General features: G+C 38.5%; 1 protein-coding gene across 5 annotated transcripts; it reads right to left on the reverse strand.

Moving 5' to 3' along the window:
- Nucleotides 1-56,782: 56,782 nt before the first annotated feature.
- On the reverse strand, nucleotides 56,783-204,374 carry RAD18 (RAD18 E3 ubiquitin protein ligase). 5 transcript variants are annotated; one of them, XM_087954624.1, is made up of 14 exons: nucleotides 204,081-204,234; nucleotides 199,988-200,069; nucleotides 194,890-194,955; nucleotides 185,090-185,156; nucleotides 169,099-169,433; nucleotides 163,926-164,025; nucleotides 152,329-152,513; nucleotides 146,535-146,611; nucleotides 144,248-144,308; nucleotides 128,025-128,168; nucleotides 110,388-110,520; nucleotides 90,163-90,225; nucleotides 68,485-68,541; nucleotides 56,923-57,629 (listed from the first exon to the last, which is right to left on the reverse strand). In XM_087954624.1, exons 1-13 carry the CDS (start codon nucleotides 204,132-204,134, stop codon nucleotides 68,529-68,531), a joined length of 1,380 nt encoding a protein of 459 aa, XP_087810750.1. In that variant the 5' UTR covers nucleotides 204,135-204,234; the 3' UTR covers nucleotides 56,923-57,629; nucleotides 68,485-68,528. The 5 variants fall into 5 exon arrangements, with proteins under 5 accessions (XP_087810748.1, XP_087810749.1, XP_087810751.1 ...); XM_087954622.1 differs by lacking the exon at nucleotides 68,485-68,541 and having other exon boundaries at nucleotides 56,783-57,629; nucleotides 204,195-204,374; XM_087954623.1 differs by lacking the exon at nucleotides 68,485-68,541 and having other exon boundaries at nucleotides 56,783-57,629.
- Nucleotides 204,375-288,358: the final 83,984 nt, after the last annotated feature.

Consider the following 288,358-nt stretch of genomic DNA (forward strand, 5'->3'; position numbering starts at 1 on the left):
CAAGTAAAATTCAGGCTGAGACATCCCACTTGGTGCTGTCTTGCAGCACCTAGCATGAAAAATACACAAACTGATCAAATAATGAAAAAATAAAATATTGATCTAATGATGGCATTCAATTGATTCTCCAAGGGCAGACTTCAGGTGAAGCTGACAGTGTCTTATTTATTTATTTGATTTGCCAATTGTTTACAAGATAATAAGTATAAGTGTATACATAGTTGTGAATACATGAAATGGGTACATATAAGAAAAATAAAACAAGAATAAGAGAAACAATAGGACAGGGACGGTAGGCACTTTGGTGCGCTTATGCACGCCCCCTACAGACCTCTTAGGAAAGGGGTGAGGTCTTCCAAGATGCTTCTAATTTTTTTACCAGAGAACCAGAGAAAAATACTCTAATGCAAGATATATGTATCTTAGGCTACCTTTTCACTCTGTTTCATAAAGGAATGACGCAAGGTTATATACTTGTCCCATTCCCTCTTATTTTTTAATATTAATTCCCTAACTCGGTTCTGGAAGAAATGGTATTATACCTACCCAAACTGGAAAACATATTTAATTCAGTTCTGAACACCATCCTCTTCTTTACAACTCAAAGGGGCTGGAGGTAGAGCCTGTGGGTCTTGCAATAAATTGCACAGAGGAAAGTCTTGCCATCAACTTCCCTAAGACAAAATTAGTTTATTTAAAGTCTTGTCAGACAGATGCATCATTGAAAATAAATAATGCCATCACTGGATAAGTCAAAGCCTTTAAATATCTACCATTATCTTCAAATATCTGTGGCTTCAAAGCAACAGTAGACCCAACCTATAGGATTGCAAATGGAAGCTTGTTTCACAAGCAGTGGAAGTTTATTTATTTAGCATGTGGCTACAGTGTCAGGCAAATCTACAAATACTAGACATGATGCCGCCCTGACAGCCTAAATTGCTAATTCCTTCTGTTCAGCACTTGCATGCCTATACTTGGTGCACCACAGGGAGCAAACTAGCTTACACCAGCTGACCAATGGTGCAAGAGTTGCTGCTTTCTGGGCTCCTCTGCCAGTCTTGCCTTATGTTGTGTTGTCCAGTGCCAGCAGCTAGGTTTTTCTCACTAAAGTGGTACCCTTGCAATATTGCATGCTTTCAAACTGCTGGATGAGCTGGAGTTGGGGAGCAAGCATGGGAGCTCACCTCATCTGGGCTCAGACCGCTGGAGTGCAGATCATTTCTGGCATGCAGTTCCAGCATCATTAAGCCATTGTGCCACCATGTCCAAACAGAGTGGAGTGCAGTGAAGGTGACAATTACCCACATGCTACCATTAATTCCATTAGAACCAGAGTGAGTTGATATGCTGTTGGATGAGTTTCAGATAAAGATATCTGAAAATGAAACAGTCCAAAGAAATTTTTAAAGATCAATTCTGCAAGAAATTCATATGGTTTCCAATTTTCAATATGGCAGGAATCAGGGCTCATTTCCATAGGACCAGATATGAGGTTAAGTCTACTCAAGTTCTGGACTGAATTCACCTTCACAAAAAGGATATTTAGTTTTATTGACTTTCTTGGATGACTTTTATTTAGCCTAAAAAGTCATCCAGACTTCAGACTTTCTAGTCTCCTAATCCATCATTAATTTAGTTCTCTAGGGTACGAAAAACAGTGCATCCTTCATATTGATTTTCCTAGCGATCAGAATAATATGGGGGAGGAGAGTCTGAGAAGGAGAAAATTTACCTTCATTAGCTACTTAATTGACATTTTAAATGTCTCATTACAAAGGAATTCCCTCTTGGCAAGATATAATCCTTTACCTTGTTGGCTAACAGACAGCAGATACCTTCACCAGTACACCACAAGACAGCTATACCTCTGTCAAATGAATCTGTCAGTCATATTTTGCTGCATTGTACCTTTGGCATGCCTTGCACACAGATTTAGTAACTTGTTTATTGTCAAACTATGATAGCTGCTCTCATGAAGAGAAAATTTGCCTTCTCTTGGTTATCAAGATTCCCAAAATACCTAGGAAAGCTGCCATGTTTTGCACAATTGTCATTGCTGATTAAGAGCATTATTACACATTAAATGTCTTTATTTATGTATACCACTGGTAGATTTTTTTTAATTTCTACTATCTACAGATACATTTTTGCATTTTATGATTTACATATTTTGCTTCATTTTTTTATTCTCCCTTTTTAAATTTGTATTGTTCTTGCTATTTTGTTCCCAACATAACTGAAGCTATCATCATCAACAACTACATTCAAAGAAAATGACCTGCATTCCATAAATATCCTTTTCTAGATAGTGGAATGTGACTTTATTTATTTATTTATTTTATTTATTTGATTTGTCAATTGCTTACAAGATAATAGATATAAGTATATACATAGTTATGAATACATGAAATGGGTACATATAAGAAAAATAAAAGAAACAATAGGACAGGGATGGTAGGCACATTGGTGCGCTTATGCACGCCCCCTACAGACCTCTTAGGAAAGGTCAATAGTAGACAGTCTAAGGTTAAAGTTTCTGGGGTTTGGGGAAGAAACTACAGAGTTAGGTGGAGTATTCCAGACATTGACCACTCTGTTACTGAAGTCGTATTTCCTGCAATCAAGTTTGGTGCGGTTAACCTTGAGTTTGTATCTATTGTGTGCTCTTGTGTTGTTATGGTTGAAGCTGAAGTATTCATTGACAGGTAGGACATTGCAATGTATGATTTTATATACCATACTTAGATCAGACAGAAGACGGCGTAATTCAAGGTATTCTAGGTCTAGAATTTCAAGTCTGGTGACATAAGGTATTCTACAACGAGTAGAGGAGTGTAGAACTCTTCTTGTGAAATATTTCTGGACTTTCTCAACTGTGCTGATATCAGATACGTAATGTGGTTTCCAGACTGATGAGCTGTATTTGAGTATTGGTCTAGCAAATGTTTTGTATGCTCTAGTTAATAGTGTGATATTACCAGAGAAAAAGCTACATAGGATTAGGTTAACAACTCTTAATGCCTTTTTGGCTATGTAGTTACAGTGGGCTCTAGCACTTAGATCATTAGAGATGAGTATTCCAAGGTCCTTTACAGAGCTTGGATCATCAACAAGATCTTGACTATTCAGCCTGTATTTTATTTTCTGATTTTTTTTGCCAATATGTAAGACATTTATTTGTTAAAATAAATAAATAAGCATTTATTTGTTGAGATTTGAAGTTGCCATTTGTTTGACCATTCTGATACATAGTCAGGATCTTTTTGAAGGGTAGCAGTATTGTCTGTGGTATTGAACAGCTTTACATCATCAGCGAAAAGAACGCAGTTGCTCTTAATATGATCACATATGTCATTTATGTAGAGTATGAAGAGAGTTGGTCCTAGAACACTGCCTTGGGGGACACCACTATTGACTGGTACAGAATTTGATAGGACACTCCCAATTTTGACCATTTGTTGTCTGTTTGACAGGAATGCTTCTATCCAGTTATGCAGTTGTCCAGAGATACCATAAGATTTTAGTTATAGGAGTAGTTTGTCGTGTACCACTGAATCAAAGGCTTTACAGAAGTCTATGTAGGTTGCGTCTATTGCTTTGCCTTTGACTTTCAGTTTCTAACTACTCTAACCACTGTACTAAAAAGTGCAGGGCCAATCATCAAGACCGGATCTCCAAATTGCACCATCTCTTATCCTAATTCCCATCGATTAGGTTGTGATCTTTGTTGAATTCAAAATTCCATCTGCACAAATTGCATTCCTGGGTGCTCAATATATTTTCTCCTATGTTTCTTCATTAAATGTCACAGATGTGTTTACTTTGCAACAGCTCCAGATATAAAAGAGATCTAGAGGGATGATTAAAACTAGCCAGCTCTCCCTTGTGACTTCTTTTCTGAAGTGAGTCAAAGCAGCAAATTAATAACACAGCAGGCTCAGATCAGACCTAAAGAATTCAAGTTGGCAGGTATGACTCATAGCTTGAAGGAGCAGTGACAACACAAAGAGATGGTGTAGCTGGAACATTGTTTACCCGTTCAGTGGCTCCGAGAGCATCCTTTCAAAGGGGGAATGCTTGCTTAGAATATCATATTGGTGAACTGAACTGAGACACTTTTGTTTCTATCCTTTAGTTTGATGTGGAAGAAGAGTATGACATTTCTCTGAAGACAGGTCCACCCATAAGTTATATTTATAATACAGAGCTCCATTAAACATTAGTCATCCATGTGTTTATGATAAAAATATTAATCAGAAATTATGGAACTAGTTTACTAAGATTTCACCAGAGGCATTTAATTTCAGAGCTGGTCATTATCACATATTATGAATCTGAAGCCCCAACAGCCTTTCCTCTCTTCTGTATGCTAGTACTATCCACCTATTGCTGAGTCAGCAGAATTCAGGCATAAGATTGTGGTCCACATTGCCCATCACTAATTGTCTCTGAGTATCTAGCCTTGGCACTTTAAGAAGTCAGAGATGTTCAGGAAAGCTTAATGAGCTGCTTAGGACTTCAAAAGTCAAGCCAGTATCACGAATTGTACTTTGAAACAAATTGGCTTGTAGTTCAAAGGCTGTCCTCCACTGCTGAGCCTTGAGTTAGCAGCCATTCAGGTTGGACATTTGCCTGTCAGTATCCTGCCTCCAGAGCTTCTACACCCAGTTCATGCTATCTGTACTTAGTCTCTCTTTAAGATGATAGAAAAGAAAGGCTAACAGATTTTATAATTTGGAAGTTACCCCTGAACAGGATAATAATAAGGGGGAAATATTACTGGTTTTGGAAAAAGTGCAAAGAAGAACAACTAAAACAATTAAAGGCCTAGAGACAAAAACATATGAAGAACAGCTGCAGGAATTGGGTATGGCTAGTCTAGAGAAAATAAGGACTAGGGGGTGACATGGTAGCAGTATTCCAGTATTTGAGGGGCTGCCACAAAAAAGAGGAAGTCAACTTATTTTCCAAAGGCAGGACAAGAAACAATGGATGGAAACTAACCAAGGACAGAAGCAACCTGGAATTAAGGAGAAACTTCCTCACAGTGAGAATAATTAATCAGTAGAACAGCTTGCCTTCAGAACTTGTAGGTGCTTCATCACTGGATATTTTTAAGGAAAGACTGGGCAGCCATCTGAGAAAAGCTCTATTCTGATTGATTGGGTTAGTCAAGCCATAAATGACATGAAGCTGTTCCAGTTCATGGGCTATGGATGAAACAAAAGCAACATTTATTTATTTATTTGTTTATTTGATTTGTCAATTGTTTACAAGATAATAAGTATAAGTGTATACATAGTTATGAATACATGAAATGGGTACATATAAGAAAAATAAAAGAAAAATAAAAGAAACAATAGGACAGGGACGGTAGGCATGTTGGTGCGCTTATGCACACCCCCTAGAGACCTCTTAGGAAGGGGGTGAGGTCAATAGTAGACAGTCTAAAAAAACCTTGATAGAAAGAAATATAATTGAATAAAAGTGAAGGGAGAAACAATGAGAAATTTGGAAAAGATATATATGTGTTTAAATGGAAATGTGATAATGTGGAACTATGCTTTAAAAAATAAGGCCTTATTTGCCTTGTTAAAACTTATAAGTAATTTTTGAGAAAGGAGGTTTTATACTTTGATGTCTTATGTTTTGTTTGTCTTTAAAATCAATAAAATTTGTTTTTTTAAAAAAATAGTAGACAGTCTAAGGTTAAAGTTTTTGGGGTTTGGGGAAGAAACTACAGAGTCGGGTAGAGTATTCCAGACATTGACCACTCTGTTGCTGAAGTCGTATTTCCTGAAATCAAGTTTGGTGCAGTTAACCTTGAGTTTGTATCTATTGTGTGCTCTTGTGTTGTTATGGTTGAAGCTGAAGTATTCATTGACAGGTAGGACATTGCAATGTATGATTTTATATACCATACTTAAATCAGACCAAAGACGGCGTAATTCAAGGTTTTCTAGTTCTAGAATTTCAAGTCTGGTGGCATAAGGTATTCTACAACATCAAGGGAATATAGCAAAAAGAAAAAAAGAAACCACCATTACCAGGAGAAGGGATGTCAAAAAAATATAACAAGCAGAAAATATCAGAAACCATGGAAATGGAATCTACTGTGGCATAGATAGTAACCGCAAATAGAATTTACTGGTCTCAGCTGTTTTTTTACTACAAATGTTCATGAAAGAACAGCATCTACTGAGAAACTTGCCTTAACATGTGTGAATGAGAAATACTTCAGCGCTGAATACAAATTAGAAAAGTAATACAAAAAATGTCAATAACAAGCAATTATGTAAGTTGCACACTAAAATATAAACAAAATTATTGTATCCCAAAGAAAGATACATCTGAAATGATAGGTGTTGATTTTTAAAAAAGAAACAATTATCAAATTAAACAATTTGATCGAATTAAAAGTAAAATCTCCTTCAGAGTGAGTTGGACTTTTCTGCTATTTTCAAGGACATATCAATGGCTTGCTGTTTCCTTCCACCAGAATATTTTTTTTCATCTTCCTTTTCAAGTCAAAAGGACAACCAAATCCATTTCTAACCCAATGTCTTCTACCTCTACTGTAATCAATTTTAGTTGCAGACTTTGGTGCTACCTGTATTCCAGATCATGAGACAAGATCACTTGAATCAGTGAAATTGACAAATGAATAAAATTAGGCTATTAAATCCTGCTATAAGGATTTTTTTAAAAAAAAGTTCTCTTTTTGGTGGGACAAAATTCAGGCTACTGCAAGCATATTCAAGATAAGACTGTGGTATTTCTAGGACACAGGTGTCAAACTCTCCACGTCACATTGTTGTCACATGAGATTTCATGACATTTTTCCCATTTGTGGAGCTGGAGTGGGCATGGCTTGGACATGACGCATAGAGCCTGCAGGCCGCCAGTTTGACACCCCTGTTCTAGGCTGTTGAAATGCATTGTTCTGTTACTTTATGTTTTGTCCTTCTTCTTAATTTCTAACTTTTATTGTAGAATTGTTTAAAAAATTCTTTATTGGCCAAGTGTGATTGGACACACAAGGAATTTGTCTTGGTGCAAATGCTTTCAGTGTATATAAAAGAAAAGATACATTCGGCAAGAATCATCAGGTACAACGCTTAATAATAATATTAATTTATTCATATCTTGCCTTTATTATTTTTACAAATAAGGCAGCAAACCTATCCAACATACCTTCTACCTTCTCCCTCCTATTTTCCCCACAACAATATATGCAAACATCTCAAACTTATTAAACAGATCAGCAAAACAAGCCCCATAGTTCATTGCAGAGAAGGAAAAAGGGAGAAATAGACTTACATTCATGCTACACAGCACAGTACTTTCTTTCATATAAAAACAAGCACCAAGAACATTTTTAACTTAATTTTTAAAGATATGTTTCAATATGGGGCTGGGTGGCAGGGGAAGGGAATGGGATTGCATTTTGTGCAAAATTCTTCTAATTCCAGATCTCTCAAAACCCATTTTCTTAATAAGTAGGGAAATGCAATATGTCACTTCAATTCATCTTCAGGAATAACATAAACAGAATAAAATACGTTGCTTTGTTTCACATAGCTCCAAAGATACGTCTGATGCTCTTCCCAGCATCATGAATAAAATACCAGAAACTGTTTCTTGTTTTTCAAAACCAAGGATTTACACACAAAGGGTTTTTCAGAGCCAGGGTTTTAATAGAACCCTGTAGCCTGTACATAGCATCAAGATAACCATTCTGTGTGATGGTTGCTGAGATAATATTCAGTGAGGGGAACAGAGGAGATCCTAAAAGCAGTTTGATCCCACCTGTTCTTCATTAGGATTGAGTCAGCAAATGCAACTTACAGCCTGAAATTATTTGTGGACCAGGATAGATTCAGTGGTGTCATTGATACTTTTCTCACTTTTACAGTGCAGTTTTATCACTTAAAAATGCCAAATATTGCATGTACCTTTTTATGAGAAAGCTTTCCCCCAGAAGAAATATAATAGGAAAAAATCATTTGCAAATTGCGTGACATATGAACATGTGTAATGTACATGTGTAATACACTTCACTGATTTGCCCATGTCTACATTCACTAGCTGCTTCAAGATTTTTCAAGAATCAAAGGTCAGCTACAAATATTTTGTACAACTACCAGGCACACACACAAAAGAAGAAAAAAAGGCCAAATGTTCAGGTCATGAGGTATTTTCATTTCATAATGCCAGCAAGATCTTAGGGAAGGATGTAGGAAAGGGAAAGCAAAAAATAATTATATTTAGCTAGGTGCAAAAATAAATAATTTCCATAATAGGTTTTTCCTGTGAGCTGTTTTCCATGCTGGCTGATACTGTTAAAAAACATGATAACTAAAATGGTTTCATTCCTCTTTATGATCCAGGTGATATTACCTATTAAGGATTTAATGCTGCTGTGGAAACAGGAAAAGCATAATTATTCCTAGGATATGGTCAGTTATCCTAAAGGAAATTCAACCCTGATTGTTCCTTGGAAGGGCAGCTACTAAAGCTGAAGTTCAACTACTTGGCTACCTAATAAGAAGGGAGGCCTTATTGGAAAAACCCTGATGTTGGCAAAGGTTGAAGGCAAAAGGAGTAAAGAATGGCAGATGATGAGATAGTCTGATAGTGCCATCGATGCAATGAACATGATGAATTTAGGCAAATTCCAGGAGATATTGGAGGATGGTGGGGGGACCTTGCATGTATGGTCCATGGAGTCGCAAAGAGTCAGACCTGACTTAGGAACGAATAATGACAACAGATGGCCAGTTAAGAAATGATTACTGTATCTGAAACTTGTACCATAAAATCCAAAGGCACATGGAGTGAAATATCAGAGTCTAATTTTTGAAGAGAGCATAACCTAGAGACTTCAATAAGGAAAAAAAGGAGGAGGAGGAACTGTCTGTTCCCTTTTGCTAATCTCTCACATCTGATGTTTTGCAAACCAGATCTCAATAGTCCTATTCGAAAGGCCATGCACGAAGACCAGCTGGCTGGTGCGCGCATGCACTCCAAGGAACTGTTCTTCTGATTTTTGGCTTTCCCAAGTGCATGAAAATCAGCTGGCCAGCTGATTGGCTGGGTCTTCTTTTGTTGCCCTGCACAGAATGGAGCTAGAAAGCAGGTTAGTGGGGTGGGGAGGGAATGGGATTTTGTAGTAACCTTCCCCCAGGAGTGGGGAGGGGAGATTTTGCAGAGGTCATTTATGAAAGGTATGAAGAGAGTTGGTCCTAGAACACTGCCTTGGAGGACACCACTGTTGACAGGTACAGAATTTGATAGGACATTCCCAATTTTGACCATTTGTTGTTTGTTTGACAGGAATGCTTCTATCCAGTTATGCAGGTATCCAGATACCATAAAATTTTAGTTTTAGGAATAGTTTGTCCTGTACCACTGAATCAAAGACTTTACAGAAGTGTATGTAGATTGCATCTATTGCTTTGCCCTGATCGAGTTGTGTAGTCCATATGTTTTTGCAGTGTAAGACTTGGAGATTGCAGGATAGTTTTTTTCTGAAACCAAATAGTTTATTGGAGAGTAGATTGTTTGTCTCGAAGTGGAGGATAATGGATTGGTTAATAATTGATTCCATGACACCATTGCCTCTGCAGGCCTCAAGATCATGGAAAGTTCCTCAGGAAACACCCACAGTCCCTGAGATGTCCTTGTAGGACCTCCAATGGTGGGGGGGGGGGCTATTTCTGAACTTCTTTATCTTATCTAGAGTGTGCTAGCTTGTCTGGGTGGAGTGTGCCAGTACTTATGGGTGGAGAAGTAGCCAATGTAGCAAACATATAAATATGAGTATTAAAAGTGTTCAGGGTTCTTCCTTGCTAAGAAAAGCTTGTCTTTACTCAGCTGAACAAACAGATAAAAAAGCTTATCGAGATGAAAATCTGGCTCTGTCTTTCTTTATACCAAGCCACACCTGAAACCAGCAAAACAATACCTCAATATGTCTATGTGATACTTCTGCTTCATGAGTTGCACTGGCTACCAGTGTGTTCCAGGTGTGACTCAATTTACTTGTACTTATAAAGCCTTAAATGGCATAGGGCCTAGTTATTTGAGGACTTCCTTTCTCCTGGAAGGTGTGAGCTGATAGGTTGGCACACTCTGGATCCTTTCATTTAAACAATATTGTCTGTCGGGACCCAGAGACTCTATCTTGGGGAGAAATTAGGTTCTCCCTAAGATATCCATCTGATGGCAATCACAGGAAGCCTTAAAGACTGGCTGTTTTCCCAGGCATTAGACAGGGACAATTGGAGCTATATCAGTTCTTGTTCTTTATTCCATTCTTATTTCTTTTTTAGCATTATTGATTATATTTTCTATTGTCTGATTTTATTGTATGTCTCCCAAAGTCAATCGGGCAGTGCCTACATTGTATAAATTGAAATTAAATTAAATGAACAATTTGTCTGAACTATTGGGGAATATCAAAAACTGGAGGATGACAAGCATGAAGTTCCTATCAAAGTACAGCCCCTTTTGTACATGCACATACAAAAGGGTAGGAGTTTAATACTGACACAACGCTCTCCATTTTGGCACACTGCCCTGAGGGTACCCCTGGCTCATTCATTAGCAACACCCTAACAAGGTGCTTGAAACCCCCAAATCCTTATCCAGTAAGACAGCATAAAATAACATCCCACAAACCATGGCTGCTGTAGGAGATAAAATGAAAACTACAGTATTACTGACAGTCAAATTTGAAATGGATACTCAATTTGAAATAAATGGTTTGAACCGAAATCATTGTTGAAAGGAATAATAAAAAGGGTTGAATAACAAGGCAAAATTTTCTTTAGAAGAAAGACAGCTTAAACTCACCCTTTGCTGTGAACCTTTTTTCTTCATTCTGCTCAAAAGTTGTGTTAAATATTTCATGATGCGAAAAGAGCTGTTCAGAACAAATGAGCCCAAGGTTTGTTATAGAAACAACTTGGACAGAAAATATAATAGCCAATTCCATTGTCTCATTCTTTCAATGGAACATAATTTAATAGAATTGTCCCATCGGTGCCACTGTATTAAACAACACAAGGTTGATTCCCACTCCACAACCCTCAGTGGGTTTTCCTTGAATTTAGTACCCAGTTGCTAATTCAATACATGTGTTATAACACAATCAGTTCATGTTTACAGTACCTTTCAGCACTTTCCTACTTGTTTCAGTGAGGCTATTTTAAAAGTATCTGCATATAGGACAGCTCTTTTTTTTCTTTTTTTCTTTTTTTGCACATGAGCATCTCAGTATAATCCCAGAAAAAGTGAAAAAATAATGCTGGATAATCATGCAGCTATATTCATTCTAAATGATTTTAAAATGTCAAAGCTGACCATAAATTAGAATCTAGACTAGGAAGATGAATAGAGGTAATTCTATATTCAGAATACTGTCACATATGGCAAGGAGGAGGTTAGCTTGTGTTTTTGTTTTTTTTTTTGTAAATTTTATTTGAGTTTTCACAAAAAGAAAGAAATACAAATAAAACGTCTTTTTTGAAAGCAGCATAATCCTGGGTTACATTTCTTTGTACAGACACAAATTCAAGTTCATGCTCATTTTTATATTCTATTCCATATCTTATTACTATTTTACATTTTCTACATGGCTTCTCCCCTCTTTTAATTTTCTCAGTTTTATTTTATTTATTTCATCTCAATTCAAATCATTATATTTATATTTTTTGTCTGTCCTGTTTCAATTGTCTATTATCTTTTCTCATTAAACAGAATTTCTCCTTTAGTTACTGATTGGAGTATGACGCCTTTATATCTTTCCCCTAAAGCTATAACACTTAATATAATACATAACTTCTATTCGGATTCTGCTTGGTACATTCTTAAACTACACACAGTATTCTTGAAAAGAAAAAAAAAGAAAAAATTATAAATGTATATGATTAGGACAACATTCCATTCCAATTCAATTCTATCATTAATATTAATATTCATTAAAGTCTTAACATTTTTCACATTACTTTTCAATTAAATATCATACTTCTATGGGAACAATTATAAACTTTCCATAGTTAATTCCCCCCCTTCACTTATCTTTTATAAAACATTGACTAATTAAAATGTTCCCATTCCTTCCTAATTCAATTTTCTCATTTATTTTATTTCATTTACTTTATTCACAAACATTTTACTAAATTACACCAACTATTTTATCCCTCATTCTAATCATATGTTGTTTCCAATTTTCTAAAGTTATTTCTATTACAAATATAACAATACAATCTTATGTACCTTTACAGAATCCCTGTTTCAGTTAGATTTTCACCCATTATCTCTAAATAGGTCCTGTTTCTTTATATCTTGCTCCGGACCTTTGTAACTTCTTTTCCTTTCTTTCTTCCCTCTCTTCTTCTCCCTCCCCTTTTTACCCCTTTGTCTCTCTACCTCTACTTCCCTCTTCTGTATTCCCCTTTTCTGTTGTTTTCCAGTATTATACTTATTTTTTGAATTATTTTTCTTTTCTTTGGTTGTTTTTTTAAGTCTTAAATTCTTCATCCTTTCCCCCCTTTCCTTTTTCTTCCCCACAGAGTTACTTGTTCATTAAAGATGGCTTCTTCTTTGTCCCAGTCTTCTTGTTTTGCAGTCTTTTCTTGCTGTTTCTCATAGTTCCAAATCTCCATTTCTAAGAATTGAAAAACGAAGCCAAAGGAACCCTTCCCTTCTTGTGCATCTTCTTTGTACTTTTTAAGTTCCATTTTCAATTCTTTGAAAAGTGATGCCATTGTAGAAATTTTTAAACAACCACCCGATTGATTTTAGTCATTCAAATATAATAACCAAAAATCCAAAAGTCACTAAATAATCCAAATACACGCAAGCTGTTTCTCTTTGCTCTTTCTTTTTTTCCCCACTTTCTCTTCCTGGGGTTACTATTTAGTTGCAAAGTTTCAGTTAAAATGTATCTTTTAGAAGTCTTATTGAAATTTTACTTTAGATTATTTTAAAGTCCAGGCAGTCTCCTCCCTCTTCCAGATCCTGCCCTTATTCTTTTTCTCTCCCTTCCTGCTTATAGAAGAAAAAGTTTTTAATGTCCAGAAATCTTTATTGTCCCTTTGGCATTTAGTTATATTTTCAGCTTAATTGCCTATTGATGCCAAAGCAGATTTTTCCAATTTCTTAGTCTCTTAGTTGTCAATATAAGGAAGGAGAGAGAAGGAAAAAAAAGCCAAACCTTTCCCTTTTCACTTTCTTTCGCTGCTTCCAACTCTTCTTTGGGAGCGATGTTATTTCTTGTAAAATTTAAATTCCAGGGTACCTTAGTTGTTGCTTTTTCAACTTAGCCCGGTCAGCCAAAACTTTCACTTCTTATCTTCCTCCTGCACGTTCTTTTCCGGTTGAGTTCTTCTTTGAGGTGGCCATTTCTGACCACCGCTCCTACCGCCTTCAGTGGCGAGCCCAGACAGAAACCACGCATGATCGTAGATTCCTGTCTGTCGCCGAAGCCCTTCAAACTGGAAGTCCCGGAGGAGGTTAGCTTGTTGAAGAATTGGGGTGGGGGAGTATTCTAGAAGTGCATATGCTTTCCATGAGAATGAACCCAGCATTCTGGTCTACAAGTGTGTTGAAACAGAGATGATTTGAAGAGAAGTTAAGGGAGATAAAAAGAATAAAATGTGGAGACTTGCTGCTCCCAACTATTAAGTTTGGAAGCTAAGCAGGGTCAGGTCTATAAAATAGGTGGATGGGAGGCTATCAGAAAATCCCAAGAGTGCAAACTAACTCTGCATTGCTGCCCAAAACAGCCCTTCTTGGTTTATGATCTATGAAGTCACCAGGGATTTACATAAACTTTACCTTTTATAGAAGGAAGCTTTGTAAAAATTGTTCAATAAAAGCCGATGTAGTTCTTATCCCTGGTGGATAAAAGTTGTGTGTCCTGAATATGAGTCTATATTAGGAAGTGGAAGATGCTGAGACCAAAGAGAGGTCACTTGAAGAGAAATAGAGGCAGATTTTGGTTATTTTTTGGGGGAGATGACCCTAGAGAGGAGCTCATTTAAAATGGCTTGTGGAATAAAGCTGGCCGTGGTGGTGGGGGTTGTTTGTTTGTTTAAGAATACCTATTCTTTGGGGAAGCAATTAAAATGTTTCGTGTCCTCCAGACTAGTGATGGAGTTGATCAGAAGCATATAGAGATGAAGGAAAATAATACATTCACAAAATGTAACACAAGAAGTCACATAAAAAAGCAATAAAACAGAATGTGCTCCTGAGCTAAATCTGGAAGCATTGATGCCAAAATGGTGAACTTTCAGTATCTATATAATTAAGTGCTCAAAGGCAAGTGGTACTAACTACATACCAGGACAACTTATAAGTATGTACATTTATCCTGTACAGATTAATGTGTCCCAATTTTTACTCTTGGGAACCTGTTTATCCTAGTCATAATGATTTATGCTTGGTTATGGCTTTATGCCATGTGTGACTCCAGCTGATATGGTTTATAAGGTATGACTGATGGCTTAGCAGTATATAGAAAGCACACCATGATCACTTTTTTTTTTGAATTTTTACAACAAAAACAACAAATAAAACCATCTTTCAGTTTTACAGTGTCTTGGTTGGGTATATATATCTTGTGCATATACTAATATTATTATACATTTCTTATTTATTTATGTTCATAGTTTACTCTAATCAACATTTTATGTCATATTGTTACATCATTTTATCATCCTTTAAAGTTTTAGTTTCAATCCTTTCAAGAACAAGTCCCAATATTTACTGTTACATTCGTATTATTACTTATTCAAAAATAATCAATTATATTGTGTTATTGCTACTACATGTTTCAAATTCTTACTCTTCTATCTAACCATTCGTAAAATAAATCACAAATCTTATAAAACTGCTTTTCCTCCTGTTCTCTAATTACCATTGTTAATCTACTCATTTCTGTACAATCCATTATTTTCTTGATTGTTTCCTCCTCTGTTGGAATTTTCTCATTTTTCCAATTTTGTGCAAATACAATTCTAGCTGCTGTTAATACATTAATAATCAAATATGTTATCTCTTTATTATAACCTTCAGGCAAAATCCCCAGTAAATATATCTCTGGTTTTAAATCTATGTGTTGTTTAGTCATTTTTTCCAATCATGTGTGTATTTTAGTCCAATATCTTTTTGCTTCTATGCATGTCCACCACATATGGTAATATGATCCAGGTAGCATAACATGATCACTTGATGCACTATAATTATAACTAACTTATTTTTAATTTAGGAAAGTCACTCTCAAATCATGACAAAGGATTTAGGCAAAATGTCTAAGTAAAGTAATGATTGACCATATCATACCATACTAAGGAATATATACTACTGTGCAACATCTCTGGCTGCTTTGCCATTGCTTTCTCAGCCTGGAAACTGTTCTTCATTGTTTTAGGGAGAGCATTATTCCCATCACTAACCGCTATTTTGCAGAGGTGAATAATGTGCAAGCCTAGATATGTACCTCAACTCTGGCCACGCTGGTTTGTACACACTCTGATTTGTACTGATATGTGTCAGAATTGACAAGATTGAAAGATCACACATTATTCTTTTAACTGGTGACATTTAAATAAATCTGGCACTTTCTTCCTGCAAAATATGTTCTCTGCCATGGATCTGTAGCTCCTCCACATAGTCATGAGCAGAGGATCACATGATTTCATGTGGAGCAATTCCCATGAGTTAATTGCCAAATCACATGGGAATAGCCATCACAACAGAATTAAACTCTGCTTAAGCTTGAGCCCGCAAATTGGCTGGAAAGTGAGTCACATTTAATTTTAGAAGGGATTTCTCAAACAGTGAGGAGCTTAGTCAGTGAAGCTACATACTTTCAACAACTTTGGCTGTTATTTAAAACCATTATAATAGAAGCACAGATAAAGTGTGGATTGTGGATGAGATAGGGCACAGGCCATTCCAAGAGACTGCCTCAGTGGTTAAATAGAAGTGTCTAGAATGCCATAAAAGGTAAAAAGCCTCTCTTTCCAATGCAAAATACTTGTCCATTATTAAAGTTAACAATAACAATAATTCTTCATCCTTCAGCAAAATAAATAAAAATGCTGAAAAAAAACCAAAGAAAGAGGTTGAGGAGCATAAAGCAAGCAGTAAAGATTTCCAGTTTAAGTGAATCATTTAACAAAGTGGCATAACTAACAAGCAGGTGAAGGGAAGGCAGCAATGAAAGATTTGTCAGCACACCATCAGTTCTCTGACCCAGGTTGAATTCACACCTGTCACTATACTCTAAAAAATGTAGTTTACTTGGGTTTGGCTTAGTAAGTGGCATGAACCCAATCATCAATGCTTGTTAGTAATTTTTGATAGTTTTTAGAGCAATGGTTTTTTTCAAACTTGGCAGCTTTAAGATGTGTGGACTTTGATTCCCAGAAATCCCCAGCCAGCCATTTTCATCAGGCTGTCATTGCACAGATAATGCAAATGATGTAATTTTGCCAGTCAGTTCTACCACTGTTGCAAATTATATTGTTTTGGGCATTTGTGCAATGGCATTATGATGCATGGATTGTCATTGTGACCTGTACCAGATGCCCATGTTCCCAGCTAATGGATCAATCAAGCTAAGGTCAAATACTACTGAATAATAAGCTTGCCTTTTCTGCCTTCTCCATCACATTGTATTTTGGTTTAGAGTTTTCATGTGAACAGACCGAGTTTGATAGCAAGTTACATGGGCTAATAAAAACTAAAACAGAATATGGCTGGTTCACAAACTGGATTTGTTTATCCATGGTTTGTGAATAATCCACAATTGGCTGGATTAAACAATTGACTAAGCACCATGACTTTCATACATAATAAGTCAAATGTATGCATATTACCAATATTTGCAGAAGCACCTTTGGACTGCTACTTTTTGTCTATGGGTGGCACCTAACCGGCTTGGTCTAGTTCATGAAAACCAGTTGTTTTTGTCCCAGGACAGGAGAGGACATTTCTCCTCTTCAGCAGGATACTGTGGACAATAACTCAAAGAGCAAAGGGACTTCTCCCACTTCAAGATGCCTGGCAATGTCAGCCACGATGCACTGGAGACAGAAGATGCTCTGTCCCTTGCAGAGCTGTGTGGGAGGAAGGATGGCCCACGATAGGTAGCCATTTCCACATGTATGAGTCCCCACAGCCTTGCCTCTTGACCTGCCTTTGCCCCCTTTTTTTGCTCAGGAACTGGGCTGTTGCCTAATTTAGAAAACTACCCTGCTCTTGCTTTATGACAATTAGATTGCAGAATACTTCCTTGGGAGACTTACATTCAGCTAGAGGATTGCTAATGCCAATTTCTATCATTTTGCCATACTTTAAATGCAGGTTCAGGTTCTGCCTCTTGCCCTTTGATAATCTTTTGCCTTTTGTTTCACAGTGGATAACTACTTTTAAGAACTAGTCCACCTTGTTTTCTGCATTTTGTAAACTACTTGGAGGGTTTTTAACTAAAGAAAGCAGCAGCTTTTTTTAAGAGCCACTAAAGACATGTCAACCAAGTGATAGATAGGAATTGATATCCATTTAAACTGTACATTGCTGTATAGAGGTGCTTTGAACGTTCCTGACAGAGCATTTACCTCTGCCTACTGAAATGAAATAGCTCTCCAAAGTATCCCTCAAGTTGCTGTTCATTCTGGTGGGACATTCGTGTTATTTTCTTGGCAATAATCTAAAAGTGGTTCTCCACTGCCACCCTCTGGGATGTCCTGAGTTTCCCCATTGGTACTAAAACCTGGGATTTCCTGGTGCTCTTCTGTTCAAGGACTGTCCTTGAGGGGGCTTGTGAATTGACCAAGCCTGATTTGGTGGGTGGGGGAGAATTGGTCAAATCAGCCTCATGCCAATATTTTCTCTGGGACAAATTGGAGAAGTGATGCTATTTGTTTCATGTTATCTGATACATTGGCATCCCACCTTTTTCCAGGAATTCATTAGATGTAGTTTTCCCCAGAAACTTTCCATGTGGGAGAAGGGGCTGCCAAAAATTTTAAGAAGGCAACTGTAACTGTCCAATCAAAGCCCCAACCACTTTGTGTGTTCTGCATACCTGGTGTATGTAAAAAAATGATTGCAGCTGCCATCTTAACTCTTCAACTCTGTATTCCAGGGGTCTTCAAACTTGACAGCTTTAAGACTTATGGACTTCAACTCCCAGAATTTCTGAGCTAACATGACTGGAGGAGGAATTCTGGGAGTTTAAAATTTGCCAAGTTTGAAGACCCTTGCTGATATTCCTTCCCACCCCTGATATTCCTTGTGCCATTTTTTCCCCTTAACAATAACTGTGAGACAGCAAGAGCTTCATGGCTAGAAACAGGTCTCAAGTAGAATCTCTTCAGACCTAATCCAACAGCCTAACTATTCTTCCAAAGTGGGGACCTTTTTTTTAGCTACAGGTTGCCATGTCCCTGGGGTTCTTGCCTTGATCCTCTTTCTGTCACTGTCTTGCCTTGATCATGCTCTTCTTTCTGTTGCCCTCATCCTTCTTCACTCCCCCTTCCACCAGCAACCAATCACTTTCCCCAGATATTAGAAGAAATTGCTTTTTGCAGTTTGTGAGATTATGCTAAGGACTCCATGGATCTGGGCCAAATACCATGCATTTCTCACCTCTGATGTTTACATTGGTGGCCTGAGATGCCACACATTCAGGATCATGGGCCTATATTTAACTGTTCCCAGATGGACCAATTTTAGATAAATTGTAGCTTGCAAGGGTTGCTGTCTGCTTCAGAACAGCTGCATGCTTAACATAGTTCCTTCTCATTTCCTATAAGCCAACTGACAGCACTCCAAATCATTTTAATGCCTCCTGCGGTATCAGGCTACACTTTTGCTTTCCATAAAGCCACTATATAGCTTTCAAAAATAGACAGTAAATATTCTGCTGGAACTCATTGCGTTTTGTTAAAACACTTAATCCCACCATTATAGCTCTCAGAATGCATCTTGGAAGCAGAGACACTCTATCCTGTGAGGTAGGCACAAATGTTAGCAAATGTACATCAGCGTCAATCCACTGGCATTCATTCCAAATGTGTCTTAGGGGTAAAAGAAGTGGGCTGTTTCCTCTCCCATGGTAGGTCAGGAATCCTGCAATTAATTCACCAAAATGGACTCTCTGAATTAGCAGCTGCTAGAACTGCTGCAGTGCTTTGGCTGCTACTGTTCTGTAAAAGCACAATGCTGTGGTCTAGCCTTTTGAACAATCAGGATCGTGTTTTCCTTTATCCAGACAGGGACTAAGGTGGGAGGCTGGAGAGAAGGCAAAATAAAGGAAGGCCTGTTTTGACAGATGTGTTTCCCCCCGAAGTAGCAAAAAATCACACACAATTCATTATGGAGAGAAAAATAGAATTTCTTGATTGTTATGTTGAATAGGTTCTCTGGAGGGAAAAATGTAATTAAAATACACAGTTGGAGTGTTATGCATGGTACAGTCCTCTTCAGATGCAGTTCTCAAACTTGGGATGACTAATTGAAGAAGCAGAGATGCAACTCAAAAGGCTGTAGAATCACACGGGAGAGAGGGAGGGAGGGAGAGAGAGAGAGAGAGATCTAAGTGCTATGGCTATTAATAATTTATTTTTTCAATGAAATATTCTGCTTATGTTCATAAGCTCATCCTACTAAGTCACCTCTCAAACAAAATAGCATCCTTTTAGACAACCATGAATGTCAAAGTTATCTTCATTGTTCCCCAACACACTTTGTCTGAAACTTCCATTGCATTTCTCAGACTTTCTCTACCCAACTAGCTGCCAAGATAACCAACAGCCTCGAGTGAAATAAATGAGGAGGTCACAATGTGGAAAAAAAAATCCCTATATCACTCCCTATTTGTTTGTGCATCCTGGGATTAGTTTTCCATTAATCAATATTCAAATGTGCTGGGAATTTGCAAATATGTCTTTGTCAACATGATGGATGGACTGCATGGAAATCACAAGTGCAAGCTGAGAAAAAAACTTGGTCAAAAATACAAACAAAGGAACATATTTAGCTATCACTGGCTTTTGACCTTTGCCAGGAAAGAAAATAAGCCATCAATCCATTGACAGCTGTTTGGCCAAGAAGACATTTCTGCCATTCCAATTCCAGATATCTTATTTACAACCCTGCAAGATAAATCACACTGCGAGAGCAGCTTGCCTAAAGTCACCTCTAAAAGACATGGCTGTATATAAGACTGTGCATTATTTTCCCCCAACATTTCAAAATCTAGCTTACAGATGACATTTAAGTTTGTAGTAAACTAATGTAAAAAAGGCTCAAAACACATCCGGGATCAGATTCTGCTGGAGTTTCAGCACTGGAATTAAAGCAATATATGCCTGTCAACCATTGATTGATATGTAATTGCAAATAATAGAGCAAGTCAGCTACTAAATAAGAAATATATCTGTGGCATTTGACGGTTGGCATGTAAATAAGCTGATGCATTTCGGCAAACAATATTAGTGAATTGCAAGTACTGCTGTGATTTGAAAATATAGTTGGGTTCACACATGTTTGCAACCAGGGGTGGGGAAGGAGCCACATAATTGACTGTGTTCTCATGTTGCAGACCAGAATAGCTGGTTTTCTATCATCTGCTAAGTTAAAACCGAGCAAACTACATTATATGCAGCACATATGTGTCACACTTATATGTCAACAATATCTCACTAACAAATATTATTGCCAAATTCAACATTACCTGTTCAAGATAGTTCAAACAAGAAGCTGGACTATCAGCTTGATCTTTATTATTTATTTTATACATTTATTTATTGATTACATTATAAACAGAAACCTGCAATGTTTCTTCCTTCCTTTCTTTTTATTTATTTTTATTTATTGATGTATTTATTTACAACAGTAAAAATGGGCTATTGTCCTATTAGATGGCTTCCTGGAGCAGTTTGTCTCAAACCTAAGCCATTTTTAGATAGGTATGTGGACTCCCAGAATTCCCCAATGCTAGCTGGGGTATTCTGGGCATTGAAGTCTACACATCTCACTACGGTGAAGGTTGAAAAACACTGTCCTAGAAGCATTTAGCTGGTCACTAAAGTAAATAGGGCACTGAACTCTGAAAGCCTTGGGTTTGATCCAACATGGCTCTTCCTACATTCTTGTATTTACAGCTCTTCCTTACAAATATTTTAATAGAGAGTTTTTGAAGGAAACAGAATCAAAAGCCAGAGTTAAATGGCTTGTGGCCAAAAGAGCAAAGAGGTTCTGGTCAGTGGTGGGATTCAAATTGTTTTACCACCGGTTTGGTGGGCATGGCTTGGTGGGCATGGCTTGGTGGGCATGCTTTGCCTAATACCGGTGTGCAGCTTCCCTCACGCCAGTTGAGATCTGCAGTGCCAATCAGCCGAGAGGATAAAGAAGAGAAAAGCGCAGGAGCAGGTGGGAGGGCTGATCCTGCGCTTTTCTCTTCTTTTTCCTCTCGGCTGATTGTTGGAGGATTTTTTTTTTCCCCTCTCAGCTGATTGTCAGCTTTTTTTCCTACCAGTTCAGCCGAACCGATTCGAACTGGTAGCATACGATCAGTGGCCCTGGTCCATATCCAAAGGCCCAAGAGAAATAGAAATGTCCCTTATACAAGGCCACTCATCTGTCTTGTTGAAGCGCCTTCATTCCAGCAATTTACAGAGGCTAATAAAAATTAAAAGAAGCTTATGACTGATTCACTAATTGGACTATACCATGGTTTGTTTAATCAGGGCTTGTGAATAATCCACAATCAGATGGATTAAACCATTGACTAAGCCCAATGACTGATTCATACCTGTTAAATCCAATGTAGGTATATTTACCCACATTTGGAGAAGCCGCCCTTGGGCTGTTGCCTTCTGCCCAGGGGTGGCCCCGAGCTGGCTTGGTCAAGTTCATGAGAACCGATTGTTCTTGTGCACCATACATTCCAGCTGGCAGCCCTTCTGCCTGGGTTCCAACACAGCAGGGAAATTTCTCCTTCTTTGTGAGAAGGATCAGCATACCAGAGGGCTCTGTGATCCTGCATGGGCCTTTCCCAAAGAGCGAGAGACATTGTGAGTTAAGGAACCACCCTTCCCACCCATTATTGTCTGAACGGCTTTGACCAGGGTCACCACCCAAATTAGATTGCTAGATAACATTTGAAGGACACAAATAAAAACACCCAGCACAATTCAATCACCCGGGCACCATTGGTAACAGAAACTAAAATCTGAAAGTAATTAACAAACATAAATCTGAACTGGCAAGACCGGAGTCTCTGCCTGACCCAGCATGGGCTCTGCAAGCCCCTTTCCCCTTCCCCTCCAGAGGGAGGAACTGGCTATTGCTAATAGGAGCGTCAGTCAAGGCAGAGCTGACTTCACTGTGATGTTCTGGCCACAAGCCAGCTGCTCAGCGGGACACTGGAGATCTTTTCCAAAACTCTCTGACCAGCTTCTAAGCAAGCTGTCATCACCTCAGTCAGCTGCAGAGCAAAGTGTACACTGGGTGGCTTCTCCAGGCCACAGCACTGCAGGCAGGACAGCAGGGGTTCCAGGAATTATAGCATGATTACAAAATCTGTCTGGGAACAATAGGGGGAAAAAATCATACAATAGAATTCTATGAATGGCTAGGAGGGCAAATGAAATGAGGCAATAACCCCACCACATTTATATTGCAGTCCAGTTTGAAGAGAACTACAGCAAGCCCTGAGCTCTTTCAAATGTTTCCAGGCACTAATGGAAATGAATTGGCAGGCCTTGCAGGGCATTTCAATACCGGTGGCACTCTGCATTCACCTGTTTTACAAAGGTAACCTTACAAAAGAGCCTGGATTTTGAAAATGAATTGGGACATAATGTATAAGAATGTCCTCCTATGCTTCCAACATTTGAAAACAAATCACAGCCTCATAAAAACAGGAGTTTTTATCCTGTAGCAATCTAGCTCCATAACTCCTCTAAAAGTAATGCCTGTATGAAGTGACAGTGATAAATGGTGAAAATGGCACACACACACACACACAGATCCCTGTTATCTGTTGTCACAAGAATTGCCCAGTTCTATCCAAACTTGTCTTTGTATTTGAGGAGGTTAATCCACAGGCTGAGGAAGGGTCCTTTAGTTTGTTTTATCTCCCTGATCTCACCAAGCAGGCAAAATGCTGCCTCCTCTGCTTCTCTAAGGTTGGAGCTTGTCATTTACTGACATTGCTAGTGGTGGGTGGAATCGAGTTGGTGGGAGGCCTGCTGTGTCATTTTGTCCTTTCCTTTTTATTTGATCAGTGAGAGCAAATGCAATGCACTGCAGTACAGATGCATCTGTCTTAGTTGGAGAACACTATCAAATTAGAAGTAATTCAAAAGTCCTGCAGGCCTGTTAGAAAATACTGTTACAATTCTTAATTTTATGCTTTACCAGTCTTCCCCTCCACTTCCCCCCACCCCCAAGTCCTGCTATGCTGCCTCATTCTGGTGATGTTATGTGCTCCCAAGAAGGATGAGCAAAAAAATGCCAGGTATAGGCCAAAAACACATATTAGCAGCTGGATCAAGGGGCAAAGTCATCCCAGCTATTCTGGATTCAGGAAGATGTTGAAGACAGATTATCACTTTAGTGACAATGACAAAAACATCCATTCATACCACTGCAGAAGAAGGCAGTGATATTTTACCAAGAAAGTCACATGGATAGACAAGATAACAATCATTGATAATATTGTGGCGGGTGATGAGCTCCTCAACTGATACTCCACATACTACTGAAGATCTTTAGAGTATTAATGACGGAAGAGCTGAGGACATCTTAGAGTGCAGTAATAATTCTGTTTACAATGTGGCTATAATAAAATTTTCTGGCTATCCAGTTGCTGATGTTGGCATCCAGGAAGGGGAAAAATCCAAAGTTGACAGTAGGAACTTGGGACATAAGAAGCACAGACATGGGAAAGTTCAAAATAGTAAAAAAATGAAATGAATCAACCACACATTGACATTTGAGGCAACAGATGGATTGTGCGGGAACAAGTATTAATCTATCCCTAAAACCCAGAGTGTCATCTGGTTTTGATAGTACACAGAGCAGGAAAATTGATGACCCTGGAATGAAGATGACAGATAACAAAAACCAAGTTGTTTTCTGTAATATGAAGAGAGTCAATATATGGGTACAGTAAAGACCACTGTTTATACTGGAAGGTGCTAGTATCAGTAGAAAGGGCAGGCTTGAAGCCTCCTGAGAAAAGCAGAATAGCAGCCGTGCCAAGTCAGCCCATGGTAAGGCCACCCCAAGTTGTTATCAGATCCTATATCCCCACAGTAAAGGTCATGTTAGAAATTGTTCTTTTATATCCAATGTGTCATATACTCAGAGGGTATATAAAAGCTGTAAGCTTTGGGATTTGTGGCTATTCTGTGTTCCTTTGCCAAGAAGACCAGTCATGTGTATGCCAATAAAAGGTACTTTGTTGCATCTGTCTCCTAATGGTTTGGTTCCTTACTTAAGTGGGTATTTTTCCCACAAGAACTGAAACCGGACATTTTCATATTATTTATTACTCAGGCATGGTATTGTTTTCATGCTTAGGACGGATATGACATTAGCCAATACCTAATTGTAATAATAAAATCAGATCAATTAGACTTTGCAGACAACTCTTTAATAAGCTATCCAAGTTTATCCTCCAACCACTGATGCAGAAGAAGAGTAAGTTGAGGAGTTCAATGTGAAATCAACAAAAACATGCAAGCAAACTGTACTGCTTGCGATTGGAGACTGGAATGCCAAAATTAGAAATAGAAAGGATAAAAAATATAGGGGCCAGTGGTGGGATTAAAAAAAAATTGATTACCGGTTCTGTGGGCGTGGCTTGATGGGCATGGTGTGGCTTGGTGGGCATGGCTTGGTGGGCGTGGCAGGGGAAGGATACTGTAAAATCTCCATTCCCACCCTACTCCAGGGGAAGGAAACTGTAAAATCCCCATTCCCTCCCCACTCCTGGGGGAAGGTTACTGCAAAATCCCATTCCCTCCCTACTCCACTAACCTGCATTCCAGCTCCATTCTCCTGTGCAGGGCAACAAAAGAAGACCCAGTCGATCAGCTGGGACTTGGGAGGCAGGGAACCTACACTATCTGCTATCCAGATTGAAACTCCTGATTCTGTCTCATACACACATTGCTCATGCACATCGACATTCCAAGATCGATGCTGTGGCTGAAATTCCCCATCCTTTATGTCTATTGTCATTATTTATTTTATGATATTATTTTGGAAGATGGGATTTTATGTCACAGGGAAAGCCAGCATCAAAAGAGGAAGCTCTGTAGTAAAGCAGATATTTTCCAAGGATGACAGGGAAAGGCAAAAGCCATACTATGTTTCCTCCTTAAACTTGCAGGATACCTTGACCACAGAACTCTCACAATCCTATTTTAAATAGGATTTTTAATGTTGTTTGTGGGAAATTTTCCTCTGCCTAATTACCAGCAAGGAAAGAGAAAAGTTTTCATGGTGGAGACTTCTTAATGTTGGCCACCAGATTAGTCCCAGATGACAATGCTTCAAGAACAGTTTTATCAGCTCTTAAAGGGTATAATACAAATATATAGTATACAAAATGGCTGAGGCTATAGTATACTGTATACTATACCAGGAGTCTCAACCTTGGCAACTTTAAGACCTGTGGACTTCAACTCCCAGAATTCCCAGCAAAGCTGGCTGAGGAATTCTGGGAGTTGAAGTCTACAAGTCTTAAAGTTGCCAAGGTTGGAGATCCCTCTACTCTACAACATGTCTGAAGTACTCATATTGCAATGGATGAAAAACAAATGTTTTACAAAATCTTCAGATAAAATTTTCTTTTGCTCTTATAGCTCTGATCTTTGTTGCTTATATTGTCTGTGGCAGGGCTGTCAAACTCCTGGCCCACGGGCCAGATGTGTGATGTGCTCACATCCGGTTTAGCAAAGGGGGGAAAAACTCCCAATACATCACGTGACAATGACGTGATGATGTGAGTTTGACACCCCTGATCTATGGGGATTGTTTCCTCAACTGACACTGACCTATATTTTCTACAACTGAATTGCAAATGAATGCAGACTTTGTTTCACTAATGTTACACTTTGTTTTCCATAACTTTAATTTTATCTGTCACTTTCATCCTTTTTCTTTACAATTGGAAATAAAACATAAAGTTAAAAAAAAGTAGTGATGTCAGGCTTTAAAAAACCTTTAAATTTAAGTGACCTAGATCCAGCCAATGATGTTTTTAGTTTATACTTTCCCCTTCCCTTAACATTTCCTTAACAAAATTCCACCTTTTATTGCCCTGCTTCCCTTGTTCCACATCTCAACAGAAAAATGAGATTCAGACAATTCTCAGCTTGATCCTTCTCCTTCTCCTCCAAGTTAAGTTGTTAACTTAATTTATTATATTTAGGTTTTTTCCAAAGCCAAGTTCTTAAAAACCAGTTGCTCTTCCAGTAGAAGTTGCACAAGGAATTTGACTACATTATGTGGTTTGTTATTTAACAGGCATTCAAACAATCTCCATACTTTGTAATAGGGCCATTTTATTTAGGATTAACATGTGCTATTTCACCATAAAACTGGAACTGGGCTTCTACAAAGTCAAATTTGAGTGTTTTTACAAATGTACCAGCACAAACACTTCAAAAAGAGAACTGTTAGACTTGCCTCTCAACATTTATTAAAACACTTTAACAATATGGATTATAAGATATTATATGTGGTATGTTCTATCTGCATTTGTAAATTTTCCCAAATGCTATACTTTTTCCAATATGATTCATTCATTTTCTCGAATTTGAATTCTGCTTGGGCAGAAAATAATCAGCAAAAATATCAAATTAACATGAATAAGGCAAAGTCATACTTGACTCTTGGTGACTCCATAGAGCAGGGGTGTCAAACTCAATTTCATTGAGGGCCACCTCAGGGTTGCATTTCAAATTCCCAGAGGTTGTGGGAGGAGCTACCAGCTGCTTGTGAAGGAAGCAGAGGGTGAGTAGAAAAGAGGCAGTTTGAATTTCTTCCATTGCATTTCAAATTCCCAGAGCAGCCAGCAGCTTGTGAAGGAAGCATATAACTATAAACCAAGAATACCAATAAGACATTTAGGGTAAGTGCGCTTGAGATTGTGATTTTATTTTATTTCAAAATGACCGGCTTAGTTCAGTGTAATATTTGTTTTACAGCTGTCTTTCACAGTACTCTTTTCAAACGTGGATACTGTCCTCTTTGTAAAAAATAACCAGTCTACATGGACAGATTACCTATCTAGAATCTCTAATCTTTGGTCTCCAAGCAGAAATTAGGTGCCCAATCCAGCCATCTATTGAGCTGCCGTGCTACCAGCCCCCACTACCACAAAGATCCTATAGGAAAAGGGCAGTATGGACAACCGTGGGATCTGGCAGGGTGAGAGCTGTGGACCATAAACGCAAAGCTTTTGTTATGTCCCAGCATAACAGATACAGTGCCCTTGCTGACCTTAATAGGGACACTAAAGTGTCAGGTCAAGGTAGTTGTGATAATGATAATTCAAGTAAGCCGGGGATCATGGTCCTAGAAGAAGAACTTACTTTGGAAAGGAGAAAGTGTGAATCAGGTATTACGCACCAGTCACACAAGAAGAGAAAGACATCCAAAAAGAGAAGCCACCTTCTGGTTGGGGACTCAATTGTAAGGGATGTAAATTTAGGAAAGGATACTGAGGTTTTGAAAAAGGTCAGGTGTCTACCAGGTGCTACTGCCAGCAGAGACAAGAAGCGTGTTCTTAAGATAATCAAGAATGCCAGCAAGGACTGTGATGTTGATGCTATTATACATCTTGGTACAAATGATCTATCCCAGAAGGATGTACTTTCTGTTCAGAAAGACTTCCAGAGCTTGGGGTATGGACTTAGTAATATGGGTTGTAGGCTTATCCTTTCAGAGGTTCTACCAGTATACAAGGAACAAAAAGGGAAAGGGCAGCGTGTAGCAGAGTTTAATGTGTGGCTAAAGGAGTGGTGTAAAAGGGAAGGCTTTGGTTTTATTAGTCATGATGTCTGAAGCTGGTCCAATGAAAAACTGTACAAAAGAGATGGTTTGCATCCATCAAAGAAAGGGACTGAGTTACTTGGCATTAATTTCACAGATTGCCTGGATAAACATTTAAACTGAACAGTGGGGACAGAGAATTAATGGATTCAGAACATTTCTGTCCCCAGCAACCTAAAACTAACAAGGATACCAGTGCATGCAAAATAGATGTTTGTACAGGTAAGATTATCAACCTTGATGCCAACCAAAGCCAAGCATTTAATAGTGAGTGCCATTCCATGTGTACTAATCAAACAGGTGGCAAGAAAGTAGAGGCAGACGGCACAACACAGATTATGTAGACAGTAAACACAGTGTCAGACATAATGATCTCAAGTGCTTATATACAAATGCACAAAGTCTGGGGAACAACAGGGTGAACTTGAACTACAAATACATGAAGGTAAATATGATATAGTTGGAATAACAGAAACTTGGTGGGATGAAACCCATGACTGGAACATACTGGTAGAAGGATACAAACTATTAAAAAAAAACAGATCCCATAAAAGAGGAGGTGGAGTTGCACTGTATGTAAAGGACCACTATATTGCTACAGAAATGCATGAAACCAAAGATGAAAACCTCCTAGAATGCATATGGGTCAATATAAAAGAAAAAAAGAATGACATGTCCATAGGTGTATATTATAGGCCACCCAATCAAGCAGAAAAAATAGATGTCCTTTTTGCCAGCCAACTAACAAGCATATGCAGGAAACACACAACAATAGTAATGGGAGACTTCAATTATCCTGATATCAATTGGAAAACTAATTCTGCACCAAGTGAGAAATCAAATAAGTTCCAAACCAACCTAGCTGACAACTTTGTTGTCCAAAAGGTAGAGGGTGAAACTAGAGGGACAGCCATACTGGACTTAATTCTTACAAACAGAGAAGAAGTGATAGAGGGAGTTGAAACTGCAGGAACCTTGGGTGAGAGAGACCACGCCATACTAGAATTCAACATAACACAAACACAAGCAACAGAACATAATGACACCAGAGTCTTGGATTTTAAAAGAGCTGATTTCAATAAACTCAGAGAGAACTTGGGAAAGATTCCATAGATGGAAATCCTAAAGGAGAAAACAACTCAAGAATCTTGGGAAACTCTAAAAAGTATGATCATAGAAGCCCAGAGCAGCACAATACCACTGAGAAAGAAAAACAAGAAATCCAAGAAGAAACCAGCATGGCTGCACAAAGATCTCTCTGGCAAATTGAAAGAAAAAAAAGGACAAGTACAAAAAATGGAAAGAAGGACATACAACTAAGGAAGAATATCAGCAGATAGCCAGAATCTGCAAAGACGAAGTCAGGATAGCAAAGGCTCAGAACGAACAAAGACTTGCAACAGAAGTCAAAGATAATAAAAAAGTTTCTTCCAACATATAAATAACAAGAAAAAAATCAAGGAAACAATCGGTCCACTAAAGAGAGAAGATGGCAAGGAAGTAACAGGCAACAGAGAGAAAGCAGAACTGCTTAACTCATTCTTTGCATATGTCTTCACGCAAAAAGAAACTATAGCTCAATCCACCAAAAACATAACTGTAAAAGACAGACCAGAAATAAAAGTTAAAATAAGCAAAAAAATAGTAAGAGAATACCTGTCTGATCTTGATGAAAACAAATCACCAGGGCCTGATGGATTACATCCCAGAGTTTTAAAGAAGCTGGCAGAGGTCATCTCAGAACCACTGCACCATATCTTTCAAAAATCCTGGAGCACTGGGGAACTACCAGAGGACTGGAAAAGAGCTGATGTGGTTCCCATCTTCAAAAAAGGAAAAAAAAATAGACCCAGGTAACTATAGACCAATCAGGATAACATCAATACCCGGGAAGATACTGGAAAAGATAATAAAAAAACAGATCTGCCAACATCTAGAAACAAGTAAAGTAATAACTAGCAGTCAGCTCGGGTTTGTTAAAAACAGATCATGCCAAACCAATCTTATTTCATTCTTCAACACAGTGACTAAATTAGTAGACCAGCAAAATACTGTGGATATAATATATTTAGATTTCAGCAAGGCATTCGACAAAGTAGACCACAACCTACTTCTTAGTAAGCTAGAAAAAAGTGGAATAGATAGCACCACCACTAGATGGACTCACAGCTGGCTGGCAAACCATACTCAACGAGTAGTCCTTAATGGATCTAAGTCTACATGGAGGGAAGTAAGCAGTGGGGTGCCACAAGGTTCCATCTTAGGCCCAATACTCTTCAATATCTTCATTAACGACTTAGATGAGGGAATAGAAGGGGAACTTACCAAATTTGCAGATGATACTAAGCTGGCAGGAATAGCTAACACCCAAGAAGATAGGCTCAAGATCCAGATGGATCTTGACAGACTAGAACACTGGGCTATATCTAACAAAATGAAATTCAATGTAGAGAAAAGTAAAGTCCTACACCTAGGCAAGAAAAACCAAAAGTACACATATAGACTGGGTGAAACCAGGCTCAATAGCAGTAACTATGAGAGGGATCTTGGAGTCTTAGTGGATAACCAACTAAATATGAGCCAGCAGTGTGCAGCAGCAGCCAAAAAAGCTAATGCAATCCTAAATTGTATTAACAGAGGGATACAATCAAGATCAAGGGAAGTACTAATACCACTCTATAAAGCCTTAGTAAGACCACACCTAGAGTACTACATTCAGTTTTGTTCACCACATTATAAAAAGATGTTGAGACTCTAGAAAAAGTATAGAGAAGAGCAACCAGGATGATTAGGGGACTGGAGGCTAAAACATACAATGAACGGTTGCAGGAACTGGGCTTGGCTAGTCTAGTAAAGAGAAGGACCAGGGGAGACATGATAGCGGTCTTCCAATATTTGAGGGGCTGCCACAGGGAGGAAGGGGTCAAGCTATTTTCTAAAGCACCTGAAGGCCAGACAAGGAATAATGGATGGAAACTGAACAAGGAGAGATTTACCCTGGAAATAAGGAGAAACTTTCTGACAGTGAGAACAATGGAACAGCTTGCCCTCGGAAGTTGTGGGAGCACCATCACTTGAGACTTTCAAAAAGAGATTGGACTGCCATTTGTCAGAAATGGTGTAGGGACTCCCGCTTGGGTGAGGGGTTGGACTAGATGACCTACAAGGTCCCTTCCAACTCTGATTATCTGTTATCTATTATCTGATCTCGGGGGGCAGGGAAGGCATGGCTGGGGTGAGTGTGGACAGTGGACATGGCCAGCTTGACACCACTCATGTCGGGGGCACCTGTGGTGGCCAAGTGCTAAGGCAGGACTTCCCTCAGACCCACCCTCACTCTCATTATAATCTCCTTCCATCCTTCCTTCCATCCTTCCTTCCCTCCTTCCTTCCTTCCTTCCTTCCTTCCTTCCTTTTCTTCTTTTTCCTTCCCTCTTTATTCTCCTTTCTTCCTCTTTTGCCTCTTTCCTTATTTTTCTCTCTCTTCCCATCTTTCCTTCTCTTTCCCTTTTCCCTTTCTTGTCCCTTCTTGGATGCTCAAATGCAAAAGGGGAAACATTTCTCCTTTTGTTTTGTTTTTAGTTTGCTTTGCTAGACCTCTGCCAGAGAAAACGGAGCTTGGGGGGCAGTGAAAACAGAGCCTGGGCCCTGTTTTCAGCTGTGATGGCCTCCCGCAGCCCTCTGCCGCCAAAAACAAAGCTCAGGGCAGAGGTGGTGTTCAGCAGGTTCTGACGAGTTCTGGAGAACCAGTCGTGGAAATTTTGAGTAGTTCGGAATGCCACCTCTAACTGGCCCCACCCCCATCTATTCTCTGTCTCCCGAGTCCCAGCTGATTGACTGGGTCTTCTTTTGTTGCCTTGCACAGGAGAACAGAGCTGGAAAGCAGATTAGTGGGGTGGGGAGAGAATGGGGATTTACTGTATCCTTCCCCTGGAGTGGGGAAGGAATGGAGATTTTGCATTAGCCTTCCCCTGCCATGCCCACCTAGCCATGCCCACCAAGCCATGCCCACCAAGCCACGCCCACAGAACCAGTAGTAAAAATTTTTGAATCCCACCACTGGCTTGGGGGGTCACTTATGGGCTCCATTTTTAGCCACAAGGACCTCCTGAAATTCTCAGCCAGCAAAAACGGAGGTCAGGGTGGCACGTGTGGCCACTCCCTTGCTGTTTCCAGGGCAGAGCCTTGGGCCAGATCTAAGCACCCCACAGGCCAGATCTGGCCAGCGGGATCCTGGCAGCAATACACAAGAGGGTGATCCTATCCTTCCTTTGGAATCTTTCTGAATCTTTCCAATCAGGTCAATAACTCAAATATTATCTAACTCTGATTCTGCTTCACTTTGTCTAGATCAATCAAAGTTGGATAGCTATTGCCAACTGCTATGAACAAAATGAATAGTTTAATGGGTATCTCTCTGTCTATTCATATTTAGTCTGAATTCCCCCACCCCCCATATACTTCATTACTTCATTTTATTTACTGTATTCACTGCTTATCAAATAATATCAGAGTTAGTTAGGTGAAATGGGCCACATAGACATTTCATTAATAAATATAGATGATGGACAAACTCTGTTTAATAAAGCATGCATGTGAAGTCAATAGCCGAGTTCCTGATTTTTGCTAAAATGCTCAATTTAGTCAAAAAAAACTTGTAATAATGACACCTTTTCTTTGAAATAAGAAAATTAGAGATATGAGGCAGAACTCTATGATACAGCAGTCTCCAAATAGCCGTAGATTCCTCAGAAATGCAGCATTTTCTCCAGTGGGAAATTCCCGTAAGAACAGTTTGTCTACAACATTGAGCATGGTTGTCTCCAATGCCCTTATGTTTTGGATTCTTCTCCTGAAAGCACATGTTTTCTTTTCCTGTATCTGCTTACTAAGAATGCATCATTTGAACACATTTTCCACTGTTACTCACTTTCCACGATAGATCTAATTTTAAAACAAAACAAAACAAAAAAATTCAGCAACAAGGCTTGCTTTGATCGTTTGGTCTGCTTAGATAACAGGCCTCTACAAATCTTAGCAGTTTTATATGGGTATTTCCCCCCCACCCCAACTTATTAATTGTTTAAAAATATATGGTTTAGAGGTAGCCTTGAACTTACGGCCACAATATTTGGAACAGAATTTCCATTGCTAAGTAAAGAGATTGTTAAAAGAGTTGCACTCACTTTTTTGGACACAAATGTACCAGTACAAGCACTTCAAAAAGAACGTTTGATTTGCCTTTCAACGTTTTATTAAAATACTTTAAAAATATGGATTGTAAGACCCTATATGTGGTATATTACTAATCACCACAGTTATTAAGTGAATCATACAGTCATTAAATTAATCCTGCTTCCCACATTGGCTTCGCAGGGAAGGGAAATAATGCAGTAGCCCTAGTGGAGTTAAGGTATCAGGCTAGAAAGCAGTTAGGAAGGTTGCAAGGGCCAATCACATGGCTTGTATTTATGATGCTGCAACCATCATAAATACAAGCTAATCACCAAGCACCGACATTTTAATTAATGACTGTGGGGAGGCTGCAACAGTCATACGTGTGAAGTCTGGTTGTAAATGCCTTTTTTAAGGTGTCACTGTAACTCTGAATGGTTGCAAGTTGTACTTTCTATGCAGAAGGATCCCTCATTCTGTAATCTGCTTGTTGGTTACTATAAAAGTGTTGATATCCTAATTCTCTCCTGACATCTTAACCTATAGCTGCTCTTCAAATCTAGTTCTTCACAGATCTTCTGCTGCATTTTTCATTTTCTCTCAGCCAGCAGCTGTGCTTTACAGTATTATTCACCTTGAATCAATCTTTTTATTTATTTGTATCCCACCTTTATTATTTTTACAAGTAATTCAAAACAACAAATATATCCAAACACAGCTTTCTCAGCCTCCTATTTTCCCCACAATAACCCTGTGAGGTAGATTGGGCTGAGAGAGAGTGTGTGTGTGGCCCAAAGTCACCCAACCAGTTTTCATGGCTGAGGCAGGACTTGAACTCATGATCTCCCGCTTTCTAGCCTCATACCTGAACCACTAGGGCTATCGCATTACTTCCCTTCCCTGCAATTAAAAACAGTCGCTTAGTTTATTTTAGAACAAATTTCCAAGGTCAGAGTTCCATCCCCTTCTATACTTGTTTGAGTTAAAAAAAAAACACTTTACTGCAGCTATTAAATGTGCTTAGGGCAATTTCATAAAAATTAAAAGAGTAACTAACTCATAAATCAGAAGATTGAATATAGTGCCCATAAAATATGAAATTTCATAAAATTCATAAAATATACTGTTGATTCCATATTTGGGGGGAAAAAGAACCAAAACAAATGAATCAGGGATCCTTGGTGCTCTTGGAGTGCCACTGTTTTTTGGCTGACGTTTCATTATCCAAACTGGGTAACATCATCAGTGTTATTGCACCCAGTTTATATACTAGTGGCATCCCCTGTCAAAAAATCAGTTTATACTTCAAACACAGGGTATTCCCAGTCCTGTCAAACTACCCTAATGAATCTATCATGGGCTATAGGATTCAATACATATATCTCTCATCTGCTCATGAACTAGGTACCCCAAAACACTCTGGAGTATTTATTTTCCAGTACAACTCCCAAAGATGCTTTTTCAAGAGGCAACTGGAGTTTCTGGTTTTTCTTTGAAAACATTTCACTTCTCATCCAAGAAGCTTTTTCAGCTCTTACTGGATAGTGGGGAATGGAAGGATTTATACTCCTTGCAGACAACTGGTCATTTGCATTCTTTTAGTGAGTCATTAAGGTCACCTGAAGGTTTATCTGTGTCATCAGGGTCACCTAAGTGGTGCAAATGGGTGTGGAGCCTTCTTGGAACTGTTGAAAGAACTGTGTTGTAGACTGGAGATAGATGATGTCATATCCCCTCCCCCTCTGTTGACAGAGGGCTGTTCAATTTTGACAGACAGCCTCTTTGAACCTTCTTTTAAACCACAAGTCCTGTCTGTCCAAAATGTGGACTTTGCTGTCTTCAAAAGAGTTCTCTTTGTCTTTTAAATGCAGATGGACTGCTGAATCTAGTCCTGATGTTCTCCTATGTTGTGCCATGCTTTCATGAAGCGGTCATCTATATCAAAATTGAACAGCGCTCTCAACAGAAGGGGGAGGGATACGATCAGTGGTGGTATGCTATTGGTTTGGCCCAGTTTGGCTGAACCGGTAGTAAAAAAAGGCCTCCAATGATCAGCTGAGAGGAGGGGGAAAAAGGCCTCCAACGATCAGCTGAGAGGAGGGGAAAAAAGGCCTCCAACGATCAGCTGAGAGGAGGGGAAAAAAGGCCTCCAACGATCAGCTGAGAGGAGGGGGAAAAAGGCCTCCGACGATCAGCTGAGAGGAGGGAAAAAAAGGTCTCCAACGATCAGCTGAGAGGAGGGGAAAAAAGACCTCCAACGATCAGCTGAGAGGAGGGGGGAAAAAGCCTCCAACGATCAGCTAAGAGGAGAAAGAAGAGAAAAGCGCAGGATCGGACCTCCCACCCACCCCTGCGCTTTTCTCTTCTTTATCCTCTTAGCTGATTGGTGCTGCAGGCCTCAGCTGATGTGTGGAAAGCTGCGTGTGTGTTACGTACATGCACACGTGATCGCCGAACCGGTAGTGGAACAGGTAGGATCCCACTACTGGATACAACATCATCTATCTCCAATCTTGCCTCTTGAAAAAGCACCTTTGGGACAACCATGACCTGGATGACTGAGAATATCCATAGACATTTTTCAGTGCAACTATCAAGGCATGTATTTTCTCCTCATCGTGACTGAAAATGTTTTATTTATTGGTTTGGAATGGATTTTAAACCTAATAATCTCTCTGGGGCGAAAATCAGTAACTCCAATTGAACTTGAGAGAAAAAGTCAGATCAAGAATCACTGGTATCAAATGTATGGGTTAAATTCAATCAATTGAAGAGAGAAGGTAAGCCAAAGGTAAATGACCTGAAATTGTACAACTGAACATAAAATCAATGTTAGAAAAGATACAAATATTAACAGACATCATGAAAGCTAAAATAGAAAAAAGTTTTCACAAAATTTCAAAAAGGAGAAAAATCCAAGTTGTTTTCTGAACAAGCTCTCATGATAGACGAATAAAAATGAAGAATGAAAGCTTTGAGCCATGAAAAGCCTGTATTATGACTGATAGTTGATGTCCAATTGGAATCAAGGAAGGACAAAGGAAGACATCTCAATCAAGACTGTCAACATGTCAAGAAGAAAAAAAAAAATGGTGTCAAGTTCCAAAAAACACAAGAACATTTACAGTTAACACAGAAATACGGTAAAATAATCTCAGAACACATCTGATCAAGAACAAATAAAATCTTTTACAAACAGAATTATAGAATGCCAAAAAATACTATAAAGAGGAAATATAACCAGAAACTGATTCTATTATGGAAGAAAGTGAGTGACAATAGGCACTAAGTCAGCATGCAGCTAGGACAACATCAAATGCAGAAGAAATAGCTGCTGAACTGTTTAAAATTACAAGAAGTAAAGCAATCAAAGAAATTAAATAAAGAATTACAGTAATATCAGGTTAAAAACAGCATTTGGGCCTGGAATTTTTGTAACTAAGTGATAGAGCAGGAGTGTCAAACTGGATTTCTTTGTGGGCCAAATCCACATTGTAGTTGTCCTCTGCGAGCCGGCCAGTGGGCGACAGAAGAAGCAGGGGGGAAGGGACGGATGCCTCCTGCAGCACTCTGCTGGCCAAAAGGGAGCGTGGGGGGGACCCAAGTGCACCCCATGCCCCATTTTTGCTGGCAGACTCCTTTTACTAGCAGAGGCACCACGGGCCAGTCCTTTGTTATTTCCAGGCCAGACCCGGAGATGAGATTTAAGCACCGGCTAGCCAGATGCGTGGAGTCTGCAAGCAAAACCTGGATTCTGCTCATGAGCCTTGAGTTTGGCACCCCGTGATAGAGGGATAAAGCATGATGTCTTATGACTGCATTGCTTAGTGACAGCAATCCAGGTGCACTGGTGCTACAGGGGAATGCCATGGCCAGATGCAAAAATGCTTCAGGAACGGAAGCAACTTCTGACTTCCTGCCAGCTTCCCGATTGGCTTTGCTTGTAGAAAGCTGATGGGGAATGTTGAAAACCATGATAATTTCAGTTTGCTGCAATGTCATAACTGCAAATTGGGCACCAAATGCCCAGATTAGGACCACATGATCACAGGGATGCTACAAAGCTTGGAACTCTGAGGATGGTCATAAGTTTCCTTTGTTCAGTGCTATCATAACTTTGAACAGTCACTGAATGAGTGGGTGTAACTCAAGGACTATCTGTAACAGCTGTATATGTAACACTTATGGAACAAGATCTTGGCCTAGAAATGGGAAAATCATCTACATCAATATATCTATATCTATACTGTATCTATCCATACCTACATCTACAGCTACATTTACATCTAATCCTCATTTAGCAACTTCCTTGTTTAGTGATCATTCAAGTTATGAGAGTTATGAAAAAGTAACTTTACAAGCAATTCTCACATTTACAACTTTCACAGATCTATAAAGCAAAGGAAAGCTAAAGTAAGATCATAAGCACAGTCAGGGGTTCTTACTTAATGTTATTGTGGTCATTAACCAACAATCATGGTTTCATTTAGTAATGGCTTCATTTAACAACCAAGTTGCCAGTCCCAATTGTGGTTTCTGAACGAAGACTATCTATATCCTCTACATCTAAATATCTATATCAATGTGGATGGGGACACACATACATAAAAAGCAGACTGTAGGGAATGGTCAAATTACACTATCCATTGCTCTATTTTCTGCACAACAAAGTTGTTATTAAGATCATAGTAAGAATACAACCATATTTATGGACAGAAAAGCGCAATGAACCAACTGGGTTCAAAAAGAACAAACGTTCATGAGATCAGAAAACTAACATAAAATAGATATGTACTAGGTAAAAGAATTTCCCATTCTTGCTCAATCCTTCAAAAATGTTATTTGAATTTTGAATGCCAGTTGTGGCAACATCTTGCTAAGATATGGATTATATAATTTCTTGTTAATTTTCCTAGACCTCTTAGTAGTTTTTAATATCTTGCTATAATCTTGACGAACGTATTCAGTCAGCCATGGGAATTTCTGGATATTGATGGTCAATATGTAAATAATACATAATAAACTTTTTTGATTCAGATTGATAGGTCATTGATCATTCATTTAATTTTTGAAGTAGTCTCCAGAATTTTGTTTACTTTTATCGCAAAGGATTTATAGGAAGCCATTTAAAAGAGTCAAACATTGATGTGTTCTCTATTTTTTTTCCTCAGATGTAAATGAGTGTTTATGATTAACAGTAGGTTCTATGAGGATGGATAAATTTGAATTTAATCCCATTGAGACAAAGCTGATTATGCTAGAGGTTCAGTAGATCAATTTACAAAGAAATAACTATTTTGATTGGTTATGGTTTTGTATGGGGCCAAAGTTATAACATTGAAAAATTATTGATCTCAGCAACATTTCATGACTCTTCATGATATTTTGGTTAAGAGCATGAATTGTACTTGGCTTGTATCCACCAGGCAATACTATCTTCTATAATTACATAATGCCATTTAATAATTCAGTCTTCACTTATTTGATCTATCCTCTTGATTTATCTGCTGGTTTTTCATTAGCTCAATTCTTGCTTAAGTTTTTGAAGATGATCTATTGATCCTGCCAGAGAAAAATATGAATAAATTTAGACAAGTTCCCAAATTATTTCATGTGTTAGTTGCCTGATAAAAAATGAAATTAATTGGTCACAATATGAGCAGCCAGGAAAGATCTCAGAATGAGCTCTTTTGATAAGCACTTTTATGCCTGAAAGACCAAAATATCCTCTGATTATTTAAAAAAAAAAAAACTAAAAGGAAGCAGAACTCTTGTGTTCTTTGAAGCATTTCCACAGCTATGAAACTGAAAGGCCCATTGCTCTTGCAGCAGGGTAATTCCTTGCCTCAGAATCATATTAGGAAACATTTATTCAAAACATAACATTTATCATTTGATTGCATTCAGAAATATTATTCTGTGAGGAATTTGTGGACTGTATCGTAGCACCAATAACAGCATGAAAACTCTCATGGAATAACATGTATATCCCAGATTCAGGTGAAATTCTGGTTCAGGTCTTTATTAGGACAAAACTAAAAGTTATCTTCTTTCATTTTGGGCCAGTCTAATGTACCTTTAGACTAGGTAAGAACTGGACACAATTGACCTAAAGGAAAATAAAAAGTATCTTGCTGTAAGATTAAAATGGTGGACAACTCATATGGCTCCATTAAGGTGGCTTCTCTATAATAAAAACAATACATATAAATAATCAAATTATATAGTTAAAGAGTGGATGCCAATCAAGAAATACAAATGTTCATGGAATGGGCCAATTAGATGACAGAGAACAGGGATGAGTAAACTTAGATTCCCCAAGTTGCAATTATAGCCTTTGAACAACATTTGGATGGTCTATGCAGTTATGTCCAATCACAATGGGGAAATATTACTGGCAAACATTGCCTATAGTTTGAGTCAAGAAGGTCTTTCTGAATATTTAGTGGTCATCTGGATTTTTGTAGTCTAGATTGGCTAAGTTTAATCAACATAGTCTCCAAAATGTTAAAGAGCCTATGGCCACCAGTAGGAAGCCCACTTTTGAATTACAGTAGTTAATGCAGCATTTAGAAATTAGAGTCCAAACAACCCATTTAAGCAACTTTCTTCCCCACCTTCCTTCCTGTAATCATTCAGCCATTCTCTAATTGAATTCCATGGTCAGTTTTGTCTGCACTGTGCTGAATCCATTACATCATCATTGCCTTCCATTATTACTAATTTTTAACACAGCTAACAAAACGTTCAGATATAACAGTTGAATTTCTCAGAAAAAAATAATGTTACCTCTTAGCTAATCTGTCTTAGCTTTTAATATTATAGTACATTAGTATCTTTAATAAAAGGATGGTGATTGCAGCTGACCTTTCACTAGTGACTCTGTGACTATACACAGTTTTCACAGTTAAATATCTTGAAATCTAACTGGGTTTTCCAAAGGGAACTTTATAAGATACACAATGGAGTTATTTAAACACAAAGATTATTATTTCAGGCTTAAGCATTATATAGATGGATTCCACTGGCTCAGGAAACACATCTCTGCATATTTACATACTAATGAGCTTACTGATATGTCCATCTACCACCCTTTACTTGTCCCCCTCATTCACACAAAGAGTGGAAAAACAATTCCTTGTATCTCATGGGATGGATATAAGTAACAGAGTTGGAAGGAACCTTTGAGGTTTTCTAGTCCAACCCCCTGTTCCAGCAGGAGACCTTATACCATTATGGAAGAATGACTGTCCAGTCTCTTCTTGAAAAGAAGTGATGGAACAAGTCGCAACTTCTGGAGGCAAAGTCCAGAGGATGATCAGATAGTTCAGCTAGTTAAATGATAAATAAACCATGCCATCACACATTATTATCATTATAATTATCATTTAGCAGGATTTTAATTTGACCTTTCTCTTAGAAGCTTACATCACAACAAACCTAGGCTAAGAAAAAAGTCCTTCTCTTTTTGCATAATTGGGAAACTGTAACCATCCTAGACTAAGCCAAATCCAAAAATGCTAGACAATTTCTTGAAGTTTGATACTCTCACCAATTAGCCATCAATAGACATATAGACATAATCAATGTCTAGAGACCAGTGGTCCCCAACCTTTACAGATTGGCAGTCCATCAGTCTGGGAGAGGGGAAGTGGGCTACATGAAAGGCAGGCCAGCGAGAATGTGCATAGCTCAATTTGAGCAAGTGGCAGGCCAGCGTGCATGCATGTGAGTGCCCATCAGCCCACTAGTTCTGCAAGTTGAGTTGCACATGCATGCCTCCACTAAGCTAGGCATGTGGCCCAATTCCAAATAATCTGTGGCCTGATAGTGGGCCGTGGTCCAGGGGTTGGGGACCCCTGCCATAGAGTATGCAAAAGAGATCATCAATAAGCCAAAAAGGTCTAAGCACCTCTCCACCAGCAATCATACCCAGATGAGCAAAGATTTAACTCCAAGATTAACATCAGACCTACAATCAAGTAAACAATACTCCAATCAAAAAAACTGCCAAAGAAGCTAACAGTAAACAGTCCAACCAAAGAAACTGTAAGACCACCTACACCAACACTGAAAGGGCAAACCGCTAGTATTTGAGAGCAAACCCTTACTCCTTACTAGCACTAATGATGCTGCCTAGTTGGGATAATGAAATGCATGCAAAAAGCCAACCAAGCTCAGAGAGCACCAAAGACCCCTCAACTTAACCATTGTTATTATACTTTTCTGTAATCATACAAAATCTAATTTATGTAATAAAATAAACTACAGTAATACAACTAATGGAAACAGCTTGATTGTAGGAATGCAAAAATCTCCAAAGCTGTTATTCTTTGGAGATACTCATTTTTGTGTATTTACTTATATATATTGTTCCAGTAAAATAAACGCGGTAAGATTCATTTTGTGCACCAATATATTAACTTATCCATGCATAAAATCCAAATGAAAGAAAACAAACGTATTTGCACTCTCTGAAATGAAAGGCAATTTAGTATCAGCACATTGCAAGGAATAAAACCCAAGCATTCAAAACTATTCCCTGTTAAACATCTGAATGATTATTCAGATTCAGATTAACAGAGTTGGAAGGGATCTTGTAGATCAGTGGTCCCCAACCTTTTTTGTACCAGGGACCAGTTTCAAGCAGAAACACTTTTTCAAGGACCGGCGGGGGGATGATTCTATTTTCCATTCCCAAAACTTTATGTTTACCCTACAACTAGCATTAAAGACACCTGACTGCAGTCTCTCTAGTTCTAGGTCTTGCCCAGCTGTGTAGCTACAAAATTTCATGCAGATGTTTCTCTTATCTCTGTTTGGTGAAAACAGGAATTGAATGAAGAGCATTTAGTCAGTGTGTTTTCCCTAGGAAGCTCCTGTAGTCCTTGTTTAGGGATCATTCAGAGCTACGATGGACCTCTAACATCCAGCCCAGGAAGAAACTGCTTCAAAGAAGCCGGGGGGGGGGTGGCTTTTCCTGTCACCGCACCTCCTCCGAAGCGCCCGTTCACCCCCACCCGCCCGCCTGCGCGCAGTTCAATCCAGTGCTCCGTTCTGCCTGCCTGCCTGCCTGCCTTGGTTTCTGGTTGTTTGGGAGCAGCTTTGGCTGAGAATAATAACTATTCGCCTTTTTATCAGCCAAGCTTCTCCGAATCAACCAGAAACGAAGGCAGGCAGGCAGGCAGGCAGGCAGGCAGAATGGAGCACTGGATTGAACTGCGCGCGCGGGCGGGTGGGGTGAACGGGCGCTTCGGAGGAGCTGCGGCGACAGGAAAAGCCACCACCCCCGGCTTCTTTGAAGCAGTTTCTTCCTGGGCTGGTGGAGGAGCGAGAGTGACTGAGAGAGGAATGAGGCGGGAGGAAACCGAAGCCGCTGAGCCAGAGAGCAGGACAGGCTTTGGTTGCTTCCTCCCTCCCCTTCTTTCATTTGTGTCCTTGATCCCTGATCCCAGCAGCATTCACCGAAGGCGAAGAAAGCCGCCATTTTTATTTTATTTTATTTTCTTTGCGGCCCGGTACAGAGTGCTCCACGGACCGGTACCGGTCCGTGGCCCGGTGGTTGGGGACCCCTGTTGTAGATCATCTAGTCCAAACCCCTGCCCAAGCGAGAGACCCTACACCATTTCTGACAAATGGCAGTCCAATCTCTTCTTGAAAGTCTCAAGTGATGACACACTTCCATAACTTCCAAAGGCAAGCTGTTCCATTGGTTAATTGTTCTCACTATCAGAAAAATTCTCTGTTATTTAACCAATTAAATTTTCAAAGAATATTCACTGGACATTGGGCTTAATTTATATATTTCCAGGAGTACAAAGTCAGTCAACATTCCCTGTTCAGAATAGTTGAACAAGAGAGACAACAAAGCTTCTTTTCCCTGCTATTTCTATTACGGCAAAGTTTCACCCTTCTGGGTCTTCCTCCATGAAGTCATCCATCACTGCAATTAGACTTCCATAGATTTGTTACACTTCCTGGAGCATACCTGGTTTTCTTTTCAGCTATCCTTCAACACCCCAGGATAAAGCCTCACTGGACAACCTTGGGCTCTATTTTCACTTCTTAAAAAAAACAGCCTAAACACTCTTTCCCAGAAGCTCACATATCCTTGTCAAACTGTTTGTTTGGGGGATTTCAGGAAAACAAAAAACACCAAAGCAAATATCCCCAACCACTCTTGATTTACAGACCTTTGTTCATTGGTGAGTCTGGGAATTTCCTGGGGATATTAAAATCCATCTATTATTCCCTTTCTGTACCCTGTCTCACATTTTTGCCCAGTTCACCAACTTAATTTGGTGCTAGATAAACTATTGCTTTGAAAAAATGGCTTAAAGTTTGTTATAATTGTAACCAAGTATCTCTTTTAAAAATAAACAAACATTACAATAAATCACTTTTGGGGAGCGAGGTTAGGAAATACAACTGTGCTAAATGGCTAATCCTTTAATCTTGACACTATAGGATAGGGGTGTCAAACGCCTGGCGTCACAGTGGCATCAAGTGACCTATCGCGACTGTTTTCCCCTTCACTAAACCGGGTGTGGGCATGGTCAGCGCGTAACACATCTGGCCCATGGGCCAGGAGTTTGACAGCCCTGCTTATAGGAGATGAGTTTCCTGTCCTCTTTTACCATCTGCTTCCCAATTGCTTTTGGGTTGATAAGATATTCTTCCCAGTGGTGGGATTCAAAATTTTTTACTACTGGTTCTATGGATGTGGCTTGGTGGATGTGGCTTAGTGGGCATGGCATGGCTTGGTGGGTGTGGCAGGAGGATACTGTAAAATCTGCATTCCCACCCCACTCCAGGGGAAGGTTACTGCAAAATCCCCCTCCCCACCCCATAACCTGCTTTCCAGCTCCATTCTCCTCTGCAGGGCAACAAAAGAAGACCCAGCCAATCAGCTGGGACTCGGGACGCAGAGAATAGATGGGGCAGGGCCAGTCAGAGGTGGTATTTGCCAGTTCTCCGAAGTACTTAAAATTTCTGCTACCGGTTCTCCAGAACTGGTCATAACCTGCTGAATACCACCTCTGATTCTTCCCCGTCTCACAAGAAGCCTGGTGACAATATTTCTCTATCTGACCCAATATTTTAACTGCATTTTATTATCTTTACTATACAACCAAGGGGACTGCTTTTTGAGCACTACCTTAAGTTAAAACACAATGGCTATAGTTTTAACAGGCCACAGTAAATGTATGTTTTTCAAGCCAGTTTATCATGCCAATAGATAGAAGGCAACATTTTAGAGATGCTTCATAGACAAGCTGAAAGCATCTGCAGGAAAAGAAGCTTCGTGAAATTCTTCAAGAAGGCTTCAAGAAATCCTTCTCAAATTAAGCAATAAAAGTCAGATGTAAAAAAATGTTTTGGAATTTAAACCAAGTCATACATATGGGATCAGATTGTACAGCAGCAATGATGACTATATAGGTAGCCCTCGATTAACAACTGCTCTATTTAGCAATCATTCAAAATTACAACAATGCTGAAAAAGTAACTTTATGCAACTAAGAGCTGCGGTGGCACAGTGGTTAGAGTGCAGTACTGCAGGCTACTTCTGCTGCCTGCCGGCTGCCTGCAATTTGGCAGTTCAAATTTCACCAGGCTCAAGGTTGACTCCATCCTTCCGAGGTCAGTAAAATGAGGACCCAGATTGTTGGGGGCAATATGCTGACTCTGTAAACCACTTAAGAGAGGGTTGTAAAAGCACTATGAAGCGGTATATAAGTCTATGTGCTATTGCTATTAACAGCTGTTGCAGCAGTTGTGATTGTCATTTGAGCACTTCACAATTGGCTTCTAACAGGCAGAATCAAGAGAAGCCTCTAATAAAATTGCAACTCACAGTCATGTGATGTCTCACTGAACGACCATAGCAAAAGTGAAATTGTAAGCTCATTGTAATCATGTGTTAGTTATTGTGTTGCTTAGTGACAGAGTTGCTGATCCCAATTGCAGTTGCTAAGTGAGGACTACTTGCAATTTTGCTGCTCAACTTTGTTTTTACTTAAGCAAAAAGACAAGATGGTTGTAATATAATAGACGATAAGAGTTAAGACACCAAGAACAAATTGCAGTTACAAAGTGTGGCTTGTTTTTCTGTTGGGTATTTTAGCATTTTAGCATTTAGCACTATGAAGTAGCAAAAATAATGTGTAGTTCTGCTTGCTGAGAGAGTGAACCTAGAGAATGTATGCAGCAATTCAACAGCATTTCTTTGAGAAGGTACAATCTAACTAATATCCACTCCTTTAGTACATCCTATGTGCTAAACAAAATGTGTTTGGTTACAGTGGTTCAGGCCAAACCAACTGGTGTGGTCAGTTGACAAATCCATGTGTCTTGGACATCCAGGTCGTTGGGCTATTTCTGTGTTTTGTTAACCATGTATAAATGTAATGTGTCAGCCCAGCCTTGTGACAAGAAGATTGTATGCATAGACAGGTCTACACAACTACAAAACCTGCAACAGCACAGACAGCATTTCCAAATATTCTTTGCCTCTACATGACCATTATGAATTGAATTTGTTATGGAAATTACAATGAAGAAACATACAGATAAGACAATCTAATGCTGGAATTCAAGTGAAAAGTGGAGGTGAAAAGTTTGCTTTAGCCACAGTAGTATGCATGACTGATTTTAAATGTTGATTTTTCTGAAGAATGTCAAGGTTAATTTCATTCTGAAGAATGCCTTTCTTCTGATCAAGGAACTCAATAGGAAGTCTCAATCTCTCTTGCATTTCAGTAGATGAGATAAATATCCAGAAGAAGGGATAGAAGGGGATAGAGGAAAAAGAAGGAAAAAATGCTTAACCATTGCTTTACTTATTTATTTGTCAATATGCAACCAAGAGCTCCCCCAGAAGGCAATCTGTGAAATATTTACTTGAAAAAATTTCAGAATTTTACCCTATATACTTTCAAACTGATTTGAAGGGCTCGTGATTACATGATTTCCTGATTGTTTAATTTTTTTTTTTACATGGGACAGTTGAAGAGTATTTCTCCAATAAAATGTCCACTCTATATCTTCTTCTCTGCTTTTTACCTGAAAGAACAAATATTTTTTTCCAAAGTAATCGGGTAGTTTGAGCTGCCTGAATTGTTATGAACACAACTTCATGGACTAGAAATTCTTTTGCTAATAAAAGGCAAGCATTGCCACGATTGGTTCTCTATCTGAGACTGTCAATGTCATCTTAAACCAGGGGTGTCAAACTCATGGCCTGGGGGCCAAAACCGGCCCATGGGGTGCATAGAGCCGGCCTGCAGGGCCGCCCTGGAAACAGCAAGGGACTGCCCTGCAATGCCTCTGCCAGAAAAAAATGGAGCTCGGGAGGTGGCTCAGGAGGGCCAAAATGGAGCTTGGGAGGTGGCCCCCCCGAGCTCCATTTTCATTGGCAGAGCGTTTGGGTCACCACAACACAAGTCATGTTGAGCTGGCCACACACACACACACACACACACACACACACACACACCACAAGGTCAAACACAACCCTGATGTGGCCCTCAAATGAAATGAAGTTTGTCTTAAACCATTCAAAAATGCTGCTCAATATCTAGGGCCAGACTGGATGGTGGAGATGGAAAACAGCAGGAGGAACTGGGTACTGGGATCAATTTGTTCTAGGAATGGAATTCCTCCAGTCACAGCAATGGAATTAATCTTTGAAGTCTTTTTTATGTTTCTACTACCAACTTTATTTTAAATATTGCCACTGAGTCAGTTAATTTCTGCTGGCTTCATATGCATTGCATTATATTTTGATTATATTTCAGATGGAACTTTTGGAAGATGAATCAGGGAGAGAAAATCCACACAATAGTCTCTTTTTCTCAGGCTGGAGAGTTATATGCTATAATATATGATGTTAGAAGTCACCTATCTAAGAGAACATTAGCATGCTAATGCAAGTGAGTTTGGTCTAATGGAATCCATGCTTCACTGCTACATTACAGATCTTTCGCGATATAGATTATACGTGCTATTTTTGAATAATCAACATCGACAAGCAGAATTTAGCAAAAGGAAGAGGAATGACATTATTCTAATGTGAATGAAAATAGCCTGTCCTGTCCTGCACAACTCTCAAGTTTTCCCCTTATTTATGATATGGGATCAGAATTTACAAGACAACTCAGCAGTAAATGTCTAATGGACATCATTTTTATAATCTACCAAGGTATCCTAAATAAGATGAAGAAACTCAATATAAAAATGGTTGACTATCACTGTGCTGATGATACATAGTTGGTTATTCACAAGTATTCACAAGTACGCCAATTCACCAATTCCAAAGTTATCCTGAATTATCAATCTATATGTATGCAGACTAATAGCTTCCACCTATTACATTATAGTTGTTGGAGTGGTCTCTGGCATTACATACTAGATGAAGCACAGTTGGATTAAGGAGGTGCTGACAGGCATAATGTTGTGTGGCCACATGCCTGTCAGCATAATGGTTCCCAGTGAACCTGAAAGATTTCCCAGTTGTATGTAATTTTCTTGTAATGGTGAGGCCATTTTCTTGTGGTGAGGAGGCACCACAGGGATCACGGACCATAACATTTTGATATAAATGGGAGTGCACATTTTGGCCTAAATTTGGCGATAAACGAAGACCTGTTTTCCTGGAGGCCCTGTTCACAATAATTCACACCTTTTTCATCATCTTCCTTTTGGTTTTTGCAATGTATGCTACATGAAGTTGCAATTGATGAGTATTTGGAAGCTGTAACTGGTCCAAATCTGCAAGCATAGGCTGTCTATGCCCATGTAACAGTTGCTGTTCAGTGAACTGCACTGGGTATAAGAAGGCTTGTGGGTGCAATTCAAAACACTGGTTATCAGTTCAAATCTCACCAGGCTCAAGTTTGACCCAGCCTTCCATCCTTCAGAGATGGGTAAAATGAGGACTCAGATTGGAGGCAATATGCTGTGTCAGAGTGTTTGCAGCATTACTATTATGAGACAACCAGGAGCACAACAGCACACAGAGGCTTTGTCTTTTAACAGTGGTTTATATACAAGATTGCTATATACATACATACATACATACATACATACATACATACATACATACATACATACATACATATGGATCTTTGGTTATTCGGGTTTTCTCCCGCGTAAGATTGGAAGTATCTAGGCAACGTTTCGATGAAGTCTCATTCATCATCTTCAGGCTTGTGTCTTGGCTCTGTGCTTCTCAGAGTGAATCACTCTGAGAAGCACAGAGCCAAGACAAGCCTGAAGATGATGAGACTTCATCGGTATATATATATATATATATGTGTGTGTGTGTGTGTGTGTGTGTGTGTTTTCTGAGGTTCTCATGGTATTTGTATGTGGATCTTTGGTTATTCGGGTTTTCTCCGCGTAAGCACAGAGAAGCACAGAGCTGAAGACAGAAGCCTGAAGGTGATGAATGAGACTTCATCGAAACGTTGCCTAGATACTTCCAATCTTACGCGGGAAAACCCGAATAACCAAAGATCCATATATATATATATATATATATATATATATATATATATATATATATATATATATATATATATATGGATCTTTGGTTATTGGGTTCTCTCCAGCGTGGATTCAAAGTATCTGGGCAGCGTTCACAGTCCCACTCGCCATCTTCAGGCTGGTGCTTTGGCTTAGTGCCAGTGCAAGCAGTGCTTGCACTGGCACTAAAAGCACCAGCCTGAATGGCGAGTGACCCCAATGAGCTGCCCAAATACTTTGAATCTGTAAAATCTGACCAGGAGGACAACCCTGAATAACCAAAGATCCACATACAAATACCGAGGGAACCTCAAAACACCATATATATATATATATATATATATATATATATATATATATATATATATATATATATATATATATATATATATATATATATATATATGGATCTTTCGGTTATTCGGTATTTTCCCACGTCATTGTAGTTCTTTTAAAGTTGTAAATACCGAACCAAGGTGATGACACTTCATACATGCTAGTACCCAAAACTTAAGAAACCGAAAACAAATATATATATATATATCTATCTATCTAAGTTTTCATCTATCTATCTATCTATCTATATACACACATATATGTTTTCATACACATACATATATACATACATACATACATACATACATACATACATGTGGTAGGCACATACTAGTCAAGCAATCAGGCTGCATTACTCCACACAGAGAACTACAATGGAGATAGAACACGAGGAGATACCCTCTTATGGCCACCTTTATATAGACAGCTTTTTAAAGTGGCAATAACCCTGCTGATTCAACCTCAGCCTTAAAGCAGCAATACCCTGCTGACTCGTTCTCATTGCATCAACATTTACAGCAGCCTTATAACAACTGGTTAGCTATTAAATATCCATTACCTTAACATGCTGACTCTGTAAACTGCTTAGAGGGCTGTAAAGCACTGTGAAGCAGTATATAAGTCTAAGTGCTATTGCTATCACCTATAAATCTCTACATGGCAGATTATTTGGGGGAACTGTCTTTCTCCAATTTTGTCCACTTGTTCCATTAAATCCAGGAGGATGGGCATGCTCCAGGTTCCTTCTGTGAAGCATCATTATCTAATGCAGTGCTTCCTAACCTCAACAATTTTAAGATGCATGGCTTTCAACTGCTGGGATTCCCCAGCCAGAATTCTAGGTGAAGTCCACATATGGGACTCTGGGAATGTACCTTCTCCATGCAGTGCCTGCCTTCTGGAATAGTGTCCTTCTGTGTAGTTTTGGTTACATTTTCCTCAATAAATAAATAAATAAATAAAATTGATTCTAACGTCTGTCTCTACCTATGTGCGCATTTACATTCTGAATGGTCCGCTCAACTTTTCTGTTCTTCGTTGCCTGAGCTTATGCAAAATCTTTAAGTAGGATTTAGCACCTTCAGGTCAGTTGTCTTCTGCTGTTCTAAACTGTGCTTTGCACTGGAGGGGAGGAGGAACTTGCCTTCTAAACTAAGTAAGTCTGTAGGCTTTCAGTGTCTTTGTGGACTCTGCCTTCCCATTCACCTCACCTTTGGTTGATTTGCCGGACCTGCTCCTCCTCCAACTTCAGTTGCCTGCTAAACCACACTTTCTCCTGATGGCTGTTGTTCTCTGGGCTTCAAATTCTTCTTTGCTGTATTATGCAAGAGAAATCTTCCTCCAACACAATCTACCAGCATTTTTCTAACCAGATGTGCTCCAGTATTCCTCATGGCGAGGAAACAAAGGGAAGAGTTCATCCTGAACACTGCAAGCCTTTCTTTCCAGAGTATCTAATCCAAATATTACTTCTTAAAAGTCTTTCACATCAGCCAAAGCTTTAAAAGTATTGGCTCTGGCCACTTCCTTTAGCTGGAATGCTCAGCACAACAGCATTCTAGATAACCCTTACCTTCCACTGAACATCAGGCCAAAGGCGTTGGTTGCTACATACTCTTCTGCTATACTGGCTTCTATGGAAGACAGTGTGCGTAAAGTTGTATGTGTGGCTTCACTGCTGCTCAAGAGATGGAAGAGAGAATAGCCTTGAAAGACAAAAGGAAGAGCCGCTAAGAAGGTAACTGTCAGATATGAGGGGCTGGAGCCTGGGCCAAGAAAATAATGTGAGAAAATAATGCCCTCCCTAATTCATACCTAGACAGAGTGGGGGAAACATATTCAGACTTGCAAAATTCTGTTACAATAGCTATTACCATTAAAGTAGTCCTGACCGATGTGGCATTGGTTTCTTAAGTCTCATCTACCTTGGATTGACATATGAGTGTTAATAGTAGATAACATTGTTAAAATAGTACAGGCAGGCAGAGGGATTCCTGATTATTTCAAATAACAAATGCCTGAACAGAAAGATGCAGAAGAAATGCTGTTGGAATGTTGGGAGCAGACTTCTCCAGCACTGCACATGGGGGAATGTATGTGTTTAAGTCTTTTGGAGATGGTTGCATAGGCGTTTTTATATATCAGGAGATTTTAACATTCCAGTTAGGTGGCCCTCAAACAGCGAAGCACAGAACAGGAAGTCAGATCCACCAATCAGCACACAGTGTGTGCAAATCCACACAACACATAGTTGGGATTCAGAAGGTGTCTGCATCGGCCCATCTGCAGCCCTCTGCAACCCCTGCTTACCCATCAACCCTTTTATAGCGTAGTGGCGACAGCTATGGGACGTTGTGGGCAACTCTCAATCAGCCCTGAGAGACCTGTCTTTAGAACGATTCCAAAGTCCATAGTTCTTTACCTAACAGATTTACAAATTGTCTTCTTGGTCATGATAATCAAATAGAACCCACCTAGTTTGTAAAGAAGCACCAAAAGCTTGGGGGGGAGAGAGAAATGTACTCAGTAAGATGAAGAGAGATGACAAACGTTAACTTTTGTTACAGCACTACCAAAATCACAAGGGATCAGGGAGTAATAGCATACCTGTACCTTAGCAAAAATATAATTGTCTTAATATACCAGAAAAGTATGTTGTATTTTATTGCTTAAAGCTTTTTTATTTATCTGCAAGGGCTTCACTGTTAATTTTTCTTAAAGGATGTTTTTCATTCATAGCCTTTGTATATTATTCACTTTTAATTGGATCAGGAATTGGATATATAATTAATGTAAAAGAACTGCTGGTTTTTTTTTAAAATGGCTAAATAATTGATCCTGCGAACTTTTTTTTTCCTGAAAATGACTGATCAAAATTAAAATAAGGCCAAGAAATTTGTTTTCTTACATAGTTTAATAAGTCCACAGGATGTGAAAAGTAAACATTGTTCATTAAAGACCTGTTTCACTGGCACTTTGCTTTTAATTTAATATAAATAAACAGTCTGCTTTGTTGTAGAGACGAGACACAGCAAATATATTTTGTAGCCAAACTCAGTATCTGTTTTCAAGGAAACAAAGTGTATTCCAGCTTTATCGCATATGGCTTCCAGATGGCACATGGCCAAATGTAAAACAAATACATAAATTATAAAGGCAGTTGAAAAAAATTGGGAAAACTCAGTAAAGTCAAAGGTTTGGGGGTAGTTAACCTTCAAAAGCCTGTAAGAATTGTTACTGATCATTTCAATCATGAGAGACAAGAACAGAACCACACTGTTGATGGTCTTTCATAGATGACCACGCTCATGGTGGTCTTCCACCATGTGAAGAGTCCCAGCAAGGCAGGTCAATGAAGAAAGCTCTTTGTCCCTGTTTTTGGCAGCCACCTGCAAAGATGCTTCTCAACTGCTTCATATGAGCCATGGCGGCACAATGGTTAGAGTGCAGTACTGCAGGCTACTTCCGGCAGCCTGCAATTGGTCAGTTCGAATCCCACTAGGCTCAAGGCCTTCTATCCTTCCGAGGTGGGTAAAACGAGGACCCAAATTGTTGGGGGTATTGTGCTGACTCTGTAAACCGCTTACAGAGGGCTGTAAAGCACTGTAAAGTGATATATAATTCTAAGTGCTATTGCTATATGCTAAAGGCAACCATGTTTGAGAAAGCAACCTCCTATCCCCAGCTCTGACACACTGAGAAAGAACTGCCTAGGAATGGAACAATATACAGGATGGAATTGAGCAAGGCTGGCTAATGTGACACTCCTTGGCAACATTCTCAGGCATGTCCCTTGGCAGCAGTCACATTCTTCACGCATCTGACTTTAATTATTTAAAAAAGATTCAATTCTGTGAGAAGTTGGTGCGTTGCAAAGCAAAGTGCCAGTTTCTATAGCATCTATTTACCGGATTGCTTTTGATGACCAAATAGGCCTCAGAGGCATTTCTTTAAAAAAAAAATGAAACAAATCAACACCCCCAAATAGTTACATGGCAGCAGCCCAGTGTTTTGTTCTTCAGGTAAGGACTCGCTGAAAAATGAGTGCCCTATGGATGAAATCATGATATAGAAGTAATACAATTTTATGATACATTATAAAAACAATGCAAATAATGACATACAGGTCAACGTACGGACCACAAATGAGCCCCAAATGTCCACTAATGAGCAAGACACTTATTGAGTTCTGCCCCATTTTATGAACTTTCTTGCCACAGGTGTTAAGTGAATCACTGGAGTTGTTAACCTAGTAACATGGTTGTTAAATAAATCTGGTTTTCCCATTGATTTTGCTTGTCAGGTCATAAAAGATGGTCACATGACCCCAGGACACTGCAACCATCATAAATACATGCCAGTTGCCAAGCGTCTGAATTTTGATCACATGACCACAGGATTGCTGCCATGGCCATGAGAAAAATTAGTCATAAGTCACTTTTTTTCCGTGCCGTTGTAATTTCAAATGGTCACTAAACAAATGGTTGTAAATCGAGGACAACCTGTACCACATTATAATGTATTGTTATTTTGCCTGCTGAAAAATAAATGTTTTGTGACTAATCATAGCAGGCCCTTTTAACAACCAATAGCTCCCTCTTTATTGAAGTACTCACTACATATCCTCAAAATTTCAAATATGTCTACTCTCAATATAAAGATTCTCAAATACTATTCCTTAAACGGAATTGCGTCCTATACTTCTAAGTACAGCATCTTTTTCCTAAGACATTAAACCATTTATATCTTGGTATGTCCCTCTGTCTCAGTTGCTTTTAGAATAATTATCCCTAAATAATAGTTTTAAAATACCAATGGTATTTTTCTTTTAAGGCACAGTATAAGAGTAGTAAGTTTGCTATCAAATTCTTTTATTTCAAAACTTACATAGGTCCCACTCCACCATTATTTCTATTAATCTCATGAAACTTAGAATGCACATCAAAATTAGTTTTTATAACAAAAAATCTTCTAAACATCAACTGCACACACACCTTCCTTTGGGACACAGTCCTTGATCTGCACCAGATGGGGTTCAGCAAAATCACACACATGCTACAGAAATACCCATTTTTTTTGGGAGGGGGGGACGACTCATCTCAAAAGTCTGAAGAGACATCCATGAGAAACAATAAAACAAAATAAAGCAGCAACTTAAAAAAAGAGATAAAAATTTAAAGCAGCAGGGCTGACATTTATAGCATTTGATAAAGTACATTGCAGGAATATATTACATTAAAAAAGAGAGCCAAGAGAGCTCCTGTGTTAGAGAATGTAAATATGCCATAATTCGATATAATAAAACCAAGATTTTTCACATAGGCTCTTGATTAAATTAATAGGTCATAGTGATATCTCCTAAATATTAAAATTAATAAAAAATAGTTGGCAAAAAAATGGTAAGGAACAGTGGTGGTATTCGACTGGTTCTGCCTGGTTCTGGAGAGCCAGTAGCGGCAATGAGCAATAGAGTCCAAACCGGTTCTCTTTGCTGCTCTGTGTTTGGCCTACCCGCCCGCCTGGGCTCCCATACTCACTTTTATGGACAGAATTCAAAGCGCAGCTGCTTTGCGCGGCGCAGAATAGCGCCGTATGGCAGCTGCTGCAGCGACCAGCATCGTGCAGGCTTGCAGGAGGCAAGTTAGAACGCCTCTGCGCCTGCGCAAAGTGAGTGTTTGGCATGCGCGTGCACGCAAAGTGTGCATGCGTGCAAAGTGCAGCCACCAAGCCACGCCCACCAAACCCGCGGCAACTTTATTTGAATACCACCACTGGTAAGGAACTACTTTCATGAGCTGATACTGAAAACATAACCATCAGAGAACTCTTTACACATAAGTGCAATATCTTAGTAAATTTGATAATGAAAGTTAGCTGCAAAGTGACATTGAAGAATAGATCCAAAATGTAGTTAAGATTTTATAAGCAGTCAAAGACAACTACATATATTAACAAGCAGCTAGATTTTAATTCAAGCAAGGCCTTGATGTGAATGCTTAGAGAGAATGCACAAGAGACAGCCCTGCTCATGTCATCACCTCGACTGCAAGGAAAATGACATCAGAATGATGAACTTGCCTTTGGATTTTATTTTTCATTCCAAAAATTAAAAAGAACTGTATAACAGATAATCAGAGTTGGAAAGGACTTTGTAAGTCATCTAGTCCAACCCCCCGCCCAAGCGGGAGACCCTACACCATTTCTGACAAATGGCAGTCCAATCTCTTCTTGAAAGTCTCAAGTGATTGCGCTCCCACAACTTCCAAGGGCAAGGTGTTCCATTGGTTGATTGTTCTCACTGTCAGAAAGTTTCTCCTTATTTCCAGGTTAAATCTCTCCTTGTTCAGTTTCCATCCATTATCCCTTGTCTGGGCTACAGGTGCATTAGAAAATAGCTTGACCCCTTCTTCTCTGTGACAGCCCCTCAAATATTGGTAGACCGCTATCATGTCTCCCCTGGTCCTTCTCTTTACTAGACTAGCCAAGCCCAGTTCCTGTAACCATTCTTTGTATGCTTTAGTCTCCAGTCCCCTATATAACATTATGTGGGTTTTATGTGTGTGTGTGTGTGTTTAAAAATAACTGGTGTTAATATATATGCTAACTCTTCAAATTTAAATAGGCATTGATAATGTCATTCAACTTGTCATGGTTAAAAAGTGCACCCTGGACTCAGATCTGAAGCTTGAAGCAAACCCAACCTCCATCTTCCTACTTCGGCTCAGACTTACACTGGGATGCTAAAGCCACGAAGGTCTCTTCATCTGATTGTATGATTCTACATTCGGAACCACCAGTGGGCACACAGGCAAAATCAGTGTACCCCTTCTGCCTTTCATTTCACAGCCAAGCTGAAAGTTTCCTTTTGTGCTGAAGGGGCACTTTGAGTTCAACCCATTCATGGGGAATAGAGGCTAAACACAATGCCTGCCTATTTCATGTCCAATTTGAAGTCTTATCTGTTAACCCAAGGGCAGCCTCTACTTTCTCCCATTTCTTTGGAGCTGGAGAAAGAGAGAAAGAAGGCAGACATTCGCCCTTCTCTTATTTGAGGAAATAAGTATAGGATAAATGTCAAAGGCGGTGGGTGGGTATGTTCCTTGCCCATTATCCCAAATTCATTTTCAGAGATGAAGCAGCTATGTTTCCAGATTTAGAAGAAATCCTGACTAAGGATTAGAAATCTTCGTTATATAGCATGCAAAGGTATATAAACCATGTTCAATATTGAATCACATGTTTGTTTGCGTACATGTGTCTGTATGTATATATGAACAGAAAAATAATTAGCAGTAGTCTCACCAGTATACACCTGCAAATGAGAGTGATAGAAGCAGAATTTGTTATATAACTTATATAGCATGCATTACAGGACTGATTTTTTTAATGCACATAAAGTGAGAAAGAAATCCAAAGTTATGCGAGGAGATGTTCTGTGTAACCAGGTCCTCATTTTCTATTCTCCCTCAAATTTCTTATGTCCCCACATCTGTTCTAGAATCCCCCAATACTCCCAAAATAGATTTGGAGGAAATGGTAGGGGAAGAAGAAAATAGGCCCTTTGGTATTTTTTTCAGCAAAGTGTTGGGCTGTTGAACAATTAACAAAATTAATTTCATAATGAAATAATTTCCAGGTCATGCAATCTAAATCGATGCATAGGAGCGGATATTTTGTTAGCCATGTTGCTAACTTATTTACAGTAGGTTTGGCAAAATATCAGTACATAATTATAATCTCATGCGGCATGATGTTGAAATCATTTTATCAAGAAACAGCAGATGAAAATATTCTGGAATTAATTTTATTTGTCTGAATTTCTTTTAGTCTAGAAATTCTAAACAATCTTGTACTAAAAATATAGATGTCAAAGAATAAATAAACAGGAAGACAGTTGAAAAGGCAATACTCTCAGAGCAAATAAAGTTTTCATTTTTTTACATACATACAATATTTCAGGTTTTTTTTACTGTATGAAAGAATAAACCATAGTCCAACTCAGGGGCTACACAATTTATCCAGAATAATGAGTCAAACATATTCATAACTGCTAAAAATGGAGGTAAAGGAAAAGAATGAAAATGACCTAAATTGACTTTTTTTCTAATCAAATATTTTGAATTAAATGGTATCCTAGAAGAATGATATCCTGAAGACGTTAATAATTGCAGTCCATTATACATAGAGATTATCAGTTACGACTAGTAAAACAGCATATATTCTAATACCTTACATTCTGAATGTAATACAGTACTTTCTTACCACTTAAATATACAGCTATTAACAGGAAAAGTAGTTTTATTGTGAAGAATGCTGGGAATGGAACTTGAGCCTAGATATGCTTCTAAAATTTTAGAAGTAAAGCCATTTTGGAAATTTTTGTCACAAAATAAAATGTCAGCTACTTTCTTTTTCGCTTACTCTTGGATATTGGTAGGCTGCTCCTAGAATGTTGTGATTTTTGTTTGGTCGTTTTCACACTTCTTTTTCTAAAAGAAAAGGAGACAAATGCCAATTAAAAACTGGATATAATTGGTAGCAATTGAAGATATGATGTACGTGAACCACAAACATAATATATTCTGCACCATAATCAAAGGATACCCACCCCCTGCTAAGATGGGGATCTTTAGCTCACATTTAGCTATCTGTGGAGTAACATATATGAAAGGAACAAGGGTCTTCTGGATGACATCAGTACTAGTTCCATTTGGGGTTGACAGGGTGGGGAGACTAATTTTTAGGCTCTTAGTTTATGGGTTGATGCTCTTGCTAATAGGAGAGTTAAGTGAAGGCAATGGAGAAAGATCACCTGGCAACATAGGTTAGCTACATATCTTAACCCTTGGTTTGCCCAAGTAACTAGTCTAGGTCTGTGATGGCGAGCCTATGGCACACGTGCCACAGTTGGCACGCAGAACCATTTGTGCTGGCATGGCAAGCTGCAAGCAAACTTACCTCACTGCACATGTGTGTGCCTCACAGCTGATTTTCGGCTGGTTTGAGGCCTGTTCAGCCTGCAGAGGTTGGTTTTCTTCAAGCTTCTGGGAGGCCGAAAAAGGCCTCAAACCAGCGGAAAATCAGCTGTGAGATGCAGTGCAGGTAAGGGGGGCAGCGGGCGGGGGGAATTGTGCGCGCATGCACAGGGGGCATGCACATTGCCTTCTGGGTGCTGGCACGCAAGCAGTGAGTGCCAGCGCACACACAATTTTTGGCACAGGAACCCAAAAAGGTTAGCCACCACTGGTCTAGGCTCTGTCTCAGATTTGGAGCAGTGGTGGGATTCAAATTTTTTTACTACCAGTTCTGTCAGCGTGGCTTGGTGAGTTAAGTGTTTGTGGTGTTATATGCGTTGATTTGTGACTCCCCCCCCTTCCGTAGTGGATATATTTTTGGTGCTTTTAACTTGCTAGAGTTGCTTAGCAAAGAAGTGACTATATAAATTGAAAAGGTAAATGAAGAAATAACTAAACATGAACAAATAAACTTAAGGTATTTATTAGAAGACTCAAGCTAATTTTTCTGAATTACTTGTGATTTAGCAAAAGCATTTTTAAATAGTCAGGAAAAGAACTTCTGACTTTATGAGTTTGAGGGTTAAACTCAGGTAGAGTTAGTGCTTGGGGTTTTTAACACTATTTTTAAGCCATAATAATAGAAAGAGGGGGGAAATTACATGAACATGTTGATAACAGAAGTAATATAACAATCTTTGACATTTATGATGAATAATATGATGAAGCTAATACCCCTCTTTCAATAAAAGACTGGGGTTTTGAAATCTCAATGATCAAAAGGAGATTTTAACAAAATGTTCTTGTGGGAGGAAAACTTATATTCTTACCATTACAACACGAATATATAAATAGTGTGTGCATGCTATTATCTGATACAGATTATTTAGAATACAAATTTATAGTATACCAAAGAGATTGAAAATATAGCATAATTTGCTTTTAAAACTTTGTAAGATTAAGAAAATAGCAGAACATTGCAAAAATGAAAATGATAACCAAGAAACTAAAGATTAAAGATGGATAAGCACAAATACTTGGCTTATACTAATTTAAAAAGATATCTATCTATTGGGAGCTGCCCAGGGTTGGTTAGAGAATGAGCTTAAATGAAGAACAGTCATCTGAAAGTTTCAAATGAATAAATGTCACTCATCAGTAAAAGCAAATACATATCCTTGCATAATGGCTTAAAAATTTGGATTTGAAAATGTAAAGCCCAATAACAGAATAAAGAGTAATTAACTGAAAATCAAGAGAATATAAGTGAATTTCATGGAGAAGTTTAAAAGCGTCAGGTTTAAATGGTTAAATGCAACATAATTTATGTAAGTCTAATACTTTTTCAGACAGATTGCATTTGTTTATTTTACATGCAAAATATTGTGGTTCTAAATCATTAATATGTTTAAAAGTGCTGGGCATTTTCAACTATATGACTCAGGATACTTTATCAATTTATTAAATTTCTAGACCCACTAGTCTTATGACTCTCAGTGCAGAAAGAATAATTAAAGCCTTGTTTCTAATAAAAGTCTGTTGACCAATGGTGAACCATCTAAGGCAGTAGTTCTCAACCTGTGTTCTGCAGACCCCTAGGGGGGAGATGTTGTCACAGGGGTCTACAAAAGCTTGATGCAGTCTAGTGTTCTAAATGTTGAGTTAAGGCTTGGGAGTTCATGCCATGGTCTGTGACCACAAAAGGTATTTAAAGGGAGTCTGGGGTGAAGAAAAGTTTGAGAAACACTGATCTAAAGAATTAGAGTTTACTGGTCTGAAAGGAGAAAGAGGTTACAGCTCCAAACAGCAGACATGAGGAGAAGACTGGTGAGAGTCGAGATGAAACATTACTCCTAGGCTCCCAAATTAGTCTGCTTGCCTTAAACCATATTTCTCATATCTGTACAAAGCATTCCGTAAGATTTTATGACTACCAAATTACATGAAATGTTTGTTAGGTTGCTGAGAGATTATAAAGACAATTAAGTGAATTTACAGTTTCACAGTGTATTGCAGAGAGAATGGTATGCAAAGAACCTTAGTTATCAATTGATAATCCCAATTGATGCAATTTTAATTCTCCTGTTAGATTTTTAGGCAGTCCTGGCAATCCAAATTTCAACAATACTTATTGTTTATTATTATTTTATAAGAACAATTATATATGAAAATAATTTTTATCTTTTCATATCATTTCTATATAGTACAGGAAATTAAAGGCAAGAAAGAGACAAATTAAAACATAAACATTTGGATTGGGAATAAAATTCTTGTACACAAAAACTGGGCATCTTAGGAACATGCTAACTTCTCCAAGCTAATGCCCCTTCTGATTTCTGAAAACTACAATTACCAGCACTGCTATGTATAACACAACACATCTGGACAGACCAGATTAGAATTTGCTAAAGCCAGATGCCTGTATCCAAAGTGTGATGTATAGTCTTGAAAAATACTTTAATGAGTTGATTATCTTAAATTTTGAAACTTGCAAGCCTTTAAGTTTCCAGGAAGCTCATGTCATGATATTGTACATAATTTCAGATCAATGAAGATTATATTGCCATTCTACATAACCATGATGGAATAGGGGCATACAAGAGCACTAACTATGTACACTCCCAGAAAGATGCTTTCTTCATATTGTCTAATTCCTAGTACAAGTTGTCTCATCAACCACGTAGTATTAATTAAACAGACAACTAATATTGGATAAAACCCCCAAAACCTCTTTTATCTAAATGTCTCAGCACTTAATTTCTCTTGAGTCACAAGAGAAGTTTATTGAATCAGTTTATTTTTTATGTTTTTTTATTAAATAAGGATAGACATATGTTATTTACACTAAAGTATACCTTGGATAATCACTAATTAGAACTATAAACTAATAAGAAACCAATCAGTGCACCAAAACTATGCTACTTAAATTATCCAAATCAGTAAGCATGTTTTCTTTGTCAAATCCCAAAATATCCAAAAGTAAATCTGGCGATTCCTTCTTTTTAAGTCTCTTTATTTTTATTAAAGAAATGCAAAATTCAATATTTTCTTTTCTAGTTAGAGCAGGCTTATTATAGTCAGTTTTCTTCTTGGTGTTTTTTTCCTGAGACAAAAGGAGTCCAAAAACAATGAGGTTCATCTGCTTCCCTTTCCCCAAAGCCTCTAAAGCAGTAACTGAATTTCTCCACACACACACACACACACACACACACCCTTCTCTCTAGCTTACTGATGCAGGGATATCTGGTATTTAACTTTTTAAAGTCTATAAAATGTTTATTTTCAGCAAAAGGGATGAAAAAGCAGGAATGTACAAAATCCATTATTTCCTCTTGCACTATTCTGTTACTTCTAACAGTGAATACAGATGGCTGCCAACACAAATACCTCTTTTGATGGCCTGGCACATAGAACTTACTTACTCCTTTACCAATAAATATAATATATTCAAATATTTTATTTCTTTATTGTTTCCCATTCTGATTCTTCAAAACAATTAAAAATAATAGTGAAAATATATGTAACTTTGCCAGGAGAAACAGATGTGTGTGTGTATGTGTGTATGTATGTATGTATGTATGTATGTATGTATGTATGTATGTATGTATTATGTATGTCATTATCCAGTCCAAAAGCAGGCTGAAACAGTGCCATCTTGTCCTTCAAGAAGAGATTGGACTGCCATTTGTCAGAAATGGTGTAGGGTCTCCCGCTTGGGTGGGGGTTGGACTAGATGACCTACAAGATCCCTTCCAACTCTGATTATCTGTTACTTTCTGTATAATGCATACAGATAGATGCTTATCTATCACACTATTTACTTCAAATATAATGGTAAGTAACACAAGGTATAGAATGGGAATAAGATATAGCAAACAAAATAAAGTATGTAATATTATCTCTCACTACACAACTTCGTGCCAGCGTCGCAGGCCATGCTCACTTTCATCAAGTCCTTTCCTTGCTTCCTGTACTGCCTTTTGTTCTTTAAACTTCATCTTTCTCTTTTGTTTTAGAATCTTGCCAACTTAATTCATCTTTGACTCTCTTGAACTTTTCCTTCCTCTCAACATACTCTCTCTTCAACTACTATTTTTCCCAGTTTGATCTTAATTTATTCTCTGTTTATGTCAAAACTACAGATCATCCTCATTTGTGACAGCTCACACTTACAACGAATCTGCTCGCATTTATGGCCAGTTCCAACTGTGGTGGCTAAACAAGGACTAGCTGTGTCTCAATGTACTGTACTTCCTTCAGAATCATAATTCATTTTTGTATTCAATACACTTTCATTCAACATCTGTACATTCCTGAGCCTCTTCTTTTAGTTCACCACACACAGATCTAAGTACTGCACTCCAATTGCATTCAACTTTCATCTCTTTTCACATATCTAACTCACTTCCAGCACTTAATAGTAAGAATAGTACATGTTTTGCTGAGTTTTGGTCAATATATCATATGCAATTACAGCTGTTTTATCACAAGTAAACTAATGCTATTCTGTGCAAGTTAGGATTTCTACTCTGTTTTCTACATGTTGTACACTCAATGTACATATGGTGTACTGATGTACGTTCAGGATGAGTATCTAAAGATAGGGAAAGAACCAACCTTTTATTTTGTATGGTGGGATGCACCCAGAAAACCTTTAATAATAGTAAGATAATTGAGCAGGACCATTAGTATAACAACTATTAATACTCTACAAATTACCCACTCCTAATACACTTAGTATTGTGCCCTGGCTCATAAATGTGCTCAGATTAAGAACACCAAAACTAACAAAATAAGTGCTAGATTTCCAATACTGCCATGCTAAAATTCATATTCAAATATCTCTCCCAGGGATCTATCCTGATTACATTTTTATCATCTTCCCCTACTTTTCCATGATAGGAAATAGAACCAAGAACTTGAATTGTTTAAATGTTTTTTAACTATGTTAGATTTGATAGAAAAAGCATGTAAAGAATAAATTGATAATTATGCAGTAAACGAGTACGAATAGAGAAAGCAAATTTTATATCTGTATAAAGTAATACCAAGAGTCAACCAAATTGTATTAAAAAACAGAGACAGAAAATTGAATCATTATTTGTATTATTGTAGACAGCTACGTGTACTTAAATTTATATTTAATGATAACTGCATGTTTATATCATAAGCAAATAACTGTTTACAAATTTATCAGTGAATAAACATGAAAGCAGAAGCAAAAGTCAACTTACCAGCAAAGTCAATCTTGGTTAAAAGGTGTATTTCTATATTCCATTAAGAATCATCATTATAATGACCAAAGGATTTTATATCACAGATGTAACAAGATAATTCCCAAAATAATTTATCTGTGAGCAGTAAATTCTATGACATTCATAGCACATGAATCTCATAATTGAGCTCTACAGCTGCCAATGTAATGTACAGTTACCATGAATTACAAGTCCAAGTATATAAAAAAAAACTATTGAGAAGTCATTCATGTATTATCTATGATAATTATATAAACAGACCTATACTTTAGAAACAAAAGGTGAACCTAAACATAATCAGTCACTTTCTGACCATCTAATATTTATAAAAGTATCTAAAATGAGTTTGGTCTTCTACAGATTTAAAAGTCAAAAAGTGCCATAATTTCATATATAAAATTATAATTTCCAAGAGTACACACATTTTGCCACAATCGCTAAAGAATAAGAATCTCTTTTAGATCCTTGATTATTACAATTCCTGCCGCAATGATAATTTAAGAATGCAAGATATTATTTGGAAGAGAATGGAAGTAAGAACAAACTGCCAAAACAATATGCGTAACTACTGAAATATAGCATAGACCAATAATAAGAAAGAGCAGTCTGGCTGCCAACATCAGAGGGGTATACTGCACAAAGGAAACAACACAGAACAGTCATGCCCCATTGTTTCAGTGGGCCAGTTCACACACAAAAACCAAAAAACCAGAGAAAAACTGTGATGTTAACTTTGGGCTTAGAAAACTATGATCTCTATATTCTGTTGAATGCAGCAAGACCAATGCCAGCAATATTTTCTGGAGGGAGACATTATCAGTGGCCAGGATCACATACCAAAGTAAATAAATATAATTAAAAATGGTCAAACTTTAATGTAAGAGTACAGAAATCTGGCAAAATTTTAGCTGCATTTTTAAAAATTAAATATTCAAGGCTGTATTATTTCACTCCTCTCTCTGTTAGTTGAAAACACTGTTCTATTATGAAGCAAGCGCTTGCATTCAGCCATTTCTGAAGCATAATTTGTAATAACATCAAATACACGTTACCTTAACCTACCACTGTTTGGTGGGGGGTAAATGAAGTGGAATATTGTAAGAGCAAAGAAAGTCAAAAAGTAGGCATTGAATTCTACGGTTTTAAAATTGTGACATTTACGATTCATGAGGAAATGCTCTTCTGCAAATAATAGATTGGTCTCGAGATGGGACATAGAATTTTCATTTGACAATAACATAGGCTTTCTCTGTTCCTACCAAAAATTTGCTCCTAAGAAAAAAGAGATTTGGGGTTGGACATAGGGCATTGCTATGGCCTGGAGCAATCTAGAGAAATTATTGGTGAGTGTAAGCAGAACTGCCTTTTCAGTTCACAAAGATCTTGGAGCCTGATAAATGTCACTTTTAAAAGAGCACTATATTTAAAAAGAAAGAAAGCCAGGGAAAAAAACAAAGGGTACATGGTGAACTTTTAAAAAGAAAAGAGAATATTTACATGTTCAAGATCTTCAGCAAATTTCAACAGGCAATTTCCATTTTGCCATCATGCAACTAGCATTTCATTGAAAGCTCTTCTTTATAATAAATAATACATGAGAAAGGACTCTTCTGAAAATTCAGTTTTTGTTCACATCTCTAATTTTTTCTAAGATTCTGCAGAAATAAATTCATCTTTATTCTAAGAGTCTATGCAAATAAATAATTAAGCTACTCCATTTAATATATTGGTATCTATTGTACTTTTCAAATTACCAATCCATTCCAGCTTTTGCTTCTAGGTCTTAAATAAGATGCTACTGGAGCCAAATATTTGGCATTTAGATTTTTTTTAACCAAGAGGAAGACAGTATCTAATGCAATATATTAGAAGGCAAAAAATAAATTATTTTATCAAGTATGAATAAATTGTATAGGTAACTGGTTCTGAATCTAAATATTCTGCTTAGAATATTCAGCTTAACTTCACTGAAATAATTTCAGTGTCATAACTTTCATTAAAAAAAATCCTTGAACAATGGAGGGGAATTATAAATTAGAAGCATAAGGAAATAATACTCTGAAGTAGCTACAAAATAACGGCCTCGCGAGCGGTAGGGATTCGCGAAGCTGTGCGATCCCTGCCGCGCTAGCCGTTTTTGGGGCTCCGATCCGGATGGATACGGAGCTAGGCTGCCCTGCAGGGGCAGCTGAAGGTAGGGGGATCCGGAGAGGGGTTTGGGGTGTTGCAGACCCCTCCCGGCCGGCAGAACCCCCATTTCCCAGGACGGTACAGCGGCGGTCCGTAATGGCCGCCACAAAGAAGCTGGCAGCCGGGTAAGAATGCGCAGGAGGAAGTGGAGAAAGTGTTTGGAAGGAGAAAGTTTTTCTTGGTTCCTAGGACTCTAAGACATATTTAACAAAATTCCTGAAAAGTATGACTTTCTGAATGATACCTTCTAAAAGAGGAAAAAAGCGGCAGTTTGATGGTGCTGAAAGGAAAGCTTACCCTCTTTTCCTATGGAATAAAAAGTGAATATTAAGAAACCTATTTTTTTTTTAGGTGAAAACTGGCTTTAAGCGATGAGTGGGAAGAGAGAGGATTAAAAAAAATATATCTGTATGCTGGGACTTTGTTGGAGGAGATGCTTTAAGGATTGAAAGACTAAAATATACTGCAATAAGATTTTAAGAGACAGATTTGGACTTTCTTTTTTTCTGATTGATACTACCCTAGGAGGTGAAAGTGAGAATTCTGCCTTGGTTTGGACTGATAACTTTGGGACTGTTTTATCTTTCCTTTGGAATATTTTGGTTGCTGTAAGAAGAAAGAAGGGGAAAAGAAAAGAAAAGATTTATAATGGCTCTTTCTATTGAGGAACTGAGAAAAGATTATGAACAAGCAAAAAAAAAATGGTAAAGCTGGTTTGAAAGAAGCCTTCCTTTTTTTAGAAATGGCGCTTATTAACTATCAACAAACATTACAACAGATGAAGACAGCAGAAGAAGAAGGAGAGGCAGCCATCTTTAATAAATCTCAGAACTTGACCAAGAAAGAAGGAAGAGGGAAAGGAAGAGGAATAAAGGACTTAAGATTTAAAAAAACATTGAAGAAAGGGAAAAATAAGATGCAAAATCAATATAATGATAGTAAACAAAAGGGAAAAGGAATACGACAGAGAAGGGAAGCCAGTAAGGCAGAGGCTAGAAGAAGGGGGGGTAGAAAGGTTTGTTGGGAGAAGAAAGAAAGGGAAAAGGTGGAGAAAAGCTACAAAGTTTTGAAATTAAATGGGAAAAAAGGAATCTTTTTTAGGGATAAAGGATAAAATATAATTTCTTCAAAGAGATTTTGCAAGGTACATAAGATGATATGGTAGTATTGTATTAGAAACAGAAAACTTAAATGGCTTAAGAGTTGATAAGAGATTAAAATGTTGAAATGTTTAATAATGATTGGTTTTAAAATTTAATAATATGAGGGGAGGTTTAGTATTGAGTATTAATTAAAGAGTTTAATAAGATTATGGTATTGATGTTATTATAAAATTTTTATTATAGTATTTGTTTTTAATATTTAGATTTATTGTTTAACTATGTATTTAATTATTTTGGATGTATTATTCAGATAGAATGTACCAAGCAAAATCGGATTGGGTATTGGGTGTTATTTTAAAGATTAACTTGATTAATTTAGTGGGGAGATAGAAAGGCATCATACTCTGATTAGTGATTTCAGGAGAAATTTCTTTTTTTTTATAAGGAATGAGACAAAGGTACAATAAAGAATGGACAAAAGATACAAATATAATGACTCAAATTAAGATGATTAATTAAGATAGAATTAAGAAGAGTGAAATATGTGGAGAAGTTAATATAGAAGACTTAGAATGGTAAATAAAATAAGTAATGATATGTAAGATGAGCATGAATACAGTTGAAGTCCATGAAGAGAGAGATACCTGGGTCCAAGTTACTTTCCAAAAAGATTTTTTTTTTTATGTTTTGTGTGTTGTGGGTATATGTTTGTTTTTTTTCCTGGGGAGAATTAATAAAACCTTGTAGAAATATAGAATGAGAATAATGGTAACTAAGTCAGAAAGAAATAGATGAAATAATAATAATAAAATTGAATAAGAGTAAAGAGAAATAAAGAGAAATTGGATAAGAGGTTTTTGTATGTTTATATGGAAATGGTTTAAAACAGAATTATAGTTTATCTGACTTGTTAAGTTTATAATGGAAAAAGGTTTAAATATGTAATGGATAATGATGACTTGTGTGTTTTGAAAATTAATAAAACTTGTTTAAAAAAAAAAATAACAGGCTATCAATTTATAAATATTATGAATGAGAAAAATACGCATTAAAATAACATAATAAATATAAATTTACCCGGTGTTCGTTACTTTAAAAAAAGTGGAAATTTGATTTTCTTCTACCGTGTTCTCATTTTTCTTCTTGCAATATTTTTCCAAGTCATTTAACCAAAAAAAAAAAAAAAAAAAACAGAAAAAAAAACACCCTATCTACTGCAGGGATTCTCAAATTGTAGGTGGGTATCTACCAGCACATTTAAGGAGGTTTTGGAAATTCTGGGGCAGATTACTAATGGCTTGCTTTCGTTGGAAAAGTGCCTGCCCAGGCAGAGTAAGAATGTGGCCTATCAGTTCTACAGCCTATCTTATAGACCTCCACACAATCAGTGTGCCTACCAATGACTGGATTCCCTTAAGACAGGGAAAATCATAAAGCACAGTAGCCCTGGGACCTAGGGAATTACTGAGGATATACAGAGGATGTTTCTTTCTTGCCTCATTGAAATCACTAGGTTTGTTCATGAAGAGAGGAGTAAGGTTCATTTTTCATTGGGGTGGGGTGGGGTGGGGGTGGGGGCGACAATCATAGCATCCTAACCTTTGAAAACTCCTGATCTAGTTAGGCTTACTGATTCATTTTGTTGTGATCAACATGGTGTCCGAAATGCCAGAACCATAATAAATACAGCTCTGTAGCAGCTGTGTAGGTGTGTTTATGTGTCTTTTACTGCCACAACCTGAAAGACTGATAAAGTATAGCTTTATAGAATTTACATCTTACCATACAAATCACTGGATAATCCTTCTCTTGAAGTGTTGATAATGTTATGGATACTCCCTACAAATTAACAAAAATAAGAAATTAAGAAGATAAGAAATTAACACAATAAATCAATACTATTTTCAGTGGAAAACTGAACAATAGAAAAGTGATATAATTGTACGGATAGGAAACTGACATTTATTCAAATAAAAAAAAATCAATTTACTATTTTTGGCAGTATTTTTGCTACCCAATGGAAATATATAGATAATGATGTGTATCAGTAGATATAAAATATAAAATATAGGCTTGTTTGATAAAAATTAGTTGCCCGACATTGCAAAGTAGCAAACCAGTATTCTATGAGGTTACAGGTGTATAGTAAATTTAATAAAATAAAATAAAAAACAAAAACATGTAAGAGGATGTAAGAGGATGGATCTCTGTTTTTCTTAAGATATTTTTTCCTTTAAAAACTTCTTTGATCTTTTCCCATTGGATTTATATGTGGTCTTGTTTGACCTTTTATTTGCAAAACATGTTAAACATGACTTTTTCATTGGTTGACAAAAATAATAATGGATATGATAGAGGCTTGTGTGCATAGCTTCAAAGACATGACTCTCTCTCCAAACAGGAGAAAAAATATGCTAATTATTATTTTTAAAAATGGCAATGGCTCCTTTCCAGGAAGAATAATAACTCTACTTCTTTTCAGATGAACATAATGCATGACCCAAAATGTCTGGGTTGTTTTTTTCAGAGCAACCTATAAGATTTCCTTAGAGAAAGTGCATGATTAGAACTGCATTTGTGGTTTTTTTTTTTCCCCATTTTTTCCCCATGTTGTGTATGTGTTTGTTTGTTATTTTAGTTGTATATTCAATAAAGTTTGTGTATTCAATAAAAGAATTGCATTTCAAGTAAAATTGCACCTTTAAACAAGAAAGGACAGTAGTTTCTTATTTTACATTTTTAGTATTGTATTAAATATTTGTTCACCAGATATAGCAATCAAATCTATATGCAGATTATTCCAGCAACAAGATCTAACTAAACAAAAAGCTTCAATCCTTGAACTTCTGATGATGCCAATAGTCAAGATGGTAAGTGGCCTTTGGATTTGATGACATAATTTTTGCTAGTCATGGGGAAATATATCATAATATTTCAATAAGCAAGCCAATGCATTCAATGTGCCGTTTTCACTTGGAAATACTACTTGGAAAATCAAAACTAGAATAGGAGCCAAAACTTCTGGTTTATGTTTTCGAGAAACAATTTTCAACACAGTCAGCCACGAATCACAGAGTTCTTGATGTAAATTTAAGAATTTATACACATACATTACCACTATTATCTAAATCCTTCTTTAAGAATAAACTTACATAAAACATCACAGAGAAGAAAAATAAATAAAATCACTAAAACAATATTAAATGAGCTCTTACCAACTTAAAACCCTCCAGATTATCAATTATTATGGGAGAAGTTAGTCAAGAATTAGATTTGGAAATGAGGACCAAGGAGGAAAGGTATATTTATAGTGGGGTTTTTTTTTTTAACAGATGACTCACTCATGGATCCATAAATTAGTTCTGCAGGTGAAACACTTTTACATTATGAGTTTATAAGTCATATTCATATTTTTTTAAGCTAATTCGCCAATAAATAAGATTGTTCATATTCTATTGTACTGATACTGCAATCCTACAGTATATTTCTTTGGAAATATATCTTAGTAAACACAATAGACTGTGTTGTGCACATCTTAGGCATTTTTATGGTTTTTCCATTTAAATTACTTTCAAGATAAATAATTATTTCCCACTTAGAATAAAATTTGTTAATATACTCTGCTATGTGAAACCTTTATATGCTGTTCTTTATTGAAATCCTTCCAATTCTCAGTATTTTTAAACTAACAATAGCACTATATTCTGGGCCTTTTGATGAGATAAAAATCTTGTTCCAAAAATAATGTTTATGCATGTTTTCCATCTAATTCAACAAGTATCTCCCAAGTGGTACTAGCGTACTTAGAATTTTATTAGCTGTCATTTTCTGAATAGATGCATTTTAGCATTCTCTTAGCTATTTGCAAAGGATATTGGATTCTGATGAAGATGCTCTGTGATGATATTGGGAAAATCTGAAGTAATACCTTAACTCCATCTATTGAAAAATAAAGTGGGGAAGGGCAGTTTTCAAGCTCAAATCTTGGTAAGGAAAATCATCAAATCAATTAGGTTGATATGTGAAACTTCCTAGAAAAAAGTAACAAATTGCTTCCATTCAAGCAGAAAAACTAAAAACGGGCAACGCACTGTATATGAAAATTAGAATAGATAATTGGAATATGGTATATTATTAAAAAATGGTCTTAAGATTTTAGGAAATGTTAAATATGTTTATGTAAATTCACAAAATTCAGAAAAAAAAAACATGTACAGGTCTATTGGACTTAATGGATATTTCTAATTTAGAAACATATTTGCTGATTTAAATATTGGGATACTGGAAGGACATGTTTCGCCTGGTTAAAGTCTGTTGTGGGACAAGCATTAGTTTCAATGGTAACAGCATGAAAAGGAATCGGACTGTTCCCATTGATTAGTCCCTTTGAACAATGGGGGGGAAAAGATGTTTGTGTACAAAAGAACTTGCAACATTGAGAGACCTATGTCAAAAGACATAAAGGAGTTGATGCAGAGGGATATTATTGATGCTACTGTAGTGATAAAAAAGTAAAATAGGAGTATCCATCTTTATATGGATTTAACAGAGCAAATGAAATTATTGTAATGCAATGTTATCTGTTCTACACATAAAAGCATTTGTAGAATTGCAAAGGGCAAAGATGTTTTGCATTCTTGATTTGCCAAGTGCATATGAGCAAGTTGTTTTTGAGAAAATTAATAAGGACCTTAATGTGTTTATTACATGAGAAACTTGTCTATTTTAAACAATCTCCCTATGGATTTGTTTCAGCACGCAGCATCTTTTTTAAAAATGCCAAAAAGCTAAAACATTGAAAAGAGATTCAATTTTATTTGGATGATTTCATTGTTTTTAAGAGTATATCAGAAGAGCTTCAAACTAACTTGCAGGGTGTACTATAGTTTATAGTATATAGTATAGTTATATAGTACTGTAGAGTTTGATTTGATAAATGTGAATTAGGGAAAGCAAACTTTCTTTTTTAAAGGTATTTAATCTCAGGTTTGCAGCTGATCATAATCAAGTGGCAAATATAGAAGCACCAGTGGCTTATGATGGGAAAACAATACACTACTTTTGGGCCATAACTTTTTCATTATTCCATATTCCTCTCTGGTACAATCTCTCCTGAAAAGAAAAGGAACAGAAGCAGACCCAAAATTATTCTGAAAACATGAAATATCTCATTGTTAATAGTTCTGCATTACATTTTATTGTGCAATAGATGCTTTTTATTCTGCATTGAGAGTTGTATGTATACATTTATGAGGATATGATAGAGAAGACTTAAGTACCACTAACTGAGGCTGAAAAAAATATTACATTTCTGGGAAAGAAGAAAGAACTAGCTTCGATTTGGGCCTCAGAAAAGTGGATGTTCTGTCAGTAAGTCACACCTTTAAGCCACAAACTGAATATGAACCATTTACATTACTGATTACAAAGGATAAAACGTCAGTGGGAAATAATAGCAATAGCACTTACAAAGTCAGCATACTGCCCCCAACAATCTGAATCTGGGTCCTCATTTTACCGACCTCAGAATGATGGAATGCCAACTCAATTTTGAACAGGTGAGAATCGAATTCTGTCAGTTGGCAAAATTAGCCTGCAATTATTGCATTGAAACCACTGAGCCACCATGGCTCTTGCCAGATGATTGACAATATTATTTTTTTCCAGTTATAAAATTAAATATTGACCAGGAACTGAAAGTATGATTGTGGAGTGTTTGTTTTCACTGCCCCTACAATAATTAGAGATGACTTTGGCAAATAGTGGTATAAGGAATAGGGGCAGGTATTTCTAAAGCTTTGACTGCAAATTCAAGAAGTTGTAAGGTTTAGATAAGTAGGTGGCCCAAGAAGAATTCTGATGTCTCCTCAGGATTTTTGATACATGATGAACTTTCATTGGAGAGTGAGCATATATTAAATGGAAAATATCAGTTATTAGTGCCGGGGGAATTGTTACCTACAAGTATAGATCCGACACATGACACTCATCAAGATTTTTTGAGTATCTAACAGACATTGAGAGCTGTTTATTGCAGAATTGGAATCTCCAAGAGAAGTATCTATAAAACTATGTCCTTCATGTCAATTCCTTGGTTTCAATGTTCCTTTACATTCACTACACTATGCCACTCAGAAAGAAATAAGCTATATATCACTTGGATAAATTATATGAAGCAGAAATCCTGGATCACACAGTATTCATTACTTGCCAAAAAAATTTAACAATAGAAGAATTTTATGCTGTTCTTTTGAGTGATAGATGTTCAAAAGTTTGCAAATAAAAAAAAAACTAAGCAAAGCTTTCAGTATCCTAATTGAAATTATAATGATAATAATCACCCACTGAGCCATTACCTTGATGTTATTGACGTTATTGTGGGGCTATCTAAGGAGAATAAGAACTACTCCAGAAGGTCAAACATACAAGACAGGTCTCATCACAGGATCCAGATGAAGAGAGTTTCTCCCATAACCAATACGGTGAGACATAAGTTACAGAAACCTACACTGAATCAGTTGTCATTCTGATCAAAATAAGGACTGTGCTTGGTGTTGGAGTTCCTGGATATCTGGTGACAAATGGACCACAGGACTCAAAACTATTGGCTGAGCAACCAAAACCAGCAACCACAGGAATTGGAAGAAAAACTGCTCATTTGTTGAAAACAAAGAAATCATGATTTGATATTACCAATAGTAATAGGTGCCTTGGTTACAATTCCAAACTATCTGGAACATTACTTGAACACCACTCTCATTGACAAAATCACCATCAACCAATTGCAAAATGCAGCTTTACTTGGAACAGCTAGCAGCCCTTGGTATTACCTTTAATATTATTAAACATCATCTGCATATCTCAAATCAAATCTAATGTAATCTAACCATCTGGCTGACCATGTGACCAACCACAATAGTAATTATAAACAGTAATGGAATTGAAATGTTGAACGGTCAAACCATCAAGAGCTATCAGGATGAAGCCTACCAGTATTTTGGTATTTTACAGTTGGATAACAAACATGGATTAAAAACATAATTAGTAAAGGGCTGGAGACAAAATTGAATAGTGGAAACACCATCAACGCTATCAATGAAGTCAAAGCTTCATATCATACAAACTGTCAAAGAAAAAAAATGTGCACTGGCTGATTATGTAAAATACAGCCAAGAATAAGCATTGAGGCAAGTTAAAAATTGAAATGTATTGAAATGTACAGGGAGAAAAACCAAAATAGTATAATTAAAACATGATCATAATGCTGGCAAAGAAAGGTGTGATATAATATTGTATATATAATACTTACAGTAATAGTCTAGATTCCTAGTTGTTTAGTAGTCATGACTAACTTTGTGAAATGGATTAAAAATAAATTTTAAAAGTTCTCACAGGAATACACTGTCTTGAATTTTTAAATTATGCATTCTCCATTTATTTCTAAACTTAGTTTTTATATTCCAAAAAATTGACATGATTTGCCATGCTATGTACCTGCACCATAAGATTGCAGCAGATCACACACTATACAGGAATTTGAAGAAAAGAATTTTCTTGTACAAACCTGCTCTTTGGATGTAGATGTACGTTATAATGCAGAATATAAATTTGATATGAAGAATCACACATTACATTGAAAGAGACCAATTGGGGAAAAGGCCATTAAAGATAAGACAAATGCAATCACAAACAATATCTGTCTGTCTGTCCGTCTGTCCGTCCATCCAGAGGTGGTATTCAGCAGGTTCTGACCAGTTCTGGAGAACCAGTAGCAGAAATTTTGAGTAGTTCGGAGAACCGACAAATATCACCTCTGACTGGAGATTTTACAGTATCCTTCCCCTGCCATGCCTACCAAGCCACGCCCACAGAACTGGTAATAAAAAAAATTGAATCCCACCACTGCATCCATCTATCCACTATATGCCACCTGACATTCAATGACTCTGAAAAACTCACAATTAAAAAACATTTAATGAATAAAACACTGCAAGGTGAAAGAAAGTGGACTGGAACAGAAAAAAAGATAGGTGCAGAATCTAAGGCATTTTACTCACACTTGTTAAAGAATACACTCTTATGTTTAACATAGCCTACTTTGCATTTTTCATTTATTGCTGAAGAGTATTGCTTGATATGGATACAATTCTAAATGTAATTCAATTACTGCTTTGCTTAATATATGTTCTTGCCTTCTTAACAGATTAACAGATAATCAGAGTTGGAAGGGACATTGTAGGTCAACTAGTCCAACCCCCCGCCCAAGAGGGAGACCCTACACCATTTCTGACAAATGGCAGTCCAATCTCTTCTTGAAAGTCTCAAGTGATGACGCTCCCACAACTTCCGAGGGCAAGCTGTTCCATTGTTCTCACTGTCAGAAAGTTTCTCCTTATTTCCAGGTTAAATCTCTCCTTGTTCAGTTTCCATCCATTATTCCTTGTCTGGCCTACAGGCGCTTTAGAAAATAGTTTGATCCCTTCCTCCCTGTGGCAGTCCCTCAAATATTGGAAGACCGCTATCATGTCTCCCCTGGTCCTTCTCTTTACTAAGACTAGCCAAGCCCAGTTACTGTAACCATTGTATGTTTTAGTTCCTGTCGTTTGTTGTATGTTTTAGCCTCCAGTCCCCTAATCATCCTGGTTGCTCTTCTCTGTACTTTTTCTAGAGTCTCAACATCTTTTTTATAATGTGGTGAACAAAACTGGATGCAGTACTCTAAGTGTGGTCTTACTAAGGCTTTATAGAGTGGTATTAGTACCTCCCTTGATCTTGATTGTACCCCTCTGTTAATACAACTTAGGATTGCATTAGCTGTTTTGGCTGCTGCTGCACACTGCTGGCTCATATTTAGCTGGTTGTCCACAAAGACTCCAAGATCCCTCTCACAGTTACTGCTATTGTGCCTGGTTTCACCCAGTCTATATGTGTACTTTTGGTTTTTCGTGCCTAAGAGTAGGACTTTCCTTTTCTCCACATTGAATTTCATTTTGTTAGATATGGCCCAATATGTTAATATGTTAATTTATAATGCAGAACTTGGTTTAGTGGAAATTTAGACATTTCCTATTATTATTACACAGTAAAACAAAAAGGTATTACCTACTTGGCAGCCCATTAAAATTATCTTGTGCATAGCTTTCTACAGATAAAAACTGAATTCCTTCTATATTAAAAACAATGATGTAGCTTAATTGAGTTGAAATAAAGTCTTTTTGGTGCCATTTCTAGTGGTTAAGGCACCAGGCTAGAAACAAAGAGATGGTGAGTTCTGGTCCCACCTTAGACATGAAAGCCAGCTGGGTGATTTTGGGCTAGTCACTCTCTTTCAGCACAACCTACTTCATAGAGTTGTTATAAGGCAAATGGGAGGAGGAAAGAACATTAGATACATTTGAATTATTTATAAAAGCAAGATATAAAAGAGTGTGTGTGTGTGAGAGAGAGGGGGGGGGGGAGAGGGAAGGAGGGAGGGAGGGAGGGAAGGAGGAAAAAAAAGAGAGAGAGTGTATGATTGATTCAATTTTCTGCCAGGACATACACAGGATTATTTATTAAATTATTCTACAAGGAATTTTGCTATGCTAGGAATTCAAAATATTTAAATTCCGAACAAGTAGTTTTCAACTCAGCACTCAGATAACTAACCCCCAATAGTTCAGGTAGGAACACAACACCATCATATATACGACCACAGTAATTCTAAGACATACAGTAACTAAGGGAAGTCCAGTCAAATAATTGATAATTTTGAAAAATTGATTGGAAACCTGATTTTATTTCTGCAGTCTTGATTCGTCCCTATTTTGTTAACTAATTGGATTTTTTTTCTATGAGAATATTTATATAACAATAATACATCTGAAGAGCAAACACACCAAATATGTAGTCTTGCACTTGAAAAAAGCCAAGCAAAATAAAAAATATATCGTTGTCGCCTGATTTGATTTGAAAAATTACTTTAGCTCTTACCCTGTAGCTCTTTTTTTCCTTTGAATAAAATACTGAGCAACTACTCTCAAGGTTGCCTTAAACATAGTGGACACTAGAGGAGGATGTGAAATGCAGAGAAATATCTCAACCCATGTCTTAAGCACTTTCCAATGAAACAAAACAGGGCACTTAAGACTGGTAATTAGTCGTAGATCATTATTCAAAATTATGACTGGCCTACTTGGGGGCTGCCTATGGCCTGGATTTGAAGTTCTTACAGTCACCACTCCCTCCCTCCCCCTCCCCCCCCCCTGTTATGCAATTGACCGTTTGCCGCATCTCATGATCACGTGACCATGATTTACAACAATTTTGCCAAAAACCAACAGCAAAACCATGTCCATAGAGAAGCAGTGATTCAGATAATGGCGCAGTGTTTCCTAAGCGACTGTCACACACAAACAAAAATGTAATAGTTTTTATCAAGACATGACCAGCATAGCCAGGCTGATGAGTAAGTCGAGGACTGCTTGTATATATTTTAAAATAGAATAAATAAGTGCATCAAGCTGAATTGTTGTTCATCATCATTTATCCGCATGACGATCCCAAAATCTCTACTCTAGTAATGGCTGGAGAGCAGATCTAACTTCACTTCTAGTATTGGAGGTTTCTGTAAGTAATATCACTTAAGGCAGTGGTTCTTAAATAGCTCGACACAGTTAACTCTTTTTTCTGATCTTGAACAATATCATTATCCACAGCAAAACAAAAACATAAAAATCCACAAACTCTATTCTTGAACACAAGCATTTCGGCCGCAGCAGTTTCAAACCAGATACTAGATTCATAAACGAGCATTTACAAATTGGTCTCTAGGATATGCCTAAATTGCCTTCTTGGGGGTAAATTGTCCCCAGTTTTAAGAACCACTGGTCGAAGGTATGACATCTCTAATGTACAGAATGCCAATGTACTCTGATCTTCTTTAAAATCAGTTATTGTCTGTCCATTAGTATATTTTAGAATACTAGGTTAATATCAGATACTCCCTCTAAATGTGGAGAATTTTGAAAAGATGTATGGGTTCTGTTGTATATTTCCATATTTTATGTCCTTATAGATGTTGTTCTAATACTGCTCCTTGTCTCTTTTAATGTTTCATGTTCTCACTTTTATTCTATATTTGCAGATTTGAATTTTTTATTTTTTGCAATAAAATGTCCAGGAAATTTTACTCTACCCAACACTTTTGGTGTTCTGAAAGATTGTCAGTTCTTCCTCAGTAGCCTATTGAGTATTATCCCATCAGAGGGACCAATCATCTGTCACTAAATTATTAAACACTTGCCTTGCCTGTCTATGTGGTTTTCTTGATAAAATACAGTAGCGAGTTACCATTACTGGTATGAAATCGTAATTTTGCTTTTGTCAATAAAGTATTCATCTACCGCCAGTACCATCCTGCATTGCCCTTGATCAAAATTGGGACTTTAGCTGGGTTGATGTTCATGCTTTAGGTGTACCTGCTGGGAGGATATACTCTTGACATACCTTCCCGGTGTTCCTTGCTCATCTCTCCCAGGAAAATTTTCTTGCAACAAAGAGGTAGCAGATTGGTTTGTTGTTGTTTGGGTGGGACAAGTACATTTTATACGACCTAATTGTTTAAAAAGAAAAACTGCCTTCATGTTTTGTATATGGATCCTTACTCAAATAAGAGAGTTGAGATACACCTGGCTGCTCTCTCTTCAATGCCCGCAGAAGGGTCTGAATAGGTTTGTTAATAAATAAAGACTCTAAAGCCCCACCATAATGTAAGTGACAATAACGTTCTTGAGGGGAGAGCTATGTTACTACTTGTGTGGAATTAATAAAACTAAATCTGGCATGGAAATAAATTATTTACAGTCTACAGAACAACAATGGTGTATGTCCATGAGATTGTGCAAATGCCTTATTGGACTACGCAACAGGACACTTAACCCAACATGTGGTTGGCTGGTGCACTCAACCAATGTCTGATAAAACTCTGCAGATCAATGTGCAGATGCTGGATTGCTCACCCTAGAACCCTAACATTCAGAGACAGACATCTCTGCATCTGATGGCTCCACTGATTTTACCAGTTTGTTTGCCTAAAGCCTTTAGCTCAATTCTCCAGCACTGTATCCTACTATAATTAAATCTAAAAAGTACAACCCCATAATTATTTCCTGTTTACTTGACTCAATTCTTATAGTTTAAGGATTTGGGGACAGAGAACTCACATACATTAAAGTTAATCTAATAATGTATGAATAATGAAAAACTTTCTGGAACCGTAGGAGATGGAAATACAATACAGAAATACAAATAATAAATATACATAACTAAATATTCATCATTCATATTCTTCTATACTTCAAGGTATCTTTTAATGTTTCAATCTGTGCTTTATTGAATGTAAAATGTGCAATTCAAAAATGTACTAAAATTCAGCTATCATGACCATGAACTATTTACCTAATTTGAAAAACCGGTGATTCATTCTTAAGAAATTCACAGCAGGGGGGAATACAATCCCACCACCAAAAAATGCATTAAAACTATAGATAGTTAACACCAGATGTTCAATTCCATGACACAAATTAATATGACCCATCCAAGAATAATATGAACAAGAATTTCAACAGAAGTTACCCAAAATCTCTACAACTTCACCAAGTAGAGATCAATTATTATTCATTAATAGAGGGGAAAACTATTACAGAGAGCCATTCTATTTCTAAAATTCAGAAAATTATCCTCCAAGGTGTTCTTTTTTATATTTGTAGAGCCAAATCTGAGATTAAAAACAGTGAATCGTATTTTATGGTACAATGATTTAGCTATTGTGACCAGAGCCTTTGAAACACAGCCAGATTAATGTTCACCAATGATAAGACTTGGAGTCTAACTTATGTATACCAACATAGACTTGAATCAACATATTCATCAATACTTCTTCATGAGTTGTAACAGATGCTTTGCTACAAGAACAGTGGTAAACTATTCTGAATATGTTAATTCCTGCAGCTAATAGCACAAGGCATATTTAGTCTTCCAAACTTCAGATACAACCTTTGGCCACACTGACTAGGAACTGGGACTTGAATTAAGTATGTCTTAACTGATGTTTATTATATGCAATGCTGCAGAGGTCAGGATAAGAGCCAATAGAGACACACAGATAGCCAATAGTTGGTGGGATTTTTTATAAATTAGGAACTTTTCATAAAGATGTCTCCAGTTTAAAAAGACATCTTATTTCGAGCTAGCCTTAGATCCTTTAGTATTCTTGCCCGATATTTTGGTTTCCATGCTTTCATAGCCAGTTTCCCCTTTCACAACTGTTCCCAAGTTAAAAGAAAAACAATCCTATGCTCCTTAGCTCCTCCTAGTTCTGAAAAGTATTCAGAAAAGAAATGGAACTTTATTTCACTGCAGATATTACTACCAAACATTTTGGATTGAGGTCTCATGGAGGAGAGTGCCTTCCAAGGTGAATGAACTCTACTTCAGTTGGGGGGGAGGGGGAAGGTCACACAAGACTACAAGAGATGTCACCTACTTTTGGATTATTTATTTCAAACACTAAAAGTATCAGCCCCTAATTTGGCAGTGATATTACTGGGGAAGAGCTCTGAGAATAGCAGGTGGGGTACCTGCAGCCTGCATTTTAGACACTTCATTTTGTTCCTTGACAACCAAGAAATAGTGATTCTTCCCTGCCTCCTGGCTGACTAGCAGAAAAACAAGCAACATTTCCAGTTTTTTTAAAAAAAGTTAACACTCCTTATTCTCTATCTTCTAAGAACTTTCCCAATTAGTGCCTTTTCTTCCATTTTTTCAAGAGAATATTTAGTTTAGAGGACAAAAACTAAAATATATATCGCAGTAGGACAATTAGGAGCAGGGGGCAGACAAAAGAATTATGTTTCTAATATTTCCTAGATGTGTTAAAACCCCAAATAGCTGAAACTCAGACAAAACTGATTTCAATAAACAGTTTGATTGATCAATCAATCATGTGCCATCAAGTCAGTGGAAACCCTTAATAACCACACAGACAGATTTTCTCTTGGTTGACCTGTCCTTAATCTGGTCTTTCAGATTTTCCAACAACCACTGTAACTGAGTATACTCACCTTGCTTCTGGTCACTCTCTTTTGTTCTTCTTTCACCTTTCACCTTTCCCAACATCAGAGCTTGCTCCAGAGATGGAACAATTCAGATTTCTCTTCACATACACACTTCCTACCTCCATCTCTGATACAGCGATAGGCTCTGTTCTTAGTATTTTGGAAATTGGGAATATCTAGACTGTCTGCTGATCTCTTTTGTATTTTTCACTCATTATTTTATTATTCTTAAGTAATGTTTAGAGGAATAACTATGTTTTATTTTATGTAATGTAAACATCCTCAGTCATGAGATAGTGTATAGTTTTTTTTTAAATCAATCACATGGAGGGACAGGTTTGGTTCTTGTTTTTTTAACTGTCTTCTTGGCTGAAACTGTATTTTTACAGGAAGTTCTGGGTAAGACCTTTACAGTGACATGGAAAAGGCACTAGAGAAGCAGTTCTAATCTGTGGATTTCCTACTTAATTTGTATATGTATTGAGTTCTGAAAAGGTTGGAGAGAATATATCTCTCTCTCTGTGCGTTTGCAAAAACATAACTGAGAGCCGGAATCTAATCTGAGCAATTATTAGTGAAGCAGGTGTATAACTTTACCAGAAATAACATTAAGGGATAGCCAAATTGTGGCATCCATCAGGAAGAAAGTCAGAGAGCAAGAATTCTACCTCTACGTGGAAGTGACACTAAGGCTAACAATCGCATGGATAAAGAGAAGGCAAAGTGATAGATAAAGATGGTGCACAAAGTGCTCTAACTATTCTCTATCTACCTCCTTTTGATCAGTATGTTGTGATGCTAAAAATCTGGGCTATTGAAAGTAAGTTAAGAGAAAGACCAACTTTAAAAAAACAAGACTAATTTCCAGTGATTCCTATGTAAAAAGGAATTTATCTTAGACTGATGTCCATCCAACAGCACTGAAATATTTGTGTGACTTATATACTGGGCCTCATCTAATGTTTTTCTTTCAGCACCATTAATGGACAGATATAATAGGCTATCTATCTATCTATCTATCTATCTATCTATCTATCTATCTATCTATCTATCTATCATCCATCCATCCATCCATCTATCTATCATCTGTCATTTCTCTGACTTCTCTTCAACAATGCCTCTTTACTCTACATATCTGCTACCGAGATTGACTCATCCTTGTTTTCTATCATTTTTATAGAGAACACAGAATTTTGAGGGCATCTATTGTACAAGGTCTGCCATGTAGGAAACTGATTTTTAGGTGTGCAATTTAATTACAGACAATAATCTGAATTGTTCACATTTTTGCTATTGAAGCTTCAAGTGATATATATATATATAGCATTTAACTGCAAATTAAAATATAAAAACCACAGCATCATTATTTTGCAGTTCTGACACAGGCCAAGAATGACTAGACTAGCAAATTTGATAAAGGAGAGTCAATTAAAATACCACCCTTAAAGTACAGAAAGGCCGAACTTCTGCATAAATTTGTCTGGAAGACCCTTATTTTAAATCACAAGAATTTTAAACATAACCCAAGTTTAAAAGAGCTGTCCATTACTCAAAATACTTATCAAGCTGTCATGCCCTTGGTGGAGACTGACTCTGAGGAAAAGGAGGAACAGCCAACAGGGAGTGGGAGTGTGGTTCCAGAGGTGGTGGAAGAGGCTGGGGAAGGGCAGAGGCCGGCTGAGCAATCAGAAGAGGATCCAGGCTCATCCCCTATCCATCCTAGGGCACGCAGAGAGGAGAGGATCAGGGAAAAGCGAGGTCTACTCAGGAGGAGATTACCATGATCCTCCTCGTGGCTTGCAGGTGGGAGCTATGTATATAAGTTTGTATCTGCGTAGTCAGAATTGCTGGAGTCAAAGTTTAGTGTTTCCTTTGAAAGAGGTTTATCTTTGTTGGCGTTCTTCCCATGGACTCTCCCCGTTATCTTCCTGGAATGTATGATTAATTATCTTGGCTTGCTTCGGAACTCTCGTCAATGCGGTTTGTTTTGGTTTCCTTTTGCCTCATTATTTACTTTTGTGACTTTAAACTGTGCCTAATAAAACAGTAAAGTTAAGCTGAAGGCATTACCGGACTTTAATGTACACTGCTCAAAAAAATAAAGGGAACACTTAAACAACACAATGGTACTCCAAATCAATCACACTTCTGTGAAATCAAACTGTCCACTTAGGTAGCAACACTGATTGACAATCAATTTCACATGCTGTTCTGCAAATGGAATAGACAACAGGTGGAAAGCAGAGGCAGTTAGCAAGACATCCCCAATAAAGGAGTGGTTCTGCAGGTGGTGACCACAGACCACTTCTCAGTTCCTATGCTTTCTGGCTGATGGTTTGGTCACTTTTGAATGCTGGCGGTGCTTTCACTCTAGTGGTAGCATGACACGGAGTCTACAACCCACACAAGTGGCTCAGGTAGTGCAACTCATCCAGGATGGCACATCAATGCGAGCTGTGGCAAGAAGGTTTTCTGTGTCTGTCAGCATAGTGTCCAGAGCATGGAGGCGCTACCAGGAGACAGGCCAGTACATCAGGAGACATGGAGGAGGCCATAGGAGGGCAACAACCCAGCATCAGGACCGCTACAACCGCCTTTGTGCAAGGAGGGACAGGAGGAGCACTGCCAGAGCCCTGCAAAATGACCTCCAGTGGGCCAAAAATGTGCATGTGGCTGCTCAAACAGTCAAAACAGATTCCATGATGGTGGTATGAGGGCCCGACATCCACAGGTGGGGAGTTGTGCTTACAGCTCAACATCGTGCAGGACGTTTGGCATTTGCCAGAGAACACCAAGATTGGCAAATTCGCCACTGGCGCCCTGTGCTCTTCACAGATGAAAGCAGGTTCACACTGAGCACATGGGACAGACGTGACAGGGTCTGGAGACACCATGGAGAATGTTCTGCTGCCTGCAACATCCTCCAGCATGACCGGTTTGGCAGTGGGTCGTAATGGTGTGGGGTGGCATTTCTTTAGGGGGGCACACAGCCCTCCATGTGCTCGCCAGAGGTAGCCTGACTGCCATTAGGTACCGAGATGAAATCCTCAGACCCCTTGTGAGACCATATGCTGGTGCGGTTGGTCCTGGGTTCTTCCTAATGCAGGACAATGCTAGACCTCATGTGGCTGGAGTGTGTCAGCAGTTCCTGCAAGACAAAGGCATTGATGCTATGGACTGGCCCGCCCGTTCCCCAGACCTGAATCCAATTGAGCACATCTGGGACATCATGTCTCGCTCCATCCACCAACGCCACGTTACACCACAGACTGTCCAGGAGTTGGGGATGCTTTAGTCCAGGTGTGGGAGATCCCTCAGGAGACCATCCGCCACCTCATCAGGAGCATGCCCAGGCGTTGTAGGGAGGTCATACAGGCACGTGGAGGCCACACACACTACTGAGCCTCATTTTGACTTGTTTTAAGGACGTTACATCAAAGTTGGATCAGCCTGTAGTATTGTTTTCCACTTTAATTTTGAGTGTAACTCCAAATTCAGACCTCCGTGGGTTGCTAAATTTGATTTCCATTGATAATTTTTGTGTGATTTTGTTGTCAGCACATTCAACTATGTCATGAATATTCTTATTTAATAAGAATATTTCATTCATTCAGATCTAGGATGTCTTATTTTTGTGTTCCCTTTATTTTTTTGAGCAGTGTATGTTTTAGGTTATTTTGAGAGACTACGGGTCATTACACAAGCTAATTTGGAAAGTTGTTGGCATACAAGAAAGGAACTACTTTTTTAATCTGCAGAAAATTCTTAAATTCTTAAAAGCAATAAGCAGTCATTCATATAATGTGCTTCTTTGTTAAACGTGCATTTTAAAAGACTGGAAAATACTATCAAGCTTAAACTGAACATTTACCATTTCCTCTACAAAGTCTGTAAATGTCATGTTCTAGGCAATAATTTGGATTACATTTTCAAATCAAATAGAAATCATTATATTTTAATAAATCTTATTATTTCTCCTATTAGAACATGGTAAATAATTCAAAGTGCTACTTACTGTTCCAAAAAGACTTTTCTGTTGGCCAAGTTTCCTTTTAGGTAGTTTTTTTTTTTAAATCATCATCATCAAATCCAAGTTTGAAAGAGCTTTAACATTCAAACTGCTTTCTAGGAAACGTCCAGAGGGAGAAAAGTTCTATAAAAGGTTTTGCTATCCAAAAATGTTGTTTTTCTTATTTTAAAAAATGTGTTTCTTTAAAGTAACTGAAATAGAATTGTACAATGCTAAAAATAAAATTTAGGATTTTTCCCAGAATCATATTGTAAATGGCAATTTGTTATAAATTTGTTATAAATGACAATGAAAGAAAAAGCAGCAGTCTTTCTTCATTGCTATGAGGCCTCCAAGTATGGGTTGTGTCCTCTTGGGAAGATAGTTGTGGAATCCAGGTGTAAATCTCTCCTTTGATAGTATTTGCAATTCTAGCATTAGTTCCTGTAAAAGGCCAAAACCACTCCTGAGCATTGTCCAAGATTACAAGATTAGGATTGAACTGTTTCTGCTCAGTCTTATCTTCCCCTCTTCCAAAACAGTTCTTCTCAGTCAAGGAGACAGTGGATGATACTGATGATACCCTCTGATACTGACTTTATTACTTCCATTCCAGGTAATCTGAGCAATTGTTACCTCTTCTTCCTGCAGTAAATGACTGACTGAATGAATAAGTGTGTGTGTGTGTGTGTGTGTGTGTGTGTGCGTGTGCGTGTGTCCCTGGTGTTGAACAATTCCAGGCAATCTGAAAGTTACATCTTTTGTTGTTGAAGGAGAATGATACTGTCTAGCAAGAGCTGTGTCTGAGTATAGTCTGATATGTTTATTCATGGAGAAAGTGTGTTCAAAGAAATTATATTAAGAGGGTCAGAGTACCAGAGTTTGAGAAACCCGAGTTACTTGAACGATTTCATCTGCCCAAATTAGTGCATCTTCATCAACAAAACTGTAACATTTAATACAGGTCTGTTACAGATTTGTAAACATTTGGTCGAAAGCCTCTGTTTTAGACCATACAAGGTGACTATATCTACACATCACACAGAACACTAAGCTGTACTTTCTTTTAGTATACCTTACTGAAGAAATTGCAGTAAGGTTTATACAACGCCTTATACCATAATGCAATAATTCATGTTTAATGCAACAAATGAACCAGGTTCATAAACTGAAAGGATTTAAAAGGCATAAACAATTTTTATAACACATTTAATATAAGCAGTTCAGCTTAATAAGAAGTCAAACTCATCTAAATTATATACATACACACACACATATAAATACACACACGCACATTGATTAATTACTACTTGCGGAATAAAAATGAATCTTTCTACAACTATAACTACAAACACTATTTTAAAAAATACACAGTTGTATTCAGAATATAATTCAACAGTATCTCTAGCTCTATTGTTCTATCATCCACCAGTGACAAATCCCAACAAGAAGATTTTAAGTTTGAGTTATTCTGTACAAGTAGTTCTTGACTTACCACCATTCTTTTAATGGCTGTTGAAAGTTACAATGGCCTTATCACTATTGTTCACACAACTGTTATGGCATCCCCTAGGTCACCTGATCAAAATTAGGATGTTTGACAACTGTCTCATATTTATGACGGTTGTAGCATCCCAGGGTCATGTGATCACTTTTTGCAACTTCTGACAAGCAAAAGCCAATGGAGAAGCCAGATTCACTTAACAACCGTGTTCCTAATTTAACAACTGCAGTGATCCACTTAACAACTGTGGCAAGGAAAGTTGTAAAATGGTGCCAAACTCACTTAACAATTGTCTTGCTTAGCAACATAAATTTTAAGTAAATCAAGGATTGTGTATACTGCATCTTTAAATTATATTCCATCTTCCCCTCTTTCAAAACCAATGGTGGCGTGCTATGCAAGGAAAAAAAAACATTTTGACAGTCAAGCTTCAATTTTACTATTATAGGTAGTTCTTGATTAATGATGACAATCAGGACCAGAATTTCTGTCATTAGGTGACAGTCATAAAACATGATATCACATGACCATTGTTGATGCTAAGTAAATTGTTAAATGCAATGTTGTGTGGTTGTCATTCATAACCTCCTGCCAGCTTCCCTGTTGACTTTGTTTGAAGTCAGCAGGGAAGGTTGCAAAAGGCAATCACGAATCTGTGTGACGCTATGATCTCAAAATTGCAAGCTGAACACATGATTGCAGGGTCATTGTGATGGCCACAACTATGAGAACTAGTCACTCACTGAACAGTTGCTGAGCATGTGGTCCTTTAGTAAGAACTACAGTACCTGTAACCTCAATATGTCAAAGGATAGAGCCAATTCAAGCAATGTTTAACATTGCTCCCTACAAACTTTTGAATAGTCTCTGCAATAAACAATTTATGAATACATTTTCTCAATTTATGCATGGTAATTTTGTTTTGTTTTAATTTATTTCCAGGAGTAAAGTCGGGAAATCTCTTTCACTTTGTATAAACTACCTGTCAAGATGATTTTGTTTGTCTTCTTGCTAATCATTATTTCAGGAGAAATGTCAATAGACCCATTTTAAAAACAGGAGGGAGTTACTTAGAATGTTCCTAAGAGTCAACATCTTTGTCACACAAAGTTAAAAAAAGAAGAAGAAGCTCTCTGTGCTACCAAAACAAAGAAATCTTATACTGGCTGGGAATATATTCTCCTGTGCCTAACCAAACTAGACAGTGCAAAGCTATAGAAGAAACCAAATATTTCAATTTCAACCTTATGAATAAAGTTTTCTTTTTTACCCTACACTCAAATTAGATTAAATATAAGTGCTCAATTTAATCAAGTAGAAATGTGTGGTTCCCAGATCAGAAAATATCTTTAGGTAAAAATGTCTGAATTGCCCAAGGCCTCTAAATGAACGGCCAAATATCTATTTACTTGGAAAGACAAGAAGAAAAGCCTAGCGGTTAAACTCTGGCACCTATACAAAGCTTTTTTTCCCATAGTGCAAATAATCTGTATGCATACGGTTTCATTCTTATCTATTATAAACAGCTCTGATTAACTGAATCATGTCTGAGAGTCTTTTTATTCTTAAATTCTGCATTTGGACTGTCTGAGGTTCAGTGCTGAGCTCGAGTGTAAAACCTGACAACTGGGAACGATGAACCTTCCCACATTTCCTCAAGCAAATAAAATATATTTCCAAATAAAAACTGAATGAATTAACATGAATTTGACATGGGTGTTTGCATGAAAAAAGGCAATGCACAGAGGAGGAGCTGAGGAGGGGGAAAAAAAGATAAAGGTAAAGGTTTCCCCTTTCCAATGGTGTCCAACTCTAAGGGGTGGTACTCATTTCTGTTTCTTAATCTAGGGAGCCAGTATTGTCTGAAGACATTTCCATGATCATGTGGCCAGCATGACTATTCATGAGGTGCATGGAACCTTCCCTTCCCACCAAAGTGGTGCCTATTTATCTACTTGCATTTGCATGCTTTCAAACTGTTAGGTGGACAGGAACTGGGGTAAGTAACAGGAGCTTACCACATTGCATGACACTTGGGACTCAAACCCGACCAGTCAACTTTCTAGCTGACAAGTTCAGTGTTTTAACTGCTAATCCATCTTGAGGAGGGAAACAGACTGCTAATTAATTTTTGTTTCCTCTCCTGTTTACTGAATTTGTGTGATTGGAGCATTGGCCAAACTAACTGAGGCAGTTTAACAGGATTATATAAGGAAAACAGATTCTAAACAGCAAGCCCCCCATCCACTGAGGGGCTATCCTACTTTTTTCTTTCCCAAACCCAAAGAGTTTGGTTAATTGAAATTGACTAACCTATCACAAAAAAGCTGGGTTGAAATTGACTAGATAGACAGTTTCGTTCTAGAAATAGAGATGATTACTGGTATTTTTTCCTGGCTTTATGGAAATCCGGATTGGGGCTGGGATGACTTATCATCTCTTCTACATACCCAGGCCAATTTCCCCATTTCTACTTTCTTAGCAGTCATTCGATCTCCATTTTTCCCAGAATGGTACTGCTGCCAATTGTACTGACCTAATCTATCAGTGACCAACAGCATAGTCAGCTCAGCATTTTATGCTTCGAGTTGTCAAAAATTAAAAAAACCATCCTCCATCAGAAAATCAAAACATATCAGAAGGGCAATTTCCTATGGGTAGATAACACTGAGTGGGAAGGGAAAGGATGGCAAGGATTCTGCCAATCTCTCTTTTAAAGTCTTCTGCATTACAATCTACAGGCAGCAAGATGGACAACTAATATTTAGTCAAGGTAGACTTCAGAGGCAATCTTTTAATATCAACTGTTGTTGTTTTTTGGTTCAAGGATGGGAGGAAAGCATAGTCCTGTCAATGTGAGGATGAGCCCCAAGAGAATAAGAATGGCAACATGATAATGGAAAGACAAGACAGTTTTAGTACTTTCAGTGTTAAGTCTTCATTGACTAGACAGCTTGTTTGTAATCTTGGAAGAGACAGAAGCAACAATTAAAACATGAAGTCCTGGGAATAAAATGATACTAATATCAGCCTTTATTCTGCACTGGCAGAAATGAATAAGCAAAAACTGAGTTGGCTTTCTCTTCCTTCTTTGACAAACTCTGTTCCTGCCAAAGCTCTATTGGAAAGGTCAGAGTACCCCCTCTTAAATGGAATGGAATATAGTACAGAAGGCGGAAGAAAAGACAGGGTTTGCTAATAGAAGGGAACACACTCATTTCAGATGTTTTTCTTCTTGTTGTTTTTGTGCTTCCTGCACCATATAGCAGTGGTGTCAAACTTGAATTAATTGAGGGCCACATCGGGGTGTCTCTATGTGTGGTCAGGGTGGATATGGCCAGCATGTCACTCATGTCGGGAGTGCCTGTGGCGGCCTGAGCACTCTGCCAGTGAAAACAGACTCCCCAGCTCAGTTTCAGGCTGCAAAGGTCTCCTCCAACCCTCTGCCAGCGAAAACTGAGCTCGGGACGGCAACATGTGAACTTCCCAAGCTCCGTTTTTGCTGGCAGAGGCACCGTGGGCTGGTCCTTCACTGTTTCCAGGGCAGCCCCACAGGCCAGGCCTTGAGTTTGACACCCCTGCCATATAACATCCCAGACTGAAGATGGCATTCTCACCACCAGGAGAAGCTTTCTGGATTCTAATGGGAAACTGAAGGAACTTGACCTTCAGGAGAAGGAAGCTCACCTGCAATCAAATCTTTTTTATATATATGAAGTTTTCTGACTCCAAGCCAAGATAATTAGCAAGTTTTCCAACCACACTGGCCAAGTTTCCTGCTAGCTAAGTGACAAAAATAAATCAACGATAATTTTATGACATGGAAAACAATGATCTCATTTCACACTTACTTATCTGATGAGTTTGAACACATCCCAGCTATTTCTAAATCTCTTATGATGTCCGAACTTGAGCTGAAAGGCAAAGTAAGATTTAGTTTAGATTACTTGTTGAAAATTGTCAGATACATCAAAGGAGTTATTAAACATATGAGGGAGCATTCAGCTTGTCAAGGCCAAAGTAAGATAGAAGCTGCGCTGACTTTATTAAAATATTGAGAGCCTTCTGTCTTTTCATTTCTCCTTTTTTAGGTTGATGTACTTACAATAATCATTGGGCTCTTTAAAAATGGGGGATTATTAAGCACTTCTGGACTGACTTGAGTTATCAAGTAGCAAGTAATAAAGCATTCTCTGCCAGAAAGTTTGAAAAATCAAACTCTTTTCTTAAAAAGCTAGAGAAATGTCTTTGTTTTTAAAGTAGTGTCATAACAATAAAATTCAAAAACTCTGCCAACATTTTAATAACTTTTAAAAGTTTCAGAATGGTAAATTGCCATTGTTTAATTTAGGGGGAAAAGTAAAGCATTTTAGAATTAATTGAAAATCAATATTAGGAATAAATAAAATAATTTCTATGCAAATGTTATATAATAAATATAGTCTAAGCTATGATGAAGACATCTGCATATCCAAATCCTGTTTCTTAAACAGATAAGTAGCATCATGGGAATTTACATTCACTGAAACTGCTACTTTTCAAACCCTCTGCATCAGGAAGAAATACTGAAACAGCAGTGAAAAGAAACAAAAGATTATTAACAATGAAATCATATGAAACTCCCTTCTTAAAATGTGAATGAATGATATGTTTATTTCATTTTAAACATCTTGTAGGAAAGCAGTCTCTAACACTCCTGAAGAGGTAAGGTGTTAACTGAAAAACTTAAAGTTTTGAATACATGGCTGAAATATAATCCACTAATTAGGTACAATGCCAGGTACCTCATAATTTGGGGAGCTATAAAAAGGACATTTGTGGATGAAATTATTCAATTATCTCTCCCCCCTCAATATGGTTACTTGAAAAGATTAAAAACATTTGGATCCCCACCCCGTGCCCGGTGTTTGTCTCCTATTTAAGGAAATGGTTAAGAACGTAACAGCAAGACACTAAACAACAAGGGAGCAAGAACTGACAACCTTGAGAAAGAAACAAAATCTATACAAATTAATGTCATACTTTGAGCACCAGAATTATATTTTTGGAGACCAGTGTGTCTTAAAGATCATCCATGATCTTATATGTAATTTGTAGGTTACATATATCTCAATTGCATCACAATTCTACAGAATAATTTTTGAGTCTGTCATCTGCACCTCTATAACTGTCTGGTTTGGTCCTGCAGCAGACTTCAGAGGATAATTAGAACTGCAGAAAAAACAACTACCAACTTGACATCTACCAACCTGCCTTCCATTGAGGACCTGTATACTGCACAAGTCAAAAAGAGGGCTGTGAAAAATATTTACAGACCCCTCACATCCCAGACATAAACTGTTTCAATTCCTTCCCTCAAAACGACGCTATAGAGCACTGCACACCAGAACAACTAGACACAAGAATGGTTTTTCTCTGAATGCCATCACTCTGCTAAACAAATAATTCCCTCAACACTGTCAAACTATTTACTAAGTCTATATTACTATTAATCTTCCCAGCCTTCCTTTTACTAATCTCCTCACACTTATGACTGTATGACTGTAACCTTGTTGCTTGTATCCATACAATTTATACTGTTTCCTAGTATGATTTGATTGCTTATTTGTACCCTATGACTATCATTAAGTGTTGTATGTTGATTCTTGATGAATGTATCTTTTCTTTTTATGTACACTGAGAGCATATGCACCAAAGGCAAATACCTTGTGTGTCCAATCACACTTGGCCAAATATTCTATCTATTCTATTCTATTCTATTCTATTCTATTCTATTCTATTCTATTCTATTCTATTCTATTCTATTCTTCTCAAATTATAATGGCCAATGATTAGTCAGAGACATGGAAGAAGGGGAAAGATAACCCTTTTCTTATGAAATGCTATTGATCCACAGGAAACAAAAATCAATAAGGTTTCCGTGCCTGTCAAGGGTTTGCACAAAGAAAAACTCTCTCACAGTTTCATTCTTATAATTGAAGTCTAATGCTGCATTAAATTAAGGTTGTGTGTGACTTGAAACCTTTCACTGTTTACTTAAACTTGCCAAACAAGTAAGGTACTTAATTGTTTAGATATTTTGAAAACATAAACCATGAATGTAAAATGACAGTTCTATTAAAAATGATATATCTGGATAGCTAAATGAGGTTAATGCATTAAAGTACTTAATAAAGTACTCAATTTGACATGCTATTTATTATTCTAACAAAAAAAATATCACATCTCAAATTGTGTTCTGTTAACAATTCATTCTTAGCTATTGTGGCAAAACTGTCCAATAGTACAGATATTGACTTGTTGTGTCCCCGATTCCCGAGCCTATGCTGTCAGAGGGAGAAGACCTGGAAGATGAGATGAAGATGAGGAAGAGGAACTGGGAATGCCTTCTTCCCCAGGACCTTCCTCTCTGGCAATGCCTTCCTCCCTCAGGTTTCATCAGACAACCAAGAGATTAATCCTGAGATTAATCAGGAGGAAGGCATATCGGAGCAGCCACTGACAGGGAGTAAAGAGGAAGAGTGTTGACTTGATCCTAAGCAGCGTTGTAGGGAGAAATGTGAGCAGCAACATAGGAGGGCGTGGGAGGGTCAGAGAGTGAGCTGAGTCATTGAGCCACACCCCACAGGGGATAAAAGTGGGTGTGTTTTCGGCTGGAACTTTGTATGGGACAAAGTTTAATCTTACTTCAGATTTTCTTCGTGAATGATTTTTGTGGACTGCCTTGTAATTTTCTGTGAGTAGATTTTTATTTGTTATCAATTCAGAATTGGCAGGCAGGAATGCCAAGGATATTATCAGTTCCAAAGAATTAACTCTGTGAAGTCTGAGCCAGCTTGCCTGCCTGTGTTTGTGTGAGTTTGTATTCTTTCATCTTTTGGGAAAGAAGAAAAGTGAGACAGAACACTGACTTATGACCACAATTGTGCCCAAAATTTCTGTTGTTAAGTGAAATATTTGTTAAGTGAGCTTTGTCCCATTTTGCAACGATTCTTGCCACAGTTAAGTGAATCACTTTGTCAGCTTTGGAAACCATATTAGCACCAGGAGCTTCCATGCTGCCACATTCCTGTGACTGGGAAATTGGGAGGGAGGATTTTGTAGAGTGTTTGTAGTTAGCCAAAATAGCATTCTTCTTTGCAATCAAGGTCATGTCATTCCTGCACTTGGATGATGAGTGGTTAAGAGAGGCTCAAAGTTGGGATGGATGGTGATTGGGCCATCTGTTGTACCGATGGGTGCAGGGGATGGAGTTGCGATTTTGAATTACTATGGGAAAATCTGGAACTCTCAGATTCAGGTTTTCCCAGATGTGCCAGTACGACTACTCTAATACAGTAAAATGGAACTTTGAGAAAATGCCTGTCTTGGAGTTTTGGTATTGGGAGTTTGTTTTTCTGGAATACTGACACACTTAAGTTGTTAAGTGAGTAATCAATTTGTTAAGAGAAACTGGCTTCTCCATTGACTTTGCTCAACAGACGATCACAAACAGTGAACAAATGACTCCAGGATACAATAAGAGTCATAAATATAAAACCAGTTGCCAAACATCTGAATTTCGTTCACATGATTATGGGGATGCTGCAAAGGTTGTAACTGAAAAATGGACATGTCACTTTATTCAATGCCGTTGTAACTTTGAAGAATTACTAAATGAACTATTGTAAGTCAAGCACTACTACTGGTTTGCCTTTTTAAACATTATCTCCTTATCACATTTATCCATGCACTATCACTTCTACTAGTTTCAGTTCCTTACCCCCAAATCGACATAGTGGTCTGTAGGAATCTCACACTAGAAATTTGCTAAAAATTCTGATTCTTATCCTTTGTTCATCACTAATGTTAATATCTGATGTCTGAAAACTTTTTGCCTGCCGTGAATGGAACTGATTAGTGCAATATCTTTGTTGTGATTATGGCATGAGGTACATAAATTCCCAGAGATAATTGTCTACCATTGATCAATAACTCATTTGGCAGAGAAAAAAATGCAAAAGAGCAAAATAGGGGATATAATTGATTGGTGCACAAAAGTCACTGGCAGGCAGAACAGGGAAAACTTCCATAAAATTCCCAGTTAAAAGAAGAGCTGTGTAGATCAGAAACAAAAGCTTTCCAAGACCTTTTGACTTGTGCAAAACTCAAATATGAAAATTTCCAGGTACATTTTGAGGTAAAATTACATCAAGAAAACTTTGTCATGTGAAGGTGCAATGCATGAAGTTTAATCTAATTTCAAGGAATTAGAAATGCTTGTCTCAGCTCCAAAATGTGTTATGCATATGAGTATGCCCTACTGCCACTTATTTGATCAATTCACAGTGCTGGCAAGACTAAATGTGTAGCGCCTGCTGTCTATTGGGCATTACCTCCGTGCTTACCATGTTTTACTGTGGAAAACATCTCTGACCTGCACAATTGAAGCAATGTTTTTTTTTAAATTTAATTTTCATTGTTGTTTCCTTCCTTTCCTGCCACTTGTAACAGAAGAGAAACTTATTTGTAATTAGAAGAGGTTTTCACTGCCCTCTCCTTCTCCCCTCAAAGCTTCTTGCATCTTGCTCATGATCTTGGCTGAACCTTTAGGAATAAATCCATTTATTATGTAGTGCTGACATGCCTGAGAGGACTATAATTTTTGAGCTGTTGGACACATATTACATTTTTTTTTTAAATGTATTGCTGCTGATTTCAGCTGCAGTCAAAGGTAATTGGGCTAGAGCTGGGAAATGTGGGATGGATAATTATAGGATACGTGAGAGGCAAGAGGGTAGATTCTTTGAAAGAAGAAATCATTTTCTTAGTTCGTTAGGATCAGTCATTTTCTTTCCAGAGGTGGAGGAACTGAAGTAACTGAGTTAAAAGTTTAAACCTAAACTTCCCTGGATAAAATAGCAATGTTCTGCGCACTTGACCATCTTAGTGTTCATGACTGCATGTTCACAAATATCACCAGATATAGTCAGGGGTGGGATCCGACCGGTGTAACTACCAGTTCGGTGATTTTACATTTTGTCTAAATCAACTGAAGGTCAATGTACTAAGGATAAAAAGGGATGGGTAGGAATGGGCATTAATGACTCATTCTTCATGCCACTTGAATGGAACACAAATAATCTCTATTCATTATTCATGAGGAACAGTTCCAATTGCCAGATAATCCTCGATCTACAACAGCTCATTTAATGACCATCAAAGTTACAACGGCACTGAAAAAAGCTATGTATGACCATTTTTCACACTTATGACTGTTACGGCACCTCAATGGCCATGTGATCAAAATTCAGCCACTTGGTAAGTGACTTATATTTAGGACGATTGTAATGTTCCAGGGTCATATGGTCACCTTTTGTGACCTTCTGACCAGCAAAGTCAATGGGGAAGCCAGATTCACTTAATAACCATGTTACCAACTTATCAACTGCAGTGATTCACTTAACAAATGTGGCAAGAAAAATAGTAAAATGGAGCAAAATTCAGTTAACGAATGTCTCACTGAGGAACAGAAATATTGGGCTCAATTATGGTCTTAAGTCAAGGACTTCCTGTACTACTTCTTTCTCACTGACATGCTATGTCCGAGTATATTGGAATATACCTGCAATTATTTTCAAGTATGGTAACAAAATATTTACCAGTTTTAAGATTTCACCGCCTTATGGGACGCAAGGATTGCAGGGAGAAAAGAAAGCCATGAATTATTAGATTTCACACTAGTACATACATTTTTATATACTACAATTATCAGTAAACATAAATACTCCTTTGAGTGAGCTTCTGATTACCAGGTGGACGTAACTATGTTGTTTTCTTGGCAAAAGCAGAAGAAATTTGAATGGCAGTGATGATCAGGAATCAAAAACTAAAAGAATTGAAAGGATTGATTTGATATGAAAAATTGCTTTATTTAACAATGTAGGAAGATTTATTATACTTAGAATATTGAGACTATTCTCAAGGCAGGAACATAGCAGACGCTAGAGGAGGCTGGCAGTGCATTTGCCTTACGTACTTTATGAGTGAACTAAAATGGGGTAGACATAGTTCTTGACTATGGTCTTAAATCAAGGGCTGCCTGTTCTACTTCTTTCTCACTGATATGCTACGTCAGAGTATACTGGAATATACCTGCAATTATTTTCAGTATGGTAACAAAATATTTACCAGTTCGGGACAAAACTATTTGAATGCCATTTTTTTCACATGTAACCTGAGCACTTTTATTTAAATCATCTTTACAAGCAAATGCACTAAAATGATTCAGCAATCACAGCAATACATTTAGACAAGCTTTCCAGGAACTGCTTAGGCTGTGGAACTTTGTGTCCTCTCCAATGGCATTCCACAAGACAGCACAAATAGTCTGTCAACATTCTTCACCAAGGATTTGTGATCCCAGAATCTGAATGGATAATTTATCTGAATTTCTCCAGGGGAAGAAGAAATTCTCCAACAATTTCTCAAGGGCAAAATTCCCTCTTAGCAGTAACAGTAGCATTGCTACTGAAAAAGCTCAATGGGAAGAATTCCCTTATGGCACCTTCTCTTGGGATTTAAGTTGAATATGGGATGCCAAGAAGAGGCTACAAACTGTGGGAGAGATAGTTGTACAATAAAATTTAAGTCCTTTACAGATACCCTTTGACCATTTGAATGAATGGCAAATCCAAGTCATGAGAATTTATCCAACATTCCCTTCTTTGAAAGGATTCCTAAAGCAAATTCATCAAATTGAGTGAGAACTGGTCAAGAAAAGCAGAATTTTCTGCATTTCAACAGTGATGTGCGAAGTTGTTTTAATGTTAATTTATTCTTAGAAAATGATGCTTGTTTCAAACATTTGATTTTTGGCTTTTTTGTTATTGTTGTTAACTACTTGACATATCTAAGAAAAAGAAGTGGTAAAAATGGAAATTTGGGAACTTTTGATAAAAATAAATCTAAAGGCTACCATTCATTATCTAATCTTACCTTCCAAAAGATTGACCATGGATATGATTTTTATTTTATAGAAATAGAAAACATAATTTGAAGTAATCTCACCACTATATAAGAAACTATCACAGCAGGGCTATATGATAAATAAGAAATGCATGTCCTTTCTCTTTCCAACCCAACCAAACTTTTGAAAGTTGTTACGTAAACAGGGCTAGAATTGTCTGTCAAAATAATATATCTCCAGCAGCAAAATAGAACAGGACCAAATTTGGTATGGCATAAGCAAATAAATAAATAAAATAAATATGCATTATATCTGGCCAGAGAACACAAAGAAAAAAAAATCTCCAGAGGAGAAACAGTTAGACAGTGGTTCAGAATGTAACACATTGATCCATTCTAAGACCAATCCTCCTTCTCTCCCCATTCATGAAGCATTTTTCAAGGGATTGGAAAGAATTCCAGAAGCTATGTTTCACATGTTTTCTCCAGCAGGTTTACTATTATTAGTGCAATACAGAAAAAGGGCGTTGGTACTTACCTGACATGCCCGTTCTCTTTGAGCTGTGAAGAGCATCCAGTAATGGGAGGTGCTTCAGTTTCTGCATGTCTAGGCTGGGCTTAATTTGTGGAACGCTCCTCCTCCTCCACAGGACTCCTCCCCAGCGTTCCCCAGTTTTGGCGAAGACGAGAGAAATAAACGCCCTCATCCTCAATGCCCTAACAATTCATTGGCCGAAACAGGACCCCACCAGACGGAAAAAGGGTGGGGCTGGATGCTCTTCACAGCTCAAAGAGAACGGTGTGTCAGGCAAGTACCAATGCCCTTTCTCCCATGAGCTGTTCAGAGCATCCAGTAGTGGAACATACCAAAGCTTGGCCTGTCCTACAGGAGGGACTCCATCTGGCCTGGAATCCCCTCCTGGTCCCTGTGGACCCGTTGCAGAACTCTTCTGCCAAAGGAGGCCTCAGTGGATGCAAATACATCTATTTTATAATGCCTAATGAATGGCGATGGAGAGGCCCAGGTTGTGGCTCGACAAATTTCAGTTGTTGGTGCCTGTGTGGCCCATGCTGCTGATGTTGCGGTGCTCCTTGTTGAATGAGCTGTTATGCCCTTGGGCACCTGCAGGGATTGTGACTGATACGTTTTCGCTATCGCAGCCCGTAGCCAACGGCCTATTGTAGAAGGCGAGACCTTGCATCCCTGAGTGTTGGGCTGAAACGACACAAATAAGGCTTCCGTTTTTCTGAAAGCCACTGTGCGGTTAATATATATTTGTAATGCTCGCCTCACATCAAGCCTATGCCATTGTAGTTCCAACCCTTGGTATGGTCTGGGACAAAAATTAGGAAGTATCAGCTCTTGTGCCTTATGAAAGACCGAGTTAATTTTGGGTATAAACGTAGGATCAGGGCGAAGGACCACCCAGTCAGAATGGAAAACACAAAGATCTTGTCTGATAGACAAAGCTGCAATCTCCGAAATACGACGAGCAGAAATGATTGCTACAAGGAAAACTACTTTATATGTCCGAAATTGGAGACTTGATGATTCAAGGGTTCGAAAGGGCCCTTAGTGAGTGCGACGAGGACCTTGTTAAGGTCCCAGGTGGGATAACGGTGTACCGCTGGAGGGCGTAAATTTGTGGCTCCTCAAAGGAAACTCCGGATGCGTGGATGATGGGAAAGATATAGTAGGCCTTCACAAGTGAGAACTGACACCACTTGTCTTTTCAACGTATTAGGTGATAATCCCTTGTCAAGTCCCTCTTGCAAGAACTCTAGGATTTGAGCCACAGATGGAGAGATGGGATCAATTCGAGACTCGGTACACCATTTGTAGAAACTGGACCATGTGGCATTGTAAATGAGAGTTGTTGAGGGGCGTCTGGCGGCTTGGATAGTGGCGATAACTCTGTTGGAAAACTTTTTGCTCTTCAGACGACTCCGCTCAACGTCCAGACGGTCAGGTGCAACCACTGAGGGTCCGGATGTTGAAGGGGTCCGTGGGTTAGCGAGACCCTGGCTGGCGGAATTCTCCATGGTGTTGATACAGATAGACTGCGGAGGTCTGCAAACCATGGCTGTCTGGGCCAGTAAGGAGCTACTAAAAGCAGCTCCACCCTCTCGTCTAGCAGATTCTGGATGACCTTGGGAAGCAGTGGAAGTGGCGGGAATGCATACAGAAGTCCCGGGGGCCAACAATAGCAGAGCGAATTGAAGTTCTCCGCTCCTTGCGAGGGGTACCTGGAAAAAAATCTCGGGAGCTGAGCGTTGAGGGGGGAAGCAAACAGGTCCACCACCGGCTGTCCAAATGTCCTGACCGCCTCTTGAAACAGGGTCGGATGGAGGCGCCACTCCGATTGATCAATCGTGGCCCTGCTCAGGCAGTCTGCCTGTGTATTCGACAGGCCAAAAATGTGCTCTGCTTTGATGGAAAGTAGGTTGCTCTCCGCCCAACAACATAAGTGTTCCGCTTCCTGCATGAGATGTTTCGACTGTGTGCCCCCCTGTTTGTTTATGTGAGCTTTGGCTGTTACATTGTTGGTCAATATTAGTATGTGTTGATTGTGTACCTGTGGAAGGAAGCTGCGGAGAGCCAGGTGTACTGCTCAAAGCTCCAGCCAGTTTATGCTGCACAACTGTTCTATGACGAACCAGCAGCCTTGGGTTGTGAGCGACTGAACGTGCGCTCCCCATCCAAACAGGCTAGCATCAGTGGTGATGGTAAGTCTGTGTGGCTCTTTGAAGAGGCAGCCTCTGTTGATGACTGGTCTGGTCCACCAGAGGAGAGACATGAGGACCTTTGATGGTACCTTGACCTTGTATTTGGAGTTGCTTTGGCTGGAGCGCTGGTACGGGAGCAGGAACCACTGGAGGGATCTAGTGTGGAGCCGGGCCCAAGGGATGATAGAGATACATGAGATCATCTTGCCTAACAATTTTGATAGTTCCGCTAGGGACACCCTCTTAAGACCCCTGATCTCCTTAACTAATTGCTGAATGCTATTTAGTCTATCTGGTGGCAGGTAAACTTTGCCTTCCACCGTATCTATGACTGCCCCCAGATGGGTTAATCGAGTCGATGGTATTAAATGACTCTTTTTCCAATTTATTGAGAACCCGTGCTGTTGTAGGGATTGTAATGTGTTCTGAGTATCTCTGACTGCTTGAAGAGTGGAAGATGTCAAAATCAAGATGTCATCAAGATAACACTGGAGTCGTACAGGGGTATCACAGAGGTGAGCAGCTAGCGCTGCGAGGACCTTCTTGAAGGTCCTGGGGGCAGAAGCTAGGCCGAAAGGAAGGGCCACATATTCGAAATGGTGGTTATTATAACAGAATCTCAGAAATTTATAGTGGGAAGGCCGAATAGCAATATGTAGGTACACTTCCGTCAGGTTTATGGACATGAGGACGTGAGGGTTTCTAGAATCTGACTTCCGAAAAAGGGAAAGAAGAATTTTCTTTTTGTTTCGGGTTTCAATTAGTAGCGGATCAAGGGAAGGGCCAGTCTGTCTTCCACAATAGGAGATGAAGCCAGCTTGCATTTGTGCTTAAAGTCTGCTTGCCAATGTTTTAACCATAGTAAGCGTCGCGCTGTGACATGTGAAGTAATGGCCCTGGCTGAAACCTTGACTGCATGATAAGTTGCATCAGCTGAGAATTCAGCGGCTGCTATAAGTTTAGCAATATCTTGGTGCGCTCTAAGGTTGGAATTAGGGGCATGTTCCCATAAGAGGCGGAGCCATCTGAGAGAAGAATGGGTAAAGGAGGCGGCCATGGCTGCTCTGATGGCCCACATGTCAGACTGATGGGCTCTGCGTAGGGCTAGCTCGGCTCGTTTTTTGTCCGGCTTTAATGCCTCCAGAGCTTCACTGGGAATGGAGGAAGATGCTAATCCCACTATAGGTTCACCTACCTTGGGAGTATTCAACAATTCTGAGAAATCAGGGGCCAAATTGAAATATTTCCTGTCATATCCAGTGGGGGCTGGGTACACCGCTGCAGAGGCCCACTGTTTCTGTACCAGGTCTGAAAACATGGGAGGAACTGGGATCACCTCTGCCTCAACTACTGGTTGGTTGAAAATTAGATCTTCTGGTCCCTCTTCTGAAGGAGCTGGAGTGGTAGAAGGGGTCGACTTGTTTAGGCGTGCAATGTTTTTTGCCTTAAACAAGAGAGATCTGAAAAGTTGTGGGTGGAATGAGCCTGTAAAAACAGGTCGGTCAGGAGCAAGGCCCTCATCCTCAGACATTCCCCTTTCTAAGGGGTCTGCTTCTGACAGGAGCTCGCTGTCATGTATTGATCCTGATTCAATCTCTTCCATTTGATCAATTTGATCCACTTCTTCCTCTTCCTCCTCCTCAGTCGGCCCTTGGAGGGGGACTTCCCCTTGTAAATGTACCTGGGTATAGTGTTGCTCCGACCTGGTCAACGACCTCGGCGACTGGGAATCATAATCAGCGATCACAGGATGTTCCCTGGTCAGAACTGCGTGTTGAAGACCTGCTGCGATTCCCTGGCGGATTGCCAGCTCCATCCAGGCCTTCATTCCTTTTTTAAAAAAATAATACCTATCTATAATGAGTCATATCTCAGTAATAATATTTTATTGATATTAAAATATTATACTGAATAGATAATTATTATTATTGTAATTATTCTTGTAATTATTATTGCAATTATTATTATTATTATTATTATTATTATTATTATTATTATTATTATTATATTATTATTATTATATTATTATTATATAACCACTACTATATATATATATATATATATATATATATATATATATATATATATATATATATATGGCAATATGTATATGAATATTAATTAAATGGCACGATGCTAAGTGCTGAGAATCCAAACAGCCAAATTGAGAACGCCTAAAGGCCCAGATTGATAAGGGTAGAGGCCTTCAACAGCTTCCCTGCACAGGCGGACACAGGCCTAGGTGCTCGCTGTTGTGCTGCTGGGTTGATTGGTCTGTGAGGGTTAAGCCAACAAATTAACTGTAGGAATAGCCTCGAATGTAGGAAAAAACCAAGACAAGGGTATAATAATCCCCAGTGTTCCTGAAGGGAACCTCTGCTTGGGACAGTTACCTCACACAGCACGAAGTGGAATACAGTTAGCGCAGCCACGAGTTCGTTAATCTTTTGGCGCGCTCCCCAGCAGCAAACTCCCGCCGTTTGAAGGAATAGCCTCTGATGGCTCTTTCTATAAGACTAAACAGCGGGGAAGAGTGGAAGGCACTATGCGTTTGAATCCTCCACCCCAAGTGGCGTTCAGAGGAGGAAGGAAAGTGATACGACTCTGTAGTGAGCAAAGAGCTCACACCGCTGTTCGGGTAAAAGAAACTCTGCGGCTATCTGTTGGAATGGCAGGGGTAGAAAGAGCAGTTGTGGGGAGGGGGCACGGAGCAGCGCCGAAGCCTCCTGCCGCTTTGGGGCGCGAATTGGCGCTTCCCTGATGCGCAGCGATCTCCGACTGCCCGATAAGGAGCCAACGCCGAGAGATCGCAATGTGATTAGAAGGCTAAAGATTCTAAAGACAAGCTGATTAACTTTCAAACCTGCTAGCAAGGAAATAATTTTTTTTCTGTTTCGGCCAAGGAAGAATGACAAGCACTGCCTATCTCTCACGAGGCTGAGCCAAAATTGGGGAACGCTGGGAAGGAGTCCCATGGAGTAGGAGGAGCGTTCCACAAATTAAGCCCAGCCTAGACATGCAGAGACTGAAGCACCTCCCACTACTACTGGATGCTCTGAACAGCTCATGGGAGAATATTAGCAATCCATCAATATGTTGTAGTCTGCTCCTGCACTTTATTACATATTAACAAGGGGTAAATGTAAGCTTTCAAATCTGATCCCTTTTCTTCATTTATTCCCTGGATGTTTTCATTACATGTATATGACTGGATGATTTAAGTTGATAAAACTGAAAACATTTGCCAATACAATCTTGTGTCTCCAGATTCTAAAAACTGCTTTACAGCTGAAGTGTAACTAGCCATTCCTCCTCTTCAATCTTTCCAACCAGGTAACCACAAACGTTTGACAAGAATGATCGGGCACACTATCTGGAAGGGTCAACTTAGGCTCTATTCAAACATTTTGAAATCAAAACGCAATGTGTTGATGGTCACTGTACACTCAAGTCTATTCAAGTATCTGAATGACTGTTCATGGAGCTTTCTTAGTATATATACTATACAGAAAGTTTATCATTGCTTGCTTCTAGAACAGGGGTGGGCAAACTACGCCCGCGGCCACATCCGGCCCGCGTTGGTCTGTCCAATGCGGCCCGCCCCTGAAAAAAAATCGCTGCCATTGGTCTGTCCAATCCGCCCGCCCCTGAAAAAAATCGCTGGGCGTGGCGTGTTCCCAGCCGCGTGGCCCCCAAAGCTGCAAAACAGTGCGGAGCGATCTAGGGGTAGGAAAGAAAAGAAATTTGCAAAGGCCTCGGCTGGGAGTTCGAAATCACCTTCGAGTGCGACCTCTCCGAAGGTGAGTCCCGCCGATCCCCCTTTTTTTTCCGGGGCTTCCAGGCTTAAACTTTGCAAAGGCAAAGCTTGCAGGCTGGAGCGTCTTCCCGCCGAGGAGCGGGAAGGGTTCCACCCGCGGGCGGGCGGGCTGCTTGGAGCCACCTAAAGCTAGGCCGCTGCTGGTGGAGCCTTGCCCTGCCTTGGTGCCCCGCTTCCGGCTCCGGGCGGTCCTGCTCGGCGGCACTTTAAAAGCCTGCTCCCACCACCTGAGCAACTTCCCAGCAACTTTCTGCTTCGCTTTAACTCGCGGGCACTCGCGCCTGGCCCCGAGCCGCGCGCGGAGGGGAAGCCCGTGGGCGGGCAGGCGGGCTGCTTGGAGGAGGCGACCCGGTGGCGGTCTGGGCTTCCCTCCGCCGTGCGGCTCGGGCGAGGTGCAAGCGACCGCGAGTTAAAACGAAGCGAAAGTTGCTGGGAAGTTGCTCGGTTTTCCGGGCTTCCAGGGCTTTGCAAAGGCAAAGTTTGCAGGCTGGAGCGTCTTCCCTGCCGAGGAGCGGGAAGGGTTCCGCCCGGCGAGCGGGCGGGCTGCTTGAGCGGCTGCTGTGCAGCGGCTCGGGCGGCGCGCGAGCCAGCCCGCGAGTTAAAACGAAGCCGAAAGTTGCTGGGAAATTGCTCGGATTTCCGGGGCTTCCAGGCTTAAACTTTGCTCGGGCGACACTTTAAAAGCCTGCTCCCAGCACCCGAGCAACTTCCCAGCAACTTTCGGCTTCCTTTAACTCTCGCGGCGCCGTGCCTAGCCCCCCGAGCCGCGGGCGAAAGGGAAGCCCGCGGGCGGGCAGGCAGGCTGCTTGGAGGAGGCTCCGGGCTTCCCCTCTGCCAGGCGCGAGCGCCCGCGAGTTAAAACGAAGCCGGAAGTTGCTGGGAAGTTGCTCGGGTTTCCGGGCTTCCAGGGCTTTGCAAAGGCAAAGTTTGCAGGCTGGAGCATCTTCCCGCCGAGGAGCGGGAAGGGTTCCTCCCAGTGGGTGGGCGGGCTGCTTAAACTTTGTTCGGGTGGCACTTTAAAAGCCTGCTCCCAGCACCCGAGCAACTTCCCAGCAACTTTTAACTCGCGGGCGCCGCGCCTTGCCCCGAGCCGCACGGCAGCCCGCTCCAAGCAGCCCGCCGCCCGCTGGCGGAACCCTTCCCACTCCTCGGCGGGAAGACGCTCCCGCCTGCAAACTTTGCCTTTGCAAAGCTGAAAGCCCCGGAACCCGAGCAACTTCCCAGCAACTTTCGGCTTCCTTTTAACTCGCGGGCGCTTGCGCCTGGCCCCGAGCCACGCGGGCGGAGGGAAGCCGCCGGCGGGCGGACTGCTTGGAGGAGGCTCCAGGCTTCCCTCCGCCAGGCACGAGCGCCTGCGAGTTAAAAGGAAGCCGAAGTTACTGGGAAGTTGCTTGCTTCTCCGGGCTTCCAGGCTTAAACTTTGCAAAGGCAAAGTTTGCAGGCTGGAGCGTCTTCCGCCGAGGAGCAGGAAGGGTTCCGCCCGGCGGGTGGGCGGGCTGCTTAAACTTTGTTTGGGCGGCACTTTAAAAGCCTGCTCCCAGCACCCGAGCAACTTCCCAGCAACTTTCGGCTTCCTTTTAACTCGCGGGCGCTCGCACCTGGCCCCGAGCCGCAGCAGCAGAGGGGAAGCCCGGCGGCGGGCTGCTTGGAGGAGGCGACCCGGCGGTGCTCCGGCAGCAGCAACAGGCAGTTTCGCCCGGCTCCGCTCAGGTGTCCGGCTGGGGCTGTCAGGAGTTGCTACCGGCGCAGCTCCGTGCGGCTCCAGTCCCGCGTTGCCTTGGGAAGGAAAAGGCAAAACCAGGAGCCGCTGAGCCTGAGCCTCCTGTGCCGCTGCTCCCGTTGCAAAGCACCGCTCTTCCTTTTTGCCTTTCCCTTCCCGAGGCAATGCGGGACTGGAGCGCGCGGAGCCGCGCTGGCGGTAGCAACTCCTGACTCAGGGGCCTCCGAGGGGAGGGGAAGGAGGAGAAGAGGGGGAAGGGTGGGGGGCGATTCCCAAAAATCTTGTGCTGACCCGGCCCGTCTGTCAAATTTTAAAAGTCAATGCGGCCCCCAAGCCAAAAAGTTTGCCCACCCCTGTTCTAGAACATAGGTGGTTCATAGTCTAACATTGGAATACTGGTATATTTACTTTAATATAAAGCCTTATTATACTAATACTATGAAAAATTGCATCGATCAGAAAACAAATTATGACTTATAAATTCATGTTTGAACATATTAACGTGACAGTTGATAGATATTTTGCCTCTTCCACCACAATTTACATTTATTTCACTGTCAGGATGAACATTTTTGCTATTGGTCAAATTAACTGACAGAATTGCAACATACTGCACTTAGGGAGCCAGAAAATAACTTTGAAGATTGGAAAGCAATCCATAAAGGATTTGAAACAAATATTCCTTCTTGTTTGCTTTACCAGTTCCCTTCATAATCTGATTTTTCAGCACAGGACATAGGAAAGGGTTTTAGTTGAAAGAGACAGCTGGAACAAGCAGTAATAATTGCTATGAAAATTTTGTTATTTTATTCGTTTTAATAAGCAATCTATTTATGATCTACAGATCTAATATTATTTAAACATTGCTCAATAATTTGATAATAAAATCAGTATTTTCCATAAAATTAGAATCAATGTGTACATTAATTAATGTTGGAGACAATTGCTTCATTGTATATTTATATACACATAGATACAGATCTCTTTCATTTGAATATTTCTATTGTAGCTTATTTGGTTCAAAATATGATCTTAAGTTTAATATAAAAAATTAAATACATACATAGTGATGGTTCAATGTTTTATTTACACACAGAATAAGTCCATTTCATTGACAGAACTGCCTTGTGGTAGGCAAGGATTGCAGGGAGAAAAAGAAAGCCATGAATTATTAGATTTCACACTAGCACTTAAATTTATATATACTACAATTATCAGTAAACATAAATACTCCTTTGAGTCAACTTCTGCCCACCAGATGGGCGCAACTATATTGTTTTCTTGGCAAAAGCAGAAGAAATTTGAAGAATGGCACTGATAATCAGGAATCAAAAACTAAGAATTGAAGGAGTTGTAGGAAGATTTATTTACTTTTACTTTATTTTACTTAGAATAAGATTTTATTTAGAATATTGAGATTATTCTCAAGGCAGCAACATAGCAGACACTAGAGGAAGCTGGCAGTGCATTTGCCTTATGTACTTTATCAGTGAACTAAAATCGGGTAGACATAGTCCTTGACTTATAACCATTGTCAAATCAAAGATTAATGACCATTCAAAGTTACAACAGTCTCAGAAAGAGTGCACAAAACTCCATGCTGCCCCTCTAGACACATGATGCTTCTTCTATTTATGATGGGTTGCCAAGTACAATTCTCTGCCAGCTTTCCCCAAAACTGAATGGGGAAGCTGGCAGGGAAGGCTGCAAGCTCCTACCTGTTGAATGATTTCCCCTTTCCTCCAGGACACTAGAGGATACTCACTGGGTTGCAGGAATGGGTCTCGGATATTTGGGGTCTATGTTTGGTTTCTGCTGCCTGCTGCAGGAGTTCCCTTTTAAACATGGAAGGTTGCTGCCTGCCCATCCTTTCACTCTGTCAGTCTTGCTTAATGACCACTTCACTCACAACTAAGATTTCATTTCCAACTATGATCATAAGTTGAGGACTATCTGTAACTTAAACTCTATCATTCCATTAGTAGGCTACATAGGTTACAGAGGAAGAAATGTTAGCAGTAACCCCTTTTTGAGTATGTCAGATGCCTACATATAATACATTTAATACTTGTGACACAAAATATGTATAGCCAATGTACTGTCTATGGAAAAAAAAGAGCACAAATTTCTGTTAATTTAGTGAAAGTAATATTCCAGTTCTGATGGCAATTGGGGCAGGGTTGCTGTTGCTGGGTGATGATGTTGTAAAGTGTGACATCACATAACATGTTGTTTAGCAACAGCAATCCTGGCAGTTCTAGTTGGCACAATCCTGAGACACATGGGTAAATAGGAAAGATGTAAGAAGCACGGGGATGGCGGGGTGGTGAAGAAACTGGGAGAACCAGCACAGGCCATAGTGTGAACAGAGAGGCCAGGGTGGTGGATCAGAGTGACTTGCATTCTTTTCTGCTGGGTTCCCCATTGACTTTGCTTGAAAAGTCAGGAGGGAAGATTGCAAATGGCAATGATATGACAGTGAGGGCATAGCAACAGCCAGAACTTTGAGGACTGATCATCATCATCATCACTCATCCAGCATCATTGAAACTTTTAATAGTTGCTGAATGAATGGGTTGGTGAGGGAATAAGATTCACATATGCCCAGATTCTAAAACGGATCACATTTATGATATCTGGACATTGAAGAACCTTCAGCACAATTTTCAACTGCTACACAAGTACTTATGTATCTATTTAAAATATCTGTGTGACTATCCATATCATATAACATAACTCTGGGAAGCTAACAACAAATATATAAACAATAAATTTGAAAAAATGTAAAACTTTCGTACTCCTATGCACCATTACAATCCTCTCACGGAACCACAAATACTGGGCAAAATACTTCATTAAGCCAATAGGGAAGGCATGTCTTAATGGCCTTCCAGAAGGCAAGGAAGGTAGGGTAGGTCCTCTGTACCTTTAGGATGTCTGTTCCATAGAGTAGGAGCAACTACAAAAAGACTCATTAAGTACTACCAATTGACATTTAAGAGAAAGGACCCACAGTTGAATCCTCCCGCCCTTCCAGTGGGACAGGTAGATGTATAACCATAAATTACTATCCCAATCAATTCTGGTATGTTATATCAGCATGAACAATAGCTGTATTTGCCTCATTCCAATCAGATAAATGTCTTCATTATACAGGTGAAACTCAAAAAATTAGAATATCATGCAAAAGTTCATTTATTTCAGTAATGCAACTTAAAAGGTGAACCTAATATATGAGATAGACTCATTACATGCAAAGCAAGATAGATCAACCCTTGATGTGGCATAATTGAGATGATTATGGCTTACAGCTCATGAAAATCCCAAATCCACAATCTCAGAAACAAGGATTGTACATAGAACAATATCGGACCTTTGAAAAGTATAAGCATGCATATGTACTCAGTACTTGGTTTGGGCCCCTTTTGCAGCAATTACTGCCTCAATTACTCAATTACAGCCTTGCATCTCCAGATTGTCTGAAAACTCTAGCTGGACAACTGGTAGTTTCAACAAAGTTTGCTGAGCTCCAAGGAATAATATAAGCCAAATTTCTATCCTGCTCTTTTCTAAGGATTTTTTAAGACCTGACAACAAGTTGGTAACATTTTACATTAACAATAATATATAAAGATTAATGGGTATAAAATTTACTGCTTAAATTTATATAGAAAGGAAAACCAAACATTTGAGAAAGCAAGGCTACTTCTGTCTTCCTAAAGGACAACTCAATATGGGTCTTGGAAAACAGTAGCTGAATCTGAAGAGATTTCCAAATACAGAATGCAGCTAGACAGAAAACGAATGAGAGAAAAACAGCAAAGAATCCCGTTATACACAGCTATATATGCACAGTTATATATGCTGCAATATATACCTGATATGCAGTAAATCTGCAAAACACCAAAAACACTGAAATAGGAGAGCGGAGAAATAGTAACAAAGAGCTGAAATGGATAGATGGATTATGTCAAAAAGAAAGAAATAGGAAACACTGCTCACCATATACGTCCTTGGGTGTCACAGGACTATGAATTTCTATGTATCAGAAAATGCAATTGCATATTACACTATAATTTCACATTCCAGAGATAAAATGTGCAGTTAAGGGAAATGTTATACTGTATATTGTAGTTTTAGGGAACTGTTGCCAGATACTGTTGTGGCCCACCAGCAGCCAGCGGAGCTGGCAGCAGATTCGGACAGTAAGGAGGTTGGGGAGGAACACGGGCCAGTCCTGGAGTCTAGGGAAGGCTCTAATGAGTGCTCTGTGTCGGAAGCAGAGAAGAGGCCAGGGCCGTCTGACAGTTATCAGCTGCCTTCAAAGTTGGACATCAGTGAGGCAGAAGAACAACTGGAGCCTGTTCCCAGTGTGCACATGTGCAGAGCTGACAGAAGAAGGGAACACCTAAGGAACAAGGGTCAACTTGGGAGTAAAGCCACAGGTGGACAGTGAATGGCCCTTCCCATAGGGAATAAAAGAGGAGCGAAAGGAGAGTGGGGTTTTGCAAGAGACAATTAGTTCATTTGGGTGAAGATCTGTTCCTGCATTCTTGCCAAATATTGTTTGCTACGGTGTGGCATCTGAAAGATATCTGCCTGGCAACTCTCCAAACCTGATAAGTATCTGTAATTGTGAAATGTCTTGAAAGACTGTTGGCCGCGACTTTGCTGGAGAGGAATTCACTGTAAACTAAATAAAAGGGGTTTATCAGAACGAGGAGCCAGCTTCATGCTGTTGGGGAAGCCTAGGTCAGAACAGGTACAGAGTAATTTCAACTGTATTCAAGCATTCATCCCATTCAACACATTTTGGGCCCACCTATTTAATCACAAACACTGCTTACATACACATATATACACACCTGTTTGAAGATGCAGAGGACTGACAGGCAGCAAAAAGAGAGGGGTTTTCTTCCCAGACTGCAGCTTCTGTTTCGGGGGACTGATTGCTGACAGAGGCCTGATCACTTTGCTCTTGAACCCTTAATTTTTCTCCTAGCAAAAAGATTACAGCACAACCATCAGCAAATTGATGAGGCAATGTTTCAAATGACATTTACTTCAAAATATCTATTTTCTTAGTCTATAATTAAGAACATAAGGTCTACTAGTTTCTATATTGCATAAAACTTTGAAAATCCGTCCTTTAAAACTACTTATTGCTAAACTTTATAGAATGTTATTTTGTAACTTTTTTAAAAAAAACCCACATTATACAAATCTAGACTTCAAAGACTTCAAATGATAGAATGCCTTTCTGATATTGGAAGAGAAGGAATAAACTGCAAGAGAAATGAATGAGTATGTAATCAAGAACACTTTTTCCCACACTTCACACAGAGGTTAGTAAACATGAAGAAAGCAAGCTGCTCCCTCTTCATTGAGTCACTGAGGACAGAAAAATCTTACTCTTGTGAAGCTTTTCAGATCACTACAAAGCTCTTTTTGATAAAGCAACCTCAGCCTTTTAAATAAATAACGCAACGGCGGCACATTGGGAAAGTAGAGTGGCTTTGCTCTACTTTCCCAATGTGCCGCTGCCACTGCGTTCAAGGCACCGGCCCTGCAGGCTCACCCCATTGACTGTTGCACTGGAGCAGTGCAAGGGGCTCAATGGGGTGAGCCTGCGGAGCCGGAGCCTCGAACGCGGCGACGGCACATTGGGAAAGCCACTGGCTTTGCTCTACTTTCCCAATGTGCCACTGCTGTGTTCGAGGCGCCGGTCCTGCAGGCTCAACCTATTGACTGTTGCACCGCTCCGGTGGCTTTGCTCTACTTTTCAAACGCGCCGCCACTGCCGCGTTCGAGGTGACAGCCCTGCAGGTCCACCCCATTGAGCCCGCTGCACTGAAGGGACCTGCCCAAGCAAGTCCGAGAGGAGCGGTGCACCAAGTCAAGAGAAGGAAAGAGAGAGAGAGAACTGGTAGAATCCCACCCCTGAATTGCGCCCTGCAAGGGGCTCACTTCCAGCACCCCCTGCTGCTTCTTAGTACCCCCTGCCAGCCTCTTAGTGCCCCCCTAAGGCATCCCACCGCCCCCCAGGGGGTGGTATCGCCCACTTTGGGAACCACTACACTAGAGCAATCCTGGATGTTTTCTCACCTTGGATTTTTTCTCACCTTGAAAACCATCTTTTTAGTATGATTTCATTATTTTATCTAGAAATATTGATCAGTCTTTCAAAGTTATGGATTGCAAAAGGATTGAAGACCATAAATTTGATATCCTTCCACCCAATAAGATTTCTGCCCATACAAAGGAAGAATACTATTGCTGGATAAACTAAAAGCAGTAAGTTTTATTCCTGGAAGCCTTTTGGATTTTGGGAGCTTCAAGGGCTACATAAGATGTCAATAGTAAGGTTCAAAAAACAACTTGGTATTTCTGTTTATTTTTATTCATGAGAGATCAACTTTTTAAAAAAATGTCAAGATTCAGTGGCAGGACAAAAAAGCAAACTTGTTAACTTAAAAACAATTGGGATTTAGATCCTTACAATGAAGTGACTGCCAAGACGAAAGTGCAAAATAAGAAGTTTTCCATAGAAGTATAAAAAAATGAATCCGTTCATAAATAAAAGTATTTTTGTTTTTAAATTTGGATTTCAGATACAATACACTCACAGCCATGCCATTCCTTTTCACTGTAAGCAATAATATGCAAAAGTTGGAAAAATAATATTAAGCAAAAGAAATCTGAGGAGATAAGAAAAAAAGGAGATCTCAGTAAATCTAATTTATACCAACATAATTCATTATTATTGCCTCATCCATCACTTCCTTGCTAACCATCCTTGCTTCTACTACATTTATATAATGACTGGCTCTCATTCTTTAGATTTTATTTTTGCCTCTTTTGAAGGATCTCATCAACTCCATTTAATTGACTTTCCCAATAATCATCTTCCTCTCAGCCAATTTTCCTTCATGTGATTTATCTTCATTCATTAGCCCTTTATGGCCAAACCACTTCTCTCATATTTTTCATACTGATCATTCACTTATGCATTGAATCTATTCACATCCATTGATTCATGACATATTTCTTCTCTTTTACCATGCACACTTAACTAATCTATTAAAGAGCTGCCACAAAGAAGTAGGAGTCAACCTATTCTTCAAAGAACCTGAAGGTAGAATAAGAAGCAATGGACAGAAACTAATCAAGGAGAGATGTGGCTATTCTGCCTTAGTATTTTTCCATAGGACAAATCCTGCCCAGCACGTATACCTCTCAGGTCAAAATCCACTGAGCTGACAGGAAAGAAGCTGACAGGATTAACTTCAGAAGTCTGTGTCAGCTAAAAGATGTGTATTCAATATTAAGACATGTTTGCCTGAAAGTATCAGTCACAAAGTTCGTTACTTGTATCACGTAGCCTGGTTTCAATGATTAACTTTGTAACTTCTTTGTCTTCCTGCTATCCCCCTGCACCCCCTTCTTTGATTCAGCACAATAAAAGAGGACAGCGCAAAGCAATCGGGGCCGCCGGGACAATTCCATCTGCCCCAGGCGCGATGTGCTGCCTCACCTGAAAAAATCATTTGTTTCGTGTCTTTTTTCTTTGTGCTTCGCACTCACCCTTGCGAGGGCTCCGCTAAACTTCACCCTTGCGAGGGTCTCATTAAATTGCTTTCTGAAAGGGATTCAGCGACAAGCCGGAAGATCGAAACAACAGACCGGTCGCTCGACGCGACAGCTGGGGGCTCGTCCGGGATCCCTTGATTCGTCCGGGATCTCTTCGATTTTCTGGTTCCACGGTGTGACTTCTGTCTAGGGGTGCATCGCCTTCACTCCCATTTCTACGCACCTGGCATAGGTTTCGTACGACGTAAGTAATGGGCTCCTCACTTTCCAAAGTTTCGTCAGGGCACAGGGACGAACTTTATGATTTAGTGAAGAAGGCTAATTCCTTTCAGAAAATCAATGGCACCACTGTGTACCCTATTTCGAAAAAATCTTTAAATAAATTTATAATTTACATTGAGGCACATTGTCCAGCCTATCCATCTGTTGGAACTCTTAGCCATTCTTTATGGGAAAAATTAGGGAAATATCTACACGAAATTCCTAGAGCTCCCATGGACATACTCATTTCTTGGAGAGCAATAATGGCTGCTATAACTACTGTTTATCCTCCTTCTAGTCTTCCTGAAACATCTTTTTCTCCTGTTTCCTCTGATTCCCCCTCTTCTCATTCAAAAACTACTAAGCCTCTTGCGGCTCATCTTGATACAATTTCTTCCTTACCACCTCCATATCCTGACATTTCTTTCCCTCCTCCTTCTGCTCCTTCTTCTCTTTCTGATCCTTCTACGATGAAACCTGTGGGAGGTATTATAACTAATCTGTCATCATCTCTGCCTTTAGAAACAGAAGATCCTTCTGCTTATCCTATGACTATTATCCCTGGTGCAGCGGGAGGCAATGTTCATAGCAATATTGAGTTTAAAGTTTTAAAAAATATAAAAGATGCAGTTACAACTTATGGATTACATTCTCCTTTTACTAGGGGAATACTTGATTCTTTGGTTACAGCTAATACAGTTATGTTACTGTATGATTGGAAAATGCTTTTTTCTATGCTTATGACTCCGGCGCAATATGTTGTGTGGCAATCTGAATATGAAAAAGGTGTTGAGGCTGAAATTCGTAGGGGTTTGCCTGCTGGAGTAACTGTAGATCATTTAATGGGAAAAGGTCAATCCTCCACTCTAGCACAACAACAAAATTCTCCCCGTCGCAGTTTTGCCATTATTCATATGTGTGCTATGAATGCTTTAAAGCGAGTGGATGATTCAGATTCACAGTCCACCCAAGCATTTTTGAAAATTATGCAAGGTCCTGATGAGCCATATGCTTCATTCATCAGTCGCCTTCAGACAGCCCTAGATAGACAGATAGATAATTCTGTTGCTAAACAAGAATTACTTATAAAATTGGCTTTTTCTAATGCAAATCAGGACTGTTAAAAAATTCTACAGCCAGTCGCTAATAAGCCAGGAGTGACTTTGGCTGAGTTTTTACAACTCTGTAGAATTGTAGGAACAACCACTCATAAAATGGATATGCTTGCCACTGCTATCACTGCTTCATTACCTAATCCTAATTCTGCCTCCACTTCTCCTCCTGATGCTTTTGCTGTAACACGCAATGGCAATTGCTTTAACTGTGGCAAGCCTGGACATTTTAAAAATCAATGTCGTATGCCAGGGGGTGGAGCTGCTCTTCGTGGCCAAACTAGAGGTCCACCTTCCTTATCTAAGCCAAAAACCATCTGTCCTCGCTGCAGGAAAGGCTATCATTGGGCTTCACAATGTCGTTCTAATCCTTCTCTCTCTCAGCCTTCGGGAAACTAATTGAGGGGTCTTCAGCTAGCCCCGCCACAAAGGCTGAATTACCTGCCACAACATTTCCTGTGGTGCTGTTAGAGGATCTTGTGTATGATGATCCTGGTGCTGTTTTTACTCTTCCTTTAACTACAACGCTTCTCAAACCTCTACCTCCTTCCACACCTGTCTTGCTTATTCCCAATTCTTCCCTTACCATAGAGGGTGTGGTTGCTGCTCCTTACTTATATGATTCTTCTGCTCTTAATAATCTTGCTTTGGCTGCAATAGGGGATCGTTGCTTTTCTTTAAAAAAGGGGACAGTAGTGGCTACGCTTATAATTTTGCCTCTTTTTGAACCTCTTTCTTTGTTTGCATTACAGCAGCCTGTTCAAGCTTCAAAACCAATTCTTTCTGTTACACTCAATGGTCGCATTTTTGATGGTCTGATTGACACCGGTGCAGATGTTTCTGTTATTCGTTCCTCTGAATGGCCCTCTTCTTGGTCTCTCACAGAAGCTTCTTCAGTGCAGGGCGTAGGTGGGGCTCAAGCTGCTAAGGTCAGCTCTCATTGGCTTTCTGCTTCTACTGAGCATTCTACCTTAACTGCTTATCTTAAACCCTATATTCTTCCTCTACATTGCAACCTCTGGGGACGTGATTTACTTTCTCAATTTCAGGCTTATATTCAGCTACCATAGTTTTTCTATCTAAATGTCTATTTCTCCTTTATCTCTTACTCTTAAAACCTCTATTCCTGTTTGGGTGGATCAATGGCCTCTCACCAAAGAAAAATTGGAGGCTTTACATCTTCTTGTCCATCAACAGTTAATAGAGGGACATATTGAACCATCCACCAGTCCTTATAACACCCCAGTCTTTGTAATTAAAAAGAAATCTGGCAAATGGCGCCTCCTTAATGATCTCAGAGCCATAAATTTTATTATTCAACCCATGGGACCACTGCAGTGTGGCCTGCCTAATCCTAATTTGATCCCAGCTGGATTTGATCTCATAATAATAGACTTAAAGGACTGTTTCTTTTCCATACCTCTAGCACAAAAAGATAGGATCATCTTTGCATTTACAGTACCAGAGCTTAACAACTCTAAACCCACCTCTAGGTATCAATGGAAAGTTCTTCCACAAGGTATGCTAAATTCACCAACTATGTGTCAATTTTTTGTCAATGAGGCTCTGCGGCCTTATAGATCTCAATTTCCAAGTTTTCTTGTATATCATTACATGGATGATATCTTAATTGCTGCTGATGGGCCAAAGGGGACGGTTCAAAAAACTTTCCCGATCCTCTTGACCACATTAGCAAAAGCAGGGTTACATATAGCACCTGAAAAAATCCAGTCTCACTACCCAATGCAATATTTAGGCCACAAGGTTTTAGCTTCTACAGCATCTCCACACATTCCTTCACTTACACTTCCACAGCCAACCACGCTGGTTCAATTACAGCAGTGCTTGGGGGTTATTAACTGGGCTCGACCATATCTTGCTCTAACCACACAGATGCTATCACCACTCTTTCAAGCACTAGTAGGATTGAAAAATCCTGCAGATAAGGTCTATCTTTCAGATCAGCATCTAGAAGCTTTAAAACAAGTAAACACAGCCCTAGCCACCCGATGGGTAAATCGTGCACTCACAGACACACCACCTTCTCTTGCTATCCTTTCTACTCATCAACTACTGACTGCAATAATTGTTCAAATATCCAATGCAAAAAATCTTCATATCTTGGAATGGCTACACCTACCACACACTCCAAAAACATCTATTTTTACTAGAGCAGCGCAAATGGCTTCTCTTATAGAAAAAGGGCGTAAGAGAACCAAAGCCCTGATGGGAATGGATATTTTTACATTGTATATTCCTTTTAAGATCACTCAATGGGAACCTCTTTTTCAGACTTCCACAACACTGCAGGACGCGTTGGAAGATTGGTGTGGCCAAGTGTCGTGCCACCTTCCCTCTGATTCACGACTGCAGGTGTTGAGGACAGTTCCTTTTGTTTTACAATCACCTTTTGTCCAACAGCCATTGAAGGAAGGCTTAACTGTATTTACTGATGGTTCAAAAAATATTGGAGCATGTACATGGTATGAAAATGCTCAATGGCATAAACGTTTAACTACTTCACAAACATCAGCACAACAAGCTGAATTAGCTGCTTTCCTATTGGCATTGTCTCTTTTTCACAACAACCTTTAAATGTAATATCTGATAGCATGTATGTTACTCAGATGGTTGCTCATATTTTCGATGCATATATTTCTCCTGTTACCCCTCCCTCTCTCATGACACTTTTTTGCAGCTTCAGACACTGTTGAAAAAACGAGGGAAACCTTTATTTGTAGCCCATATCAGAAGTCATCAGCAATTGCCTGGATTCCTAGCAGAAGGCAATCATATGGCAGACGAGGCTTGTAAAATTATGGCCTCCTCTCCCCTTCTCCAACAGCCTTCACCTGGGGAGAGTCATGATTATTTTCATCAAAACAGGAAAGCCCTAGTGCAACAATTTGGAATTACATATCAAGAAGCCACGGCAATAATTCAACAATGTCCAACATGTAGCTTGCAGGCCAAAGGTATCCCTGAAGGCGTTAATCCTAGGGGTACTCAAGCCTGTGATACGTGGCAAATGGATGTCACTCATTATCCTCCCTTTGCTCCCTGGAAATACATTTATATATCAGTAGATACTTATTCAGGGTTTATTATAGCAACATTGCAAAGAGGAGAGGCTACCAAAAATGTTATTAATCACTGTATTCGATCATTCGTAACGTTGGGATGTCCAAAAATTCTCAAAACAGATAATGGTCCTGCTTATGTCAGTTCTCCCTTTGCTGAGTTTTGTCATAAGTGGGCCATCACACATAAGTTTGGCTTGCCCTTCAACAGCCAAGGTCAAGCGATTGTGGAGAGATCGCACCTAACTTTGAAACAAGCCCTTGATCGGCATTTGGGGGAAAAAGGCTCAGGCCCCCCGAACCTCCCAACGTTGCAAAATATCTTAAATATTTGTCTGTACACTCTTAACTTTCTCAATATTACTGGCTCTCCTCCTGCCACGGCGGCTTCTCGCCACTTCACCAAGCCAGTAGTTCCCTCTTCCTGTCCTCTTGTTTATTTCAGACAGCTTCCAGATCCTGCGTGGAAAGGTCCTGCACAGCTCATTACCTGGGGAAAGGGTTACGCTGCTGTCCAACTTCCTGATCGAGTGCTTTGGGTTCCTGCTCGCTGTGTCAGACCTTACCATGGCAAACCTGACTCTAACTCTAATCTTTCTTCTGATATCAATACTTCCTGTCTTTTCTCAATTTAGGGCATCTCCTGATGCTATTTTTGCTTTCCTTGCTGACACTGTTACCTTTGTTTTTAAAGATAATCTCCTTCCTGCATGTAATTATGTTTTCCAACACAACGGTCGTTTCCTTTCTCCTACTTCTGACATAACTGTTCACTATTACTATTCTCCTTGTTTAATATTTTTAACTATACATGTCACTCAGCTTACTATAGGTTCCTATTCTTGCTTAGGATTTTTCCACAATCATACCTATTTCAATCACACTGTTCTATTGCTTTCCACTCCTTCAGTGGCATCTCCTCCTCTATCTTCTGTTTTCCTTACATTGCCATCTCAAGCTAATTCTGAGACAACTTTTCCTGGAGACAAACTACGATGGCATCTTCGTTGCTGCTTTCCACCCTGTGATGTCACCAACTGCATTTGGCATCATCCATCTTCCTGGGTTCCTGATCGCTACAAACCACCTGTCGTGCGAAGACGCCACCTCATCCATGATGACACTCATCGCAAGACTACGGCTCTCATTCGAGCTCGCCATCTTCGGTATCCTGCCTTCATTGATGACAGCTCCATCTCTAAGCAGTCTGCATCTCATGCTATTCCACGATTTGGCTATCATCGCACTCCTCGAAGCATACAATCATCTTCTGCAAATGAACATCAACCTCAAAATTATACCTGGACTATCCTTGACTTTCAAGGAAAAATTTTAAATACCACCACTAACTATACTCGATGGCCATGGTTTCCTCAGCTTTTCATGGATTTTGCTGAAATGGGAACAGGAGTAGAAAAATTTGCAGACAAAAAATTGCAAGCTGATACATGGGACAAGCAAGGCTCCTGTTCTCCAGCACCTGCTGACAACTATAGACTATATTTTTGCCCTGCTCACAATACTGGTACTTCTCGTTCTGCCTGCGGTGGGGTAGTTGACAGATATTGTAAAAAATGGAGTTGTGTATCCACAGGTCATATCTGGTGGGAAGCACCTACCAAAAATGACTATATTCATATTACCCGTGCCCAAGCAAAGCATTCCTGCTCTTCATGGCCTTGTTGTGGACAGAGAATAAATCCACTCAGAATCACTTTTACTGCACAAGGAAAGACACTTGCAAGAAAACAATGGATGGTTGGGTTTACTTGGGGAGGACGTCAGTGGGATGGTCAAGGAGATGAAGGGAATATTTTTACAATTCGTCTCTCGATATCCATGTCTACTTATGATGTTGGTCCCAATCCCAATTTGAAATCAAACTTTCTACAAAAACACAATATCCAGGTGAATCCATTAGTACAGTTGGTCAATTCTTCTTACACATTGCTAGCAACTACACTTAATGATTCATCTAAAACTGATCAATGTTGGCTTTGCTTATCTGATTTGCCACCATTCTATGATGCAGTAGCTTCCAATGAACCCATTAGTAACTCCACCAGTGACACACAATGCCGATGGAACACTTCCTCCATCACTATCACTGACATAGTAGGTCAAGGATGTTGCCTAGGACACATACCTACTAATTATTCCCAATATTGTCAGACTGTTTCATCAGGGTATCACTGTAATGTATATCTACCAAAAGAGAGATCAGACCTTAACATTGGAGGCTACGGTCCTCTATACACCACCTCCAATGGCAATATCACAGCTCGCCTCAAGGGACAATTCTTTATCCCAGGTAATAATTCTATATGGGCCTGCTCCACAGGAGCAACTGCTTGTGTTCATGGTGATGTTCTTATTGCTCAGGGATCTTTTTGCATTCAGGTAAAATTGATCCCAAAGATCACTTTTTATCCAGGGTCAGAACTTGTCAATGAACTTGAACCTCCACAATTCCCCCTTCGTCAAAAAAGAGAAGTTATAACAGCTGTAACACTATCTGTATTGCTGGGTCTTGGAGCAGCAGGTGCAGCCACTGGGGTAGCGGCTCTAGCTGTTGGTCATCAACAATTAGCAACCCTTAGTTTACAAATAGATGAAGATCTCAAACGCATAGAGACTTCAATCTCTGCTCTCCAAAATTCTCTCTCATCTCTAGCTGAAGTGACTCTTCAGAACAGAAGAGGTCTAGATTTGTTATTTTTAAACAAAGGGGGATTATGTGTAGCAATAAAGGAAGAATGTTGTTTTTATGCTGATCATTCAGGAATTGTCAAAGATTCCATGGCTGAATTACGAAAACGTTTGAAGGATAGAGAGAATGAACGACAACAAGGTCAGCCATGGTATCAAGGCATGTTTAATTTTTCTCCCTGGTTAACCACACTATTGTCTGCTTTAATAGGTCCTCTTGTGCTATTGCTTCTTGCATGTACTATTGGTCCATGTGTATTAGGACGTTTACTTACATTTTTGAGGGATCGTTTGAATACACTTGATAATGAAGTTAACAATACTCAAAAAACGGTTAGCTTTCTCACAAAAGATCTTGTCAAAAAACCTTTGCTGGAATGGTACTCTGACCTAGAGTCAGAAGAGCAAATAGACACTAATAACTCCTTTTCTCCCAAAGAAGTTTTGTTAACTCTGCCAAGCCATGATTTGGGGGATGAGGACTTTTCCTCGTATGAGTTGGTTCTGCAAGGCATCAACAAACCGAAGGGTTTGTTGCCACCTTATGGGACTACTCGGGAGGAGAAAGGACTCTACCTAGAATCTTGAGCACAAAAATAAAGAAAAGGAGGAATTGTGGCTATTCTGCCTTAGTATTTTTCCATAGGACAAATCCTGCCCAGCACGTATACCTCTCAGGTCAAAATCCACTGAGCTGACAGGAAAGAAGCTGACAGGATTAACTTCAGAAGTCTGTGTCAGCTAAAAGATGTGTATTCAATATTAAGACATGTTTGCCTGAAAGTATCAGTCACAAAGTTCGTTACTTGTATCACGTAGCCTGGTTTCAATGATTAACTTTGTAACTTCTTTGTCTTCCTGCTATCCCCCTGCACCCCCTTCTTTGATTCAGCACAATAAAAGAGGACAGCGCAAAGCAATCGGGGCCGCCGGGACAATTCCATCTGCCCCAGGCGCGATGTGCTGCCTCACCTGAAAAAATCATTTGTTTCGTGTCTTTTTTCTTTGTGCTTCGCACTCACCCTTGCGAGGGCTCCGCTAAACTTCACCCTTGCGAGGGTCTCATTAAATTGCTTTCTGAAAGGGATTCAGCGACAAGCCGGAAGATCGAAACAACAGACCGGTCGCTCGACGCGACAGAGAGAAGCCACTTAAAAATAAGGAGTGCAGTGAGAACAATTAATCCTTGGAAAAGCTTGCCTTCAGAAGTGTGGGTTTTTAAGAAGAGATTGGACAACCATTTTTCTGAAATGATATACAGTCACTTGCTTCGGGAGGGGGTTGGATTAGAAGACTTCCAAGGTCCTTTCCAACTCTGTTATTCTGATACTCCCATTGTATTCAACTTAGTTTTATGTTTCTTCTGATACGATCAACTCTTACTTCACTTAATAAACTACAGATAATACAGATAATCAGAGTTGGAAGGGACCTTGTAGATCATCTAGTCCAACCCCCCGCCCAAGCGGGAGACCCTACACCATTTCTGACAAATGTCCAATCTCTTCTTGAAAGTCTCAACTGATGGCGCTCCCACAACTTCCAAGGGCAAGCTGTTCCATTGGTTGATTGTTCTCACTGTCAGAAAGTTTCTCCTCATTTCCAGTTTGAATCTCTCCTTGGTCAGTTTCCATCCATTATTTCTTGTCTGGCCTACAGGAGCTTTAGAGAATAGATTGACCCTTTCCTCCCTGTGAAAGCCCCTCAAATATTGGAAGACCGTTATCATGTCTCCCCTGGTCCTTCTCTTTACTAGACTAGCCAAGCCCAGTTCCTGCAACCGTTCCTTGTATTTTAGCCTCCAGTCCCCTAATCATCCTGGTTGCTCTTCTCTGTACTTTTTCTAGAGTCTCAACATCTTTTTTATAATGTGGTGAACAAAACTGGATGCAGTACTCTAGGTGTGGTCTTACTAAGCCTTTATAGAGTGGTATTAGTACTTCCCTTGATCTTGACTGTATCCCTCTGTTAATACAATTTAGGATTGCATAAGCTTTTTGGCGGTGGCTGCACACTGCTGGCTCATATTTAGCTGGTTGTCCACTAAGACTCCAAGATCCCTCTCACAGTTACTGCTATTTAGCCTGGTTTCACCCAGTCTATATGTGTACTTTTGATTTTTCTTGCCTGAGTGTAGGACTTTATTTTTCTCTACATTGAATTTCATTTTGTTAGATATGGCCCAGTGTTCTAGTCTGTCAAGATCCATCTGGATCTTAAGACTATCTTCTTGGGTGTTAGCTATTCCTGCCAGCTTAGTATCATCTGCAAATTTGGTAAGTTCCCCTTCTATTCCCTCATCTAAGTCGTTAATGAAGATATTGAAGTGTACTGGGCCTAAGACGGAACCTTGTGGCACCCCACTGCTTACTTTCCTCCATGTAGACTTAGACCCATTAAGGACTACTCGTTGAGTACGGTTTGCCAGCCAGTTGCAAATCCATCTAGTGGTGGTGCTATCTATTCCACTTTTTTCTAGCTTACTAAGAAGTAGGTTGTGGTCTACTTTGTCGAATGCCTTGCTGAAATCTAAATATATTATGTCCACAGTATTTTGCTGGTCTACTAATTTAGTCACTGTGTTGAAGAATGAAATAAGATTGGTTTGGCATGATCTGTTCTTAACAAACCCGTGCTGACTGCTAGTTATTACTTTACTTGTTTCAAGATGTTGGCAGATCTGTTTTTTTATTATCTTTTCCAGTATCTTCCCGGGTATTGATGTTAGGCTGATTGGTCTATAGTTTCCTGGGTCTGTTTTTTTTTTTTCCTTTTTTGAAGATGGGAACCACATCAGCTCTTTTCCAGTCCTCTGGTAGTTGGTGCTCCAGGATTTTTGAAAGATATGATGCAGTGGTTCTGAGATGACCTCTGCCAGCTCCTTTAAAACTCTGGGATGTAATCCATCAGGCCCTGGTGATTTGTTTTCATCAAGATCAGACAGGTGTTCTCTTACTATTTTTTTGCTTATTTTAACTTTTATTTCTGGTCTGTCTTTTACAGTTATGTTTTTGGTGGGTTGAGCTATAGTTACTTTTTGCGTGAAAACAAAAGCAAAGAATGAGTTAAACAGTTCTGCTTTCTCTCTGTTGCCTGTTACTTCCTTGCCATCTTCTCTCTTTAGTGGACCGACTGTTTCCTTGATTTTTTTTCTTCTTATTTATATGAAGAAACTTTTTTTTATTATCTTTGACTTTTGTTGCAAGTCTTTGTTCGTTCTCAGCCTTTGCTATCCTGACTTCGTCTTTGCAAACTCTGGCTATCTGCTGATATTCTGCCTTAGTTGTATGTCCTTCTTTCCATTTTTTGTATTTGTCCTTTTTTTCTTTCAATTTGCCAAAGAGATCTTTGTGTAGCCATGCTGGTTTCTTCTTGGATTTCTTGTTTTTCTTTCTCAGTGGTATTGTGCTGGTCTGGGCTTCTATGATCATACTTTTTAGAACTCAACTGTCCTAGAGAGTTATCTTCATTTCTTTTGAAAGTGTCACATTACTCATTATTTTTCTACTAACATTTGCATTACATACTATATTATATATTCTTCAATACATCTAACAAATCTAATAATTACATCTAATAATTCAACAAAGACTGCAAATCATTTTTCAGCAATGAAATTGTTTGCATATAAAAGTACCTACACATTTGTGTTCTTAACTAACATGGCCAATTTTTCTTATATGTTTATCCATGAATACTTTAAAAAGCTAAATGTTCGCATATCTTTTCTTACTCTTGACTCAGTACTGAATATTCATATAACATTCTATTTACTCTCACGCATGATTTAATTCCATGGTATATCTCTCTTACAAGGAGCAACCAATCTGCAATTCCAGATTTATATAAAATATTCCATACTTCAAACCTATTCACTTTATCATAAGACCTGTCCAAATTTCTCAGTGATCTACTGATGAGCTACATGGTCTTTAATTCCAAGAAAAATTAAAGGGCATTGCATTTTCCAAAATTTGTTTATTGTCATTTCTTGTATCCTTTGGATCAGAATTTTGCCCAAATACTTTCCAGATATGCTTGGTAAATTATTTCCAATGGATTCCGTATTCATTGCTGTCACAGTAACAGCATTTTTTTCATCTGTCAGACACAGATGCTTTTTAATATACACATTGATCGAATTAGACAGTCACTTGTACAAACCATACCCACATTTTTTTTTCACTTCTATCATTTATATCTGTGGTTTTACTATTTTTCAATATTCTGAAAGCATTTATAATTTCCTTTTCATCATTTGTTCCCCTTGGAAATTAAAAAATAAGGCTCCATTTCAATTCTGCTTAGTTCTCTTCACTCTGCGGGAAGCTCCTTATTTAGTCCTTTCGCTAACTTCCAAAACAATTTGGAATTGCTTTGGAACAATATTTGGAAGTGGAATTTTTAACAAAATTTTTTATATACATGTACATTTTGCATGCAATGTTCCTTAATATACAATTGTTGTATGCAGTTTTTCATACCATTTTTTAAACTCAAAGAATATTTTTTAAAATCCAAGAGAAGTATAAAAACTGAGAAATGACTGAATTCTGACTCACTTCTAAATTTATTAGTTTATATCAAAAAGTTAAACAAATTTATAATTCTTGCTTTATAACTATGCATTTTGCTCTAAATCATTTCACACACTTCCTTTTTCATCTATCATCAACTATTGTTCTGCAAATATGGCCCCTACCAACATGTTCCTTATAATACCGTGTTTCTCCAACAATACGGCCTCCACCAATAGGAAGCCCCAGCATGATTTATTGGCATAAAATCAAATTAAGCCCCTCTCCCCCAAATTAAGGCCCATATTAAACATGCGAAATGGGGGATGGCGGTGGGGGGGCTTGCCGTTAGGAAGTACTTTGTTGCATGCCCGGATATGGTGCTGCCTCGTTGGTGGAGCACTTCATATCGGGAGACCTTCCGCCACCGTTAATTTCCTTCTCCCTTGCTGCCGTAGCGTTACAGCAATGCCACGCGGCGTTTGGCGCAGCCACGTGCAGCCAGTCAGGGCTCCTCCCTGCAACCGGAGCCCTGAGGAGACACTTGGCCAGGCGCTCCTGTGGCCAAGGGCCTTCCCTTGCCTTCGATGGTAAAGTGAATTATTTTAAAACCTCCGCTCATCCTATCAGGGCCGTGCGAGCTGAGCAGAGCCGGGAAAGCAAACCGCGGGTGTTTCCTGGTTCTGCCCAGCCCGTACGGCTCTGCTGCTGCTGCCCTGGCGGGATGAGCGGAGGTTTTTAAAATAATTCACTTTACCTTCGAAGGCAAAGGGAAGGCGGCCACAGGAGCGCCTGAAGCCAAGTATACCAACAACAAAAGTCAAATCCTCAAGGTGGGCTGGAGGGAGGTGGCTACGTGCCCCGGGCTGCTTCAATGCAAGGTCCTGACTTGCAGCATCCTGCCGTTGCCGCCGCGTCCTTTTCGCCGCCGCCTCCCTCTCCGACTGCGAAACTCGTGTGCTTCACCAAACGCCTCGAGCGAGGCAAGCTCTTTCATACATAGAGAGAGAGGGAAAGACGCCGGCGTGCTCCAAGAGGCTGGCTCTTTTCTCTAGCCGAGGCTGACATCTGACTGAATCTCTATCCCGCTCCTTTATCCTCACGACGGGGTCGGCAGTGACGCTCTCTGGTGCGGCCACCTCAGCTTGCCAGCCTTGCCCCGCTATGAGACGATACTGTGACAGCCGCTGCTGCCGCACTCCTTCTCTTTCCTCGCCTCTCCTCCCTTCGCCGGCAGGAGTGTGTGCGCCTGCTGCCACTGCCGCCGCCTCCTGAGGCCATCTGGGGGCGGGCAGGTGGAAAGCAAGCAAGGTGGCTGCGCTGTCTTCTTTTCCCTCAGCGAAGCGCCGCCGCTTGCCGCCGCCACCGCCACCTGCGATGGGCGAGGAGGCGGCGGAGGCACCCGAAATGTCACCAAGGCAATGAGTGCCTCCCGCCGGGCCCTCCGCTCATCCCGCCAGGGCCGTGGCAGAGCCGTGCGCGCTGGGCAGAACCAGGAAACACCCGGCTTGCCTGCCACGGCCCTGGAGGCACTTCCTGTCAGCCTCGGCTAGAGAAGAGCCAGCCTCTCGGAGCACGCCGCGCGTCTTTCCCTCTCTCTATGTATGAAAGAGCTTCCTCGCTCGGAGCGTTTGGCGAAGCACACAAGTTTTGCAGTCGGAGAGGAGGCGGCAGCGAAAAGGACGCGGCGGCGGCAACGGCAGGATGCTGCAAGTCAGGACCTTGCATTGAAGCAGCCCGGGGGCACGTAGCCACCTCCCTCCAGCCAACCTTGAGGATTTGCCTTTTGTTGTTGGTATATTGGCTTCAGAGCGCTTGTGGCCGCTTCCCTTTGCCTTGAAGGTAAAGTGAATTATTTTAAAACCTCCGCTCATCCCGCCAGGGCAGCGGCAGAGCCGTCGGGCTGGGCAGAACCAGGAAACACCCGTGGTTTGCTTTCCCGGCTCTGCTCAGCTCGCACGGCCCTGATAGGATGAGCGGAGGTTTTTAAAATAATTCACTTTACCATCGGCAAAGGGAAGGCGGCCACAGGAGCGCCTGAAGCCAGTGTCTCCTCAGGGCTCCGGTTGCAGGAGGAGCCCTGACTGGCTGCACGTGGCTGCGCCAAACGCCGCGGCGTTGCTGTAACGCCACGGCAGCAAGGGAGAAGGGAAATTAATGGTGGCGGAAGGTCTCCCAACATCCAAGCTGTCGCCGCCACCCACCCGAGGATGCAAGGGGGAAATTAAGTCACCCTCGAAAAGACGGCCTAGCCGTTTTTCGGGGGTCAAAAAAAAATAAGGCCCGGCCTTATTATGTGAGAAACACGGTAAGAATTAGAGTGCATTCAGAAAGTATTCCCATCACTTTTATCAATTTTGTTATGCTGCAGCTGGATTCTACAGTTGCTGATTTTTTTTCTCATTAATCTATTTTTAGTACCCCATAATGACAAACATCTCTGGGTGAAGCAGATCTCCATTCTCATGAAAGATCAAGCTGAGAATTGTCTGAATCGCATTTTTCTGTTTGAGATGTGGAAAAAGGGAAGCAGGACAATAAAAGATGGGATTTTATTAAGGAAATTTTAAGGGGAGGAGAAAATATAAACTATAAATATTATTGGTAGGATCTAGACCACTTAAATTTAAAGTTTTTTAAAGCCTACATCACTACTTTTATTTTAACTTTAGACATTATTTACAGTTGGAAAGAAAAAGGATGAAAGTTACGGAAAACAGATTGATACATTAGTGAAACAAAATCTGCATTCATCTGCAATTCACAGTAACTGTTGTAGAAAATATAGGTCCATGACAGCTGAGGGAACAAACCCCATAGACAATATCAGCAACAAAAATCAGAGATATAAGAGCAAAAGAAAACTTTATCTGAAGATCTTTTAAAATGTCTGTATTTCATCCATTGTAATATGAGTCTTCTCAGCCATTCTGTATAAATAAATCTCCATAACTACAGAATACCTTCTGAAGGCATATAAATTAGCTAGAAAGAAAAGTCATAAATTAAAATCAGCTGGGTAGAAGAAATTCAGACCATGAGAAAAAATAACAGCAACATTAGGAATTAGAAACGCAGGAACCAAAAATTCATGAACACCTTTCAATTGGATGCAATTCTATCTTCCAATGCTAGAAATTTACAAAATTCACTAAATCAACTATTATGGAAATTAATGTTTTATTTTTTGTTTACTTAATGAAATTATATTAATAATAATTAGCATTGAATACCACTTTCAGTAGTTGCTTCTTTCTGCTCTGGTCTTTCTTCTTTCTGCTCTGGTTTTTCTTCCTTCATCTGTTCTTTGCTTATGTTTTTCTTTCGTTTTTTCATTTGATCAATTAAAAGCTGAAATTCAGCTTTGTGTTTCTTTCCTGAAAAATTTAAAAAAATGTATAGATTCTTACCATGTGCATAACTTAAGACAAATTATTGATTTTATTTAAAAATTTTTGATATATTTGATATATTTGAAACTGAAGTCATTTAAACACAGTTTTAGAATAAAGTAAAGGAAATGTTAAGCACAATATATTTTGCTATTGTTGTAAACAAATAGTACTTATCCTTTCTTTTTGATGTACCACAAATGGTTAACATGGTTAAACTGGGACGGTTAAAATATGTTTATTTTGCCAGGTAATTTTAGCAGGAATTATTGCTAGGATAGTATAAAGAAATAGAAATATGTTCTGTTCTGAACACAGAGAAAGATGTACCAGACCACCAGAATTCATAAAAATTGAACACACGTTGAACAAGGAACATGGTGCTCATCAAACTTTGCTTATTTCAGTATTGTAGGGTTCTATGCATAATTCTTTTCTGTCAGACTTCTGGCAAACATTGTTATCATCCGTAACTTTCTCCAATATATATGTCTTTTCACAAATGTAGCTTTTCATGTTGTTTTGATTTCATTTACCTCCTGGATTAGCCAGTTTCACTCACTGTCACTTAGTAGAACTATTCCTCCTGTTTGCATGGGTAATTAAAATGTATTAATTGCATAATGCACTGATGCTATTATGTTTTAAGTCAGCCAACTCTAAGAAGGCAACAAGGCAAGAAAACATGCCTGCATGTACAGTTCTGTCAAGAATCTAGCTCTAAAAATTCAAATCACCAATGGGCAATTGCTTTGAATACAAGACTCTGATATATAATCAGGATGAAAAACATCTGGCATTACCAGTTTAAATGCAAATTTATCTGCACTAAAATAAAATTGGACTGGGTTAGTTTTTCGTATTTATATACAACAATCCTATAAGTTATAGAAGGATGGACAGAGCATTTGTAGGAAAGAATCAAATGACAACTAGCAGATATATCAATCTTTCTCTATTCAACCAATCGTTCTTCTTTTATCTTTTTTTTTCTTGCTGTTTTTTCAACTGACAGTCTCAAACTAAAACAAATCCAAATAATTACATTTATCTTAGCAGAAAATATACTCTTTAACCCTGCCAAAAATTGGATAGTACACATGCTTTCAGATCCCAATCTGGATCATTTTTAATCAAGTTCCATATTCAGGCATTATATAAGAGAAAAGTATTACATAATTTATTAAATATTTTTAATATACAAGAGAATGAACATTTCACCAGCTGCTTCTGTACAATACTTTGTGAAATCATTTAAGGTGTTCTTTTTATAACATGCTGTTAAAAAAGCAAACAAAGAAGCCCACTTGCTCAATAAATAAATAGAGGCATATAACCATCCTTCATGATTTTTCTGACATGACTAAAAGCACCATGGCAGCGCTTTTAAGAAATCCTGATATGAAGTATCTGCTGGTATATGACTATAATAAAGACTTGATTCATTTATATGTATTGTTTTTAAATTTAAGGTGGAGATTCCAAAGACCAGTCATCTTCAGCCATTTAGAGTTTTCACTATGTACAGTATATAACATTCTAATTTTTAAAAAAAGATTCAAGAAATAAAGCACTAAAAGAGAAGACAGCATGTAAGGAATCACACATGGTCACTCTTCTAAATCTGAGGTATCTTCCAATCAAAACTACCTACTGAATTCAAGATCTTAACTTGAACTCAATTACATTAAACTTCAAGGAATATATAGTAATTCCAAAAGGACAGTAAACTCTGTCAGCTGATCTGACAAAGTTTAGTATCCTTTGGGGATACTTTTGGAATAGTTTTCCCTTTCCAAGAATTGATTTTTTTCTTTCGATCCATCCAAATTCCGAACCAATATTTAAAGCAAAACTTTGATAATATCAAGGTTTTGTTCTAAAAACTTAACCTGGATGAGCAACTGTGATTTATACAGAATCTGTCCTGTACATATCCTGAACTGGACCACGGAGATAGAACCAATGGTTTCCAACTTCAAGCCTGATAAAGCTTTCTTCAGTCTATATCTTTTATTATTATCCAATCTGTAGCCTTTGCAGTTTTATCTCTAAGGAGTTCTGCCTTATGTAAAACCAGATCAAATGTCAGAGCAAAGAAAATTTCAGTGCAAATACATTTTATACATTTTTAAACATTCTTGTTTTTAGTCCTGCAGAAGTTCTTCTGTTACACGTTTCTTGAGCAATATTTTTTTTTTCAAACGTAAGGCAGAAAATAATTCTCCTTTTCATATATTTGGTCTCAAAGAAAAAAATCTGAGGAGGAAAGAAAAATTTGTACCATGATCTGGAAATATATCTGGCTCTACCATTTTTCTTTGCTATTTTAAGATTTAAAAAGAGGGTTATTTTTGGTTTTTACAGAATGGATAATTTATCATTCAGATAGCCCTGAAAGCTTTCTGGTCTGTGCACTAAGTAACAAATTACAAGACTGCTGTAAAAAAAAATAATGTCTACACTGAAACATCTTTCAAGCTGTTTAATCTATATATCTTATACAGGTAATCCTCAATTTATCATTCAAAGCTGCAACAGACCCCCACCGGTTTCAAAGTTATGGCCATTGCAGCACACCTACAGTGAATAAATTCAGGCACTTGGCAATTTGTCTGCTCTTACAAGAGACTGCAGAAATTCTGCAGCAGCCTCCCTGCATGGCTCTCCCCCATTCCACTCCCTCAGGTTCCCACAGGTCTTGGGCCTTTTTCCCTGCCAGCTGAGTCCCACACCCTCATCATCACATTCCATCACTGATCAGTCTTCATCTTTTACTACAGATCTCCTTCTGGAAGCCGCTCCAGCCCTCAGCATCCCTAGGTTTTCCCATTCTGAGAAAGGCTACAGGGATGCTGAGAGGCGGAGTGGTTTGCTCTCCTTCCCCAACACAATCTCCAGAGCTTCCAGGAGATCTACAGAAGTACTAATCAGTGATGGAGAGTGAGGAGGGGGGTTGAGACCCAGCAGGTGGAAAAGCAAGGCCTGTGAGGACATGGTGGGAGTGGAGCATAGGTTGCCTTACGGAATGGGGGAGGCTTGGGTGTGCACTAGGGGGTTGACCTGGGTGTGCAATGGGGTTGACCTGGGTGTGCACTACGCCTCTCAGGGCTTTCCCCATCTGAGGCATCCTCTGCTTGGCTTAATAACTATATTTGCAAAAATAGCACGGGGGATCATTAAGTGAGCAATCAAGTGAGAATGTCTCTTAACGACTGTCACAATGTGTGACTGAAGTAGGCAGGCTCCATTAGGATTGTAAGTCAAGGACTACCTATACATCCATGATATTTCTTTTTTGAAATAGCATCTTGTTTGACTTTAAAATTTCAAGGCACAAATCTAATTTTTTAGCTGTTTCTGTCACGAAAAAGACTTTATCAGCCATAAATATCTTGTCAAAACAGGATATTACTAAAGGGGGCTATTTTTAAAAAATATAAATACATCTACTATGTCATACTCAATTGAAGAAATATTTCATTTCATGGATAATTGGAAAAAAAAATATTGGAATAGATTTACGTGAATAATTTCTGGGGCTTTGGTGATTCAAAACGTTCTTAGAAATTATCTTTCATGTCCATTAGTGAAGCGTTCAAAAGTACTTACTGCATGTGCTTTTCTTCTTGTGTCCTGTAAAAATAATGTTCCTTGTCTTTGGATTTTCCTACCTCCTTTTGAGATGATTTTTAAAAATGGATAAGCAGTTTATTCCTTCTAACATCTATTTTTTTTAATTTCACCAAAACACAGTAAATAGATATCAAACAACAAGGAAGAGGTATTTGCAAGTCTCAAGATACAAACTTCCTGCCACTACTTTTTAATTGTCTGATCAATTAGGGCAACGGCTTTCTGAAATTCTTTCTCTGTTCATTAAGTGACCGCAGGTTTCTCTCTTTCTCTCTTGTTTAATTGTTCCCTAGGCAGCATATCTTTTTCTTCTGGCCCAAGATCATTCACACATTCCATTACATCAAATTAGAAAAGATTGGGTAGGATTTCTTTCTTGTGACTATTCAACAGCAGGAAAAAGCAACACAATTCTGCTAAATAAAAAGGTTAGCTGAGAATACTACCCGACTGATTATCACACATGCAAAGGTCCAAGAAAGGTAAATTAGTTGACAGTTGCCCTTTGCACAGCAAGAATGGTTCAGATAGTGTTTTCCCCCAATGACCTTTTTCTGTCTCAGACAAATGTCCTTCATGTATAACAAGGGTGTCAAAATTCATGGCCCGTAGACTGGATGCATCATGCACTGGCCATGACTACCCCCATTTTAGTGAAGAGGGGAAAAGTTGTGTTATGTCACGTGATGACAATGTGACACCACGAGTTTGACAGCACGATGTTATATGTTTGAGCACAGAGGTTTGCTATCTCAAATATGCATCAAAATGTAAGTGTTTTCCTGAATCTGACCAACCACTACATCTAGGAAGCTTTCATGGAGAAGAGTGGCCAGGCAAATTGCAAGGGTCAAAACAATGCAGAAGTTTTGTCAGCCAATTGGGGTACAAAAGCAAAGTCACAAGATTTCAAATTGGGAGTAGAGGCACCCAGAGACTGGGTTAGAAGCTCAGACTCTTTATCTTCAGAGATGGGCAGCAATTGTCTCTTCAGACAGTGGTTCATCCAGCAACTTTGGAACTGGCTGTTCATTATCTCCTCATCTGAGTTCAAACTCACTGTGAAACTGGGGTTACTACCCCGAGGGAACAGGTCTGCAATTTTGGGTTGTCCTCCACTCACAATTCCTGCATGAACAAGTGCCTGAAAATCAGGACTTTGCAATGACTCAATCCCTCATCACGTCTTGTTTGGATTACTACAACATATTCTATTTGTGTATGTTATTTGCTCAAAATGCAATAGCTGTCCAGTATGCTGGATACTGACTAGTATCCAAGATACTGGCTAGTATTTTTCCTATAGGCTTCTGTATAGAATTTAAAATTCTAGCTTAAACGACGCTATAGAGCACTGCACACCAGAACAACTAAACACAAGAACAGTTTTTCCCGAAAGCCATGATCACATAATTCTCTCAACACTGTTCAACTATTACAAAGTCTGCACTACTATTACTATTAATCTTCTCATCACTCCTTATCACCCATCCCCTCCCACTTGAGACTGTATGACTGTAACTTTGTCGCTTGTATCCTTACAATTTATATTGATTGTTTCCTAGTATGATTTGACTGCTTATTGTACCCTATGACTATTATTAAGTGTCGTACCTTATGATTCTTGACTCTTGACGAATGTATCTTTTCTTTTATGTACACTGACAGCTTATGCACCAAAGACACATTCCTTATTTGTCCAATCACACTTGGCCAATAAAGAATTCTATATAAACTTATAAAACCCATGGTGAGAAAAGCAGTTGGTGATTCCCCACTTGCAGGAGGTGAGGAAAACCAAGGCTGAGAAGCATTGCTTTTCTGTAGCAGTTCTAGACCTCTTGAAGGGCATCTTGCTGGAGCTTAGGTCTGCCTGCCTGCCTGCCTCCCTGCCTGTCTAATTTAGATACTGCCCATCTTATTCTCAGCTAAAAGCATTTAAAAAAACACATATAAAATATGCAGGTAGTCTTCGACTTACAACCACAATTGAGCCTAAAATTTCTGTTGCTAAATGAGACATCTGTTAAATGAGTTTTGTCCCATTTTACAACCTTTCTGGCCACAGTTGTTAAGTGAATCACCACAGTTGTTAAGTTGGTAACACAGTTGTTAAGTGAATCTGGCTTCCCCATTGACTTTGCTTGTCAGAAGGTCACAAAGGGGGAATCACATGACCGTAGGACACTGCAACCATCATAAAGATGAGTCAGTTGTCACGTGTCTGAATTTTGATCATGTGACCATAGGGATGCTGGAATGGTTGTAAATGTGAAAAAATGGTCATAGGTCACTTTTTTCAGTGCCCTTGTAACTTTGAACGGTCCCTAAAGGAAGTGCTGTAAGTCGAGGGCCACCTGTACTACACCAAAAAAATAGGAGCAAGTTAAAAAAACAAAGACAGAATTAATTAAAAGTTAAAACGTGGGGTGATTGTCTTCAAGGTGCTAACTACCCTTGGGTTACATGCCCTGATCCAGGTTACCTACTGATCTTTGCTACCTTCCAAAGGCAACTGAAGATAGAACAGATTCCTCTAAAGAGCATAATGCTTGGTTTTGGGACTTTTGAGCTGAGTTTTTTTATTATTGTTTTAAATGGATTGTGTATATTTTGGTAGTTTGTAAAATTGCTGAGAATCCTTCAGGCATGCAGGAACAAAATCTATATTTGAGAAAAATAAAATTATCTAAGATATTAAGTGGGCAACTCCATTCTGGACCAAGTGCTCCAATCTTATCTGTGCAGTTAAGCAGCACCTTTGTATTTCCAGTCTTCAGCTATCTGTCAATATAGACAGTTTGAGAAGAAGGGTAAAAGGATATTGATTGGGGAAACAATTAAATCAGTATTAGAAAATACAGGCATCCATGCTATATTGAGTATAACCCCAGAAGAGTAAACACCTGTCTCTATTACTGTATTTACTATATCAGTATACTACATACTGAGAAGAGCTCCAGAGAATTGAGAGCAATAGATTTGGTCTCTTCCTTTCCTCATATATTCCAAATAACAAGCTTGTTTTCAAGTTAACCTCAAGTGGTTTTAAAGTTAGCAATACATTTCTTATTCTCTCGGTTCTCAAGTCACTACCTTGCTATTAATTATATTACCCTTGTGTCCTTGGTTATGGACTTATCGGTCCAGCGGCTTAAAAGAATAGTGATTGCTTCATAAACAACAGACATATTTCTGTCCTAAAATGGTCTGATCTCATCCTGGACATTTAAAAGACTCAGGTATGAACTTCACAGTAGTCCAGCAAAGTCTCAGGTTAGCACTTTTAGATTTCTAAGTACTAAAATATAAAAATAGATGCAAGCATAAAAAGTATATTTTTATAGAGCCAAATTGTATTTCAAAATTAATTTTGCTTTTCTTTGCACTTCCAGAATTTATGCAGGTAGACAAGCTAAAATCACACAATATTGTTTTTCTCTCTCTCTTGTCCTTGTAATAATCCTTGTGTTAAGGAAAACCAGTACAATTTGGCATTTCTTGTCAACATTATACACAAATATCTGGCTCAATGTATCTAGTTCCAAACCAGAGACCACACATTTACACTGACAAATACATTACCACATATTCTGGTAAAATATCTTACTTGCATGTACATAAAAAGAACACTTTTTATGGTTATGATTCAATACTTCAATTTTTAAATGCACTAGCTGTATTGTTCATAATAAAATGAGAAAAACATTGTTGAATCCCACTTTCTCTCTGGGCGTGCTGAATCTCATAGCATCTGAAAAAAGACCTACTTGGCTTAAGGAAGAAGACATTTTTAATAAGGAAATGATTATCCCATGGTCTACAGCTCCTGTACTATCCTAAAATCATGCCAGCAACATTCAAAATGAAATGACCAATTTCTCTTTGGGATGTTTAATGCAATGGAATTAGAGTTGAAATGTATATGCTAACCCAAAGGTAGGGAACTAGGAGCCCCTTTATGACTTTATTATATGCTGGCTCAGGAATTTTGGGAGTTGAAGTCCATAAGTAAAGGGGCCATAGTTCCCCACCCCTGTGCTAACCCAACCTCTATAATGATAAAATCACATCACCAGAAGCTTCACTTGGCTTAAAAAAAATTCCAGGATGAAAAAGTTTGACCACCCTCAATTTACTGGTGGTAGAGACATGCGCTGACTGCAAATGTTAGATTACAGTTCAGAAAACAACACAATTTTCCTCTGAATATTGAGAGGCTCTCCCCAATCAGATCAGAGTCGAAGTTCAAATTTTGACTCAGAAAGGGCGTTGGTACTTACCTGATACGCCCGTTCTCTGTGAGCTGTGAAGAGCATCCAGAAGTGGGGAGGTGCTTCAGTCTCTTCTGGAAAGGCTGGGCTTAAAACTCCAGGACGCTCCTCCTCCTCCACGGGACACCTCCTCAGCGTCCCCCAGTTTTGCGAAGACTGAATGCCAAAGTCCGGGACTCATCACCTGATCTAGATCCCTGACTGGAACGGAACCCCACCAGACGGAAAGAAATGGGTGGGGCTGGATGCTCTTCACAGCTCACAGAGAACGGGAGTATCAGGTAAGTACCAGCACCCTTTCTCCCATGAGCTGTTCAGAGCATCCAGAAGTGGGACATACCAAAGCTTGGCCTGTCCTTAGGGAGGGACTCCGTCTGGATCGAAATCCACTCCTAAACTCTGTGGACCCTCTGCAGGACTCTTCTGCCAAATGAAGCGTCCGCTGAGGCATAGACATCAATTTTATAATTTCTGACAAAGGGCGATGGTGAAGCCCAAGTTGCCACTCTGCAAATTTCGTCTATGGAAGCCCATGTGGCCCATGCTGCTGATGTTACCGCACTCCTTTTTGAGTGGGCTGCAATGCCCTTAGAAACTGAGATGGACTGGCATTCGTAACTTTTAGCTATGGTGGCTCTCAACCATCTACCGATGGTCGTCGACAACACCTTTTGCCCTAAAGTGGAGGATAGGAATAGAGCCTCAGATTTTCGAAATGCCACTGTGCGGTCTAGATAGATGCTTAAGGCTCTTTGAACATCAAGTCGATGCCATTGATGCTCCAGTCTATGAGATGGTTTCGGACAAAAATTTGGAGGCACCAACTCCTGCGCTCTGTGGAAGGCTGAATTTACTTTAGGAGTGAATGATGGATCCAATCAGAGAATCACTCTGTCCGCATGAAACACGCACAGGTCCTATCTCATTGACAATGCCGCCAATTCAAAAATCCTCCTTGCTGATGTGATTGCAATTAGGAAGGCCACCTTATATGTCAGGAATTTAAGACTATCGGTTCTTAAAGGCTCGAACGGGCCAGTTATAAGTTTGGTTAACACCTTGTTGAGGTCCCAGGTGGGATAGCGGTGAATTATAGGAGGTCGTAAGTTTGCAGCACCCTTAAGAAAGCTGCGGACATGTGGATGGTGCGCTATGGACCAGAGGTCACCCCAGGCTATCACCGAGGCTAAAGCCGCCACCTGTCTGCATAAAGTATTTGGAGATAGGCCCTTGGTCAACCCCTCCTGTAAAAAGGCCAATAATTGTCGTATTAATGGGGCAGTTGGGTCGATCTTAGACCCCTAGCACCAGCGACAGAAGGCGGACCACGTGGTCTCGTATATACGATTTATTGAGGACCGTCTGGATGCTTGAATGGTGGCAATAGCATCCTCTGAAATCTGTTGGGCCCTTAAACGGCTCCGCTCAACCTCCATACGGTTAGACTGAGCCATTGTGGGTTCGGGTGAAGTATCGGCCCTTGGGAGAGGAAAACCTTAGACGGTGGAATTTTCCAAGGTTGTTCTCTCGACAAGTCCTGTAAGTCTGCGAACCACGTTTGCCTGGACCCATAAGGGGCGACCAATATCAATTCCGCTCGTTCCTCCAATAACTTCTGGATCAACCTGGGTATTACCGGGAGTGGAGGAAACGCATATAGAAGTCCGGGAGGCCACTGACAACGCTGGGCATTGACGGCCTCCGCCCCCTGAGTCGGGTACCTTGAAATATACCGGGGCAATTGGGCGTTGAGAGGTGAGGCAAATAGATCGATCACCGGTTGCCCAAACCTCCGCACTGCTTCCTGGAGGACAGACGGGTGTAGGCGCCACTCTGCCTGATCTATCGTGGCCCTGCTGAGCCAGTCCGCTTGTGTGTTTACGGCCCCTGCTATGTGTTCTGCCTTGCGAAAACAGATTGGCCTCGGCCCCTTTGAACAAATTGGCCGTCAACAGCATCAGAAGTTTGGAATGGGTAGCCCCCTGTCTGTTTACGTGGGCCTTGGTTGTGATATTGTCTGTCACGACCAGAATGTGGCGTGATTGGAAAAGGGGTAGAAGCTGCATAAGGCCAGGTGAACTGCTCGCAGCTCCAACAGGTTGATGCTTTGTGATTGTTCGGAAATAGTCCAAATAGTCCAGTATGGAATTGGAAGTGAGCTCCCCATCCTACCGGGCTGGCATCGGTTATGATCATTGCTCTGCAAGGTTCCTTGTTTATCATGTTTTCCGACCACCAGCGGAGCGATCAGAGAACATAGTGCGGTACCTTTATCCGGACGTTGGAAGTGGCTCCAGAGGTGGAGCTGTCCCATTGATCAGCAAACAATTTTAGCCGCCCTCCAATGGGAACTGCTGTCAAGGACTCACTTGGGACAACGAAAACATTGGCCTCCGGTGCCTCTGCGGTTTCTTCTGTTTTGACCTCCCCACTGACCTCTATCGGAAGATTCAGACCTATCCTGTCTAAAACTGGATCTGTAGCCTAATGTTCTCTGAGATCTGGGAACGTATGGGAACGTATGGGCCTTGATAGTAGGGCCGAAAGGAACCCCTTCGAAACGACTGGGGCGTTCTGTTTTCAGACCTCCGAAAGAGAGGGAAGCACTTTTTTCTTGTTTCTATTCTCTATAAGGAGGGGCTCCAAGACACTGCCAAATAATTTATCTCCCGATATTGGGGCTGATGCCAAGTTGCATTTATGCTTGGTATCCGCCTGCCAATGTCTGAGTCATAGCAGTCTCCGTGCTGATACGTGAGATGCTATGGCCCTAGACGAGAATTTGACTGCATTAAATGTGGTGTCGGCGGAAAATTCTGCTGCTGTAATAATTTTAGCTATGTCCTGGTGGGCTCTGATATTTGACGCCGGCAATATATCCCTCAAGTGGAAGAGCCATCAGAGGGAGGACCGTGTAAAAAACGGACGGTGCTGTAGCTGCCCTAATGGCCCAGGAGTCAGAAACGTGCGCCCTACAGAGTGCCAACTCTGTTCTCTTTTCTTCCGGTCTCAGGGCTTCCTCGGCCTTGTTGGGAAAGGTTGAAGAAGAGGCCAGTGCCACAATGGGCTCATCCACCTCCAGCGTTTTGAAAAAATTTGAAAACTCTGCTGCCAAATTATAATATCGTTTATCGTACCCTGTTGGGGCTGGGTATGATGCTGCTGATGCCCATTGATTTTGTACTAATTCAGCAAACATACGAGGGACAGGAATATTTTCCATAACCGGTTGTGAGAATATTAGGTCCTCAGATTCGTCCTGAGACCCTGTTGACAATGGATGAGGGTTTGATGTGCCTAGTTTAGCAGTGTTCTTTGCCTTGAATAGTAAGGATTTAAAGAGGTGCGGACGAAAAAGGCCAGAAAGCTAGGTTGGTCCGGAATGAGGCCTTCGTCATCCGACATTCCCCGTTCTAGTGGGTCAGCCTCTGACAACCCCAAGTCCATCTGATGGATTGACCCCACCTCCATGGGAACACCCTGATCCTCAAATTCTACCTCCTCCCAAGGCCCTGGGCTGGTATGTTAGGAATATTGGGGAATACCTGAGTTTGATGTTGTCCCATATGCGCAAAGGATCGAGCGGACAGGGATCCCGCATCCGAAGCAGCCGAGAAGTGTTTGGTCCTGATGGATTGCTGAACTCCAGCCGCCATGCCCCTTTGAATCACCATCTCCATCAATTGCCTCATTTCAATGGGGATAGTATCAGGTAATCCCTCCTCCTGTCTTAGGCCGGCGACCATGGGGGTGAAGGTTGCCTCTGGGATTAGCCGGGCAGTGCTCATTGGAGGAGATGTGCCTATGGGAGGTTGTCCAGAAACAGCCTGCCTGGGCTGGGTGGATAAGTCCTAGGGCCCCGACAATGGACTTGGGTCTTGATCAGATTGTTGTCTCATAGCCATCTTGTCTGCCTCCCTGGCTCGTTTCTGCAATTGCCTTTCCAAATCTAGGTGCCATCTATGGGCATCCTTATCCTCCGCCTTAGAGGCCTTTTTGGGGCCCACTGGCTTATCTCGGGACTTATTTGTGTTGGAGCGGGGTTTTTTTTTTAAGGTGTTGTTGCCTTCCATTGTGGATGACTGATTCTCGCCTCTGACTTTAATTTTTAATTATTATTTTATTAGTAGTAATAGTAGTGCTAGTAGTAGTAGTAGTAGTATTTGTAGTTTGGGGTGATGCCTTCCCCTGTGGTTGAAAGTAGAACGCTCCTCCAGGAGAGTAAGTGTCTCCTCTCTCTCTCTCTGGTCCCCAACAAGGGAAACCAGCTATACAGGATCTGAGGTAATCCATTCCTATCAAAACCAAACGTCCCGCAATTTAAATGGCACTTGCAGTTTCACTCCGAAGAAATGATCCAAAGGCAATTGCAAAGAAATGCCTGTTTAATGACTAGCCTGCTTATCTAACGTCAGCCAGACAAGGGAGAGCTAAACCCAGGGAGAACAAAGTGGGAAGGTACTGCCCCGGTCCCCAAAAAGGGAAACCAGTGGGGAATGGCGCCTGTGATAATTAGGCGTGAACTTGAGCCAGCCGTTGAAAAGGGCGGGAAGCAGAATCTCCGTTGCTAATGTCTGAGTTGTCTAATGAGCCGCTGCTGCTGAGGCTCTAACTTGTGAGTTAAGTGCTCCTGTCAGATGAAACAGCAAGGCGAAGTGAGCCGCGGCTGCGAGCGCTCCACTACAATTGCAGAGAAGACGATCGGAAAGTTAGATAAGGTAATTGCCTGAGGCAGTAGCCTCAAGCTGCCTGCAGAGTGGCAGGCTCCGCTATTTACAAAGAAACTGTTTGTTTTTTGAACTAATCGAGGTAGTCTAAAAGAGGGACCAGCCTGAAAAAGCCAAATTAAATGGGGAAGATTTTTAAAAGCTAAAATAACCCAAGAGCAAACCTGAATCAGAAACTGTTCCAGTCAGGGAATGCACAACCTCTTACCACGAAGGCTGAGCTAAAACTGGGGGACGCTGAGGTGTCCCGTGGAGGAGGAGGAGCGTCCCGGAGTTTTAAGCCCAGCCTTTCCAGAAGAGACTGAAGCACCTCCCCACTTCTGGATGCTCTGAACAGCTCATGGGAGAAATTCTCATTTCTCTTTGTGGTTTTGAAGACGCATTGATTTGCCAATCAGACTAGACATTATGATGTTACATAATACAGATAATCATTTTGTGTACTCTGACTAAGCTTTGACCAGGATTTCTATTTCTTAGGTAGAACTGTTTTTCATCATCTGATTCACATTTTAACTTGACATGCCGAGGATTAAAATTGGACCTGTCCCACATGATGATATATTGAAACATAAACCTTTATTTCAAAAATATAGCACTCCACACACACATACTGTCCATACATACATACTGTCCATGTCAATAGTCCAGCGAAGTTATTTCAAAAAAGAACAATAAAATCCCATGGCTATTATGCTAAATATTTTTAAATGAAAGCCAAAAGAAATGTCTTCTACTTGCCCATTTAATTCTGAAAGAAACCACAGAATAATATATGAGGATTTATCAAAGATTCCAAAACTGCATCATCAGCATTGTAGTACTCAGTCGCTTTAGAAACCAAGAACAAAAAAAACTGAGTTAAAGACTCAGTAATGCTGGGCATTAACTTAACAGTTCCAGTGACTTAAACAAAAACTTCTGTTGTAGATAAACCTCTGCAACTAACTTCAGATCCTGTGTCCTTCAATACAAACAAAAAGATTTCAAAACATTGTGGTTTTAAAGTTAGTATTAAAGTTCTACAAACATCTCAGGTTTACCACTGTTCATATGAGTAACTATTAAGTACCTGCAGTGACTCCCACCTCATACAAAAATAATAAATATAAACTAGAGAGAAAGCCAAAAGAAAAGCCTTTTATATTTACAGAACTAATACTGTTCACAGTTCTACAAAGAGCCCAAAGAGAGAATTTGACAGTACTGTTGAGCCATCAGCTTATCAAATTCAAAATATTGGAAATTAAATATTAAAGGCAAAGATTTTTAATGAAATAGATTTAGACACAAAGATGCTAAATAAAGAAGACTGCATATATCACACACCACCATATATCCCCGTTTACCACATTAGGATCTGAGGTAAAAATGTAGATAGCAATCATTCTGCATTAGGAATTTTGGAAACTCTATTATTATCTAAACTTGAACTAGCAGATTTAGACTGAGCTATATCTTTGATTTTGTACTTCCAAGAGCTCTTATTAAAAGTTAAGTTTTCTTCCCATATGCTACTTGTAGGAACATATTTATAAAATCTGATAATTCAAATTTAATAAAATCAATTCATCTGGTTTACTTTGATATCCTTTATTTCAAAAGTTGGACATTATTTGAATTCCAATGCTACCATCAGGGCTAAGGTATTTTTTTTTCCTGCTGTAAGCCATGCTTTGTTCATTTATAGCCTCTGAAATATGTCTGACAACTTAGTGAAGTAGAGCGGTTTTTCCTGTATGTTTTTAAAAAACTCTGGGATGATGTTTGATAATGAATAACAGTCAAGCTTAATGCTCCAATTTCCAGGTTTTTTAGGACAATGCACCACCAACTGGAGGTATATTTGGGAGTACACCAAGGACTGCAAAATTTAAGACAAGTTCATGTGGTACAAGGGCTACCAATTGCTCACCCCTGCCCTAATGGAACAAATGCCAATATATTTATGTTCGCTGAAATACAATTACTGATTTAGTTGACTTTTACAAGCTCCCCTTCCTCCTCCTCCTCATTTTAGATTTAAATTAAAATATTCAGAGAAAGGACAGCCTGCCATGACTCTTGATAATGGACTCTTGATAATGGACTCTTGATCCATGCTAACTGAAGTAGAATTTATCTTCTTGTAACTTAAATTCTTTATTTTATATCCATACTTCTGAAGTAACTAAGGGGACAATTAAGGTGTAGGGGGCTTTTGTTTTACTGCCTGTTTTTATTACTGCTTTATAATTGGTTTTATTGTTGTGAGACACAGAGTTGCTTAACTTGGAAACCTATAGAAATCTTTTATAAATATATAAAAATAAAAATAAATAACAAGAGCATTAATATTGAGGTATTTTTATGTGATATGCTTTCAGTGCTATCCTTTCCTCAGATTTCTCAGTGTTAAACAAACCCACTTCCTTCAGTTTCTCCTCATGAAACTTAATTTTAATCTTCAATTATCCACATTACTAGGGGTGTACAGAATGCTTGTTGTGAACTATTTCAAGCTTGAAATTTCACAAAGCATCTTCTTTTAAGTGCAATTTAGGATGTTCTTAGTGAGTTGTTCCAGGCATTTGGGGAAGCTTTTGAACTCAAAACAGAGGCACCCCCAATGGAAAAGTCACAAGCTCAAAATGCTTCCAAATGCTCAAGGCAGCCTGTTTTGTTCTCAAAGGACAGCTTTTGACTCAGAGAAAGATGTTTTATGACATTTGGTGCTCAAGACATTTTGAAATGAAAACATTTTGCACACCCCTATTTGTTGCCCTTCTAAGAAATTGTTTCCCTGATGAATCATTGTTGAAGTATGGTGCCCAGTACTGAACACAAGATTTGAGATTAGGTCTGACAAATGCACAATAGATTAAAAGCATCATTTGCTGTGATTTCAATTGCATCTAAAATGGTATATATGTAGACATATCACATTGCTGATTCATGTGCAGATTGTCAGGACAATTTCAAGATCCAAATAGTTGTATTTTTTTCCAACTCTTACTTTATAAATGGAAACAGATATCACAGTACTAATTTTGCAAATTTAAAATCAGAACTGCTGACAAAACCTATTTAAGACAATGGTTCTCTTCAGATACAAACTAAGTCAATGATTTTACATTCTATGATTAAGACTTATTTATGTCTACCCTCTTTCCCTTATATGTTCTAATTCTATGAAGTTATTTCTCTTATACTGTGTACCAAAGTCATGAGATAAATCCAAACTATATACTTATTCCCCAAAAGCTATTTGCAAGCTAACCATACAGATAATAAGCCTGTTAAGAGACAAATGTGAAATTTCACATTTAAAAAAATAATATAGAAAAAAGGAAGGTTTGTATTTTAATAAAAGTTCATTTTTAATATGTAAATTTCTTGAGCATATGAATTTCTTTTCAAACACAGATGAAATAATTTTGTTACTTACGATAATCTCTATGAACTTCATCTATTTCATTCTCTGTCTGGTGCTTTGTAAATATCATATTCTGCAACAATAACACAAAGAATATTTTTAAAGATTAATAGATAAAAGATCTAAACCTACAGCTGAAAGATTTTAAAACATAATTATCTTGGAACTGAAAAATACTTTTTTGCCCATCAATACTATTTTAGTATCTAATTTTTAGATGCTTATTTTAAGGATAGGTCTTTTTTTAAAAAATTCATGGAAAATTGGTGACGCATACCCCTGTTATTATGTGCAAAACCCCAAAGCTGCTGCTACATAATCTCAAAGTGATTTGAGTTGCCTTTGGAACAGCAAATTTATACCCTGGAATATGTATTTTTGTCTGAAAGGAAAACCTTTTATAGACTCTTCAGAGGATTATTCAAAAGGGGGGGGAACCCAATCCATGCTACTGAACATGACTTCATCCATTCCACTACACTACAAGTTTCATAACTGATTGTTGAATGCAGACAAAATCTGTTCAATAGGTTCCACAGGATCATCCTTTTTCCACTTTCCTTCTTAAGCAGTAAGAGTGGCACACAGCCTCAAAAATATTACATTCAAAACTTTTGAACTTCGTTGAGATCAGCTGCAACATGATGTTGCCAAAAAAAAACCTTTAAAAGGATAAATAGTAATACAAGATTTATGAAAGCTATAACAGCCTCATTTCCATATTTAACCTCATCGGATTATATTAAAACAAACTGAAAAATCATCCCCCAATTTCTCCAATAATGTTATCTCACCCAAAAATGTTCAATGGGCCATACATTGCCCAAAAGACTAAATCATGTCTCTTGACATAGAAACAATATGCCAGGCTTTTCAGATTTCTAATACAGTACTGCATATTTCAAGAGTATAAATGGGATTGTTGTAGGGTAAGGGAGAACTGACATACTAGGGATCCATGTGCTCCAACAGCTATAGACTATATATAGTTATCTATATGACAACAGTACAATTGTGAAACCATTTGGGATAGGGACACTTAGAGTATATGCATTTAACAAGTGCAAGATTTATTTATTTGGAAAATATCAGTCATAGAGAAGTGGGGGATAGTCAAGATAGACTAATTACTAAATACTGTTTTATAAAAAGTGAACTTATTCCTCCAGTTGGTCTACCATCCTGATATAAGGCCAAAGAAAAATGCAAATTAGTGGTGTTTCACTTTGTATTATGCTAAATACATCATCACCATCGTAATTTTAAAAATCAGATTAGAAAGAGTTTAGCAGATACTAAATTACCCATTTCTGCTATAAAAGCTAGCTGTTTAGACATTAGTAGTTTATACTTAATAAACTTTCTAAACATCAGGAGAAAGATTAGGGTAGAATTCTAAAATACAAGTACAAAATACACAGATTAAGTGAATATTCATTCATTTATTTATTCATTTTCAAGGTAAGTTTCTAAACTTTCTTGCCATGCAATATTTTTTTTTTCAAACTGCAATTGGTATTTGCATCAGCACATCAATGGAATCAGCAGCAATTTGATAGTTGGTTAAAATTTCCCTTTTTAGGAAGGTCAACTATATATAAGCCTTTTTGTTGTTTTATTTCCTGCTCTTTTACGTCTATATGTTTAAATAAATGGTTCTACTATTTTGCACAATGTAAAACTCTGTGGTAAATGGACAGAACATAAATGCTTTAAATGAAAAAAAAACTCAAACCTTTAATATGGTGGTGGCAATTAAATAGATGAAAACCATTTATCTATTGGATGGTTTCTGACATTACTTCCCATCAATATAAACTTTAAGGATGGGCATACAATGCACATTTACTTGGCCTTTGCAGTGAAATTTCAAAAGTCAACTTTTGGTGGGGAGATGATTCAACAGGCATATGAACAGAAAATAACAGAGGCACAGATATATCAAGCAAAAGAGACACATGTATAACAAATATCTATCTACTGACTTCAGAACAGGCACTACAATGTGGCATGGTTCTTGTGCACAAGGTACAAGATGTCTTGAGCAAAATAAAAGAGACTCCAAATGCAATCTTCACTCAAGCTTGAGTTGAGCAGATCATACTTCTGTTCAAAGTTATGATTATCACAAGGTTGATCAGATTTTGCATCAAAATGATCCCCATATCTACCCACATGTATCTACTAATTTAGCACCATTAAGCAAAAAAACAAAAAATCCACTGTGGTTTTCTAATAGGTAGAATAATGAATTTAAATTTATCTTCACCAGGACTGAAATTAAAGGTTATTAACTTACATCTTCTTTAGGTTTACTGGCATCAAGTTGTGCTTGAGTCTTTTCAATATTTTCCAATTCTTTCACTATTTCCGCAACTGTTAGAATAAACAAACACTGTTAATAGCAATCTAGCACTCCGGTACCTGTGACTATTTCTCAGAATAAAATATTTTGAAGAGCACTCAATATTTTCAGTTGTTATGTAAAAACTGGAATTGGTGCATGAAAAAAATGCATTCTAAATGAGTTTTTTTAATGATTTGTAAATGGAGTTAAAAGCTGAAGAGATATAGAGAAAAAGTTATGGTAAAACTAATAACTAACTAAGGGAGGGAAGACTAGTTCAGTGGAAATGGGTGAAAGAGGTAATTATTAGGAAAGGTTTCTTCTGTTCTTAAGTAAAATAACTGTAAATGAATCCTGTGAGATTTCTCCAGAAATCCTTGATGGGGTAATGATTCTGAGCTTTAAACTTTTCTCTCGATAATCAATACAGTATTTTATTACAAGATCCAAAAAGAATGATATTCCAGAAGACAGATGGATAGACAGACAGATCTTCAAAACTATTTATCTCCAAGACGATCAGCAGTTCAAGGGCTAAGAGACTTGAGCACTGAAGTGTGCTGAGAGAGCTATGAACATTACCAGTGCACGTTTTGTGGAATACCAACTTTTCTCCAAACCACTGTGATTTCTTGGCCACTGTGATCAATACATCTCTAACTGGACATACTATTAGAGGCATTTTTCAGACTGTACAGCTTGAAGATTTGGACAAACTGCTTGAAAGCTTGACGCACAGCATACATGCCTTTGATCCTTCTAAAATCTGTCAGGGCTTGATGGACCTTGTAAGTGATTAATATTCTGAGGAGTAGCAGGGTGTCTGTTATTTTAATGACTTGGCAAATAATATGAAATCCCACATTTATCCCATATTCTTTTAAAGTATTGAAGAATGTGTTTCTCTTGGCTATGTGACAACAATGCTGATTATTTAGATTTGGTTTCAGATCCAAATGCACAATTCCATTAATATTATAGGAGTACAATAGTGTGAACAACTGGTATTCAGAACTACTGGTCATCCTTTTTGTAACTTATCTTCTATTAGTTTTCCTTGAGCTATTAGAGCTTTTAGAACCAGCATGGTAATTTAATAATAATAATTATAACAATTTATCATATTTATATGCTGCCTGACTGATTTACGTTGCAACTAAACAGGAGCAGTACAATGTTATGCAATTTGGTATTATCATGGACTGCTAAGAACAATAATCCAGAAAGTAGCTCTCGTCAATATGTGGATAGCTTTCAGCAAAAAAAAGGGAAGAACATTGCTTCAATTATTCATGGTTTCAGCATATCTAGTCTGAACCCCATCTTTACTGCCTTTTCAACATAATTTGGAATCTAAATGACACGTTGCCAATTAATAGCAAGTCAGATCATACTATACTAATTATACTGGTTGTCAAAGTGACTCTGAATCCCACCTTCATTTGTACCAACCTGCTGACACTGAGATCAGTATTAAAGGTTTACATGTGCAATTGTGCATCCACTGCTACGAACAATTAGGAGCCTGTTTTTCATATCTATCATATTTCATCAACCTAAGCTTTCCTTTCAATCCTAAAGACTCAACTGTTTATCAGAACCAGTTAATGATTTAGGACTACATTTTATCTATTTTATTTATTTATTTGTTTGTTTGTTTATTAAATTTGTACAGATGATCACCTGTCAGGTGCAAGGAATCAAAATGACATTGTGAGTTGATCAATGTTCTCCTAAGAATGGCCAGATAGGGTTTCAGGGGTTCTGGGGGAGGTAAGAACAGTGTCACTTCCAGCTATACAAGGATTCTAAGCTTGGCCCATTCTTCACACTTTTCCCCATTCTAGCTGCAATTCCACCATACATTTCCCCAAAAGCAACTTTGAGTGGTACATAAACAATCACATAAAAACCACTGATATAATGTAAAAAATACAGATATCTACATTAAGAAATGAATAGAATAAAATAACAAATATTGTGTAGGCTAGTGCAGTCTCATTTTAACATTATCAATATTCATATATTTACCATTATATTACACTATTTTATAATTTCACTTTTATTGTAGACCACTTTGGAAAATCTGTTCTACATGGCAGTTTAAAAATATTTTAAATATATTTGTAAGATAACAAGCTTCTCGTAACCTTTGATTCCTGCATTAAAAGTTGCTGGAGTGGCCACTGGAAAATCCAGTCTGACAGACTAGTATTTTCTACAAAACAGTTTCTTGAATGATTGCATGATGGATATATTTCAGAATAACAACAAGGACAATTATGACACTGTATATTAACTATGGAATGGTAAGGTGTAACCCTGAAAGTTCACTGAAAACAAGACAAAGATTATTTAGTTTCATTTGTTGTATTTATGTATAATGGCAGAGGAGTAAGATCAGCAACAGCAAGATCCGAGAATTTATAAACACCTTCTTCAAAAGTTCCATTGAGTACAGTGAAAATTAATGCAGGAAAATATGAACAGGATTATAGTTTAATTCGGCAAGTTGAGTTTTATACTGATTCCATTCAGACCCTTTGAGTTCGCATTCATAGAATGCCCTATTTCAAGGTTCTTGGGTTTGGTTACACTGAATTCCATATGCCACTTTTTATTTTACTGTTTGTGTTTCACCTGAAATATATCTAGTTCGGTATTCACAAAACACTGAGGAAAATAAAAAAGCAAGCTTTTACTGTGCAAGTTTTAAAGAGTGTGATATGAGAGTATCATGAAAATCATTTGTATTTCAAAATCTACACACTACTACAGTCGCATTAATATTGCCGGTTCCAGGTTTGTATATACTACTAGACAACCTGTGCCCCATTGGGTCATTGTTTTAGAGACCTTAGCTTAAGCATATTAAGCAGCATACTGTCCCCTCTTTGTAGAAACAAGGGAGCTGTGGTACTCCACAACCCATCCAAACACAGCATAAACCTTTTCCTACTATCCACACATGTAGAGTTTCAAACCTGAAGTGAACCTGGCTGAGGCCATCTTGGAGGCTTCAGGGTTGCCACAAAACAGAGGAGGGGGGAAATAACTAGATCTGGTTTTGTAGCCAAAACAATAGTTTCCTGTGGGAACCAAGGACATTCACACAGGTATCTGGCCAGAGGAGGAGTGAAGTAACCAAGCAACCAGCCATCGTGATTTGGGGAAAAGGGGAAACTTTTATCTTTTAATTAGGTGAAAGCCGCAGGAAGTTTCAGAGTCAGCTTCCACTAGTTGTGCCAATATGATGTATCCAATAAATTCTTTGAGGAACTTGCCTGCTTCAGAGTTCTGCTTTCTATGGGTGCATTACTTGGAACGCTGACATCAATTATGACAGAGAACTAAAGACACCATCTGATTAGGACCTGGTACTACTTAATTTACTTTGAGAATCCACGTTACTTAATATATAGTCACTAAAGAAGTATGACAGAAGACACATACTAGGAATGGCTAAAGTCCACCCACAGTGGAGCTGACCGTAGCCTCTATGAATATATGACACATACACTCCTTATGAATCACTCTAATGTGTGAGAAAGTACTTGTGAACCATCTTTTTCATAAATGATTTCATAAATCATTGTTTAAAGTTGAACTTTTTCCCAAACAGTATTTATTAATATAGCAGGGAAATGAAGCAAATATGTGAAAAAGGCAGATAATGAATACTTATAAAGTTATACATGGTTCTAAATAAGATTTATCTTGTTCATAATGCTAGAATCAAAAAATATCCAATGTATCTAAGCAGTTATTGATTCAGCACAGAGGAACAACTTTTTTCGAATATAAACAATATAAAACAGTAACAGTTATTAACATAGACAATCTTAAAAGAGGATTAGATAAATACAGAGATTAAGCCAAACAATGCCTACTAGTCATATTAGCTACACACTATTCTCAATTCTTGTTGCTAGGATACTAAAGCAGGAAGGTATAAATTTCATTCATATCCTGCTTTCCAGAGGCCTTTATTTCTCCTTTATGGGCTAGTTAGGCCTTTGGTTTCATCCAGCACAGCTTTTCTTGAATTTATTGTATATATGATATTTCTCTAGCTCTTGATAAAATTTTAAAAAATCAAATCACTTAGAACAGACTCTTCTCTTGTTGGCTCTGACTAACTGAAACTGTGAAGCTTAATCACAGTTGTAAGTGGTAAACTGTAAAGTGTCTCCTTTTGCTACAAACAAATACCTGTGCCCTTTGGTCATATTTTTCCCATTGTAACACTAAGTCACACTCAATCTTAGCAAAAAGGATGTCTTTTCTTTTAGCCATAATAGAATAAGTATTTGTCAGAACTGAGTCAGCAATTCCCCCGCTAAGTTCTCTTTAGAGCACCATCACACTTTTAAAGTATGCCTAATAATTATGTCTGCATCTTATACCAATGGAACAGCCATGGAACCATCTACTCCTATTTTTCATATTACCCATTTCCTATTTTGCTTTTGAAATGCTGTGAAAACAGGGCTCTTCAGGTAGATATTCAGAGATGCTGAAGATTTTGCCTCCCCAAAGGTGACATTTCTAGGCCTTCGTGGTATTATGATTAGGCTGTCGATTTTCTATGTTGTAATTTTATGTCATCATAAGCCATTCACTATCTTTTGAAATTGGCAGGCAGAGACTATACAGCCCCAATGAGAGAAACACAACAAATCCAAAATAAGATACCTGAATATATTTCCACATATGGGAAAGAGACATCTGCAGCAATTAAAAATCAGAAGTGGGTTTCACAATACACAGGAGCATCATGTGGGAGGAATTTTAAGTGCTAGACAGTGTAGAGGAATATGCTAGCCTTGAAAGAGTGCGAGAATAAGTAAACAAACATCCACTTAGCTATGTGAAGGAAATGGAGAAACTCATCCATTGAAATTGAAGATAATCCTGTCTTTATTCCATTTAGCATAAGAAAGTGCAGAAGGAAACTCTTAAGATTTTCTTACTATACCCTGTAACAACAGAATTCTAGCAATTCAGTAGCAATAGAAATAGCTCTTAGTGTTCCATAGTGTTTTACAACCCTCTCTAGGCAGTTTACAATGTCAGGATTATTTATATATTGTTCCCAACAATCTGGGTCCTCATTTTGCCAACCTTGGAAATTTGGATGGCTAAGTCAATCTTGAGCTGGTCAGAATTCAAACTCCAGGCTGTGGCTAGAATTAGCCTGCAATACTGATTCTAACTACTGTGCCACCAGGGCTCCAATATCTGTTTCTTCACCTGCCTTATCTCAAAGGCCTAAATAAACAATGGGTTTTTTTGTGAAATGGCTCCATAACTCCATTATCACTATATGATTTGCCTAAATATTGTTGATATAGAGTAGTGTTTTTCAACCTTGGCAACATTAAGACATATGGACTTCAATTCCAATGCTGCGTGAGGAATTCTGGAAGCTGACGTGCCTACAACTTAAAGTTCTCAAGGTTGAAAAACATGAATATATAGGCATAAAAGGACTCTAATTAATATGAGCACAAACTGCTAACAATTCAAATCTGTTGCCATGGTCATGTAAACTAAATGTTTTCAATCATGGCAGACACTTCATGTAAAGAAAGTCTCATATAAAGCATTTGAAAGAGTAATAATAGATTGGCAAGTTAAAGTTATATTAGGTCAAAATGGTAAGTAAAATAAATGTTAGGAAGAAGCATATCTTAAGAAACAGCACTATTTAAAGGAAACCGCTATCTACATTTTATTTTCTTACCTGATTTAGGATTTAGAGAATCACACTCTGAATTATACATGTGCACAAATTCTTGGTGTCTTTTAATAAGCTGTTGTTTTGTTCCATGGGTAGACAATCCATGTTCTTTCAGTCTTTTCCTCAGGTCACGGTCAGAAAGTAAACTGTAAACTAGTTTCGGCAGTAACTTTCTTTTTTGTCCAGAACTAGAAAGGGAAAAAAAACATAAGAGAGAAACATGTAAAAATATTTCCTGTAAGACAAAATGAACAAATATACATATTTTTTACTCAATCTATGAGGCACACATAAATTTATCTTATAGGGTACAAATAAGCTGACAGAATGTATGTTGCTAGTTCTATTCCAGATATCATGTTTAATGTTATTTTACTTTGACTATATTTATTTATTGTTAACCCTCTGCAACCCCTTGCCATGTCCCATTTCTATCTCCAATATCAACAATATGCTATTTGGTTAAATTATCACTTATATCCCATTTTCCTTTCAGAAAGGTTTATTTTCTTATATGCTTATAATAACACTGTGATTTAACTTAAGCCAAAGGGATCAGTCCAGCACTCAGGTAAATATTTTAAAAGCTAATAATCAAATATTTAATGAGGAATGGCACCGTTCTGTTATTTTTATAGAGAGCATAAAAAAGTAGTTGATCAAACTCATTCAGACTAACATATTTCTCAAAAAAAAGTTCCTGCTTATTTATTTCAAAAAGCATATTCAAAAACGCTAATAAAATATCAACGATCAGCAAGCCACAAAATGGCGTGTCTGTGTACGTGCGTGCGTGCATGCTATATATATACACACACACACACACATCCATATACAGACTATTTATTTAGGATTACATACTCCGAATCTGCTAATCAAAACTGACTTTCAGTCACGTTCTCTCCTTCTCCCTCTTTAAAATGCAACTTTCATAGTTTGCAGAAAAATATGTGACCTTCACTGCATTCAACAAACAGTTGAATTAGCAGACAGAGTTTTGAACAAGTAATGCAGTTATGGAAACACAAAATTACTGCCATCGATTTCTACTTGTGAACCAGATTTCCTGCCAAACAAACTTCAATCATGTACTGCTTTATTTATAGGGCCAATCTAACATACCTTCCATATTTTATTAGAAAAATCTACTAAAAAAGGAATTAAAAGAAAGGCTTCAGGCTTTTTTAATAAGTATTTAAAAATTATTATATCTATAAATAAACAGGTACTTACTGAAATTATACAATTATTCAATATAACATTAGCTATATTGAAATGTTATTTTCATGATATAAAAATATGTATTTTAGCTTAATGACAAAGTCTTCACTATATTATTTAGAAATGTTAAGAAAAGCACCACTTTATAATAAATATTTGGTTTCTGACTTTCCCCCTTGTACCCCAAAGAATTTGCAGTCCCTATCAGCATAAACTTAGAAACCATAGTCTAGGTGTTTGAATTTATCTTGATGCGTAATATAAATGGTACCATTTTTGCTTTAATTTAAACTTCTGTCATGTATATGTATATACACTCTTTGTTTCACCATTGCTATATATTCTCCATGTTAAGCTCCCTGTCAGATATTCTTGGTATTATATCTTTTTCCCAGTGTAGTACAGTACTATACCTTCAATCTTTAATTCTCAAACAGCTGCAAGATGTTTGTTAATATTATTTTAATTATAACCACCTTGGTGTTTGGCAGAGATACAAAAGGCATCTAAAAGAGTTACGTGATTCCAGAAGGGAATATAAATTCTTCAGTAATATCCTGATAAACAGTAATATTCTGATAATCTCAATAATGCTATCTATCACATATGTTATATTGTAAATGAAATAGGAGATGCTAACCAGTAAATGGAAAGAACAGTTACATGTATTATTTGCTGGAACTGAATAATCAACTAAGAAAAGAATTCAACAGAAGACCAGTAGTGCACTCACTTTGTATAAATATATGCTTATAAATTAGAATATACCTCTGGTTTATATATAAGTTTAATATTATTTATGTGTTTTATTATATTTTCAGTTCAACTAGGATGCATATGTTGATAATCAAAACTGAAGCTTTCTCAAAGAGCAATTCGGAAATTGTGATGGGGGACATTGTAATGGACTATGAGAATAACCTTGGGAGACAGGAAGAAAAGCCTGGACAGCAGTCTGACAAGAGAGAATTGAGTTGAAAGGAAAATGGGGGAGGAAACAGTGTCTTAGAAAAGACCCTCCTTCATTTCTTCAACTGTAATGGAGATGTACTTTCAAACTTGCAAGATTGATCTTGCCCTTGGAGACAGAAAACCAAAACCCATGAGTACTAATACTACTTCTATTGTAAGGTTAAGTAACAGAATCTTGCAAGTTGAAAAGCACTTCCTCCCTCGTCTTTACTTTCCAAAGAACTAAGAGTGGTATATTCTGAGATGCTTTCTCTTCCTCCACCCCTCAGTGGAGGATTCCCTCAGGATTCAGTTTTCATTTGTCAGACTGTTGCCTAGGCTGTAGCTCTTCCTTCTGTCTCCCAAGGTTATTCTCACAGCTCATTATAGACAACACCTGCACTATGATCAAATTCAAACCAAACAGACTTGTGCTTCTCAACATAGTGCCACACTTTAAAACTATGTTTTCTTCTGCTTTGTCTTAGAATCAATTCCCTACTGAGTGCAGAAATCCAGATTAAATCATCCATTATATTGATGAGCAGCTTCTGCTTCAATAGATTCTAGAATCAGAATCTGCCTTTCTGTAACTTAAATTCATTACTCTGCATCCTAATGTGATGACATTATCCTTGACCTTCCTTTGGCGATCTCCTTTTAAGTACTCAAATAATGATATAATTCCCCTTCTGAGTTTGTTGAAAATTATGCATATCCAATGAGAGCCAGTTTGGTGTACTGATTAAGGCATCAGAATACAAAATGGAAGATCATGGGTTCTACTACTGCCTTAGGAACAAAGCCAGCTGGGTGCCCTTGGGCCAATCACTTTATCTTAGCCCTAGGAAGGAGACAATGGCAAACCACTTTTGAACAACTTTGCCAAGAAAACCACAGGGACTTGTCTAGGCAGTCCCTGAGATTTAGACAGGATTTGGAAGAAAGAAAAGCATGCCACAATTAGCTCAATATCTTGCTATTGAAATAAATTAGCATATGGTGCCAATGTTACATTATAACTCACCATGGCTAAATCTTTTCTGAAAACAATCCCCTTAGGTACTGTTTCAAACAGTGTGATGCCTAAATAAAAATAATCCATTTGATACCAAACAAGCATATTTCCAGGGGGAAAGCACATTTTACACATATATAAATCATTACACCCACAGATAATCATGAAAATCAACAAATGCTCAAAAACCTGTCAAATTAAAGATGCCAGCAATTATTCAGAGTGATAGGGAGATATCTCTATGGAAATAAAATTACTGGCAAACATTTGTCATTATCTTTCTATGACAAAGAGCAAGCTAACAGTAAGTCAGTGAAACTATACATTTCGGATTACTTAAAAGGCTTTGTTTTAATTTATTGTTTTATCAGAGACAATACAAAACATAACAGTAAAAAAAATGAAACAAAGCGAAAGAATATATTGACCCAATGGTGGGATTCTACAGGTTCTGTCCACCTCTCTAGAACCTGTTGCTCTGAAGAGCTGCAAACAGAGAGCATACATAGAATCGGTTCTATGTCTGCTGCTGTTTTGGCCCACCCACCTGCTCAGGCTCTTTATTTCCTGCTTTTTCAACCGCAGTTGAAAAAGCAGGAAAAAAGTGCTTTTTCAACCACTGCGTACCCACGCGCAGCGCTGCTCAGCTATCCAGGCAGCTAGCTGACAATGATATACATGCGCGCACAGCAAAACGTAAAATCACCGAACCGGTAGTTACACCGGTCGTATCCCATCCCTGCATTGACCCTAACAACAAAAAAGAAAAAATAGTGTACAAAAAAGGAGGAAAAAGAGGTCAATTAGATTTAACATTTAACGTTCACCCTGGCTAAGTGCTAAAAGAAAAATAAATAAATTCTCCTCCCCTGTACACAGACACACACACACACACAAGCACAATTCGTGAACAGATTGTGCTAAACATTACACTAATCTTCAAATCCCTCTGTTAACCATTTGTTATTATATTTAGCGCATAGAAATTCCACAAATGGCTTCCAGTCTCTTATAAAGCTGTCTTTATCTCTAATCAAAGCAGTTAATTTTGCCATCTCTGCTAATTCAGTCAATTTCAACAGTGGCCATGTCTTCTTCTTTCCAGTGTTTGGAAAGTACAATCCTCACAGCCATCACCATATGAAGGAATAGCATCCCAAATTGTCTTTCAATTGACTTATCCATCATATCTAAAAGAAAAGCTTCAGGTTTCATTAATATTTATATCTTTTTTTTTAACTAAAACCAAAGATTTTAACTACCGTGTTTCTCATATAATAAGGCCGGGTCTTTTTTTTTTTTGAGCCCCGAAAAAATGGCTAGGCTGTCTTTTCGGGGGGTGACTTAATTCCCCCCCCCTTGCATCTTCGGGCGGGTGGGCAGCGATGGCTTGGATGTTGACCTTGGCATTGGTGGGGCACTTTGTATCGGGGTCAATGCAGGCAGCACCATATCCGGGTGTGCAACAAAAGTACTTCCTAACGGCAAACCCCCCCCCCACCTTTCCCCCCCATTTCGTATGTTTTGATATAGGCCTTAATTTGGGAGGAGGGGCTTAATTTCATTTCATGCCTATAAAACATGCTGGGACTTCCTATTGGGGGAGGCCTTATTGTTGGAGAAACAGGGTAGAGAAGGAAAAAAGGACTCTCAAGTAAGCAAAACAAATATATGTCATATGAGAGTCCTGTCTTCACTTTATTCTAATAAGTATAGAGTACAAGCTTCAATTCAAAGATAAAGAAAGGGTTTTCCTAATATTATTTCAAGCCAGACTTTAAGAAAGAAGCTTAAATAACAGATAATCAGAGTTGGAAGGGACCTTGTAGGTCATCTAGTCCAACCCCCCGCCCAAGCGGGAGACCCTACACCATTTCTGAAAAATGGCAGTCCAATCTCTTCTTGAAGGTCTCAAGTGATGACGCTCCCACAACTTCCAAGGGCAAGCTGTTCCATTGGTTGATTGTTCTCACTGTCAGAAAGTTTCTCCTTATTTCCAGGTTAAATCTCTCCTTGTTCAGTTTCCATCCATTATTCCTTGTCTGGCCTACAGGTGCTTTATAAAATAGCCTGACCCCTTCCTCTCTGTGGCAGCCCCTCAGATATTGGAAGACTGCTATCATGGCTCCCCTGGTCCTTCTCTTTACTAGACTAGGCAAGCCCAGTTCCTGCAACTGTTCCTTGTATGTTTTAGCCTCCAGTCCCCTAATCATCCTGGTTGCTCTTCTCTGTACTTTTTCTAGAGTCTCAACATCTTTTTTATAATGTGGTGAACAAAACTGGATGCAGTACTCCAGGTGTGGTCTTACTAAGGCTTTATAGAGTGGTATTAGTACTTGCCTCGATCTTGACTGTATCCCTCTGTTAATACAACTTAGGATTGCATAAGCTTTTTGGCGGCGGCTGCACACTGCTGGCTCATATTTAGCTGGTTGTCCACTAAGACTCCAAGATCCCTCTCACAGTTACTGCTATTGAGCCTGGTTTCACCCAGTCTATATGTGTACTTTTGGTTTTTCTTGCCTGAGTGTAGGACTTTATTTTTCTCTACATTGAATTTCATTTTGTTAGATATGGCCCAGTGTTCTAGTCTGTCAAGATCCATCTGGATCTTGAGCCTATCTTCTTGGGTGTTAGCTATTCCTGCCAGCTTAGTATCATCTGCAAATTTGGTAAGTTCCCCTTCTATTCCCTCATCTAAGTTGTTAATGAAGATATTGAAGAGTACTGGGCCTAAGATGGAAACTTGTGGCACCCCACTGCTTACTTCCCCCCATGTAGACTTAGACCCATTAAGGACTACTCGTTGAGTACTGTTTGCCAGCCAGTTGTGAGTCCATCTAGTGGTGGTGCTATCTATTCCACTTTTTTCTAGCTTACTAAGAAGTAGGTTGTGGTCTACTTTGTCGAATGCCTTGCTGAAATCTAAATATATTATGTCCACAGTATTTTGCTGGTCTACTAATTTAGTCAATGTGTTGAAGAATGAAATAAGATTGGTTTGGCATGATCTGTTTTTAACAAACCCATGCTGACTGCTAGTTATTACTTTACTTGTTTCTAGATGTTGGCAGATCTGTTTTTTTATTATCTTTTCTAGTATCTTCCCGGGTATTGATATCAGGCTGATTGGTCTATAGTTTCCTGGGTCTGTTTTTTTTTTTCCTTTTTTGAAGATGGGAACCACATCAGCTCTTTTCCAGTCCTCTGGTAGTTCCCCGGTGTTCCAGGATTTTTGAAAGATATGGTGCAGTGGTTCTGAGATGACCTCTGCCATCTCCTTTAAAACACTGGGATGTAATCCATCAGGCCCCGGTGATTTGTTTTCATCAAGATCAGACAGATATTCTCTTACTATTTTTTTTGCTTATTTTAACTTTTATTCCTGGTCTGTCTTTTACAGTTATGTTTTGGGTGGGTTGAGCTATAGTTTCTTTTTGCGTGAAGACGGATGCAAAGAATGAGTTAAGCAGTTCTGCTTTCTCTGTGTTGCCTGTTACTTCCTTGCCATCTTCTCTCTTTAGTAGACCGACTGTTTCCTTGATTTTTTTCTTCTTATTTATATGAAGAAACTTTTTTAATTATCTTTGACTTTTGTTGCAAGTCTTTGTTCGTTCTGAGCCTTTGCTATCCTGACTTCGTCTTTGCAGATTCTGGCTATCTGCTGATATTCTGCCTTAGTTGTATGTCCTTCTTTCCATTTTTTTTACTTGTCCTTTCTTTCTTTCAATTTGCCAGACAGATCTTTGTGCAGCCATTCTGGTTTCTTCTTGGATTTCTTGTTTTTCTTTCTCAGTGGTATTGTGCTGCTCTGGGCTTCTATGATCATACTTTTTAGAGTTTCCCAAGATTCTTGAGTTGTTTTCGCCTTTAGCATTTTCATCCATGGAATCTTTCCCAAGTTCTCTCTGAGTTTATTGAAATCAGCTCTTTTAAAATCCAAGGCTCTGGTGTCATTATGTTCTGTTGCTTGTGTTTGTGTTATGTTGAATTCTAGTATGACATGGTCACTCTCACCCAAAGTTCCTGCAGTTTCAATTCCCTCTATCACTTCTTCTCTGTTTGGAAGAATTAAGTCCAGTATGGCTGTCCCTCTAGTTTCACCCTCTACCTTTTGGACAACAAAGTTGTCAGCTAGGTTGGTTAGGAACTTATTTGATTTCTCACTTGGTGCAGAATTAGTTTTCCAATTGATATCAGGATAATTGAAGTCTCCCATTACTATTGTTGTGTGTTTCCTGCATATGTTTGTTAGTTGGCTGGCAAAAAGGACATCTATTTTTTCTGCTTGATTGGGTGGCCTATAATATACACCTATGGCCATGTCATTCTTTTTTTCTTTTATATTGACCCATATGCATTCTAGGTTTTCATCTTTGGTTTCATGCATTTCTGTAGCAATATAATGGTCCTTTACATACAGTGCAACTCCACCTCCTCTTTTATGGGGTCTGGTTTTTTTTGAATAGTATCTTTCTACCAGTACGTTCCAATCATGGGTTTCATCCCACCAAGTTTCTGTTATTCCAACTATATCATATTTACCTTCATGTATTCGTAGTTCAAGTTCACCGTTTGTTCCCCAGACTTTGTGCATTTGTATATAGGCACTTGAGATCTTTATGTCTGACACTGTATTTACTGTCTACATAACCTATGTTGTGCCTGACTACTAAGCTGTGGAAAGATGAGTAGAATTTATTTCTGCCTATTCATGGAGTTTTGGATGGCACTGGCAATTATTTTTTGTATTAAAAGTTTTACAAAGAGCACAAAAACTAATGCAAACTATTTGAGTTTAAAAAAAGCAAAGTGCAGAAAGAACAAAAAGCTTCCAATTTCTTTTGCAGTAAATGTAAGTATAATTACAAAGTTATCTTACTATCATTATAAATAAAACACTCTTTTCTATTATCCAGTTTTTTCTAATAATCAAAATCACAAATCTTAAATGCATTTTGTTCTGTTTCATGCAAACAATCTATAAGGTGTTTCCAATCAACCATAAATGTAGATATGGGTTTTTTCCCCTCTAAGATAGCATTGGCAATTAAGGAAAGTAAATGATGTTTCACCAATGCTCCTTTCATCTGAAAATAATAATGATGCCTTTTTTGGTGGCAAAAAAATATGACAGGTCTTATTTTGGGGGAAAGACGGTAGTTGCAAACATTGCATTCAATTATATCCTAGTATGATATGTAAAAAAGAAGGTTATTAACAATATGTGATTACATTCCCAAACTTACCTGGCAATTTGGCACTAGGGTATCATGTACTACAAAAACTTATCTAATCCCTTTTTAACTACAAAAACTTATCTAATCCCTTTTTAACTCGCATTTATTATTGCTAATAGTCATGAATCAATCTTCTGCCACAGGCACACAATGTAATTTTTAGTGGACACTGCAGATAGTGTTTCCTAGCAACAAGAACAGGCTCCACAAACAATTTGCAGAGTTCAATCAAAAAAGAAATCTTCAACACTGTTCACAGTTTTTATGCTATCTATTTAAATTTCAGTGGGAGTCCTCCAATTTTTATCCCATAAGACAGAAAAAAAATCATTCACAACTAAACTCCATTCATGATTTTATGGGCCTACTTAAATTCTAGCAAAGCTCTCTGTATGGCAAGAATTCAATGCTGATACTCCATTCTAATCAGTAGAATTTAACTTTAGTCAGTCTCTTCACATAATCCTGCTCACATTTTCATTTTTTTAAAAAAGAGGAGAAATTGATACAAAAATAAAGAATACTGGTGTAATCCAGAACTGGACTATTTTATCTTTTACAGCCCAAAATAACTTTACAATAGCATGAATTTATAATTCAAGTATAATAAATTATAATATCTTTATAAAGATCATAATAAATAAGTAAAGCCAAAACAGACTGCAGCCTATCTTTTCTTCCCAAGTATGTTTTTCTGACCTAATTTTTTCTTAAAATTTCCTATTCAATTAAAATTGTACATCCACCATACAATTTTCAATGTAGTATTATAGTGTTAAGAAAATGTTTCAGCCTTCAAGTAAAAAAAAATTATTTGCTATCGAGAGTTCTCATATCGGAGATGAAACATAATGTTTGATTGGGCAAAATGTCTACATATGTCTGATTTAGGGATGTACAACATTGTTCATGTCAAAATCTGGGGACACAGCAGTTGGTATCTTATGAATTATATGTGTTTTTTATTCCAGGTGCAAGCTGAAATTCAGTTGTTTTAGACAAAATGTTTTAGGTGTTCTACTCTATTTTACCAGTTAAGATTGGATATTGTGTCTCTCCAGGGCTCTACTGACAACTCAAATTTTTGCAACTCAAGAACTTCTTTTGAATCTGTTTCTTCCAAAGCACAAAATGTTTGGGATTTTGTTTCTGCTTATTGGGAGAACAATAGTTTGAGTTCTGTTGTGTGCATTCCTAGTCTAGAAATGTCTCCTCAGTGTCTTGGTAGTGTCATGAACAGACCAAGATAGTGTTCTTGGGTAAGAGGATAGAAGTGGCTTGCTACTGCTTCTTCTGAAAGGTTGACTTACTACCCTTTATTATGCCTTTGACATTCCTTGGCAATATACTCTTCAAGGCTTAATCAGGCTCAAGCCTATTCCATTTCCATATTTAGCTGTTAGCCATGGGCTTATTTTTCACAGGAGAGTCTATGTGACTCTATACTATGTCAAGATGTTCAGTTTAATTGATAATGTCCTATTAATTCATTGTCTTTCTTTTTCTTTCTTTTTTCTGTTTCTTGGGAGAATCCTTAGAAGAGATCCACTAGAAGGGGAAAAATAATTCCTCTGCAGTTTACAACAAAAGGCATAATAAGAATTGACCTACCTAAGATCACTAATCTTATTTTTTTTAAAAAAACAAAAACCAGAAAAATGCATTAAAGATAGCCCTGCCTGTATTATGGATAAACATGAAGGACAATCGAAGTAGAACAGCCCTTAGCTCTTAGGTAAACATTAAGAGAGAGATTTAAAGTATAAAGAATGTAGACACATCACAATTGGGGGGGGGGGGAATCATCTACATTTGATTGGATTTTGATCAAAAATACAAAGAATTGAAACATTGATGAGAAAACATTTCTTTTTTTTAAATAAAAAATCCCTTGCTTTTTGAGCCTGCTGATTAAGTGTACATCTATCTACTACTATTTAGGCAGTTGCTTGGATTACTGACAGTTATGTTCCATATATATTTGTTGCTCTAGACCGGCTTTTCTCAACACTTATATCATGGAATAGCCCCTGAAATACTTCACCGGTTTTAGAGAACCCCTGTATAAAATCACAAACATGATTAAAACTTCACAATACAATTTGCTTCTAACCTACAAAATCCATATTTTACAGTAGCAAAGTTGCCAGTGAACAGATCACTCATATCACATGAAAATTCTTACCATTGCACATTCTAGCATTGCAGAGCATGAAAAGTTTTTTTCTTGCGGAACCTTTAACGATCACTTATGAAACACGAGGGTTCTGTAACAGATCAGTTAGGAAAGACTGCTCTATGCAGTAACTTACTAAATTACTATTCTTATTTATAAGCTTAGGAACATTAAACTGAGAATGATTTAGGAGCTATTTGAAATCAAATGCAAAGAATTACCAGACTGGAACCAGCAGCCCTTTTCCTGAGTTCATGTTCTAATGTACAGTCCCAGCAAATATGAAAATTTGAAACAATCTGTTCTCCCCATTCAACTAACTGTATCTTTTTGGGATGTATTTAGGGAGGCTTTGCAGCAATATTGTGTGACCTGCTAGGCCCCTTGTACTATATTTCATTTATATCTGTATTGATTACTAAGATTGTGAGAGAGATAAATATATGCCAATCACGTTCTTCCAAAGATTCACCTGTACCATTCTGCTATGCACAGGATGAATAATTACTCCATAATCATATTTGGAGGATATTACAAATATAACATCAAACCTCTAGATGAAACAAAAACAGCATCTACAAAGGACTAAAAGAAAATGAATGGGTTTAGCTGCCTCTTTCATGGAGGTGTAGCAATGAAAAATAATCTACTGGAAAAAGACCCTAACATTTTTTTCAGCTATTCTCCAGAGGGAAGGACTCACATTTGTCCAATAAATCCAAACAAATCTGAATAAATTGTTACTTTATTGATGATAGCCAATGTACTAATATTGTTTTAGGATCCAATCTGGGTCAGTCATCAACACTAAAGACTTTGTCTTTTGAACTTTCGGATTAATGCTGGAGCCCATCTTCTGGGAACTTCTAATATTGTTTTTATACCTAAAACCATTATTCAAAGGCTATTGGATAAAACAAGAAAGACTGATCCAATCTGACACTGTTTTCTTGCTAAAGTTAAGTATTAGAACTCATACACTCAAGAACCTTACCTTCTGAGACTGTCTTTCTTCTCATCTCTTGTCAGGCAACTATCAAGGTGGTTATTTATATGTAGTTCTTGAACAGGAACCCCACAGACAGGACACTCCACTGAAACATTTAAACAAGAGCATATCAGATTATAAATTAATTTACAAGAACTTTCATTGGGGAGGAGGGGATATTTGCTGTTATACAGTGTGCAGAAATCTAGATGGATTCTTCTCAAGCCAGTGCCCTCCAGAAGTGGTGACAGAAGTTACAGTCGAACATATCCAGAAGACACTAGGTTTGGATTTATATAATTTCAAAGTTCATCATCAAATGCTAATGAAGCCAGCATCTTCCAAAAAAGACATGACCCAATTTTTATAATGAAGCTAGTATGAACAGTTTCCCTGTAGATTGTTATGTATTACTAAAAAGAACAAGGCAAATAGATTTCTGCCAACAAAGTGAAATCGTTTTCTTGATTCGCAGTAAAAATAAAACTAAGACTGAGATTGCTATTCTTGCAGCTGGCACGATTACTACCCCATTCTTTTTTTTTATTATGAAGCAGTAGAAAATGAAATGCAGATTTTTTTTTCTTTCATGTATAGCTTTATTCCCTGTTTCCACATACTTACACTCATAAGTCAGCAAAATTTCAATGTCAACTCCATCTGAGCAATAACATTGCTGGAGAAAACATGGTATTCCAAATCAAATTAGCAAAGATGCAAGATAAAATGGATTAATGTAAGATAAAAGCAAGTATATTAAAGCTATCATTGCATTTTATATCTATGATTCAACTTGCAATGCAGAATGAGGAAAAATTCACAGTGTTACCTTTCCATACATAAGTAATAATTAAACTAACCCTAACATCCTGGACATAAATTGTTTCAACTTCTACCCTCAAATGATGCTTTAGGGCAGTGATCCCCAACCTTTTTTATGCCGCGGCCCGGTACCGGCATCAGCTGGGCGCCGCCATCTTTTTTTGATGAAAAAGTGCTTCCGGTGACCTCACCGGAAGCACTGTTTCATCAAAAAAAGATGGCGGCGCCAGCGCTTCTGGTGAGCTTTTCTGGGTAGAAATGGCTTTCTACCCGGAAAAGCTCACCGGAAGCGCTGGCGCCATCTTTTTTTGATGAAAAAGTGCTTCCGGTGAGCTTTCTACCCGGAAAAGCTCACCAGAAGCACTTTTTCATCAAAAAAAGATGGCAGCGCCCAGCAAACCAGCGACCCGGTAGGACTTGTTCCACAGACCGGTACCGGTCCACGGACCGGTGGTTGGGGACCCCTGCTTTAGGGCACTGCACACCAGAACAACTAGACACAAGGACAGTTTTTTCCCGAATGCCATCACTATGCTAAACAACTAATTCCCACAACACTGTCAACTTATTTACTAAAACTGTATTACTATTACTCCTCTACTACCAGATTATAATTACACTTCCTAGTACCTATCTCTTCCCACTTATGACTATAACCATGTTGCTTGTATCTTTACAATTTATTTTGTTTTATTTGTTTCCTAGTATGATTTGATTGCTTATTAGTAACCTATGACTATCAATAAGTGTTGTATCTTATGATTCTTGATAAATGTTTTTTTCCTTTATGTACACTGAGAGCATATGATTAAATTAAATAAAATTAAATAGAATTCTTTATTGGCCAAGTGTGATTGGACACACAAGGAATTTGTCCTTGGTACATATGCTCTCAGTGTACCTAAAAAGATACATTCATCAAGAGTCAAGAATCATAAGGTACAACACTTAATAATAGTCATAGGGTACAATAAGCAATCAAATCATACTAGGAAACAGTCAATATAAATCGTTAGGATACAAGCAACAAAGTTACAGTCACACAGCCATAAGTGGGAGAGTAGTGGGATTCAACCAGTGTTACTACCAGTTCAGTGACTACATTTTGTGAGCGCATAAAGGTGTAGAAAAACCTTTAGCTGTGCCAAGCAGACAGCTGAAAAGCACTGTGCGCAAGTGCACAGCATTTGGAAAGCCTCTTTTTCCCTGCTTTTTCAACCTCAGCTGTGCCGCACAAAGCAGCTGAGGTTGAAAAAGCAGGAAATAAAGGACAGGTAAGAGCCCGGGCAGGCGGGTGGGCCAAACAGCAGCAAACACAGAACTGGTTCGGTGTCTGCTGCTCTTCAGAGCTACTGGTTCTATAGAGCCGGGCAAAACCGGTAGCATCCCACCCCTGGTGGGAGGAGATGGGTGAAAGGAAGGATGGGAGGAGTAATAGTAATATTTACCAAAGACAAATTCCTTGTGTGTCCAATCACACTTGGCCAATAAAGAATTCTATTCTGTTCTATTCTAAAATTGAAATTTCAATCTTTTAAGATGAGTAGAGTAGAGTATGAGTATGATGAATGTAAAAATTATATCATAAATAATTTAAAATATAATTTCCTATTGCTTTGGAACAAGGCCAGCCAAGGAACAACTTCATTCAACTAGATGTTTATCAATTTTCACTGAGATTTTTAATACAAAACTATAGTACTGTATTGCTTTTTTTCCAATGATAGTATTATTTCTTTTGTTAACATTCAAAAGAAGATGAAATAAATAAAAGCTCACAATTGGGTCTTAAAGGTGATGATCACCCCTAATTATTTGTTCCTAGAATGTTGAAATCAGAATTATAAAGTCATTTAGTCATCATGGCTAGTAGTTGCAGATGGATGGATTTATACAACTCGTTTAAAAATCCAGCTAAATTAATAGCTATGTGTGTTCATTCAGGTGGTAATTTATGCAACCTCTCCATGCTCATGCAGTCAGAATAAAGAAAGCTCTTCTTCCTGCTTTACAAAAATTACATTTTGCACTATGAACAAACTACAAATTGAAATGTACCAATGTCAAACAGCAGCATGTGTAACATGCTATCCTGATATCAAATAACACATGCATTGACCCATCAAACAATTATGTAATTTATATCAATCATGTCACATCTGACTCAAGTAGGCCATCATTTGCCACCACCACCCCGAGACACCCATGATGTCAAATCAAGATAATGAAAACTTTCTTTTTCTTATATATAGCTAAATCATAGCACTAAAATCTGTATAACGTCAAGCCCAAAACTGATATATGCATAGCCATTTTATTTAGCCATATATTATATGCTTTTTCTTTCTTTCTCTTTGCTGCTGGGTGGGTGGTGGTTTCGGGCTTGCCACATACCTAAGGTGGGAGGAGTAGAGATAGAGAGGGTTGTTTAGGCTAGGTGATTTTTCCTTCCCATGGGAATAGAAATTGACCCTGCTGAGACCTGTAGGTGGAAATAGATGACATCGGGCAATTGTGATTTACTTCTATTGGGGAATGTGACTTTTGGGGGTGTATGTGGTGTAATTCCGGGTTGTATCAGATCCGGAATTACAAGAGACTTTGCCAATTTGATGCTTTCCTAAAAAAAAAAAAATTGTTTTGGAAGATGGACTTTGTTTTTTTTCTTTTTGAATGGATTTCATCACTTGGAAACCTTTTATCTATAATAGATAAAACTGCAATTCATCTAAAGAAATGTTTCTTGAAGTGTGGTCCTAAAACCCCTGGGAATCCCCCCAAAAACAAAATTATTTTTCAGCTTATGTTAAAAAATAATACAATATTAAAATCCCATTACACAATCATGAGAAGAGTTAATACATCAATTTCAATTTTTAATGCTGATAAATAGTGATAAATATAACCCATACAAGCAAAAGCTCTTTGGGGGTTCTCCATTAACATTTAGAAATGGGAAAAGATCATGAGAGGGAGGAGGAAAACTAATCAAATATAAAAGGCTTCTTTGTTCTTATCATGCTTCCAAAAAAGGGAAGAAACCCAGAGAAGCCAAGGTTTACCATTATATCTGAAAACATCCCAAAAGATCATCCTATACAGCAGGGCTGTCAAACTCATGGGCCAGATGTGTCACATGCACCGGTTTAGCAAAGGAGAAAAAAGTCACAATATATCATGTGATGCCGTGGCAACATCAGTTTGACACCCCTGCTACACACATATAGATGATGAAAGGCTCCACAAACAATGAACCACTGCCAGAAAAAAGCAACATATTAAAAATGTTATAAAACTTTATTGTTTAAATTCTTTATCATCTGGCAGGTTTACAACTTCCCACCAATCAACTATTTTTGATAAGTTCATCTTAAATTGTGGGGAAAATATCAAATAATCACCTAACATATGCTTGGCTTTTCCAACAGGTTTTTCTAGACAACTATATTCGGGGTACAGGACTTACAGTAGATAGAAGAAATTATGAAAATATTGAAAAATTTCATCTTCTACTTTATCTCAATAAAATGATAAAAATCATTTTTATCTTATTTGTATATGTTTTATACGCAATTAAAACTAATTTCCATACAATCACAGTAGAAGGATGGATAGATAAAATGCTCATATGACAAATTATATTGGTCATATGTTTTGAGGGGAAATAGCTTTATGCATTTTAACTGATGGTACTGCTGATGTACTGTTATTGTTTTAACTTTGGAAGATTAGATTAGGGACAGATGGAGAAAATCTATTTGGTCATTAAGAATTGAAAACTTGATGGAACATCATCAATAATCAATATGTAATGTTTTAATTTCTTTTTTATTTTTTTATTACTTAGTACATATTCTGAAGTCCTTTCATCTAACTGGTCAGAAGTAAAATAAATAAGCAAACACATTTCATTTATAATTGACATATTAGTGACTATTTACTTTATATATGGAAGTAAAAAATCTAGAGAAATATGATTACTAATATTCTTCTAGTTTAACCTTGTGAACTTTAAAATGTGTAGACTTCGATTCCCAGAATTCCCCATTCAGCATTCTAGAGTGGCTCAGGAATTCTGGGAGTTCAAGTCCAACATACCTTAAAGTTCCCAAGATTGAGAAACATGGCTCAAATGTTTCATGTGCCCACTGAAGAGAAGCTTATTGTATGCAGCAGTGAACATCTAAGCTAACATAAAAATACCCACAGTTAACATGTGTAGAAGCAACAGTATGACAAAAATAAACTGGTATATTGATATAAAGATGAAAATAATAGGAACCAAATATGTAACATAAACTAGCAGAGTATGGTAAAGTGAATGTGCAATTGTGATGTGTACAGCAAGATGCCTTACCTTTTGTAACAAATTTTGTTGCAGATGTGGAAGGCATTTCAGAGTTTCTGATACCTCCAGTGGGAGCTGTATTTGCTACTTTACCACCTGCCTCAGAATAAAGTTCTGAGCTACAGGGATTATCCTCTTGCTTTATTTTAATATTTTTGTCTTTGTCAGCTGATATTAAATGTCTCTTTTCATTGACTTGAAAGGTATCTGCACAATGCTTTTTCTGATTTAAAAAAAATCCATCTGGAGAGTTCAAAATGTGGCCTTGCGGGGAAGCTTTCTTAGGTAACAGAGTTGGAGAAGAAATTGATGGAGAATCCAAAACTGCCTGGAACAGCCGCTGTCTAGGAACAAAATACAGAGCTAGATCAATTTACAAAACTATTATGCCTTTTCTTTCTCAGGATTCTTTTCAACATTTGAAAGGAACAATCGCTAAAAACTCAAGCATGATGCATTCTGGCTGAAGTCCTGCTGAAGATTAAGTGAAAGGATGATACCGTGTTTCTCATATAATAAGGCCGGGTCTTATTTTTTTTTGAGCCCCGAAAAAATGGCTAGGCTGTCTTTTCGGGGGTGACTTAATTCCCCCCCCCTTGTATCTTTGGGTGGGCAGGTGTCGACGGCTTGGATGTTGACCTCGGCATTGGTGGGGCACTTCGTATCGGGGTCAACGCAGGCAGCACCATATCCGGGTGTGCAACAAAAGTACTTCCTAACGGCAAGGCCCCCACCACCATCCCCCCCATTTCGCATGTTTTAAAATAGGCCTTAATTTGGGGGGAAGGGCTTAATTTCATTTCATGCCTATAAAACATGCTGGGATTTCCTATTGGGGGAGGCCGTATTGTTGGAGAAACAGGGTAATTAATTATAAGCATCCACAATCAACTGAATACTTATCCCCTTATTTGTAACTAGCATTGGGAGCTGAGATACAAAATCCTTAAACTGCCTACTATTCATTTATATAAAGAGAGGGAAAACTCATCAGTTATCCAAGAATTCTGTAACATTTTTAGAAGACAGAGTTTGACTACTCTGAATTCAGATCACTTGATGGAGTTGCTGAAACTAGAAAAGTGTGAGGTGAGTGAGAGGAGAAAAGAAGAATTAAATAGCTGAGACCCGTAGCAGTTTTTTTCACAATCAACAATTTTAGTATAATATTTTGATACTAGTAAAGTATACTTTTAATACCAAAGTTTCTATCACGCAATACACTTATATTTTCTTCTACAGACAGTAACTCAACTTCTGTCCTTTTTAATGCATTTCCCCAAAATATATTTCAAACAATGAACACTGATCAATTAATTTAGTATATTTTCAAAACAATTAACACAGCACATCAGTTAAATTCAACTGTTTCTGCTATGCATTTTTCCTATGCATATCTCAGTACATATAATTAATCATAATCCTCTAATTATGATAGTCCTCTAAGCTCAAGAAATAATTACCATAAATACAAAAACAGTCAGTTTTGTTTAAGGCTCATAGGAAAAGTTTGCAACTATGATTTTGGGTAATTTATGAACAGATGTAAAGAAGCTACCAAACACATAAGGGCAGAAAAAGACAAAATCCTTAGAAAAGAATTTGCATATATTTTAGAATGCACATAGCCTCTGGCCTATGTATTTAATACTTAATAAATAAACCTCTTATGAAAGATTTGGGCCACAAAATTACTCCTAGGATGGTATGTTACATATTAATTTGAGGATTACTGCAATTAATATTACTGAAAGTTGATTACAGATGGAAATGATAACAAATTCAGAAAATTTTTGTATAAAATGAAAGCAACATTAAAAAATAATTGAAATTCTATATAATTTCCACTTCCCAAACAGATCTAAAAACTTTTATGAAGCTATTATCAATGTTTATTCAGACATAATGCAGTTAATTCACATCAAAATGTTCAGCCCAAGTATTAGTGACATAATGAAAGTACTTCCTGCAAAAGTACAAAAACTATTACTAAACTTTAAAAGTTATTAAGAGTCACACTGTTATTACTTATTATTTACCTAGTTACAATAGGCTAACTGGTGACATCTAGTGGACACATACTAGGAGCAATTAATTTCACCTCATAATAAACCCCAAAAGTAAAAAAAAAAGTTAAGTCATAGAAGTAATTATGGTGAATACAATGTTATTTCACATATTCAATTGGTCAGATTAAACAAAAAATAAAAATAACACAGATCTTTTATGGCATTTACCAGAGCAGATGTCACAATTTTCTAAGACACATCTTTCATCTTTTTCCTCCTAAAGGAGGCAGAAAAGGTATGTATCTTCAGTTCATAAGGCCATGGATCCATAAATATATAAGCAATGAAAATGTTCTATTGAGCCAAAATATAATTTTCACTCATGAAAATATACTGCAACCTTCAGAAAAACCAATTACAAACTTAATTAATTTTTAAAAACAAAACTCTTGACTACCAATAGCTCAAATCCATATAGAGCAGTTCAGTTATAGCCAGAAGAGAAAAAGATGTACTCCTTTCACTGAATTACTTCATTAGAAAAGTAATGGCTGGTGTTATTCAATATCTACTTGTAACCGCTAGGTGAGGTTATTTGGCAACACAGGTCAGATGTGATCAATACAGCAGACGATAATCTTATGGCAAGGTTCAGATCTTCACCAACTAAATCAGGGGTTGCCAACCTTTTGGATCTCAGGGACCACCAAACTCATACTTTTAAATCCCGAAGACTACTAATATGAATTTTTTTAAAAGGTAATATGTTTAATATAATTTTTATGTTAAATATAAATTTTAGATATGTATATATATATATATATATATACAAAGCTAAATACCATACATGTAAGTACCCGCGAAAACTTAAGAAAACATATATAGATATAGATATAGATATAGATATAGATATAGATATAGATATAGATATAGATATAGATATATGGTATTCAGCTTTGTTTGGGTATTTTCCCACGTCATTCTAGTTGTGCTTTTAAAGTTGTAGCAACATTTCGGCAGAATCTCATCTGCCATCATCAGGCTTCTGTATTGTGTTCGTCTGTGGCAGATGAGATTCTGCTGAAACGTTGTTACAACTTTAAAAGCACAACTAGAATGACGTGGGAAAATACCCGAACAAAGCTGAATACCATATATGTAAATACCAAACATTAAATATTATATATATATATATATATATATATATATATATATATATATATATATATATATATATATATATATATATATATATATATATATATTTGTTTTCTTAAGTTTTCGTATATATGCCTAGGTTTTCCAGGTCAATTTTATCTTTGGCCCTTGCTGCCTCTCCCAACATCGAAGCCTCGGAAACACAGGCAAAGCCACCACAGCAGTAGCGCCCTGATTTGCTTGCTTCTCCACTAATGCCTCCTCCTCCTCCAGCACCACTTCCTTCTCTGGGTAGGGTGATTCTTAACTAACCAAGCACGCTAAGGCAACTCAGGATGCTACTGCTGCAGCGGCTTTACCTGAGACTCCGATGTTGGGAGAGGCAGCAAGGGGTGGGAGAGTGGTGCAAGACAACTTCCGGGAATAATAAGCGCACGGAAACAAGGTGCCTGCGGGAGCACAGGCCTGTAGGAGCACCGCACCAGCAGCCACATCGGAAGCATCTGTTTCCATCACAAATGGCTGGCCTGGATCAGGGTGTTTGAGGATAGGCTCGGAAGCAAAGGTGACTTTCAACGCCTCGAAAGCTGCCTGCTCCTCAGTACCCCAATGGAACTTCTTCCCCTTCTTGAGCAGATTAGAAAGGGGAGCAGTCAAGGCAGCAAAGCAAGGGAATAAATGTGTGGTAGTAGTTCGCAAACCCCAACAGTTGTTGCACATCCTTAACCCTCTGTGGAGGTTCCCACGCCTGCAATGATTGTATTTTTTCCGGGTCCATTTCAACCCCGGCAGGTGAAATATGATGTCCCAAGAAGTCAATCGTGGTTTGTGCAAACTGACACTTCTCACGCTTAGCAAACAGGTGGTTATCACGCAAACGTTGCAACACCAGCCACACATGTTGCCAGTGTTCCTGCAGGGAGTCTGAGTAAATTAAAATGTCATCTAAATAAATGACCATGAATTGATCCAACAAATCACGGAAAACATCGTGCATGAAATGCATGAACACAGCGGGGGCATTGGTTAATCCAAAAGGCATCACGGTATACTCAAAATGACAGTACCTTGTCTGGAAAGCTGTTTTCCACTCGTCCCCTGCATGAATGTGAACCAGATTGTAGGCCCCACTCAAGTCCAATTTCATAAAGATCTTAGCCTGGCTAAGTCAAAAATGTGATGACCCGTAGTGTCTCAAAATAACCCAAACCCCAAAACATACATTAAAGTCCGGTAATGCCTTCAACTTAACTTCACTGTTTTATTAGGCACAGTTTAAAGTCACAAAAGTAAATAATGAGGCAAAAGGAAACCAAAACAAACCACATTGACGAGAGTTCCGAAGCAAGCCAAGATAATTAATCATACATTCCAGGAAGATAACGGGCAGAGTCCATGGGAAGAACACCAACAAAGATAAACAGCTTTCAAAGGAAACACTAAACTTTGACTCCAGCAATTCTGACTACGCAGTTACAAACTTATATACATAGCTCCCAGCTGCAAGCACTGAGGAGGATCATGGTAATCTCCTCCTGAGTAGACCTCGCTTTTCCCTGATCCTCTCCTCTCTGCGTGCCCTAGGATGGATAGGGGATGGGCCTGGATCCTCTTCTGATTGCTCAGCCGGCCTCTGCCCTTCCCCCGCCTCCTCCACCACTTCTGGAACCACACTCCCACTCCCTGTTGGCTGTTCCTCCTCTTCCTCAGAGTCAGTCTTCACCAGGGGCATGACAATTAAGGTTCTGTTGCAGTATCTGGCAGTTGATGGAGTCTCCATGGAGAATAAATTCAGGCTCAATCCTAGCTAGACTTAGTGGCTATGAATATGTGTACTAATTAATTCCAGGGATCTTCCAACTATAGGAATGGGTAAGAAGCACTCTCCCAGGCAAATTTGGTACATGGTTTTGAAGACTTCCAGCTTAAAAAACATGAAAAACAGAACAGAAGAGAAGAGAACAGGGTTAGATGGAGGTCTTCTAGTCTAACCCCCTTCTCAGAAAATCCTATATACCCTTTCAGACAAATGGTTGTCCAATCTCTTCTTTAAAACTTCCAGTGTTAGAGAATTCACAACTTCTGGAGGCAAGCTGTTCAAGTGATTAATTGTTCCAATTGTCAGGAAATTTCTCTTTAGTTCTACCTTGCTTTTCTCTTTCATTAGTTTCCATCTATTGCTTCTTATCCTGCCTTCAGGTGCTTTGGGGAATAGCTTAACTCCCTCTTCTTTGTGGTAATCCCTGAGGTATTGGAACACTGCAATCATGTCATCCCTAGTCCTTCTTTTCATTAAACCAGACATACCCAAATCCAGCAACTATACTTTATATGTTTTGGCCTCAGCCCCAAATCATCTTTATTGTTCTTCTCTGCCCTAGAGTCTCAACATCCATTGTGGTTATATGCAGCAAGCATCTAGGAGGGCTTTGCCTAGATTTGTCTTGTGTGCCAACTCTGTCAATTCCTTCATGAGAAGGTCTTTTTCAGTCACCTCTTGTCTGTATTACTGTAATATGCATTTCATGGGATTGCCCTTGAAGACTTATATGGAAGTTACAGCTGATCCACAATGTAGTAGTGTAATTTTAGTTATGGATGCACCTCAGTCTATCCTATAACACTGCTATTCCATGAGCTGCTCTGATCAGTTTCAGGATTAGCTTCCAGGTGCAAATCAAGGTGCTGATGATAATCTATAAAGATCCTCATGGCACAAGACAGGGACATTTGTCTTCTCTGTTGCTGTATCTGCCATTTGGAATAGTATTTCCCCATAGAGCCCAAGCAGTGTAACTTCTAAGAAGATTCTAAAGATTTGGGTTTTTTCCAAGATTCTGGATTAGGATGGGTTATGGCCCAGACAAACACTGGCTATGTTTGGTGACTGATTTTTCGCCTCAGCATAGTCATCATTTTAAAGTAGACATCCTTAGAAATCTCATAAACAAACAAATAAATAAATAAACAAACAAATAAATTTCATAATTATGCAAAGTCTACCAAGCAAATAATCACGATGAAAACAAATCTCTTTCAACCTGCTAGATGGGAAAATGAATGGGTAAGACTCCAAAGACAAACACGTAATATCTTCCCATCTGTTTCATATATACATCTATGTTTTAATAGTCCCAAAGGTGCTTTTTCAAGAGGCAACTGGACTTTCTTGTTTTTCTTTGAATTCAAAGGGAAACGAGAAAGTCCAGTTGCCTCTTGAAAAAGCACCTTTGGGATAAGTATGACCTGGATAACTGAGAATCTCCATAGCTATGTTTTTAATATATTATTATATCATGGCACCCTCCTCAGAATGCAAAGATGTCAGCAGTCCCAAGACGTGTCTAAACTGTACTATTTTTGCTAGAATTTAGCCAAGGATACTCTATTGGACAGCTATTGATTTGGTTCTTCTCTAAGTCAAAAACATAGATTATCTGACCTCCCTGATATGTAAGATTTATACATATCCATTAAAAAAATTAAAAATGGTGAAAGATTATAATCCAATATCAAATTGGATGAGAATAGCACTACTTGACCTTAGCAATATTAGACAAAGCTTTAGACGATAAAATAAAAGTTCCAATAAATCATTTGTCACTCAGACAACTTAGAGCAAAGTACCAACTAAAATATTAATGTTGTGGGATTTAAAACATTATTTTCTAAATTATCATTGATTTTCAAGAAATACAAGCATTCTGAGTTAAACACAATTTTATCACATTTAAAGCAAGCTTCCAATATAGCTTCTAAATATAAGCATAATTAAACAAATATACAAAACATAAATAGTTCAAAAGGATGAGAAGAAAACTACTAATGGATAAATGCAGTAATATAATGCCTTTAAGATGTTAACCATTTATAACCACATGAATTATAAAATATTGTTAATATATTAATGCCAACAGTATAGGCATGCCTTTGTCTCTTCATCTATCCATCTATAATTTATATTATAATGAACCTTCCAGAAACTCTAGGCGGTTTACAAAAAACCTTGGTAAATATTAGAAATCTGAGTTATAAACAAGCTTCTAATGACCTTGCATAATAATAATAATAAATAAATAAATAAATAAATAATAATAATAATAATAATAATAATAATAATAATAATAATAATAATAATAATAATAATAATATAAAAACACCTCTTAGTATTAATCAGGGTGGATAAAGATTGATTTTTAAATAAAAAAATATTTTTTTATTTAAATCAGATTTTATTTTTATCAAATTTCTTTTAATAAAATGCTTTTGTAGTAAAAATCTATCTATCTAGTTTTCTATTTAAGATACATTAATAATTTAGTTTTTTAGCATGAAATGGAGCTTAGTTATGTAGCATGAGGCTGCATATTCTGCAATATTTACATTTTTAGTAAATTCCTTCAATGAATCCAAGCTCTGCAAGCTAAATAGGAAACCTTCATTTTGTTTGCAAATAATAATATTAAAAATTCTAACTACCAGCAAGAATGAGTCCTTACATTTAAAGAGCATCTGTCATTTCAGATACATCATGGCAGCACCTGTTAGTGGGAATTCACTCACCTGCTGCCTGCCATGTCCCTCACCTTGTTGTGTCCCATTAAAGTGAATGGGACTGTCGGGTGAGTCAACAGCAGGTCAGAGGAGCCACTCCTGTGGGACAGAGATGACAGTTGCTCTTTAAAAATTATGGTTTAAATCTAGTTGATTTAAATCAAGCCTTTTTACTAGTGATTTAAATCATGATTTAAATCATCTTGATTTAAATCAAATCCACCATGGTATTAATTAATACAGGATGGTTAAATTTTGGTTGGAAGAAGGAATTCTGTTAACACTTTAGGGCCCAAGTCTTGTATGGCTTTAGAAGAAACCACCAGCATTTGGAACCAGTGAATTACTGAACACTATCAATAATAAGTGCACGGCCTGCCACATAAGTGTTATGCATTTGTGGTTATTAATATCTGTTATGGATTTTGATTCTAAGAGTAATAATACCTGGGGGTGATGAGTTAGACTTAGTCCAGGTGGCTATGGATTTGGACAGCAAAAAAAAGTTAAAATGGGACCCTTGGGAGAATGTCAAGCTGTAAATCATACCCCAATTAAATAGGGCTGAGTGGTAAGAGAATCCCAGGGGATTCAACAATTTAAAATAGCATACAAGAACTGTTTGGTAATAACTTGCTACATAATTATAAATTTGGCTCAACTATATAATCTGGGATTCTACTTTATTGAGAAACACAATTTTGTTTGTACTTTTTTCACACCATGTATTTTAAATACCACTATTACTTGCTGTTTTCTAAAACTAAAACATTCAAACCATGGTAACTTTTTTTCCAAAATTTCCTCCAATACATTGATCATAAGCTTCCTTTTAGCTGCATCATTTTTATTTTTACAGTGAGCAAAATGCACGTAATATCCTATGTCCTGCATAATATTGTCAATATTCACTGTGAGCATAATTAGGGTAATTGTGTTAACAATGAATGTTGACTATGAATGTTGAATATTTTCAGTTCTTTTCTAAATGTTTCCCATCATAGAAATGATTACTTTTATAACAGCTGAACACTGTGTTCTTTTTCACAAACTATCTACTGTAAGTTCAATATTCTTTTCCTAGTCAATCACTACTACCAGCCAAGTTCTATCAATGTACATTGTTAATTCACTTGGCCAGGATACAATTTACCCTTGTGGGTTTCTTTAATGTGCACTTTCTGGATTTGGTATTCTTTTTCAAGTCTATCCTTTTTTGTTTAGTTATCTATTTATTAATAAATTAAAAACTGTTAAAACAAACAGGATAGACTTACAAAACAATGTCAAACACAGGAAGTTAACTGAAATCTTGAATTCAGGGATAAGCATCTGTCCCACCTTTTCTTCATTATAGACAGATGCACATAATTCATTTGGCACTCCTTAATAAATTTTTGCTACATGGTTTATGCAAAAATAAGCATTAAAACATTTTAATGTTGCTTTTAAACTAACACAGTATTTCAAAATTGTGTATACAGAGACCAGCTTTTTTTTAATAGAGTGTTCAAATAAATAGCCTCATCCATTACCGCCCTCATTTTACTAACTTGTTTCCTGCTTGGTCTATTCTTAAATAGTAATGTTACAGCTCTTAGCCTTTTATTTCTTATTTGCATTCAGTATTGTCTATATATATAGCTCTTGTGTAGCTTTGCTTTCCTTTTTTTTATTCATGCAGATAATATGTTCATTTCTTGTGATGACAGCTGAATACTCCATCCAAAGGAAAAAAAAACACAACAGTCTCAGTTTTAATCTGCAGTCGTCCTCACTCCATCTCCCCATCTACTAATATCAATTTCAGTGCTATATGGGAATAGTACCTCTTCCAAATGATAGGTTAACCAAAGAGGAAAAGTATGGAATTGTTGTGTTACTATGACTGTTGTGTTAGGCTGCACAGGAAAGAATAGGAATGCACTAGTGCAAAATACCAGTTAATTGCCACAGTGTCGACTGCTGGCATATAGTCAATAGTTCAGCACTCAAGCTAAAAATGGCTTTCTATTTCCTTGTTCTAACAATTTCTTAGAAGTTGCATTATACTCGCGCTATGACATTTAGTTTATTCAGGTTTATCTTTCTGATCTGCAATGTTAAAGCTAGATGAACTTTTAACGTTGTAGTTGTCAGCGTTCCAAGTAACAATCTCCTTCAAAGAAGACTCCAAGGCTAGCAATTCCTCAAAGTTCCATTTTATTAGAGATGTCATATTGGCACATCTGGGGAAACCCGAATCTGAAAGTTCTGGGTTTTCCCCCCACCCAAAAGAAAGCCAAAATCCAACTCCTGCGTCCATCATGTGGTCCAAGTATGTTTTCGTCCCTACTGGAGCCTATCCCCAACCACTCCTCTCCAGGTACAGAGTAAATGTCCTTGACAGTGAGAGAGAGGAATGTTGTTGTGGCTAATCTTCCACTACTCCTTGCAATCTCCCCTCCCAATTTCCTAGGCATGAATTGTGGCACCCTCAAAGCTCCAAAAGAAATAATGGTTTCCAAGGCTGACAGTAGAGCTAAATGACTTTTAACCACTTCTTCTGGAAAACATACATTTGTTTTCTTACTTAAACTTTTCTTTTACCACTTTTCTCTGAATTAAGATACAATTATGTTAGCCTTCCCTAACAATTTATATGTAAATATAAATGTAAATGCCAACAGTCCCATGTCACCATTTTCAATTGGTCCAGCAGCATGTGTATTTTATATTCTGCATAAGCCCATAACCAATTCTTTAAGTTGCACATTTTTGATATCTATAAGTTTAATACTTAATGTGGAGGGCATATTCCTACTATGTGAATAGTTAAGGCTTAATGACTCATTTATTTTGGAAGTTGGTATATTTTATCTTGGTAATCATCTTTCAGTAATTCTCCAAAAGGAATTTGATTTCTGGTTATTTAAAGTTCTTTTTGATTTATGATATTATTACCCCAAAATTCCCTTCCCTCTCCATCATATGGTCATATAAAGATGACCATATACTACCATTTTTTATATTCCTCTATGTTTCCATCATGTGGTAGATATTCAGATAAACAAACAGAAACTTCTTCAAGAAGCACTGTCCCGTTTTTGTCTAAGATGCTTCCAAAATTAAAACATATATATATAAATGCAGTACTCTTTCCAGATATTTTTTTTAGAATCTACATTTTCTCTTTGACTTCCTTGAAGGAGTATCATAGTTTACTGTTTACTCATGGTTTATTTTAGTGCGTCTCATCCCATTCCATCTTGAGCAATGGAAAACATTTTTACCCCACTCATTTAACATATTTCTGCCCAAAGGAAAAGCTGTTTCGGTCTCCAGTCCGATTCAAGTGCAGTCCGTATTTTTCATTTGTTCAGATTGTCTCCACATATTCCTCAGTGCCTAACTAATCTTTCCACCCATATTTTTATTATCTTTTCCATGAACTCATGTTTTACCTCCAACTCATCCACATATCTTAGTTTTCATATTCTGTTCCCAAACCCTGTTAATGCTCATATAGTCATGAGATATTATTTATAGGATTCTCTAATTTATACATTTCAACTGCAGCCTTTCTGTTAATATTAAAGGAATCTGATATTCTTTTCATATTCCAATCGAAAAGGGGGCAAGGAAATGTAAGCAAGGGAATAAGGAAAATCCAGGAAGAAAAAAACTTCTCTAGTACAAGTTGCAACATAGGTTTCTCTAGAACTGATCAAAAAACATCCAAAGTAAAGTAGAAAACTGATAAACCATGAATGGCAGACATAAAAAGCAAGGCAATGATTATTTGAGGATGCCTCCCAATTCATCTGATTGACAAATGAATTACAGAGTCAGAACACCCTCTTCTGGTCAAGAGGCAACAGAGCACATTGTCCATGACAGCTTTGGTAGCACAGAAAAGAGACAATGTTCTTAAGATGACTTTAATTTATACATGCCCTTGAAGGCCCAGGCAAAGGACTTTAAAAAAAAAAAAGATCAGATAAGAAAATGTTTAGCCAATATATTTTTTAATTGTAAGCAACCCAAAGTCATTGAATGAAATGAGTGGCTATAGAAATTGAATAAAGGGAAAGGAGTCACTGCAGATTTTACTCTGCTAGTCATTGCTTGCTGTAGGGGCAGTGCTCATCTCTGTTTCAAGTCCATTGAGCCAGCGCTGTTCAAAAACTTTTCCATGGTCATGTGGCATCACGTCATGGAGCACTGTTACCTTCCCACCGAAGTGGTACCTATTTATCTACTGGCATTTACATGCTTTTGAACTGCTAGCCTGGCAGCTGGGTTGAAGACACCCTGGGCTGCCGGCTTTCAAACCAATAAGCCCAGGGTCTTAACCACTGAGCCACTGTGCCACCTCATAAAAATTGAATAAATGAATAAAAATAAATACATAAAAACATGTAGATAAAAATTTCCAGGGATTGCACCAAGATTCTAAACCATTCAAGATTTAATCTGCAGTAAAATATGAGCTATTTTCTGTGTATTTGATTGTGGTCTTTTTTCTTTTTAAATATTTATATATTTATATTTTACAATACTTATAACCCAACCCAATTCCAAAGGATTCCAAATGTCATCAAACTCAAACAAAGAAAAAAATATGTAAAATATAACAAGTAATTAAATCAAAGACAGTTTCAAAGGACCAAATTTAACCACAAAAGAAATCCAAGATGAAAACCCAAGACAGGAACTCCACATCATTTAGTTGGAATGGAAATCATATTGAAATTAAAAAAAGAAGTTTTAACTCAATTCCAATTGTAGTAATATGCCACACATACAGCATTTCTGAGAAGGATTCTATAAAGTGGAGCTGCTGCAGAGAATGACTGTAACAAACCCAACTTTTTGGTTTTGCTTTTTTATTCTTTTTGCACTTTCATTTTCTTTTGCTGTATTTTAAAACAACATTGATAAAAACTTAGAACCAGCTCTTAAATTCCATATCAGCACATACAGAATATTTTGCTGTTTCCAATATTTTTGGTAAATAAATAACTGTACCATGGAAAGACCTTAAGAAATAGTAGTCCTGTCTATGATAACTATGTTTTACATAGGCAGATTTCCCTAAGTATGTATTATGCATGTATGTATATATGTATTTAGCGGGACGTGGTGGCTCAGTGGCTAAGATGCTGAGCTTGTTGATCAGAAAAGTCGGCAGTTCGATGGTTCGAATCCCTCGCACCACGTAACTGAATGAGCTCCTGTTACATGTCCCAGCTTCTGCCAACCTAGCAGTTCGAAAGCATGTAAAAATGCAAGTAGAAAAATAGGGACCACCTTTGGTGAGAAGGTAACAGCATTCCGTGTGTCTTCAGCATTTAGTCATGCCGGCCACATGACCATGGAGACGTCTTCGGACAGCGCTGGCTCTTTGGCTTTGTAATGGAGATGAGCACCACCTCCTAGAGCTGGAAATGACTAGCACATATGTGCAAGGGGAACTTTTACCTTTACATATGTATTTATTTATTTTATTTTATTTATTTGCTGTTCCATCTTGCCACAAGGCGAATGTGGGTGATTTATCACATTAAAAGTGAAAAACTGTTACAATAATGTAGAATACAAAATTATAATTAAAATAAATTATAATTATTAATGCCATTCCAAAACCGGAAAAAGAGCTAGAATGTTTTTTTGTTCTTTGATACCTTTTTCCAGCAGTAAAATAGTAAATGCAAACAAAAACAAAATAAACAAAGCTAATGTTTCTTCATAAAACAGTCACACTTTTCTGAAATTAATGTTGTTTAGGATAGGCCAACTTTCTTTAAAACTAACTACAAAGGGGCAAAACAAATCATGGGAAATTCCTAATTTCATGGTTCACTATGTTTTCTCTATTCTGCTTCCACTAAACACATTTTTTGAGAAAAAAACATTGCAACTTGTCATGCCAAAATTCAGTCTTCATAATTACAGGTAAGAGAAATTCCCAAGGAGGATATGAGAAGAAGCATGGTTTCACTGTTGTCAAAGTCCAAATTTGGTACCAAGAAGTTGGATGCTGTTATCTCAAAATGAAAAATTGCTTCATAATATTGAGATGTTAAAAATATCCAAATATTACAAATTCTTTGCTGTTTGTGTAAAATATGTATTTTTCTAATTCACATGAAAGTTTATTAAAAACTGATGCAAAGTAGATCCCAACATTCGCGAAGGGGAAACAGATCTAAGGAACTAATCTCAATTGTAATTGCTTTGGGAATGTGCAAACATACTGTAAGTCAATAGCCCTATCTTGAAAAAAATGGATGGGTTTATTATTATATGTAATAAACCGCTTCCCAAATCATCAACCTTCAAAAAAACATGTTTATTGTCAGAACTATAAAGTGTGAAGATGTATTGTAACACTTTGAACAGACACACGTTTGAAATGCATATAGCTAGATTAACAATTCAATAGATATTTTCATCCCTTGAAATAGATCCCTGAAGACTGCTTGCATAATCTGAAACAAACTGGATCTCATTCTACAACTTTTCCTTCATTTTTAAAGAACAATTTATTCTACACAGAAAGGATAAAGTCTATTAGTACCACTGGGATAGCCAATTCTGAGTCATGTAGTGAAGAAATTAATGTTTTGGTGATTCAAAATATAAATCAATCAATAGTAACACAGTTTAGCTGACAGAAAATATTCCATTTCTTGTTAAGAAAATCTATTCTTGCTCTAATTCTACAACAGACTGATAAACTATTCACTTGCAGAATGCTCACTGCCCATACAAAAGCTCATTACCCCTCACCAAATTAATCTCAATCATATCTCAACAAGCTAGATTAGCACATCATGTCAAATAATTAAAAGAAAGCCGTATTCAGGATGAATTCAACTGTTGAATACTTCATACACATGTCCATGTAGTTTTCATAACAAAATTGTAGAAGTAGCTTACCACTGTTTTCTTTTGGGATTTTTGTTAGATCTCCAAATTGGGCCAACAACTTTGGAATTCCCAGAAGACCCTCTAACTAAGTTCTAGCCAAGACTAACCCTACTTAATTTCCAAGATAATCCAAAATCTATTAGATACAGATATGGAAAAGTTAAGTGCCATGGACAGTATATTGATCTCTATGAAGGACTCTTCCTTTTTGGGAAAGCCAGATTTTTAAGTTACAGTAGCAATAATTTAAATTGTCTTTATACAGTTTAAAACTGTTTATATGTTTCTAACATTGTCAGTCATCCTGCATAATTTATGTTCAGAAAGGTAGAATCTAAGTCAAAAGAAAAGAAACATTTAAAAGTGACATTTTGCCTGTTATAAAGATTATTCTCATCTCCTGTTAGGCAATTATATTCACTTCATAAAATAACTATCTGTAGGGGGGATAGCTTCCATGAATAAAAGAAGGGTAGGAAGGAATTATTTGCAAAACTATGTCTTCCAGTCATACCTACATCATGTCAAATGCCACTATATTCCAACCATATAGATCTGAACTGGAGGAGTAGAAAGGAATGTGAGGAAGATGATGGAAAATCAGCACAAATCAACTCTTCAATTTCCATTCACAGAATGCAAGATTGGACAGACTTCATTAAATAAAGCAGGATATTGTTAGATACAATTCTATTAATTCTTCTTAACTTAGTTAACAATGATGCCACAATGTTTTAATATAAACAAATACTTCACCAAAATACCACTAGCAAATAGTTATCACAATATTGCCAGATATATAAATCCTGCAGCCTTTCTCAGGAAAAGGAAGAATTTGAAATCTTGAGAGCTAAATAACAATATCATAATTTTTAACCTCCAATGGCATTATTACAAATTAAATTAATCTCACATCTTTCCTCTATGGAATCTCCTAGGCCAAATTATTCATTCACCTATTCTAATATTACAAATTGTAATATTTCAGTGCAGAAAACTAAACCTAGGACAGGGTACATTAATAAACATTTCATGTTTTACTATATCATACTACAATTTTATTCTACTTTCCAATTCTACTTTTTCCTTCTCTGTATCCTAGAAATAGTTTCCTATCTATATCAGCACTGAATTGCAACCAGTCAATTTGATATGCTTTGTGTGACAGGGTTTTGTGTGTCCAAAGTTACATCTGCATATGGATAAAATACTGCACATATTACCTGCATGTATTATTTCTCACATATAATCTGATACTGCATAAACATTTACCAGTAGATAAATATATAGCTGAGTATTAGTCCATGATTTTGGGTTGAATCACATCTGAGTCTCATTCTAAAATTTGCAAAATGATTTGGTACCTTGCAGAAACAAAGTTGTGTACCAGCTCATCTAATATCCGGTTATTTTTCAAGTCAGGTCCTGTGGCTACCTGTAAAACAACAGAACAACAGAAATGTTCAAGGTGGTACTTGTACATTTGGCTGTTACTGGTCTCTTAAATTGTCTGAATATAAATTTCCACATATGAAGACATAAACATGAGATCTACATATATTTTCTGAAAATGCTTAAACTGGGAAAAAATGAAAACGTCTAGAGTTTAATTTATAATTGAGGTTTTTTGCATACACATTCTTTTATGTAAGTGATAATCATCTTCCTTGAGCTTTTAGTTGCCTTATATGGAGCCAAACTTCTATTGTTTTTTAGAAAAACATCACAATACATGATGTTGAAAATATAAAGACAGAAACAATGTTGCTTGCTCCAGATACATACAGAAAGCAATTTTCGAAACAAGCAGGAGAAGACAATAGAGATTAGGAGCAGAATATAGAGACTTCCAAGTTCCCAGAAGAGTGTACAGCCAAATTCATCCATTTAGACATAGAGCTTGAAAGGAAAACATAACTTTCCAGGGCTTATTAAAACCTTTCATAACATCTTTCATACAGACTACTGTTTTAAGTACTGCATTAAAACCTACCAATTTAAAAGCAGTAATTAATCCAACATAGTTGAATGTAACAGAATGTAACAGAGTTTCTTTTCATTTAGTCTTTTTAGGAATATAGTTTTCATTCTATGCATATAATAGATCTATTCTTTTCTTCTGAATCATTATCTCATATGTGGTACATGGTTCCTCAACATGAAACTGTATTCTAGAGAACATAAATGTTTATTAACAAATGTAGTTTACAAAACATTGCAACAATCATTGCAGAGAAAACTTAAAAATTTACCGGCTGCAAAAATGAATAAAATACCTACTTTCCTTAACCTGGGAAGCCTCTATATGTCTGGATTCCCAAATTCCAAGGAATAGTCATGCTATTTGGAGAAATCTGGAAACTGAAGTCCACATATCTAGAGACAGTCTAGATCAGTGATGGCTAACCTATGACACGCGTGTCACTCGTGACACGCCAAGGCACTTTGACTGACACGCCTGTTGGTGTGGGGAAAACCTGCACATTTAGAAGCTGCCTGTGCTCTGCTCCAATCCCTGCTCCCTGCTTGTTGCGTAGAGGCGTGATGTCACCGCTGCCGCAAGATCTTTGCAGCAGAGAACCAGTTTTAACCGCCATAAACTGAGGTTTGTCAGTTTCATTACCTCAGGAACGCTACAGGAGGAAAGGAGATCCATGAGGTTCACAGCCCTGTAAGGTGGCCTTCCGATCCCCACATCCTGCACCTGCAGCTCTGAGACCAGGGAGACGAGTTTCACAGCCCTGTGTGATCACCCCAGCCCAGTCCGTCATAAACCAAATTATTGATATTTCTTGAAGTGACACACGACCCGAGGAAGGCTACACTTTTTCCCGATTTTCGACACACCAAGCTGAAAAGGTTAGCCATCACTGGTCTAGATACAGATTGAGAAAAGGTGATTCAGAGCTAAAGCTAATTATTTGAAATTTAGACAGGAAGCCACATAAACAGATTGGAATTTGGAAAATGATTCCCAAACTTCATACTCCCATGGAAGATTTGGAAGAAAAGGCCCCCTGTAATTCCTCTGAAGCTGATCAAATCAGTACCATTTTCTAACATCTAAAAATAGAATAGGCCTCAAATCAAATTTCAAATATTGCATGCAGGTCAGAGAACCCAAGTCTCATTAATGTAACCGTATATCACTCTATAAATACAAATAAGTTGACAGCAGGCTCTGCTGAACAATTGTTTGCCTTTATTATTATGGCTGGTCACAGAGTCAGCCAGATGTTCAGATTCATTTGCACATTTTTATTCACCTATCAAGTGATTCCCAAAGATCTGGCATAGGCAGATGCTATTGTTTAATAATATATAAGCTTTTTCCGAATAAAGCTGCCTTTTGCAATTGACTGGTGGTGATTTTGTCAGGGCGATTGGTATTGAAATGGTGTTCCACATATTCTGAGATTGCACCAGTTACTATTGGTACTATCTTTGCTTTTTCTTGCCAAAATAATTCTATTTGCATGTCTTTGCATTTTGTAATTTTGTTCTTCTTGCTCTTCAGCTTCTTTTCTTTCATCTGTTCTAGCATGCTTCCATCTGAAGTTAGTATGTTGATCTTTTTTTTTTAAATAAAGTTTTATTTGGGTTTTCACACACAAAATACAAGTAAAACATTTTTTTTGAAAATAGCATGGTCCCGGGTTGAACTTCTTTATACAGACACAAAACTCAATTTCATGCTCCTTTTTGTATTCTATTCCATATCTTATACTATTTTACATTTTCTATATAGTTTTTCCCCTCTTTTAATTTTCTCAATTTTATTTTGATTATCTCATCTCAATTCAAATCATTATATTTATACTTTTGTCTGTTCTGTTTCAATTTCATATTATCTTTTCTCATTAAACAAATTTTCTCCTGTAGTTACTAATTGGAGTATGACACCTTTATATCCTTTAATTACATCCATTCAACTCTTTTTAAACTTCAATATATACCTTAAGTTTATGACCTTCAATATAATACATAATACATGACTTCTAATCGAATTCTGCTTGGCACATTCTTATAATACACACTATATTCTTTTAAAAAAAAGAAGAAAGATTGTAAATATATGTAATTATAAACCCTCATTCCATTCCAGTTCAGTTCTATCATTAATAATCATTAAAACCATAACATCTTTAACACTACTTTTCAATTAAATATCATACTTCCTTAAAAACACATATAATCTCCATAATTAATTTTTCTCTTATTTCTCTTCACGTTTTATAAATCATTAAATATACTTTGTGTTACATTTATTTATTGACAAGCATTCCACTGAATTACGATAGCTATTTTATCAAACATTTTAATCATACATTGTTTCATATTTTCTAAAATTATTTCTGCTTCTAATATAACCATACTATCTTATGTACCTTTGCAGAATCCCTTTTTCCATTAGATTTTCACCCATTATCTCTAAATAGGCCCTGTTTCTCTATATTTTGTTTCTGTCCTTTATAACTTCTTTTCCTTTCTTTCTTCCCTCTCATCTTCTCCCTCCCCTTTTTACCCCCTTGTCTCTCTAGTTCTAATTCTCTCTTCTGCATTTCCCTCTTCTGTTGCTTTCTGATTTTATACTTATTTTTCACTCTATTTTTTTTTTTTGAGTTGTTTTTCCCAATCTTAAACTTTTCATTCTCTTTCTCCCCTTTCCTTTTTTTCCCCCATCTAAGATTGCTTGTTCATTAAAGATGGCTTCTTCTTTGTCACAATCTTCTTGTTCTGCAGGCATTTCTTGTTGTTTCTCATAATTCCAAATCTCCATTTCTAAAAACTGAAATACAAAGCCAAAAGAACCTCTCCCTTCTTTGTACTTTTTAAGTTCCATTTTCAGTTCTTCTAAAAGTGGAGCCATTTTAAAAAGTAAACAACCACCCGATTGATTTTAGTCATTCAAAACAATAACCAAGAATCCAGAAATCATCAAGTAATCCAGATAGTCCCGAGTTATATCTTCTTATTTCTTTTTCGACTTTCTCTTCCTGGGGTTTTTGTTGCGATATTTCAGGTAGAATATATCTTTTGGAAGTCTTGTTGAGATTTTGCTGTAAGTTCTTTTTTAATTCCAGGCAGTCTCCTCCCTTCCAGATCCTGCCCTTTTATTCTTCCTCTCTCCTTTCCTGTTTTCAAAAGCTTTTAATTATCCAGAAATCGTTATTATCCCTTTGACTTTTTATTTTCAGCATTAAATGCCTATTGATGTCAAAGTGGATTTTTTTCCAATTTCTTGCTTAAGTCTCTTAGCTGTCAGTATAGGAAAAGGAGAAAACCAAATCTTTTCCCTTTTATCTTTCCTTCGCAGCTTAAAAATCTTCTTAGGGAACAATGTTATTGTTTTTTAACAGTTTCAATTCCAGGGTACCTTATTTGTTGCTTTTGCTGTTTGACCCGGTCAACCAAAACTTTCTCTTCTTATCTTCCTCCTGCACATTCTTTTCCGGTCAAGTTCTTCTTTATGGTGGCCATTTCTGACCACCGCTGCAACCGCCTTCAGGAAAGGGAGTAATGGCCAGCTGGGGAGGAGAGATGCGGCTCTCCTCAACCCTGCTGGCAGTCTCCCCCCTCTTCACCACCTCTACGGGGTGGCTTAGCCCCGAAACCAGCTGGCTCGGGGCGCTCCAGCGGCGAGCACGGATCGAAGCCTCGCAGAGACGAGGTTTCGGTCTGTCGCTGAAGAAGCAAAAACCGGAAGTCTCCAGTATGTTGATCTTATTCTCCAATCTAATCTTTCATTTTTGTGATGCAGTGTACTGTTGCCTATTTTTTTGTTTGTTTGTTGATTTTGCATCTAAGATCTTCAGTTATAACTGCTGTGCAGTTGGTTTGTTTCTTACAGTAAGCTGGTGCTTATATTTGATATTACAGTGTTGGTATATTTTAATACTTCTGCCAGCTGTTTCTGTGCAACATGTTTTAATGCACTCTGTTGTTTTTGTGCCGTTCTAGATGCTCAGTTATTCTTCATTTCAATCCTTCTTATTTTCTTAGAGGGCTTTGTTCTTTCTGAGAAGATAGAGGAAAAGATGCCTGGTTGAGGAAAGAAGATGATTCAATAGCTATGCTGGCTTCCTCTACTGCTGACTCTCCTCCCAATTGCCTCTACAGTCTGAGCTACTTCTGGCAAGTCTTTGATTTCTTTGCTCTGGGTATACTTTACAATTTTTCCAGTTCTACTTCTGCAAATATTTTATTTTATATTATAAATCAGCTTTGACCTGCTACACTTCGTTCTGTTATTTTTGATTCTGGATGATGTCCTTTCCTAAATTGGTGCATTTTAAAAAAATATCTTCTTCTCTTTGGATTTGATTTGTAATAAAGGTAAAGGTTTCCCTGTTGGTCATCTCCGACACTAGGGCATGGTGCTCATCTCCATTTCTTGGCTGAGGAAGCCAGCGTTGTCTGAAGACCTATCTCTGGTCATGTGGCCAGCATGGCTACACACCAAGAGTGCATGGAGCACTGTTACCTTTCCATTGAAGTGATACCTATTAATCCACTTGTATTTTCATGTTTTCAATCTGCTAGTTGGACAGGAGCTGGGACAGAACTTGTAATAGCAATTTCAATAAAATATTTGAAAGCAACTTTTCTTCCAATAGTCCTGCACCTGCTGGCCCTGATTGCTCAATCAACAATCCTGAGTCCTATAGTCCATTTTTCACCACATGTCCAGAACACCTAGCATGTCCCTTGTTGAGTCAGGCAATTCAGTATAAGTTTCTGTAAATTACATCTCACCATATTGTTTTTGGGAGAGGCACTCTTCTTCTGGCTCCTCTGATGAGACCTACCCAATATGGTTGAATCTCTGGCATAGGTTTCATCTTCCTCAGAGCCTGCATGTCCACAGCCAGATCAAAGTAATGCCACATTGGAGGATTATCATAGTACTTCTAGCTTATTCGATATACAGCCTGAATTTCAAATAGCTTATGCTATAATGCTAATTGTGAAGTAAACACTATATGCAGTGGTGCTCAACAATCCTTTGTCTCACCAAGTTACTGCTGATAACATCTCACTGAAATTAAATTTAAAGAAATGTATAGGATTGTGTTTTCCAAAATACTGTTAGCTCACAAATTTGATGGGAACTATATTTTTAAAACTTGAATTATAAACCAAATCAATGATATTAAGTTTTATAAATTTCTATATCCACCCTTGTGAAAAATCTCATGCCTAAATATTATCTGTGATTGGTTTTGGCAAAGCATGATGAAATGCCAATACAGTAAATGCAGAGACTGAATAATGGCAGAATGTTCTCAGTCTTAATATTGAAACACTGATACTAGATATTAAACAAGTTTGCATTACCTTTCCCTATATAATTCCCTATATAATTAACAATTTCCTGGTAATTATACAGCTATTCATATTCATACCCTGTAATCTAACAAATACTGTGTCAACATTAGATACTCCTGAATGAAAATTATTTTCTGGACCCATTTTCAAACTGACTTGACCTTCTGGAGAGATTGTGCAAGTTGTATTGATTAAGACTATATTATTATGAGCTTTATTCATACCTAAGCACTTCCATTTTCCATGTCATTTTAACATTTACATGAAAGCACTAAATCAGGTCAGTCTGATCTTCATCAGTATGCAATTAGCAGTGCAATTCTTTTTTTCCAAACCCAGGCAAAGCAGTAAACATGTTTCAAAACATAATTTATTTACCGTAATAATCCTGGTGAGGGTTAGCAGATCCACACAAAGAAACTGCTTTTAAGTATGTCACTTAACCAACTGATACACAATCCTTTGAGTTTTATTCTCCCTCAAGGAATGATCTATTATTTATCTGTTGATCTATTAATCCAAGTAATGGGTTATACTTAACTCTAAAACTTCAATATATGTAAACTATGGCTGCAAAAATATTAAGTACACTAAGTATCAGGTGCATTCTCCCAGTTTTATTATTGTTACTTGCTTCTATTACAAATCTATAATATAGTTTTTAATTTCCAAAACTCATGGAAACTTGGGTTCCTGATATCTGAATCATCAATTCTTCATACACTTACATACTCCAAGTGTTTAGATCAGGGGTTTCCAACCTCTGGTCCACAGACTGCTACTGGTTTGCAGCCCATTGGGAATTGGGCCACGTGAGCAGCAGGCTAGCTCACAAAGCTTCATTTGTGCATGTGTGGGATTAGGTTGCATGTACAAAACCATCCCATCACCCCCACCCACCGCCACTGCCGGTCTATGGAGCCAGAAAGGTTGGGGACCGTTGGTTTAGATTCCTAGCTAATGGTAATGGCACTGAGAGATTTGTAATTGTTTGATCCCTCAGATTATTTTACTGGTTGCATTTGTTGTCTTATCATGTAATTGTTTCAAAATATCCCTATGCTTACTTCATACAGGTAGTCTCTGACTTACAAACCATAACTGAGCCCATAATTTCAATCATAAGTAATGATGATCTGCCAAAAATGACATAAATTGCAATCATTTGACCATGGAACACTGCAAATGGTCATAAATTCAGACTAACTACCAAGCACCCAAATGCAATCATGGGTACAAAGGGGTGGAAGAATGTCAGAACTTCAAATCTGAGTTGCACATCCCATTTTCTGGGTCGATTGTAACTTCAGAAAGTTGCTAAAGACTGGTTGTAAGTCAAGGATTACCTGTAAATCCTCAAGACTACTAGAGAACAGAGTATAAATATTACATATCAGTGCACATATCAATAAACAGTTCCTTCACTTTCAGTGAAATGAAAATTGCTGTTAATTAGATTAATTTACCTTATAATACAATACAGAAGCCTGATGATGGCAGATGAGATTCTGCCGAAACGTTGCTACAACTTTAAAAGCACAACTACAATGATGTGTGAAAATACCTGAGCAAAGCTGAATACCATACATGTAAGTACCCGCGAAAACTTAAGAAAACATACACACACACACACACACACACACACACACACACACACAGAATGAGAGTTCAAGCCAGTTTCTATATAAGCTGATAATAAACATGTCTAAAAGGCACTTACTAAAAGTTGCCAAAGGAGGACAAACTTGTCATGCAGAAATACAGAAAAACAGACACATACAAACAAAATAGAGAAAAAATAAGGAATACAGATTGAGTATAAAAGCAATGTGATATATTATAGGAAACAAATTTAAGTTTAGCATTCTAAACTCACCATATGCATAAGAATGTCTAGTCATTTCAGTGCTTGGTGAATTATTCTATTCTATTTACGATACACACAAGTAGTTCTCACTTGTTCAGCAACCTTCAAAGGTATGAGAATGCTGAAAAAAATAACTTTATGGCCCATTTTCAACTATTTACTATGTTCCAAGCCCTCAGTCACATGATCACCATTACAGGTAGTCCTTGATTTATGACCACAGTCAAAGTAATCCTTGATTTATGACCACAGTTCCATTGCTAAGCAAGGAAGTTGTTAAGTGAGTTTTGCCCCATTTTACAACCTTTTCACCATAGTTGTTGAATGAATCACTGCAGTTGTTAAGTGAATCATGCAGTCATTAAGTGAACCTGGCTTCTCCCATTGATATTGCTTGTTGAAAGCCAGCTGGGAAAGTTCCAGTAGAGATCACATGACCCCGGGAGAATGCAACTGTCATAAATAGATGCCAATTGCCAAGCGCCTGAATTTTGATCACATGACCATAGGGATGCTGTAATGGTCACAAATATGAAAAAACAATCATGTCACTTTTTTCAGGGCCGTTGTAACAATGAACGGTCACTAAATGAACGGTTGTAGGTCAAGGACTACCTGTACAGCCAATAAAAGTTGTCCTGTGCCTGACGTGGTTTTTTATCTTTCTTTTCTCCTTCGCAGAGAAGAGAAACTGGAAAGAAGCTTCAAAAGAGTTGTGCTGTTTGGCCTTCTACACACTGAGAACAATCAGCAGCAGGAAAGGTTTAAGCACAGCATTCCAAAAAATGAGGGAATGGTTAGGAGGCAAACGAAAGTCGAAAATGCACAACTGACTAGTCTTATCTCTTTCCCAGCTGGACAGTACAGTCACAGTCATGTGATTTTCTGTTTATTGACCACTTTGCTTAATGACGGAGTCTACTTAGGGTGATTATGCGAGAACTACCTATACACACAATACTAGACATATGAAATAGTACATTACAACCATGTTTCTGGACCGCAGGCAGTGTAAGATACATGAACTTCAACACTCAGAATCCCCCAGCCACATGCTGGCTGGAGAATTCTGGACATTGAAGTCCACACTGGCTGAGGTTGAAAAACATTACATTAGAACATTAATATAGCTAAAAAGGCTGCTAAGGATTAAAAGAAATTTATTTAAGGACTTTCTGGTCAAAACTGCAGTCTTTCCAAAGTAATTTATAATATCAAACTCATTCATAAACGTCTCAACTAAGCCTTTCTAACAATGAATGGTGGCCATGCACTCCCATACTACCTCAGATCCCAGATCCAGAGAAGGGAGACTGAAGTCCCCCCAGAACCATCATCCTGCCAACCAAAGTTCAGAAGTGCAGTCAAGAGATGCTGCTACAGCAATCCCCACTGAAACCTATGGCTCAACTCACAAAAAAGGTATCACATCTGGTAATGTCTGAGGCATAGTTATACATCAACCCTTCGAAGTAAGCCAGTCAGGAAACACTACAAGAAGTATAGCAATGATACTTTACTATGGTAAGAGGGGTCCCTTAGTGCTCTCTGAGTTTGGTTGTTTTCATTACCAACTAGCACTGATGATGTTACCTAGTTTGGGTAATGAAACATCTGCAAGAAAGCAACTAGGCTCAAAGAGCACCAAGGCCCTTCATTTCAACCCTGAGCTACAAATATTCTCCTTTATTGGTATTATGGTGATGCATAACAGAATATTGAAAGACTTGCGGTTTTCCTTTGCACCTTCTTTTACAAAACAGACTCAAGGAGAAGTATTTTGAGGTCCTTTTTTGCACCTTTTCTTTTCCAGGAACTAGGTTGTCTCTTACCTTGCCTTATTTCTTCCTGCATACCTTCTGTAAAGTTACCTATACATACGTCCTCCTGTATGCTCAAAAGCCTAATCCAGCACAGATGACAGTAAGAAGTAGAATTAAAAACATTTTTAACATGATAAAGGCACACCTACCATACAGCATATAGGGCACTGAGGTTTATAGGACAGCGACTTGCGAATACAGAGAGAACAATCTGTAGGGGGGAAAACATACACGCAAACATAAGCAAAACAGAGTAATCTAACAAAAGTGCAAATTATGAGATTTGCTTTTCTATAGGGAAAATGTAACTGATACCTTTCAAAATGTCTTTCATTTTATTAGCACAACTTTTTAAAATATTTTCTCTATATCCAAATGAGTGAGTAAATATTCCTCACAATAATTATACTCACAAAGTACAGTGGAGGAAATTACATAAGGCAGACTAGCAAATGAAATTAATACCTTATTTATTTCAGATATTTCTTTGCTGCTTCAATTGCTATGTCTTTACACAGCTCACAGAAGTGATATAAATTCAGCATTAGCATAATAATTATAAAAACAATCTTAATCATAAATCATTAACAGCAATAGCATTTAGACTTATATACTGCTCCATAATGTTTTACAGCACTGTCTGAGAGGTTTACAAATGTCAGCATATAGTCCCCAATAATCTGGGTCCTCATTTTATTGATTTTCAAAGGGAAATCTAAGTCAACCTTGAGCTGGTCAGGATTGAACTCCAGACTAAGGGCAGAGTTTGCCTGTAATAATGTGTTTTAACTCCTGGGCCACCAGGGCTCCTGGTATTTATTTTATATTAATGTATAAAACTAGACACTTCAGACATACAAAACATTGTTACAGGCAAAACACAGCAGTGTAAATCATCACAACTTAACCATCTCAAATATCTCCCACTGCTCATGACTGTTCTCAATATCTTTTTAATATTCTGGGTTTCTTCCCTTCTCTTGTCCTCCAGTTCCATTTAACTACTTTCTCACCCACACCATTCACTCATTCATTCCTGGCCCATTTGTATCCCAGTATTTTTCTGTCTGCTTCAGGGTACCCCAGTTGCTTTCATTTCTGTCTATGGCCACTGGAGATGGCATCCAGCCCACCCTTCACCATCCATCTCCTCTAACATACAACTTAATCCTTTTCCAGTCTAAAACTCAATCCTCCCAGCGGCTATTCAAATCAGGACAGCAACAAACACAAATTCACCATTCTTGGCAACTTAGGTCACCGAGCTTCTCAAAAACCAGACTGCATCTATTATCCTCTGCAACCACTTTTGCCTATGATTTTTCCAATTCTGCAATTTTGTGCCTGTCATCCTTACAAGTCTAGCTCCAACAGTAACCAGATCATTCCAATCTCACTTATTTTTTCCTGTGGCTCCATTTTTCTTTCATTACAAGCTACCATTATTGTTGCTGCTGCTGCTATTATTACTATTCAACTCACCTACTATCCAGGGTGGATAAAAATTGGTGCTTTTAAAAAAAAATCAGATTTTTATTATCAAATTAATTTTAATAAAATGCTTTGGGAGTAAAAAATATATCTAAAGATAGTTTTCTATTTAAAATACATTAATAATTTAGTTTATTCAGCATGAAATGGAGCTTAGTTATGTTGCATGAGGCTGTATATTCTGCAATATTGGGACTGTCAGTGAATAAACAGCAGGTCAGAGGAGGAGCTGCTGTGGGACAGAGATGACAGTTGTTATTTAACAATTATGATTTAAATTGAGTTGATTTAAATCAAGCCTTTTTACTAGTGATTTAAATCGTGATTTAAATTGAGTTGATTTAAATCAAACCCACCCTGTTACTATCATCCTTTACAGAAAATACTAACTTTCTGCTGCGATTTAGAAGTTCTCATTTTTGCAGTCCAGATCTGAAGGACTAGTGTTTATGCAACAAGTTAACCATATAATTTTTGAGTTTTCAGACCAATACACCTAGAATGGCTGAGGAAAATCTTAATCTTTTCAGAGCTGAATATCCCTAATGAAAGTACATCAAACCAAAGCAGAGTTTTCTGTATGAAACAAAAAACAAAATAGAATACCATGAAGAAAGTCCATGTCTCTAAAATTTGCCATTTTTAAAAATCAGATAACAAGGCATGGGTTTAAAAATGTAGTATTAAAGATACAAATAATCAATATTTATCATTATCAACCAATCAGCATAACATGTATTTCATTTGTCAAGAGAAACATTATTTTGGTAAATAATTTTGTAAAACTATTTTACAAAAAGTAATTAGCATTTAGGTCACAATTCAGCACATAATAATGAGGCAGTATGCCTATTGCCTTTGAAAATCCATTAATTTCACTGTTTTTCTCTAAGTAGATATAATTGCTATAAATGCACAAAACACATAGTACAAAGAATTTGAATTATATTCCTCACTAGCATAAACATTCTATTTAAGCTTTGTTCAGAAGTCTTTCCATGAGCAGAAAGTAACCGCTCACACTCTCTTCATCATCAACAGGTGAGTTGTTCTATCAATATTTTCATTCAAGGCCCAGAGGAATGTTCCAGTAGGACTTGGATTCCACAAGTGTCAATTATTTTTGTAACCAATTCTTCTATTTTAAATCATCAAATAATTAAATAAAAAAATGAGTGACCTCTAATGTTTATTATATATTTTAAAGTTATTCTTCTACACTGTTATTTTTTTCAGTCAGTTACCAAATTGTGTGAGTTATGTTATACTGAAATACCATCAGGCACAAAGAATCAAGAGATTACAGAAGGTTGCAGCATGGAAGATTTATTCAAGCCTATTCACAAGAATCTGGTCAACTAAAGTTCAATCCTAAATTAGTGCCAGATAAGGATCAAAGAAACTCAGGAAAGGTTGGACTTAAGAGCGCTTGTGAGAATGCACAAATCTAAATGATTTGTGATGATCCATTTGACTCCTCCCCCCTCCCCCAGGTCTGCCTGCTCTTCTCCTTCAAGCAAACTAGAAATTTAAACACAATCTCCATCATTCTCCTGAAACTCCTACTATGTTTCCACATCATGATTTCCAAGAAGGATGAGCAAATAATGTTGAGAACTTACGCTAAGTGTACAGATAACCCTCCACTTACGACAGATCACTTGGCGACCATCTGAAGTTACAAGAGACCCCTTCCCTAAAAGATAGTGAAGACCTGGTTTTGAAGTTCCAACAATTATACCTTTTGCGGTCATGTGACCACATTTTGGGCACTCGACACCTGACCCGCATTTATGGTGTTTGGCTTAAAAACAATGAGTTTGCTTAACAACCACTGCATTTTCTTTACAAGGCTGATGTTCACTTAATGATTACTACAAAAGAGATTATAAAACTGGGTCCAATCTCATGATGAACCACTTTACAACTGTCGGGATTTACAACCATAATGGGTAGATTCCATTATGGTTATAAGTCAAGAACTACTTGCATACCCAGTATATAACTAAAGCAAGCAGGCACCTCTATTGGGGACAAGCAATACAGGACGATGCTGGAGGCAGATAATCACTGACAATGGCAACGGTATCCATTTATACTACACAGAAGGCAGTAGTAGTCTCACCAAGAAAACCAAATGGACAGAAAATATAAAATGACTGATGATATAGTGCTGGATAATGGATCCCTTAGGCCAGACAGTTCTCAATATGCTACACAGAAAGAGCTGTGAATCCCTCCGTACTAATGGTGTTTATAACATGGCTAGATTAAAGCATCTGGGACATCTAGTCACTGATATTGCCGTGCAGGAAAAGAAAATGTGAAGCTGCAAATAGCATCTCAGGAAAGAATTTCAGAAGCTGTTAGAAGAGACAAGATGTTACACAACATCCATACAGACATCAACGAGGAAAACAGACATGGAAAAACAAGGAAACTATTCCAAAAGATTTCAGAACTCAGAGGGAAGTTTCAGCCTTCAATTGCTACGCTAAAGGAGATGGACAGTTATTAATTTAAAGCAATTGGCAGATAGCAACTGATTCAATGATCAAAGAAAGCACATACTGAAATTTTATATAGTAAAGGTGTCAATATCCAAGATAGTTTGAAATATATTCCTTACTTACAAGAACCTAGTGCTAGAAGATGAATTTAGATCAACTAGAACTAGTCATTACCAAATTGAAGCCCATATAATTGAGTATCAATGGAAGTATGGCAAGGAACAGAAGAATAAGTAATAATAAGTAAATAATAATAAGTAATAATAAATAAAGAATAAGTAAGAATAAGTAAAGGTTTTAACTGAGCTGCAGCAGCAAATCTGAAAAACAATTCAGTAGCCAGTAGATTGGAAGAGGTCAATCTACATATCTATCCCAAAGAAAGGAAACCTAACTGATTGTGCAAGCTACAACACAACATCCTTTATTTCATATGTTAGAAAAATAATCTTTAGAATTATTCAACATAGAATAGATCCCTACATGGAAAGAGAGAAAGGAAGATGGCAGCCAGATCATTGACTTGGATTTAGAAAATGTAGAGCTTATAATGCTTATAAAAGAAGAGTGTAAAACTAGATTTTTTTTTCCAGGCTCCTTAGCCAGTCATAAAGCCTAGCATTTATATCCACAAATATTGACTGACTTTTCTTTGATATGATCCACTTCAAGCTCTAACTCACATTTACAACATGCTTTACTATATGAACTCTCTGAGGAATTAATAGTACAACTGAGTTGGGGAACCAAACATATCCCCAACTATGGTAAACTTCTGAATTGCCATTGGCTGGAATGTTTTACTCTGGTTCCATTTCCATGCTGTTTCCATTCTATTCAACATTCCCATGAAAATGCTGGAGGAGGGGGAGGACTCCCATCTGGTGAGCTAGTGTCACACAATGTCAGAATGCTGATACCATCAAACATGATTGCTCGTAATCTTTCAGTTGCAAGGAAAAAGTTCACCAAGACAATCTGGGCACTGAACACTGGTTCCCTATAAGCTTCTGGGTATAATTCAAGACGCATTATGCCTTTCTGTTCTTATGAGTACTTAAGATGGCTATCAAAATTTAAGAATAGAATAAAGAAAGCTAAAAAAAAACAGTTTAAAATAAATACTAAAATAATTCAACAGTTAAAAGCCAAGCATTAAATATGTCTTCATCATAGCAAATAATGAGACAGCAAATGCATAATTATAAAAGGCAGGAGGAAGGAAACCATTTCTGTACTTACAATTATGTGAACACTGTGGAATTATCATCGCAGTGTTGAAGTAATCAAAGCATATCCCACAACGCAACAAGTCATCAACTTCCTGAAATACATTTTAAAAATTACAGTATTTAAATACAGAGTAAGCTGAAAAGTCATTTTGCAAAAGTACTTTCTGGAAAAAAAAATAACAAACTAAATGTAATTCCTATTCTTTTCTATAAGAAGGTCATAGAGTAAAAAACTTGTTCTACTTCTACCCATTTCCCAATGATTACAGTCAACACTGGGAGTATGGGAGTGTGGTTTAATAATATCGATAGAGCATTATGCTGCTTAAATAACTTAAATACGTGAACTATTTAAGTTAATTTAAGAACATGTCCAAGGAATTAAATGCACAGCTAAGAATGAAAAAAACAACATGGTTATTCTACTTCTTTATACCAGCACCCTAGAAATTCCATTTGCAACCTGAAATCATATCAATGACAGGGAGAACCTATTTTTAATGGCTTGATTTTCTTCTTGTAATCCAGAGGTTCTCAGCCTGTGGTCCACAGATCTCGGGGGGAGGGGGGGACAAAGTCATCACAGGGGGTCCGCAAAGGCTTGGAGAAATGTTATGATTTAAATCGCAAGTCTTGGCGGTCCGTGACCACAAAAGCTATTTAAAAAGGGTCCATGGTGAAGAGAAGATTAAGAACCTGTTCTGATCCAGCTCCCTGAACATGACAAACCCTCCCAAGTTAGATTCCTTTAGTAAGAATACCGGCAACCCCAGCAAAAACTTTCTCTCTCGCCACACGCTAACAAGTCCAGCCGGCTGGAAGATGAATAGTTGTCTGCCACATCTATTAATCTCCACCCCATGCCTTTTATCCCCAGAGCTAGGGTGGGGCTTCGCTAGCAGCAGTGGCTCTTCCTTCCCAAGGATCTGCCCACAGATTTCCACTGCTCTCCTCTCCTCTGCCTTCTGCACATCCAGGTGTTAGGCACTAGACTCAGCTGTTCCTCCTCTTCCTCATCAGCCACCTCCAGAGCTAGGAGCTGTTGATTCTCCATCTGAGGACTGATGGATGGCCCAGGATCTACCTCTCTCTCTCTCTCTCTCTCTCTCTGCCAGCTCCATTCCTTCTTCCCGCTCCGAGATCTCAGGTTGCCTTGATGCTGACCCTGTGAGCTCAGTGTGATCAAACCAAACCTCTCCACACCCTGAGTCCAATCTCTTCCAGCATTTTGCAATACTCCAAAATTTTAAAAATGAGATAATGAAATCTTATAGCTGATCTAATAGATTTTGAACTAATTCAGTGTCACCATATGAAGATACCATCAATTTTCTCAGTCCCAGACATCTAAAGTATGAAGTTGTTGCAGTGTAAAGGTTCTCAAGAGTATCTAAATTTAACATTTATTTATGACATTCAAACTGATACTCTTAGCAATAAAGTGAATCTCTTTACAGATATTTTCATTTCATTGTCATTATGAATCTAAGTATGCTTATCTCTAACACCAACAGTTTTAGAAGATATAGTGGGAAGGTCTTTAATGAGATTGGACTTCTCAACCATCCAAGAGCCTTTACCTACTCTTATATGTGCACAAGGATATTAAGCCCAGCAGGCCACGCAGCCTCAGAGATAGAAATGGAAGTGTAATCAATGTCTTTCGTTTCGTCTTGCGTGTTGGAAGCAACCTGCATAGGGTCAATATGCTAAACCTAGAACTGACACACATTCAATCAGCCAAACAAACATAATTAAATGACCTGTCAGCTAAACAACTATTTATTTATATTTGTATAGCTGTCCATGTCAGACCAGTGACTCTTATTTGATCAAACATCAACTAATATTTCAAGAATGTTGTTATTCAGAAGCATGGCATGGTTTCCTAAATTGAAAGTAGCTTGCTTCTTAGAACTACAGAATTCCAGACAGATTTATCACATTTTTCCCACCAACTACATGGCATCTGACACCAATCACCTCTAATAAGGAGCGCGAATAATTATCTGTGGGAAAATGGCATTGCTTAGTCTATAGTGTGTTTTGACTAGGATTTGGGAGAATGAGAAGCTGCTTTATAGTATCAGTTGTCTACTACAGAAATACACAAGCTGTGCCCCCAATACTCTAAAAACATGATCCACTCCCTGAATCATTAAAAATGGTGCCAATTGGAGTTTTATATGTGATTAAAGGAAAAATTATTTAAAACTATGTATTTTAACTCATTTAATGAATTCACTTGTAATTGTATGCAAAATTCTATGTCCAACAGAGCAGTGCAAAGCATTTGAAAAAAAAATGTTCAAGAGTATGAACAAAACACTTCTCTTTGAACTATTCATATGCCATATTTTTTGCAAAGCTTGCACAAATGCTCTAAAAGCGGTTCCCACTTCTATCTGTATGCAAAAGATATGAACCAGCTGCCTTAAAAAGTTATATTATGTCAGAGGTCTAACTGCAAATTTAACAGGGAAGGAAATGTATTGTCCAATACAGCTTGACCCAATTTGATCACAAGACTATTTACAATGACTGTAAGCCACACTCCAAGGTTTCAGACAGAAGGCTTTCTGAACCCTGTCAGTAAATGCTACAAAGACATCATGAAGATGAGCAAATCAGATTAACTATTTTATTACATATTTAGCATTATTAGATTGCATAGCTATTAATACTCCCTTCAACATTCCTTCATAGTTGCTAGAATTATATGTATCAATCACAAAATGTACTAATAGCAACCACAATTCATCCACATACAAAAAGGCAGTGTCAAAAGACAAATTGGATCTCCAGACAGCTGCAAAAGTACAAAATATTTTTTTGAAATAACACCTGAAGGCAACCATCCTTCCAAAATACTTCAATAAAAAAGCAGGGAGAATGGAGATCCAGAATGGAATAAAAAAACTCAGCAGCTATGCCGATTTCTTGAACAGGGTAACCATGTGACACAAAAATAAATTTCATAATCCATTCAAACTGCAGGACTACTTTCAGGCTGCAGATGCAATCAATTTTCTTTCATTTTGTTATGACATTGACATAACAAATTAAATGTTTGTATTTGGGGTTTTAATTCTTCTTGCTTTGATGCCTAATAAATCCTCCTTTTATATTTTAAACTATTTGCTGCTTCTGTTTTGACTTGATACAGATTTCATTTACATGTTATGGTATCACACCCCCACAACTCTTCACTGTTTCTTTATGTAAATGACATTATGTAACTACAGTTAATATTTTACTAAGGAGTACTAGCAGAACTAAAAAGCTGAGATGCCAAAAATTACTGTTGTGAGTGTTCAGCACTTGGGATGAGATCATGGGAGGGGAGGTTGGTAATACTACTAAATGTAGTCTAGTCTGGAAAAATGCAAAGCCAACCACTTCCAGAATATTTTTAAGCAATATTTCTTTAAGAAGATACCACAACTCAGGAGCAAATTGCAAGATTTTTGCCTTTTCCAATCATTATTCACTGAAAATAAAAGCCTGCCAGACTTTCGGAAAAGACACTAATTCAGCAATACATCCAGGCGGGAATAGTTAGTGAAGATGTTGGAACTTGCTGAGGTGGCCAAATTGATTTCTTTGATGAGAGAAAAGAGAATATTTACTTTTACTGCTGACTGGAAACCTCTTTTGGCATAAATGAAGTTATGGTTTTGATGATTAGACAAGACTATAAAAAAGAGTGTTACTTTAGGGAAAGAGATAAATTTATAATTGTACTTATAATCACTGCAGAGAAGATCAGAAGCCACTTCTGTATATCTTTTTTTTTCTTTTCTATTTTTTTCTTTATTGCACTTTTAGCTTTTCCTTTGATTTCGTTCTTTTTCCTTCCTTCCTTTATATTAGTTTGCATTAGTTTTTAATTTTCTTTCTTGAAACTTTTAACGGAAGCGACGCCGAGGTTCTACCTTAGCTCTTTCGCAGAAGGAAAAGGCGTTGTTGTACACATTCCCAAGCACTTTTCTCGTTAAACCACCATCGCTTCCAGGATCAGGGGACACCCTCCGTACCGGTTAAGGCCCTAATTCACGCCATTAACGCAGCCTTAAGTCGGGCTCCCTTCCGCCTCTACTTACTTTCAGCGGGAGAAGGTGCTTGGGCCACCGCAATTCAGTCACCGGGAAAGACATCACGTTCAGCTAGAATTACCCAAACTTTTATTTCTCCCGCCCCTCCGGACTCGAAATTACCCGCGCGTTCCTTCTTTCAGCGTCCTGGAGGAGCGTGCGGCAGGGGAATATTTCCGGGACTCTCGCTGAGGCTGTTGGGTATCGTAGTTTTTCTTTTCCTTTCCCGGTCATATAATAATACGATATGATAATTCTGGTTAATTGTCCTCACTGTTAGGAAGTTTCTCCAGGTTGCTTCTCTCCTTGATTAGTTTCCGTCCCTTGTTTCTTGTCCTGCCCTCTGGGGCTTTGGAACGTAAGTTAACCATCTCCTCTTTGTGGCAGCCTCTCAAATACTGGAATACTGCTGTCATGTCCCCCACTTGTCCTTCTTTTCTCTGTCTAGACTAGCCAAATCCTCCAAACGCTCTTCATATGTTTTAGTCTCCAAGGTCTATAATCATCCTAGTTGCTCTTCTCTGCACTCTTTCTAAGATTACTTATTAGACTTCTGGGAGTGGTATTTACTATTACAGTATGATTATAGCAGCTCTTTCCTTGTACTTTTAGAGTAAATTAGAAAAAAGGACTTAGTTTGAATATCATAATTGCTGCACATTCTGGGCCCCTTGGATGTGCGTAAAGAAGGTATTGCTGAGATTCACAAGGCAATTAGAAACAACAGATTAAGAACTACCACAGAGAAGAAAATAGGCACTTACTTAATTCTGACATGCTTAACCCACATATTATCATTAATTATGCTGAATATAGTTGATGGCCGTTGACATTTGACATCAACTGTTCTAGCTTCTAGAACTAATTTGCTCCTTTAGTGCTTACTCATTCCATATATTATAGTGAATTCAGCTGATAATAACTTCTGGGAAAACTATAAAAAAAAGTTTTGGAAGTTTGGAAGTTACTCCTTTTGTTTCTTTGCCATTATATGGAAACTGGGAGCCTTGGTTTGGTCTTAATTAATCCAAAGTCAGAGCACATCTTGGCATCAACTCTATCCTTTTGTTGAAGGAAACAGATGAAATTGATATTAATAATTTACAGTATCATGGAATTACAAATTTCAAAGTCATGTCTGATAAACCAATAGAGTGTTGCACTAAATAATGTGAAATTGATTTCCTATGATTTCAAAATAAGATCAATACAACAAAAATGTTGTTTCATATATACTGGATATCTTAAGAGAATGCTCAATAAGGGTTGATTAAGGACATCCTGGAAATGTAATTTGTGTTGTTTGCCTCAGGTATTGATGAATTTTGTACTGACATCAATAGAACCATGAAACAATTACTATATGTCAAATATGTCTTTGTTCTTCCTGTCTGAACCCCTGAATTTGGAATCAAGATATCAGAACTTGTAGGGTTTTTAGAAATAGAAATGGCTGGAAAGAATTATTATACAACACTAGAAGGAGAAAACTATGCCTCATTTGCAACATGGATTGTTGATAAATACTATCTGCAACATTTGATTTAGTCCTTTATTTGATAGGTTCAAATAAGAAAACTTTACTTTCTTGATGGATCTCCCACCTTTTGTCCAGGAGCTCAGAAGGACACACATAATGCTCCCATAAAGTTACGACTGCAACAATTTGGCCAGATATGCTGGGCTGAAAAAGAATGATTTGTCCTAAGTCAACCAGCAAGTTTCGGGGGCTGAGGATAGATTTGATCCTGAGTTTCCCCAAAGCAAACCCAACACCTTAACCGTCATATTGCATTGACTCTCACTATACCTCATTGACTGACTAATGTGTAAGACAAACTAAAAGCTTCAATTATTTCAGAAGAGAGCAGAAACTGGTTTCTGGGAATGCATTTCTAAATGTATCACTCTACTATAAACATCCCATCATCCACAAATCCACTGGTGTATGCATAAACAGACAACACAAGGAAATCCTTCAGATACATTGGGAATTATTTGCAAATCCCAGAGCTCCCTATCAGATTTGAGATTTGTATCCTTCTATATTACTATAAAAATATTTGGGGAGAGGGTGGGAATGTCAGAAACATCTTTGACTTTTGTCAATAACAATAATGCTAGTTCCAACTAGGTATCTCTTTTCAAACTCTAACATCTAGTTACCTGTAAGCACTAAGTACTCAGCAGTATGCTTAGTGACAGATTGCCTCAAACCTACACCAATTGAGAAAACATATCTTCTCACTGCCATTACCCCACCTAGGATCAGGAGAGAAATAGCAGCAGATGCCAAGAGAACCAAACAAGAGAATGATCCCCTACATCATTGGTTCCCAAAGTGGGCGGTACCACCCCCTGGGGGGCGGTGGGATGCCTTAAGAGGGCGCTAAGAGGCAAGGGGGCTGGCAGGGGGGGCGCTAAGAGGTGGCAGGGGGGTGTTCGAGGCGCCGGCCCTGCAGGTTCACTCATTGACTGTAGCACCGCTCCAGAGCCGGTGCCTCCAATGTGGAAGCGGTGGCACGTTACGTGCTGCCACAGCCGTGTTCGATGAGCCGCCCCCTGCCGCCTCTTAGCGCCCCTCTGCTGGCCCCTTGGGGATGCTAAGAGGCGGCAGGGGGCATTTGAGGTGCCGGCCCTGCAGGTTCACCCATTGACTGTAGCACTGCTCCGGAGCCAGCGCCTCCAATGCGGAAGCAGTGGCACGTTATGTGCCACCGCGGCAGCGTTCACCTCTTAGTGTCCCCAAGGGGGCTGGCAGAGGGGCGCTAAGAGGTGGCAAGGGGGCGTTCGAGGCGCCAGATGGCCCAGCAGGTTCACCCATTGAGGCGCCAGCTCCGGAGCGGTGCTACAGTCAATGGGTGAACCTGCAGGGCCGGCGCCTTGAACACCTCTCTGCCACCTCTTAGCATCCCCAAAGGGGCCAGCAGAAGGGCGCTAAGAAGTGGCAGGGGGCGGCGCATTGAATGCGGCCGTGGCGGCATGTAACATGCCACCGCTTCCACATTGGAGGCACCGGCTCCGGAGTGGTGCTAGTCAATGGGTGAAACTGCAGGGCCGGCCAGCGCCTCGAACGCCCCCCTGCCTCCTCTTAGTCCCCCTCTGCTGGCCCCCTTGGGAACACTAAGAGGTGGCAGGGGGCGTTCGAGGCGCCGGTCCTGCAGGTTCACCCATTGACTGTAGTAATGCTCCAGAACTGGTGCTTCGAATGCGGCAGCACGTTGGAAAAAGCCACTGCCACCGCTTTCCCAAAGTGCCGCTGCTGTCGCATTCTGTCTGTCCATCTGTCCATTCATCCATCCATCCAAAAGGTCTGTCTGTTTGCCTGCCTGCCTGCCTTCCTGCCTACCTATCCTGCCTGCCTGCTTGTCTGTCTGTCTGTATCTCTCTCTCTCTCTCTCTCTTTCTCTCTATCCATCCATCCATCCACCCAAGTTCGAAGCACTGGCCCTGCAGACACATCGAGAAAGTAGAGTAGTGGTTCCCAAACTTTTTCGGTCCACTGTCCCCTTGGTGCTATAAACTTATCCTCAGTGCCCCCCACCCAGGGGTGGGATTCAAATTTCTGTGGGTGTGGTCTAATTTGAGGGTGTTGTTTGCTGGTCACATGACTGGGTGGGTGTGGCTTGCTGGTCATGTGACTGGGTGGGCATGGCTAAGTGAATGGCAAACCAAATACAAGTGGTCCTCACTTAATGACCGGTTGTTTAGTAAGTGTTCTAATTTATAACTGGCCTCCCCAGAGCTACTTGACCAGTTTTTGGAGTTTTGACAGCTTTAGATCAGGGGTCTAAATCCTATCCCTGCCTGGTGTGAGAGAGAGAGGGAGAGAGAGAGGTAGGATCAGATCTCTCTCTCTCTTTCTCTCCCACCAATGCCAGAAAGCCACCATCAGTCAAAATTCATATTAGTGGTCTCCGGGATTTAAAATTATGAGTTTGGTGGTCCCTGAGGTCCAAAGGTTTGGCGACCCCTGATCCAAAGGGATGAGCCTGAGAGAGGGAAAGAAGAGAGAGGAAAGAGAGAAAGAGAGGAAAAAAATAAAGAGAAAAGGGAAAGAAAGAAAAAGGGACAAAGAAAGAGGGGGGGTGGAAGGAAGGGACAGAAAGAAAAAGAAATAAAGAAGGAGGGAGGGAGGGAGGAGAAAGATAATGTTACACATCCCAACCCAAGAGGGGTGAAACTGGTAAAGAGCTGCAGGGATTCGGCCCGTGCAGTTGCCCGAGGTATGTATGTATGTATGTATGTATGTATGTATGTATTTATTTATTTATTTATTTATTTATTTATTATTTAGTCAAGCAATTATGAGATTACAAGTATAAATATAGACATAGTTATGAGTATATGAAATGGATACATACAAGAAAAATAAAAAGAAACAATAGGACAGGGATGGTAGGCACGTTGGTGCGCTTATGCACGCCCCCTATAGACCTCTTAGGAAGGGGTGAGGTCAATAGTAGACAGTCTAAGGTTAAAGTTTTGGGGGTTTGGAGAAAAAAAAACACAGAGTCAGGTAGAGTATTCCAGATATTGACCACTCTGTTGCTGAAGTCGTATTTCCTGCAATCAAGATTGGTGCGGTTTACATTGAGTTTGTATCTATTGTGTGCTCTTGTATTGTTATGGTTGAAGCTGAAGTATTCATTGACAGGTAGGACATTGCAATGTATGATTTTATATACTATACTTAGATCAGACCGAAGGCGGCGTAGTTCTAGGTTTTCTAGGTCTAGAATTTCAAGTCTGGTGGCATAAGGTATTCTACAACGAGTAGAGGAGTGGAGAACTCTTCTTGTGAAATATTTCTGGACTCTCTCAACTGTATTAATATCAGATACGTAATGCGGGTTCCAGACTGATGAGCTGAATTCAATATTGGTCTAGCAAATGTTTTGTATGCCCTAGTTAGTAGTCTGATATTACCAGAGAAAAAGCTACGTAGATTAGGTTAACAACTCTTAATGCCTTTTTGGCTATGTAGTTACAGTGGGCTCTAGCAGGACATCATTAGGATGAAAGACAATAATGTCACTGCACACTGCAGACCTTCTATAGCAGGGGTGTCAAACTCAAGGCCTGCGGGCCGGATCTTGCCCACTATGAGGTTGGATCTGGCCAGCAGGGCCATCCTGCTCTACCCAATGTGAAGAGGAAAGATTAGGCCAGTGTGGCTTTGACCCGACCTACCCAATGCGAAGAGGAAAAAATGCCAGCAGTTTGGGGAGTGGTGTCAAACTAGCCACACCCACCCAGTTGGCCATGCCTACCCAGTGCCCCCCCAAGGTCAACCACAGCCCTGATGCAGCCCTCAATGAAATTGAGTTTGACACCCCTGTTCTATAGTCAGTTAAAGGCAGATGCTTCAATCCCATCAATATTCCACCTCTCATTAACAGGAGACAATGGCTATTTCCAGCACTGCTGGCCCCTCATAAAATTGTGTTTTCTCCAACAATAAAATAGTTGCCTAGACTAAAAACAATCCAGTTTCCTTCCTGTGGTCCCAAGATAGCAAACTGGAGCCTAGAATTTTCCACTCTGCAGTCCAAAACTCCTACAAAAGATCTTACCTTTCTATGATGTCTTATTTTTATAAATAATTATTGCTGTTAAGCCTGAATTCCCCAATGAGTGTTAAGGAAAACAAACTAAACAGAATGTGTAGCGTAGTCAGATAGGCAGACAGGTAAATGTGTGAGATAAGTTTGTATTTTAGTTAACACGCAGTAAAAAACAGATATGCTTGTGCTATCAAAAAATATAGTTTATTCCATTAGGAATTATAGCATAGTCAAAATAAACGGTCCATTAGTCATGTATCATTTCAGTCAGTCCAGTCGGGAATACTCAATTTGCTAAGTCCATGTTGAATAGTCAATGTCAGTTCACTTACAATAAATCAGTCCGTTTTATCTCTTCTCTCCATTGAGAAATCAACACTCCTTTCTCTCCTCCGTTCCAGTAAGGAAAAAAAACGCAGTCATCAATCCATCCAGTAATTAGGGATCATTAAGCCAGAGAGAGAGAGCTGCAATTGACTTGCTTCTTTTATGGTGCTTTTACAACCACACCCTTAATTACATTCTTGTAGTTAAAGTTACACACACTTTAACCAACAAACCATGATAACTTGTTTATTATTTTTACCCTAACAATGTTATCCCTAACAGTTGCTTCAACAAAATGTGTGATCTTCCACAAAAACTTTAAGGATAGATTCTTTGCCCAGATTTTGCTGCAGATCAAGAGAAGTCTCCTCCAAGTATTCTGTTTCTGAGGAGGACCTCTTCCAATATCTGACATTAGTATCTTATACAAGCATATCTTTATTTGACTGTTGACTGAGCCTGCTGCATTGATTTTCCAGAACAGGTGATACCTTCATTCTGTAGGATTGTTTATCTTCAAACTTTGCTTTACTCTCTAAGATAGAGAGTAATTATTCTTTATTGTTTTCACTCTCTAGAACTGGGCCCAGAAAAAGTTTTCAGAAACTTTTTACCTTCAAGAATGCTTTTTGAGAAGGATCAAGAATTTTCTAAGTCAAAAGGTCTCTGTCGCGTCGAGCGTTGTTGTTTCGATCTTCCGGTTTGCTGCTGAATTCCTTTCAAGAAGCAATTTGGCGGGACCCTCTCAAGGGTGAAGCTTAGCGGGACCCTCGCAAGGGTGAGGTTTAGCGGGACTCTCGCAAGAGTGAGTGCCAAGCACAAAGAAAAAGACACGAAACAAAGCAATTTCTTCAGGTGAGGAAGCACATCGCGCCTGGGGCAGATGGAATTGTCCCGGCGGCCCCGATTGCTTTGCGCTGTCCTCTTTTATTGTGCTGAATCAAAGAAAGGGGTGAGAGGGATTACAGGAAACAATAGAGTTACAAAGTTAATCATTAGAACCAGCTACGTGACACAAGTAGCGAACTTCGTGACTGATACTTCGTGACTGATACTTTTCCGGTAAACGTCTTAATACTGAATACACATCTTTTAGCTGACACAGACTTCTGGAGTTAATCTTGTCAGCTTCTTTCATGTCAGCTCAGTGGAATTTGCCCTGAGAGGTATACGTGCTAGGCAAGATTTGTTCTATGGAAAAATAGCCAAGGCAGAATAGCCACAATTCCTCCTTTTCTTTATTTTTGTGCTCATGATTCTAGGTAGAGTCCTTTCTCCTCCCGAGTAGTCCCATAAGGTGGCAACAAACCCTTTGGTTTGTTGATGCCTTGCAGAACCAACTCATACGAGGAAAAGTCCTCATCCCCCAAATCGTGGCTAGGCAGAGTTAACAAAACTTCTTTGGGAGAAAAGGAGTTAATAGTGTCTATTTGCTCTTCTGACTCTAGGTCAGAGTACCATTCCAGCAAAGGTTTTTTGACAAGGTCTTTTGATTCAATGATAGATGTGAGAAAGCTAACTGATTTTTGAGTATTGTTAACTTCATTATCAAGTGTATTCAAACGATCCCTCAAAAATGTAAGTAAACGTCCTAATACACATGGACCAATAGTACAAGCAAGAAGCAATAGCACAAGAGGACCTATTAAAGCAGACAATAGTGTGGTTAACCAGGGAGAAAAATTAAACATGCCTTGATACCATGGCTGACCTTGTTGTCGTTCATTCTCTCTTTTGGTAGATATACATTACAGTGATACCCTGATGAAACATTCTGACAATATTGGGAATAATTAGCAGGTATGTGTCCTAGGCAACATCCTTGACCTACTATGTCAGTGATAGTGATGGAGGAAGTGTTCCATCGGCATTGTGTGTCACTGGTGGAGTTACTAATGGGTTCATTGGAAGCTACTGCATCGTAGAATGGTGGCAATTCAGATAAGCAAAGCCAACATTGATCAGTTTTGGATGAATCATTAAGTGTAGTTGCTAGCAATGTGTAAGAAGAATTGACCAACTGTACTAATGGATTCACCTGGATATTGGGTTTTTGTAGAAAGTTTGATTTCAAATTGGGATTGGGACCAACATCATAAGTAGACATGGATATCGAGGGGCAAATTGTAAAAATATTCCCTTCATCTCCTTGACCATCCCACTGACGTCCTCCCCAAGTAAACCCAACCATCCATTGTTTTCTTGCAAGTGTCTTTCCTTGTGCAGTAAAAGTGATTCTGAGTGGATTTATTCTCTGTCCACAACAAGGCCATGAAAAGCAGGAATGCTTTGCTTGGGCACGGGTAATGTGAATATAGTCATTTTTGGTAGGTGCTTCCCACCAGATATGACCTGTGGATACACAACTCCATTTTTTACAATATCTGTCAATTACCCCACCGCAGGCGGAACGAGAAGTGCCAGTACTGTGAGCAGGGCAAAAATATAGTCTATAGTTGTCAGCAGGTGCTGGAGAACAGGAGCCTTGCTTGTCCCATGTATCAGCTTGCAATTTTTTGTCTGCAAATTTTTCTACTCCTGTTCCCATTTCAGCAAAATCCATGAAAAGCTGAGGAAACCATGGCCATCGAGTATAATTAGTGGTGGTATTTAAAATTTTTCCTTGAAAGTCAAGGATAGTCCAGGTATAATTTTGAGGTTGATGTTCATTTGTAGAAGATGATTGTATGCTTCGAGGAGTGCGATGATAGCCAAATCGTGGAATAGCATGAGATGCAGACTGCTTAGAGATGGAGCTGTCACCGATGAAGGCAGGATACCGAAGATGGCGAGCTCGAATGAGAGCCGTAGTCTTGCGATGAGTGTCATCATGGATGAGGTAGCGTCTTCGCACGACAGGTGGTTTGTAGCGATCAGGAACCCAGGAAGATGGATGATGAAATATGCAGTTGGTGACATCACAAGGTGGAAAGCAGCAACGAAGATGCCATCGTAGTTTGTCTCCAGGAAAAGGTGACTCAGAATTAGCTAGAGAGGGCAATGTAAGGAAAACAGAAGATAGTGGAGAAGATGCCACTGAAGGAGTGGAAAGCAATAGAACAGTGTGATTGAAATAGGTGTGATTGTGGAAAAATCCTAAGCAAGAATAGGAACCTATAGTAAGCTGAGTGACATGTATAGTTAAAAATATTAAACAAGGAGAATAGTAATAGTGAACAGTTATGTCAGAAGTAGGAGAAAGGAAATGACCGTTGTGTTGGAAAACATAATTACATGCAGGAAGGAGATTATCTTTAAAAACAAAGGTAACAGTGTCAGCAAGGAAAGCAAAAATAGCATCAGGAGATGCCCTAAATTGAGAAAAGACAGGAAGTATTGATATCAGAAGAAAGATTAGAGTTAGAGTCAGGTTTGCCATGGTAAGGTCTGACACAGCGAGCAGGAACCCAAAGCACTCGATCAGGAAGTTGGACAGCAGCGTAACCTTTTCCCCAGGTGATGAGCTGTGCAGGACCTTTCCACGCAGGATCTGGAAGCTGTCTGAAATAAACAAGAGGACGGGAAGAGGGAACTACTGGCTTGGTGAAGTGGCGAGAAGCCGCCGTAGTAGGAGGAGAGCCAGTAAGATTGAGAAAGTTAAGAGTGTACAGACAAACATTTAAGATATTTTGCAACGTTGGGAGGTTCGGGGGGCCTGAGCCTTTTTTTCCCCAAATGCCGATCAAGGGCTTGTTTCAAAGTTAGGTGCGATCTCTCCACAATCGCTTGACCTTGGCTGTTGAAGGGCAAGCCAAACTTATGTGTGATGGCCCACTTATGACAAAACTCAGCAAAGGGAGAACTGACATAAGCAGGACCATTATCTGTTTTGAGAATTTTTGGACATCCCAACGTTACGAATGATTGAATACAGTGATTAATAACATTTTTGGTAGCCTCTCCTCTTTGCAATGTTGCTATAATAAACCCTGAATAAGTATCTACTGATACATGAATGTATTTCCAGGGAGCAAAGGGAGGATAATGAGTGACGTCCATTTGCCACGTATCACAGGCTTGAGTACCCCTAGGATTAACGCCTTCAGGGATACCTTTGGCCTGCAAGCTACATGTTGGACATTGTTGAATTATTGCTGTGGCTTCTTGATATGTAATTCCAAATTGTCGCACTAGGGCTTTCCTGTTTTGATGAAAATAATCATGACTCTCCCCAGGTGAAGGCTGTTGGAGAAGGTGAGAGGAGGCCATAATTTTACAAGCCTCGTCTGCCATATGATTGCCTTCTGCTAGGAATCCAGGCAATTGCTGATGACTTCTGATATGGGCTACAAATAAAGGTTTCCCTCGTTTTTCAACAGTGTCTGAAGCTGCAAAAAAGTGTCATGAGAGAGGGAGGGGTAACAGGAGAAATATATGCATCGAAAATATGAGCAACCATCTGAGTAACATACATGCTATCAGATATTACATTTAAAGGTTGTTGTGAAAAAAGAGACAATGCCAATAGGAAAGCAGCTAATTCAGCTTGTTGTGCTGATGTTTGTGAAGTAGTTAAACGTTTATGCCATTGAGCATTTTCATACCATGTACATGCTCCAATATTTTTTGAACCATCAGTAAATACAGTTAAGCCTTCCTTCAATGGCTGTTGGACAAAAGGTGATTGTAAAACAAAAGGAACTGTCCGCAACACCTGCAGTCGTGAATCAGAGGGAAGGTGGCACGATACTTGGCCACACCAATCTTCCAACGCGTCCTGCAGTGTTGTGGAAGTCTGAAAAAGAGGTTCCCATTGAGTGATCTTAAAAGGAATATACAATGTAAAAATATCCATTCCCATCAGGGCTTTGGTTCTCTTACGCCCTTTTTCTATAAGAGAAGCCATTTGCGCTGCTCTAGTAAAAATAGATGTTTTTGGAGTGTGTGGTAGGTGTAGCCATTCCAAGATATGAAGATTTTTTGCATTGGATATTTGAATAATTATTGCAGTCAGTAGTTGATGAGTAGAAAGGATAGCAAGAGAAGGTGGTGTGTCTGTGAGTGCACGATTTACCCATCGGGTGGCTAGGGCTGTGTTTACTTGTTTTAAAGCTTCTAGATGCTGATCTGAAAGATAGACCTTATCTGCAGGATTTTTCAATCCTACTAGTGCTTGAAAGAGTGGTGATAGCATTTGTGTGGTTAGAGCAAGATATGGTCGAGCCCAGTTAATAACCCCCAAGCACTGCTGTAATTGAACCAGCGTGGTTGGCTGTGGAAGTGTGAGTGAAGGAATGTGTGGAGATGCTGTAGAAGCTAAAACCTTGTGGCCTAAATATTGCATTGGGTAGTGAGACTGGATTTTTTCAGGTGCTATATGTAACCCTGCTTTTGCTAATGTGGTCAAGAGGATCGGGAAAGTTTTTTGAACCGTCCCCTTTGGCCCATCAGCAGCAATTAAGATATCATCCATGTAATGATATACAAGAAAACTTGGAAATTGAGATCTATAAGGCCGCAGAGCCTCATTGACAAAAAATTGACACATAGTTGGTGAATTTAGCATACCTTGTGGAAGAACTTTCCATTGATACCTAGAGGTGGGTTTAGAGTTGTTAAGCTCTGGTACTGTAAATGCAAAAATGATCCTATCTTTTTGTGCTAGAGGTATGGAAAAGAAACAGTCTTTTAAATCTATTATTATGAGATCAAATCCAGCTGGGATCAAATTAGGATTAGGCAGACCACACTGCAGTGGTCCCATGGGTTGAATAATTAAATTAATGGCTCAAAGATCATTAAGGAGGCGCCATTTGCCAGATTTCTTTTTAATTACAAAGACTGGGGTGTTATAAGGACTGGTGGATGGTTCAATATGTCCTTCTATTAACTGTTGATGGACAAGAAGATGTAAAGCCTCCAATTTTTCTTTGGTGAGAGGCCATTGATCCACCCAAACAGGAATAGAGGTTTTAAGAGTAAGAGATAAAGGAGAAATAGACATTTAGATAGAAAAACTATGGTAGCTGAATATAAGCCTGAAATTGAGAGAGTAAATCACGTCCCCAGAGGTTGCAATGTAGAGAAAGAATATAGGGTTTAAGATAAGCAGTTAAGGTAGAATGCTCAGTAGAAGCAGAAAGCCAATGAGAGCTGACCTTAGCAGCTTGTGCCCCACCTACGCCCTGCACTGAAGAAGCTTCTGTGAGAGACCAAGAAGAGGGCCATTCAGAGGAACGAATAACAGAAACATCTGCACCGGTGTCAATCAGACCATCAAACATGCGACCATTGAGTATAACAGAAAGAATTGGTTTTGAAGCTTGAACAGGCTGCTGTAATGCAAACAAAGAAAGAGGTTCAAAAAGAGGCAAAATTACAAGCGTAGCCATTACTGTCCCCTTTTTTAAAGAAAAGCAACGATCCCCTATTGCAGCCAAAGCAAGATTATTAAGAGCAGAAGAATCATATAAGTAAGGAGCTGCAACCACACCCTCTATGGTAAGGGAAGAATTGGGAATAAGCAAGACAGGTGTGGAAGGAGGTAGAGGTTTGAGAAGCGTTGTAGTTAAAGGAAGAGTAAAAACAGCACCAGGATCATCATACACAAGATCCTCTAACAGCACCACAGGAAATGTTGTGGCAGGTAATTCAGCCTTTGTGGCGGGGCTAGCTGAAGACCCCTCAATTAGTTTCCCGAAGGCTGAGAGAGAGAAGGATTAGAACGACATTGTGAAGCCCAATGATAGCCTTTCCGGCAGCGAGGACAGATGGTTTTTGGCTTAGATAAGGAAGGTGGACCTCTAGTTTGGCCACGAAGAGCAGCTCCACCCCCTGGCATACGACATTGATTTTTAAAATGTCCGGGCTTGCCACAGTTAAAACAATTGCCATTGCGTGTTACAGCAAAAGCATCAGGAGGAGAAGTGGAGGCAGAATTAGGATTAGGTAATGAAGCAGTGATAGCAGTGGCAAGCATATCCATTTTATGAGTGGTTGTTCCTACAATTCTACAGAGTTGTAAAAACTCAGCCAAAGTCACTCCTGGCTTATTAGCGACTGGCTGTAGAATTTTTTGACAATCCTGATTTGCGTTGGAGAAAGCCAATTTTATAAGTAACTCTTGTTTGGCAGTAGAATTATCTATCTGTCGATCTAGGGCTGTCTGAAGGCGACTGATGAATGAAGCATATGGCTCATCAGGACCTTGCATAATTTTTAAAAATGCTTGAGTGGACTGCGAATCTGAATCATCCACTCGCTTTAAAGCATTCATAGCACACATATGAATAATGGCAAAACTGCGACGGGGGGAATTTTGTTGTTGTGCTAGAGTAGAGGATTGACCTTTTCCCATTAAATGATCTACAGTTACTCCAGCAGGCAAACCCCTACGAATTTCAGCCTCAACACCTTTTTCATATTCAGATTGCCACACAACATATTGCGCTGGAGTCATAAGCATAGAGAAAAGCATTTTCCAGTCATAAAGTAACATAACTGTATTAGCTGTAACCAAAGAATCAAGTATTCCCCTAGTAAAAGGAGAGTGTAATCCATAAGTTGTAACTGCATCTTTTATATTTTTTAAAACTTTAAACTCAATGTTGCTGTGAACATTGCCTCCCACTGCACCAGGTATAATAGTCATAGGATAAGCAGAAGGATCTTCTGTTTCTAAAGGCAGAGGTGATGACAGAAGATTAGTTATAATACCTCCCACAGGTTTTATCGGAGAAGAGTCAGAAAGAGAAGATGGAGCGGAAGGAGGAGGGAAAGAAATGTCAGGATATGGAGGTGGTAAGGAAGAAATTGTATCAAGATGAGCCGCAAGAGGCTTAGTAGTTTTTGAATGAGAAGAAGGGGAATCAGAGGAAACAGGAGAAAAAGATGTTTCAGGAAGACTAGAAGGAGGATAAACAGTAGTTATAGCAGCCATTATCGCTCTCCAAGAAATGAGTATGTCCATGGGAGCTCTGGGAATTTCATGTAGATATTTCCCTAATTTTTCCCATAAAGAATGGCTAAGAGTTCCAGCAGATGGATAGGCTGGACAATGTGCCTCAATGTAAATTATAAATTTATTTAAAGATTTTTTCGAAATAGGGTACACAGTGGTACCATTGATTTTTTGAAAGGAATTAGCCTTCTTCACCAAATCGTAAAGTTCGTCCCTATGTCCTGACGAAACCTTGGAAAGTGAGGAGCCCATTACTTACGTTCGTACGGAGCCTATGCCAGGTGCGTAGAAATGGGAGTGAAGGCGATGCACCCCTAGACAGAAGTCACACCGTGAAACCAGAAAATCGAAGGGATCCCCGGACGAATCGAGGGATCCCGGACGAGCCCCCAGCTGTCGCGTCGAGCGACCGGTCCGTTGTTTCGATCTTCCGGTTTGCTGCTGAATTCCTTTCAAGAAGCAATTTGGCGGGACCCTCTCAAGGGTGAAGCTTAGCGGGACCCTCGCAAGGGTGAGGTTTAGCGGGACTCTCGCAAGAGTGAGTGCCAAGCACAAAGAAAAAGACACGAAACAAAGCAATTTCTTCAGGTGAGGAAGCACATCGCGCCTGGGGCAGATGGAATTGTCCCGGCGGCCCCGATTGCTTTGCGCTGTCCTCTTTTATTGTGCTGAATCAAAGAAAGGGGTGAGAGGGATTACAGGAAACAATAGAGTTACAAAGTTAATCATTAGAACCAGCTACGTGACACAAGTAGCGAACTTCGTGACTGATACTTCGTGACTGATACTTTTCCGGTAAACATGTCTTAATACTGAATACATCTTTTAGCTGACACAGACTTCTGGAGTTAATCTTGTCAGCTTCTTTCCTGTCAGCTCAGTGGAATTTGCCCTGAGAGGTATACGTGCTAGGCAAGATTTGTTCTATGGAAAAATAGCCAAGGCAGAATAGCCACAGGTCTCTTCTTCCTCTTCCATCTCTTTTTCCAAGAAAGAGTTCTTTACTGATATATTTGATATTTCTGCTGTTTGGCACTTATAATTTACACCACCATATTGAACAACAGGTAGAGGTGATAATTCAACACTATGACCAATGCATTGATGAAGGACTACACTAAGCCACTGAATGTGGCAAATTCAAATCTATATTCTCTTTTGTGAAACTTCATTGACTGCCATTTATTTCTTTGTATATCAAATAATTGCTATGGTGGGAAAAGAAGTGTGAGTCTTCTTCTTGTCTTAAATAATTCAGCCACCCTTGAATCATCTATATTATATAAGAAGACTGAATGTCTAAGGTATTAGAGGAAGATGTTTTATATCATTTTATAAAAATGCTGTAACTGATACCACTGTCTCAAAATCTCTATAGGTGCATAAGAAATGTGGCTTTGTGGTTTCAAACTCTGAAAACTCCTTTTATTATATTGTTCAGTTTTCTTCCACGGGTCCAGAATTTGACACAGAATACAGGTAGTACTTGATTAGCAGCTGTCTGAGATAACAACATTAAGCAAATAAACAGTAATCAAATATTAATTTTCCAACAAATGTACACATTTGCAAAAGATTTTAGTGTAGAACTGAGTGAGGCCTATTCAGTTTCAGACAGTAGGTTCCAGCTGTGGGAAGCTTCTAATCAACAAATTAACATCACAGAGCTGAGCTTGTTAACTTGCAGTTTGCATCTTTGAAGGATGTGCTGCACTGCAGAGGAAAACAGCTCAGGAAGAGATAGCTTATTAAAGCAATTTCTTCACCCTGTGAGGGCACAAAAAAACCCCAAAACAAGCAAACAAACAAACAAACTGGTTAGCCATTGGACAGTGTGTGACAGAACTTTATCTAAATGAGAAAACAGTAACCAGTGATCTTTGCAGAGTGTCTCAGCCACATAGTTCATTTAGTGTCCATTTCACTAGAACCAATTGTAGTCACTAAATGAGGACTACTCTTAGATTATGAATTAATCCTTCTACTTTGATCATCCATTTTTCTTTTAGAGGCAATAAATTTTGAGTACCTTCTTCACCCAGGAAAATAAAATTGAAGGAGACTTTTCTGAATTGCTTTTCAAAGGTCAGGACTTTTTGTGCTACCTGGATTAGCTTCAAATACTTACAAAATAGCAAGTCCCACTCAATTTACTGATCTTTATGTCTTTTTATGTTATGATATGATCCATTGTTCCGACAATAACAAGAATGAAAATTGCTAACAAAACAATAAATTGGATTATGAGGGCTACATTCAATAGCATGTACTCATGCTTGTTCTCCTTATTTTCCCTCTCTAGCCTGTAATATGCTGTGAAGATCATCACCCCAATTTTCTACAGCAAATAGAGCATATGAGGGCAGGTTGAGAAAAGAGTGTTTTCTGATATGAATGATAACTTGACACCCAGATTTTAATTTTCTTTGTGACAAATAAGCCTAGGGGAAATAAGAATAAAGGAAGATTATCCTTTCGTTTCCTATTTCATGCTGCAGATTAAATATTAACACTTCTTTACATTGAAAGCCAGCTGAAATCTCAATGTGTTCCAGAAGAAAACAGTTTACTCTTAGATACCTTTTCATGGATTGCAGTTATGCCACACAAACCTGTTGAGTTTTATTATTAACAAGTTGCTTGGGAAGTTTTATTACTTTGGAGGTAAAATGAGGTAAGGTACTGTGGAGTGGAGAAGGGGTGGGAATTGAAAGGAAGAGCAGAGGAGAGCAGAAGGGAGAAGAGAAAGGAGAGGAGAGGATGGAAACTGTATTCAGGGCTTCTCTACAGAACAAGTGATAGGTGGAACAGAGTGAAACAATTGGGGCTCTTTTTTTCTTTTAAGGGCATCTTTCTCTCTCTCTTGCTTTATTATCTACCTTGTATCTTCTTTTTTACCTCACAAAATGGGTTGCTTCTCTCACCCTCACCCGGGTGCTCATCCCAAGACATTCACCACAATGGAAAATAACCATGGAAGTTCCCAAAAGTTTTAAGATTTCTCATTAAAAAGCCTTCCAATGTGAGCATGCTAATGTCTGATTAATTCTTTATAGGACAAACTTCGGCTAGTTTGTCCTACAAACTGTTCGTAACATTTCAGTTCATTGCTGAAAAACAGTGTTATGTATCACATTAAAAGATGAACAGATGAGAAGTCCGGTGACTACCTAAGCATGATGTGACTTGGCAACTCAGTATGTCTTGCAATTTTAGTCCAGTGTCTGCATCTGTATGGTTCTATCTGTTGTTCCTGGTAGAAAGTTATGAATGAATAGCCAAGGTTTTGATATTAGAATGCATTGGGGAAAACAGTGGTGCCTTTCTCAGGTTAAGTGCCTGACAGTAAATGAAAACTGAGATTCCCTTATTGAGAAAAAAATCATGGCTTCCAGTTTGGGTCTCTTCAGCGACAGACTGAAATCCGTGATCATGCGCGGTTTCAATCTGTGCTCGCTGCTGGATCGCCCTGATCCTTTGGATTCGGGGCTGAAGCCACCCCGTAGAGGTGGTGAAGCGGGGGAAATTGCTAGCCGAGGGGAGGGGAGCCCCATCTCTCCTGCTTGGCTGGTCTAAACTCCATTCCCCAAAGGCGTTTGCAGCAGTGGTCAGAAATGGCCACCTCAAAGAAGAACCCCACTGGATAAGATTGTGCAGGAGGAAGACAAAGAGGAAAGCAGGACAGACCGGGCTAAACAACAGAGAACATCTAAGCAAGGTACCTGAATCTAAAAGTACCTAGAGGGATACTTCTGAAAGAAGATCTTTAAGTGGCAAAGGAGAGAGAAAAGGAGGTTAAAAACCCTTTTTTAAACCTTTATATTGACAATTACAAATGGTATGGAAAGAAATTTATATTAATCTATTTTGACACTAATAGGCAACCTTAAGCTGAAATCTAAGTGTCAAAAAGAGAATAAAGATTTTTTCTTGGTCATTTTAAAGCCCTAAAAAGGAGAAGAGTAGAGGCAAAAGGGTGGGACTTGGAATAATGGAAAAATGGAGTGCCACCTGGAAAAATAAAGAGGATTTACAGTGAAACTTTGAAAAGACTCCCGAGGATACATTGCAACTGAAATCTTATTAAAAGATACAGTAACCCACAGAAAGGAAAAGTAAAGGAAAGAAACAAGAAGGAATAGTCTGGGATCATTTGGTGATTTTAAAAAAAAGTTTTTGGCATTGGTTTTTTCTTTCTTTTTCTGTTTTTACTTAAACTCAATCGGGTGGTTGTTCAAAAGTGTTTAAAATGTCATCACTCATGGAGGAATTGAAGATGAGTCTTAAAAAACAGAAAGAAGATGCAGAAAGGGGAGGAAGATCCTTTGGCTTCGCATTTGAATTTTTTGAAATGGAGATCCTGAACTATGAAAAGCAAAAGGAAAAGCTTCAAGAGCAAGAAGAAGGGCGGGACAAAGAAGAAGCCATTTTCAAAGATCAAATAATGAAAAGTGTAGTAATAAGGGGGAAAAGAGGGAAAGAAGTTAAAAGTTTGAGATCAAAGGGAACAGCCAAAAAGAAAAATAGTCTGAAAAAGAAGTATAACACCAAGGAGACGCAGAAAAGAAAACTACAGAAGGGAAAATTAGAGAGAGAACGGTATAAAAAAGGCATGAGAAAAAGGGTGGAAAGATAGAAAGGGAAAGAACGTATGAGGGACAAAAACAGGAAATAAAGAAAAAGGGGAAATGTACTAGAATTAAAGGTATTTGCTCAGCTAGAAAACACAGAGACAATGGTTAAATTAAGTTAAAAGTGAGGATTCTGCAAAGGTACAAAAGATAGTGTTGTGACAGTAGAATACTGTAATGAGTTAGAAGTGAAATAAGTAAATAATCTATGAGATAAAACTGTATTGTTATGTAATGGCATGTTTATAATTAATGCAATAATAAAGAAGAGAGGGAAACATTGCAATTGTTTCTAAAGATTGATAAAATATTGAAAAGAAACGTGAAAGATTTATAAGGAAATTTATACCAGTTACTAGAATGAATTTGAATAATTATTTTGCTTATTAATAGTAAATAATTTATAAGATAAAACTGTATGACTATCTAATGGTATGCTTATTAACAGTTAAATAATAATGAAGAAGGGAGGGAAACATTTCAATTGTTCTCAAAGATTGATAGATATTGAAAAGAAACGTGAAAGATTTATAAGGTTCATACCAGTACTAGAATGATTTTGAATAACTATTTTGTTTACTAATGTTTATATATATATATATTGTTTTTGCTATGTTTTTAGAATTTTTCTTTTTACATTTTCAAATAATACCAAACAGACTCTGAATGATGAGATCTACATGATATAAAATAGATATTAGAAATTTGAATGTTATAATTTTAGAATGCACAAATTCAATGTTTAATGAGATTTCATATGATAATAACAATAAGATTTAAAGTTCGATTGGCAATCATAGGGGGAATTTTGCTTCTTAAGAATGTTGGAAGAGAACATATGAAATTGTAAAGAAGACAGACAAAAGTATAAGTACAATGAATAAAAAGATATAGAAATTTAGGTAAAAGGCAAAAGATTTATACGATCTGAAGAGAAACCAGAGTAGACCTATTTCTCTACTAAATGCAGATTATAAAATCTTTGCTTCAATATTGGCAGAAAGACTTAAAAAATATCTAAATAATTTTATTCATCCTGGTCAAAATGGATTTCTGCCAAAGAGACAAATTAAAGATAATATGAGAGTAATCTTGGACACCTTGGAATACTACGAGGCACATCCTGAAAAACAAATCGCTCTGATATTTCTAGATGCACAGAAGGCATTTGATAATGTGAATTGGCGATTCATGTTATTACTATTGGAACAGATGGGCTTTGCTAGAAAATTTATTCAAGCAATAGAAGCTATGTACTATAAGCAAACGGCAAAGATAATGATAGAGGGAGAACTGACAGACTCTATCAATATAAGAAAAGGAACAAGACAAGGGTGCCCACTATCACCTTTGTTGTTTGTGTTAACTTTGGAAGTGCTAAACAGAAATATTAGAGATGAAAAGAATATAAAAGGAATGAAAATCAAAAGGGAAGAATTTAAGCTACAAGCATTTGCAGATGATCTGGTTTTCATCTTAGAAGACCCTCTAGAAACAGCACCAAAATTGATAGAAAAGATAGAGACATATGGAAAGGTGGCTGGTTTGAAAATAAAGATAAGACAAAGATCTTGACAAAAAATATGCTATTAAGACAAAAGGAAGAACTGGCAGACCTATTGAAAATTCAGGTCACGAATAAGATCAAATACTTGGGGATATATTTGACAGCAAGATATAGTACGCTAAAAGAGAATAATTATATCAAACTTAAACAGTAGATAGTGCTAGATTTGGCGAAATGGGAAAATTTACAACTCTCACTAATAGGGAGAATTTCAACAATCAAGATGAATATATTTTTTAGAATATTATGTTTGAATTCTATATTTGTTTCAAACAATTCCAATTAGGCTTGGAAAAGATTACTTTGAAGATTTAAATAAAATTGTGTTGAAATATATATGGCAAGGTAAGAAAGCGAGAATAAAGTTAAAACTTTTGCAAGAGGCTAGAATTAGAGGAGGATTTGGTTTGCCTAATTGGGAGTTGTATTATCAAGCTACAAATATGATGTGGGTTAAGGAATGGATAACACTAAAAAATACTAGATTGTTGACATTAGAAGGACATGATTTGTTGTTGGGGTGGCATGCTTTTTTATGGTATAAAGGAACTAAAACACAGGGGTATTTTAGAAGACATTATATATGGGAGTCTCTGTGGTTAAACTGGGAGATTAAAAGACAATGTTACTTGAAAATTCCAGTCTGGCTATCGACTATTGAAGCATTTTCTTATCCTATAATATACAAAAAGGGACAAACAGTTAGATATGGTGAAATACTGAATGAAAAGGGTGAACTCAAATCTATACAAAAACTAGAGGAACAAGGTATAAAGATGAATTGGTTTTCATATGTGCAAATACATTCAAGGTATGATAAAGATTCTAAAATGGAAGGTTTCTATGATAAATTGACTGATTTAGATAAGATTTTGATAGGTACTGATGAAAAGGTGATTAAAAATTGTATGGATATTTATTAGAAATTAAACTAGAAGAAGAACAAGTTAAAGAAACTATGATTGCTTGGGGGAAGAATTTTGGATATGGGATTGATTTAGAGAAATGGCAAAAATTGTGGTCTCAAAATTATAAAATGACAATGTCAACAGCATATAAAGAAAATTTGTATAAGATGTTTTACGGGTGGCATTTTCCCCTGACAAGAATAGCAAGAATGTTTAAGAATAAATCTGAAAAATGTTGGAACTGTCATCAGACACCTGGCTCATATTACCATATGTGGTGGATTTGTGCGGATGCTAAAAAATACTGGACTAAAATCCACATGTGGTTGGAAAAAATGACAAAAAAACATATCAACTTGAAACCAGAGATACTTTTATTGGGAATTTTACCTGAAATATATAGTAAAGACTTGAAATATCTGATTGTAAATGTATTAACAGCGGCTAGGATTGTATTTGCCAAAAACTGGAAAAATGAGAAAACACCATCACAGGAGGAAATCATTAAGAAAATATTGGAATGTGCTGAAATGAGTAGATTGACATTTGAAATTAGAGAACAAGAGGATAAACAATTTTATAAAATTTGGGATCTATTCTATCAATGGTTAGACAATAAAATACAGCAATGAAATATGTAGACTTTTAGAAAATAATAAATATATAAATATTATATTATATAAATATATATTATAAATATATAAAGATGTACTTCTTTCTTATTATATCTACAAAATGATTTTAGGATAGATTTGGGATGATAATGTGAACTGTTATAAAACAAACTAAGTAAATTATGATTATCTTGTAAAACATGAATGAATAAAAGTATAGTCAAATGATTGATTAATAATGATACTAAGGTATTGAATTTTTGATTGAAAATACGAGATTATATGCAATGTAATTGTAATTGAAGACTACGAAATGGAAGCACAAAACAACTTGTAAACCAACCGGCACACTGTATGTATACATATGGAAGATGGCTTGATGTTTTTATGTTTTGTTTGTTTATGTTTGTTTTCTAAAAAAAATTTAGGTGAAAGAAATACAATTGAATAAGAAGAAAATGAGATAACCATTGTTGAAAGGTGTCAAAATGCCTTTCTTTCGAGGATTCGATTTTCCCGCTGGGAGAGCTCTGCCGCAAGGATACGGACAACTGCTTGAAAGCTGGATCTTTTTATTTTTCAGGCAGGCAGAGAACAGCCTTCTGTTCTGCATTCCTGGGCTAGCTAGCTTCTTATGGTAAGTCCCTGGTTTTTTATACCCTTTTCTCCCTTTGTAAGTTGATTTTGTGTGAGTGTTTGTATTTGTGCCTAATGTTTCAAATTCTGTTTGAGTTTGTCTTTATTCCTGCCGGAGGGCAAACTCCGTGGGGTGGTTAGATTGTATTATCGGTTTTTTCTAATCTCTTTTAGCTTTATAATGGTTTTTTCATATTTGTTCTGTGGCAATCTCCTGTCTGTCCCTTTTGTAATTTATATTTTGTGTCTTTTGTCTGTTTGTTTTGCTTATTTGGTATGTCCTGTGTTTGTAAGGGTTTTCTAAATTATCTTTTGTTTCCTTTTCCTATTTGTCTAGTTTTCTTAATTACTTAGGCTTTTGTCTATAGGGATTCTTTAATACTTTTTATTTGATTCCTTTTCCTATGTAAGCTTGTTTGCTGGCTGACCTGATGTTCCCCTTGGGCTTTTCCTGTTTTTTGTGATACTACTGCCTTCGTGAAATTCCCTTTCCAGACCATAAAAGAAAATTAAGAGAAGTAAAGGGAGAAATAATGAGAAGTTGGAAAAAGAGTAATAAGATATGAAGTTGAATACATGAGATGAATATGCATATGAAATTGGTCTTTATGGAAATGAGATAACCCGGAATGATGCTGTACTAAAATAAGATGTTTTGTTTGTTTTGTTAAAACTCAATAAAACTTTATTTAAAAAAAAATCATGCTTTCAGTGATGCAGAATTGGTTTAATGCAAGCAATGAAGTCTAATGCTATTGATGAAGGAAGCAGAATCTTTCCCAGCTTTTGGCTTCATTAAAAAGATGGCACTCAATTTTCGAGACGGGTTGCGTCTTGATTAAGCTTTCTTCAGATCTGGCATTTAATTTCCCTAGGTTGACTTAATCACCTTGTCAAAATGCATTGGCGCAAGAATAACAAATTCAGAGGATGCATGCAAGTTAAAGATACAAAATATAAAAAGAAGAAAGAAGAAAAAATGTTGGAAATAATTTAAAAACATGCAGTTATGTCTAAACCCCCTTCACCTTAAAAAAAATCATTTTCTAACACTAGAAAAAGACACTTTGCTTTAAGGCTTATTTTTTTAACAGCATTAATAAACATGATGCTTTTATCGTGGGTCATCCTGGTCAAAATTATTAAGGGTATTTTTCTGAGAATAATCAAATTCCTACTTGAGTAAGTCAATTTGTCTGAATGAACATGTCTTCTAATATGTTTGTATATGAATGAAAAATCTTTAGAGGCCCTGACCTGGGTGCCTTTTCATGCAGAGCTCAGTAAGTTTTGAATGGTTGAGAAGGTTTCTCAGTAATAGTCCTCAGCTCTGGAATACCCTCTTGAGTGAGTGCGAATTTTGTCTTTTTGACATCAGCAAAAACATTTTATTCTCTACTATCTTTTAATACATGTATTCATGAATATTTTCACTTTTATTTTTGCAATGTAGTGTTTAATTTTATCTCAACCTTTCCTTGTTTTCATGAATTTCTAACCCTGTTTCTATACTATATATAGATATAATCCTTCCTGATTTTTTAAAATAAAGTTTCTCCATTCCTATAGCTATTAAGTGGCTCTGAAAATGGGGACAAGATACTTGGGACAATGCTTCTCCAACATGCATCTTTAGGTGGATGTTTCCCCACCCCACAGTCCACTCTTACTAATATTTACATAGAAAACTCAAGATAACCTTTATTGTCATTTTTTACTCTGAGCACACAGGCCCACATTAAAAATGAAATTCTGTTGCCTGCTCAAAAATGCAAACAATTGCATAACTGAGAACAATGATATCTTTTCTTGTGAATAAGATATGTTTTTGGCTGAAAGCCTCCTGTAAAATAAACAACAATAAAAATCCTTTCCTGTGTTTGGGTTTGATTGGCAAGTCATTCGGCAGTCCTGAAAGTTTAATGGGGGGAAGGAACTGAAATCACTTACAATTTCAACAGCAAAAGGCAGGAACAACATTTAAATAACTTTTTCCCAGTCACTCAAAATGTTTGGAGTTCTTTACACTGACGAGCTCCTCCCAATTTAATTTATTTTGGCAAGTTCAGACTAAAAAGTGAGAGCACAAAGATTTTGCTTTCAACTCTATCTAGAAATAGCAAATATCAAATGTCCACAGTATGAAAGTCTAATTATTTAACGAAACAGGGTTTCTTGAACATACAAGCAAATAGTGTAGTGACTTTTAACTATTATGCATAATAATATCATTATATAACCCACATTAGCCAAGTGTTCCATTACCAAAGCAGCAACCTAACTTCCCATAAGAGGAGCTCTGTAAGAATATTATTCAACAGTCACAAACATACTGCAGCAACTTGGAACACCAGAAGGAGGAAACAGACCTCCAGTCCAACTTCTTCCAACAAAGTGAACACCAATGCAACTTTATTAAGAAGTTGACTGCCCAAACCATTACAGCAGAGCCAGTGCAACCTATGAAAAGGATAACACCCCCAAAAATCTGAGAGAACAGACTGCTATAACCACCTGGCATCACTGTAGTGCACAAATCAACTAAAGCCCTCCAAAACACCTTAAGCAAACCAAAAGATCCAATAGCCCAAGGATTATTATCTACAGTGCAAGGACTGTAACAGCCACTATGCACGGCAGAAAGGCAGAAGATGAGGAGACACCATAAACACCAAGTAGCTGTTAGAAAACATGACAAAAACTCATTAAGCTCACAAGACACGGACAGATTCAACCATAGTTTCAATTGGGAAATCATTAGCATCTTAGATTGAAGCCAAATCAAAATATACTAGAAGCTTGGCATCCAGATAAACAACTCCTATCAGAAGAATAACAATAATTGATTTCTTGCTGTTTTCTAAATTAGCTCATGTTGCTTTAAGGTTTCAGGATGTGCTTGTCAAAATCTAAGATTGGACGTGTGGTCAATATTGTAAGTATTAATTAGGGGAAGATCTGAGCTATATCCGTGATTGATTATGAATTATTTTTTTATTATTTACACTTACTAGCTATATAGTATGCTATTTTTAAAAGAAGGCTATGATATCCTTCTCAATAATCTTTTCTCCAAGTAAAATATATGCAGTTTTTCCATGAAATATTTTGTTTCCAGTTCCAGTTCCTTCTTCCCACAGATTGAATATGGACATAAAGTGGATTTACTTTTCAGGTTGGATTTGAAGAAGGAAAATTATTATTTCTCGTGATATGAATATTACAGTTTTGATGCCACCCTCAGTTTCAACATATCACACTGCAATTCCTATTTAGTTTCTTATTTATTAATCCTTCAATGTTTTAATGCTGCCTTAAAAGCAGCATTTTCCCGTTCTGTGCTTGTTCATCTGAGTCTTACTAACTGATTGAAGAAATTTACGCTATTCAAAACATATTAGTCCTCAAAGATCATTCTGAATTCCATTTCTCTTTCTAAATAATTACCTAATTTCCCCTTTTGAGATCATATGAAAATCTGATAAGACCCTCAGTTCCGTTCTCCAAATTGTTTATAAAAATATGCAAAACAAAAATACTATTTATTTTATTCCGTGTGTGTGTGTGTTTGTTTGTGCGTTTATAATGCTATTATAAGCATACACCATGAAGGAAATACTTTGCGATTATCAAACCTACTTAAGTTTTCAAGATCACAGTCTTGTAAACTATTGCTAACTATTGCTGACTGCTGACTTAAAACAATTATGTAGAGTCAATAATAATTTGCACTTTTATTTTTGCAATGTAGTGTTTAATTTTATCTCAACCTTTCTTGACTTCTGGTTTGCAACCTTTCGGCGGCGGCAGGGATTCGCGACCGCGCGATCCCTGCTGCGTTCACCGTCAAGGTTCCCCTGATCCATTTGGATCTGGGGGATATAGCTGCCCCGCAGAGGCAGCTGAAGACAGGGGGGATCCGGCAAGGGGTTTGGGGGTGTCGCAAACCCCCTCCCCAGCCGGCTAAACCCCCTTTTCCCGAGGCGGAGGAACGGCGGTCAGCAATGGCCGCCACGAAGAAAGCTGCAGCCGGAGAAGCAGGTGCAGGAGGGAGGAAGCTGAAAGAAAAGTGAAAGTTGATTCTAACCGGGACAAGATGGGAGAAAATGACCTGGAATCTTGAAGGCTGCTAAGTATATATTGTTCCCTGTGAGAGTTTTTAAGCTGCGAATATTCTAAAGGGGAAAGTTTTTTCTTTGTTCTACTCTCCTTCCTAAAGTGACAGTGGGGGAAAAAAAAAACCTTTTTGGCTGTGAGTGGGAAGGGAGAGTGAAAAAAAGAATTAGAGCAAAGTTTGAATAAGGAGAAGATTGCCTAGAATTACAAAGAGTTTAAAAACTTCCAAAAAATATACTTGGAAAGGATTTGTGATTACTTTGGCCCCAGGAAGAGAGAGTGAAGAAGAAGAAGGTATCTAAAAGAAATAGTCTGTTTGGATTGTTTGGTGACTTTGGAATCTTTGGAAATTACTTCTGATTAAATCATCTGGGTGGTTGTTTGGAAAAACTTTTTCTCTACACAATGGCATTATCTATGGATGAATTGGAACTTATATATCAAAAATTTGAAAGAGAAAAACAAGGAGGGGAAGATGGTCTTGACACTATTTTTCAATACTTGGAAATGGCGGTTTATATTTATGTGAAGCAGAATGAGGATGATGGGGACAAAGAAGAAGGAGAAGCCATCTTTGATGAACAAATTACTTTGACTGGAGAAGAGAAAAAGCAAGAGAAAAAGGGAAAAAGGTCTTTAAGATCTGGAAAAATAGCCCAAAAAGAGAAGAATAAGGTGAAAAGAGGACATTATGTTAAGAAACAACAGAAAGGGGGAAAGCAGAATAAAAGGGAGGTGGAGAGACAAGGGGTTAAAGAGGATAAGGAGAAGAAGAAACAAGAAAGAAAGGAAGGGATGAGAAGTCCTAATGGTGGGGAGCAAGATGTTAAGAAGCAAATTTTTTTTAGAGATAATGGATAAGCTTTATGGTTAAAGGGATTCTAGAAAGATACATAAGACTGCATTTTTATACTTGTATTTAGAAGTAAACATAGAAAATTAGAAACAATATGTAACCTAAAATGTGGTAAAATATTTAACATAAATTAGTGAAATTTTTGGTTAAGAAAAGGGAGTACTGTAACGAAACATGATTTAAGATTGTGATGTGGGGGAGTAATAAGAAGAAGGAGGTACTTTTTAATGAAATAATGAGCTATAATATATGATGAGGGATATAATATATAACTATGGAAAAGGAGAAGTTTTTTCTTTTTTTTAAAGAAGGAAAATAAAGGGCTGGCTGGAATAGAACAGACAAAGAATAATAAATATTATGATATGAATTGAGAGGAGATAAATAAAATAAAATAAAATTGAGAAAATTTAAAGGAGAGGAGAAGACATATAGAAAACTGAAAATGTTAATAAGATATGAAATGGTATGTAAAATGAATATGAATTTGAATTTGTGTCTGTACCAGGAGTTTTAACCTGGGACTAATCAACTTTCAGATAAGAGATTTTTTATGCTTTTATGTTTTGTTTTATGTGTATCTATGTATTGTTTGTCTTGAAAATAAAACTTGTTTAAAAATAATAATAATAATAATTTGCTAATAGCTGCTGTCACACATTGAAATAATATATTAATGGCCCACTTTACATATGGAGCTGAACAATTGTTTCCTTATCTATGATATATTAACTAAGCAATAATTAGTCTGATTCACATAATTTGCTAAGTTATAAAGTATAATTTATAAATCACAATAAATAGATTCACATCTAGGGCAAACCCTTAATATATGGCATGTTAGAGGGAACTTGTGTTCTTTCTTAACAGGATACAGAACGGAATCTAGATAGAGCAGGATCTAACCTGAACAATGATCAGTCAAGCAGATTTTATAACAATAATAAAAAATTAAGTTTAGGATTAGAAAGAATATGTATTTAAAGAAATAAATTCTTGGGATAGGCAAATCCTTGCACTTGTTGAAAGATTATTGTGAATAATGTTTTGTTTGCACACAGAACATTGCTTTATATTCAGATCAGAGCAAACAGAAGCCACTCAGCTAGCAAAATATAGTTTTGAATTTACATATTAAACATCCACAAACATTTTTTAAAAATGGCAAAATGGAATAAAAACAGGGGTGGGATTCTACCAGTTCGCACCTATTCATTAGAATTGGTTGTTAACATTCTAAGCAGTTCGGAGAACTGGTTGTTAGAAGAAATTACTGGCCTAATCCTGTAAGGAAGGAAGGCAGGAAGGAAACATTCTGGTGTTGCTTACAGAAACTGTCTCTCCATTAACCCTTATTACATTCTTGGCAGGACTAGACTTCCTGTCTCAGAAACGTCTCTGGAGTTTTTCCCCCCTCCTTTGCTGCTACTTTGCTTGGGTGGAGTGACCATTCAAAGTTACAATGGCATTGAACACTTATGACCATTTTTCACACTTACAACTGTTGCAGCATCCCCACAGTCATGAGAGGCCAGGCAAGGAGATGCGTGCCTCAATGTGAGTGATATTGAGTTGGCCACACCCAGCCAATAACATGACCACCAAGCCATGTCCACCCAGTCACATGACCACCAAACCACGCCCACCACCTAAGCCACACCCACAGAACTGGTTGTTAAAAATTTGAATCCCACCCCTGGATAAAAAGTATGCAAAAGGAAGAAGAGAAATATGAACAGGCAAGAAAACATCTGTATAAAGATAATCAAAAAGATGTCTAAAACACACAATGCTCCCAGGGTTATTGAAAGCAGTAATGCTGGTAATTAACACAGGCAGATTCAAGGGCAGTGGCCTTTAATTGTTCCAGTTGAGTTTTAACCAATTTACATCCACAAAATTGAGATGGAAAGTAGGACACCAGGCTACACATTCTTCATTCTGCACCAGTGAAAGGGAACAGTTTGCCGAATAAGCACTTATTAACTTCATCATACCAGGGGAGGCCCAGAGAACAAGTGCTTATGTGTGCACACACATGTGCACCTGGGAACAAAGGCAGAAGGAATAACCTTGCATTTATCCATCTCACAGACCAAAAGCTGGAAAAACCATAGACAGAGGGGACACAAATAAATCCTTAACTCTCTATCAACCGTCCCTCATGGTTAGTAGTTTTGTAAAAAGCTTTAGAGTGAGTGCTACTGAAATTCACACTTCCAATTATGTGGATCTATTAGCTGCACAGAGTAACTTGTCTTTTACTAATTTGCAGTATATTTTAATAACAACAAATATTTAGATGATTATACATACATATAGTACATAGATCCTCGAGATTTTTATGTCCTTCTCTCCCTTCCCCCCTCTCTCTGTTTCTCATTATTTAATAATGTTTGGTGGAGGTGGGGAGAACCCTGAAACTTGTCATTACTTTCCAAAGCATTTTGGGAAGAGGCTGCTTTTTCCCATAATATATTTCAAGTTTGTGGAATTGTGCCAGGATCTCTCTTAAAAGCATAGTCTCCAAAAACAAGTGACTCGGAACATAAGAGTATGATAAAGAAAATCTGTAACAGAAGTAAACTGATATGTTTTATGAATTAATTATCACTCCCGAGCAGATCAGCTGGCTTTTTCAAAAGAGAGCTGAACAAATCCAGCTCCATGAGCAGAGGCTACCATTTTGACTTTTATTGATTCAAAATACACATTTTACTTGAGCCGTAGAGTTCTTCTAAAACTGTCATTCTGAACTGTTCCCTAGATTTGTTATTCCCCAGCTGTGCTCCACCAAGATCATTATTTCTGTCATCGGTTGCCATCATCTAGATTCCTTTCAGGCATTAGCTTAATTGAAAGCAAGGGGACTTCATTTGCAGTTTCTTGGAATACATTATGAAGTTCCTGTCTGCAATTATGGTGGCAGCCTCTGGCCAACCTTCCCTGGGCTCAGAAGCTAAGCAGAATTGGGTCTGGTTAGTACTTGGATGGGAAAGCAACAAGATATTCTAGGACACAGCCTAGATTGGAAAGTGGAAATGTATCCTGAAGAATGCAAAAGCAAATGACTTTCTACTGTTGCCAAGAAAACGCCATGGAATGCATCAATACAATTGAACTGAACTTAAATGAAAACCAGTGCTTTTTCATGCTTTGTAACAACTTCCATCTTCTCTTTCATGCTTCTTCGTACAACTGTGTCAATGTTTTGTTTTATTATTTAACCCCTACATTTGCTTTTCTTTGTTTGTTCTGGTATCCCAGTCATCACCATTCCTTGATGAAGTATTCTTGACCTTCATCTAAATGATGGTCTCCTATGATGAAGAAGTTGGAACTTGCACCGAGCTTGGGTAACTTCTCTATTTTGACAGATGCATTGGTTACCAATTTGCTTCCAGGTACTATTCAAGATGCAATTTTCACTTTTCAAAGTAAACTATCTAGATAGCTGCAGGACAAACTTCTCCCAACATCTCCTTGTGCCATGAGATTTAGAATAGTAGGTGTCAGCTTTGGAAGCCATAGTAGCACCAGAAGCTTCCACGCTGCCACATTCTTGTGCTTGGGAAATTGGGAGGGGAATTTCATGGAGCATATGTGGTTAGACATAATAGCATTTTTCTTTGCAGTCAAGGTCATGTTATTCCTGCACCTGGGTGAGGAGTGGTTGAAGGAATAGCTCAAGTTGGAACGGATGGTGATTGGGCCATGTAATGGAATGATGAGTGGAGGGGATGGATTTTGTAATTTTAATCATTAAAGGAAAACTCGTAACTCACAGATTTGGGTTTTCCCAGATGTGCCAGTATGACAACTCTAATAAAATGGAACTTTGAGAAAATGCCTGTCTCAGAGTTTTGGATTGGAGTTTGGTTTTTCTGGAACACTGACAGTGGCTTCATTACAGGTACCTTCTCTTAAGTACTGCCATCCATGAAGACCATGGAAGCATCTTCCAGAATATCTTGCTCATCTTCTCTAGAATAGCACTGAATGTATTTTGGTTTTAGAAAGCCCATTAAAAAATGGCTGTTCCATCACACCATGAGAATCAGAATGTATTTGCTCACCAGGTAACTCTTACTAGCTAACAACAGTTAAATCAAAGGCAAAGAAACTGGTAAAAACAGTAAGACAAAATAAAGTGAAACATACTGTACCCAGGATCAGACATGTAATTCATATAATTATAGCAGGCTCGTATATCATTCTGTTCCAAAGCCCAAAGGCAAAACAAAAGATCTCTGGGTTCTTACTGGCAAGATTGGAACTAACTAAATATTATGGTGTCTCCCTCTGTTGTTTTAATTTTGGAGCCGTTGATTGTAGCATTCCCAATGTTTTACTTTGGGGGAGAGTTATTATTATTTATATTGTTAATTGTTTTCTTCAGATTTGAACTTATCAAGATAGAAATGAACAGACAAGCCTTATAGGCAGACAGATAGATGATAGATAGATAGATAGATAGATAGATAGATAGATAGATAGATAGATAGATAGATAGATAGATAGATAGACAGACAGACAGACAGACAGACAGACAGACAGACAGACAGACAGCTTGATAGCTTGATAGCTTGATAGATTGATAGATAGATAGATAGATAGATAGATAGATAGATAGATAGATAGATAGATAGATAGATAGATGGATGGATGGATGGATGGATGGATGGATGGATGGATGGATGGATGGATGGATGGATGGATGGATGGATAGATAGATAGATAGATAGATAGATAGATAGATAGATAGATAGACAGACAGACAGACAGACAGACAGACAGACAGTTTTTATATGATTTTATGTTGTTTTAATTTTGGATTAATGATGGGGACTGGGACTGCTGTACATCTTAAACCCATGCTGCTCTTGAATTAAAGCAAAACTTGTATTTTCTCCATGAAGCAATTCTGCCTGTGGGGTTTTTTTATAGTGCAGAGATACATTCCAGACTTGTGTTTAATCTAATATTTGCTTGACATTTATGGAAAACACATAGAACAATCCGTACCTGTACTTTTTTCCTCTTAAGCTTTAGCGCCCAAGGTTTAAACTGTTGTTTTAAGAAACTGAAAATGTTTATAATAAGCAGGACCCAAGAAAAACATATTATGTCTAATCAGAGTCACGAGGTTCTGAAATACATATTACGATTTTCAAACAGATGCAGTAAGAACCAGTAATTTCACATTTCTGAATTATCCTTGAACTGTGTTCTCACATCTCAGTGCAAAATACTCCTTTTCCTTTCCTTATCAAACAGAAATTTTGTCTTAAATTTTGTTTGTTGTTTTCACTAGGATGCTCTACCACAGTATCTTCTAAATAGCTTGTTAGTATTCAGAGCTGAGAAAGCAGAAATGATATTATTCCATTTATTTGGCTACTTATGTTGACCTGACATTACTAGCTGGCTCATTAGTTGGGTTTATTTCCTCAGCAGGTGATAAAAAGAATGAATGATGGACCAAATAAAATTATCAAAATAGCTGAATAATTTAATCCATAGCTTTTAAACTTGATAGGATGATTTCCCAGCTTCCAATCCACTATTGGACTAAAATCCAGGGATAATGATATCCTGATTATAGGCTCATATATACCAGTCTTGACCTAGAGTTGCCTTATACTTTTGATATCATTCACCAGTAATTTTGGAAATTTGTTTGAAATTCATACAACTTGAGAGGAAAAGTATCCCCCATCTTCATTCTTTATAGTTTACATGAAGTACATTTAATAACATTTGGGACCTGGTTATTAAAGGAATGTTAGTAAAATGTAATGACAATGCCTTAGGAAAGTCACAGTGGGTTCAGATCAGATATTTGCCTATACGATATTGTATAGTTCTGGTCAAAACAGCAGTTCACTGAAATCTTAAACTGGGGGCATGGTGGCTTGTTCAAACTTGAGATAACAGGCCTAACTTTAGATTGAGACAGTCCTAACATATAGCTGATTTGGGGTGCTATGAAATTATTTTCAATTTTTATTTATTGGAAATATATGTCACAGAAAGGGTGTAGCCCTCCTTCAAATGCCAATATATTGATGAGCCTTGGATCCTTGGATTATTATTTTGAAAAGAACACTCATTTCTTTATAAGGTATAGGGTCTCTTACCTGAGCAGGGGGTTGGACTAGAACAGGGCTGTCAAACTCCTGGCCCATGGGCAGGATATATCACATGCTGGCTACACCCACTGTCAGTTTAGCAAAGGGGAAAAAGTCCCGATATGTCATGTGACGCTGCCGTGATTACATGAGTTTGGCACCCCTGGACTAGAAGAACTCCAAGGTCCCTTCCAACTCTGTTATTTGGTGATTCTCTGTTTCAGATGGTAAATCATTTTGGCTTGGCTCTGCAAGAACAAACAGTAGATAGCATCTACAGAGATCAGCCTTGTGTGTGTTTATTGGTGTAGAATTCCTTAGCCAGGCCGCAGATAAGTTTTTGAGACATAGTAGAAGCTTGAAATGAAATTTGCTTTGCTTTCCTTTCTTCAGGAGGAGAAACCGTTAGCTCTGCAGAACCTATTAAGCAACAACTTTCAGAATTGTTTACCATTGGCTGTTGTGGCTGGTGATGCTGGGACTTCTCTGAACATCCTTATAAGGGCACAAAATTAAGAGTACTTGCTTTGTTTAGGTTTTGTATCATCAATCATGACTTGGGGCAGTTCTCCATGTTTCCTGGCAGGAATTTGCCAGTCCCTAATCATTCAAATTGAGCCTTTTATATGCAAAATCTATCAATCAATAGGGGGCATGCATAAGCACACCAATGCGCCTACCATCCCTGTCCTATTGATTACCGTATATGCCGGCGTATAAGACGACCCAGCGTATAAGACGACCCCCCAACATTTCCACTCAAAATATAGTTTGTTATATACTCGCCCCCTCTTCCGCACGCCTTCCACTTTTGCACTTTTTTTTTTTTTGAGGCACTTTTGTGCACCGTGGAATGAATCCCGTGAAGCCGAAAGAGCAGCCAGCCTTCTCCCAGCTCCCAAGGAAGCGAGGCTCGCACCGCCCGGGCTCCGCTGAGGTATCCGGCTGGGGCTGTAGGAGTTGTTACCGCTGGCATGGCTCCGCGGCTCCAGTCCCGCGTTGCCTCGGGAAGGGAAAGGCAAAAAGGAAGAGACGCGGCGGCGCTTTGCAATGGCAGCAGCGGCTCCTGGTTTTGCCTTTCCCTTCCCGAGGCAACGCGGGACTGGAGCGCGCGAGCCGCGCCAGCGGTAACAACTCCTGACAGCCCCAGCCGGATACCTCAGCGGAGCTCGGGCGGCGAGCCTCGTTTCCTTGGGAGCTGGGAGAAGGCTGGCTGCTCCTTTCGGCTTCACGGGATTCATTTCCACGGTGCGCAAAGTGCCTCAGCCGCGGCAGCCGCAGTGCTTCCCAATTACTATTTGCCGGCGCGTATAAGACGACCTGGCATATAAGACGACCCCCCCAATTGGAGGCATGTTTTTCAGGGCAAAAAAGTCATCTTATACGCCGGCAAATACGGTATTTTGATTTTTCTTATATGTATCCATTTCATGTATTCAAAACTATGTTTATACTTATACCTATTATCTTGTAAGTGATTGACAAATCAAATAAATAAAATAAATAAATCTACAAATCTTGGCTATTCCACCTCCAGATCACCCAAACTTAAACAATTCAACCAAACTTACAAAGTATTTAGCTTCAGTTTTAATTTTGGAAGAGTGCAAATTTCTTTCTATTCACAACTAATCAGTTTCTGATTTGCAAAGCCAAAGTTTTGAACTAAGCAATAGATGCAATTCCTGACCAGATACTCAAATCTCAAATCTATTCATATGAAGAAAATTAACAGCCAGTCATCTTTTCAGGGATATTTCAGAGATAATTAGCCATTTTGGTCTAGTGGTTGTGGGACTAGGCTAGAAAGCAGGAGACCATGACTTCAAGACTTGCCTTAGCCATGAAAGTCAGCTGGGTGACTTTGGGTCAGTCATTCTCTCTCAGCCCAACTGACCTCATAGAGTTGTTGTTGTGGGAAAATAGGAGGAGGAAGATGGATATATTCCACGGCCTTGAGTTATTTTTTTTTAAATAATAAAAGGTTATGTAAATAAATAGTCAGCCAATAGTTGCACTATGCTAGCTATTATGTGTTATGTTATTCACTGAAGAATAGCAGCTAGCAATGGTAGCAATTAGTCACTAGGATGAATATCACCTCTCAAGAAGCTTTTTTTTTTTTCATTTGAAAGATTCTGTGGAATTTGTATTTTGCCATGTTGCTCATCTTCAACTCAACTCTGATGAGCCAAGTGAAGAGCAGAACATCCATTTTATGGAACAGTGATCTCTATGTAAGTATTCCAAAGAAATAGATTTTGTATCCCCAACAGAATAGGATATAAATTGGGATCCAAGAGTTCTGGGATATTCCTATAAATTTAAAATAAGAAAAAATAATAACAGAGGATCTATGTGAAAGTAAAGAGCTCATAAAAATGTAGCTATGTCCATTCAAATGGTTTTTAATCAAAACCAGAGATTGTTTCCATTCTTTGGTCTCCTCAAGAAAGCAAACATGATTCATTGAACTGAACAGAAAAGGCTGCAACTAAGTCATTATTGACTGTGTTACAAAGCATTGAAAATTCCAAAATTGGAGATAGATTAAATGTAAAAATGTCTTTCTGAGCGAACGTTACAACTATGAGATATTATTTAGAGACTATTTATTCAGAAAATAAAATAAATATTGGTCACAAATCCAGGGCTGCTCTTATCTTTGCTTGTGTCAGCAACTCCAGCAAACTGTTTATATGTACAATATTTGGTCATCAGCTATAAGCCAAATTAAGAAAAAGAGTCAGGGAAGAAAATGGAAGAGAGTAACTTAATTTGCTTGATAATAAATGTAGATTTGAAACAGAGTCAAAATTTATGCACACCATCTCACTGGTGAAAATGTGATCATAAATGATAAAGCTCTAAAAGCTACACAACATTGTAGCAATTATGTAACCATGAACAAGTTGGCAAATTGGTTTAATGTGTGTAGGACTAGGATTGAACCCAGTGCATGTTCTCTCCCTCTTCTTTTTCATTAATACTTTATCTGTTGTCAAGGAAACCAAAAACATTAGCAGCTTTTGTATTCTAGAGATCCAGAGAAGACTGCAGCTGCCAATGTAAATGAAGCATTCTGAGATATTTGTGGCACCATTTCTTTAGCTGTAATATGGCAATCTAACAGGTAACCATTTCCAACTGGAAAGATTCAAAACTGATTGCTTTTGCTCTATTATAGTTCAGATAATAAACTTGTATTATACTTGAGAGCCACTTCAGTGTAGTGCCGGGGTTTTCAAACTTGAAAGCTTTAAGACTTGTGGACTTCAACTCCCAGAATTCTTCCTTCAGTCATGTTAATTCAGGAATTCTGGGAGTTGAAGTTCACAAGTCTTAAACTTGCCAAGATTGAAGACTCTTGGTGTTGTGGTTAAGACATCATCTGGAAACTGGGAGACCATGAGTTCTAGTCCTTTTAGGCACAAAGCCTAAGTCAGGAGTCCCCAACTGCCAGTCCATGGACCAGCACCAGCCACATCATGTAAGAAACTGGGCCATGCAAACAAGCGCCATCCACAGGATGCAGGCAGCATGCAAACCCATGCCCCCTCTGGTCCACAGAAAAACCTATCCCCACAGAATTGGTCCCTGGTTGAGGTTGGAGGCCGCTGGCCTAAGTCACTGCTTGTCATTCTAGAGATGCCACTTGTACAAGATAACCTACTAAATTTGATTTCTTTCCACCTTGATTATTTCCATCTAGACTACTAGATGTAATGTAAGTTTTAGTTTTAGACTACTAGATGGAATGCTAAGTGCTAGTATCTCTGGCCTAACACTAAAATTTTCAAATAGATATTAATCAAATTGGATGCAGATATTATATTACAGTCATACTTTGGTACTCAACTGCTTTGAAACTTAATTAATTTTGTCCTGGTACTTGTCATTTGTTTGGTACTCGACGCACAAGATAGAACTTGTCAATATCAGTTCCTTCATTTATTTACATTATTCCTTATGGGAAAAAATTTGTTTGGTACTCATCATTTTTGGTACTCATCATGCCTCCCAGAACCAATTAACAATAGTACCATGGTGCCACTATATTTCATTTTTATTTTATTTGCAATAATGGTAAAATGACAAAATTCAATTACAGTTGTGTAAGTATATCAGTAAAAAAAACAAAACACATTTTTTCAGTATGACACAAATAATAAATATTTCAAAATTGAGTTAATGACCAAATAGAGCTACCAAAAGGGAATGCCAAGATCCATAGGCACAGGTTCCTGCTGGAAATTTAAATGTAATAGGACTTGCTCAGTAAAGTTTCTTAACAAGAAAAGTGGCTTAGAATACAGCCGTTATTTCCATTCTGAGAAAGCATTTTTTGGCTATTTGAATTTAACTCCACCACATTTGTGTGGTGTAATGTTTCTGTCTATTTTTCAACACATTGCATATAATGACAGAGGAACTACAAAATTAATGCTGACATTTTAAACCTAAATTTTCCTAATGATGCTAAATGTGTATTATCAAATGAGATACTATTAAGTGATTGGCATTTTTATATTAGATACAGAAAGAAAAAGCATTAGCACATCTTGCCTTAATTGAAGTAAACAGAACTCTGGTGATGAGAGACTTGCTATCTAGCAGGGAGTAAGATGCTTGCTTATAAAATTTCAAGGGGTCTCTGGTCACATGAAGGATCATAATATGACAGAGACCTATAGAGTTGTGGTACTTTGGTAGAGCCCTGTACCATTAAACATCTAGGCTTAAGGTTGGTCTGTATGACCAGCTTGTACCTAGGACACCATGGACTAGTGGTCATTTCTCAAGAGCAGGAAAGCAGCATTGCCCTTGTTGGAAAAAAAATTATTTATTTATTTTATTTTGTCAAGCGATTATTAGATAACAGGTATAAGTTTAAACATGGTTATGAATACATGAAATGGATACGAATAAGAAAAAAAGCACCATCTGGTTCAGTTCCAAGTGGGGAGAAAGACACTGGAAACATAGAGGCTGATTGGAAAGATGGTTTAATGGAGCAGAACCATCAAGCACATGTGATTCTGGGTAGCTGAATCGTATGGGTAGTGGCAAAGAGTGATAGAAATTGTGGTTCTATAGCTGATGCTGAACATAAGCAATCATCCCTTTAAAGAATAGCATACATGATTTAATATATTTTCTTCAACATATCATAATCTGCCCAAGGTCAGCCAGGCTGCTGCTTTTGTTCCTCACCTGATTTTCCTTAAGGAGGAAGAACAGAGATAGCCAGGGTGAGAAAGTCATTCCTCTTTTGTTTTAGAAAGAAAACTTTGATCACTTCCTGCAAAGAATTCTAAGTGCCTCCAGTCTGTCACCTTTCTTTCTCTTTGTTTTGCTACTGGGACCGTATATCAACATTTCAACTTGACACATTTCCCAGTTGGGATCTTAGAGATCAATGTTCCCATGACTGGAACTTTTTTTAAAAAAAGTGTTAACCTGAAAACTTTATCTCGATATTAATTGCTGCTCTTTTGAAAGAGATTGACAAATGTTTCAAGGGAAATGTCCTTTGGCGAGGAGCCTGTTAACAGGAGAATATGAATCTTCAAGAGATAAGCATTAAAAAAAAAAAAGCAAGGCACAAGTGAACATAGGCAAGGCATAGGATGAAGTAAGAGGGAGCTCCAGGTTTCTCTTCTGCTGCCCTACCACATGTACAGGGAAATGATGTTGGTAGTGAGGGAAGTCACACACACCCTAGAATAATGAAATATTTTGAGAAATATTTAAAAAGGCAGAATATTATGTATTTCCCTGTAGGAAGTTAGCACCCACCCCTCTCCTAGAAAATTGAAATAGCTTAGGAAATATTAAAAAGGCAGAATATTTCCTCTAAAAAGAAAAAGAGTAGAAACTCAAGAAGCAGAAACTCACCCCCACCTTTGTTAATGGGTGGGCCATTAAGGCCTGGGCCAGAATACTGTTGAAAGGTGTCGAAATGCCTTTCTTCCGAGGATTCGATTTTCTCGCTGGGAGAATTCCAGCTCAAGGATACGGACAACTGCTTGAAAGCTGGATCTTTTTATTTTTCAGGAAGGTGGTGGACAGCGAGAAGTCTGCGTTCCTGGGCTAGCTGGCTTCTTATGATAAGTCTCCGGTTTTTATATCCTTTTCTCCCTTTGTGAATTGATTTCGTGTGAATGTTTGTATTTGTGCTTAATGTTTCAAATCCTGTTTGAGTTTGTCTTTATTCCTGCTGGAGGGCAAACTCCGTGGGGTGGTTAGATTGTATTATCGGTTTTTTTCTAATCTCTTTTAGCTTTATAATGGTTTTTTCATATTTGTTTTGTGGCAATCTCCTGTCTGTCTCTTTTGTAATTTATATTTTTTGTGTCTTTTGTCTGATTGTTTTGCTTATTTGATCTGTCCTGTGTTTGTAAGGGTTTCCTTTTCTTATTTGCCTAGTTTTCTTAATTACTTAGGCTTTTGTCTATAGAGAATCTTTAATACCTTTTATTTGATTCCTTTTCCTATGTACCGTATTTGCCGGCGTATAAGACGACTTTTTTGCCCTGAAAAACATGCCTCCAAGTGGGGGTCGTCTTATACGCCGGGTCGCCTTATACGCCGGCAAATGGTAATTGGGAAGCGCTGCGGCTGCCCGCGCACCGCCCGGAATGACGGTGGTGCGGCCGTAAGCCTGGGATAGCCGGTCGCCTTCCCCCACCCTCCCGACCCTGCGGGTTGCGGTGTTCTGCTGCCGCTGAGGCCACTGGTTCGTGACGGTCCCCGCTTACCCCTCCCCGTCCCCATCCCCCGGCGTATTTAGTTGGAAAATTTGGGGCCTCTGCTCGGCAGCGGCTGCCTCCAGCAACTCCTCTGCATTTCCCTCAGGTGCGTCCGCGTGTTCCCCGCGCTGGTAGGCAGGTTGTGCGTGTGTGTGTTCCTAATCAAACCGCACCCCAGTTCCCCACCCCCTGTCCGTTTGCCGGTGGCTTCGTCCTGGCTCAGGGACCGGATCAGGATCGCGGCAAGATTATGTAATGTCGGCTGGTTCCGGCTGATGGGGCTGGGCTGCCTGCTGCCTCGCCGCATGCGCGCACAGGGGGCAGAGCGGTGAGTGCCCGCCGAGGGTCCCGGCACGCGGCAGCCCGTGAGCGGGACCACCCACTAGTGCTCCTGACCTGAGGAGAAGGCCTCGCAATCAACCCTCGCTGTTTTCCTCAGCTGGGAACCTCTTTCAGAGGTGCCATCAGAGGTGCCACCAAAGTAGGAATCCTCAGGGAAGAAGCCCAGAGCCCCCTCTGTCAGAATGAGCGCATCTATTGCAGCGGGGCTGCGTTATGAAACCATTAAAGTCATTTTCGCCGGCAATGTGTTTTGGGTCAGCTCTCCTCTGTTGGAAAGTCGGGCGTTGTTTTCACTCTACCAGTTTCAGCCTTTCACCTTAATTATGAAAGTCCCTTCGGTCCCCTCCAATCAATGGAAGGTTGTTAAGAGTTAGGTGCCTGTGTAGCAGCTTCCCTTAAAGGATGAGGAAGTCGGTTTGGTGCCTTGACTTCTCAGAGAAGCGGTGGGGATAAACAAAATAAAAGAAGAGGAAAAGTTCTTGAAACAGGAATCTCCCTGGAGAAATTTATTCTCAGAAACCCTGGATTTCTTGGGGAGTTTTAAAGGCAATTGCTTGAACCCAGTGATGTAGGCATCCTTTCCTGCTTGTTTCCAGTGCTTGAGGATGGTACTTTGCTAGGAATTGCTTCCATCCATTTACTACCACATCTGAGCAAAAGAAATGGCTTCTTTCCATCCTTGGTTTTACAACGCTGTCAGTGCTTTTGATGCCCAAGTAAAGGAAAAGTCCTTTACTCTGAGGAACATGCAGTTAGTTGATTATACTTTTCCCTCTATGGGGAGAGACCCAAGGAAGAAAGAGAGCAGCAAAGTTTATATGGGTTGCAAAATAGCCCGTTTCACCTCTTCTTTATGTCCTTTCTCACCCATATTTTCTTCCCATTGGTGGTATGCTTTCCCTGGGTTTATCCAGTTCTGAAATTAGGACTATTTACCTTTCTCTGATGGGGACTAAAATATGGATGATGCTTCAAAAAATAAGACAAGATATTATTGGGCAACTCAGAAATAATAAACCACTCTACCAGGAAACTCTTTTCCCAAGCCTTGCATGTTAAAAAAAAAAGAGCTGGAGCCCAATGAGGGGATGCCTTCTCTGGTTTGTTGCAGCTGAGGCCGGGCGGTGCGAGCAGAGGCCGCTGAGCGCCTTGTTTCCTTGGGAGCTGGGAGAAGGAGGCCCGCCTACATCGGCCTGAAGGCTGGCTGCTCCTTTCAGCTTCACGGGATTCGTTTCCACGGTGCACAAAAGTGCCTCAAAAAAAAAAAAAAAGTGCAAAAGTGGAAGGTGTGCGGAAGAGGGGTAATCTTATACGGCGAGTATATAACAAACTCTATATTTTGAGTGGAAATGTTGGGGGGTCGTCTTATACGCCCAGTCGTCTTATACGCCGGCAAATACGGTAAGTTTGTTTTATGGCTGGCTTGATGTTCCCCTTGGGCTTTTCCTGTTTGAGTGACACTACTGTCTTCGTGAAGTTCCCTTTCCACAATCCTTCATTTATTTATTTTTTAAAGGGTGGTCTCTGATTGAGTGTCTGGGTATACTTGGTATTCGTGATCAATCTGGATCATCATGATGGCCGCCTGTCTCCCCTTCAATTTTCTCTTCTGAGAGGGGATACAGGCCTTTAGGCAGCTACGGCAGGGTGGTATGCATCGACAGAGGCAACACATGAGGGCTCCAATATTTTGAGCTAGCTCTTTCAGGTGGTGGATGTCCCTCCCTACGAGTCCTGAGGTTTCATCTAGATTGAAGCAACACATCCCGTGGAATGTTTTGCAGCCATAATTATGCTCCAAGAGGAGGAAGTCTATTGCTGCCCTATTCTCCAGGGTGGCTTCTCTGACCTCCCTCAGTTCTCTGTTAAGGGCATCCAGGGCATGGGAGGTCGAATTCAAGCCTTTTGCTAGGGTACATGCTAGGCTATTCAAATTTCTAGAATTTCACACTGCCAATCCAGGTACCCATACCAGGGATATTGCCAATGAGACATATTCTATTTTGGTGAGAAGGGAGACTTTGGAGTCACAGTCTGAGTCTAGGGTTTGGAAGGCTCTCCTGTGCCGTCTCTGTAAGGATGGCATAAGCATGGTTAACCTTCCCAAGGTGCAGGGGCCATTGGTGGCATTTGCAGGAAGGTATGAGTAGGCTTTTAAGCCACAAAGGAAAAAACCACCTTGGTGGGAGCTTCAGGTAACTATATGAGAATGATATGGTCTCTGTGTAGTTGCATTTTAGTTCTGTGTTGCTAAGGCTGGTGCATTCTGTGACCCTAGGTGTGCTGCACCCAGTGACATTAAAGCATCTCTCAGAGGTGGTTACTGCAACAATGTGTAGGATGTACATGATGTGGTCTTTGGTTTTTTGTAGAGTGGCCCCAGCTAAAAATGCTTTCGTAGGAGTCAGGAAGGTTTCTAAATGTGGTGTAGTTAATGATGTTATGTGGTCTAGTTGCCACTCCCATTAGGCATGTGGTTAAGATGTCCTTGACTGATTTCCCTCCTGCTAAGCAAAAGTTAGTGGTGTTGAATATTTCCCTTGCTAAATATTCCCATACGTTTCCTTTCTCTGGGATAAGCTTTGGTTCCAGGAACACAGTTGCTTGTGTTACAAGTGTTACAATTGTTACAGACAATAATACATAGTATATATTGCATTTCATGTTTCCCATTGCTAGATTCCTTTCTTCCCTCCCCCCCTTTTTTTTAGTACAATGTAAAAAAAGGTAACAATAAAATGCAAAAAAAGGTATAGGTCAAGTCTCAAAAATTACTAAAAGGTATGGCTGAAGTCTCTTCCTTGTTAAAAAAAATACGAAGAAAAAAGGGGGGGGAAATGGAGAAGGTGAGAGAAAAATTAAATAAAAAATAAAAATAGAGTTTTATAACTCAGCACCAGGGAGTCCAGTTTTGTGTAATTCAACGTTTGCACTTGGTTCCTCACAGTTGTGTGGTTCAATGGTGTTGAAGAATGCTGCAAGCATCCATTGATCTGTGTCCAGATTTTTCTTGAGTTTGATGGGTGGGATTGATTGTGGTGGAGTTTGGCTATGCTCTATGACTGCTGGCTTTGCATGTGTCCAATGTATCTAAGAGTCTCGTTCTGCAACCTTTATGGCGGTGTGTGTAGTTAGTAAGACTTGGTAGGGTCCTTTCCACCTGGGTTGTAAAGGTGAGGTTCTGGTGAAGAACTTGATCCACACCCAATCTCCTGGCTCATATGGATGCAGGGCTTCTTCCAGGGGTCTGTGTCAGCGCACTCTGGGTCCAGAGGGTCTGTAGTCTCTTTTGCAGGGCTGTAAGATAAGAAGAGAGAACCCTATCCCCCCTATCTAAGCAAAGAGAATGAGGATCTAGGCCTTGTAGGGTATCGGGGGTGGGCAACCAAAAAGGATCTCAAAGGGGGAAATACCTATATCTTGTCTTGGTCTAATTCTGATATAAAAGAGGGCAATTGGGAGCACTTGTGGTCAGGAGAGGTGTGTCTCCGGACAGAGTTTGCCCAGTAGGCTCTTCACCTCTTTGTTTGCTCTCTCCACGGCTCCTGATGATGTCAGAGACAAGGGCACATGGAGGTTTTGGGTAATGCTCAGGGCCTGGAATATATGTGTGAGGACTTGTGCTATGAAGTGTTTTCCCCTATCCATGTCCAGAATGGTGGGGACCCCGAACCTAGGCACAATGTCTTTGAGGAGATGTCTGGCTGTTTCTAGGGCAGTAGCATGGCGGCATGGGAAGACCTCTACCCAGTGGGTTAGTTGGTCCTTGCAGACAAGAGCATATTGATACCCATTTGCCTTAGTAGCTGTATATAATCCATTTGGATTTTTTCAAATGGTTTCTGTGCCCAGGGTCTTCCTCCTTCACGAATTGTTTTTCTGGAGGTGGTATTATTTGCTTGGCAGGTTTGGCATGTTGTGGCTATTCTTGTAGCCTCACTATAGGCTCCAGGTGCATACCATACCCTCCTGATGGCATCTACCATAGCTTGTGTGCCACAATGTCCCTTTGTATGTAGTCTTTGGCAAATTAACCTAAGGAGACGTCATGGGGCTATAGCTGCCATCTGGGACTCTCCAAAATCCTTGCTCAAAAACTGCTGAATTTTTTCCCCCATTGTTCAGATTCCCCTTTATCTAGAAATTGTTTGTATGGTAGTTCTGGTTTCATTGTTAAGGCTGGTGTCATGATGGTGTGAGGTAGAGGTTTGGTTGCCACCCATTTGGCTGTTGCATCTGCATATCGGTTTCCTTTTGTTATTGTAGAGTCATCTGTTTGGTGGGCTTTACAATGGATGACTGCTAGCGCTTGTGGTAATTGGATGGCTTCTAATAGTTTGGCTATTAATGGTGCATGTACTATCTGTTGTCCCACTGAAGTTAAAAAACCCCGTTGTTTCCATAGAGTTCCTGTTGCATGGCAGACTCCAAAAGCGTATTTGAAATCTGTATAGATGTTAGTAGATCGGTTCCTTGCAGCTTCGCAAGCTTTAGTTAAAGCTATAAGCTCAGCTGCTTGGGCGCTGTGGGAGGGGGGAAGGGGGGAAGCCGAGATTATTTCTTGTAGGGAGACTACAGCTGCTCCTGTTACTCTTTTGTTCTCATGCATGTAGGAGGAACCATCTGTGAAGAGTTCAATGTCGGGGTTTTGTAGCGGGGTATCTGTTAAATCGGAGCGGAGTAGTTCAGCATCATGCACTAAATGGAGGCAATCATGGAGATTACCTTCCTCCTGTTCTGTGGGGAGCAGGGGAGCTGGGTTTAGAGTATTACATCTCTCAAACGTAATGTGTTCAGAGGTAAAAAGTTCAGCTTCATATTGAGCCAAACGCTACTGAGTGAAGGCTTGTGTTTGGCTCTTTAAGAGAATCACAATCTTCAAGAAAGCACTAAAGTCCTTTTCATTTCACAGGGCAATTGAAAGCCAATAGTAACAGTTTATTTAATAAAATATGGAATATTAATGTGTTTTTCCTTTTGTTTTGTATCTTGCAAACTAGCTTGAGTCCTGAGAAGGAGGAGATATGTGGGTTTGTATAAGGTTAGGTAAATGAATAACACCAACAAATTTTGTAGATGTGGAAATCCGAAATACCACAATATAAAGTAAGATTATCTGATGTTAATCAGAGTTGGAAGGGACCTTGTAGGTCATCTAGTCCAACCCCCCGCCCAAGCGGGAGACCTTACACCATTTCTGACAAATGGCAGTCCAATCTCTTCTTGAAAGTCTCAACTAATGGCGCTCCCACAACTTCCAAGGGCAAGCTGTTCCATTGGTTGATTGTTCTCACTGTCAGAAAGTTTCTCCTTATTTCCAGGTTAAATCTCTCCTTGTTCAGTTTCCATCCATTATTCCTTGTCTGGACTTTGGATGCTTTAGAAAATAGCTTGACCCCTTCCTCTCTGTGGCAGCCCCTCAAATATTGGAAGACCGCTATCATGTCTCCCCTGGTCCTTCTCTTTACTAGACTAGCCAAGCCCAGTTGCTGTAACCGTTCGTTACATATTTTAGCCTCCAGTCCCCTAATCATCCTGGTTGCTCTTCTCTGTACTTTTTCTAGAGTCTCAACATCTTTTTTATATGTGGTTAAAACTGGATGCAGTACTCTAGGTGTGGTCTTACTAAGGCTTTATAGAGTGGTATTAGTACTTCCCTTGATATTGACTGTATTCCTCTGTTTATACAATTTAGGATTGCATTAGCTTTTTTGGCTGCTGCTGCACACTGCTGGCTCATATTTAGTCCACTAAGACTCCAAGATCCCTCTCACAGTTACTGCTATTGAGCCTGGTTTCACCCAGTCTATATGTGTACTTTTGATTTTTCTTGCCTGAGTGTAGGACTTTATTTTTCTCTACATTGAATTTCATTTTGTTAGATATGGCCCAGTGTTCTAGTCTGTCAAGATCCATCTGGATCTTGAGCCTATCTTCTTGGGTGTTAGCTATTCCTGCCAGCTTAGTATCATCTGCAAATTTGGTAAGTTCCCCTTCTATTCCCTCATCTAAGTCGTTAATGAAGATATTGAAGAGTACTGGGCCTAAGACAGAACCTTGTGGCACCCCACTGCTTACTTACTTCCATGTAGACTTAGACCCATTAAGGACTACTCGTTGAGTACAGTTTGCCAGCCAGTTGCGAATCCATCTAGTAGTGGTACTATCTATTCCACCTTTTTTCTAGCTTACTAAGAAGTAGGTTGTGGTCTACTTTATCAAATGCCTTGCTGAAATCTAAATATATTATGTGCACAGTATTATAAAATGGGAGAGAACAGAAGAATGAATGGCAGAGCTAAACAATGTTTTTGGTTTGATTCCAGAATGCACCTTTTGAATGCTTGTCTGTTAACATTTGACTTCTTACAAATGTTATGTCCTTTTCCAAAATCATGTGGCAGCTGAAGAAGGCAGATGTGCAGAAGATGCAGCTGCTTTAAAGAGTTTCATACTGGTGTCACATTTCCTGTCTTGCAAGTTCTGAATTATTTTTGAAGTACTAATCACTCCCACTAAGTAAAAAATAATGGCTGACAATAGCAGTACCAGTTGGATTCTGCTGGAAACTTCCTCATACTCAAATAAAATAAAACAAAACAATATCAATAAGAAACATCCTAGAGAACTTACCAGAGATTGCAGCAATTGAAAAGGAGATACATCTGGAACATCATATGAAATTGGTATACTATATAATGTTGATATACTATATAATAACCAGAACAGATTGCCAATCCAAATACAATGCATGGTGTTAGTTTGAAGAACCATGAAACCCTTTCTATTATTTATTTTGTTCAATTTTATTAATTTCTGTCCCTGGATATAAACTGCAATCTAAAAGTCAGTCTGCCTCTAAGTGTTACTAAATAAAGTCACTGTACAAATGCTTTACTTTCTCATGAACAACCTGCATATAACCTAACAAAGGAAATCCAGATGTAGCTTTAAAAAGTCACTCTTGAAAACACTTGAGAATATGTTGAAATGATCAAAGACAATTGAAAGAAAGCACATTTGGCTCTGAGATTCAGTTCATTAATTTTACACACGCAGCTTTTATAACAAATAAGCCATGTTACATCCAATTGTCATAATTTAATCATTTTGCTAATATCAATAGGAATTGATTTGCACTGTTATTTAGGAAGAAAACAGGAGTGCTATAATACCAGATAATTGCTAACATTCACTGGATAAGATTTTAGTTTTTGCCAAAAAAAATAAAACATAAAGTCTTCAAATTTTAGTGTATATTTTATTAGTATTGACAATATTTCTACTTCTGCTCTGACTCATTCTTGAATATGATTATCTTCTACTTACTAAATTCACTGGACCTGACTAGAACATTCTAGGAATGTAAATTTACCCTGGTAAAGAATTACAGCACCAGTGTGATTTATTATCAGTTAATATGTCTTCTGTATCACATTATGGCTTCTAAAGGTTCCCTGCTCCATTAATCAAAAGCAGATTCGGTATGGAATATCCTTGTTATGAAGGTCATTCGCAACTGGTAGCAGCAGAAGATCTTCACACAAATCCATCAGACTGAATTGACTGTCTACAATCTAGACACTTTCTGAAAGCATTTGTGGTGTTAGTAAAATTTGATGTTGATGTAATTTTAGGATTTGCTTTGAACTTCAGGTACCTAAAGCATTTGAGTTTGTATAAGATAATTCCTAACTACTACTACTACTACTACCACTACTACTACTACTACTACTACTTCTTCTTCTTCTTCTTCTTCTTCTTCTTCTTCTTCTTCTTCTTCTTCTTCTTCTTCTTCTGCTTCTGCTTCTGCTTCTGCTTCTTCTGCTTCTTCTGCTTCTGCTTCTGCTTCTCCTCCTCCTCCTCCTCCTCCTCCTCCTCCTCCTCCTCCTCCTCCTCTTCCTTCTCCTCCTCCTCTTCCTCCTCCTCCTCCTCCACTACTACCACCACCCTCCTCTTCCTCCTTTTCCTCTCAAATCTATGCAGGTAACTAAAAACAGACACAAATAAGTAAGTACAACAGATCAGTATATACATATATTCTCCATCATAATCAGTTGATAAGCTTCTATTGCAATAGCTTTGATCCTGGCACCTCATTGATAACAATGTAGACAGAGAGAAAGGATTCTACTATCATTCAGAGTGAGGACACCTAGGCTTCAGAATGCATAAGAGATGAAAGGGACGGGGACCTTCAGGCAGACCTTCCCTGCAATAACCCCAGGACTTTGGTACTGCTTTCCCCCATAGTTTCATCTGGCAACTGGCAACTTGCTGAGGTGAAATTCTGACTGTTAGCAAAATATTGCTGTTTCTATTTGGCATTTATTTTGTAACCCAGGTTTGATAATATTCAATTTTATTTTCAAAAACTAACTACAATTTTGAGGGAAAACATAAAAACCCCACAGTCTCTATCTCATTTGAAATACACACAGAGACATCCAGACATATAACTGATTTATTTCCAAAGATATAGTGCCATATCTGACATACAATAAATAGTGACTATTATAATCTTTCCTTCCCGTCATAAAGAATACACAAAATAGCATGTATTAGGGAAAAGATGTCAGCCTTGTTGTATTTAGAGGGAGATCTTGATAAATTATGTGCATACTGTCTATAGTTCTAAGTGCCTCCTCAAAGTCAAGAGATCATTTTGCAATCAAATGGCTCTGGGATGGAAAATAGATTACCTCCTACTAGAGAACAAGTCAATAGACCACAGCAACCACACAAAGTAATATATTAATCAAATGTCAAAGGTAAAATAGGAGAATAGAAGTTAAACAGGATGTTCATCTCTGCTCCTTCTCTACTACAGCATTCTCAATCGAACAGATCCATCTTTGATTCAATTTTTATTGCAACCTCTTGAATGGTATTTCAAATAGGAGACAGCTTTCTTGGCTTGTTCTCTTTCTTTCTTTACTGATGTGGTTTGCCCCTTCATCATCTGGTTGGAGCACTGAAAGGATTGATAATAGGTGGTAATAAGAAGGTAGTGCAATGACTAAGATGCCAGTGCTCCAGTGGCTAAAATATCTTCCACGAATGGAATAATTTTAGTTGAGCTTTCCAAATCAATCAGTGGTTTTAAGATGGAGGTTGACGTTATATCTCAGAAATGCTTACAATCCTTTCAACACAGACTTCTTTCGCAACTTTTCTTTCTTAGTAATTGTCAGCTTCCACATCTTAGTGCCTTGGAATTTGGGAGGGGGGATTTCATAAGAGAGAGAAGTTTAGACATAACAACATTCTTCTCATAAAGTCAAGGACAAGTTATCCTGCACCTGGAAAGGAGTAGTTGGAGGAATGTCTCCAGTTGGGACAATGGATGATTGGACCATGTGATGGACTGGTGGGTGCAGGGGATAGGTTTTGATTTTTAAGTGTGCAAGGAAAACCCAGAACTTTTAGATTTGGGTTTTCCCAGATGTGCCAATATGACAACTCTAATAAATGGAACTTAGAGGAAATGCTTATCTCAGACTTTATTGGGAGTTTATTAGTTGGAACACTGACAGTAATATTTTTCAAAGAAGTCTGTGTCAGCTTTGCAAGCCATATTCCACGCTGCCACATAACCTAAGAAAGTGGGAGGGGGTGATTTCAATTGAGTGCCAGGTGCTACTCTAATAAAGGTACTTTTGAGATTATGCTTGTCTTGGAGTTACTGATTGGAATGGAGGTTTGCTGGAACTCTGACAGTCTGATTAGAATTCTTGCTCCAATCCAAACCAGACTGTTTCTAAAATCCTTTTCCAATACTAGCCCCTTGCATCCTAAATCTCATATTTATTAAAATGTGTTGCTTTTAGTTTACATCTGATTTCACGTTTTTGGAGGCCCTCTATCTTTTATGGCTCTAAGTGCCTTTGATTTCAGATTAGCATTCTGTATTTCATTTTTCCCATCATAGCGTGATGATATGGTTAATATCATGGTTCCGAGCAATGAACCCAATTGAATCATGATTCAAAAGCTCCATTCAGGCTTGAAAGACCTTTTATTGAGTACATTGTATTGGCACTTAGGAAGCTGAAGCCACCTCTGGGTAATTCCCACGGTTCAGAGTAATAAAAAGAATAGAAACTTCCCATCCCCCCTCAGGTGTCTTGGGTCACATTAACCAATCAGTCCAGTGATAGCTTCCCCCTCAGTCTCAGCAGATGCTCGTTGCCATGACCTTGGTTCACACACTGTGTCTAGTGGATGTTTTGTCTAATGGACTCTGTTAAGTTTGGAGAATAAGGAGACCAGACATCTGACCAGTGACTTCAACTCTTTAATAATAACAGGAATCAGAATGGAACAGAGCAATGCTATGGGCAGCAGTAACACTTTTATAGGGTTAGCTGCTGCCTTATTAACCAATGAAAATGTGCAACAGGTTCCAACTACTGACCAATAAGGACAGTCCCAAAAGTGACCAATCAGGGACCAGTTCTGGCCCAATCCCAAGTTGTTGTATAAGGACCAATCAGGTGTGCAGGTTTTCAACCCCTAATTTGCATTTAGGTTATTCACTTTTATTGATTCACAACACCCCTCCCCCTTGGGTTCCGTTTGAGGGGAGCTGTGATAAAATCCTCAAAATAGGCAGGCCGTTTGGTCTGCCTGGATGATTTCCGAGGCTCCACCGGGTTTTGTCCAACGTCCGGTTCCGGTGGAGCGTTTGGATGACCATTGTTAAGTTCTATTTCGCTGCACGGCGATTCCATGCTGCATTCACTGTGGATGTCTCTGCTGCTGTGTGTTTCTTCGGGGTTTTGCAGTTCGTTTTCCCCTGTATTAAAGTTCCCTGAAGACATCAACTCCCTCCCTGCTTCACGTTCCGGTGCTTCGCTGGGCTGTAGGGCTCCCGTTGACCCGCTATTAGTTGTATCAAAGTCAATTCCCTCGATACTCCCTCCCCCTTGAGTTGTTGAACCGGGGAAGTCATGGCTGCTGGGTGATAATCTCGATCGGAGTTGGTCTATGTGGCGTTTCCACACCCTCCCATCGTCTGTTAGCAGGCGGTAAGATCTAGGCCCGGTGAGGTGGGTAACGGTTGCGGGTATCCATAACGGGTCACCGGAAAAGTTTTTGGCAAAGATTAAATCGCCTACCTTAAATTCCCGGCATTTGCTGCTGGAGCCGACAGGTTTTTCTGGTGCGAAAGCGGGGTGAAGCCGGTCAAGGTGCGATCGTATTTTCCACCCCATAAGAAGTTCAGCGGGTGTTTTGTTGGTCACGCTGTGGGGCGTGATGTGCTGCAATAAGAGGATTCGATTGATTTTCTCGTTGATGTTGCCAAATTCCATTTTATGCAAGGTCTTTTTCACAAATTGTACCATGCGTTCTGCACGTCCATTCGCCGCAGGGTGCGCGGGCGAGGTCAGCGCATGGCGGATGCCCCGATCATCCAGATATTGTTCAAAGGGCAATGCAGTGAACTGCGGGCCATTGTCCGAGATCAACACGTCCGGAAACCCGTGCGTGGCAAATAGTCTGTTTAATTTATTAATAACTGAGTCGGTTGTAGTTGTGTGCATTCGATGAATCTCGAGCCAGTTGGAATAGGCGTCGACAGTAATCAGGAAAGTGTGACCTTTGGTAGGCCCCGCAAAGTCAATATGAATACGGGACCACGGTCCCCTTGGTGTTTCCCATTCGGTTGGGCTTGCTTTCGGCGGGGCGTTGCTGACGTCCTGGCAACGTTGGCACGTAGCGACCCAGGCCTCGATTCGTTTGTCGATTCCCGGCCACCAAGCGTAGCTGCGTGCGAGTGATTTCATCTGCACAATGCCCGGATGTCCCTCATGCAATACCGCCAGCACAGTCTGTTGCAATTTGGCAGGGATTACAACTCGATCGCCCCACAAAATACAGCCTTTTTGGGAAAACAGCTCGGTTTGGCGGGCTTTGAAGGGCGCCCATTCAGGTGCAATTTGGTCCGTCGGCCACCCCGTTCAACCCAGCGTAGTATGTGTTGCAGAACTGGGTCACGTTTCGTTTCAAAAGCAATGTCTCTAGCCGTCAAGGGTGGTGCCTGTAGAGTTTTAATCTGTAGTGTTGAGAGGGTTGGGGCTGGATCCACAACAGCGTCTGGGAGCGGTGTTCTGCTCAATGCATCGGTGTGGAGAATCGATTTCCCCGGGCGGTGCTGCAAAGTGTAGTTGTAGGCCACCAGGAATTCAGACCAACGAGTCATTCTGGGGGACAATATATACGGGGTTGGTTTATTACCCGCAATGATCCCCAGTAGCGGTTTATGATCAGTGATTATTGTAAATGCACGGCCATAAACATATTCGTGAAATCTTTTAACTGCAGCAACAATAGCTAAAGCTTCTTTGTCCAGCTGACTATAATTTCGTTCAGCTTTAGCTAAGGTTCATGAAAAAAACGCGATGGGGGCTTCTGCTCCGTTTGGTAACACGTGGGCCAGAATTGCCCCAACCCCAAAGGGTGATGCGTCACACGTGATAGTGAGCGGCAGAGTCTCGTTGTACTGCATAAGTACTGAATCAGAAGTTAGCAATTTCTTTACTTGTTGGAAAGCATGTTGTTCCCGTTGTCCCCAAACCCACGTTGCTTTTTTGTCTAATAGTCTATGCAATGGTTCAGCTACTGTTGCTTTGTGGGGTAAAAACACATTATAGAAATTGATAAGTCCAAGGAACGCCTGTAGGTCTGCCTTATTCCTAGGAGTGGGTGCCTTTTTAATTGCTCATAATTTGTCTTCAGTGGGATGAATTCCTTGGCTGTCCAGGAGGTATCCCAAGAATTCTACTTTTTCGGTACATAAGTGGCATTTATCTTTTTTTACTCTGAGGCCTGCATTTTGGAATCTTCGTAAAACCTCTCTGAGTCGTTTTTCTAAAATGTCTTTGTTAGGTGCGGCGATGAGTACATCGTCGAAATATGGGACAACACCTTTTATCCCTTGTAACAACCTTTCCATTAAGCTCTGGAAGATTCCAGGGGCGACGCTTACTCAATTGGAGCCGGTTGCATTTAAATGCGCCCCTATGTGTTACGATCGTTTGCGCCTCGGCTGTGGTTGGGTCTACAGGCAATTGTTGATACGCCTGGGCTAAATCTAGTTTGGCGAAAACTTTCCTGCCGCCCAGAGAATGGAGTAAGTGTTGCACTACCGGTACTGGATAAGCACTTTGCTGCAGTGCGTGGTTTAATGTGGCCCGGTAGTCTCTGCAAATTCTTAGGGACCCATCAGGCTTGATAGGCGTTACTATTGGGGTTTCCCAACGGGCGTGGTCGGTGGGTTCCAGTACGCCCTGCGCTATCAGCTTATCGAGTTGTTCGTCGATTTTAGGTTTTAAGGCGAACGGCACCCGACGCGGCTTAAGGCGGATGGGTGCTATTTCAGGGTTCAAGTTAAACGAGATTGGGGTCCCCTTATACTTGCCTAGTCCGTTCGCGAAAACGTCTTGGAATTCTTGCACGAGTGCTTCCTCCCAATCGACGCTTTCGGCCTTGTGGACTCCGGCTACAGTGATTCCGAGCGGCCTGAACCATTGCAGGCCTAGAAGACTAGGCCTGTCTCGATCCACGACAGTCAGTGGTAGTGCGACGGTGCGGTCCTTGAATGAGACCTGGAATCTGCGGGACCCGACGACGGGAATTCGGTTGCCCTGATAGTCTTTGAGTATAACCCTCTGAGGGTTAAGGTCTTGGCGGCGAATCGTTGGAAGGAGCTGTTGGAGCGTTTTCCACGACACCATAGAGAGGGAAGATCCCGAGTCTACCTCCATCACGCAAGGTTTGTTTTCGATGGCGACCTTTACTCGGATTTTCCTGGCATCAAGGAATGTAGCGTGGCCTATGGTGATTGTTTGGTGGGTCTCTTCCCGCCTGGTTTCCTCACGCCTGGTGGAAGTGGTGGACGGCTTGTTTCTGTAGGAGTGGTTCACTTTTTCTCGGTGTGTGCCGAAGAACCGGAAGACTGGAATTCGCCTGTCGGGGTTTGGAGTTCTGTTTGCTTCTGCAAACCTTTGCGATGTGACCGCGTCTCCCGCAATGGCGGCAAAGTGCGTCAAGGAATTTGCAGCCGGATAGTGGGTGATTCGCTCCACAGCCGGCACACGGTCGAAATGAGTGTTGTGAGGACTGCTCTCTCTCCGTTCAAGTCGGTTGACCTCTTCCTCATCGCTGTCGGACGGGGACTCTAGGTCTTCGTGGTGAGTTGATACCGGGTGTCTCTCTGAGCGAGGCGAGGTATCATTGGCGAGTTTACGTAGCGGTGCATTGGTGCGGCGCATTTGGGCTGCTGACTTCTTTGTTGCCTCTGCTGCCGAGGCTTCTTTAAGGGCATCGGTGAGGCTGATGTCCCCCCCCCCAATTTTGCTCTGGATAGCGCCGTCTTCTAGGCCCAGAACCAAGCGGTCCCGGAGGGCTTCTTCCAAGTCAGCGAACCCGCAGAGGCCTCCTAGGTTCCAGAGGTCCGCGATGTAATTGGCAAGGCTTTCGCCCTTCTGTTGATCCCTCTGGTAATATTCGTGTCTTCTTACTAGGGTTGGTACGGAGGGCGCGTAGTGAGCCCGTAGTAACGGCTCGAGGACGTCCCAGTCCATTTCTTTTACCTCTGCTGGCTTGGCAAGCGACTTTGCCATTTTAAACACGGTTGGCCCACAATGCGTTAGAAAGATAGCTCTTTTTTGCCGGTTGTTGCATCTTTCAAATTGTTAGTTTCAGAAACATCTGGAACCGATCCATGTAGGCCTCCCAGTCTTCGGTCTCTGGATTGAATGGAGCGGGTGGTACGGCACCGCTGGCCATGTTGCCGTTGATGGTGCGTGTTTGACCACGTGCTCTGTAGGTTGCTCTGTAGGTTTAGTCAGCTCTTCGGTCTCCGCATCCCATCCTCGTCGCCAGTGTTAAGTTTGGAGAATAATGAGACCAGACATCTGACCAGTGACTTCAACTCTTTAATAATAACAAGAATCAGAATGGAACAGAGCAATGCTATGGGCAGCAGTAACCCTTTTATAGGGTTAGCTGCTGCCTTATTAACCAATGAAAATGCGCAACAGGTTCCAACTACTGACCAATAAGGACAGTCCCAAAAGTGACCAATCAGGGACCGGTTCCGGCCCAATCCCAAGTTGTTGTATAAGGACCAATCAGGTGTGCAGGTTTTCAACCCCTAATTTGCATTTAGGTTATTCACTTTTATTGATTCACAACAGACTCAGGCACTGCACTCCAGTTGTTTCTCACTTCCCCCCTCCCCCAAAAGAGTGGCAACTAAGAAACGAAGCAAAAGTAAATATGGCTCCAGCTGAAGTCATTTCAAAGTTGACAAAAAGCTTTTCATTATGGCCTCATTTTAGTATATCAGAGCAGATTTGTGATTGGTGCTAACAGGTTATGGGATTATGGGATCTTCCCAGCTTTATGCAGACCAGGTGACTATATATGACCAGATTGTGGTTTCATTTGGCTGGTTTTCTTAATATCCCTTGTTTGGCTTTCAAGTGATTTGGGACAGAAACATACATGGCTATCACCTTGTTTTAGGTGACCCCCCCCCCAAAGAGTCAGCAATGGCTATTGAAGTGGGTCAATGCAGCTGAAATACCAGTCAGTGGTTGGCAAGATAGCATGGTGATGGCAATGGACTTGGCAAAGAGGAGTTTGATCATACATCTTGTTGGATCGGGTACAAAAGAGACGCGAGACCAGTGCACTTCAAGCTCTTTATTTTATGTTAAGATCTGTACAAAAATCTTGGAGCCGCGGCAACCCTTCATATAGGGATTGCTCACGGCTCGCCGGCCAATGACAGGGCTTTGAATCTCCCGCGATCGGCTCGGCCAATCGCGGTTGATTCTTAGAAAGCCAATCACGGCCGTTCAGTAGACCAATCGGGAAGCGGTCCATGTGGACCAATCAGATTTCAACTTTGGGAGTATGTTAATATATAGAACACATCTCTCTAAATAGATGGTAAGTGAGATCATCATGTGGCACAAGGTACCATCAGTAAGCTGAATATCCAGTTCATTCCAGGCTAACCATGTGATGCTGTGGAGACTCTGTCTTAGTCTTCATATGTAATGATTCTGGGTTTGGGGGCTCTAGTTCCAGCTCTTGTCCAGAATCAGATTGCACTACCTCAGATAAATTGGTTGATTGATTGATTGATTGATCGTGTGCTATTTTCAACTCTTAGATTTTCTCCATGAAGATCTGCTCCCAACCAATCAGAACCAGTGCACAATTCTGCATCATTCTAGACTTTTCAACAAACAGCCAAAGCCAGGAGGGCTTTTGAACAATTTTGTGGCCTGGCAAAGGAGACTGCATCTCAAAACAGTTCTTGGGAGGAGAAGAAAAAGCAGAACATTAGCTTCCATTCAATAAATACATGGGGAAAAAAGGATTAATTTCACACTCTATAAGAGATATGTAATCCCAATTAAATTTATGTGAAAATGCTTGATGACTAATGAATGCAAAATCTGACTATCAACAAAGATTGTATGGCTTTTTACAAGAGTAATACAAGTATTGGCAGCTTTATTGCAATATGCAGTCTTTAATTAATAGTCAAGTCTATTAATTAGGCTTCCCAAGCCTCCCCATATTCCAGAGCTCGAGCAGATCATTATGTCTTGTTTATGAGGCACCTTATCTATCCTTGCCCAGTGGAAAGTAAGGCAGTAAACCCAAATTATTTTGGTCAATGGGGTTCTTCTTTGTAGATCCTTCTGTATTGACTCTGCCTGACTGGATTACAAAACTGCGCAAATAAACGAAGAATGTTTTCTGAGACATGCTGTGCATTTCCCCCTTGGGGTAACAAATACCTTTGCTTAAGCAAATCTCCACTTGATTGAATTGAAATACTTACAAACTGAAAAATTGAATACTTACAAACAGAGGAAGCCCTTAAACCTAACTTGTTGCTTTTGACCATTCTAGTTGAATTACAAAGTAACCCTGTCACATTTAAAGATCACCATTTGTCACTGAAATGAATTTGAAATGAAGCTCTCCTCAAGGTTTCTTAGGCAATTTGTCTGGGTTGGGCTACAGTTTTGAATAGGAAACTCTTACTGGGATTCATACTCTAGATTTATGTTTTTTCCACCAGGCCTGATATTGTCATATTTCTGTTTGGGAATCTCCACCCCCCTCTACTCCTTTCAAAAGTGTTTAGTTAAAAAAATCCAGCAACTTGCTGCTTTGTTGTTGCTTCATTCCTATAGTGAAGAGAAAGATTCCCAGCATGTATTATGGTGAGTTTAGGCAGAACCATGAGACAGCAAGGAAGGCAGGAATAGAAACCTAAATGATGAAGCAAGACATTATTAGTGCTAACAGTGGGGCAGGCCTTGTTTGAAGTTCATCTCAACTGCAAAATGTGTTGACTAACAGAAATATCTACAGGTTCCTTCTGTGAACTTATTCTTAAATTCACTTGTATAAAATAAATGTTTTTCTTTCTACAAATGACCAGATTAAATGTTGAGTTGGTGGTGTTGGAAGAAATATCCAGGTCCAGTTCCAAGCTAGGAGAAAGGCACTGGAGATAAATGGAGGCTGGAAAGAAAGTTTCTCTTTATTGATGAAGCAGAACCACCAACCATGTGATTCTGGGACAGCTGACAAAATGGAGTTGAGAGTGGGTGGGTTTTTATGCCTTCTTTGGGCTTTGTATCTGAGCTTCCTGTTTCTGCACAAGAACATTTCCTTTAATATTCTATTAGCTGTTGTCAGATTCTTACCGGGTCATGGCTGACTCCATAGGCAAAAGGGGAAATGCAAATCCTAGGTGCTTTTCTGAGCTAATTTTGTCAACTCTTTGTTTGTTGTTTATCTGAGTTTCTGTCTTGACCCAGTCTTTCTGAATGGATTACCAAATTTGCATTTCTAAAAGCTGGCCTCCTCAGTTTCTGCTTGGAGCAGGGAAACTGGGGCTGGTTTCTGCCTCACTTAAGATTTTTTCATTTCTGTTTTAGGGGAAATATTCTATTCTATCTTTTTAATATCCCCCAAAATATTTCATTCTCCTTCTCACAGTGGGCTACATATCATTGTAAAGCAGGCATTGCAAATGAAGATCTATTTGAGATAATGATTAAGGAACCAAGTTAGAAAATAGGAGAGCATGGGTTCCAGCTCCACCCTTAGTCATGAAAACGAATGAGTTGGGTTACTTTCTGAGCCCAACCCACCTTACAGAGCTGCTGTGTGGGAAAATGCACATGGGGAGCATCATATACAACATTTTGAGCTATATAAAAATAAAGACATCAATTTAATAATAATAATTATAGGCCAATAGGGATTATGAGTTGCACTATTGCATGGAAAGGATAAATAGAAAGTGGTTACACCTAGTGATGTCCTGAGATATCACGAAGAGGTGGCCTGGAGCAATGGATTTCCTTTGAGTTAACAGAAAATTATACCACCATAAAAGTATTTGCTATCCCCAAGGCTGTTTTTTCCCCTGACTTTGTTCTCTCCTCTTGTCCCTGAGGTGGGAGACACATACACACACAACACACACACACAGCCATCCAAAGTAATGGATGACAAAGCCTACTAGAGCTGATGTGTCTTTAATTAGTGTCAAAAATAAGTCAGAGAAAAACTCCTGGACTAAAGAAAAGTTGAAAGAAGATTGTGATAGTGTACATGGCAATAAAAACAGATACTGCTTTTTGTGTCCTGATTAGGTGCAATTGAAAAAAGGCTATAGGTACCTATATATGTAGGTATTCGCTACAAGAAAAGGAACTTGCACGAACACAGCACACACACACACATACACACACACCACACACAGTCACAAATCCTTAGCCAGAATGGCCTTGGCAAAGGCTCATTCCTTTTCCAAAGCCCCCATCCTCTCAACACTGTTTCCCTTTCTGGACAGACCTACAGTAGGCAAATTGCTGAGACATCCCAGGGACAAGAAAAAACACCTGTAAACCAAATCTTTCTTGTATTCCAAGAAACAGTGACCTGAGCAAAGGGACCTGGACATGCAGAAATTGCTTCTCAATCCTTCATGTACTCTTGCAGGTCTGCAAAAGGCAAGAGGCAATTGGTACTTTTTTCTACACCCTCATGGGGCCCATGGACAACAGAAGCTTCTTTAGGTTCAATCTTCCTCCTCTCCCTTTTGGATTCATCCATCAATTTAGGTGGGATCTAACTGAGCCACAAATATAGCTTCGAAATGCCTTGTGGCTTTTTCTGCAGGAAAAAGAATGAGGCAAGAGGGACAAGAGCCAATGCTGGTCAGGATTTGATATTTATTTCTACATTAGGCTTTCCACATTCCACATTTTGGAAGCAAGGACTGTAATAGAGTTCTTTATTGTCAAGTGTGATTGGACGTGCAAGGAGTTTGTCTCCAGTGCATAAGCTCTCAGTGTACACACAATTGAGAAATCATGATCATAATCATAAAATACTATCATAATAAATCATAAGATACCACACTCAGTGATAGACATAGGTTACTAAATAAGCAATAAACATAAATCATACTAGGATACTAAATAAAAACAATTAATATAAATTATAAGATACAAACAAAGTTACAGTCATAAGAAGATAAGGAAATAGGTAATAGGAAAGATGAGAAGGAGAATAGTAATACTGCTGTACTAGGTAGTTTGACAGTGTTGTGGAAATTAGTTGTTTAGCAGAGTGATGGCATGGGGGGGAAACTGTCACTGTGTCTAGTTGTTTTGGTGTACAATGTCCTGTAGCATCATCTTAAGGAAAGAAGTTGAAACAATTTATGTCCAGGATGTTAGGGGTCTGTAGATAATATGGAAACATGAAGACAATTTTATTTATTTATATATCAAATTTCTTAACTACCCATCTCCCACATACGGAATGCCCATTCAGAACTATTAGTCTTTTTTTCTCTCGACTGACACTGGATAGTGAGAGAATCGCCATAAAAAATGGTAGGATTTACCTAATGTCATCTGCGTGTTTGGGATGTAGATTTTAATCATTTCAAAGACAACATCTGGAAACCAACCTATACAACAACAGATTAACAAGGTCTATAGCTGCTACAAGACATTGTATAGTTTATTTGAGATCAAATCAATTTTATTTTCAGCAGTTCTTTTTGCTTATATTTCTTTTTGGAATCCCAAACATGATTTTTTTTTAAAGCAATTTTTTTTACTGCATTTTCTGTGGATTTAGAGGAAGTATTAATGTATTTCCCATTAATATTTTACAATGCTTGGACAATGTGCAAACATAACTGCTGCTTTCAACAAATCCAAGTATTCCAATATTTACATAAATAGCAGTAAAACAGAAATAAAACCCTAGAACCTCAGTAAATAGAAGTCAGTGTGTTTTTCCTTTGTGATCTGCGTGTTTACAATTCAGAAAGTTTTTGGAAATACATGAATTAATAAATATACATTTACACAAAACCAGCATGGGTCTAATTTCATAGCTATTCCATCCTATTAGAATTCAACTCTTCATTTGTGGAAATACTCTGTGTTATAAAATGAAAGTTTATAAGCAGCTATTCCCTTGCTGCACACACACACACACACACACACACACACACACACACATTGTATTTATGCAGTCCCTTCTTTAAAAACATTAGCAAAAGCAGGATGGGCTAGTTACACACATTAAGCTGCCTTGTCCTAAAGATGCTTTTTAAAAGGTGACTGGTTTTTGTTCAAACTAAAGAAACTTCTTGGATGAGAAGCGAAACGTCTTCAAGGAAAAAACAAAGTCCCATTGCCTTTTGAAAAAGCATTTTTGGGATAACCATGACCTGGATGACTGAGGGTTTCCATGAATATTAAACTGCCTTATAAGTATGATTGTGTCACAATGTTTATTTGCTACAGACAAGCATATTTCTGAGTTCCACTTTGTAGCAGCGGGGTCTAAAACTGGCGACTTTTTTGCCTCAGTGGCGTAAGTATCTCTCTCCAAATGTCTAATCCATTGCCTTGTTATTTGAACACATGGAATGGAATACATGATCTTCAGCCAAACTCATCTGTTAGATAGCCTACTCTGAGCAGGTAAGCTTGCACAAATATGGAAAGCTCTGGGATTTGAGAAGGAAGCATCATCAGATCTACAGCATTATGTGTGTCTCTAAAACTGGGTTCATACTTCACACTATTCTTAGTTGAACACACCATTTGGCTAGGTTTATCCCTTTAATAAAATGGGCTAAACCCAAAGCAACAAACTGTATTATAGTTTGCTATATTGTGGGAATGGGACTGAAGTGACGAGACTGTCATTTGTTCAGTAGTAGTCCTGCACAAATTTCTGACCCACATTTCAGGAGGATGGAAAGCTGTCCTGGAAGTTACAACAGGGATGGAAGAAAAATGATCCTGAAGATGCTAGGTTTGCTGACAAACTTCCATATGGCCTAGTCCCCAATCCACTTCAGAAACCTCACATAAATGCAAGCACAGTACAGTGGCCTGCATTTTTCTAAACCAGTTTTGATTTGCAGGCTGGCAAAAAAAGTATTGAAAAATGGATCCTTTTACTTCAATCATATGGTGTGCCTTCACCCCTTCAAAAAGCATTCTCATCTGCAGGGCTAAGTGGAAAAAGGAAGCAAAGCAGCCTAAATATTTTCCTTTAATATAAAACAGTACTGGTTCACTAGATTATCATGCAGGGAATACAGCCAAACTCTACTTTAGCAATAGGTCCTATCAGCCAGTGGGGGAAATAAAAACAATCTTTCTAAGTATTCCTTGGGTCACCTTGCTGACTTTGCAATTCAAGTCCAATGAATAGGCCTTTCATTACTCCTTCCAACATTGCTCATTCATCAAGTTTCTGAAGCTATCGCCTTTCCCAGCCACATAAGATGTGACATGAGATGACGCCGCATGAGACTAGAATAACTGGGGATTTTTAATCAAATCAAATTCTGTACTAACAGAAATCATATGTAACCAGTGGTATTATAAACCTGGCCATAAGTTAGCAAACATTAAAATGTTGGTGTTTTATTCTGTATTTTCATTATTGACAGTATAATGAGTATTGGAAGAACATTGTAAATGGGAAATCTTACTCATATGTGGGAACCCAAACTATCATTGAGATCTGTTCAGAGAGAGAATCAATATCATTGATTCATGACATGACACCCAAAATGTACCACTGAGATCATTCAAATTATGCTGGCTTGACCAAAACAGGAAGCTAGCTGGAATTCTGGGATCTGCAAGTCTCCTTTAGAGCCCCAGGAAAGAGTTGATGTCAGTGGAAACAATGAGAGATTGTTGTGCTGACTGGGTGTTTTGGAATGGGGGTAATGTATGCTTAGGGATTTAGATTTGTCTATGCTCTAAATGTGAGCCACTTTGGTGTAACAATTAAGGCATCAAGTTAGAAACCAGGAGTCTGGGAGTTCTAGTCCTACCTTAGGAACAAAGCCAGCTGTGTTACTCTCTTACAGGAAAAAGGTGGCAAGGGCAAACCACTTCTGAAAAACCTTGCCAAGAAAACTGCAGGAACTTATCCAACCAGTCTCCAAGAATCAGACACAACTGAACAGAAGAGGGAAAAAAGTGTTCTGGATATTACAGTCTGTTCCCAAGGATTACTGCTTTGGCATAGATAACACTTAAAACACTTCAGGGGTAAGTAGCAAGGGGAAGGAATCACTAGGAAACTGTGATTGATTGACTTTAGTTTGGTAGAACTTGACCTCAAGTATTTTGAACTACAATTCTTACTCGTGGCTATGCACATTATGAGAGTTGTGTCTGGAAAGCCCAGAAGCTCAGAAGTCTATTCTTTTTTCTTTTTTTTTAGAAAAAACTTTATTAATTTTACCTTTAAAAAAACAACACAACTACAAATTATGTACAACAAAAAGATTCTTAAATCTTAAATTCTTAAAGTGGTATTTATTTGTATTAACATGCCAGTAAATACTCTCTTCAGCAACTGTCATGCGTATAATGTTGTCTTTTTTTAAACAAAAATGTTAATTATGAAAAGGGGAACTGGTATACTGTAAAACATAGGTAACCAGAGGAATTCTTACACAATTAAAAGAATGGCTACCTAGGGGTAGTGTCAAAATCTGCAAGATGGCAAGTATGGGCCTGTGATCTAAGCCCCACTCCTTTTGTGTATGTGTGTGCATCTTACAAGCTTTGACCGCAGCTGTACAGGTGTCCTACAGCTGGCTGCTGTTCAATGTTTAATTTGGAAATATGCCCACTTATTTTACCACTGATTCCCATTCAAAAGAAAGATAAACTAGAAATTTGGCAGCATCTTGGATTTCTGAAGAAAGTACATGCATCAGTAAACCTTCTAGAAATATGGAAGTTTTGTGACAAGTATACAGCCATTTTGTAAGTGCACTCGGGGCATATTTTCACAATTTCAGACATGCCCCCAACAATCCAAAACATTGGAGGTCTTTCTTGTTTGTATATTCCCAATATTGTTAGGGTTAGAATCCAAAGTGTTTAAGACTTTATAGGTTAAATTGTGGAATGAAATTGAGAACTGCTACTGTACGGAAGGGAGCACAACTGAAGAAGTTTGGAAGCTAGAATATAATGATCCTATTAATAAGAATGTTGGCTTGGATATCTTGGCTAACCTTCCTGAACACATTATGAACTGTAAAGTCTCCAGATGGAAAGATTTTCGTTTCAGAGTTCCATTAGAAAATGGATACCTCAATCAGCATCCAAGTCAGCAAGAGAAGCTCAAATGGCTGAAAGCTTAATAACATTTGGAATCAAAGCAATTTTCCCTCTTCAGACAAATTTATCCTGGCGAGGAAAAGAATAAACACTTTTGACAGGAGAATCTCCATGATCCCATCATACGTTTCCTGTGATATAATTTGAAGAATGTACATCTATTTCAGATAGCTGCCACATCCATAAATTTGTTTTTCATCTTTCGCAGAGCATGTTTGTTATTGTTGACACAAAAGTCATTTTAATAGCATCAGGGTAGCTGACTTGAAATCTCATGGGAATCTGACTGATTTGTGAATGAATATGGAAGATGTCCCATTGAGCATGAGGGGAGATCAAAAGCCCAATCAACAGCTGCATTATTTCAAACAATAGAACTGAGCAAAAAGATTTGTTTAAACTTTCTCAGCCTGGTATTTTGAATTCTCATAATACCTAACCAAAAGAATCTTCAAGGGTGCAATCTTACCATTTTAACTGGAGGAATACTTTGATTGATTGAACAGAACAGAACAGTTGGAAGGGATCTTGGAAGTCTTCTAGTCCATTCCTGCGCAAGCAGGAAACCCTATACCATTTCAAACAAATGGTTGTCTAATACAATAAATACCAAATGAGACATTGACTGAACCGTGCAAAATATCGCTTTAGACAATAGTGAATGGATAGATGGACCGTTATTAATTGTATCTCATTTTTTTTATATACAAGGTGCTTTTTCTTCAGAACTTTGGTTTTAAGGAAGCAGCATTGTAGCTCCTTTTTTTTTCTTTGCTCATTTAAACTTTGAAAAGAAATCGTGACAGTTTCACAGTCCTTTCATGAAGCTCCTTGTGCTATTTCTTCTCCAGTTAAAAATATGAAGCATTGACCCTTCGATAGACAAGAGCTGCTGGGTTCCTTACAAACCAAGCAATTTAACTTGCCAAAACAGAAACGCTGGTAATGGTCCTCAAATGCTTGCCAATGTGGATGCAAGGTCTATCTCTCTGTAAATATAACCAAAACTAAGGAATATTTATTTATTTAGTCTGCTCCATTACTGTAAAGATGGTTCTGACAGAGCATTTCTTCTGGAGCTGTAAGTCAACCAAGATTTTTTACTGGCTTCATATCCCAGCTTTTCCCAGTTTTCTCCCTTGCTTCCTAATCAAGGGGGGCATTGCTAATGGGGAGGGGGTTCCCTTCAGAGTGGGCAAGCACAGCAAGGGGCAGGGGAATAAAATACTGGTTGGAATGTTGGGTTTTCTGTTCCTTTACTCATTTTCCATGCTTGAGGAGCTGAACTGAGGGCCCTGAGGATGCAGCACCCAAATATTGCAGAGGACAGAGGACAGAGGCTGGGAGCTATGTGGAAGATACCTTTAGACCTTCATTCTGAAATATGTAAATAAGACCCTCGGTCCTTTCCTCTGGATACATCCTGGAAACACAAAAAGAAAGTGAATGTATGGATGCTAACCACAGAAACACCCAGGAGCTCCAAGGTTAAATCCACATTATTTCTATTTCCATCTCTGAACAACTTACATGCAGGCACATCTATTTATCTGCTTCCACTGATAAGTGTCTGGCTTCTAGGAATAGTTAACCAAGGGAAGGGACTATGATTAGAGAGCTACATTAGCTTATATAATTACCCATTTACAGTCTGTTTTCTTGACTGATTTTTGTCAATTAAAAACAGTTCTGTTGAGCCAATACCAACATTTCCATTATTTATTCACTGACTAGTCCCATTTCTTTCCAAGATAATCCAAGGACATTTCAGGTAAAAATAATTATTATCAAGGAACTCAGGAGATATTTTGAGCCAGAAAAGATAAGGTTTGCCATCTTACCCCACAGCTAAGCAAGCCTGAGCAAGGGTTTGAACTAGACCTCCATATTTGTTATTCTGTCATTCTCTCCACAATTAAGCATGCTAAAAATCCATGGGATCCAACAGATTCCAATCAGGGACTGTGCTTGTGGTGGGAGAAACTGCAGTAGAGATATCTAAAGATAAATAGTTGCGCTGGCAGAAATTACAACAAAACATTTAAAGCCAACATTATAACTAACACTTCAAAAAATGTTAAATGTGATGACTCAGTGGCCTGTATTGGATAATATAATATGGGAATTCTTTCATATACACAAATTTATATATAAAACATGCTATTATATAAGGAGAGAGAAAGAAGAGTATTTTGCAATATACCAAGAGGCCCATGGGTCTGCGCCACTGATCACAAATGAAAAGTTTAAAAGCTCTCAAGGAATCTGGTTTTCTGAGAGGGCGGAGCTGGTGTCGCGATGATACGGCATGCGATCTTGGAGGTCTGAGATCGCTGCCGATATCTTTGCTCCTGGACGGTCCTATCGGATCTAAACCATCCTGAAGAGATGGTGAAAGTGAAGAGCGCATCCTGTTGATCCCAGGGATACCACAAAGTCCCTGGTAGATCCAGGAGAAGCTCGTCTTGCCAGCGGCAAAGAGGCAGTCATTAAAGCTGCTGAAGTTGGGACAGCTCCGAAATGAAAGAGAACAGAAAGAGAGAGTGTGCCGGTTTGGTGAGAACTTTTTCTTTATTCTAAGATCTGAAAGGACACCCTAAGGAAAAGAAAGAATCTGTAAAAGTTTTGACAGAAGTGATTAAGCGGTGATTTTAAACAGGAATGTCAAAGTAATGTTTTTTTCTCATTGCTGGATTTTCTATACATGATCTTATATTTTGAAACTGGACTGGTTTTTTTCTTTTCCATCTATTTTTTTCTCCTTTTTGATTTTGTAACATTTTAGGCTAGAGACTCCCTTTTAGTTATTTCTTTTTTTAAAATATCTTTTTTTTTAAATTAATTCTTATTATATTTTGCTTGGAAAAGGAGGGGGAAAGTGAAAGCAAAGAAACTTTGTAACACTGCCAACTAGAGGCTTGGAAATATTCTATTTCTCCTGTGACCAGACAAAGCTGAGAAAGAAAGAACTGAGACTTTTTTTCCAAGGACATTGTTATTTGATAAGATAGAGGGAAGAGCATGGGAGAGTATTATTGCAGGTGCTCTTCTGGGTTTCTATCAACAGCTGGAGTCTGGTGTTGAAACTTAGGGGGGGAAAGGTGATAAGTTTTTGGAGAGGAGAATTATAATAAGAGCCTTGGATAATTAAACAAAGTGCAGCGTGCTCTTTTTACTTTTTTTAAGTTGTGCTATCCCTCCTCACCAGCTTTATTTTATTTCATTTTATCTTTTTTTTTTTTTTTGCAATAGCTATTTGGATCTTTGGCTTTGCTGGAGCTTGTCTTTGTTTTTGTTTTTTTTCATTGGAAGTCCAATCTCTACGCTTGCTTTTTATTTTAAAGGGAAAGCTTTAGTATTAATGTTTCCTTTTTTTTTAAAGAGAATAGCCTTTTTTTCTCCTTTCCTGGTATTTTTGTTTTTTCATCCACCTTTCTGGTTTATTTTTATGCACTCTTTTCTATTTGAGACCTCTCAATTGGATTAAGGTGTTGAAAAACCTGAAGAATTTTTCCTTTTCTTTTTTTTCCCAAGCCCTTTTCTTCATCTAACTCCTGATTGGATTAAGGTATACAAGAACCTGAAGAAATTTTGTCCTCCCTTTTTTTTCTTTTTTCTTTATCATTACTATTTGGCTTCTTTTTTCTACTATTTTTATTTCAAACTACAATTGGTTATTTCATAATTGGATTAAGGTTTAGAAGAACCTGAAGATTTTGAATTGCTTAAAATGAGTAGGAAATTTACAGGTCCTGGTTCTTCAACTTCTACTTCTTCCTCTCCACCATCTGGAGGACAACGTTCAATACAGACAATGTTAAAGCAAGAAAAAGAACAAGAAAAAGTGACTCTGCAGATGATTATGCAAGGAATTCAAAATATTCAAGCAAGATCAGAGAATATTGAAAAGAGAATAGAGAATATTGAACAAAGAACAGAGAACATTGAACAAAGAACAGGGAAAACCGATGAAAAAGTGGAGAACATCCAACAAATGATGTTGAAGTATGATGAGAGATTCCAAAAAATCGAAGAAGAAGATAAACAAAGAGACAAGAAGATTGGAGATATTGATAGCAGATTAACTGTGGTTGAACAAGATAAAAGTGGTATGTTGAGATGGGAGATGGATAGATCAGAATTCTATCTTAGACTCCAAAACGTAGAGGAAGAAAAAGGACAAAACCTAGCTGAGATAATGATAGAAATACTGGCTGAAGCTTTGGAAATAACTCAAGAGAAGATGATGGATGGAATAGATGAGGTTTATCGAGTTTTCACAAGATATGCGATGAGAAATAGCTTACCAAGAGAAGTTCACATTAGATTTACAAAGAAAGCCATTAAAAGCATAAATATTGCAAGTGGCAAAAGAGAAAACATTGAAATATAAAGACAAGGAGATTGTGGTCTTGAAACAAATACCCAGAAGAGTGAGAGAGATGAGAAGAGAATACCGATTCCTGACTAAAATGCTACTTAAAAAAGAGGTGAATTATAGATGGCTGATTCCAGAAGGTTTAATGTTCACATGGCAAGAACAGAGACATAGAATTGACTCAATTGAGAAAGCGGAATTATTTTATACAGAATTTTTTGGAGGGAAAGAGGAAGAGGCAGAAAAAGAAATCTCACTAATTGAATTCCAAGAGGACTGCCAAATGGCGATTGAAAAAGAAGAAGGTGCAGTAGGTGGAAAGGTGGAAGTCAAAGAACAACGTGAACTAAGATCTACGAGAGCTGCTAAACCTAACTACAAAATATAACCATGGAAGAGAAAAAACTGATTACAATTAATATAAATGGATTTAATTCAGCCGTTAAAAGAAGGAAAACCTTTCATAAATTAGAGAAATTAAAATTTGATATAATTTGTCTACAAGAAGTACATATTAAAAAACAATATCAACAATTGCTGATACAGCCAAAATTAGGGAAAATATTTACTTCCTTGACACAATGTAAGAAAAGAGGAGTGGTTTTATATATTAAAGAGACCATCCCAGAAAAATTGATTTATACCGATGATGACGGAAGAATACTAATGGTGGAAATAATGGACAATAATACAAAAACACTCCTGATTGCAATCTATGCTCCGAATGACAAAGAAGAAGAATTCTACAAAAAATTACATATGAAAATAATTGAACTGGACTATGCTAATATAGTTATGATGGGAGATTTTAATGGAATTGTAGACAATAAATTGGACTATACAGCACAGAAAACAACAAAGCAAAACAGAAAGACTCTCCCTAAACCTTTTTTTAAAATTGTAGATGAAATAAACTTAAAAGATACATGGAGAGAAAGAAATGCTAAAACTAAACAATACACCTTCTATTCAAATAGACACTTATCATGGTCCAGAATAGATATGATATGGATGTCAACAGAATTAATAACTAATATTCAAGAAATAAATATTGAAACAAGTACTTGGGCACATCACAATCCAATGACAATTAAATGGAAAGGACAAAAAAGATCTAGATAAAATACTATTTTAAAGGAAAAAGATTCCAGTCAGGGACTGTGCTTGTGGTGGGAGAAACTGCAGTAGAGATATCTAAATAGTTGCGCTGGCAGAAATTACAACAAAACATTTAAAGCCAACATTATAACTAACACTTCAAAAAATGTTAAATGTGATGACTCAGTGGCCTGTATTGGATAATATAATATGGGAATTCTTTCATATACACGTTTATATATAAAACATGCTATTATATAAGGAGAGAGAAAGAAGAGTATTTTGCAATATACCAAGAGGCCCAAGGGTCTGCGCCACTGATCACAAGTGAAAAGTTTAATAGCTCTCAAGGAATCTGGTTTTCTTTTTGCTTCTTTTTCTTAAAGGTTACACAACCATGTTTGTTTTTAGAGCCATGGTTGAAAGCCTAAAAATGCTTTAAACAGTTCTATACAGCAATGGTTCTCAACCTTTTCTTCACCACAGATTCCTTTCAAATACGTTTTCTTGCCATGGACCATGGTCATGGACCACCAAGACTTAAGATTTAAATCATAACAGCAATAGCAATAGCACTTAGACTTATATACCTTTACAACCCTCTCTAAGTGGTTTATAGGGTCAGCATATTGCCCCCACCAATTTGGGTCCTCATTTTACCGACCTAGGAAGGATGGAAGGCTGAGTCAACCTTGAGCCTAATGGGATTCAATCTGCCAAATTGCAGGCAGCTGGCTATCAGCAGAAGTAGTTTGCAGTACTGCACTCTAACCGCTACGCTACTGAGGCACATAACATTTCTTCAAGCCTTCATAGACCCCTTGTGATGACCTCATGACCTCCCCAGGGAGGGGGGGACCACAGATTGAGAACCACTGTGCAGTAAAGGAGAAAATATTTACAAATTATTCACAGGAATAATGACAAGCAAACATGAGTATCAGGCACAGGGAACATTTTTATCAGTTCAGTACCTGATTTCTTCAGGCTTTGTTTGGAGATGAAGAACCTAACCTAACTAAAATCAGATTCAGTGGAAATGGGTATGTCATCAGCATCAGAAAAACTAAATCCCACATATTTCACCATTACCCTCTCTGAAGCAGAGGATTTGTTCTCTCCTTTTGGCACATAATCTTCCTTCTCAGGTTCATTTTATATATTACCATTTATACACTAATGCGGTCAAGCAGAATTTCCATGAATACATATTCAGTTTCAAGAAGTATTAGCTTTTATCCATACCTAGTTGACCCACGCCTCAGTGAGAATGACCTAATTTTAAGAGCTAACCACTGTATTTATATTCCTTTTTCTTACAAATTAGCATCCTCTTTTCATTGATTGCAGTCTGTTATTTATGGATATATATTTTTCTGGAAGTACCTCATAGTTCAGAGTTTTTGGTAATATAATTAATTGAAAAGATCTGAAATACATGTAATATTTATGAAATCTGAGGTAGGCTTTCTATTGGCAAGAGATACATATGAAGAGGAGGTCTCATGGCCTGAATATCACAAGGACTTTGTTTCTTTTTTGAAAAAGGAAATAAATGTACTAATCCAATTTTAATTCCACTGATATATTGACTAAAATATGCATACCCATTGGATATGTAGTAACTTTACTTCAGAACTCATGCAATGATTTGACAAAGTGTTTATCTATATCATCCTATGAAGGGTGATAAGAAAGTTGCCACTTTTTTTCTTACTTCAGTTATGAGATTGTAAGCTTGATAAAAAAATATTTTTACTTGCTATGAGAGAACACAAATAGTCACTGTAAAAAGTGCTTAGAGATATATTGTGGTAAGTTAAGTTGTCTCTTGGACAATGCCCAGGTTCTCAGAACATATTAAGTTGAAATGAGATTGGGTTAGTTCTTCTGTGGCTGAAAATATCATGCAAATAAAGATGTTTTCACTGGAAATACCAAGGATAAACAAATCATGGATAGGTATGCTGGGATAATACAGTATTCATATTTAATCTGCTTAATTTGATTTTATCCATATACCAAATCATAACTTAGTGAAGAACATAATCTTTTGGATGATACAGCACAAGAAGCCAAACATCTTGTTTACAAATGATATTATATATTATGCAAAAATGTAAGAATAGGCACTTTTTAGCTTGTAAATACAGTGTATGGGAGAAATAATGAAGAAGCAAGATTGCTGCTTTAAACTTTGCAGAGACCTAAAGTGGCCATGCCCTGGCCATCTTCTTGAGTGACATATCACACAAAACCTTCAAATTGACATTGTGCGCCATTCTGTGCTGTGAACAGCCATTGAACAGTGTGTGCTTTGACAACTACTCAGAATAACATCCAAGTTTAGTCTAATAGGGAAAAAGTAGTGTTTTCAGATATGTGCTAACCTACTTATGTCCCATATAGATATTATATGCATAATTTCTAATTATGCACATGAAGTTTATGTTCCTCCTAGACCAAATCAGTGATCAATTATTTTCACTACCGGTTCTGTGGGCGTGGCTTGGTGGGCGTGGCAGGAGAAGGATACTGCAAAATCTCCAGTCAGAAGTGGTATTTGCTGGTTCTCTGAACTACTCAAAATTTCCGCTACTGGTTCTCCAGAACTGGTCAGAACCTGCTGAATACCACCTCTGGACCAGATCTATGCAGTGGTGGGAGCTCCATCACGAGGTTTCTAAGAAGAAATTGGACAGCCCTCTGTCTATAGTGTCACCTGCTTAATGGTATAGTGTCACCTGCTTGAGCCATGGGTTAGACTAGAAGACATCCAAGGAAACTTCCCAATTCTGTTATTCTATATTATGTATTCTACTCTGAAATGATCTCTGTCTGGCAACTGAGCCAATTTGTTGCCAGCTTAGCCACAGTGCCAGGCAAACCACTCTGAAGCTGTTTTTTTAAAATATATATTTCCTGAAGCTAAGAGGAATGGGATTTCTTTTGCTGGGAGACCCAGAAACTTACTGGAGCAGTGATTTTCTCATCTGGTTTTTAATATTTCTAAATTACAGGTCGTTTTCAGATTGCTTTTGAGGGATTAAGGAGAGAGAATTATAGCAGTGTGGAAGCCCTTTTTGCCTGTCTATATTCTTCAGACATAAAGCCAATCAAATTAATATACTTGACAAGCACAGCTGAATTCCAGACAAAGCTTCATACAGACACGTCCATCATGTTATTCTCTCTCAGGGTAAGTCGTATTATGCAAACAGGAGAAAAGGTAATAGTAAGCCAAGAAAATCAAACTATTGAGATAAGGAATGAAAGAAAGAAAATATAGCTAAATCTAGTTTACCCGAGCCTATTTATTATGCTTTCCATGTTTTTCAGTTCTTGCAAACCATTCTTGCTTCCACCATACCAATACACTACAATATATCTTTAAAAGTCTTCCTCCTCCTCCTCTCCTTCTTCCTCCTCCTTTTCTTCTTCTTCCTCCTCCTCCTCTTTTTCTTTTATTTTTATTTTTCTTCTTCTTCTTCTTCTTCTTCTTCTTCTTCTTCTTCTTCTTCTTCTTCTTCTTCTTCTTCTTCTTCTTCTTCTTCTTCTTCTTCTTCTTCTTCTTCTTCTTCTTCTTCTTCTTCTTCTTCTTCTTCTCTCTCTCTCTCTCTCTCTCTCTCTCTCTCTCTCTCTCTCTCTCTCTCTCATCTCATCAACAATTTCCAACTGCAACTTTCTAAATTCTTATCATATTCTTGATCCTTTTTTTGTCCTGCATTTGTTTTGCAATTCAATCTTATGTCATTTGTTACCTGATTTGCAACTTACTTCCCCAAAATTACAACAACCAAGTTGCTCATAGGTATGCAGGGCAACAGAGTATTGACTCTCATCAAACCCTAAAGACAAAATTGTTTTTCTTCATTCCAAGCAAAATACCTGCTCTTTTTAACAGAATCAGGACAAAAGTTGTTACTTTGGAAACTGTAGCGTGACATTTGGCAAACCTCTGAAGCTACTGAGGAAATAATGACCATTTTGCAGATCATGAGTCTGGAGCGGGGAGGAGAGAGATGGAAGGATGTTGGGAGTTATATACAATTCTACAGAAAGTAGGAGAAATGTCATCCACCCTGCTAAGAAAATGTCAGGTGTTCTGTTTCATAGAACTCAGTGTGAGCTATATCTCGTCCATTTTCTTTATTTCTCCTCATTAAGGACAAATAATTTTTAAACAGTTCTAGAACAGGTGTGCTTTGGCTGAGAATGGTCCCTCCTACTAAAATTACACTTTAGGCATTCTTTAAATTTGCTAATGGAATCCTGGACTTTGTTGTTAATTTCTAAAAGTATTACTGATGAATATGCTGCTTGTATCAAGGTCACAAGGAACTTCAGCTCATTGCCTAATCAATCTCCAGGTTTTTGGCATGATTAAATAACTACCCCAGCTACCCATTCTATCTGATTTCTATTTATCGTCCTTCCACAACCTGATTTTTATTATTGGGTGTTATTAGTAACATCGAGACAATTTTTGGAGCCCAAAAGTATTGAGGCAGTAGAGAAATTGCATAAAATAAATAAATAAAACCCAGCTTGTCAGCTGTCAGAGTTCCAAGCCCAACAACGCACAGCCCATTATTATTTTTATTGATTTGGTACCCTTTTTACAAAATAAGAGGTTTTTTTTCCCCTTTAAATGAGTTGCATGCTTCACAATTGATGAGCTACTGTACTTATCCTAACTAACAGGGATTTCCATAAGATCACTCAAAATATCAAGTTGCAATAATGAACTTGGCACTGAATCAAAATATTAAGGGCAAAGTTTAGATAGGAGGCACAATTAATATTAAACCAGGCCAGGCTCAGATTGCATTCTATCTACTATTAACCTGTAGGGAACAATTTTTGCAAACATTGGTTCCCCAAAATTGTAATCCTAAGGAGCAGACTGTACCACCTCAAACATGTGCAACTAAGGTTCAGTCCTCAAACAATACGCATGCATAGCCTTAGGAAAAAATCAGGGACCAGATTCCTAGATACTTGAAACCCATTTTGTCTCTAGTAGCAATCAACATAGCTATCTTTCTCATCTGTGAGCTTTCAATGTTGTTTGTTTTTGAAATTGGTTTTAAAACTTACTTAGAGCCCATGGTATTTGATTAAGCATGAATTCCAGTCTAGACTGGGCAAGGCTTTAAAAGAGGTAGAACATGAACTCATCCAGGAAAAGGACAGGTGTGCGTGGCTTCTGGGCTTAGATCCAAAGCATGTTTTTCATCACTGCTGCCAATGACAATAATGAAACAAGACATCAAGATCATTCAGTCTGTGTATAAGGAACAAAGGACAAAAAGACAATAACTTATTCACCAACACAACAGAGTTGAAATAATAGAGTTGGTAGGGAACTTGGAGGCTTCTAGTCCAACCTTCTGCTCAGTCAGGAATCCCTATACCATTTCAAACAAATGGTTATCCAATCTCTTCTTAAAAACTTCCAGTGTTGGAGCATTCACAACTTCTGGAGGCTAGTTGTTTCATTGATTAATTGTTCTCACTGCCAGGAAATTTCTTCTTAGTTCTAAGTTGCTTCTCTCCTTGATTAGTTTCCACCCATTGCTTCTTGTCCTGCCTTCAGGTGCTTTGGAGAATAGCTTGACTCCTTCTTCTTTGTAGCAGCCTCTCAAATATTGGAACACTGCTATCATGTCACCCTAGTCCTTCTTTTCATTAAATGGTGAATAGTCACTGTACGAAGTAGTCACCAAACAAAGATCACTGGAATCTTCTGCAAACACTATAACTTCAGAGTAAAGTCCAGATGAGGCTTTCATGCCATCCTTGGTCTTGACCTTCTGAACTTAATGCCCCTTTCCTTTAAGGCGAGCTTCCCAGGCAGCACAAAATATTGTAAATAATATTATATAAATGTTCTTGTGGAACAATGGAGTGAATGTGGATGTTTACTGTTTTTTTAATATCTTGGCAGTCAAAGCAGCTTTCAAATTATGTAAATGTTCTTCCCAACAGCTGATTTGCATAAAGAAATTCACTATGCATATAAATGTGGATCAACAAACACATGATTTCCCGTCTAGTTGGAATCACATTAAGAAAGGCTGGGCTAGGAAAATACTTAGTCAGTGATAAATGCATGTAGGCTAGAGCGACACCATGCATATTCTCTTATGATACTCTTTCTGAAACCTTAGTGAGACAATAAATAATATGACAAAGCTGTACATAAATGCTTAATATACCAGAGTATTTTTCAGACCCATCTATTAAACAGACAAAGCTTTTAAACAGAGAGCCACAATGCATTAGTTGACTGTCCACCACCCAGGACAAATGAAGCACCACATAAAAGTTTTAAAGGGTACTAAGTAAATCCTGCCACACACACACCTCCTTTGCGGGGAGTGGGGTTTAAGGGCTTTGAAGACCTGACTCTTCACTCAGGCATTTGGTGAATGAAGTCCACCTTGAAGTATGTGAGTTTGTCACTTGTTGTTCCCATCTGGTTTTGTCATCTTTGCCATTTTTTCTCTTCATTTTTGTCTATTATGATTGTGATTGTGATTGTGATTGTGATTATGATTCATCACACAGTCACAGATGTTCAGACTGGGTTTGGCATTTTTGCCTACCTATTGAGTCCTTACCAAGGACCTGGGATATGCAAATCTGGATGTTTGATGGTGTTATAGATATCACTGCAGGATGGAAGCTGTTCCAAATAAACCTGCCTTCTGCAATTGACTGATGACAAATTTGTCAATGCCTATGGTGTCCAGTTGTTTTGGGATTGCACCCAAGGCACCTATTACAATTGGTACTACCCTTGCTTGCCTTTGCCATAGTCATTCTATATCTATTTGTAGGTCTTTGTATTTTGTTATCTTCTCCAGTTCTTTCTCTTTTCTTCTACTGTCTCCAGGCACTGCCACATTCACTATTCAGGCTTTTTTGTCTTTCTTACTGACAACTGTTAAGTCCGGGGTGTTATGTGGCAGGTGCCTGTCTTTCTGGATTCTGAGGTCCCAGAGCAATTTAACTTTTTCATTTTCTATGACTTTTTCTATTTTGTGGTCCCACCAGTTCTTGCTTACAGGCAAATGATATTTCTTGAAGATCTTCCAATGTACCATTGTTGTTAATTTGTCATGCCGCTGCTTGTAGTCAGTTTGTGCAATCTTCTTGCAACAGCTTACCAGGTGGTCCACTGTTTCTTTATTATTATTATTATTATTATTATTATTATTATTATTATTATTATTATTATTATTTAATCTTTAGTGAGATTCACAGTCTTTGGGCCTGGTTGGTAGCTCAACAGCTTGAGTCCTAACCAAGGACCTAGGAACTGTTCAGGTAGCATTGGAGGGTATAAGCTGTTCCAAGTAGGGTGGATTTTTGTAGAATCAGGGTACTCAAGTCTGATAAATTCAGAATTTCCAAATAGCGAGATAGCCCTTTAGGTATTGCTCCAAGGGCTCCAATTACAATTGGGATAACACACAATTTCTTTTTCTAAAGTTGCTCAACTTCAATTTGTAAGTCCTGATACTTTGTGATTTTTTCTTGCTGTGTGTCTACAATTTGTGCATCACCAGGTATTGCAATGTCAATGAACCAAACCCTTTTCTTCTCAACTATTGTTATGTCAGGCATGTTGTGGGCCAAATGCCTGTCCGTCTGAATTCTGAAGTCCCACAAGATTTTGACTTTTTCATTCTCCAGAACCTTCTCAACCTGATGTTCCCAGTAGTTGTTACTATACTCAAATCCAAACTTTTGGCATAGTTTCCAATGAATGATTTTAGCAACTCGGTTATGGCGTTCTAAATAGTCAGTTTGTGAAATTTTGCTGCATCCACTAATTAAATGGTCAACTGTTTCATCTTTCTTCTTCTTCTTCTTCTTCTTATTATTATTATTATTATTATTATTATTATTATTATTATTATTATTATTATTAAAATGTTTTTACTTGCAAGCCATCTAGAGTTATTGGGAATTGTGTGGCATATGAATGTAAATAATAATAATGCTGATGAACAGACATAATTCCTGAATTTGCTACATTGAAGGATTGTGCTTAAGACAAACAAGCAAAAAAGCATCTAGGCATGGAATGAAAGTCATTTCGACAGTTGGCTGAGTGTCTATAGCACAATTGTTTACTCATTCACATATATTAAAATTATAAAGCTGATAGTCAGTGCCTGGGTAGATTTTATATCTCACATCATACCCTGTGTTGAGCCAATTGTGCAACTCCCAAATATAGAAAAATAATTAATTAATTAAATCAATTTTTGTTTAATGTTGGATTGCAAATACAACATCGCCATGTTTGGCAGTGCGGAGACACTTTAAAGCAGGGGTCTCCAACCTTAGCAACTTTAAGACTTGTGGACTTCAACTCCCAGAATTGAAGTCTGGGAGTTGAAGTCCACAAGTCTTAAAGTTGCCAAGGTTGGAGACCCCAGCTTTAAACCATCCAAAATCACACCCTGGAACATGTAAAATGAGAGGCAATTTAGAAACCATTTAGATTCTCGAGTGATTGTTTTTCTCTTTTCTTTTTTAAACATCTTTCATTCACTGGGATCTCAACCGGAAACTTTTCCCTGTGATTCCAGCTATGTTTACATCCAACTTAGAGTCAGAGTGTCAAACTGCAGTGTCTGAATATGAATGACAACATGCTTTTTATTCCTAGCTAATTATGCCACCTTAGAATCCCCAACTCTTAATAAACATTAATTATGGAGTTAGCTTCAACTCAGGGTATGAAGGGACAAAAATATTGTGTTCAGGGAGCAGAACAAAAACAGACATTGATTTGCCATTCATGGGACCGGTGAATCTTCTGGCTGTTGTTTCCAACAGTTTCACTGATCCAACATAAATTCTAAGGTTTCCATTAATTAAAACAAATTGCCCAATAGTGTAACAGTTGGTGAAAAAAATGGAGCTTTTCAGCTACATTGCATGGTTACAGGCACAGTTCCTCATTGTTATAGTTACTTTGCACCACTATGAAAGAGATTTCTAATAAATATGAGGATTGTCCATCAAACATTATGGTCACTGTAATCATCATTCACTCCAAGGGGCTCAACTTTGACATGCATATGCCTGTGTTTTGATGAGGTTTCAGCATGGTTTTGAAACGCTTTTAATGTATGGGTTTTGTCTAAGACCAAGTTAAAGATCAACTGGAAGCAGCAGATGATGGTGAAAATGCTATACATACTGAATTACATGGGATGGACGGTAACATGGTACCCTCCAGATGTTTTGATTAGATTTCAAGCCCTAGAATTCTCAGCCAACAAGAAAATAAAATATCTGATAGAACCAATTGGAGAACATCACTTTATATCAGGGGTCTTCAAACTTGACAGCTTTAAGACTTGTGGACTTCAACTTTCCTCTTTCAGTCATGTTAGCTCAGGAATTCTGGGGGTTGAAGTCCACAAGTCTTAAACTGGCCAAGTTTGAAGACTCTTGCCTTAAGTGAACTTTATATGCAATTTCCAAATCTCTGAAAGCCATGGCTTGCTTAGCCACAGTTTATAAATATGTGCAATTGGTTGCGTTTATACACTTATCTAGTAGACTTTAGAGAAACTGAACAATGTTCCTACAACTTCCTGAAAGATGGGGAAAAAGAGGGTTTACTTCAATACATTTCTAGTCTAGTCTAATAAAGAGAAGGACTGGGGGTGACATGAATCATTAGATTAACAGAATTGGAAGGGACCTTGTAGGTCATCTGGTCCAAACCCCCACCCACCCACCCAAGTAGGATACTCTACACTATTTCTGACAAATAGCAGTCCAATCTTTTCTTGAAAGCCTCAGTTTTTACTGCAAATGGTGAAATGTTGGATAGTGAGGTGATCTAATTCAGTGTTTCTTAACCTGGGTGATATCGCCCCCCACGGGGCGATTTCGTTTTTCAGGTGGGTGATGGAACGAAAAGGAGCGATGCAGGGGTGAAGAAACGGAAGGGGGTGATAGGGAGGCGATGGAGCGAGAAGTTTTGGGGACACTTTTGAGACTTTTTTCATACAGTGAACCGCTGTATATCTGTCATACAAAATCATCAGATCACTCGCTATTAGTGGATTGAACTGTGTTTTAAAATGTTCCTCCAGCTAGCTTCAGTACAGAATGCCATACATATGTGAATACGCATCACTTTTCTTCATGCGCGTTGCGCAGCAGCCTCTATCACTCTTCCCATACAGTGGCGCGCTATTGGCCAGAATGGGCAGTGATGGAGGGGTGAGCGCTTCTTTCGAAACATCGCATGCTGAGTGACTGTCGCCTGTGATGTCAACATAACTGTTGAAACTAGGTTTATCGACATCCACATGTGTTTTATAGTGTTCCAGTGCAGTCGAAAATTTAATTTGCAGTTAGTGTTTTTCATTTTGAAGACCTCTCAACATGGCCAAGAAGAGGAAGTGTCACCAATATTCGACGGAATACCTGAAATTGGGATTCATTCCATCTCCTTCCAACGTATAGCTTCCGTTTTGTCTTCTTTGTGAGAAAACATTTTCAAATGAAGCGATGAAGCCTTCCCAACTGAAAGACCATTTGGTAAGAATTCACTCGGATAAAGCCGATAAACCGGTATTGTTTTTCCAATCCTTAAATTGAAGAATTATTTCCCTGTGTTGTGATTGAGAGGTTATGTTGGGGGAGGGGGTGATGATAACTTCCTCAATGGCTCAAGGGGGCGATTCTTTCAAAAAAGTTAAGAACCACTGATCTAATTAATATGGGATATGTTAAGTAAGTAATAGGTAAGGCAAAATAAGGGCACAGCTTGGCTTCATACCGAGGAATTTTTCTTGGGATGGCTTGGAAAGTTGTTTGCTAAATTCCTTTACCACTGCTATATGTCATATCTTAAGCTGCATAATATATATATTTTATATAATAGTAATATCCCTATATTACTAGGGATAGTAATATAGCAAGGCCTATCCCATAAACTTTTGATGTTACTTATAGCTCATAAGAGAAAATTTTGTTCTCAGACCTTTGCCAGCTGCCATAAATGTGTGTTTATTGCCATCTTTTGGATGCAAGGAGAAATCACTAGTTTGAATAAAAAAAAAAACTTTTATTGTTGCAAATGCTTTCAGTATTTTCAGGTGCTGCAGAAAAGAGGGAAAGGAATGGGTACAATAAAAGTCTATTTCCATAATTTAATCTAGATTTAATCTAATTTAAGCAACTAAATTTTGATTTAATTAGATCAGTCTTAAAATGATGATAAAACTGACTCCAAATCTATTTGAACAAAGTGGCCCTAAAGCAGAATATAGAATTTTTTTCTGTTTTTGCTATTATCACTTTTAGATTATGTTACACACAGAGGAATCACATTCTTGCAAAGAATAATTCCATTTAATCGCTGCTTAAATTTTAAAAAAAGATTGACAAGATTTGTGCAACATTTGCATTTATTAATGTGATATTATAGATTTGGCTTTTGAAATGATTTAATTAGGAATGAATTATATTTCACCACAAGAGAAAATTTTGATCAGATGATCTAGATGAATGTTGAATGTTACTCTTCCTCCTTAGAGATTTTCATTTTTATATCAGACACAGACTGTAATCAGTGATGGGATTCAAATAATTTAACAACCAGTTCTCTTCCCTAATAACTGGCTGGGTAGGTGTGGCTGGGTGGTCATATGGCCAACTCGATGTCACTCACGTGGGTAGTGCCTGTATGAGCCAAGCAGGGTTTATTTATTTATTTATTTATTTTATTTATTTATTTGATTTGCCAATTGTTTACAAGATAATAAGTATAAGTGTATACATAGTTGTGAATACATGAAATGGGTACATATAAGAAAAATAAAAGAATAAGAGAAACAATAGGACAGGGACGGTAGGCACGTTGGTGCGCTTATGCACGCCCCCTACAGACCTCTTAGGAAAGGGGTGAGGTCAATAGTAGACAGTCTAAGGTTAAAGTTTTTGGGGTTTGGGGAAGAAACTACAGAGTCGGGTAGAGTATTCCAGACATTGACCACTCTATTGCTGAAGTCGTATTTCCTGCAATCAAGTTTGGTGCGGTTAACTTTGAGTTTGTATCTATTGTGTGCTCTTGTGTTGTTATGGTTGAAGCTGAAGTATTCATTGACAGGTAGGACATTGCAATGTATGATTTTATATACCATGCTTAAATCAGACCGAAGCGGCGTAATTCAAGGTTTTCTAGTTCTAGAATTTCAAGTCTGGTGGCATAAGGTATTCTACAACGAGTAGAGGAGTGGAGAACTCTTCTTGTGAAATATTTCTGGACTTTCTCAATTGTGCTAATATCAGATATGTAATGTGGGTTCCAGACTGATGAACTATATTCGAGTATTGGTCTAGCAAATGTTTTGTATGCTCTGGTTAGTAGTGTGATATTACCAGAGAAAAAGCTACGTAGGATTAGGTTAACAACTCTTAATGCCTTTTTGGGTATGTAGTTGCAGTGGGCTCTAGCACTTAGATCATTAGAGGTGAGTATTCCAAGGTCCTTTACAGAGCTTGGGTCATCAACAAGATCTTGACTATTCAGCTTGTATTTTATTTTCTGATTTTTTTTGCCAATATGTAAGACAGAGCATTTATTTGTTGAGATTTGAAGTTGCCATTTGTTTGACCATTCTGATACATAGTCAAGATCTTTTTGTAGGGTAGCAGTATTGTCTGTGGTATTGAACAGCTTTACATCATCAGCGAAGAGAACGCAATTGCTCTTAATATGATCACAGAGGTCATTTATGTAGAGTATGAAGAGAGTTGGTCCTAGAACACTGCCTTGGGGGACACCACTATTGACAGGTACTGGATTTGATAGGACGCTCCCAATTTTGACCATTTGTTGTCTGTTTGACAGGAATGCTTCTATCCAGTTATTCAGTTGTCCAGAGATACCATAGGATTTTATTTTTAGGAGTAGTTTGTCGTGTACCACTGAATCAAAGGCTTTACAGAAGTCTATGTAGATTGCGTCTATTGCTTTGCCCTGGTCGAGTTGTGTCGTCCATATGTTTTTGCAGTGTAAGAGTTGCAGATTACAGGATAGTTTTTTCTGAAACCAAATTGTTTATTGGAGAGTAGGTTATTTGTCTCTAAGTGGAGGATGATGGATTGGTTAATAATTGATTCCATGACTTTACAGGTGACGCAGCATAAGGAGATTGGCCTGTAATTTTCTTCAACTAGGCTTGGGTCTCCCTTTTTGAAGATGGGGATGACTGTGGCTTGTGACCATAGGTTAGGCAAGGAGCTGGTCCTGAAAGATTTTTCAAAGATTATGCTTAGAGGTTTGGCTATGGCAGTGGATAGCTTTTTTAAGAAGTAGGCACATATTCCATCCGGTCCAATAGATAGGGATGGTTTTAGATTGCGTAGTGCTTTTTCAACATTGTCTTCTGTGAAATTGATATGTATTAGATCATTGTTGTTATCTGTGGTACGGCTAGGAAATACTGGGCATGATCCATTGCTGTTTACAAATACTGAGCTGAAGAATGTGTTAAAGATGTTGGCTTTAATGGTGTCGTCGTTGCAGTCTTTACCATCAGGTCCTATCATGGGAGGGATGGACCTTGAGTCTTTTAGTTTGTTGTTTACAAAATTGTAAAAAGCACGGGTGGAATAGGTGCTTAGAAGGTTTTCCTCTTGTTTAATGTGATAATTGGTGCATTCGGTCTTTATCTGGTGGCATAAATTTTTGTATCGGTTTTTGAAATTGGCAACGTGACCAGATTTGTTTTTCCGCCAGAGTGATCTCTTTTTGGATTGAAGTTTCCTTTTTGTTATGGGTAATCTGCTTTTTTGTTTTGTTTTGGGAGTTGTTGTTGGTACATATAGTTTGATGACTCTTTTGACTTCAAGTAAAAATATGTTGTAATGGTCTTCAACAGTATTGCATCCAGTGAATAGAGATTGCCAATCAAGGGATGAGAGATCGTTGTCTATAAGATCATAGTTGCCTTTTTTGAAGTTACAATTGGGGATTACATCATTGTGGTGATTTTTGTGTGGGCGTATGTTGAGACAAAAGTCAATCATGTTGTGGTCACTACTGGAAAAGGGTTCTTTAGTTTGTATTCCGTAAATTAAATTCAAACTATTGCAGAAGATGAGATCGAGGCAGTTGTTTAGTCTAGTGTTGTTGGTTACTAGTTGTTCCAGTCCCAGATTTGTAATAGCATTGTAGAAGGTTGCGTGTATGGGTTCAGTTGTACAATCATTTAGGGTCCAGTCAATATGAGGTAGATTGAAATCGCCAAGAAAGATAAAAGGGTATGGGCAAGATGCAGCCCATGTTAGTAATGTATTTAGCTTGTTTACATGTTCGATGTCATAATCAGGTGCTCTGTAACATAGTAAGAATCGAATTGTGATATTTAAGGATAGTTCACAGATGATGGTCTCAGGAAGAGCAAGCTCCTGGGTAACTTGGATATTTTTAGATGTAAGGATTTTTTATAGAAGATAGCAACACCACCTCCTCGACGATTTTCATGATCTGATCGGTAAACATGATAGTCTCTTACTGTGGTAATGGAGTCGGGGAGAGATGCATTGAGCCATGTTTCACAGACAAATATAATGTCGAAGTTAGCCATATTTAGTAGGATGAGAAATTCAGGTATTTTATTCACGAGGCTTCTTGCATTGAGTAGTTTGCATTTAAGGCCGGCAGT

This window comes from Notechis scutatus, chromosome 2 (assembly GCF_049901735.1).
Source record: "Notechis scutatus isolate UNSWTSFEM ecotype Mainland chromosome 2, rNotScu1.2, whole genome shotgun sequence".
Classification (NCBI taxonomy): domain Eukaryota; kingdom Metazoa; phylum Chordata; class Lepidosauria; order Squamata; family Elapidae; genus Notechis; species Notechis scutatus.

What these genes read in the sequence shown, in the direction of transcription:
- RAD18 (XM_087954622.1), bottom strand. Translation starts at nt 204,305, where the DNA reads ATGACCGGGAAAGGAAAAGAAAAACTACGATACCCAACAGCCTCAGCG. An exon ending in TCCACAGTGTTCACATAATT is followed by an intron (nt 194,956 to 199,987) that starts GTAAGTACAGAA and finishes TCCCCCCTACAG; the next exon opens with ATTGTTCTCTCTGTATTCGC. An exon ending in AACAAAATTTGTTACAAAAG is followed by an intron (nt 164,026 to 169,098) that starts GTAAGGCATCTT and finishes TAAATGTTTCAG; the next exon opens with TGGAGTGTCCTGTCTGTGGG.